The sequence below is a fragment of the Corvus cornix genome, chromosome 1A, assembly GCF_000738735.6.
Source record: "Corvus cornix cornix isolate S_Up_H32 chromosome 1A, ASM73873v5, whole genome shotgun sequence".
NCBI classification, from domain to species: domain Eukaryota; kingdom Metazoa; phylum Chordata; class Aves; order Passeriformes; family Corvidae; genus Corvus; species Corvus cornix.
This window is the reverse complement of record NC_047057.1, coordinates 55618321-55888953: the sequence shown is the minus strand read 5'-3', so window position 1 is coordinate 55888953 and position 270633 is coordinate 55618321. Positions and strand designations below refer to the sequence as shown.

Below are 270633 nucleotides of genomic sequence, written 5' to 3'. Positions count from 1 at the left end.
AGCACACTCAGTCCTAGAAATTTCCCGCTTTCACTCGGGCCAGTTTCAGAAAGCCCCAGCTGCACGGCTCTGATGTGTTGGCAGCCTTAAGCCAAGCTGCGGAGCCCAGGCTGTAAGCTTGGCTGAAGACCTTAATCCCTGTGTCAGTGTGCTGCATTGATCCAGCAGAAGAAGAGCCCCTTAGGGCCTCAGAGAACAGTAAAAGAGACTACAGAGAAATAAGCTGTGATGTCTGGGCACCCCCTGAGGGACACTTGTCCGTAGAAGTGACTTGTGACTTTCTGTATTGTCAGCTTCATTTTCAAAAGTGAGCCTGCATCCTCCATATCCTCTGAGACAATGGTGGTACATGATTTGCCTCTTGGGGGTGGAATGGGTGACTCTGAGGCACTGAGGGATCGGAGTGTGAATCTTCACGCCAGAAAATGTACTAACTACCACGCAGAAGGCTGCATTTTCCTCATCTTGACCCTGCTGAGGTGCAATCCCATCACTGAGACAGTGGTCTATAAATGCAATCCACAGATTAAAAGAAAGCTAAATTAAAAAGAAAGTGAGAACTTGAATGCTGCTTGCTGGAAAGTGAAAGTTTCTGGGGGCCTCTCTGTCTGCATGTGTACAGGATGCTGTGCAGTTAAGTAAAATCTTGTTGGAAACGCAGTGAGGCAGGCAGAAGGAGCACATCAAAGTAAGTCCATTTCAAAATACGTGGAGGAAATGCTTTTTGTTTCCTGTTTTAAAGAGTCTGTTCACAGTGTAGGGGGAAAGGAGAAAGGGGAAAAAAGTGCTGCGTCAAGCAGCAACTGGAAACAAAGGGAATTAACTGGAACTTGTTGGTGCAAAAGGTAAATGGGGAAGGGGGAAGTAACAAGAAAAGAGCGGGGAAAAACTCCAGAAACTTGATCTTGCAGAGGTTTTCTTGGGTATGCTGAAGGTGTTCCTTCTCCCAGCATCTCCTCCCAGCATTTCACTGGGGGTTTTTTTCCTTCCCTTCCCTCATCCCTCTTTATTCTCCCTTTGTATGGGTTTAATTTATTGTGTTTGCAGATGTTATGCAGAAGAACTTCATCTCTGCAGGTCTCCACGCTGATTTTCTGGTAGACAAAGTGTGGTGGAGAAATCCACCACCAGCCTTTGCGAGTACTGCAGGTGAATTTTAGTGTATGTGTTTCTCCAAAAACTTTCAAACCTGTGATGCCTCTGGAGAAGGTTTTTGGATAGCAAGTATTCTGTGTAGACCCTCATCCTGTTAACATCAGCAGTGCTGATGGCTTCTGCTCTAGAGAAGAGGCTCTTCTGTCTGGGTGTAGTTGAGGGTTACGTGCGTGTTCATTGTAGCTCTCAGATAAGGGGAAGAAGCTGCTTTTTCCCTGACACTTGGACAAGAACGCTCTTTTGTTACCGAATGCAGTAGTAATGCTTCCTGCTGAAGACTATTAGGGTAATGGAACATGCTAGGAATATTTTTTTCAGTAAGAAAACACCCACCAAATCTACAGTTTAGCATGTCAATTAACTGATTTGGGAGTGAAAGGACAGGAGAGGGGAAAGATAGAGGATATGCTAAGGAGCTCTTGGAGCACTCCACAACTATCTTCCTCCAAGAGCTTATTTGTAAAAGCACACAAAAAACTCTAGAAGTATATTTATTACAGCTTGAGAATAGCAGTTTAGCTATCATAACTATTTACATGCGGTACAGAGGAAAATACTATCAGAAATGGGGCCATCAGTCAAAGTTTTGCCTGAACAGGAGTCTCACAGACAGCTCCCTGGAGCATCTTCCAGCACACAGACTCACTGCTATGTAATAGCATTTGTTATGGCTGGCACTTTTTCAAGGCTGGGTATATTAAACTAGATTCCAATGTCTATTTATGTGCCAACATATTGAAACAGCCTGTTTTCTCCTTTATTTCCCCCCTTCTTCTCTAGAGCTGGTGAATAACAGAAGTTTGTGGGTGCCTGTCTCTAAATTAAATTACTTTTTCCAGAAACGAAAACATAGAATTAGGCTTTAGTATCAGAACGAGATAGAACTTTAGAATGATGTTATGACAAGGTAGAAAGAGCCTGGAAAATTCAGAGTCAGAAAGTAACCAGAAAACAATTTAGTGTGCATAACAGGGGAAGTACCTATCAGTGGAGATGCAGTAATGGCACATTGCTGAAGCTGTAAACAAGGCTAAAGTGAGTTTGAGTTTTGTAGGATTATAATGAACAAGGCCTGGCCTGGTAGCATAGGATTGTGATCATTTTTCTAATTGATTTGCTATCTAATTGAACACTTCCCCCCCCCCCCCCCCCAGATGAACTTTTAAAATGAGTATTTTAAAGTTTTGCTCTTCAGACTGTCTTAACTGTGATCTGTGTGTTTCCATTAGGGTCATATATAGGAATTGTTCTAGTACCTGGTGAAAGTCCTTTTGAAACTTAATATTAAAACTGAATTTAATGCTTTACATTCTTATTCTTCCCAGGACAAAACCTATCAATGCCCCAAAAATTCCTGAGGAGATGAGCTTGACATAGATGTTATCCTTCCAGCTTGGGAAGGAATCATGCAGCCATTGGGATACCCCTGAGAGACACAAATGCCACAAGGTGAGCACCCAAGTTCTTCTGGCTCTTGTAACTCCCCTGTGAAACTCTGCAAACATCTGTGGCGTGGCTTTTAATGAATCCATGGGTGCTTCAGTGCATGTTAGAACACTGGGCAAGCTCCTCAAAGAGAGTTAGGAAAGCTGGTGGGTGCCAGTATGCTGCTCCCAGCAAACAGCAGACAGACCTGGCACATCTGGGCAAAGCTCTCACCACAGAGCACATCAGAGGCCTGAGTATGGCAGAACGGAGGGGCTAACAATAGCAATGCTAAACTGTGTCACTAAAAATCTTCTGCCGCTTTCATCCGTTTCCCTTTCTTCCTCCCTTATCGCGCCTAGTTAGGGTAAGAGATAAATTTTCATTCATGTGGCAATACCATAGACTTCTAAACCATATGAAAGGTTAACTTCAGAAATAATGAATAATATGACCAAAATAGATTTGGACCAGTATCCCGTCTTTGATTTTTTTTTTTTCTTTTCTCTTTAAAGGGCATTACGATCCCTTTTGCCTTAGCTCACATTTTGATAGCTATCCCTAGGAAGTAAGAGCCAATTGTTAAATATGCAGCATTGTGACTTTGTTCTTTGCTTTGTGCTGCAGCTGCCACCGGAGACTTATAGCTCCATTAAAATCCACTGTTCACCTTGAAGTTGTGAACTTTCTGGACTGAAGGAAATCTGTCTAATTGTCATGGCCAACTGATGGTGCATAAAGGATTTGGACTAACCAAAGAGTTACTAGGTGAGAGAGATCTCACATTAAGGCTGGGGCGAGAGGAATGGAGGAGCTTAACCAAGTGGTTTTTGCTGACAGACAAGGGATTTTTATATGGCACACTTCCATGCTCCGGGAGGGATTTCTGATAACACTTGGAGTTATGTCAGCTAGCCTAATACCCTTCCTTCCTAGAAATACTTTTGCAATCAAACTTGTTGGATATAAGGTCCTAATCGGGGCATGGCTGTGTCTTGGAACTATGTGAGTGTGTGTAGGATGCTCTTTCCCAGACTTTAACTTGCAGGAGGACAAATTGCAGCATGTGTCCAAAGCTGTGTGCCAAAGACAAGGCAGCATGTCAAAGAGAGGGGGCCAGGGAAGGGGGAAGCTTTTCCTACAGCTCTGCTGAGTGTGAGGAGGTACCTACCTGACTAAAGAACTGTTGGCTTGATGATGTAGCATATTGTGGGGAAAGTGAAGCTGTGCAAGTATCCTCTATACAGAGAAGAAAAAGCACAGACTGGGAATTGAAACTGTTAAATCACTTATGAGTAGAAGGTTCTTCAGTGCCAGCTCTCAGTTATGTGAGACACTCCAAGTGACTTATTTTGCAGAGGATGTGGATGTCCTGCAGTCTTGTGAGCATTGCATGGTGTCTTGCACAATGGAGTCTGAGGGAGGGGCTGCCCGTCAGGGCAGGGATTTCTTCTGACCAGAGTAGTCCAGGCAGGGAGAATTTGCCACTAGTGACTTGTAGTGGTTAGAGTGGGTGTCTGTAACTATTTGTCTGTTTGAGGAAAGCCACCCTTCTGGTAACAATACAGCCAGTTCTCTTCTGGCCATGTCTGCAGCCTAATGCATGAGCTCAAAGCTGAATGACATAAGGATTTTGTGTTAAAAGGTTTTTAAAGAGGGAAATATTTTCTGACACTGCACTTTGAAAGACTGTGCCTTACATCCCTCAAGAGAAAAAGGTTCACATCCCATTCTGGTCTTTTTTGCAGGCAACTTCTGTGGTGACACTCCTGTCTGTGCCATAAAACCTTGAGGTTCAGCAGTGACAGTGACCTTCCTTCACAGGGCTGCAGCAGCCATGAAAGGTTTTCTCTCAACTTGTTCTACTCAGAAAACATCATCTGGTAAGTCTGTTACAATTTTAGGGTGAGGATGGAGAAGTAGAGCCTAAAGTGTGGCTGTTCTATTACAGAATTAAATGCATCTGTTCTGAAGAGCAATGGCCATTAATAGAAGAGATCTGTTTGAGATCTTGAGTGTTGATGATTGAATGCATAAGCAGTGATCTAATTACTGTACTCGTTTCCCAGTACAAACCTGTAAAAATGAGGTCTTAGCTCTGTCTCTCCATCTGCCCCTTTGCATTCTGCTCTACAAAACCAGAATCCCCTGTCCCCATGCTCAGTCTGTTATTGCTTCTATAAGTGCTCTTCTGTTTCTTCCCCCAGTTAGGCAATAACACTGCCAGGTGCTGCTGTTACTGCTGCTCACCTCCCCAGCCTCCACCTCTGCCACACAGCCAGGGACCCACACAGTTAATTGGGCTCAGAGTTTAAAGACTAAAGGAAACCTCCCTCACTCTCCTGTTTCCCAGGCAGGGGCACAGCTGGTGACACGGGTGGACAGCTTTCTCTGTGAAAAGCAGAGCTGCCCTGGCACTACTAAGCAAATCAGTACTTTGATCCCTCAGAGAAAGCTGGAGCTTGGAAAGATGTGTCCAGTCTGTCTCTTCTGTTTTGTGGAAGCAAACTTGCCTTTCTACCAATTCGAGCCACGGCTAATCTCCTCCCATCCCCTTTTCTTCTGTGTTACCTGTGCTCCTCACTGCTGTGTGAAGGAGCACATCTGCTTGGACAACTGTCTTGGGCTTCAGAAGTAAAGCGCAGCAATTACATTTCTCCTATTAAAATGCATCAGACTTGCAGCGCTACCAGCAGAGATCTGTTTGCTTTTTCATGTGCACATGCACATTTCCTAGCTCTGAAAATTTGGAGGGACCTTTTCCATTCACATATGCCACTGTGCTTCTTTTGGCTGGGGAAGAGTTAATTTTCTTCTCAGTAGCTAGTAAGGGGCTGTGTTTTGGATTTGTGCTGGAAAGAGTGTTGGTAATAGAGATGGTTTTGTTACTGCTGAGCAGGGCTTGCCCAGAGCCAAGGCCTTTTCTGCTTCTCACACCTCCCTGCTGGTGGGGAGGCTGGGGGAGCACAAGGAGTTGGGAGGGGACACAGCCAGGACAGCTGATCCTAACTGACCCAAGGGATATCCCATACCTTATGGCATCATGCTCAGCATATAAAGCTGTGGAAAGGAGGAGGAAGTGGAGAGAATGTTTGAAGTGGTGATGTTTGTCTTCCCAAGTAGCTGTTACCCAGGATGGAGCCCTGCTGCCCTGGGATAACTGAACACCTGCCTGCCCATGAGAAATGGTGAATTAATTCCCTGTTTCGCTTTGCCTGTGTGCATGGCATTTGTTTTATCCATTAAACTGTCTTTATCTCAACCCACAAGTTTTCTCACTTTTACTCCTCCAATTCTGTCCCTGATCCTGCTGGTGGGGAAGCGAGCGAGCGGCTGTGTGGGGCTTGGTGGCCAGCTGGGGTTACACCATGACAGCCACAAAGCAGTGCTGCTGTTATAAAAATGTTTATTTGCTGAATGTGCTTTGCCTTAAGCTACCATCTGAGATCATTTCAAGATACTCTTCCATGCTCTGATGTATCCAAAACTGCAGCGAGTTAATTCAGTGCTCACTCCAGGCACTCCACATAGGTGGTAGTCCTCATATCTCTGCAGTTTGCACTGCCACCAAATCAAGTACAGAAACATCCCTGAGGAATAACTGATTATTTAAAGTTGTTTTTGGGTTGGCTTGCGTTTGTTTAAAACAGGTGCTTATTGGGAGGGACGATTGGTCTCAGCATGGAACTGACCTCTGATTAATTAATAACCACTGTCTGGAACCTGACACTCTAAAGGGGAAGCAGAAAAATAAATGGCTTAAGCCATCTGTGCTAACTTTTGCTTGAGAGCTTGGCTGTTCTTATTAGATAATTGTGCCTTTTCCTGGGGCACACAGAAGGGGTAGAGGGAGCCCATTATAAAAAGGTCAGTTCCCATGACACAACCCAGAGTGCCACCAAAAGAGGGGAAGTAGGGGCACGTGTTGTACCTCAGCCCTTAATATTCTCAGTAGATTTCTCTGAACCAGCTCTACCAATGATAAGATTTTAGTGGATTTATTTTGTTAAACTTTATTTCCCCCCCAGATTCATCCTCTTCTTTACTAGTTTCTGAGGAGAGTAAACGTTCTTCGCTTCCAGTTTTGTTCCTTTCCTTTCTTGTGCCTCTTGTGATCAGTGAAAGCTGGTGGGTGTGGGATACAGGATTTTTATGTGCTGTTTAATTTGCTGTTGTTACTTGAGATGGTTGGAAACGCTTTGGCAAACTAATTTTGGAAAATGAAGATTTATTGTAATGGAAACACTTTATAAATACCATTTTGACTGGAAAGAGTCAGGAAGTTATTCTTACCTGCAGAACGTGGCTCCCTGAAGAATCTGTGAAGAGCTGTTTACCCAGGACATGTTGCCAGCCTGTACACATCCTGCTAGCCTCCAGACAAGGGATATTTCTAAGCCATCTTGCCAACCCTGGCAAACAGATGGGCTTACTGTTTCCCACAGGCCTACATCTATCCAGAGCTGCCCTCTGGCAGCTTAAACCTTCCTGTGTAGCGTCCTGTGCTGCTGACAGTGGTGGCAGCAGAGATGGAGTATGAACTTTAATGTGTACCTGGTTAATAATATTAGGCTGAGGTACCATATGCTTCTCTTGACCCTTCATCTGTGTTTTATGGGATACCCCAGTGGTGGTGGCATAGGTCTAGAATGCTTCATCAGGATCTGTAGATTTGATGTAGGCTCCACCTATGTTGGGGTCTGCTGCCCGAGAAGGTGAGTGACTGACTTGCCTCAGGACTTCCTGTGCTGATTGTAACAGCAGCAAAACTTTAGAGCACAATGTTCTCTGTCAGCACAGCACAAAGAGCACTGGGACCTCACTGGTATTCCCAAAAGTGCCCCTGCGATGTCACGTTGTAAGTGTTGAAGCATGAGTGTTGTTTGGCAGCAGATGTTAAAAGTGAAATGTTGACTCTTCCTGTTGTCTGAATTATGGGGGTGTTTAGAGAGAAGAAAATGTTATCTGTTTTCCTTCTTCCTTGCCCAGTGTCAGACAGAACAGTTCTGGGGAAAAAAGTACTTATTGTCAAATGTGAAGGATGTCAACCCCCTGCTTGTGAAAGCTGTGTGCACACACTGGTTTGGGTGGGTTTCCTCCTGGAGGTGGCCCGGCACCCCTGGAGCTGCAGAAACTCATTGTACCAGGTACCATTTGAAGTGCCACCACATTCACCTGTGCCAGGGTTAATGATCATAATAACAGTCAGACAAGGGGCCTGGTGCTTGTGTGTGATGCTGAGTGAAATGAACAGCAAGCCTTTGGGCAGGCTTGCTTCCTATTATCTGGTTAAAACACAATGTGAGGGTTAGGAATGTGACTTTAAGGTACAAGTGTAGGCTAGACATGATCTAGAGAGCAGCAAAGATCACCTATACCTGTCTTCCCAAGCTGTCAGAGCTGTACTGTGACCATTAAAGTTAATGAGCCAGAAATAAGCAGGCATGTCCCAAGAGAGCTGTTCTTTTTTTTTTTCTCCATAAAGACTGGTATGCACATCACTAACATAATATGCACCTCCGTGCTGGGAGTAAATTAATGTCTGAGATGGCAGGAGCTGAAATTTAAAAGAAAGCTTTTAAGTTGCCCGTACCCTTTGTCTAAACCCCAGGATATTCCTGTTAGAGGAATATTTTGCTGCAGCATATAATATATATATATATATATATATATATATATGGTGCAAAGGTTGGACAGAGCTGAGAGAAGTTACTCCTTCCAGTTTTCTGTGCACAACTTGGGGCAAGACTTGGAGGAAGGAAAGGAGAACTGAAGACAAACATTAAGCAGTGGGGAAATGTGATCTAAACAGAGCCAGTGCATGAGCACAGAGCACGTGAATAAGGGGGCTGTAAAGCACATGGATTTTACCATGTCCTCTTGGAAAATTCCACAGTTCTTCAAAGAACTGTCTAACTGCATGCACTGATAGGAGGCTTCTGCACCGAAAGAGTGAAGTCCGGGGTCAAACTTGCCTGAGGAAAGTGTCTTCCCCCAAGTCCCCAGCTCCATGTCTCTTTGGAGGGTCTCATCTCTCATCTTCTTCGAAACAGCCTTCAAAATATGTTCAGTTTGACGGTGCTGTGGTCCCAAACAGCGGTATTCGGAGAAAGCCTGTTCTGACTCATTAAAACAGTGCTCTCAGGCATCCAGCAAGTACAGCAAGGGAATGTATACATTATTAAAGCTCTGTCTCATCTGTTCTGCTGTGTTGATGTGGGATATTTGGTGGGATGGAGAGATGAGGAAGTGAGCTAAGAAGCAAGAAAAGCAGTGGACTGACAGAAGTAAGAGCAGGAAAGCTGTACCTGGGGTTGAAGGGAATTTGCTTTCCAACATAGGCCGTCCTGTGGCACCAACCTGCTTGCAGGTGGTGGGGAGGAAGCAAACATTGCTGTGAGATGCTTAACAGGATGGCGAGAGACAGGAGCTGGCAGTAAGTATGGGTTGCTCTGACACAGAAGAGCACCTGTGACTGATTGAGGTCAGTGACAGCTCACATTGGGAGCACTGCCAAGAGAGATTTGTCCTGCTCCCTAAATGTTGCCTGCAGTGTGTGAAACGTTTTTCACCTGGAAGCCAGGCTGTCTCTTCTGTTGGGAAGCTGGGAAAGTTCGGTACAGGCAAAGCCAAGCTGGAGGCTACGCAACGGGCAATGAACTCAAGGGAGATGAGATCACTCTCATGATATCTCAATGCCCAGGACCTCTGGCCCATGCCACCCCTGCTGCTCAGCAGCATGGTCAGATACCAGTGCCAGTGTCTCCTTGGGACACCTCAGTGTCTGGGGAGGAGAAACTTCTCCATCCGTCTGCAAATTGAAGAGAGCTGTACCACCCTGACCTTCTGCCAGGAGATGTGGGATGTACATGTCTGAGTGCAGCTGGCACAGACCTGGTCTCTGTCCTGTCTGACTAGCCCCTGTGCCAAACTCTGGCCTTCTTTTCCTTTTTCAGGGAGACTCTTGGTGGCCGCACATCTGTTTGTTTGACAGGCATGGCAAGTATTGCGGTCTGGGGCTTTTGCGCATTTTCCCTTAATACAGAGGTGGTCATGAGTACTGGGTAATAGTTTGTGAATCGGGTCACTTCCCTCCATACCCTCCCTCTTTGGAAGTCCAGACTTGAGCACCCTGTTTCAGAAATCATCTTTTTACTGCAGTAAACCTTGTGGTGCTTTAGTGCTGATATCCCTTCAGTTCCTGAAAGGTGCCCAGGAAATACTGTCCTTCAGCATCTGGGTGCATGGCTAGTGTCAAGTCCTGTACACAAGTGGTGCTGATCTGTCAAAGCAGAATTGGTAGCCCTGTTCCTCTGGGCTAACCTGATTTACCAGAGGGGAGGTAGCTGCTGCAGCAGCACGGGGAGCTAAGATGGACTGCTCTGCTGCAGTGTTATCTTGCTGGAAAGGAAGTGATCTGGAACTTGGTGTGATGGCTTATCCATTGTAAATATGCCTTCAGGTTTCAGAGAGGTTTATCTATGCCAAGCGCTTAGTCTTGTCTCCCGCATTAGGGAGGCCATACTGACATGATTCCAGTTGCCAAAAGGTTGTTTTTTCTGTTTTATGTGGAAGGGTTTAGATTTACCTTCTTAGGGGAGGGTGGTATCTGACTTAAAGTTTCCTGTGAACTGGTAGCTAAAAGCTAGACCTGGAAGTGAAGTGTATTTGTGAAGGATTTTAATGCCCAGCCCTATCAGCATGTGTCAACGAATTACAAGACAGGAAACCTCTGCCTGCATCCATCTCCTCTGGTTTCAATTTCACTACATACACTTCCATTCTTTAAACAGAAGATAGCAAGCTCTTTTCCATCCCTGTGCTGCTTATCATAGTCCACTTAAATATTTAAATATAAACATAGGAGTGTATGTGATGAAGCAATGCGATGTCATGTAACCAAGTGAACCTGGCAACCATCTGCTGCTGAATGGCTGAAGAACTGCAGCCTGCCCTTACACCAGGTCACTCTGGTGCAATAATTAAGAGATCATGTGGGTAACTTTTGATTTATTAGACGTACCACATACTAGTGTCTTTGTTGCTTAAAAGAAACCCTTCTTTCCCCTATCCCCATCTTATGCTGCTTTTGGAAAGAAAACCTCATATTCTAGCACAATTCAGAAAACATCAGTCAATCCTTACAAAAATAATAGTTCCCCTGAACCAGCAGGGCTGTAAATTGCAGTATTTTGTCAGGCTGCTGTTGCTGATGACTGACTTGTCGTGATATAACCAACTTTAAAAAACTGCTCTGCCATCATGACAACAAATGTGTTGGGGTTTTGGCTTAAAGATGTGATCTCCCCAGTGTGTCTTCAGCTGTGCAAATAGAGCAGCTTAGTGTTTGTAATTTAGTGCTGTATCACAGACCAGGGAGGGCTCCTGTTGTGAAAATGTGTGTGGCATTAGGGGAATAACATCCTGACTGAAACCTTCCAGAAAGTGGGGGCAGGATGGGTTGCCATGCCTGCTCCTGGTGGCAAGGAGCTAGGCAGAAGAAAACCTGTTCTCAGGGCTCCTGGTGGGCCAGTCACCACTTCTTACACCTGGGAAGAGGATGTGCTGCCCAGTGAAGTGACAGCCTCATCCTAGACATGGTCCTGTGCGTGCCTTGGGAGATGGACAGAGCTGCAGGGTGAAACTAGGCTCCTGATCGTGCTTGTGGTGGTAACAGAATCCCCTGGCCATCCACAGGGGACTTTATACCTTAAATTTCACTGGAGGAAGAGCATTAGGAAAGCTTCTGGCAAAGCTGAAGGACAGCAATTAGTACTCCTCCGAACATTCTTCCTTTTCTCACCTAGAAATGGGCAGCCAGGTACAAGGGGTGTAACTACTGACCTGACAAGGAAAGTGTCATCACATCAAATAATTTGAACTTCCAGTGCAGAGCTAGAATTGAAATGCATGTAGAGTATCTGCTGTTTTATTTTGTCCCTGAAGATCTGTTGCGTGGTCCCCTTTTGGGCCATCTGTTTGATACAGAGGCATTTGGTAAGAGAAGAATCCCACACAATCCAGGGTGAGGTGCAGCACTTTGTGCAGAGCAGTTTTCCCTCTCCACCTTTTAACAAGTGAGTCTGGCTCTTATATTCTAAATATACCCCTGAGGGAAAGGGAACAGCAGAACCAAGAATTATTTACATCTTTTGAAGGAAGAGGCACTGCAATACTGAAGAAGGAGGCATGTATGTTGGGGGGAAGGAGAGGTGCATACTGGCAACCATCTGCTGCTGAATGGCTGAAGAACTGCAGCCTGCCCTTACACCAGGTCACTCTGGTGCAATAATTAAGAGATCATGTGGGTAACTTTTGATTTATTAGACGTACCACATACTAGTGTCTTTGCTGCTTAAAAGAAACCCTTCTTTCCCCTATCCCCATCAAGTAATTCCCATAAGTGTGGACTCTAATGAGCTCTTTTCTCTAGTTCTAGACTTGTTTGAAGCAAGGGTAGATCATACATTAATCTACACAGCATTACTCCTCTTTTTTCTTCTTTTCCTTTTTTTTTTTTTTTTTTTCCTAGAATAGCTCTTCACTGCAGGACAGCAGTTCTACCACACACCAATGTTATTCCTCATTCTTCCCTTCAGAAATCCCTCACGCACAAGTCCCACAGCACTGATGTTTTTTGGCTTAAAGAGGGCACAGGAAGTGTTTAAGTGTTTACTGCACCAGCTGTACCTCTTGTATGCCATGTGACTGCAGTGTCAACACAGGGATTCAAAATCAGGAGAAGGTTCTTCTGACCCCCAAATCCTGCACCAGCCCAAGCTGCAGTTCAAGCTCATCTGGCTTTCTGGGTCCATGGGCTCTGGAGGTTGTATACTAAAGTTGTGAGAGAGAAGAAGGGCTTCTGCCTGGCATCAGTTAGATTTGCTTGAATGCTGCATGTGACTTTTTTATGGCACAAGAAATGGGACTATGAAATCCCAAATAGACTTCTCATCATAATTTCTCAATAGCTGTCCTGATGCTGCCAGAAATGTCCTTCTCTTTGCAGTTGCTGCATGAAGTTGATTGTCCTAACAATGAAGGATGTGCTGCTTAATTGCAGTGGAGATGTTCTCCTGATTCATTTTTTCTCTCTTGGTGGCCTTCTTTCTCTTTGCTTCAAAGTAGCTTAGCAAGAAACTACAAGCTACTGGTTTTATAAGCAGGGGTTTTTTAAATTCTAGCTAGTGCTGGATTGAGTGGCACAAAATTCTGATTACTTTTTTCCCCAGTATAGCTTATGCTTAATGGTGGGGCTCAGATTTCTTCCTTTTCACGCTCTAAGTAGCCTGTCACATTTGTATATGGACTGAGAGGTCTCCAAGAAGAATCTGTAACATTTGGCATAACTAAAACCTTACAAACTCAAAAGCAGATCAGCATATCAGCATATCCTTGAAGCAGAATAGCCTGTGCTGGCTGGAAGCTGTGTTTTAGCGTCTACGTTTCCTTGCAAAAGCCAGTTTTGTATGTATGGTTTTTTTGGATGCAGAATGAATGCACTCACACACCAACAAGGATCAGTTGCTATTTCCTTCTCAAGACCCATACAGGGTTTGATCTATGCTGGCTCTCCTTTAATTTAGTGGCACTGTTTATGTAATTGCTGCTTTTCTGATTTAAGTGCATGAGTACAAGCTGAAGGTTTGACACAGGCAGCCAAACTTTTTAATTGCCTTTAGCTCGTCTCTAGCTGTGGCACATCTCTTTGAATGCAGCTGACTCATGAGAAGGTCTGGGAGAGAAACTATACCCTTTTTAGTTATGCTTTTTCTCTGGCAAAATTGCTCTGTGAATTTTTATCACCTAATGGTTTCTCTGACACCTTTTAAAACTGTTCAGCTTCTCACCAAGAGACTATTTTATATGAGACTTGGGCCAGTAAACCATTTCTGTGATCTGGGAAGTGCTATGCTTCCTTCACAGAGCAATCAATTTCAAAATTAGCTGGGCCTGCCTGCTCAAGAGAAACTCACTGTTGCTCGGCTGCTAGTCCTGAATGGACCTATTAAATGCCATATTTCTGTAAAAAACCCAGCAAAAATCTATTGCTGACTAGCAGGTCCTGAAATTCATGCATGTCAAGGGAAGCATAAATAATTTCAGTGTGCAGTTTTGGAGACAATAGTGGTTTCTGGTTTAGTAAATACTAACTTACATCCAGTCTATTGAAAAGGGTGATTATATAAGGTAGAAATCAGCTGGGGCTTCAGCAGAGCTGGGAGGAACAGGCTTCTCTTCCATTCAAAATGCTTTTTAAAATTCAGAGCGCTTAGTGATATGGATGTTAATGGACTTATCCTGTCCTAAGCTATGTCCAGCCTTGTTGTGCTTCTCCCAGGTGGTTCCAAAGCACAGATAGATTGAAGCTCCAGCTCTTTTCACTTCCTTGTCCTAAGGCATCTTACAGAAATGCTATCACCCTGTATCACCCCCAGTTAAGTACAAGGGTGATGGGTCACCCTTGCTGCTGCCTCTGACCAGCCAGGTGGAATTGTGCCAGATTTAAGCACTTTGAGTTTGAGTCTGGAAATCACTGTGTTGTGGGTAGGTGTCTGCTCACCACAGCAAATCATAATGGCAGGCTCCCGGCCTGAATTCCTTTGTAAATGTCCCTCTCCTCTCCCAGCAGTTGCTCAGGAAGTACAGCTCCTGTGAAAAGCCTGAGGAGCTCCTTATTCTATCACTCCCTTCTCTAGCTCAGATGGAATTCAGTACATTCTTTTCCCCCAAGAAGTTAGCAGAAGTATATGCTGTATGCTGCTCCTCCCTTGTAACTCCTTGGGAGATCTGCTCGCAGGTGACCTGGCTGGAAATATCCACCTGGCCCAGCACCAGTTAGAAATCTGGGGACTGCTGGAGGCCTGGTTTGTCTGCTGGGGCTTTTCTGAGCGATGAAGCAGAAGGAAGAATGCACTCACCCAGCTTGCAAGAGGGAAAGCAGAGATGATAACTTTTTAAAAGATACAACAGACTCAATTATACCACATATTTCGCTGTCTAGAAAACCATGATTTACTTGCTTGAGGGTTTTTCTTGTCCACCTCCATTTTTATTAAGCTCATTTTTCTTTATTCCTGACCTGTGACAGCTGAAAGAGTTTTCCTGGGAGAGAGAAGATGAGTGTGTGCATGCATGTGGTGAGGAGCTGGGGAATAGCTGTTGTGCCAGCTTGTTGTGTGGAGGATGCTGGACGGTTTGGGTTCAACCTGGACCACCCTTGTCTTGTGGTCTCCACACAAGGCCGTGAACCCAAGCAGGTCCCTGCACATTTATTTTCCCATCCGCTCTTCCAACCCACTTGACCAAAGGCAAGTGAGCTGCAGGTTTTCCTAAAGTTGAGATTTTTATTTCCCAGAGTTAGAAGCAATAGCAGAGACTCCTTAGGGGCAAATGCCACACTGCTAATGTATGGGGCAGGCTGCACATCTTACTGTGTCTGCACCTCTGGGTACAGAAGGAAATCCTGGCAGTCCTTGCTGCCCTTTGCCTGCTCTTGCTGCTCAGTTTCCAGCTGAAATTTGTGCCCCACTTCCAGGTGCTGCTGGGTGTCGGGAGGATCTGTGAGGCACAGGAAGGAAAATCAGTCATAGAACGGTTTGGGAGGGAACCTTAAAGCTCCATCTTGTTCCACACCCTCTGCCATGGGCAGGGACACCTTCCACTATGTTATAATTGAACTGACTTGAGTTGGTTTTCGTAGCCGAGAGAATGGTTAAGGGTTCCCTGTTAATTGTTAATTAGTTAACCACTTATGGGTTATTAATGGTTTTGTCAGTTGATTGTTAATTGTTAGAAAATTCGTTTATTAACAATTGCTAAGGGGAAGTAGTGTTAGGAGCATTTTCTGTATCAGTGTTAGGATGTGGGGGGGGGGTACGCAAGTTGGTAACGAGGGAAAGGTCTAGAAGAGGGTCTGTGCCAGTCATGTCTCCTTAGCATAAGGGAATAAATACCACCTCCTGCTAGGACCGAGACCAGCGAATCACCCCAGTGACGAGAACCTGTCCCCTAGAGATGACATCCTGACAAGCCAATCGGACTATGGATGGTGGGAGGGCCTGGGGTGTAAGAGGGTGGTGCCTCTTGGGGAATAAAAGGCAGAGTCCCAGAGGGGACACGGATTTCTCTGCCCGCACCCGGGCGTGGGTGGAGATCCCAGCAGGCGTCCTTTCTCTCACACTAGACCAGGTTGCTCAAAATCCCATCCAACCTGGCCTTGAACGCTTCCAGGGATGGGGCATCCACAGCTTCCCTGGGCAGCCTGTTCCAGTGCCTCACCACCCTCTCAGTAAATGTGTTTTTATGGCTGGTGACATGGTGTTCTGCAGACTTAGGCATCTGCTTTCCCTCTTTAGGGCAGCTTCCCTCCGAAGTAGTGCCCGGTGAAGATGTGCTTGTTTATTGCAGTGGTGTTAGGCCTCAGTCTTCCGGCTGGGTTTGGGCAGCCACAGATGCTCGGCACATTGGATCACAGCCCTAATTTTGAAGGTGCATGCTTTTAGGTGTGCCCTTAACTAAGAAATGGTTCAGCTCGGGTTATTTGTTTGTCTTTGGCCTTTCCGTAGCTGTTTCCTCATTTTCCTCCTCTGCTGCCACCACGTGGACACCTCCCGGTGTTCCTTTAAGGATTTGTATGAATCTGAGAAGAACACCCTCCATCCTTGATTGTGCTGCAGTTTCTTAACTGCGCACAACATGTTTATTGCTTTGCCATGAAATTCAGCAATGGGGACACGTTAAAATAAAGAAATAAGGAGAGAGAATCTCTATCATGTTTTTCTTTCCCATTCTTCTACCAAAAGACTTGGAGAAGGTGTACCTTTTTCACATCTAGAAAAGGTTATGTAGAAGTAACTAAGTGCGCACGGCAAGTTACAGACCTCAGACAGAAGTCCCACAGGCATCTCAATCAAAAGCCAGGCTCAAGCCTTAGCAAAATTTTTCCAAAGGGCTGTTCCTGAGGCAGTTCCTTGTAGAAGACTCTGTGTCACTGAGGGCTGATGGAGTAGCTTTTATGCGCCATACATTCAGCTCTGAAAATTGCACTTGGGATGCAACACCATTTAGGCACTTCTGGAAATATTATTTTGAGCAGAACTCTATTAAAACTACCAAGATGGAGTTCTGGAGTGGAGGAGGGACTATTGGAGATACCTGGTGCAGTTTGTGCCATTTTCATGACACAGCAGCTTTGGAGCAGCAGTGCAGCCTGGATCCTGTTCACCTTGGGGCTTACTCAGGCCAGGGCCAAGTGGATAACTGTGTTTGAAACTGGACACAGACAAGGATGATCTAATTTTAGATTGGACTATAACTTAATGTCCTGTATTTGTCCATCAATAATTTTCAGCACTGAATGAATCATTTGTAGTCCACTGTTACATAAAAAAAGCAGCAAACAGATGCAACGGTGTTAGAAGTGATGCATTATGCTGGAGCAGGCCCTGCAAACTTAGCTTTTGTGAGGTTAAGTTGTTTCAGTGTCGCACATGAGCAAACCACTCATGAGGTCCTCACTTTGCCGAGTGGTAGGGCTTCAGAACAGTATTCCTTCCCTCTGCCATCAAATGTTGAAAGCAATGAAAATTTGGGGTGAGGAGCTGATCTTCTCCCTTTTCAGTCCAGGGGTAGTTGCTGGAAGTAAACGCCTGAGTGTGCTTTCTCTCTCTTTGTGTCAGAGAAAATCCTTGTGAATGGCTGGGGCACACTTGATCATTTTACAGTCTTGTTAGGGGGAAAAAGCTTTAAACAAAACACAGACCTCAATACAACAAATGCAGCTCTGGGTGTATGGAAAACTGTGCCGAGTCCAGTTTTCCAGGGTGATAGGTCAGCTGCCAGGACAGATTACAGCTGGATTCAGTCCTTGACATCAGCTGCATCGCAGGATGCTCAGTGTGGTTCCAATATCTAAAAGAATAACTAAATACCATGTGGTTTTAGCCATTACAGTAGCTCTGATGGAAGAAGTGTGGCCCTGGGGCTGTGAAGTCCTGGTGCCTATATGATAAGAGAATTGCTGTTCAGCCTCAGAGAATCAAAAACGACTTTCCATTTTCTCTCTCTTTCCTCCCTCTACTGGCTGACAGAAGGAGATCATAAAGCATTCAGCATTTTCTTTTGGTCTTCAGAGACATCCTAGTCTAGAATTCATCCAAACTTCCAGCTTTGACTCATCTTGAAGGTGGAATTAAATGAGCCAAAACAGCTGCATCAAAGACCTACACAAGGTGTTACACAGCATGCTGTCCTGGGGCTAACTTTGGTTTCAGCCCTTGTCTAGCATCTGTCACAGGAATGTTCTGAAAAGGCCGATGTCTGTCAATGCCTCATAAAATTCCCTGAGAGTGAGTCTGGGACATCTGGCTGCCTGGGGCCAGGCTGACCTTTGTCATCCCAGCACTGCTGGACCACCAAGGTGTGTGAAGGCACCTCTGGAAGTCTCCAGTCCTGAAGCAGGTTGCAAAGGGCCATTTCTAGTGAGGTTTTGAATATCTCCAAGGATGGAGACTCCACAAGCCTGGGCATCCTGTTCAAGTGTCTGGCCGCTATTGTGGTAAAAAAGCTTTCTCTTATGTTTCATTGGAATTTCCTATATTTCAGTTTGTTCCCATTGCTTCTCATCCTTTCATTTGAGCATGCCAAAGGGAAACCTCCCAAATACTCAGTATTGGTGTTAAATGCTTTTACACCCCGGAGTTTTAGCCTTTTCCTTCTAGATTATAAAGCCTACTGCTTTATACATTTTGGGAAGCAATCTCTGAGTATAAAATGAGATGATATAGCAGCAAACACTTTTTAAAGTCTGTTTCTGCTGAAAGAAAGCCTGTCCAGCTGCATTAAGAGAAATATGAGCCTCTTAAAGCTGCTCACCCCTCCAACAGAAGGCAGCTATATTCTGTTCTGCCTTAGACAATTTAGAGCAGCCATTTCAAAAACAGCCTTCAGCATTTTGAAAGCAAACATGCGCTCAACAAGGCTTCTAAAAAAAAAAAGGGACCCCCATAAAAAGCATGAGTAATAAAAGATAGTCTCTTAAAACAGCTGGTGAAATAATGGGAGGTATCCTGGACTAGAGTTCAGTTTTGCCATCTTTTTTGACTACTGACACCTCAATGCATGGGGTTTCTCTCTCTCCTGGACTGTGGGGGAATTATTTGGAACAGTCCTGCTTTAGATTTAGTACACTTTTTAGGCTGACACTGAGAAAAGCCATCTTTAACTATCTCTTTCACCCTCAGGAGTGCGTTTTGTCTTTCTTCTCAGCTTCTAGGAAGTTTTTCTTCTGTGGCAAACGTATTGGTTTTGCACGGCCTGGTTTTTGGTAGCAGGGGGGCCACAGAGGGGGCTCCTGTGAGAAGCTCCTGGAAGTTTCCACCATGTCCAGCATAGCCAGTCTCTGATGGCTCTGAAGGTGGACATGCTGCTGGCCAAGGCTGGGCCAATTAGAGAGGTTGGTAATGCCTCTGTGATGACACATTTAAGAAGAAAATCAAAACGAAGTCACACAGTTTTGGATTCCAGTCAGAGAAGAGGAGGAGGTGAGAACATGTGAGGAAAACAACATGGAAACACCAAGGTCAGTGGAGAAGGAGGGGGAGGAGGTGCTCCAGGCGCCAGAGCTGAGGTTCCCCTGCAGGCCGTGGTAATGACCATGGTGAAGCAGCTGTGCCCCTGCAGCCCGTGGGGATCCACGGGGGATGCAGAGATCCACCCGCAGCCCGTGGGGATCCACGGGGGATGCAGAGATCCACCCGCAGCCCTGGGGATCCACGGGGGATGCAGAGATCCACCCGCAACCCATGGGGATCCACAGGGGATGCAGAGATCCACCCGCAGCCCGTGGGGGAGGTGTCCGTGCCGGAGCAGGTGGATGCCTGGAGGAGGCTGTGTTCCAGTGGAAGACCCGCTGGAGAGAGAGGGCCCTGCTTCCAGGCTGGAGCAGCCTGTCCTTGGAGCACTGCACCCCGAGGAAAGAGAGAGCCCCGGCGCAGCAGTCTGGGAGGGCTGTGGGCCCGTGGGAGGGGCTCAGGCTGCAGCAGGGGCGGTGGGGCTGCTGCTCCTGAGAGGGGACCCACGCCAGGGAAGTTCACAGAGAACTGTCTCCCCCTGTGAGGCTGTGGGATCCCTCCCACGGAAGACTCCTCTCCCAGAGCAGCGGAAGGAAATCTTGGTGATGAACTGACCAAACCCCCGTACCCTGTCTCCCTGCCCTGTCGGTGGGAAGGAGGGAGGGGCTGGGGGGAAAAGGTGTTTTACGGGCTTATTTTACTTCTCATTATCCTCCTCTGATTCTGTTAGCAATGAATTCACTTTGTAACTTTAAGTTAAGCCTGTTTTGCCCTTGAAGTGTTTTTCTCTCGGTCCTCACCTCAACTAATGAAGCCTTCGTTAATTTTTTTCCCCTCTCTCCTCTGCCCAGCTGTGGCAAAGGAGGGTGAGCGAGCGACTCTTGCGGGTGCCTGGCGTTGGGCCAGCGTCAAACCACAACAAAATGTTTCACACCTTTTCTTCTGAGAGACTCAGAAGTATCCCCTGTACTGTGCCAAGATGAAATCCTCTGTCTTGCAAGGTCACCCCGCTACTGAAAGCAGTTTTGGAGATGTAAACTCTACAATACCTTTGGCAATACTTTGTGTGGTGATTCTAACATAGCACGTAGTAGTCTACCTCTCCTTCTCACCAAACTGCAGGTTTTCACGGGACAATAGCCCTGCCTCTGTAGATCACAGGAAATCCTGAGTGTGAAGTAGGAATATCCCATCCAGGCTACACAACTGTTTGGGATTGGCATAATTTTCACATCACAATACTTGTTGCTCTGAGGTGTTTTTAAAATTTCTGCAGAGGTTTGTGGTGGGACAGTTCAATCATCCCCTTGCCAAGAAAAAAATATTTTGGTTCTGATCCAAAATGTTTGCAGTGAAGTGCTGCCAGTAGGATGTCTAGTCAGAAGAATGTAAGATGGATATTCATAAGCAGTGATAACAAACTGGTTGGCCTTTTTTCCTGGTCAAGTGTGAAATGTAACTGCAATGTAACAACAATGCAGAGGGCCCCTGAAGCAGTGGTTCTTCTGTACGGCCTGTTGTGGCTCCAGAAAGTTGAATCCTTTAGAAATTTCCTGCAGAAAAAGGAATACAAAGGATTTTAAGATGCAGTGGTGTCTGTGAGATCACATGTGATGAAAAATGCTGAAGTTCTGTGCAAAGCTTTCTGGTTCATTTCTCTCCAAGCACATCATCCATGAGACAATGATCTCAGAAGTTATGGGCTGCCATATTAAACACTGGAGAAGTAATCCCTGGAGGACTAAACAAAATCCACGACTGTAGACGAGAATATGAAATACTGTGGTTTCCAGTCATAGGGCTGGTGTGTTTCCCTTGCACTGGCTTCCCAAGAAGTCCAAGGGTATAATGAATTGTCCTGGAAAAGCCGATTTGGCATTTTGTTGGAATATCCGGGTGCAAAGTCTGCAATACCAGATTTTGCTGGGAAGAGTGATGAAAAGCTCCCTGTTTCTGGAAAGCATTGCACCAGAGTGTTGCAGCCATGGGAAATACTCACTGTCCTGTGTGTGGGACTTAAGAAGTCATTCCTGTCGGCTCAGCAATAACCACTGCCTTCTCCTCTTTCTGTTTCTAGAGGTACGGTCCCCTGAGGCAAGCAAACCTGGTTTGTACTTCTTCAGGGTAAAAACTCTTTGCTTTCCCAGTCCCCATCCTGCTGCCCATCCACTTTGAGAGCTGTGGGAAGAGAGCTGCCATTGAAGACAGGTAAAAAAGCTGTTCAGTTCCTCAGCCTTGTCCTGATCTATTGTTACCAGTCCTCCAGCATTGTTTGTTTGGGGGAGAGGGCTTGATACCAGTGAACAGTTGTCCATAACCTTACTCAATGTGTTGTTCCTTTGAATTCAGAGGAACTCGTTTGTTTGCAGATGGTCCCTTTTCCTAAAAAGACAGAACATCTATTTTTCTTAAAAAAAGAACCAACCCCAAGCCACCCAATTTCCCATGAGTAGTTTCCCAAGCCTGCCGGGAACAGGCAGTGGTTGCACCCTCAAGGCTGCTGTATGTGTTTCTGCGAGAGCTGCAGCTAACTCTGGGTTGTGATCACTGCTAACACATCCATGGAGCGAGAAGTATTGTGGGTGGTAAAATACCTCTGCATACTAGCTTCTGCAGTGCTGCTAGTTTGGTTTAGAGCATCAGCTTTGACTTTGTTATTAGCAGAAAAGGAGTGAATGAGGCGTTTGGGAATTTTTCTTGAAGACTTGTTAACAATTCTTTTAACACTAACTGGACCATAATTTGTGCAAAGAGGGGCCTGCCTAAGTAGTGGCAACCCAGTCTTCTATCTTTGCATTTATCTGAAGAGTTTGGCTTAGGAATAGTAAAGAAGGGGTGCCACCACTGCTGTGATGTTCTGAGAACGAGCCAACCCAGCCCACTAAAATCACAAACGTCGCAGGATTTCTCCCAGCACAAAGCTGCCAGCAACTAGGACTCAGGCTACCCTGGAGCCCCAGATGCCACCTCTGACCTGAGCCCAAGACACCGGGGGAATGAAGGTTTTTTCCCATGGAAAACAGCCACCGTTTGCATCCATATGCGTTTGCATATGGCCCAAACGGGGTGCCGCCTCCTAGAATCATGAACATGGCAGGATTTCTCCCAGGCCAAAGCTGCCAGCAGCTAGGACTCGGGCTGCCCTTAGAGGCCCAGATGCTACCTCTCACCTTACAGCAAGACAGTGGGGGAATGAGTTTTGTTTCCCCTGGAAAATGGCCACCATTCCTGTCCAGTCACTTGTGGCTGATGGTGGGGTACCACCTCCAAACTCACAAATGTCACAGGGTTTCTCCCAGACAGGACTCTGGCTGTGCTTAGAGGCCCAGACACCACCACCTCTGACCTTATTTCGAGACACTGTGGGGCTGTCTGTTGTGGAAAATGGCCTTTGTTCACATCCAGGCGCCTTCGGGCAAAAGCCCACCACAACGGGAGCTTTGATTTCCCAATTTTTGTAGTGAAGCAAGAGATGGAGGAGGAATCCCTGCCTTGGACTGTAATATTTACAGCTAGAACGATCTCCTTTCTCTTTGGAGCATATTTTGTATTTATGGGGACTAAAATAGTTTACTTGTATTCTGGTGTGAACTTTTTCAGGGAAAAACTAACAAGCTGAATAAAATGAAGAGGTGAAAATCAAAATGAAACTAGCCCTACTTCCAGTTAAATTAACTGGTGTGATCAGACTGCTTTTATGCATTTAAAACCTGGGAAGTCTAGAAATAACTTGCAGAGATGACATTGTCAGGTGCTGCTGGGAAGTGTTTCCAGTCATTGTGTGGGAATATCCAGAAGCAAGGTTGCTAGATTCTTGGGCCATCAGAGATTATTTTTTTATTAGTGGAGCAGTAAATAGCCTTTTGTAGCTAATTTCTTGTGTTCATTTGCCTGTGTTATAGTGTGGTAGTAATTTCTGCATGCACGTTGCAAGTTGTATGGCTGCTTGCATGTAAATCTCTTACTCAGGTCAGTTTGCATGTTGTTAAGGTCATGTAAATTCACATAAATATTGTAACCTGGCTTCCTTTGTTTCTTCCTGCAGTCCATACTCACTTCATTGCTGCTGGATACCAATCACAATTCCACTTTTGATGAAGCTGTGCTAAGAACAGATGCACCAGACAGCACAGATGACCAGCCAGGGGTACTGCAGGAGAACAGATTCACTGGGAAAACAGGATGGATGGGATCCTCCCACGCTGGGGAGGGTAGAAAAGAGGATGATCCCAATGAAGATTGGTGTGCTGTGTGTCAGAATGGAGGGAAGCTCCTTTGCTGTGAGAAGTGTCCCAAAGTATTTCCATCTGTGTCATGTCCCTACATTGATGAACTTTCCAAGGTAATTATGACCCCTTCAATTCCATCTAAAATTGTAGCAAAAGACATTAGACTTGTATTGTGAAAGCCCGGATAAGAAGTTTCAGTCTCAGAGAAAGAGCAGTGTCTTCTTTAAATATCAGCATAGTTCACTGGTGTAAAATATTTGGATAGCAACTTAGATTAGCCCATTGATCATCTCTGTGCTACTCTGAACAGACATACTTCTGGAACTATATCTTTCTTTTAAATGTCATTTGAAATGGCACATAAAAATGTTTCTCTTAGTTTTTGAAACTTCAGATTCCAGGGGTTTTCTTATTAAAACAATGCTATGTTACAGCTTTGTGCCATAAGGAAAACCCAGTAAGCTTACAGTAAGCACTTAAATCAATAAATACTCTTTCTGGCAAGGAAACAAAAAGTAATCTTGAAGCAGGTAGATAACTATGTATTACAAGACTTGGTTTCCATTAAAATTAAATATTCAAGAACAAGTCTTTAAAATGTCTCATTTTTACTGGATCATTCAGTGGATGATCTGAGGTAACGATGTCTGAGGGCAAGGGAGCCAAGCCAGCTTGGTGGCAGGTGTTCAGATCCATAGAGGTGCATGCTACTACAAGCGCACTGTGTTCCTGGGCTCCAGAGCACAGTTAGCTGAAGTTTCCTCCTGACTTCAGATGTATCAGGGTTTTGTTCTCATCTTTGTGGGGTTGCTTGCTTTTTTTTGTTTCCCAGCTGTAGGTCTGCCAACAAACTTTAGTCCCTCAGCATTAGTTCCTTCAAACACACAAAATAATGTTGTTATTATTATGGCAGCAGGGTCAGTCAGCTGCTTTCATGATTGCTTTTTGTTCCTGTTTCAGATGGATAGAGCAATGTCATAGGTTCATACACTCACAGGATGGTTTGGGTTGGAAGGGACCTTTAAAGGCCCTCTAATTTGAACCGCCCTGCAATGCTCAGGGACATCTTCAACTGGATCAGGTTGCTTGGAGCCCCATCCAACCTGGCCTTGAATTTCCAGGGCTGGGGCCTCTACCACCACTCCAGGCAACCTGTGCCAGTGTTTCACAACCCTCACAGTAAAAAACTTTTTCCTTTTATCTAGTCTGAATCTACCCTCTTTCAGTTTAAAACAATGTTCTCATATAGATTCGTAAGGCCTCTGCATCTTTTTTCCTTCACTCCAGCCTACCACATTCTTCCTGATTCTTGGATATTGTAATGCATCATTCCTCTATCTTTAATTTGTTTCTTGTTTTCTTGTATCATAAGATCTTCAGGTCATGGCCTGTATCAATTTTTGCATGTCTGCCACATCATTTCTGTAAGGCTCATCCAGGCACAGAGGTGACATTGTCATAAACCACCCTGTGAAGTTAAGAGAGTAGAAAGTAAAACTTCTTCTTGAAGCAAAATGCCCGTCATTCACCAGTGTATGCTGAAACTGGGAGATGGTGAAAATCTTTGGATCACTCTGAATAGGAAACAGTAAGATTTTATTTTTAAATTTTTGAAGTCTTCTGCCTTACTATTGAGATGAAATAAAGGGTGCTGCAGAAACCATTTCCCATTTATGGAGACGCTGTTATTAGAATGTACCTCTGAGCAAATACATGCAGTTGGATCTCATAACTGGTTATTGCTGGATTCTGTCTTCTGTGTGACGATTCAGCCCTCTGGTGGTTATCTGCAAGCATGCAAGTTTCTTTTTCTGTGGAGAACTATATGAAAAACATAGACTGTTCATAGTTTTTTAAAACTGAGAGGTTCATAAATTGTGTTCAACAATCAGTGGACATAGCTTGCAGAACTAATTATGTCATAGTCTTATGCTGACCTTTAAATCTCCAGGGTTGTCTTATATAAACTGGTAAAATCATGAACATCTGAAAGTTTTAGGGAGTGAAATATTTTCAGTTTTAAAAAAACTCTTGTCTGTGGTAATCTCTGTAGATTAGTAGTGTGCTGTAACAGATCAAGCTTGTAGAGAATACGTAGTTCTCACTATAATACTAATACTTTTCCTTCTGTTCAGCCCACATGATTCCTTTAGTCTCTCTGTAGTTATGGTTGTACAGGGCTCTTAAAAGTGCTTTCCTTAAATCCTGTGAGCTCAAGTGAAAAATTTCAGTACTGACAAAGGTAGAAATCATCTGTCTGTCTTTCTGTTAGGACACCATTAATGACACCAGTGCCACTAAAAGGAAACAAAGCTGTAGTAAAGCATTTTGGCCAGCTGTCTCAGCCTTTTGTAGTGTTTTAAAAATCACCACCAACAAAACAACAGAGATGCAGAGAAAACCCACCCCACAGATGAGGGACTTACCCAGAAATATGTGGAAAGCCTTCTGTCAAAGGTGTGCTCCCTCACACAAAGTCATTTTGTCTTCTGTAGTGGAGAGTGGATTTGTACATTCTGTCGGGATTTGTCCAAGCCAGAAGTTGAGCGTGACTGTGATAAACCTGCTCACGGCTCTGAAAAAAGAAAATTGGAAGACACCACGGGTTTGGCACCCATAGACCGTAGGGTAAGGATAAAATTGCTATTTAAACCTTTTAAACCGAAGCAGTTTTGAGCTGTGTTAGAAACTTTCATCAGTGTTTTACCTGATTTCAGTTGAGAACTTGTGTAAATACACCAAAATTAGTATTTTATGTGGGCTCTTAGTCTACATGTAGAACCATTTATGGCAGAGTACTAGGGAGAAGACTCTCAGGTTCACGATGTACGACACTGATAATGTGGGTGATTTTGATGAGATTTATTGCTAATACAGTACCTAAATATTGCCAATGCAGTGTATTATACCAGCAGGTCTAAAGGGCTGTAACATAAGCAGGTACAGCTGGAAACGTGCAGGTTTGCAGAAAGCACAATTGCAAAGCAGCAGAGCACCCACGGAGCTACTTTAGGATTTTATCTCCACATGTGGCTGGATCTTAGCCCTGTTACTCCCCTGTTCAAAACGGAGTGTTCCCATCTTCGGGCTGGATGTACCCTGCAGGTGTCCCATCCCTGCTGGGCTGGGATCCACCTGGAAGCTGCCCTGCAACCTCTGGAGATCAGTTTGCCCAGTTGGCCCAGTCTCCAGGAGCATTTTGTACCCTTTTGCAGGCTCATGTGTACCAAGATCAATCACAATCTTCACCATTCCCCCATCTCTGGAATGCATTGATTATGCAAGCATCCAGACAGCTCCTCCTGCAATTCCCACCTGGTGTTCTTATCTTAGGATAAATCACATCGCCCATCAAGAGCAGTGTGTGTGTTTGTGTGTGTGTGGAGGACAGACTGTCGAACCATTATTTACATGGCTCGATGGACATTTTGCATTAAATGTAAGTCCTTTAAAGATTCTGGTAAGGGATCAGCAAGCATAAAATCACACAAAAGTATTTCTAGAATCTCTCTCAAGGCTCAAGATCCAGTTTAATATATTTGTATACACAAAGAAAAAGGGGGAATACTAAGCATCTGTTCCATATCTTCTGTAGTTTGTGATTTTAGAATAAACCGTGTAGGATTCCTGAATTACTTGGGTCTCTATTTGTCTTGACACAGAAGTGTGAAAGACTGCTGCTGTACCTCTACTGCCATGAAATGAGTCCTGCCTTTCAAGATCCAGTTCCTCCCACAGTACGTACCTCACTTCTTCCCATTTTATGTTAGCAGCATATTTGCCATGTTTCTAATGGCATTCCAAACTCCATTATCAGAAGTCAAACTCCACAGATATTGAATACATTAAACATGTTTAATTTTATTAAAACTCCGTGAAGGGGGGAAGTTAAAAGTTGAAGCACTGGGTTGGCAGGGGATTTACAAGTAAAATTCCCCAATAGCTGATTTTACTTAATACTTCAGAAATAGTTACAGAAAATAAGTTCTAACACTGCTAACTTCATATCCTGAGTGATATCACTGAGAAGGTGAATTAGGATGTTTTTGGGGGTTTTAAACATTACCTGATTTTGAGGACTGGGGTACTCCATAGTACTGATACGATATAGAATTTCTTATTGTTAGCTTGAAATTTGTTAGTTCAAAATGGTACACAGTACCTGGGTGCATTAGAAGTCCAAGGACACACAGAGCTACCACCATGATCAGATGAAAGATGTTCTTCAAACAAGTCAGTGGCGAAGGACAATTAAATGGGGAAAGAGTTCATCCAAAAGTAGTATGTTCCTATGCAGCCTTTATTCCATTTAAATAAGAATTCTGAAGAACATTCCACAGGGTTTAATAATAAGAAATGGCACAAGAGATTCATTGATTAACCATATGATGGCCATGTCTTACTAAATTCAGGTATGAAAAATGTGAATTTAGTTAGGAGAAAGTAGGAAAAAAATATAAATTAAAATTTAAATTAGAAAAAAAAAATACTACCACTGGTTTTCTTCTTACTTACTTTCTTATTCTTTCTAAAGAAGAAAAATCTTAACCCTACAGCCACAGTTTGAGTATCAAAACCGTTGATATCTCTGAAATTTGCCACCATTTCAAAGGACTTATTTCATATGGTGGTCTTGAGAATGAAACTTAATAGATAGCTTATTTGACTACACGTGAAAACAGTGTCCACACCAAGTCATTGGCTCTATTATATGTAGTCCATGGAGGTGGAGGGTTTATGTTTCTCTATGATTTTAAAACAGGCATTGGAAGGAGTATATTTTAGTCACCAAATTGTCATAGATCACTGTTATTCCAGAAGCTGTCTGCATGTTAAAAACCACAATTCTTATATGTTTGCGCTATACTTTGAAGATGAGACTAAACCTTGCCCACTCCCTCAAATCTAAAGGCTTATAAAACAATAAATTATGAACATGATTACATTTGGGAGGGTTGGTTTTTTTTCTCCACTAAGGTCCCTGATTACTACAAAATAATCAAAAAGCCTATGGGTTTGTCAACCATCAAGGAAAGACTTGAAGTGACCAATTCATTCTACACAAAGCCAGAAGATTTTGTGGCTGATTTCAGACTGATTTTCCAAAACTGTGCTGAATTTAATGAGGTTAGAAAAGTAGATACTTTATCAAGTTTTGTTGGTTTAGTTGCTTTCAGGAAAACTGTAATGGGGGTAGAACTTCCAACACAAGAATTTATTGTATTAAACTTGTTTTGATGATGAGACTGAGGTGAAATCATCGATCAGATTTGACACTGCTGTGGTCTGAGATGACTCTGCAGTGGAGATCTTTCCATGGAGGGGAGGAGGATGGTAACAAACATAGCTGAATGGCAGGACAGCAGGTGAAGAAAAGGACAGTTTTTTATCATGCAGGTTAATGGTGGGCATTATGATTTAAAAATTGGTTTCGTCCTCCTTGTCTCAGATCTTAAATTCAGTGGGATTTTCATTCTGGGAGCTCTGTACTCACCCTTATGATTTCAAGCTGCATGTTGAGTGATTATTATCCCCTACTGCACATAAGGGAACACGTGGTGAAATAGGGATGCAGGTTCTGAGTGGACCACAAAATGAGAGAGAATTACAGTGGAATAAAGGCTTCTCCAAGTGGCCTCCATGGGGTTCTCATCCAGTCATCCTTGATAGCCAGGAGTTATTCCCACCACAGTGATCTCCACTTCAGGAAACTAAAAGCTCTGGTGGCTGTGGATGACTTTAGGACTGCCTAGTCTTCTACATTATAGTCATTGTCTACTGAGTAATATTTTCACTGTTACTAAAAAGATCTGTAAGCTAGAGAAGTTTCTAACACCCTGAGGACGTATCTATGTGTTTCACAGCGTAACACAACTTCTGTCCCCCTGCCCCCACCCCAGTCAGGATTTAAGAGTTCTTCTTAGAATCTCTTTACATAGCTTTCAGAACCCAGGCAGGGTGGCTTTTGTGAGTGGCTTCTGTGGTCACCTGTCAGAGAAAAAAATCATTGGGGGGTGTTGAAAGATCTGCCCTCGCTCTCTGTTCTGCAGACTTGTGCTCTTTGGGACCCTGTGTTCTGTAGCCATTCTTGCTGATTGATGTTTTCTTGTCGTTTGTACCTAAAAGTCCTAGTGTGACCTGAGTACAAAGCTATTTCATGATGCACTGATGATGTTAATTCACCCAACAGCCTGACTCAGAAGTGGCTGATGCCGGCATGAAACTCGAAGCCTACTTTGAAGATCTTCTAAGGAACCTTTATCCTGAGAGAAAGTTCCCTGTACAGCCAAGCAGCCAGAGTGAAAAAGAGAATCCAGAACTTACTGATGACTCAGATGATGACTTTGTACAGCCCCGGAAAAAACGCCTCAAAGGAGAAGACCGTCAGTTGCTTAAATGAGCCCCATGCGTTACGACAGGAAGTTTTTTTAAAACTGAGAATATTTATCACTGTTCTCACTGTTTTGACTTGTAGGTTTGTGAATATTTACTAGACTTTCTACCCCATCTGAAACACAAATCTAATGGAGATCAAGGCATGTGAAGAGCTTCTCTGAAGTTCAAACCTTTCATCTCTTTTGTGGATCAGCTCAGAAATTGCCATTTGTGTGGGGTGACAGCTGTTTAACTTTGCTTTGAAGAAGAAGTTTGTATAGAATTGAACCTCAAAACATGACATGGGTTCAACATGTGGCTGAGTTTGAAGAAAATGTGATCTCACCAGATTTTTAATTTTACCAAAGGCATGTGGCTGGCCATAATTTGATCTCTCTGTACTGCATTCAACACAAACCACGAAAAAAGATGGTGTAATGTTACTGTCCTGCAATACTGATTGGTATAATGAAAGTGTAGTTGCCCCCAAAGAAGTTACTGGGAATTTTAAAATGTAAGGGAGAGGGTATTAAAAATAACTGTAAAAAAAAGGAAGAAGAGGAATTTGTTTGAGAGTTTCTAATGGAGGAAGTAAAGGACAGAATACTTTGGTTTGCACCATTTTTCTCACCACCAGCAGGAAACAATGGTATTTCTGTACTATTTTGTTTAACAGGTGTCTCAAGTGTGATGATTGGAAAATCTTGAGTGGAAAAATGTTTGTTTGCAAAACCAGTCATTTTTGTGTATTTTTAAAGAGGGGAGAAAAAGCATCCTTTCTGTCCACAATCCCTTGTTCTTTTTCCGTATTTCTAAATCTGTCATTGTCAGAATGCAACCAGCATTCACCTGGGAATACACAAGTTTGAAGAGAAAGAAGGCTCTTCAGCCCTTCATCTATCCTGGTTAAGATCACCACAAAATGAGGATGAAGTACCTTATTTTGTTTGGTCTACTTTCCAGAAGCTCTGACAACAACATTAGGATTGCTTCTGCCCTCCGAGGCTGCAGAGTTAGAGCAGTACTTGTCTGTGGTTGCCCTAGCTATTGTTTTTTAGTCTTCATTTATGTCATCTTAAATGAAAACTCAGTGTTTGGGAGAGCAGACAGCCATTTGGATTAATTGAGCTCTGACTGTGCCAGAATTCTGCAGTTTGACTTGTGAAGAAAGTTGAGCGTACCCAGGCCTGCTTCTGCCTGGCTCTGTAGCCCTGGTGTGGTGCTGTGCATGGAAGAGACTGGATCCAAGTGCTGCTTGTGCCTCCTGCTGCGTGCGTGTGGAATGAGAAAAAGGCCTGGCTTTGCCTCTCACCCGATGAGATCGTGCCTGTCTTTGTCGTAGGGTGGCACTGCACACTAAAACAGAGTGGCCACTCCACAGGGGCCACAGGCCACCGGCGAACAGCCGCAGCACGCCAGCCCGGCGCCCCCGAGCTGCAACGTAGTTGCTGGGAGCCTCGAAATCCTCCTGCCTGCCAAAAGCCTGGCCCCAGCACGGTCTGCAGCCAAACCTCGGCGCTGAACATCACCTCGCACACCTGCCGGGGTGTGTTGGTTCAGCGCAGCCTGGTTTTATTAGTGGGGGCGGGGGAAGCCACGGGGCGGCTTCTGAGAGAAGCTGCTCGAAGCCTCGGCTATGTCCAGCAGGGCCAATCTCTGACAGCTCTGAAGATAGACGTGCTGCTGGCCCAATTAGAGAAGTTGGTAGTGCCTCTGTGATGACTTATTTAAGGCAGGGAAAAAAACTGCGCTCAGTTCTTCCGAGGCGCGGGGAGGTGCTGCGGCTGGGGCTATCCCGGCGCCGCAAGAGGCCCTGTGGGCAGCGCGGCCATGTAGCCGCCACCGTCTTAGCATGGCTTAGTTGCTTTTAGCCAGCTGTACTGCGAGCAGAAGGGCAGAGGCAGGGGCTTGTTCTTTGCAGCACTCTGCATAAAGAGAGGTGCTGAATGGTGCCAGGGCTGCGGCAGCTGGCACCGCCTGCATGGTGGCGGCGGGGCTGGTGGCGCAAGCATGGCGAGCAATTCCCCGACACGGAATCCAGACAAGAGCAAATTCTCAGCGCTGCAAACTCCTGCAGAAGTCTTTGAACTGGTGGAACTTGGTGACAATGCTACTTACGAGCAGGAATTTTTTCTTCCAAGTCAGAGAAAAGGAAAGGTGGAGACACGTGAGGAGAACCGACATGGTGGCACTGAAGTCAGCAAAGAAAGAGGGAGAGGAAGTGCTGCAAGCGCCGGAGCCGAAATTTTCTTCGGCGAGCTGTAGTAAAAGACTATGGGTAAGTAAGCTGTCCCCCCGCAGCTCCTTGAGTCCACGAGAGATGCAGGGGTTCACTTGCGTGACAGAGCAAGTGGACGCGAAGGGGAGCTATGAAAACCTTCACTCATGTAAATGAGTGACTCACGGGCAGCAGTTTTTCCTAGCCGGAGAAGAGGAGGAGGTGTTTAGCCTGTTTTGCCCGTGAGAAGGACTCCCATTTCAGCAGGTTGGGCGGGGCTGCTGCTTGTGAGAAGAGAACCAAGTTGGAGAAGTTCACAGAGAACTGTCTCCCATGGAGGGGGGACTCCACAGTACAGTGGAAGAAAGACCCTTCTTTCTCTGAATGAACAGAAGAAATCAGAAGTGACAAACAGATTAAAAACTGCATGTTTTCTCTCCCTGCGTTGTTAGTGGGAAAGAAGCAGGGGCTAGGAAGAAGAAAGTGTTCTAAAAGTCATCAGTGAGCAGTGTGGGGCCTCAGTCAGGGCCCTGTTCAGGGTGTGGTGGTCTTCTCTGCAGCCTTTGTCATAGAGTTTTGCTATAATAGGCAGAAGTTCTTCATGAAGATGTTTAAGTCATAAGCTATAACATTTCAGTCTCTTACAAGTGTAAGGTAAGGCAAGCGGCTTTGGTGTATGGTGTAAGAGACAATGTGCCACCAAAGCCTGGCCTGATACAAGAAGGGACTTTGAGTCACTGGGGAGGTGAGTGATTTTGCAGAGAATTTGGCAGCTGTGGGAGAGTAAGAGCCCACAGGCAGCAGGAGCAGGTGCTGGAGAGGTGGCCGAGTGGGCCCTCCCAGGAATTGGTTAGAAAGGCATCTCAGGTGTAGAAAAGATATGAAAGAAGGGATAAAGAAAAGGTAGAGGTACAGGCAAGGATAATGGCACCGTTTTTACAGCCCCTGATGGGAAAAAGTGCAGGGAGCCCCAGGACCAAAGGGAAGGGGGTGACCGCCAGGACAGCGACTGGGAAGGAATCAGTGTGCCATTTGTAAAAAAAACCAGTAGAAACTGATTGTTAAGGGTGTCAGGATCTGCTATCGTACTGGGGGCTCACCACACTGGAGCTCTTGCTGAAGCAAGAAGTGTGTTTCCTAGCAGACATGGGGACTTCTCTCTCTGATTGGAATTTTATGCCAAAGGGGGAACAATTGTTCAAATATTCTGATAAGTGGGAAAGATGAGCAGGTGCATTTTATTCAAGCACGATTGGTGGATGTGTGTGTGTGTATGCGAATTATTGCTGTGTGTTTTATCTTCATAGCTGCCTTTGGCCATTCCCTTCAGACGCATTGTACAGGGTTGGGAGAGGCCAGGAAGAATGAGGCTTGAACAGTGAGCAGGCTTGTGTCCACGGAGTTGTTTTATACTTTTTCTCTGTGTAATGAAAGTGTCTTGGGGTGATTTTATGATGTGTATCCCCTATCACTGCTCTATGCCCAGAAATTAATTTTGTGCTTTTCTGTGCCTTTAAACTGAGCCTGAGAGGGGGAAGAGGAAAAATACTGAGTGAGCTTTCCAAAGCAGTTGTTCAAGGACACACATACGTGCTCCTCGGCATCCTGCAGAGGTGAGAGGAGCAGGGGAAGCACCCTGCTTGCTTTCCAGCCAGCTTTCAGCTCCTCTTCTCCAGAGGGAGAGAGAGTTGAACTTTATTTTCCTGGGATTTCGGTTTTTCCCTTCTTCTCTTCTGGACTGTTTCAACATCAGAACACATCAGGAGAACTCTCCACCGAGGCCCCGGAGGTGGGCCTACATTGACCCAGCTCCGAGGCGGAGGCGAGAGACCACACCTACAGAAGGACTCTGAACTCCTCCCAGGTTTCTCTCCACAGCTCTGAGGAGGAGGAGGAGAAGGACCACACCTACAGAAGGACTCTGAAATCGTCCTACGTTTCTCTCCACAGCTCCGAGGTTTTATTATTCAGCATTATTATCCTTTTCCTGTGTGTTTGATAAATAAAGAGGTTTTTTATCTCTTTCATTTTTCTCCAAGGAAAGTTTCTTTTTGCCTGAACGGGGTGGGGAGGGTTGGTTGTAACCTGCCTGCTATCAGAGGATATTTTTGTCCACATTTGTCTGATCCCAAAGCCATCGCTTTGGGGTTTTTTAACCCAGTCTAAGGCTCTGTAGTGACTGTGTGCAGCAAAACTGAAGGGCTGCCATGAGCCAGGGGAGTTCTCTGGCTTGCTCAGATCCTGCTGCTGGGAGCCAGCTCCAAGAGAAGAAGATGAATGGAGGGACCAGGCTGGGACGGAAGCTGTGGAGAGTCTGCTTCACATCCCTGCCCCTGCCAGCCTGGTTCTGATGTGCTGCTGTGGGGTGCTGCAGGCTCTTCCCCCCTGAGAGCTGAGGGTGCAGACCCTCAGGGGTTGCTTGAGGTCACTGGAATTACTTGAGGTCATTGGTGTGTCTAGTAGGGGTTACTTGAGGTCATTTGGGGTCACTTGAGGTCATTTGGGGGTCACTTGAGGTCATTTGGGGGTCACTCAAGGTCATCTGGGGTCACTTAAGGTCATTTGGGATCACTTGAACCCATCTGGGGTTACTTGAGGTAATTTGGAATTGCTTGAGGTCATTTAGGGTCACTTGAGGTCATTTGGGGGTCACTCGAGGTCATTTAGAGTTACTTGAGTTCATTTGGAATCACTTGCAGTCATCTGAGGTTACTTGAGGTCATTTGCACTCCTTGATAGGGTCACTTGAGGTCATTTGGGGGTCACTCGAGGTCATTTGGGGGTCACTCAAGGTCATTTGGGGTTACTTGAGGTCATTTGGGGTTACTTGAGGTCATTTGGAATCACTTGCAGTCATCTGAGGTTACTTGAGGTCATTTGGACTCCTTGATGGGGTCACTTGAGGTCATTTGGGGGTCACTCAAGGTCATTTGGGGGTCACTCGAGGTCATTTGGGGTTACTTGAGTTCATTTGGGTTACTTGCGGTCATCTGAGGTTACTTGAGGGCATTGGAGTCCCTGATGGGGTCACTTGAGGTCATTTGGGGGTCACTTGAGGTCATTTGGGGGTCACTCAAGGTCATTTGGGGTTACTTGAGGTCATTTGGAATCATTTGTGGTCATTTGGGGTTACTTGAGGTCACTCGAGTCCCTGGTGGGGTCACTTGAGGTCATTTGGGGGTCAGTTGAGGTCATCTGGGGTTACTTCAGGTCATTTGGGCTCACTTGAGGTCATTTGGGGTTACTTGAGTTCATTTGGAATCACTTGCAGTCATCTGAGGTTACTTGAGGTCATTGGACTCCTTGATGGGGTCACTTGAGGTCATTTGGGGGTCACTCGAGGTCATTTGGGGGTCACTTGAGGTCATTTGGGGGTCACTCAAGGTCATTTGGGGTCACTTGAGGTCATTTGGGGTTACTTGAGGTCATTTGGAATCATTTGTGGTCATTTGGGGTTACTTGAGGTCACTTGAGTCCCTGATGGGGTCACTTGAGGTCATTTGGGGGTCACTCGAGGTCATTTGGGGGTCACTTGAGGTCATTTGAGGTCATTCAAGGTCATTTAGGGTTACTTGAGGTCATTTGGAATCATTTGCGGTCATTTGGGGTTACTTGAGGTCACTCGAGTCCCTGATGGAGTCACTTGAGGTCATTTGGGGGTCACTTGAGGTCATTTGGGGGTCACTCGAGGTCATTCGGGGTTACTCAAGGTCATTTAGGGTTACTTGAGATCATTTGGAATCACTTGTGGTCATCTGAGGTTACTTGAGGTCATTGGACTCCTTGATGGGGTCACTTGAGGTCATTTGGGGGTCACTCGAGGTCATTTGGGCTCACTTGAGATCATTTGGGGTTACTTGAGTTCATTGGAGCCCCTGATGGGGTCACCTGAGGTCATTTGGGGGTCACTCGAGGTCATTTGGGGTTACTTGAGTTCATTTGGAATCACTTGTGGTCCTCTGAGGTTACTTGAAGTCATTGGACTCCTTGATGGGGTCACTTGAGGTCATTTGGGGGTCACTCGAGGTCATTTGGGGTCACTCAAGGTCATTTGGGGTTACTTAAGGTCATTGGAGCCCCTGATGGGGTCACCTGAGGTCATTTGGGGGTCACTCGAGGTCATTTGGGGTTACTTGAGGTCATTTGGGGGTCACACAAGGTCATTGGGGGTCACTCGAGGTCATTTGGGGTTACTCAAGGTCATTTGGGGTTACTTGAGTTCATTTGGAATCACTTGCGGTCATCTGAGGTTACTTGAGGTCATTGGACTCCTTGATGGGGTCACTTGAGGTCATTTGGGGGTCACTCAAAGTCATTTGGGGGTCACTCGAGGTCATTTGGGGTTACTTGAGGTCATTTGGAATCATTTGCGGTCATTTGGGGTTACTTGAGGTCACTTGAGTCCCTGATGGGGTCACTTGAGGTCATTTGGGGGTCACTCAAGGTCATTTGGGGGTCACTTGAGGTCATTTGAGGTCATTCAAGGTCATTTAGGGTTACTTGAGGTCATTTGGAATCATTTGCGGTCATTTAGGGTTACTTGAGGTCATTGGACTCCTTGATGGGGTCACTTGAGGTCATTTGGGGGTCGCTCAAGGTCATTTGGGGGCCACTTGAGGTCATTTGGGGTTACTTAAGGTCATTGGAGCCCCTGATGGGGTCACCTGAGGTCATTTGGGGGTCACTCGAGGTCATTTGGGGTTACTTGAGGTCATTTGGGGGTCACACAAGGTCATTGGGGGTCACTCGAGGTCATTTGGGGTTACTCAAGGTCATTTGGGGTTACTTGAGTTCATTTGGAATCACTTGCGGTCATCTGAGGTTACTTGAGGTCATTGGAATCCTTGATGGGGTCACCTGAGGTCATTTGGGGGTCACTCGAGGTCATTTGGGGGTCACTTGAGGTCATTTGGGGTCACTCAAGGTCATTTGGGGGTCACTTGAGGTCATTTGGACTCCTTGATGGGGTCACTTGAGGTCATTTGGGGGTCACTCAAGGTCATTTGGGGTTACTTGCGGTCATTTGGGGTCACTTGAGGTCATTTGGAATCATTTGTGGTCATTTGGGGTTACTTGAGGTCACTCGAGTCCCTGATGGGGTCACTTGAGGTCATTTGGGGGTCACTTGAGGTCATTTGGGGGTCACTCAAGGTCATTTGGGGTTACTTGAGGTCATTTGGGGTCACTTGAGGTCATCTGGGGTTACTTCAGGTCATTTGGGGTTACTTGAGGTCATTTGGGCTCACTTGAGGTCATTTGGGGTTACTTGAGTTCATTGGAGCCCCTGATGGGGTCACCTGAGGTCATTTGGGGGGTCACTCGAGGTCATTTGGGGGTCACTTGAGGTCATTTGGAATCACTTGCGGTCATCTGAGGTTACTTGAGGTCACTCGAGTCCCTGATGGGGTCACTTGAGGTCATTTGGGGGTCACTCAAGGTCATTTGGGGGTTACTCGAGGTCATTTGGGGTTACTCAAGGTCATTTAGGGTTACTTGAGTTCATTTGGAATCACTTGCAGTCATCTGAGGTTACTTGAGGTTATTGGACTCCTTGATGGAGTCACTTGAGGTCATTTGGGGGTCACTCAAGGTCATTTGGGGTCACTCGAGGTCATTTGGGGTCACTCAAGGATATTTAGGGTTATTTGAGTTCATTTGGAATCACTTGTGGTCCTCTGAGGTTACTTGAGGTCATTGGACTCCTTGGTGGGGTCACTTGAGGTCATTTGGGGGTCACTCGAGGTCATTTGGGGGTCACTCGAGGTCATTTGGGGGTCACTCGAGGTCATTTGGGGTTACTTGAGTTCATTTGGAATCACTTGTGGTCCTCTGAGGTTACTTGAGGTCATTGGACTCCTTGATGGTGTCACCTGAGGTCATTTGGGGGTCACTCGAGTTCATTTGGGGGTCACTCGAGGTCATTTGGGGTTACTTGAGGTCATTTGGACTCCTTGATGGGGTTACTTGAGGTCATTTGGGGGTCACACAAGGTCATTGGGGGTCACTCGAGGTCATTTGGGGTTACTCAAGGTCATTTGGGGTTACTTGAGTTCATTTGGGGTTACTTGAGTTCATTTGGAATCACTTGCGGTCATCTGAGGTTACTTGAGGTCATTGGACTCCTTGATGGGGTCACTTGAGGTCATTTGGGGGTCACTCAAAGTCATTTGGGGGTCACTCGAGGTCATTTGGAGTTACTTGAGGTCATTTGGAATCATTTGCGGTCATTTGGGGTTACTTGAGGTCACTTGAGTCCCTGATGGGGTCACTTGAGGTCATTTGGGGGTCACTCAAGGTCATTTGGGGGTCACTTGAGGTCATTTGAGGTCATTCAAGGTCATTTAGGGTTACTTGAGGTCATTTGGAATCACTTGCAGTCATCTGAGGTTACTTGAGGTCATTGGACTCCTTGATGGGGTCACTTGAGGTCATTTGGGGGTCGCTCAAGGTCATTTGGGGGCCACTTGAGGTCATTTGGGGGTCACTCGAGGTCATTTGGGGTTACTTGAGTTCATTTGGAATCACTTGCGGTCATCTGAGGTTACTTGAGGTCATTGGACTCCTTGATGGGGTCACTTGAGGTCATTTGGGGGTCACTCGAGGTCATTTGGGGTTACTTGAGGTCATTTGGTGGTCACACAAGGTCATTTGGGGTTACTTGAGGTCATTTGGGGTCACTTGAGGTCATTTGGGGTTACTTGAGGTCATTTGGAATCATTTGTGGTCATTTGGGGTTACTTGAGGTCACTCGAGTCCCTGATGGGGTCACTTGAGGTCATTTGGGGGTCACTCAAGGTCATTTGGGGGTCACTTGAGGTCATTTGAGGTCATTCAAGGTCATTTAGGGTTACTTGAGGTCATTTGGAATCATTTGCGGTCATTTGGGGTTACTTGAGGTCACTAGAGTCCCTGATGGAGTCACTTGAGGTCATTTGGGGGTCACTTGAGGTCATTTGGGGGTCACTCGAGGTTACTCAAGGTCATTTAGGGTTACTTGAGATCATTTGGAATCACTTGTGGTCATCTGAGGTTACTTGAGGTCATTGGACTCCTTGATGGGGTCACTTGAGGTCATTTGGGGGTCACTCGAGGTCATTTAGGGTTACTTGAGTTCATTTGAAATCACTTGCGGTCATTTGGGGTTACTTGAGGTCATTTGGACTCCTTGATGGAGTCACTTGAGGTCATTTGAGGTTACTTGAGGTCATTTGGGGGTTACTTGAGGTCATTTGGAATCATTTGAGGTCATCTAGGGTTACTTGAGGTCATTTGGGGTTACTTGAGTTCATCTGGGGTTACTTGAGGTCATTTGGAATTGCTTGAGGGCATTGGAGTCCCTGATGGGGTCACTTGGGATCACTAACCCTACCCCTAGTCCTAACCCCAACCCTAGCTCCAGGACCAGCCCTACACACAGCATTGGGCTGAGTCGAGTTCCAGCCATGGAAGCACGAAGGCCGCACAGTTGTTGCAGTGCCGCGCTCCCCTTGGCATTCCTTTCACAGTGCCAGGGGCCCTGGAGCTCTATGCTTGGTGGTGTTCTAAACCCTAACCTCAGGTGTAACCTTAAATACACTCTGTTGTGTTTGCAGCAGGCCGTTGACGTGACTTCTGAGCATGTGGGGGAGTTTTAGGCTACCCAGAGTGTTTTTCTTTTTTTTTTTTTGTGGGTTTCTGTTTGTTGTTGTTGTTTTTTGGGTGTTTTTGTATATTGCTGTGTTGCAGGTTTGGTTCTGTAACCAGGCAGAAACACCAATTTAGTGTAGTGGTTTGGTCCAAGATACTCATTACTGCTTATCTTCTGTGAGATAAGAATTAGGAGAAACGCAAAGCAAGCACCAAACTTGAAAGAATATAAAGAAGTTTATTAACAGACCTAAAAGAGGAAAAAAAATTATACCATACCTTCAGAACACTTCTCCCCCCACCTTCCTCCCTTCTCCCACTGACAATGTAAAAAGACAACCCTTAAGATGCTCAGTCTGTTTACCACTTCCATAATAACCTTGTTCACTCCATTTAGAAAGAGAAGTCTCTTCTTGCTCGTGCTATGAAAACATCATCACAACGAGACAGCCGCCCACTTCCAAATATTGTTCAGTCCATTTAGGAAGAGGAGTCTCTCTGCGCGCATGTGAGTCCCTTACCCCGACTTGCAGCTTTTCCCTTTCGAGGGTCCACTCTTGAAGTTTTTTGGGGTACAGTTTTAAGGTTGAGCCGTTCAGAAACAAAAGTTCTCTTCACCCATCTCTGGGAGCACTTCGTCTCTAAGAACAGAGGCCCTTCTCTTTCCCTGGGAGCAAAGGGTCTTCCTTATCTTCATCTCTAGGAACTGAGGTTTTCTCCTTTCCCATTTGGAGCAAAAGTCCTCATTGTTTCCATCTCTCCCTGTTCAAACTTCTCATGAAATTACAGCTGCGGCAGCATCTGCCTATCTCAGCGCAGGTGCTTTTGCTTACGAGTTGAACACTCCACCCCCCATATCTTCATGAAATTACAACGGGATACTCTGATATATCATAGCTTCACAACAGAATTTCAGCTTTAAGCATCTCCTCTTTCTCCTTCCTCAGGTTTTCAGCTCTTCACAGCACTAAAAGGGTTAATCTCACCTAGGCCTTGCAGCTGGAATGTGGCTTATCACAGTGGAGAGGGGGGGGAGCTGAACCACTCCAGCTGCCCACAGCCCTGCTGTGGGGGGGTTCCATGGCTGGAACAGGCCCATGGCTCCAGGATGGCCGTGGCCCGGCCTGGCCTGGCCTGAGCAGGACCTGGCCTGGCCCGCTGGCCCCTGCATGGGGCCCGCAGCCACCTGTCCCAGCGCTGGAAACGAGAGAAAGCCTGTGCCTCAGGGTTTCTATTCTTAAGTGTGGATCACAGAGGTGGTCACAACTTTAAGTGGCTCAAAGAATTGTCCATATTCAAACTGGCCAGCTGATAGGTTCTGTCAGGTCACAGAGGAAGCTGTAAGCACCCCTCTGCAGAACATCCAGGACTATGCTTGCTAACCTATGACATTCTCCACCCCTCACCTCTGTGAAGACACATTTAAGAATTATTATCAAAGTTACATTCAACTTCCACCCCTCGACAGTTCAGTACAGTTTCAATGTAAGTTTCTCACTATCATTCTACTTAACTTACGACTTAATACTTGCTTTGCCCAGTATTTCTCCTAATTCTTATCTCACAGAAGATAAGCAGTAATGAGTATCTTGGACCAAACCACTACACTAAATTGGTGTTTCTGCCTGGTTACAGAACCAAACCCACTACATGCTGTCGTCATCATTGCTTGGTTTGTTTGGTTTTGTAATGGCAAGTTTTTACTACCTGAAGAGAGCTGCTTGCGAGTGATACCATCCCAGAGTACCAGAAAAGAGTGAAGAGAGCTTAAGGAGCAGAACAGAATGGTGAGGGAGACCATTACAGCAACACTGGGGTGGTCAGTGCATGCCACAGTAGTGGAGATTTAAAAAAATAAAGCAGCACTGCCACTGCAGCATTTGAACTCTGAAAGGTCCAGCTTCACATTCAAGCTGTTCTCCCAGTGGAAAACATTCCTGCGGTCCAGTTACTTTGCTGTGTGCTGTGAAAACTCTCTCTTGAAAGAATCCCCTGGGAAAAAAAGCCTGACTCACCTTCCACCTGGTGGTTTTGAATATCACCCTGACAATCATCCAAAATCACCGCTGCAGTGAGGTTTGACATTCAGATTTTACTACTTCCGTGCAGGTGGTGTTTTAAGGTTGAGCCGTTCAGAAACAAAAGTTCTCTTCACCCGTCTCTGGGAGCATTTCATCTCTAAGAACAGAGGCCCTTCTCCTTCCCTGGGAGCAAAGAGTCTTCCTCATCTTCATCTCTAGGACTATCTCTGGGAGCATCTCTAGGAACTGAGGTTTTCTCCTTTCCCATTTGGAGCAAAAGTCCTCATCGCTTCCATCTCTCTCTGTTCAACTTCTCATGAAATTACAGCTGCGTCAGCATCTGCCTATCTCAGTGCAGGTGCTTTTGCTCACGAGTTGAACACTCCACCCCCCATATCTTCATGAAATTACAACGGGATACTCTGATATATCATAGCTTCACAACAGCTTTCAGCTTTAAGCATCTCCTCTCTCTTCCCTCAGGTTTTCAGCTCTTCACAGCACTAAAAGGGTTAATCTCACCTAGGCCTTGCAGCTGGAATGTTGCTTATTGAAGTGGGGGGGGGGGGTGGGGGGTGGGGGTTGTGGAGCTGAGCCGCTCCGGCTGCCCCCAGCAGGGCTGGGGGGGGGGGGGGGGGGTTCCGCGGGTGGAACAGGGCCCATCGGCTCCAGGATGGCCGTGGCCCGGCCCGAGCAGGGCCTGGGCCGTGCCCGCTGGGCCCCCACACGGGGCCCCCAGCCACCTGTCCCAGCACCGGGAATGAGACAGAGAGGCTCTGCCTCGGAGTTTCCTATTCTTAAGTGTGGATCACAGAGGTGGTCACAACTTTAAGTGGCTCAAAGAACTGTCCATATTCAAACTGGCCAGCTGATAGGTTCTGTCAGGTCATGGGGAAAGCTGTAAGCACCCCTTTGCAAGAACATCACTTCCAGGACTATGCTGGCTAACCCATGACAACAAGAACTTCGAGGAAGTACTACGTTCTTTCAAGATGCTACGGCAACAACTGCATCTATGTTGTGGATTTTTTCCCCCCTTACCTCAATTCACCTGATGATTTTCCTGGTTTTTTTTAGTTGTGTGTGTGCAGCGTCACTGCTGATAGCGCTGGAAGTCAGGGGTCTTCATCTCACTTCACAGGAAGGGTAGAAAACGTGTTTATTGAATCATAAGGAAGGAAAGGTCCTTGAGAAATTTCCCATCTGTCTACGCAAATTGTAGCTCTTACAGTGTTCACTTGCAATTTTTTTGTGATGGAAACAGCATGGAGAAGCAATCAACATCAAATGCAGCTCACAGGGAGTGACAGATTCCAGGAGGTTGTTCTCTTTCCTACCCAATCCAGCACCAAGCATCCGCTCTCATTTTACTTGCTAAAAAGGGGGGAATGCAAAAATAGTACCTAAAGTTAATAAAGTGCATGTAAAAACCATAGGACTGGATACAGTGGAAATGAACACGTGTTTGGGTATGTCCAAAAGGTCTCACTTCTGACAGGCAATCCCCGGGACTGCTTTGAGAGGGGACAGGTACTGACCTAATAAACCAGAGCAAGCATAAATACACTTGTTCAATGCCACTATCTACATTTCACTAGAAGTTACTTACTTCTTTTTTATTTAGTTGGTTCATTTAGATCCAGTTTTAAGGAACACATCTATTGCCTGGAGCCTCAGGACTAAATACTGCCATGTTAAAAAAGCTTTTATGTCACGTATTTAAATTCTTGTGTGGGTTGGATGTTTGTAGGGTGTGAGGCCCGTGGACCCTGTGTTCAGCAGTCACCACTGGCAATCCCTGAATGGCTACGCAGACAAATGTCATCTCTCAAATGACCCTGAGACCTTACAAGCTGAATTTAAGATGCTGGATTTAAGATCTAGTGGGCGCTTCTCTGAGTACACAGAAAGTTCCACAGATTTTTATTTTTCCATCCTTTTGACTTCTGCCATGTAAAGGCCAGCAGCTGGAGTTTGTAACTCTTATTTGTAGCAAGGAGGATAGCAAATTAACTGAGTTAATTCCCCAGGAAAAGGGGGATCCCATTAAGGAATGATTACACTGCCACTTTTCTCAACCACTTTTAGCCAAAGTTGTTCCAGCTGTAGCTGCATCAAAGCTTTTCTTTTATGTTTCAAGCTATCTTAGTAATTACTGTAAATCCAACCCCATGAAGGCATGAGTGTCTCTGGCCTCTGCTCATGGGGTTGAATTTCACCCACAAGGGGAGAATAAGTTGGTTTGTCCCTTCGCTTGTGTAAACTTTGATTCCCCCCCTCCCCCCATTCTCTACAAATTATCATACAGGCATTTTAAATTGCCTAAGACTATAAAGCACATGCACTTCTAAAAGGCAACCATTTAAGGAAACAGGCGACAATTAATCTGTTAAGCCTGAAAACCAAATATTAACTGTCCCACACACCTTAGAAAAAATTCAGCTGTGCCCCAATGAGGTGTGTGTATACCTATGTGACAGAGGTGCGTTTGTAGGGAGGGGTTTTCTGAAGTCTGGTTCTGAAGCCTGTTGGAGAGGATGAAAGTTTGGTAAGAAAGTTTCACAGGTATGTAGGCTTGGCAGAAAGAGCTCTGAATGTAGAAACTGAGGATGAGATAGAAATGAAAGCAAGTTTTGGTATAGAGTAAAAGATGTTTTGCTGAAACACTCAGCACTAACTGAGAAGGCAAAGGCTGGAGATGAGTTGGAAGGAGATTTTTAGGAGTAGGACAAAGGTATGTGACTACAAACAAAGACATGTTTTTCACCAAGTAAGTACGTCTCAAGAAGAGCATAAGTAAATAGAAAACATGTCTTTACCAAAAAGAGAGATATGGCAGGCAAACAAGAAATGTTGATGTAGCAAGAAGAAGAAGAGAGGTCTGAGAATTTTCTACTGTAAACTTAAATTGTAACTTACTTACTCTTGTGATTGGATAATAATGAGTATAATATGGTGATGGTGGTAGCTATGATAGGCTATAGGCAAATGGTAAAGGTATTGTGTATGGTGCTTATTGGTTGTTATGTGTTAAGATACTCTGCAAAGAAAAGTATAAAATGCTTTGTAACTTGAACAGAAAGTGGCTTCAGGTGTGCCTACAGCTGGAGCTGGCAGCTGTAGGGCTGGCTCTGGATACCCACTCCCTGAAATGCTGTAACTTCACCTATGCAAGAAACAGCTTTCAAGAGAGCCGCCTGAAGTGCAGACATCCTTTGTGAGCCCTTCTCCTATAGAAGCCCTCATAACCCAGTTTGCTCAAACATCTGCCATGCTCTAGGCTGCCAATACGGATTATTGTCAGCCTGTGGTGTTGTGGTCTCTACGGGTCAGAGTGCAGAGTGACACACAGTGGTGTGCCCATGCTGCTGCAGGCCATGAAAATCTCCATGCTGGTACAGATGAATTGATTTCAATCACAGACTATTAAATTACACCACACCCTAATTAAACTGGTGTGACTTTCACAGGGGAGACTGCTGATTTTAGACTCGCCCCCTTAATCTTTGTGCTTAGTGCTTTGGCTGATTGCTTCATAGGAAACACTGACCACAGCTGGTGGACTAATGAAGGTGGGGCTCCTGCCTGCCTTGAATCTGATGAAGAAATTGTTTTAGTGTTTTAGGTGTTCTGTGCATCTGCCGTGCTCTCCCTCTGTGAGAAGCTTCTGGTACTCTCCTTGCAGCACAGGCAGAGCAGAGCGTGTGCCCATGAAGCTGCAACTTCAAGTCAGGACTGGAGATAGATGTGAAGAGGGGCTTGCACAAGCTAAAGCTCAGACACATGAGGTGGCTGGGGCTGGCAGCCTGGCTTGTTCCTTTACAAGAAAAAAGCTTTGGGCAACTGGGATAACAGTGCTTGAAGCTGCTGCAACAGCACGTTCCTGTGTGTGCCTACCAGGCTTGTGAAACCTCAGGAGAGCGGGGGATGGATTCTGGCTGAATCATCACCTACCAGTCCCTAAACAGCATTTAGATCCACAGGAGCTCCTGGTGTGGTGGTACCTACCTGCAGGGCCCTGCCCTTGGTCTCGATGGGCAGTGTGACTGCAGAGATGGCACACACGATGCACACAGAGGAGAAGAGACACAGGGCCCCGATGAAAGAAGCGCTCATAAGAACCTGCAGGCCAAAGAACATCAAACAGGAGCTCGCTGGTGTGGGGGGCTGGCACTTAATTAGCAATTAAGAGTGGACAAAGGGTCACAAATGCCTGAGAGACTCCACAATAGAAAAAAAAGTATCTTTTGAACCTTAAGAGCTTTCAGAAAGTATCAGATATTAGTGAGCTGAACTCTGTGATAACAGATACTCAAAGCTACATCTGGCAAAGACCACCCAAGTACTCTGGACATGGGACTGGGGGGGAATTGATTACATCCTCCTTTTTTTTAGGATGAACTTCAGGGGCATCTCTCTGCATTTGATAGCAGTGCTCAGCACAATGTTTACCAACATCATCAAGCATGCTCTTACTTGTGATATAAATGGGGCCACCATAGCTCCCACACGGCACAATGACCCACTTGTCCCCATCCCCAGTGCTCGCACTGTGGTGGGATAAACCTAAAACAGGCCAGAAAGATATTGGATTAGTACAACAGCAATCCATGATGTCTATACTTGTTTTCCTTTTTAAAAACTTTTGTTCAGAGAAACCCATTGTCTTATCAAGGGCAGCTAGTGGGATAAGATGTGAAAAGAAATAAAAGCTCCCTTGGGTCTCTTTTGAGCCACTACAAATCTGTCATTTTTTGGCCTAAGTAAAGTTTTAGGGCAAGTCAAAGCTGGATGTGATTCCCCTGCATTTGTTTAGCACCACTAACCACCACTATCTCCTGGCTCTATGACCAGAATCACAGAGGTTAGGCTGGGTGCTAAAGGAAGAATTCCATTAGTACTGCTGGGCCCTGTATCTGGAAAGCAGGAGGACAAGGTCTTGTCTGCAGCTTTCAAGTCTGCCTATTCATTTTTGTCAACAGCACTTTTGTTTAGAAGGAGGAAAAAGGAAAAACAGATCCCAGTAAGAAATCTCCAGGCTTAGAAGAATGCACTTTGTGTAGTTTGTTTTTCACTTTCTCCCAAACACCAATGTGCCAATAAAACACTTAAATATTAATTTTTCTGAACTTTAAGTCCTCTTAGTATCAACAGATTTTAGCAAGTATACTCACATAAGCCTTTGTTTAAACACTTTACTGGGCCAAGCAAATGGAGTAAATTAACTGAAGAAGAGTCCAGGCACAATTGTGAGTAGAACTGATTTATGGTATGGCTGTTACAGCAATGGTCTTCACATCAACAGCAAATAATTCAAAACTACTAAAATTTTTGTATTTATTAAAGCCTGGTGCAAGTTTAAATATTACAGGGCACTATTAAAAGTGCAAGGGAGCTGCTTCTGTTTGCTTTGGATCACTTTACTCAATCAACAAGGAAATCCATTTAACTCCATACAACTCTTTTTAAAAAAAGAACAACAGAAAACCCAACAGAAAACCCAGCAATTTATACTTAACTCGCAGAACTCATGGTTCCAAAGTTGTATGAAGGACAAACTCTCGGAAGGATTAAAACTACTTGTAGACAGAACAAGGCAATTTCCATTGGGTGAAAAGAATTGTATATATAACCCAGGAAGCCAGAGATACATAGTTCAAGTAAGGGGACTCTTAACTAGCCCATAAACTAGCAGGCAGCATCCCTGGGTATTCACAAATGGTATTTCAAGCCTCCAGGCAGCCCCACATACCTCAAGGAGAACTCACCTCTGCTGTGTAAATGTAGATGGTGTTGAAGTTTGCTGAAACCAAGGCACGCAGCACGAAGAGAAAGCCAACCATGCCTGCGCTAGAGAGAAAGCCAGTGGAGCAGTGTTAGTGTCACTGAGAAGCATCTGCAGAGATGCCAGAAAGAAAGAAAGGGGAAAAAAGGGAATGAAAAATATAACTTCTTTCTGGTGGATGTTGTTAGTGTATTTTTAAATTTTCTGGACTATTAAAATGCCTTAGGGCATATCACCATGTCCCGCAGCCATGGGGAGGAGAGGAGAGAAGATCCAGCAGGCAGGAATTGTGCAGCAAGATTGATCTATTTAATTATTTTACAAACTCTTTTATAGACTTTTTTCTTCATAGTCTAATTGGACAAGGATCAGCCACCCCTTGGGGGTGATTGGCTAAAATCCTAAAACATCCATTGTCAAAATATTTTTCTACTATACCATAAATGAGACTTTTCAAGGCTGCAGGTGTTTGGTTGTTTACAGAACTCTGCTACCTCTTTTGTGAGAGAGAAAAGTCTCTCACGGACTTAGAAAATAGCAAGAAAATCCTTGCTAGCAGCATTTTTGTATCCACACTGGACTGTGCTAGAAAGCAGCTTGTTGGATGCTTAGGGGAAGCCATGTGGGCTCAGTAATACAAGTGAGCCCCTCTGCACACCACTGCACCACAGCACCTGCTGCCACAGCTTTCCCAGGAAAAGGAGAGCCAGTCAGAGACTTTTCCCAGACCTACAAGAATTACTGGCCTGACAGACCAGTGACCTGAGAATACCACAGCATACCCTCAGCATTGCATACTCTCAAACAAGACCTAGAGTCTAAGCCGGAGTACCTCGAGGTGCAGATATTAAGGAGCAGAAAGAATAGAGCTGTACATCCCATGGTGATACACAGGCTTAGACGTCTTCCGAGGAGATTGATGCTGAGAAGGTTCACAGGATTTACTGGAAATAAAAGGGAAAACCATAAAACATTTGATGATCTAACTGCAACGACTGTCTGCCTTGACAGACCTTACACAGTGTGACTCAAAGATACCTCTCTGCATCCCCAGTGCCTACCAAGTGTTCTGTAAAATGCACAGACCCTGTCATTCTCTTCCTGTACCCTGTAATCTTGTGATTTGCCCCATACCCCTTTCTTTTCACGCTTCCCCTCAGATGATGAAGCCTGTGCTTCTTGAAGTTGGCTGTGCTGAGGCAGGACACCAATGTCTGTCCTGAGCCATGCAAGCGAGGCACTGCTGGGTGAGCAGCACAGGCCTGGGTGGTTTTGCTCGCTCTGGCCACAGCCCAGCCAAACACAAGAGCCTGAAGGTTGCCCCATTGAGAGCCCTGCTGAGCCAGGAGCCACAGGCTCCTGGCCTGTATCCCAGAAGCTGCCAGCAGTGCCAGGTTCTCGTCGGCCCCTGGCACGTCACCAAGTGCATGCAGAGCTCAAACCTTTGCCGGGAGCACTGTGAGAGGGGAATGGCAGGGCAAGGGTGGAAGAAGAGGTTACGTGCGATCTCCCCGACGGTGCTGATGATCATGGTCTGGTAGGCAGCAGGCCCAAAAAAGTGGCAGTGGCAGGGGCTGTGGCTCTCCTCAGAGTCATCACCAGAGTCCTGCAGTGGTGGGGCCACAGAGCCACAGACGAGGTCCCACTCCAGCAACTCAGCACTGGCCAAGATGACGCCGTAATAAGCGAAAGCTATGCCAAGCCTGTGGGGAGAAATGCTGCAGTGAGGCACAGCTGTGATGGCGAAGGCGAGGAAACTAAAATGCAGCAGGTTTTGGGTGCCCTGGGATCTCTGCTGCTGCTTGTACCAGCTCTGCATGATGGACCACCTTAGCCTGAGCACAGCAGTGGCCACTGGTCACTTGTCCCATGGCATTCCCCTCCTACGTGTGTCCATGTACTGCTCTTCCTCAGTAAACCCCACCCCAGCTCATAGGTCAGCTTTGTATTGGGTTTGCATGGCCAGGTTTTGGCAGTGGGTGGGGACTACAGGGGTGGTTTCTGTGAGAAGCTGCTGGAAGCTTCCTCCATGCCTGACAGAGCCGGTGCCAGCTGACTCCTGCTGCTGGCCAAGGCTGAGCCCATCAGCAATACTGGTAGTGCCTCAGGGATAATATGTGTTAGAAGGGGAAAAAACTGCAAAAGTAATGGCAGCCAGAGAAAGAAGTGAGAACATGTGTGAGGAGCATCTCTGCAAACACCCAGATCAGTGAAGAATGAGAGGGAGGAGGTACTGCAGGTGCCAGAGCAGAGATTCCCCTGCATCCCATGGTGAGGCAGCCGTGCCCCTGCAGCCCATGGAGGTCCATAGTGGAGCAGAGATCCATCTGCAGCCTGTGGAGGATTCCCATGCCAGAACACGTGGATGCCTGAAGGAGGCTGTGACCCCATGGGAAGCCCATGCTGGAGCAGGACTTGTGACCTCCTGGGGGACCCACACTGGAGCAGCTCATGAGGAACTGCAGTCCATGGGAAGGACTCACATTGGAGCAATTTATGGAGGACTGTTTCCCATGGGAGGGACCCCACACTGGAGCACAGGAAGAGTGTGAATGTCCTTATCCTTCCTACCCAGGGATTTTCAAGAGGAATTTTCATTAACTGGCCGGAGAGGCTCACACTGCATCCTGGCTGGCTGTCAAGAACACAGCATTGGTGATGGCAGCCTTGCTTTGTCATTACCAAGTATTTCAGAATATGCCTGATCATAAGCAGGCTGAAAAGTAATTTCCACTTTTTTATCCCCCCCTGGAAGTTTCAGAAATGAGCAGCAGAATCTGGGCCACCTGGGAAGGCAGGGAATGCTGGGGGGGATGGGAATGCACACCCAAGAACATTCCAGGGACTCCTGGGAGGACTAGGAGGCAAAGAAAGATTAAAAAAAAAAAAAAAAAGATATTTCATAACACTCATAGAAGTCAAGGAGAAAAAAACCATAAAAAATTCAAGGCCTGACTTCGCAACATTTTGGGTCAATGGGTTCCCATGGACCTATTATTTACACGTTTCCATTCCAGACAGCAAAGTCAATGAAACATGTATTACCCTTGCAAACAGCTGCTGGGAACACTGCATATGAAACCTGTCTCCTCCACCTTAATTTCCCTCAGCGAGTAGCACTGGTAATGGTGAATGTGTTTCTGCTGGAGCCCCGTCTCACTGGTCCTTTGGCCTCCCTTGGGGAGAACAAGTTTACCCCAAGGAGGGAAGCAGAGCTGCAGGCACATCCCACTGCAGGCAGGTGTGGGCTGTGCCCCGAGGCTCTCCTCTGGCTCCCAGGAGCCGCCCTGTCCTGAGCAAGGACTCACAGCAACATCCTGGAAGTCCAGCCCTTTTCTACCTATGTTAACAGCAACCAGTCAGGGTATCTGAGGTGTGGTCTGAAACAGGACAAACCTATGGTGATCCATGTCCCCACGGTCCCCTCCAGCTGCCAAGGATCTGCAGCCACCATCTGAGGCAGAGTGGTGTCCTGTTAAAGGCAGAGTCAATGGGAGACTTCTGCTCCCTGCACACTTTCAATTGTCACAAGACAATGAGCTGATAAGCAAGAGAAGAAAAAATTTACCATATGATCCATATCTGCAAAGTGGTTCTGAGGTATTTGGGGTGGATGAGGTCCTTGAATCTTCCCCTTCTTTCCTGCAAATCATATGATAGAAATAAAAGTTTTTATAAAGGCATCTTTTATACAGGAGCAAGTGTTCTGTGAGAGCAGCTGGCACTCCAGGCCCTCCTGTGCTCCCCCTGTCCCCAGGCTGCTGGTGGCACAGACAGAGGCACAGATGGTGCAACACGGCACCCACCAAACCTCCAGAGAGGAAAGCCCCGCTTCCCAAGAGATACCCACAGGAAGCTGCACTGCAAAGGATGGAGGAGGGGAGAAGAGAACATCATGTGCTCTCCTGGCCCCCACAGGGACCAGCAGTCTGGTCCTGTTGTGACGGTGATGGTGCCAGAGGGGGCCCTGGTTGCTGCCGGGGGCCAGCACTGCTGGGGCTTCTGTCAGCTCCCACTGGCCTGTGTGCTGCTCTGCCTGTGAAGCAAGCTTTTGGCCACACACATCTTCCTGGGAGGCCTGTAAGTGCCAGCAAGCAGAGACAGGCAGGCACTGGGGGCCCTGCCTGCCCTGCTGCTCCCCAGGATCCCTCCGCTGAGGGGAGACAAGGTCACAGGGATGGTGTGGGTTGCCTTTATTTTTATTTTCCTCGTCATTGGTTAAGACTGAGAGGGTGCCCAACTAACAAAAGCCCTTCCCACATCCAATGTGGGTCCATTACATAAATTCAATTAAACTACAGGGAAGCTTTAATCCTAACTAATTCCAATACAATAGCACCATCTTGCATGAATTGCTAAGGACAATACTTGGTGCCTGTGGGATTGAATAAGCAGAAAAGAGGTCCAGAAAAGGGATTTTAAAGAGCTGGATAATAATTTTGAGGCCCTGGACAATGGATTTGTCTAATCTTCCTCTCTTGGGGGTCAAAGGAGCCACCTGACCAAGTTCCCACCTATCAGTCAGCAGGGCTCACACTGGGGGGAAGGGGGAGAAGCCTGGGGGGCCGCTGTCTCCCCTACAGCACCCACATATGTTTTTGGGCATTTCAGTCCAGCAGTGATCCACTCCTGAGCTCCTCAGCTGCCTACAGGTACAGATGGTGGTATCTGTGAAATGGTCTCTCCTGCTCTGACCCTCTTCTGCTGGTCTCGGGGACCTGGGGTCTTGTCAGTGGACAAGCCAGGTCAGGGGCTGGGCAAAGCCTCTGGGAGCACTGTGTTGACCTCATGACAGGGATCCTTGCAGCCTGCCCAGTCACAGCCCTGAGAGAGACCCCAAGGGACAGTTCCCAGATCTCATGGCAGAGGGAACACCCCTGCAGGATGGGTGGGCAATAAGGAACAACATGCTTTGCCAGGAGCCCTTTTTGTGGTAAAGGAAGCAAATCTTTTCTTAGCACAATATATTTCTGAGCAAACACAAATTGGGGAGAAAAAAAAAAAAGCAGAAAGCTCCATTCCATTTTGATGGCCAGGATTACTGTTTCTCCGAAAGGAAACTACATCTCCATCACCACATCCAAGAGTTGTTTGGAAAAGAGCCAAGCAAGGAGGACACAAGAGGCAGAGCAAGACGTGGCTGGCAGTCCCTCTCCCTCTCTGAAGCCCAGGTGCCAACAGCCTAGCCTGGGGTGGATGGGCTGGGCAGCCTTGGCTTACCTTGGCAGGCTCCCTCAGCTGCCCCTCTGGCATGGCCACCCCATTCATCCTGGCTATCCTCTGCAGCGTGGCCAGCGCAACCGCCGTGTTTCCTGTGGTCATGTTGTACCGTGCTGACTCCGGGATGAACTGAAAGCAGAGCAGGAAGCCTTTCTGCACCTCTCTTGTCCTGCTCACAGCTTCCCATCACGCCCAGGAGCCTGCTCAGATCAGCACAGGGCACTCCATGAGCTGGAGCAGCCTTTTGCCTGTCCTTCTCCCCAGCCATGCCCTGGGGTACACCGTGTGTCCCAGCCCCTCATACCCCACGCTGGGGAGCTCACCCTGCCCAACAAATCCATTTGTTGGTCCAGCTCCTCAGGGGTCTGCCACTGAGGCATCTGTGTCAAGCACATATGAAAGGTGAAAGCCAAAGACACGGGTTTAACAAAAACAATCCTGAATTAATTGACATTCTAAAATGACATGAGGCACATATTACTTGCCCAAGCAAAAGTCTTGAAGACACAAGGACATTAATAAAAAGGAAGTCATGGTTGAAATGTAGGAACTAACTCATCACTATCATTTGGTGCTTTTTCCAAAATAAAATACCTTTTAATTAAATGGTGTCTCTATTAAATTATAAACAATTGCATCTGTTTCACTCTAATATGAATTAAAGACTCCTTTTTAAAGGTATGTATACTAACTCTGCCTTTTTTTTTTTTTTTTCCTGGAGGACAAACTTTTGCTATGCAATTTTTCTGGCAAAAATAATCAGAGAAACTACACACCCAAGTTATACGAGTGTACATTTACAGCAACCTTACATTTGCCTGCCCAGGTGGACTTGTGCATTCACTCAGCTGCAGAAAGGGCTTTTACATCTGCATGGACTCCACCAGCCACAGCTCAGCACTGCAGTGCCCGGGAGCACTGTAAGCAGGGATTTTCCACATCACCCTCCACAAATCAGGTGGTTCTCATGTCCAAGGCTGACTTTTCTGAAGCAGAAGGAAACCTGGTGAAGCTGTGGTTAACCCTGACACTCATTTGCTGTCTGAATACTTACTGAGGCTGCTTTCCTCAGCCCTAGAAAATGTAAAGACTGAAGAGCGTGTGCTGTGCCCAGCATTAAAGCAAAGGTATTACTTGTGGTTTTTTGCACACCCTGCCTTGCCTGACTTCCTCTCAGTGCCTGGCCCATCACCACAATCCCTGGGTACTGCTGGCAGCCTGGACACTGGAACCTGGGCTGCTGGAGGGATACAGCAGACCAGTAAAGCCAGGCCATCCCCAGCAGGTAACATCTCCCCAGCAGCTGGTCTGCAGCCCCACCAGGACTGCAGGACCCTACCAAGCCACTGGGTGAGAGGACTGGAGAAGGGAGGACACAAGAAGAGCCCCAGGCTTGCAGGGGGTGGAGGGTGATGCCTCGTGGTGCCTGGGGAGACATCAGGGCAGTGGCAGTACAGCAGAGAGTGGGGAGGGGAGATCTTCCTACCTTGAACACCAGGATGAGAAGAATGCCAGGGATGGAGGCAATTCTGATCAACCACCGCCAGCCGACGCTTGGGTTCACCACTGACGCCAGGCCAATGATTAACAAGGAACCTGCCAGCCAGAACACCTTTCCAGGGGAGAGAAAGGGCTTAGAACATGAACTCGTGGCAATGATTTGTTTATTTTCTTCCCTTCTGGTCCGGTTCTGTGCATAGATGGCGAACCGTGCTAGGGAATGCTGAGGTTCAACAGAGCCATCCCTTGGCTGTCTGAGAAGCTGGGCTTGGGTTGAAGGAAAGAGGGAAAGACAAGGGTTTAGGGAGGGACAGTGGAGGTAGACTTAATTAGCTCCAGGTGAAAACCGATAATTTGCTGTGGCCACCATTGTACTTAAAGCCACTGCTTTTGTCCTCCCAGTCACTTCTCTGCTAGTGCTCATGCCTGCGAATTTTCCTCTTGTCTAGGTCTCTTCAGGGAAATAGCAGATTTACGGGCTCAGAAGGCAAAACTAGGCCAGATTTCCACTGCTGAAAGTTGGTGGCTCTCCAGCAGACTCAATGCCAAGCTGTACCAACAGAGAATCTGTCCTCTGCTCTGCAAGTACATTCCTTCCTGAGGTTTGCTTGTTGCCATTAGGAGACACGTGCCTTTCCAGGGGATCACCCAAGGGAGCTCAGCCAACACAAATCACAAAAGCTGCAGCAAATTCATGAGTAGCCTGTGAGCAGAAATAACAAATTTCTGGGGAAAAATACAAGATTTCTCTTCTATAAATCTTTGTGTTTCTGATGACACTTTGGTAATGATGCCCTTGGATCCAAGAGGCTGCAGTGAAAAGCAAATTATCCCTGCCACCAAATTATCCCTTTCCACCAGGAGTTTGGCTCAGCAGTGGGATGAATTGGTGCACTTGGAGGGGTCACCACTGATCATCTGCACAAGCAGCAACTACCCACTGCAGAAGTCTGCAGTAAGCAATGACCCAGCAAGTGGGCACTTGCTAACCCTAACCCTCTCAGCATGTCTCAGGCCACATTTGGGACTATCTGTGCTAACCCTGTCCTGTACAAAGCCCCTGCAGAACCTGAGCACAGAGAGGAGCAGATTGGGACCTCACCTGGCAGTCACTGCATAAACCACTTTGACACTGAACTGTGCCATAAATCAAATCCCTCCGGATGGGAGAGAATTTTCTAGAAGTCCTTGCAAGGAGTTTCAAAGATAAACCGAGACTTCTCCTGGAGTTTCAATGCTGCCGGACAGTTGTTTATTAAATCTTATCAGAAGAACAGAGCCACCAGCATGACCCAGGTACAGCATAGAGCACAGAAAGCAGGAGAGAAGTCCAATTATCAAGATTTACATGGCCTTTTAAAGATAATTTAACCAGTAGTTACTAAAAACATATATTATTTTCACTTTCCTACCAATTATTCAGTAACACGGGCAGGAACTGCGGAATTCTCTATCCAGTCATTCCAAACTACTTTTACTGCAGAACATGGAGTAGTAGAAGAAGGAGAAGAAGGTTTGGAGAACAACAACAATCCTCCATTTTGGTATTTTTTACTCTTATCTATTTACTACAAAGAGAAGCCCAAAACCTCTAAATTTTTCACCCTGTGACAATCTTACATAGTAGTCTATCACCTAATTCACAGCACTGTATTCTCTAGTTCTTGTCTGACTGTTGGTAATTTTTTTCCAAGGTTTGAAGCTAAAACAGTGTTGTTCAGGGGGGTAAGAACCCTTAAAAACAGGCAGAGAAATATTCTCAGCACTCTGGGTTCCTACACCACTTTTATGCCTGGGGGTCCAAAGAGAGGGGGGGATACACCTCAGCTTGGAGTGGGCTGGGAATGCTAGTGGCTCCAGTGCCTGCCAGTCCATCAGCACTGGCCTCATTAGACCAGGCAGCCCCATTATCAGTAGGACAACCAAGAGCCTGGGTGTCAGCCATCGCTCAAAGTCCCTATACAATGTTTGGAGCATCAAATTATCTGAGAAGATACTGCCTCTCTCCTGTGTATGTCTTTAATAACACAGACAGCACACTCTGAGGTGCAGGAGGCAGCAGACACTCGCTCAGACCCAGACAAGTGTGGTTAGTCTGGGAGAAGTGCTGATGTGCTGGAGACCTGGCTTCCAAACTGCAGGGGGACAAATCTCCTGGGACTCGGAGCTAGAAGAAACAGTGATGTATTCACTTTTACCTGAGACAAGGGCAACATGTATCCCCGGTATTTGGTGGGCAAAAATTCGGTTTTTATGATAAGTCTAGCAAAAAAAGAAGAAAAAAAGCAGAAATACAGCTGCAATGAGAATTTCCATACAAATAAGTAACAGTTCAGCTCAACTCAGATTGTGAATACCATCCCTCTTCCACCTTGAGCACCCAGTGATGCCATGAAGATTTTTTGCCTTTTCTTTTATACCCCTTTTATACCTTTTTTACAGCTTCTGTATTCTTAGTTCTTTTTGCCTACAGTCTTGGACTTGTTTGTCAAGCTAAGAGACTAAACATTTTAGAAGCTTTGTAGTGAGGGATCAGTGTGTCCCAGACCCCAAGGTCCTCTCCAGAACACATTCTGTAAACTAAGATAGAACCATCCAGGGGAAGGTTCCTTGGGGAGGGGGACTCATTAGAGCCTCTCACTGGGGAATTTTTGATAGATATGCTAATTAGTAAAACCTATAATGTTATACCCAATCTTTTGGGGCTGTGCACTGCGGTGTGCATTTCAGTGCATTCGACCTGGACATAGTGCACCTGAGGATCCTTAAAATAAATACCAAGGTAAAATCCCTTTTCCCCTTCTAACAGTGTTTGACTCTTGATTTTAAGACCAGGAAAAGGCACCACCAGAGACCAGGAATCCCTGTCCAATATGCCTCCCACTCAGGCACCACATTACATGCAAGGGAAACACAAGGCACAAATCCTTTCTAGCCCATGGCTGTGGGATACAAGTGGGTAAACACCACAGTCTGTACATCAGGAAACCTATGGGAAGGTCCTGCGGGGTGACTGAGGTGTCAGCACAGGCATAGATATGTTCATAGAAATGAACATTTTAGTAAAAGGGGTTTTTTTCCATTGAATAAAGAGAACACTCTGCTCCACTTTTTAAATGGTTGGAGTGCCCTTGGGGCAGGGGGCTCCTGGCACTGGCATCTCTCAAGCTCCCAGGTGTGAACTGTGCTTCCTTGGCTGGACAGAGAGAGCGAGGTGGGAAGAGACCCACACTGGCTCCTTCTGTCTCAGCCAGTGAAGTGTTTTATAAAATGTTCCATTTCCCTCCATCATCAGAAGGCTCATTAGCAGCCTTTATGGCCAGGGAATGGGGGCCCTCCTGTGAGGGAGGCAGTGCACAGAGCTCAGCAGTTGCATGACCCAGGCACAGGTGCCTTCTCCTCCCAACAGCACCTCTCTGCCTCACGTTCTTTCCTTCAGCAAAGGGCTTTTGGATCAATGTGACCAGTTTGGGGCTTTCCTCTGTGGGCAGCAACCAGGCTTGGAGGAACCATGGAAGATACTGAAATGTTTCCTTTGTTTCCATAAGAGAGTCAACAACAACAACAAAATTCTTTTTCCAGGCCCCTAGTGAAGTGGTTGTTAATATTATGAATTTCTCCTCTCCACATCCCCCTTTCTGCCCCAACAGGACAGAAATTTCATTTCAGTGGGAACGTTTTACATCATTCAAAAGGAATTTTCTACTTAAGCAGAATTGTTGTGGCTTTTTAAGGAGGAAGCAGTGTTTACTCATCTGTTACCTGTCTAATTGTTTTTATATGTGCTTAATAATCCCTCTGTCACTAACTTCATGTAAACCAGCTGCCCCACTATATTCCAGGCCTCAGGAAACTGCAAATTAGGTGAATGGACCAGAATCTAGTGAAATTGCAGAACGGCTTTCTGTTCCACGGCAATGTGGGAATCTGGTCCCCTTCCCCCTTCCATCCCCTCCCTTACCTTCCCTGGGAAGGTGGCTTGCACAGCCTTACCCTTGCGCGTGGCCTGACACGCCACCTCCTACCATGGCCCGCAGGAACACAAACCAGATGTAGGATGGGGCAAACGAGGTCAGCAGGGAGAAATAGGCTGCCCAGAGGAAGGAGAGCAAAAGGATCTGCAAAAGGGCAAGAATTAGGGTCATTAAAGCACAGGCTCAGCCAGGTGCACAGCTCCCGTGGAGCGCAGGAAAAGGACACGCAGCCCCCGGCAGTTGCTCACCTTCCAGCGGCCGTACCTGTCGGCCAGGAGCCCGAGCACTATGCTGAACACCATGTAGCCAAAAAACACCATCTGAGGGGGATGGAAACACAGTTGTGGAGGGCGCACTCCCAGCTGCACCAGGAGTGGTGCTCTGCTCCTTCAGCTGCAGCTGAGCTGTGTGCTCGCAGGGCAGCAGGAGGAACTGCAGTGCCCAGAACCACAAGTGAGTGGCTTTCAGGAGATGGCTCTCTTTGTGTAGGCATTTACTGCTGCATCCCTCAAAGCTGGGGGTGGATGGCAAGGATTTCAAAAGAAGCATGTGGAAGTGGGGACTTCCTTTGGCATTAAAGCTCTGGGCATGGACAGCTGCTCTCATCAGCTGGATTTCTGGTTGTCTACAGTTGTGGTACTGTTCTTATCCCTGTAAGGAGGCCCTAGGAATTTGTTTGGTTCGCTGGGAAATGTGCTTTCCAGAACCTGTGGTGGTGCCCATGACTGTGATCACATGCTGGATGACCTGTCTGGGGGGAACATGAGTCACCCACTGTTGTCACTAAAGCCACCTGCCAGTCTTGAAGCTGCCACTCGCATCGGATGAGAGGGGACACAACAGCTATCAGCATGATCTCCATGGCTTCAACCACCTTTGGGAGCAAGTGTGTGCATTAGCAAGGAAGGAATCCACAAGAAGTCCTACAAGCCCTGCAGCCATGGAAGTGCTACCATGTCAGAACAGTCCCGGGAAGCCATGGTGCCTCCACAGTGGTCTGAGCCCTGTGCTGATCTGGAAGATGTTGGTGACAGGGAGAGGAGGAGAGAAAGGTGCACCTAGAAAGTAGGTATAGATACACTGTATATCTAGCACGTTTGGAAAGAGTCATCCTTGGCAGAGAAGACTCTTACCCTGCTGTCTTAGTAGATCTTCACCTGTCTCTGGAAACCAAGCTGCTTGGGTGGGTACCCGGCTGTGAATTCAGGCATCTAACATGAACTCTTAAAACTGTTTTTGGTTAAAAACATCATTGCTCCATTGGCTGCTTGCCCCAGCAGCTGCCTTCAGTTAGGAATGAGCTGATGGTTTACACACAGCGTCAGACTTTTTCACCTCAGCTGCAGCGATCCTCATGGATAGACCCTCACTACATCTTTACCCCAGCCTGGCTCAGGCTTTTGCCCAAGTTCCCAAAATAGATACACAATTCACCCAAGACCATGAAAGTTAGGAAATTTGTCAGGTAGCTGGGTGAGAAGACATGAGGCCTTCTGAGCCAAATTGCACAGGGTTTGGGTGTCATGAGTATGGCATGAAAAATGCCACTGTGAGGCTGAACCTAACCCTCAGGCACCACTGAAGATGTGTCCTGACAGTACTCCAGGGCAGGGGCCAAGCCATGATGCTCTGGGCCAACCTGCTCAGCTTTGCCCTGAAACAGGTCTGGCATCAATGGGGCCAAAACCTACTTTCATCAGTGATGACAGTAGCAGAAATCCTGCTTGAGAATGTGTGTGTGGAAAAAAACGGGCTGGCCGCAATATGTGCTTATGGTTGTTATTGCACAGTAATGAGGAAAATGAGAAGAAAGCTTTTTTCAGGCCAGTGCAGATGGCTACAGATACCTACCCCAGTGCTGCCCATGATGAGGAAAAGCATGATGTGGAACCTGCCAAACCCAATGGTTTCCACAGCTTCTTCCACTGTAAATGTCTTTTGCCCTGACCATGAAAAGAAAATTAAGACACAAAAACTGTCAGCAGTCAAACTGTACCTCCTCTTCGTGAAAAGTCAACCTTTTTCATACTACTGTGGGACTGCACCAGGAAAAAGGCTGGAAACATCTACCAGTTGTGTGTCCACTGACCAGCCCCTGTATGTCCTGGTGGCCAGGAACAACAGGGGGTTGCTGAAACAGCAGCCAGTGGGAATGGAGGAAGGACAGCCTTGTACACTTGAAATTGCTTTGCAAACAGAATAACATTTAAAAAATTATCCCAAGTAAACAAACCCTCAAATTACCAATATAGACAAATGTTTACAAAAAGCAGAGGCCTGAGAAAAGCCAAGCCAGCCAGCTCTTCCCACTGCCATAGGCAGCAGTCACCAGCCTGGTAGGTGTGATAGGAAGGGAGCATAGGATGCTGATGTTGTGGCTCAATGTACAAGAGGTTTTAAGTAGCTGGAGTGGCACTACTGAGGAACCTCCCTCTACCCCAGCTAAATAAGGACCCAAATTTCTATTCCTGCCAATACAAACTCACCTTTTGGTGGTTCTTTTCCCTCTGTGTGGATTTCCTCCAAGCCAATAGCATTTTCTGCCTCTTTTGGTGCAGTGGCCATCTCAGCTCCTGCTGGGATCCACTGTCACTGTGGCCAAGGCTAGGATTTACCTGTGAAACCTCGTGACAGTCACAAAGTCACCTGAGCAAGAAAACAGCAAGGCAGTTCCTCATGCTGGAGGAGAAACATTCAGATACGGTCAAACATGAGTTTGTTTCATGCAGCTATTGGAAGATGTCCCTTGGCATTGGAGTTTTGGTGAAAACCACATAGAAACGTCCCAGAGTAAGTTAGTTGTACTGACAGAGATCAGTCATCACATCGCACTGACTGTTTTTATGGGAAGTCCAGGGCCTGCCTTAGGAAGTCTGCCTAGGGAAGGTTGGAGACCTGCTAACCCCAGAGAGTGTGTGACAGCTTCCCTGTAGGACTCAACGGGTTTGGTCGGGAGATCTCTATAAGCAGATCTTGGTACACAGGCGGTTTATTGCAAAGGGCGTGGGTATAGGGGCACTGCTCAGAGCTGCCAGACTCAGCTCTGAGCAGGCCCAAGAGAGCAAGAGAGTAAGCGGGTAAGAGAGAGAGAGAGAGAGTGTAAGAGCAAGAGAGTGAAGAAGAAGTAGTAAGAGTAAGAGCAAGAGTGGAAGTAAGAGCAAGAGTAAGAGAGGAAGTCCTGGTTACAATACAATAAATCATCTTCTGTACTGAATATTCTAATTGTCACTAACCAATCTAATACAAGATACAAATCCTATAGCATTTACATACAGCCTATAAGAGTTCTTATATTACCATAGAGTGTTACATCTTAACTTCTAAAAACTACTCTTTGGACCCCTTCTGCTGAGCTAGTAGGGTCTGCTCTGACCCTTGGACCTGCCTGCAAGCAGAGGGTATTGTTCAATCAAGAGGGGATTACCTTCAGTTGGCCATACCATTGTTTTCCAGTTGTTCAGTAACTAAGACTTGGTATTTCAAAAGTGGCTTTCATTTTGATGTCGCCTGTAGTTTTCATAGTCCCAAAATCTTTTGTCAGGCAATCATATTTATAAGGCTTTCCTGTTTCATCTTCCCCAACACTTCCCCAGCGCAGAGGTCAGTGAAATGCTGATGCTGCATCTCCAGGAGCCAAGACATGATACAATCAGTAGTGGTTACCCCTGCTGGAGGCTCCCCAGTGGGAGCTGGGTTTGAGTGGGCAGTAGAGGTGCTGCACTCTGCAATTGCTCAGCCTGGTGGGAGCCCCCACTGACGCAGAGCCAGGTGACCCAGCCAGCTCCCTAACCCCAGGATCTTGGGGGTGGCAGGGGTAGCACTGAGCTCCTCACCCAGTAGCATCCAGCTTCCTGCTGCAAACCAGCCCCTCTGCCTCATCCCTTGCCACGCTAATCCCCATTCTTTCAGGGTATCCATAACACAGCCATGCACTCTGGATTGCAACTGGAAGCTGGATTCCTCTGCCAGTGTTTCTGGCTCTCAGCACTAGATCCTTTGGCCTCATCACTGTTGCTTTTCCTCATCAGAAAAACTCATTTTAATCCCAGGGCAGGGATTAAGCACACTGATTGCTGTAACCCACAAGCTTTCCTGCTGAGTGCATGCTCAGACACTGCAGAGGGCGGGGCTGAACACATCTTCCCTTTGCTGACACCCTCTCCTTTGATTACCTCCCTTCAGGAGTGCTGGGCTGGGCCCAGGCTGTATTCACAGCCAACCAGCAGAGACCGGGGAGGCTGCAGAAGGGCAAGAGCCGGAGGGAACTAATGGCCAAGAGCATGTAGTGAAAGATACAAACTCCCATTTGAGATAGAGGGCAGCGTGAACACAGAAAGCATGGAATTACAGTACTCCAGGATGGATACCTTGATACTATACTGAGGCACAGTTAGGAGGAGGTCATTAAGGGCTAATGGCAGATTAGTCGGTCGGGTCACATACCCTGACCTTGCTGTCACAGATCATTACAGTCCAGCACCCAAGAAGATACAAAGGATATTGGTTATATCTGTCTCTCAGCAATGTTCTTGGAGGCAGCAATAGCTGCCAGCAGCACGCAGTGCCACCAGCTGATCATGAAGGCCAACAGCTAGGGGCCATTTCCAAGTGGAACTAGCTCAACAGAAACCAAACAAGGTGCTTGGAAGAGCCCACGGGAAGAGGGGAAGATTTCCTGTGTGTCTGAATCGCCAAAGGCTTTGCAATAACAAAATCTGGGCACCTGTTTTTCTCCTTTTCTGTTCTTCTATGACTAGGGACCTGTAAACACATTCAGCCCTAAGCTGCCACATCACACCTCTGTCTGGTTAAACAGACACTCTCCTCCAAAAAGTCTGTGGCAGGCACAGCCCACGGTGCTGGCAGGACAAGCATCAAGCCCTGAGCCTTTGCCCGCCCATCCTGATGCTGGGATACTCTGCTACTGTTTGCTGAGGGGTGTTGGAGCATTTCAGTTGCACTTACCCACTCTGGGCTATGTGCCACAACACTTCCACAAAAGGGGAGGGGAACCCTGATCCCCGGTGCTGCTGTGCAGAACTCCCAACAAGGGTTAGGTGGTCAAGCAGAAGGCTGCAGTGCCACCTCCAACACCCCACAGTAGCCACACACCCTCAGAAGTATCAGGATGGTGGATAGTACCTAATGTGAGAACCACACTAATCTTAAATAGCAGCAGGTGAGCAGGTGGGATACATTCTCTAGCATCTCAAAAAACACCAGAAATCTGTGCAGGCACAGTAAACCTCACAACAGTTCCTACCAAACCTGTGTTTTGCTCATCCCAAACCTTTGCAGCCCTGTTTGCCTTGATGGAGCAGCTAGTGTCTATCTTCAAGGAGTCACAAATTTCCCTCTATTTGTAAATCTAACTAAACACCAATTACATGAGCCGAAAGAGCAGCAGTGGCACAGCTGCTCCTGGCAGGGAAAATAACAATCCTCCAGCTGATGGGAACAAGCAAGAGTACAGTGAAACTGCGGCTGAGGCCCATCAGAATGATGTCGTGACCCCGCTGCAGGGCTGTGAGGCACGAAGGGCACACAACATGCAGTGCTGCCTGTGACACCACCTGGGAACTTTGTCAGTAAGGTCAGAGACCTTGTGTGGCTGACAATTTTCCCCACAGGTGAGAGTGGGGGTATCTAATCATACAAATAATCAGATGCCCCCAATACTAAGCAAGATTTTACTAAATATTTATTCCTTTATTTAGTGAAGGTTTCTTACCTCTGTGGCGTCTCAGGCTCAGAGGAGAAGACCTTTCCTCTTCTGACTGTTTCTCCTCTGCTATTTACTTTTTTACCGTGTTGGCAGTGCTGTGGGTTTGGGATCCAGCTCCCAGGAGTCAGGTTTCCTCCTTGCTGGGCACTGCCCGCCTCCAGCACCCAGAGGTAGGAGCTGCAGGCAGGGTGCCCAAGTGCTGACCTGTGCTTATCTCACGGCATCTGCAGGTCCTTCACAGGCATTGCCACCACGGGTGTTGGTGCTTTGCCCATCCCTTCTTGTGAGGATGACTCCAAGCAGATGGAAGGAGGGTGCTGGGACACATCATTATTGAAACACCAGCAAGATTTTATCTGATGGGTTCCAGAGGTAGGTCCTGCAGCAGTCAGTGCCCACGTAAGGCACCTTTGCCACCCCCTGCTTGGGCACTGCAGCCACCAGCCCTTCTTAGGCTAGATGAAGCCAACTCAGGCACCAGCACCATGGGAAAAGTAAGGTTTGCTTCATCCTTCTAAATTTCTTGATGAGGTAGTAAAATGCAGGGAGTGTTCATGGCTTAAACTGCCGCAGTGATCCTGATTGCTATAAAGGCATTTGCGGTTGTTAAATGTTATACTGTGAACTGGTTAGGCTGGGGCTGGACTTTGTGATTGGTTAATTTTAAGAGTTAAGGTTAATTAATGTCAGAATGTACGGGTGTAACACTCCCATATAACCACTAGATGCCAATAGCCTGTGAGGTGTCTTACATCACCCTAACATCCTGGGACATGGTTGGTGGGCTCAAAGAACCAGCGGGAAAGAGAATGGAGGAGATGATTGGACAGGAACGCTTCCCGAAATGTGCTGGTGAGAAACCCTAAAAGGACCAGTGGGAAAGGGGATTGACAAACGAACCAAGCAGGGTGAACCAGAGGCTATAAGAACTCTTGCAGGGTTTCGCCCCACGTCCTCCTACCGTTACCTTTGCATACGGGGAGCGCCCAGCCTCTCGAGAGTGCTGATCCTTTCTGCTTTGTCCTTGGGGTCCTGGGCCTGTCCTGGGTCCCCGCTTCCAGCTGCTGTTTGTGTTTTGTTTAATAAATCAGTTAGACCTGTTCAGGTGACTGCCCATTCATTTCACAACCTTGTTGCGCAGCAAATCTCAGTGCTATGACAGGTGTGGGCTCGTGACTAGGAATGTATGTGCTGACCTTTACTACTCCCCGTTGGTGTTGGTCTCACAGGGGTTTCCAAAGCCCTTCTGTTCTGAATACATACACTGAGCTGGCAGCAATGGTGCAACTGTTTTATCAAAGTGTGTAACTCCCATGCTGAATCTTACACTTCCAAGCATCTGGAAGATATCTGCTACCAGCTAGCATATGCTATCTCACAGCTTTATTTTATATCTTCTTCTTAATAATATCCCATATTCAGTCGTTATTGGCATCTGATGAATGAGATGCACGATCCAGTCTGCCAGATCCATACCATTATGTTTTCATTGCAAAAAGACAGTGTGTGTGCAATCACAGGAGGGCGCAGATGCTTCAGCATTCCAGCTCCCCAGCACGGAAGGGGTAAAACATGACCAAAATTCCAGTGAAATTCTAAGCCACAGAGATGAGCTTTCAGGCCCAGGTGTTTGGGATTGCACAAAGGGATACTATGTCTATTACATTTTTTCAGCCACCTTGTGGTATTTTAATTATTTGCCATAGAAAGGCAAAGGCTGGTCAGAGTGAAGCACAAATGGAAATGCCTACAGGCATGAAAGGTCTGGGAGAAACAAAAGAGTGGGAGTGAGAAGAAAGGTCTCTATGCTGGCCAAGGACATGATGGAGAGCCATTGTATGGGTAAACACTGAGGAAAGTGCTGTTTGCTGCAGGAGCCAGGTGCTGGACTCCAAGAAACTGTTGACTCCTGGAGTTTCTGAAAGCTCAGCCCAAAAGCCAGTTCATTATCACCAGTCCAGAGGACCTAGGAGACTCAATGCCTGGCTTTCTTCATCTTCCACGTCACAAAGTTGTCCTGGTGGGAGGGCATAGACCCACACAGCAATGGCTCTCACAAGAAGGAATAAAACCTCAGGAAAGAATATGTGAGTGACTAAATCAAATTTGCTTGACTTTCTTTCTTTCTTTGCCTTTTCTTTCCTACACGGTCATTCACCGAGTTTTGTTTAATGTTCATTCCCTACAAAATGACTAAACTCATGCCACCAGAAACAAACTACTCCCCAGCAATAGGATGAGCTTTGGATCCAGAAGCACCCATTCCCCCCTAGGCACAGATCCTGAGTCTGCTGCAGAGTGGCATGCTGAGGTCCTGGCTTGGGTCAGATAATGACAAGTCACACCTCTTCCAGCACTGGGTAAAATTCAGATGAAACCACTGGGCTCTTGGACCAAGAAGGCCTATTAGTCTGTGACAGTGGACTCTGCTGGACCTGACCACACCCGATGTCCACATTCACAGAACCAGTTCCACTCAGCTTAGCAGCTGTGCAGGGCAACAGGCACTCACTGCTTGGCTCCAAAATCCTCCTCATCCTCTGCAGGAAAATCTTTTAAAAACAAAGCATTCTCTGGAACATTCCTGGGTTTTTAAAGAATTCTTAAAAACAACCCAGAGGAAACCCAGGGCTCTCTTCAAAGTGCATCAGTGCAACCCTGCCTCTCAGCAATCTGAATGCTTCCTGAATATTAGTGGGCTTGGTCCTCTTGTGGAGTGGGGAAGTACCATTCCCGTATCACCAGGCTTTGCTGTGTTGTTTGGTTGCACACAGCAAGAGAGAGAACTGAATACAGAATTAAGCCCAATGCTTGAGTTGCTGTTCAGTGCAGTAAACAACAGACCATCTTGTCACCTGAGGTATTCACAGGATAACTTGTTTTTCTCGCTGTAACTGTAAACCTTAGACAAAGAGCGAAACACCAAGAAGCTGTGAAAGGAATGGATATTCTGTTTCTGGTAATCATCTTCTCAGTTACACTGCAATCACATGGAAGGCTGCAATAGATAAAATACGTGTTTGTGCAGAAAACTCACCCACTGTTTCATAAAGCAAATGGTTTTCTCTGCGTTTGCTAATGCATCAAACTGGTTTGGCCTTTCTTGCTGCAAGACAGCTCTACTCCTGAGTAGGAATAGACAAAACAGGCTGGAAGGAAGAGACAAAGGTGATGTGCATGTGCTGAGCAACTGTGACACCATCTGCAGTCACGTCTGTGTGGTTTTTGCCTGTACCGTAGGTTACCTGTGCCCAAAGAACTGGTGACCTGGGACCATGCATGGGTCACGGACACACTCCTGGGTCCACCTCTTCTCAGTTCCAGCTGCTGCTCCAAACCCAAGCTGTTGAAGAAGTCTCATGGTAACTGCTGCCCAACTTCAGTACAGCTTCTTGAGACTGCAAGGGTAAAACTGGGACAACTGCTTGGCTTGGGGCTGTATTTTCTCCCCTGTCACTGTAGCTGGAGGTGATTCTCAAGCCTGGCTACTGCAGAAACACAACCTGTAATGACTATCACACTGTGTGTCCTGCTGGGAACACTCCCAGGTGGGTTTTTTGGTGGAGCTGGATATCAAGGGAGTGAGGTTTGAAAATAAGGGCTTATTCAGTCACGCCCCTTGGAAGGGAGCACTGTCCACTCCAAATCCCTCGGTGCGCTCTGTTTTCTTTACATACTTCAAGGTTAAAAAAACCACAGCCTGTTATGATTAACGCTATTCAGTTTGAAAGATTAGTAATTCATGAATATTTCAGCAGATCACAGTACATCAGTACTTCAAATTCATGCCAACTGTTTTGATTCCACTCTTCTTTCTGTTCAATAGGTATTAACATTTCTACACAATCTGCTTTAACAACCCATCTTGAAAAATGCAGCACAAGGGGAGTCATCTTGAGTCTTCAGTGAGAAAAAAGTCAATAGAAATAAATAAAATGGCTGCCAATGTGGAAACTTTTGTTTACACAGCTCAAAACTAACACTTTTGTTAAGTGATGATGTGTGTACATTTCTATAATCCAGTTCTGTCAAGCCCTGGAGCAAATCAGATAAAGAGGGGGTTATTCTAGTAAAGCATGTAGAAAATTGCAAGCCTGCAATACGATCTGTCTTTGAGCTGGTTTGCATTGTGTGCTAAATGAAGGGCTGCAATCCTATAAGGGAATTAATCATGTCATATGATCAACAACAGACTAATCATATTTTCCTTGGAAAGAAATATACCCCAATGACAAGGCAGCAAATGGAGCAAAACGCATGTGAGTTGATTGTTAATAGCCGGTTTAATTCCAAAGCTGCATCTCCTCTTTTCACCCAAGCAGCAGGCAGCTGACCCCATCAAATGCTGACCACCAGGTACTTGGCAAAGACATCAGTGGAGACAAAGCCAAGGGTCCAGCCAGTCCTGCTGATAGAGGTCAGCTCTCAGCTGATACAGCAGTGTGGAGTGTAGCTAGGACATTTTCATCTACAGCTGCTCTTGTTTCAAGAGCCACGTCCCATTCTCTTTCATCCCACGTACCCTACTCTTTGGGTGAGCCACCACAAGGAAACAGAGCCTGGTCTGAGGAGGGAAGCAGTGATGCACTGGCTTCACTCTTCTGCGGTGCCATTGATGATGTGCTTGAAGGAGAACGGAGAAAATTTGTACCCGGCTCCCACGTAGAACTTGTTCTGAAATTCCACCCTTGGGAGGAGCAGAGAGAGGCATCAGTGCTGCCTGTAGGCAGGACCTACAGCCAGCCAAGAGGCTGAAACATGGCACCCATGGGAAAAGGGGGGCCACAAGATGGGGGACTCTGAGCTCAGAGCACAGGCTGTTTATGGGAGCAGCAGTGAGACATAGGCAGCCCAGGGAGCAACCTGGCACACATCAGCTCTGACTTTCTATCAAGCCAGACTGGAAATGCTCATCACAAGGCCAATCAGCAGAACCTTGCCTGGTAACCTGCTTCTAGAAGCTCTGAGAGCTGGGGTAACCACCTGCTGGTTGCACACTGGTGGGAGACAAACACCTCCTCCTCCCTGCACAATAACAAGCGCCTCACCATGGTTTGCCTTGGCAGTGTTTAGGGTTTGTGGTGGGACATTATGTGGTGAAAAAGACCACAGCTTGGGGCTCAGGTAGGATGCTGAGTTAGGGTGGCAGTGAAGGGTGTTTTGTCACCTTGGTCTTGCTCACATGCTGATGTGTCTGTACTGCTGTCCTTGTCTGGACTGATGACCAGTTAAGGCAGACATGGGCTACCTTGGAACAGGTTTGCCACAAAGCCTAAGCAGCCTGAACTTGACTTGGGCTGACAACACAAGCACTGACCCAGGTTTTCATCAGGTTTGCACCCCAGCTGAAGTCTTGCTGCCCTAGGCAGCGGTCTTCTTAGATCCCTGGCTGGGATACACAGCCAGTGGAGTGGCTGTGCTGCCTTTGGGCCTGGTAACTCAGGTCAAGGTGGCCTCAGTGGCTCTGCGTGTTTACCAGGACAGAACTGCAGGTTGCCATTTGCCTCACATGCTCACAGCCACCACAGGTGCAGGAGGATACGCTGGTTGCTCCAGGAAGCAGGTGAGAGCAGGGACCTCTGAGCTCCCCTTGGAAGAGTCTCCCTCACTTCATTTGCCAAAGGCAACTGATGTTGCAATGCACTGGCACAGCACGTCTAACACTCGCTGATGGCCCCCCTTTTTCCACAGCCTGTTTCCTCCCAAAGACTGCTCTGGGAAAAGCTCCAGAGGACTGCCCCACATACCAGTGCAGACGCAAGGCGTGCAGGAAGGCTGAGAGCCCCTCCATGACCAGCAGGATGGCTACTGTCAGCACTGCAAACGCTGCGAAGATGATGAAGATGGCAATGAGACCTGCCCAGCCGCTGCTGCTGAGCCCGTTGTGCATCACCATGGTCCAAAGGACCTCTGACAGCTCTGCAGAAGGAAAGAAAAGGAAAATAGTGCTGAGCAGCAGCTATGGACTAGGGACAGGCACAGCATGCAGTCTGCCAGCTCACCATTTTTCCCAGTTTGTAAGGCTGCAAAGGACTATGGTGGTTCTCCAGGCAGAATACATAGGACCGCCCCTAGCTAAGCTTTTTAGTTGTTTGTTTTGTTTTATTTTATTTAGGTATCTGTCCTCCATGTAAAGCTAATGTGTATCAGCTTCCACTCAACTCCTACTAAGCTCATTTGTGTGCCAGGAAGTACAGCTCACCCCTGTCAATCCATGGCACACCACACCACAGCCCCCCGCTCCCCCCCTTGTCTGTTTTCCTTTTTTTGTGTGCTCAGTTCTTTAGGGCAGGTGCAACTCCTAGCCATAGGCATTACAGCAACATTAATAAAAAACATTTCAGAAAAACTAGAGACATTGAGAATCTAAGTTCCAGCCTGAGGCAATTTCCAGTATTTGAGCATCTGTTTTTATCACAAATCAAGACAAAAGACATTGAAATGCTGTACATTTCTCATGGAATGTGATGTTCCACTGAATGTTTCTAGGAAAAAACTCAGCGAAAATGACAAACTCCAGAAGCTCTTGAGCCAGACCTTTTCTTTCTTGTTTGCTGAACAAAATAAAAATAAGTGTTTCAAGTAATTTCGGCATTCATTTGCGTGCCCCAAGGCTACAGCAAGTGCCTCTTGGGAAAAGCAGCTGTGGCTCCCATACTGCCTTTACCTCCATGGGCTGGACTACACAAGTGGGCTGCACCTCCCACGTACCACACACCATGAGGACTGTTCCAGAGGGGTGGCTACAGAGCAGCACAGGAAAGGGGCCCCAGCCAGTGAATGCAGTCAGAGTGGCCAGGGATCACCTCTGAAAAATGAGATGCCCACCATGAAACACTTGGAGTGATCTAACCTGAAGCAAAACATCCTGACATACAAGTGTCCACAAATAGAAACTTGGATTTCATGAAGAAATTTGCAGGAATAGTCAAACACCAGCAGAAGCCGTGACCAGCGTGGTGAGGAGACTGAAGGTGGACAATCACTCACGTGCGTGGGCCAAGCTCAGTGCCCAGAGCCGCAGGTAGGAGGCTGTGTTGGAGATGCAGCCAAGGCAGTATTCAATGGTGTGGATAGCTTGGTGGACAAATATGTCTCCAAAATTGAACTGAAACAATGTAAAACCAAGTAAGATTTATTAGTTCTCACTTCAGGGCTTCCTGGTTAACAGAGCAACACTGCACCCTAGGCTCTTCATACTCCTTGCTATGTCCTGAGCAACAAAAAGGTATTTCCCAGGAAAAGAGACTGCTCTGAAAAGTGTCAATTCTGTATGATCTTCCCATACATTCTCTCTTGAGAAATACATTTCCAGTGAAAACCAAATGTTTGGGGAACAGCTCATGTTCCACTCATGCGATTTCAAATCCTTAAATGTCAAGCCAGTTGCTGCCAATCTGTGATTTCTTATAGAGATAGAAATTCTTATGTAAAAGAGGGGCTTTCAGACTATCTGCCTGTGGGCATACACATTTTGGGAGATATCACTGAATAAGTGTATCTCATAATAATGAATAAGCAAATCTGTGAAGATCCCCTGTGGCTGTGAACAGCCAGCCTTATCCACACTCAATATTGTTGATACTCCCAACTGCTACAAATATTTTTGTCACTTTTTCCTCTGTTGCTTCATACTGTAGAAGCTCTTGACAATATCTGCCAAAGGAAGGATTGTCTCCCTAGTCAACACTTCTGGCTGCCAACTTCTAAATGCTCCTTTGCAATTTAGAGGAAGGAAAACTCAGCGACTCCTTGAAAAGGGTTGACCTTCTCTGGGTGCAATGTGGAAGTGAAACAACCACCCCCGAGGAAACAAAAGCTTGAGGTTTGTAAAAGCTTGAGGTTTACAAGAATGCCTGCCACCACCAGGCAAAACCAAAGGAAAAATTTAGAGGAATGAATTCATTGAAAGTTCAGACCCTATTCTGTCTGGAAACACAAACTGTTGCTACAGTGTGTGTTGATATCTTGTTAGAAAGAAGGGCTGGCAACTCTGCAAGAGTCTTCTGCTTGACTTTGTGTTTTCTACTATTGTGTCTGTATGAACAATTTTCTGTCCAAATTTTCTTACCTCTTCATCATCACCCTCATGTCCTTCATGGCCACCACTGTGGTCTCCCTGGGAAGCTTTCTTGGAGTGATTGGTCTCTGGGACATCTACCTCATTTTCATCTCCAGAGTTTCCTGAGATGGCTTGAGAATGGATCTTTCGGAAACAAAATGCAGTATGTTTGGTTGACACCAAAATGAAGAAGTCCATGGCACAGAACTCCCTCAATAACCTCATGGTGGCTAACACGTGAAGGATTCTATCATGAACACGAAGACAGTTTCAAAAATAGTCGGACATCATGGACCACAGAAATTGAATATTTCCGCCAAGCAGCCAATAATACCCAGATATTTTCCATCCTAGAGCACTTTCCAGTGGTTCCAACTATTTTGTAGCTAGTTTCTAGTGTCACAATGTTTGTTTCCACCACGAGAAGATCCATCACTTTTAGCAAATGAGAAAACTGAGGTACATTAAAGCTGATGATCTCAATTAGATGCGTGCAAATCAAAGGAATTAGTGTCAAGTGAAAGAGCAACAAATCCTGAGAGGATCATGTGACTTGATGAAGGTCACACAATTCTTGGATACAGGCAGAAATAAAATTCAAAGCTCTTGATTCACTTTAAATTCACAAAAAACCTTGTAGCAACCTCTCTGCAATTATTATTTACAGGACTTTTCTAGAGACCTCAACAACCTGATCTAACAGTCCTATTATACAGCATAACCAAAGAGAGACCTTATGGCTTCTGTCAGGTTCTGCCCTGTCACCCTTTATAGCTTCCAGCAGGTTTCATGGGAAAGGTCTCCTGACAACCCTTTGTTTGCTATTGCAGCAGTAATGATTGTCACACTTGCTTTGTCTTTGCTTTACCTGAATGTCAGCCTGGAAAACAGACTTTGCTGCAAACATATAAATCTAGGGGAACGTAGGATGTGATCAGACAGCTAACATATGAAAATTAGGAACAGAAGTATGGGGGCACAATAGGAGGTGGGGAAAACCTGTCAGATGTTGCTGGCATAAAAGCAGGAGATGGAGTCAGCCATGTCAAGCCTCCATCCAAATCCCAGAAGAATGACAAAATAAGAAATTACAGTGCAGAGGCAGGGCTGCAAATGTCTCCCAGGGACCTGGCTTTCAGTTATAGGTCAGAAGTGACTGGGTTGGAAAAGGTCAAGCAGCAAAACCAGCATCTCTTTCTTCAGATGGAAACATCTGTGCCCTATTAAAGGTACTCCAGGCACTAACTCTGACTATAAAGAGAAGTAAATCTTGACTGACAAGTAAAGTCCTGTTAGCGTAATAAAGGAGACAATTAATGAACAACTGCAAAACTGCAGCTGCCGCAGTGTGTGTTGAGAAGCTGTGGGCAAACCACAGAGCCCATGGGAAGGAGGGCTCTGTTAATGTGAAGGCAATCACTTAGGGCAGAAAGAACTTCTAGAAAGCAGGCAACAGCTTTTAAATCAAGCCTCTCCTTCATGCACCATTACTCTCTGCAAGGCCAGGACTTTCACAGATGCCCCATTTCTACAGAGCAGCAAACTGGTGGTTAGTGGAGATTGTGGACTGACAACTGAGGTCTTCTCCCTGTTTTGGCTTTATCAGCACTTCAATCTTTCTGAATCTTCTTTGGTTTTGGATAAAACAGGTGGAAGAGCTTGGTGTCAGCTTAACAAATAGGTTATGTCCTTGCTAGTGAAGCTCCTGATTCCAGGGAAATGTTTCCTTCACTGGAGATACTCAGCTGTCTGGACACAAAGCTGAATAATGAGCTCTAGGGGACCCTGTTTAAGCAGGGAGTTTGGACCAGATGACCTCCAGTGATCCCTTCCAAATTTAGCCACTCTGTGATTCTAGTTTAGATGGTTCAGACATGTCCACACACGTCCTGTAGCGTGAAGCACACCTTGAAATTGTCAGAGAAAGCCTGAGACCAAAGAAAAGCAGAAATCGATCACTGCAAAGAGTTTTTGGGGTCTGTCACCTCAGCTTTGACTTTGCTGTTGTGAATCCCCCCTGACTGATCCACATCCCTTACCATGCGCTGCGCTTTCTGGTGGTTGGCTCGGAGGATGAAAGGTTTAATTAGGAGCATCCAGGGAACAGCAATCAGAGCAAATATGACCAAGAAACTCTGCACTTCTTTCTAAAAGACAAAGCAAAAAAACCCAAAAAGTTGCTTTACTTACCTTTAGCCAACTACATTTATGGTTAGAAACCTGAGTCCGTATAATGGTCATTTTTTAAATAGAACAAATACAACTCCCTATTTGGCTGCATATCCTCTGCTTGCAAGAACATGAAAATAAATGTATAGTGCTTAAGGCTCCAGAAAGTATGTTCAGCTAGAGATGGTTGGAGACCTGGAGATGAAAGGCTTTCATGGCTTTCATGCTGAAAAGGGTTAATTTAGCAAAATCCAGTGTTACTGACTTGAATCTGGCTGCTCAGTGTCCCAAGTGAATGTCCTAACTGTGTGTGAGTCAGTCAGTCTGCCTTGCTTTGATCAGTGTAAAAACGCTGCAGTAAGAGTCAAGTCAATCAACTCTTGCTCTGGATTTACTCTACATCCGCAATTCCAGATGGGAATAGAATCCCCATCACTTAGGCTTGGTAAAAACACTGTCCCCACAGTATAAGGTGTGTTCTTACATCGCAGTATGGCACCCCTATTGCTGTCCTGACATAACTGTCTCTACTTTCAGAAAACAGCAACAGCAAAACAAAGAAAACCTTAAACTACAACTTCTGCATCTTTTTAAAGCTGGCTCAGCTCTCTGACCACATTATGGCTGGTCTCATACAATATTTTCATTCAGACTGTCCAGGCAGATGGCACATTCTGTTCCTGGTGGGGCAGGCAGACAGGAATATGAGAAAAAAATTGCCACCTTGGGAAAGCTTCGGGTTGTTACAAAGCATAATGTTATCTAAAGACTTTTTGAAGGCTGGGAAGACTGTGTTTTTCCAAACTCCCCTGAATCCTTACCACAGTTACTTGGAGCTGATCAGTCACTAACTCTGACTCACCAGCTGTCCCTAAAGCTGAGCTCATGTTGGAGGGCCCAGAGTGTGCAACTGTATAGGTATGGGTGCACACATGTGGCTGGATGCAGCACTTGCTTGCAGATTCTTCACTGATGCTGCTGATGTAAAGTCAATTAAAGAAAAAACCAAATCCATGTTCTGAGAATATAAATAGAGATGACTTTAAAACAAGTTTTTTCTTAGCGGAGCTTTTGTTGCTTGCTTTTTATTTTTTTAAAGTGAACTCCCAAGAGGAGTTATTTCTGACAAAAAGCTCCCAGAAAATCCTCTAGCTACTTCTACTTTTTTTAGGTGAAAACAGAAAGTATTAAAGCTTTCCAAAGATGAAATAGGAACTTGTCAAGAAAGGGAGATGTCTCTAGCATCGTGACCAGACTGCAGGACAGCATGCCTGCAATATCCAGCTTTGCATCTCTAGTCCCACTTCTTTGATTTCCTCCCCCAACAGTATCTTCAACCGCATCATTATTCTTGTAAGAATGACACTACGAAAGAGATTTCCTCTGCATCAATGATTGATAGCTTCTCTCTCCTCCCTGTTGACAAGGCCAACACAAATACCAGAAGAATAAACTTTACTTCTGTGACTGACACTTGTGATTGAGCTTCTGAGACTGTTCCCCACATCTTTATGCCCACTCTCCACAACACCCACTGCAAATACAAAACTACAGGGGATTCAAGCTGCTTGGGGTGATCCATACCTGATGCAGATACAATGGAGCATTTGAACTGTCACTGTAATTGAACAGAAACATGTTGATGAAGTGGATGAGGATGCTCGGTGCTCTCTGGGATGAGTGGACATCAAAATGACACCATTTGAAAATAATCATGAAGACCAGGTAGCCAAAAAGAGAGATAATAAAAATCATCTCCGGAATGAACTGAAGGACAATGTTTATGTATTTCCTGAAGTAGCTGGAAAGAATCAGGAAAGATAACTGCAATTAATACACTAGATATTAATACAAGTTTGCACCCAAGTCTAGCAGTACTGTACACTACTTAGTCTTTGGAAAATAACCTAACAAATATACAACTATCACTAGCCAAGAAAGAAGTCCATAATTACAGGCTTTATCAATGAAAGCCACTGTTTAAATACAAAAGCTCTATTATACTGATTCTCTTCAGATTTTGTTCTTGACCTACCAGTATCTCAGCACCCCAAAAGATTATTACACTGAAATAAAATCAAATTTTCAAAAAACAGCTGATTCACAAAGTTAAGCATTATATGCTGAGGAAGGTCAGAACCAGGTGTAGCATCAAGTCTGTAGGGTCCTCTCTGTCCTCTGCAAACCCTTTCTGTCCTTGAAGATCACTACATGCATTCCAGCTTTGGAGAGTCTCTCAACATGATAGTGTCAGCCCTTCCGCTCTATCACCATTTTTTTATTTGTTGTCACAAAATATAGAGGCAGAGATACACGAACACACCCACAAATCCTGACCAAGGTCTGCTAAGCCAGGTAAAATGCACACGCACATGCTCTGCAAGATTTCAGTGTGCTTTGGTTTAGGCCAAAGAGCTTGTCTTTCAAGAGAAAAGTTGTCGATAGTGGGAGGTGCTGCATACTTTTAATTTAGTGTGCTTCAATATTTCTGCAGAATCGAGAATATAATGAAGTAAGTTAAAAACAGAGTTTACTGAAGAAAATATCTGCAATGTTATGGCTGCCCTTTGGACTTAGCACTGTATATCAACCATGGTGTAGCCAGTCAGTGTATGGGACATTTCTGCTCACACTGGGGAAAGGTCAAAGTTCAAATCATCAGTCCAAAATATGAGGCTTTCTCTGAATGGAAGACACCGGTTTAGTGACGAGGACTTGTGTGCTGCTGCAGCAACAGGCTTGGTGAAACAAACTTACATGTGGTTGAAGAGACTGAGTACCACCCCAAAAATCATGTGCACAATCCCTATGACAACCGACATCTTCATTTTGTAGGAGTTCAGGAAAGTCAGCTTGTTTGTTGCAACATTCCAGATCTTTGGGTAAAGGAACAGGGAGAGAGAGAGTGAAGAACAAGATTTTCAGGTGTTTGATCAATAACAGTTTTGTGCAAGTTGTTGTTTTGACACCATCAATTTACTCCTACCAGTTCTAGTAAGAGGGTAGCAAGGCACAGAAATCTAGATGTTCCTTTTATTACTTTTCCCTCTGACAAGGTATTCATCTAAAAGGTATAAAGTATTAGCCTGGTTTAACAGAAGAAATAACCGGGATTTTAAATGATCCAATGACTTTGCTTCAGTCCTCCAGAAATCACTGCAAAGGCTGGTAGCAGAACCTAGATCTTTTCTGTGTCATATCCTGTCCTTAGGCTGAGTCATCTTCTTTAACAAAAGTGGAAGGGCATCAGAAATCCCTCCTGCTGCAACCAAAATTAGTTCCACCCTCACCAGAGAAGTACTGAGCATTTTCAAACTTTTTGTTTGAACAGAAAAAACTCTTCACAGCTCTTTGGCCGTGGAGATCAGTTTATTGCCTGCCTCTCTGTATTAACTTTTTAGTAATGTTAGGACATACAACCCTTCTCAGTCCTGCCTTTTTTATGCTACAGAGCTTTGGGTTTGCTTCTCCTCTCTTCTCAAACTTCCTAGACCCCAAAGTCTTCTGTCCTCAGAGACAGTAAGTAGGTACCACTTTTCAGACACTAAGCATAGCACCTGAAGAGAAAGGAGGAAGACAGGATTATTTGGAGGGTGAAACATTAGCCTTTGCATCTTCTCTGGATACCAAAGAGACTGCCTAGCTTCTTCCTCTCAGGGTGACTCTTTTTTTCCAAGATACACCCCAGTCATCCCACCAGGATTTGCAAAATGCAGTGAGCCATCCATCCATCAGGACAGATGACATGGATAACCTCTTCAGAGAGGGCCACACAGAGGCTGGTGCTTCCAGTCCACCCCTTCCCTGCCAGCACTTGTTCAGCCATTCTTCCCTCCCAGCCAGGACTTTCACCCTCTTGAACAGGGAGAAGCCTGGTTGGAAGAGGTAGTCTAGGTCAGCCTAAATTAGAGAAGTGTCAGGGCAACATGCAGAAAACTCAGCTGCTTCTGACAGGATTTCCTGAACCAGACTGCCCACATCCTGGGCAGAGCTTTAGAGCTGGGTTTAAAAAAAACTGGTTATGAGGACCATGTCTTTGAGAATCAGGGGAAGACAGAGTTTCTTTGGATGACCAGTTGAAATGAGAGCCCATCCAGCAGCGATGGAGGTTACTTGACTAATACGAAGATTGAAACTGGAAAGCTTGATGTTAAAAACTACGTTTCAACACATGGTAATGACAGAACAACAAGAAAAAGGGAAATAGGACATAGAGAAGAAAATGTGGCTAAAAGTTAAATAATACTGGCATTTACTTCACATTCCATACCATAAGTAGACTGTATGAAATTTGGAAGTTTGCCTTCAAACTGGTGAGGTATCTCTGGAATGGGTTAAGTACTCAAGTAAGGAAACAGAGTCCAGTAGACAGGAGGTAGAAAAGAGACTGTAGCACAAGACCACTCTCCAGGAAAATCGAACTTCCTTCCTGCTTACCACTTTACTACTGCCTGTGCAGACCTGTCGGCAATATATTAATTGCTAATTGCTACAGAGAAGCATCAGAGGGACTGATGAGTGGGAGGAGCAGTGGTGGCTAATGAAGTTGTATATTGAGTAGCGTGGGACCTGAGCACGATGTAAACGGCATGGAGTAAGGGGTGGAATGTGCTGGTTTTGCCAGGGGTAGTTATTTTTCTTCACGGTGGATGGTATAGGGCTGTATTTTGTATTTGTACTAAACACAGGGTTGATAGTATAAAGATATTTTTGTTATTGCTGAGCAGGGCTTACACTGAGGCCTTTTCTGCTGGCTGGTGAGGAATTCGGGGGTGCCTGGGAGATTGGGAGGAGACACAGGTGGGACAGGTGACCCCAACTAGCCAAAGGGATAGTCCAGACCATGTGACATCATGCTCACTGTATAAAATGGGGAAAAGAAGGAGGAAGGAGGGATATTTGGAGTGATGGTGTTTGTCTTCCAAGTCACCATTATGTGTGAGGGGACCCTGCTCTCCTGAAGATGCCTGAACTCCTGCCTGCCCATGGGATGAGATTACTTAATTTCTTGTTTTGCTTTGCTTGTGTGCACAGCTTTTGCTTTCCCTGGTAAACTGTCTTTATCTCAACCCACAAGTTTTCCAGCTTTTACCCTTCCAATTCTCTCCCTGATCCCACTGGTGGGGGAGCGAGCGAGGGGCTGCGTGGGGCTTGGCTGCTGGCCACACAAACCATGTAAGGAACAGATAAAGAGCATGAAGTTGAAAAGCACAGCTTCAGGAGAGAGCACAGGGAGCTACTGATGTACCTGACATGTAGAAACAGGATTGAAATACAAATTATCTTAGAGCAATTTAATTTAATTACCGGATCTATTCCAAATGGATATGGATTTCCAGAGTAGACTCCTGGGACTGCTGGATCCAGCTGCAACACTGTATTGTCTAGAAGCACATCCTTACTACAAGAGAAAAGGGAAATGACCTTTGCAGCTTAATCTCTCCGTCGAAGCCCCTGGTATATTTATGTGAGGTGTGCTGAGGACTACCACAGGATATCTGTAGCTGACTCCAGCCTTTCTGTGACCTGTTATCCTGCACTTGTGTGCATGTAAATGGGCCCCACACAATGACAGCCTCCCTCACACTGATAATTCTCTAGGCATCGGTCCTGGACACCTGCAGATTTTTATGCACATCAGTGCCTGAACAAACAGGCGTGTTCCCAGGGACTCTACATTTCCATTTCAATAGTGAGTTCATCTGTGTGTGTCAGACAAAACCTCTGATTCATTCATGACCGCATCCACAGCAGGGAGTCCTTCCCTTCCCCACACAGGCAGTCTCTCTGTCCAAGCCTACATGCTCCATTTGGTGTTTTTACATCATTCCTACATTTAGCACTTACTTCCAAGTGTTATTTTTAAACATGGGGATGATATGCCAGGAAGAGCCAAAGAAGTTGAACGATTTGGAGAAGCAGTCATTGTAGATGAAGCCAGTGTACATGGAGAATATGCCCATGAGCAGGATCAGGTAGCGCCCGCTGAAAAAGGTGTTCCAGATCTGCAGGGGGAGAAGGCAGTGCCAGTGACCAAAGTACCTGCAGGTCCATCAGTTGGTGGGCCTCAACCAACAGTAGACTTGATTGGCCCTCTGTGTATAAGTAGGCAGAACTGCCAAATCTCTGCCTCGCAGGTATCTTTGAATGATCTCCCCTCAGCCTTTGGGAGGCTGCATGTCTCTCCTTTATCAAATGGGGCTGATGAGCCTTTCCCTATGCTGATAGGCTGCACCAGCTCCCTGGAACTCACCTCATTAGTGCTTTTCTGGGCCAGAAGGCTCTTCTCATTAATGACCATCCAGAGAGCGAAGCCCAGCATGACAGCGCCATGGCCACAGTCCCCAAACATCACCGCAAACAGGAAGGGGAAAGTAATGATAGTGTAGGGAGCTGCAGGAGGGAAAGGTCGAGAAGTTCAGCTCCCCCTAAACAAAAACGCCTCATCAGAGAAGCAGTCTGCCCCAACAGGCCATTCCTTATAGGTACTGCCCTTAAAGGCCTCCTCAATCCCTCCCTTACACACCAGGCAGTCACATCTAGTGCAGAACAAGCTTTACCATCACAAAGACTGTTCAGTTGTACCTTCCTTGCAGTTTTATCCTTTGTTTCTTGTCTCGCCATAATAAACACATGTGTAAATAGCTGCATTCTGTTTTGCAACAGAAAAAATGTGTTTGAAGTTTACTACCATATTTCTCAACCTGCTCAGCCTCAACAATCTGAGTTAATCTGGCCCTTTCCCACGGGCCCCCATTTCTAGGTTTCAATTAATTCTCAGTGGTCTCTCTGAGATCCTCTACCACCGTTTCACACTTTTATCAGGTCCTTTAGGACTTCTTTGCCTCTACACAGTGAGCTCAACTTCCATTTCCCTTATGAGCTTAGTTCTCTTCCTCAGAACTGCTACCTCACCATTTGTTCCCCGTCTTGTATTTGTGTAGTTCATTATTTCCATCACAATCATTCACTGAAGACCAATAGCCAAATTCTTTGCCTGAGAAAATCCATGCCCATACACCAATCAGTTCCGACACAGTTCAGATTTCTCAGTCAGCACTGGGTACATCTAGTGAGAGAGCTCAAAGGCTTCACTTAGGCTCATGCAAACCAGATGCACATAGCTGAGCATTTCTCACCTGGGTTCATCTCTCTGTAGTTGCCCACACCGTATGCATCCACGATGTTCTGAAACCCAGCTGTGAACTTGTTGGTCCTATTGAAGGTGGGTGGTGCCATCCTGGTGTGTATGGCAGTGAGGATGGGGGCAATCGTGGAGCCACTGCGCTCCTGCAAACCCAGTGACAAGGACAGGCACAGAGTGGATAGGAGAGAAGAATTGGCCCCACGATACCACTTCTGGCTCGTGGGTCTGTCACAAACCTGCTAAGATTTAATGCTGATCTTAAGCTCCCTCAAAAGATGGAACACCAAACAACCATGAAACAACCTGGACTTGAAACAGCAAAGGGAGTCCCACATTAAGATAACAGACAAGTCTGAACATAAGCTCAACATATAAACAATTCAGTGTGGGTGAGAGCTTCAAGGACCCAAAATGCTGCTCTCTTACCATTCCTTGATGGAGAGCTCTTTTTATCCGGTCAGCATCAGCCACTGGGAACCAGATCTCTGCAATGACACACTGCTGGGTGACGTCGATGTTACAGCAATTCAGGATGTGGTAGATGGCCTTGATTTTCTTCACCTTGATGCCCCAGGACCACAAGTTGGCTGCTGCCTCGTGCAGCAGGCGTTGGCGGTGGGACTCGGTTTGTGTTATCACCTGTAAGCACAACACAGGGCAACACTTGATAGGGAAGCACAGGGGGCACTCAGTAGTTAATTGGGGAGGGCAGATGGAAGAGGGTTGATGAAAAGGAACTATTTGTATGAATGTGTGGGTTATCCTGGGGAGCAGCACGTGCAGGTGTGGACACAGGATCACTCGACACCAGGTGCACAGTGCTGCTCACCAAGGACTCTCCCTGCATGGTCCTGAGTCACTGCAAGTGTAGAGGAGACCACTGGAAGTTACTGAGCTGTGGCATTGGCTCCCTACCCAGTTGCTTACAGACTGGCCACATCTCACCATGTGCTCCCAAGCTGCCATTTCCTGCAGGCAGCTCTGTGCCACGAACTTGGGGCATATCATCCCCATGAGAAGAGCTACAGCTCATGGTCTTGGGACCTCCATGCATCATGTGGCCACCACAGTGCTGCTGTATAACAATGGAGATAATGAGATAATGTGTCAGGAGGATAACCTGTGTGGTCTGCCACACTGTTTCAGACAGGACCAATATCTGGGCAGGTCCCACTTGCAGGGTTGAGTCCTCAGTAAAACCACTGCCACTTACTGTGTTTAAATCCTCAATCCTTGTGTTGACTCCGTCAAGCATTTCTCGGCGCTCGGTGGCAGACTCTGGGCAGGGATAGACTGTGGCACGAAATCTAGCCTCAGTAAGAGAGAATTGACAAACACCAGTTATTTGACTGAGTTTTCTTCCTCCCTACTCTTCTCAGCTCAAAGGCAGGCAAACTGGACTTCATTCCTGAGCCAGTAGTATGCCCAGTATACTCTTCTCACATACTATAAAGTTGCACTTGATCTCGTGGAAAGGTGCAAATAGGTACATTTATCCCTTGACGAGAATAAGGATCCCTTCACCTCTTCTAGATGAAAAACCCTCCTTGTCTTAGCTCATACACAGTACCTGATGTCTTACAGTGGTCAGCACTAACACGTAGGCACGTCCCTTCTATCCACAAGCTGTTTGAACTGCGATGAGACTCAACAAAAACCCACCCTGGCGAAGGCAGCCTCTCACTAACACAGTAGCCAACAGATGTCCCTCTTGCACTGAGGCTGGAAAAATACCGTGTCCCTGTATCTGCACTACCCTCCTGCAGGCACTGGGAGAAGGCATCGGCTGAGCTACTGCTGCACTGCAAGCAAACGCCCTTTGTGCGAGGAGGCTGCATAAGTAAATAAGCCTGTAAAAACAAACAAACAAGCAAGCAAGCAAACAAAGAAAAGGACTGTATTTCCAGGATAAAATAGGAGAACGGCTGTATGCTTCTGGTCCACCTGTTTGGCTAGACACCTTGGGGAAAAGGGAAGGATGGGTGAAGGGTTTTAAACATCTGAGAGCAATATCTGTTACGTCAGCTTAGATAAATCAGTATAAATGCTTTTGTAAGTGTACCCTCAAGGTTCTGTTTGGGACATTCAGCAGGTTTATTTAGTGTGGTATAAGAAGGACTAATGTGGGATTCTAACATGTGAGTAAAGGTCTTAGCTCCAAGCAGGTACTGCTTCAGCTATAGCATGGAACTCGACCTTCTCTAGTACAGCTGCAGGTCACCCTGGTGTGAAGGTGCTTCCACCAGCGCAGCACACTGCAGTGTTGTACAGGCACAGTATGATCCCAGTACAGACCATTAGAAATGAGTTGCATGTCTCTCTGAGAAGCGTGCAGCTACCTGTCCTGACTGCAAAGCAAGTCCCAGGGTATCTTCATGCACGACAGCAGGCACAAGGAGTTCCCCCTGGGACCTCACAGGCCACAGGGTGCACTGCTGCTGCTCTCCACCTGCAAGCCTGAACTGAGCTGAGATTCTGTAGTAACTAAAACAGCAGAGATCCCTCCTTTTTTTTCCTGCTTGGCTTGTTCAGTGATATCTAGTGCATGTGCCACCCCTGCCACTTTGATACTGCCCATCAGATCTGCAGGAAGAGATCTGTCCTCTTTGCAGAGCGGAGATCTCCTGGCCCTGACCTAAGGCAACACATTTCCACCATCCTGCCATGGATACACTGAGTTAGCGTTGCTAAAGGGCTGTCTTTCCGCACGTGAGATGAATTAAAAGATGATGTAACAGGGTCAGAGGGGTCTATCCCTCCTTAAGAGACAAAAACGTGCAGGCTCTGTGTACAGATAAGCATCATACTCTGGCTTTGTCTGAGCGCAGGATATTTCACCACCTGCTCTACAAAATCAGTTCCAGCACACATACAAGTGAGGACAGTTGCAAATTGAACAAAACATGCTGCAGTTTCCTAGAGATCAGCCCAGAGCTGTGTGTAATGACAGCATGTGCTCTTCAGCTAAACTTCCCTTTCCAGAACTGAATTTCTCCTCACTCAACACCTGGTGTTCATTTCCAAAGGTTATTCACCCTACCTAATTATTTCCATCTTCTTATTCTTCACAGCTCTTAGTTCATCTTTAATAAGGATTTTTAATCAAACTTGAAAGCTCATTCCTCCATGCTGTACAGTTCCCCCATTCCCAATAACGTTATTGCAGCAGTGCTGCTTTGATCTTTTAACAGCCATTTTGCATACTGAGTATCAGCTTTGCCCTAATGGCACAGACATCTCTGAAAGCTCCAGGAGAATTCAGCAGGGAATCCTTACATTGATAAACCCAGTTTAGTATTCACATTAGTACTGAGGCAGCCGCAAGAAAAGGAGGAAGAAAAAAATTCTTACATTTTCCTCCTTCCTGCTCCCTCTACACCTTTCACTAATAAATTTGTGCATGGACTTAATGCTCATGAAATTGGCAGACTAATGTTACCAATTAGAGTCAAGCAGGGACTACAAGCGTAACCTGAGGCACACAGCTCTGCAAACAAATCTTAGCCTGCCTTGCAGGAGGCTGGCTTAGACCAGTCCCATGATTTTTGCAGGATATTTACTTGTCATGAATGATGACTTAGTGCTAAGCAGAAATGTCCTGCTGGGGCTGCATTGACACTGCCATCTGCTTTAGGTATAGTCAACCCTGCCTTAAAGGTGGACCAGGCTAAAATGTCTTGGCCTGGGTACCAGGGACGGCTGATGGCCCACAGAGCACAAAAGGAGTGTCAGGGGATGAATACATTTAGAAACCTGCCACTCAGTAAAATGTCCGTGTATATGTGCACATTGGCAACCAAAACATTTGAAAGGAAGAAGGAACATAAGGGATGACTTCATTAGCACTGCAAAGGGTGTCCTGTGGATTTGTCTTTGGTAGGGGTATTTTCCTTCAGTTACAAGGGCCTGAGAGAAACCAGTCTAAGTTCCTTTAAGGGAACCTACCACCACATCTGCAACACTGGCTCCTAGAAACTTTGCATGTCACAACCTCCCTGCAGGGATCTGCTCACATTTCCAGCACTGCCTGATGCCTTGCTGCAGAGGGTTGTGCCTATGGTTTGGGTGATTTCGGTGTCAATCAACAATGAATATGTTGACAGGCATTGTACTGTGTATTCTTTTACTCCCAATCCCAGAAAAAAAGTCTTGGGCTTTTGACTGCAGGGAATTTTAAATGCTGCAGGGGAAAAAAAAATTTACATCTAAATGAAGAACTTTCAGCACTCTGTGGGCAACCCCATTCAGCTCTAAATGTATGGCCTGGCAACTTGCAAGGCCATCAGCACAGGGGAAAATCCAGTGGGAAGCATTCAGCACCAGCAACTCCCCATAAAAAAGGGGAGAAGGGTTCTGAACAGCATCTAAAAAGCAGGCAAAGAAATGAGACTTAAGAAGGACATGGGCCTGCTGAAGCAAGTTCAAAGGAGAAGAATGAAGATGATCAGAGGGATGAAGCACCTCTGCTATGAGGAAAGGCTGAGAAAATTGGGGTTGTTCAGGCTGGAGAAGCAAAGGCTCCAGGGAGACCTTACCACAACCTTCCAATACCTAAAGAGGCCTACAAGAAAGCTGGAGAGGGACTTTTTACAAGAGCATATAGTGATAGGACAGAGGGGGGATGGCTTTAAAGTGAAAGAGGGTATGTTTAGGTTGAATATTAGGAAGAAATTCTTTACTGTGAGGGTGGTGAGGCACTGGCACCAGTTGCCACAGAGAAGTTGTGGACACCCCATCCTTGGCAGTGTTCAAGGCCAGGCTGGATGGGGCCTTGAGCAACCCCGTCTAATGGAAAGTGTCCCTGCCCATGGCAGGGGAGTTGGAATGAAATTATCTTTAAGGTCCCTTCCAACCCAAACCATTCTATGATTCTATTATGTGCAGGAAATTGTAATCCAGGAAGAGAATGAGACTTGCTGAACACTCAAAGACCACTGGCAGCAGCAGACTGATCCTGCACAGTGGCTATGGCAGAACTCACTGCATGTCTGAGGTTCACGATCAGAAATCAGTGACTGAGAGCTAGGAGTCTTCCCTCAGCTGTCCATGACTGCTTTATAGACAGATGCCCACCTCAGGAGGGCTGAATTGCTCTCTGGATGGGCATTGCCCTCCACTGCCCTTAGAAGGTATCCTGGAGGGCCCCATCTCCAGTGCAGGAATTGCTCACAGACCCCAGGGTTCTGTCACTTCTTGGGACTGAAGTCACTCATGCCAGCTGGATGAAAGATCTACCCGCTTTTATTATGATTAAAGGCAGGATGTAAGGAAAGATCTGCCCTGAGCATGGATGTCAGAGAAGAGCAATTGCTCACCCTCTCCCTGCGGCTCTTGGCGGGCCCTGCCTGGCTGAGGGGCTACACCTGAAATGGGTTTGGTGGCAGCAGACAGATCCTCTCATCAAATCTGATTTACACTGCAACAAAGCTCATCGGTCATCAGTGTTATGAAAGAGTAACAAAATATTCAACCTGAATTATCTTTTCAAGATGCTTAACAGGGTGGAAACAAGTCAGGTTGTATGAAGCGTTCATTTCTCTCCTGGGCTCTGTCTCTGATTACACAGATATTGCTCAAAGGCCTTGGGAAAGGATTGAATAAACTACAGCATCAACTTTTTATGAAGAAGTGCAGGAAGGCTTGAGAGCAAGTTGAGGATTACCATGTTCCCAGTCTTCAAGTTAGGGCCCCTGATTTTCAGGGGAAGAGTGCTGAGTATTTTTTAAACAAAAGTCCCTTGTAGATGTTCCAAGTGAAAAACCTAGCAACTGAAGCTCTCAAGAGCTGTGTGTCACTTTGGAAAACGTAGGATCTCGAGTTCCACGTGACAAGGTGATGGATGTCTTTCATGATTAGGAGCAGCAGAGCCGAGGAGCAGAAGAGAGGTTGGTTGCAGAGCTGACAGCTAGAGAGCTGGAGATCTGATCTCTAGCTCCAAATTCAGCCAGCCTGGGCTGCCAGTAACCATCTCTACGGGAGTCACTGTGGCTTTGCCACAGGCCTGCCTTACCCATCACAAATCTTCTTGATTTTTTGTTTAAGCTGCTCTCCTTGATAGAAGATAATGAACACGTTCTTCTTCACCTCTTCTCTCTGCAACACACAATTCAAGCAGAATTTAACACACCCAGAGTCCAGTGCAGAAAAGTCAGTGGGTTGTTTTTATCCCCCAGCCCCAGTTTCCCATCAGCAGTGTTTTCCCCAGATGCTCTTTCAGAAAACAGGCATGGGCAGCAGCTCTGGGTTATGTGGGAGGGAGCAAGGTGGAGCAGAGGGGACAGAGTTCCACTGGGGCACAGGGCTCCAGAGGCACCCCAGAGACACCAAGGGGAATCAACCCTCCATGGCTAATTCTGGGTGGGGGCAGCCACAGTCCACTTTCATGGTGGTCCCTGTAATACAGCTGCCCTGGGAGGCCCCACATGCATCTTGACAGCCGGGAGAAGGAAACCACCTCAATAGTGGCAAAAGGGGAAAGCAGTGTCAAAGAATCTTCTCCCATCCTCCAACTTTCCCACCTTTCCCCTAGAGGCTGCCCTCAGACACCGAGCTCTGGAGAGGCAGCCAGTGCTGCAGCATGGTCCAGGGCACCAGCTTTGTGTCTGCAGGTCACAAGCATCCACACAGGGCAGAGGAAAGCAAAACCAGGTTGGTACCTACCGTCACAGGGTCCTCCATGGGGGTGTCCATTTCCGTGTACCTCAGGTAGATGTTCCCCCTGCAGGCTCGCCACAGTAAACGCTCAAAGGGGATCATCCTTTCCCTCTTTATTACCCCTGCTGTGAATCTGAGCAGAGTTACAGGATAAATAAATTACGAGCCCATTCTAGGCCTTTTAGGACCTGCAGGACACATGATTTCACAATCCCTTGTTTTCTGGTCTGTGCTAGCCAAGGCTCTGCTGCTGCAGCAGACACTTCTAGGAAAAACTTCCCTGCTCAAGCCTGGCTTTTATCTCAATCTACTGACTTTATCCTAGTGTTCTCTCTTTAAAAAAAACTTTCCTAGATCAACAGGTGAAGGAGAAGAGACAATTCTGGCTAGAAATGGAGGAATGGAGAGATGCTTAAAGTCACACAAACAGAGAGTGCCTGAATGGCAGAGGCTGGAGGTAGAAATATTGAAGTGGTGGTTTATCTTTACTCTCCTGTTTTCCTTTTCTGAGAAACATCAGACTGCAGCCCAATGCAATACCATGGCTGTTTCTGTGGTTAGACATCCATCCATGAGGACCAGGCTGGTAGCCAGATGCCTGAGTCCAGAAGTCATGGGTGAGATGCCTTAAGACAGCAATTTTCAGTCAATACCTACTAAGGGATCACTGGAATTGGTGGCCTGGAAGTAGAAGTCCATTTGTCCTACTGACCCATAACCTGACCATAGTTTTGATGATAACTTCTGAGGACAGTCACTCTCTCATCTTCATGGAACACCCTCTGCTAAGAAGCTGAAGGATGCTGTGCCAGTGTCACAGCAATGCAGCACAGGTGGGAAGCATGGCCAAGCTGGAGGCCATCACCAATACACACCCCAGCTTGGCAGCTGCAGCTGCAGGAGTGCTTCTCAGCTCCAGCAGTCCAGATGTGTCTTCACTGAAGAAATCATCTGGCAGATTGGTTTCTGCCTGGAAAACATTAATTTTAAAAAACACTCTTCAGCATTGCCAGTTTGAAAACTATTTTCCCATTTTTCTCCTAATATTTTTTCCCCAAAGGTAGCTTTCCACAGAGATTTAGACCAAAGGAAAAACAAGAAAAGTAACTATATCTTAGGAATGGAAAAGCATAAATGCTATTTTCAAAGAGATCTGGGAGCCCAATTTTTGAGCCCCACTGACTCACGGAGCAATCCGGGCTCCAAAATGAGTGAGGTGTTTTTGCAAACCTCATAATGGCTTGTGGTAAAGACCTCTAAAAGCAACATGCACCAAATGAAAGTACAAGTATTTTTAAGAGCCTTCCACATCTCTTTTGGAAGAGTCAAGAGGCCTCTCACCTCAAAGAAGTCCTGGGTTTTCTTCAGCAGATGTTTGAGCTCCGTCAGCTCAAGGAAGTTCTGTTTCAGTGTTTGCTGGTTCTGGTTGGCTTCCAGCAGCTCGGCTTCAAGTTTCTCCAGCACTGTCTGTTCAGGGTCCAAGCACATCCAGAAAAACTCTGAAGCACATATTGGCCCTTTCCCAAGCTGATACCAAATCTCAAACAACAGTTTTCATTTTTTTCAAGGGAGAATAGAGAAATATTCAATGAACACTTCAAAAAACACTTTTTGTTAGAAGATACTCATCAATGCATCATTTTTTTTTCCATTGCAAACATTCCCTGCTGGCTGTGTTGTCCTCTTCTGGCACTGGAGATCTGATGCCCCTGACTCAAGCACAGGCAGGTAAGGTGGGTGTGTGCTGTTGGCGTCTCAGCCTGTCTGGGCATCTCTGTTCCTTGCAGACATCTCAGACCCCAGGCTGACTGGCTGTTAGTTTACTGACTACAAAAGCTACCTACAACATGGCCATTAGCTTAGGTTCATTAGCTATAGGCCAAAACTTAGGTGATGATGTGGGGCCAGGAACACACCAGGAAACCAAATTGCTTGTGAAGCTGAAGCCCTTGGAAAGCTTGATTTTCCTTTCTAGTCACCTACATACACAGCATTTTAAAATTACCCTGTCAGTAAACTTAGCTTCCAGCTGGGCTAGAATAAAGCATCCCTTGCACATCCAAGGGCAAGGCCCAAGTGTTTGTGTCAGGTCCCAGTATCACAACCGTGCTCCCAGCAGGACAGACAGTCCTGGTTTTTCATGCAGTGAAGTTGGTTCTCTTCAGCTCTCCTGGTAAAACACCAAACCCCTTCTAATTCTCTCCTATAGGATGATGGGGGCATTCTATGAGAGTGATACTTTTAATATAATACGTTAATATGTGGGACCAGAGGAATGTTTCACAGGGGATGGTAAAAAGCCTGGGATCCTTTAGGAACCTGTAGCAGGACTAGCCTCAAGCTAAGTGCTGAGGCAGCAGCTCGAGGAGCACCTCCTCAGGCAGGGAGGGTTGTGCCAGCCTCAGGCACCAGATCCTTCCTTGCAGGGGAGGGCTCTGTTGAGCACATTACACAGACAACCTGGTGCACAGCCCTTCTCTCTCCTGGCTCCACTCCAAATTCTGTACCTCCATATCAATCATTTCCCGAGGCAGGGGGGTCTCTGGGTACTTTTCTCCTTTGACTATCTCAACGTTATCTTCCATCTCATTTTCCAGAAAACCTGCAAGGAAAGGGCACAGAAGTCTCAGCACAGAATCACCCCTGCTGCATCATCCTGGTCACCAGCTTGTTGCTCAGCGAGGACTGAGGCCTCCCATGGCGGTGTGACAAGATTGAGTGATGTATGAGGGCCATCATCCCAGCACACACACACAGCCACCATGGAATGAACACCCCCAGCCTCCCTTCTCAGTGAAGAAGCTGTTTCTTTTGAAGCAACAGTACCCACTCCCAAGTGGGCTGCCCTCAGCCCTGGCACAAGTGGCCACCATGGCCCCCTTTATTTGGGGCAGTGAGTAAGGCATGCAGAAAGATCAGGTTCCACTGCTGTGCCCAACAATGGCAAGTGCTGCCACTGTGGCTCCAGCAGGCACCAGTGTTGTGGTGGGGAGAGTGCAGAGCTCCCAGGACACACATCCACAGGACAGTGGGAATCACGAGCTCTGCTGCTTGGATTTTAAGGACTTACCCGCAGACTGAAGCCCTTGGCCACAAGAAGTGTGTGCCAACAGCTGGTGTGCTGGTGTAAGGGTCAGGTTATCTGGATTAGCCTCCTGCCCAGCCCCAGATTTACCTTGTGATTTTATAAAAGCTAATTAACCTCCTTTCAGTTCAGTTAACCATTTTCAAAACAGGGGCAACAATTTATTGCCCATATGGGGTGAAGTGGTAATTAGCTGACGCATGGAAAACATTTCCAGGGACTCAGATGAAAACATCACCATTTTGCCACTAATTCTGCTCCCCAGTGTGAGAGCACTTAAAGAAATAAATCCCACACCACCAGTTGGCAGGAAGCCAATTGCATTTGACAAGCGTTTACTTACGAAGGATTCTCTCCAAGGATTCGCACCTTCTCACTTCATTCACAAACTTTCTCTGGAAGCTGTTGACATTCACATTCAGCTAAAAACAGGAGGGAAAACAAGCCTGGGGCTGAAGGCTGCATGCTGCTGCGCTCATTTTTAACACCAGCAGAGAACCAGAGTGCCTTTGGTGCGGATGGCAAACACCACGCTGTCTGAGAGGGTCCTACTGGCAGGGCAATACCGTGAGCTCCCTCGTGGCCAAGGACATGGTGGCCTTCCACACAACCTTGCTGTGACAGCAAGAGTCACAGAGGGGTCCTCAATGGAAACACCTGCTGTGTCCTGGTGATGCAAAGAACTGTTCTAAGGTTGTGCAGAGGGCGTGCAGAGCACCAGATGGGACTCAGGGATGGGTTGAGTCTCAGCATCATCTTTGGGTTTCAGACCAGCCTTGGGGAAGTCCCGCTCTCACCATGGACTTTTTGGCCTCCCTACAGGGGCATCTTTCCTAAGTGCTTTGAAGGAAGGACAAGCACACCCCGGGGCACATCTCTAACAGCTCAGCATGCCAGCCAGGGACTACTCACGTCTCTGAACTGGACCAGCCCCAGCTCCCCCAGCTCAGCCACGCAGCAGTAGGCAGCCTCCACCTGCAGGAAGAGCTGCTTCAGGCTCATCTCCTCACTCCGGAAGACGGAGGCCATCTCACCCGTTCTCCTCTGACCTGGAAGGCCCTGGCAGTCTCTGTGGCAGCAGCACGGTCTTCCTTGCCCAGGCAGGTGCAGGAAGGTGCCAAGCTCTGCAGGAACATTGGGGTCACCGAGTCAAAGTGCTGGAATATAACCCAGTGCTGCTCATCACATCCTCCAAAAGGATTTCTTCACCTTCTAAGATCCTCCTTGAACCCACAGGAGGCTTCATCCCACCAGAGCAGTGGTAGATGATATGGTATGTGTGTGCCACAGGGAAAGGGGGAAGTCACCGGTCTCCTCTGACAAGTGATGAGCAAATACCCTGCTCTGTTCTCTGCTGGACCTAAACACTTCAGACCACTGCACTCAGGCTCTTTATTTGGCTTTTGAGTGCTGTGATTGGAAAGGATTCGATTTCTCTTTGCCTTAAACACACAGACCCCCCCCCCCCCCCCCCCCCCCAAAAAAAAAAATCATTTCACCTTGCAATTAGACAAGAGAAAGAGGCCTGACTGGTTCTTTATCACTTCCATGGATAGTATGAACATTGCAAACCCATCTGGAGCGTGTTACATGGGCGTGGGGAGAAGAGCAGACTATTTTCTTTAAATTAAAACAACCTTTAAGAATTCAGAATAATTTTCTCCCCATAAAGGACTGTTTTCAAAATGAGATACATGAAATAACATGCGTTGCACAAAATTTCCTCTCATCTCTGTGCTTATTATTTACTTTGAATAACCTGAACATAGAAATTGTCTTTAGTTGTTCTCACACAAAATTAACTGATCAGCATGTACAAACACAGTAATTATCTTTTTCCAGAGAAAAACATGCAAGTGGATACACTTCTTGCATGCATTTAATTCTGTAGCAAGCCTATATTTTATAAATAGCAAAATAAAATCCCTTTATAACCTCACTTCTACTTGTTGACAAGGGTAGAAAGTTAATTGTCTTTAACCCCTTCTGTCTCTATGAACCTTGTCTTTCAGCATTTTTTTTATAAATTGTGGATTCTATGAATTCTCTTTATAACGTAGAAAAGGTTTATCTTAAATATAAGAGAAGCATTTCACAAAATAATAAAGGCTTGTTTAACAGGAGCATGATAGTCACAGGTCTGTGTTTGCTCAAATATCCTGGGAGGCTTCCTTCTCCTACTCTCTGTACCCATTCACTTGAGAATTTAAGATGCTGAAAATACAATGTATGATAGCTAACAGCTTGTTCAAAGAAAACATCATGTGCCAGCTTAAATGGATTGAGTAAGTATATGCATTTTGAATTTGGTTGGATATTTTTCAGCAAACTGTATTTTTCACAGGAAAAGGAGGCAAAAGGTGCAAGAGACTCTCACCATGCACGCAAAGAAAATCTGAGGTAAATCTGATTTTCAAAAAGTTTAAAAGATCATCAAAATGTCCAATCTTAATTTCTTTAGACTGAACAGTGTGAAGAAACTATAATCTAAAGCAGTTTGTATTTCTAAACCTGCAGTTAGCTTGCATTAAAAAAAAAAAAAAGCTAAGAATTTATAGAACAAAACTCAAAATATTTAGAAATATCTTAATTAAGCTGCTTCAAACCATTCAAAGCCAGGGTTCTACTTTTCCTTGGTAATCAGTCAGTGAAAACCCCAAAAGCTCACTTTCATTTTGATTTGGAATGAGAGGGATATCTACTGCAAGGAAGGCAGAGCTTTCACCCCTCAACCATTCCTACAGATGCAGGAGGCTTGCCCAAAAGCACCTGCTGGCCAGCAATGCCTCTGTCGAAATCACCTCCCCCCTTCCCTCCTCTCCCTCGTCCCCAGTTTTTGCTGTGGCAGGAAAGCAGCTAATTGAGAACTGCCTCACGCGTTCCCCCGCCGCTATTTCCATGGAAATGCATTAAAGCGGGCCGGCTTTGGGCAGGGCAGATCCCGGTGCCGCGAGGAGCTGGGCAGAAGGTGCAGGAGCTGTCACTGGGGGTTACCTGTCGGCCACCGCGCTCCTTTCCGCCAGCCCCTCTCCGCAGGGGAGGCGAGCTGTCCCCTGGCTCGCCCGCTGTCCGTCCGCAGGTGACAATGACAGCAGGGCTCTGCAGTGGCGCCGGGAGGGGAGGGCAGCCCTGGCCAAATGTCCCGTCCCGCACAGGGCACGGCAGACCTTTGCTTTTAAGGTCAGAACTGGTCTGGACCAGAGAAGGGAAACCTCTTCTGTCCCAGAACAGCCCCCGGGTGGACCGGGCCGGACCGAACGCTTTCTGGCTGGGTCGCCACCTCTGCGCCGGGGCTGTGCCAGGTGCCAGGCGTGTTGTGGCAGCACGCGGCTTGTTGGGACTGACAACAGATGGGAGAACCTGGCTGTCACCGCCCCGGCCACCCGAAGGGAGCGAGAGCCTTTGGGAGCCGCCGTGCGCGGAGCGCTATCAGCCCCTGGCACCTCATTCGCCCGCTCTGCGTGGAGGATCGGCCGCCAGGGAGCTGGAAAAAACTTCTGCGCTGTTTCTCGCTGGTTTTTCCTCGCCGAAAGCAGTCTGGGAAAGGACAGGGAAACAATGGGAGATTAATGATTTTCCTGCCGCGAGGGGACGGGCAGAGCGATAGAGCAAGGAGAGGGCTGGGAGAGCAGGGCTCTGTTAACCAGGGGCAGCGCTGACAGGGAACTTGATTCCCACCCTTTGACATAACAAATGCTGGGGAGGAAAAGGGGCTTCATAGACTTTCTGCCACTTCAGCTGCTAAAGCAAGGGCTCCAGAGAGAAATCTGGCCGGTCATAAAACCAATGGCTTATCTGCCACTGAGGTAGAGGAGGCAGGGTTTCACCCTGATGAAAAGTCTGGCTGGGACACTGCTAAATCTAGCACCCAGAAGAAAAATTTCCTCTCAAAAGAAGAACTAATGAAAATGCATGGCTATATCCAAATTGTAAAGTACCCCTAAATAAATGCTTTCTCAGACCTGTTCTTTTGGAGGTTCCCAGTAACCCCGGCCCAACGAGACAAAGGGTATAGTTAGTCCATGGGAGCACTGCCAAAAAATGAGCAATAGCAGAGGGTTTCCCAGCAGAGGGGTTTTCTATTCAAAGGGACAGAGTGGCCCCACTTTGCAAGGTTGGCTTTGGTGAGAGGGGTCCTGCTGCTTGCTCAAGTCCGGCTGTCTCGAGCTATGTGACCCAAAAAGGAGATACTAAAATTACAAGGAAATTTTGACAAGTGGGCCTAAAGCTTACATCTTGCTCAGCAAACCACACAGATGAACTGGCTGTAGGGCTCCCTGGGCTCCCACCCGCTTTGGCTGCTCTGTGCTTCTCCTGGACCAGCCACTGCCCATGGTCAGCTCTGCCTTCTCTATCAGTGCTACCACAGCAAGGGAGTAAAGGCTGATCAAAGTCAGCACCTTCTGCTGGGAAATTGGAAATTTCCTTGATGAGGCAGACGTGAAGTCACTGCCACTGACCATGTGAATGCCGTGCAGGGCTGTGGAGAAGCTGGGGTGGCAAAGGAAGGACTTTGCCTTCCAGCCCCTGCTGTGATACTAAACAACAGGAGTCCTCACTCAGTTCCAAACTGGTGCATATTGACACAACAAAATGAAACAGCTTCTCAGGCTACTCCCCTCACCTCTGAACCACAGCACATTCTTCCCCCTGCGTTCATATGAAGACACCAGGGTTTGCTTCCTCTTTGCTCCTTTGCTGCTCTTACTCAGCCCTACAGTTTCACACAGCTACTCCCCTACAAGCTGTTGGGGCTGGGGGAGCAGAAGGGGTCCCCAAAGCACATTTAATTGCCAAAGGAAGCTGCACTAAGCCAGTTGCTCCATCCCATTAGCTGAGAAGTGAGCAAACATGGGAAGCAAGGATAAAGCTGTCTCTGCTCCCCTCCCCCCACCCTTCCCAGGTGAGAAGCGGAGAGGAGAGAAGCAGAAAGCATATCCTATTTCATGCCTCTGGCATGTGGAAGTAAGAACATTATTTTATAATAATCCTATTAATGCAGATCAGATGAAGATGGCTGGCCATGAGGCAGCATTTGGAGAAGCCCCATCAGTGGGCTCTTTGTTGGTGCAGGCAGCTCTGCCTGGACGAGCTGAAGGCAGCCTTTCTCTGAGCCCTCCACTGCCTGACTGGTCTTAGGCCCTCTCACTGGGGTCTCCAGATGAACAGCGTGGGGTCAGAGTAGGGCCACAGGCTCAACATTTGTCTAATACCACTCCCAGCCTGGACTGGAAAACACCAAAGGCAGTTTGTGTTTTGTGCAGTTTTCCAAAATGCTAGAGTTGCTTTCCTCTGTGTGACAGAAAGCACATCCCCTCTCCCCTTCTTTCACGTAAAGAGTAAAATCTTTGTGGTTTTGACTTTTTTTTCCTCTGAGTTCTAAAAACCAACCCCCCTGTTCACAGGCAGCTTTATCCTAGATGGCTATTTTTCACATCAATGAAGACGTCAAACAAATTGGCCCTCCCCGATGGACACATTATTGGCAGCGGGTTTAAGATCTTGTGCTTTTTTTGCAGCCGCAATCAGATTTCATTTGGAATGAAAAATATAAACCAATCCCCTGTGTAAACAGAATATATATATATATATATACACACACACTTTGGCCACCAGAGGATCTTAGCCATGAAGCTCTCTGTGGCACAAAATCTATCGAACAGCAGGTATTGCCTCCTTCATAACCATCAGGAAAAGCTGGCCAGCAGCCCTACACACTGTGCAAGAATCTCCAAGAGGAGAGCTGGGGAAGTACCTAATTTTAGAGTAAACAGTCTTGTCTTGAGAACTGCATGAAAATGGGAGCCCAAGGAAAGGAAGCCGCATCTCTGCAGGGGCTGCAGTTGTGCCTCATGTGCCGGGGCACCCTCCTGGAGGGAGACGGGAGTAGAAATCTGGGGAAGGCACTGGAGTGTCTTATCGCTCTTCAGGCAGTCACAGCACTGAAATATAAACGTGTTATGAAGAAGAAATGAAACAAATCCAAATCCATGTCAGGAGATGATTTTGCAGAGCTCCCATTGTGTCTGAACTTATCAAGCAAAGCCTTCATTTCCAACCCGATCCAAAAATCACTGAAGCCAAGCGCAGCCTGTTCACCGCTTCAGGAGACTTTGGAGCAACCCTTCCTGAACCACAGAGGGAATACATTTTGGAAAGGAAAAGAAATACATTATGTTAATTGTGCAAATGCATTTTCAGCATCCCTTAAAAATGGAGACATTTGCCTAGAAGCCGACGAAGAGTATTTAGTTAATAGTTAAAATTCAAAAGAGATTTCATTAAAAATCGAATCATTCATGCAATAGCAGAGCAGTTTTGTCTTTTCATTTCCCCTCAAGCATTTTTTGCTGCACAGAACACTTTTGAATTCATTTACTTTTACAAAATTAACTGCCAGGTCAACTTTCAGTGGGAATAGAACGTGAGAAATTCAGAAGGGAAAGGTCAAACTGGCAGACAGCGGAGACCCTTTACCACTTAAAGAGTTGAGGTTTAGTTGTGATGCAACAGGTAGCTCATAAAAATACACAAATTAAAGGCAACCTCCACAAAAGGACTGAGACACTGAAATGAGGCAGAGATGAAGATTATCCCATAGGTGAATTCCAGGCAGCTCCGAGCATTTTACAGCATCTCTCCTGTGTACCGAGGCCAAGAGCGGTGGCTGCTGGGGTCACAGCCCTGCCCGGCTGCCAGCAGAGCATGGCTCTCACCTCGTGCCACACCTCGGGTGTCAGCTGAAGGACAGAAGGACGGGGCCGTGCATCCTGGCAGCAGCAGGAGGTGGCTGTCACGGGCCAGCCGGCACAGCCCCAACTCCGCCAGCACCGGTGGCGTGTTGACATGAAAACAGGGAGACAAGGTGGGTAAACACGCCCGTCTCAGCTGACCTGCCTTCACCTGTGGCTCAGTGTGCCCTCTGTCTGGGGCAACCTCTGGCTGCCTTGTCCTGATGCATCGTGGAAGTATTCACAGCTGGGTGGGAGCAGAGCGTTTTTGGTGGTGAGGACAACAAGTGGGTTCACCCCGCGGAAACACTGGGAAGGGCTAAGCCTACGTGGGTTTTGCTGTCAAAGTTTTTCTTAAATGAAGGGAGACCAAATCAACCTCACAGCTTTGCAGAGCTGTACCCCAGTGTGTGATATTCAAGTGGGAAGCCTGTTATGTCCTTCCCAGTGGGTTTCAGCTGTGTGGAAGGGAAAAAAAAAGAGAGAATTGTTAAATGCTCTCCATCCTACAAGGATTGCTGCCCCACATGCCTTCCTCCATGCCTCCCCTAAGATGTCTGCACACCCACAGCAGGCCTCAGACAGCTCCCTTCTAACTTGAGCCCCCAAAGCCATGAGTGACCACTGCAGAAGAGCACCAGCAGTGTGCTCCCTGCGGAACTCACTTCTCCCAGTGCCTTCCTGCCTGATTTAGAGCCTGATGTTTCCTCTAACAAGAGCATCATCGCATCAAAGATAGGAGCAAGCACAGCCAACAGCCTGGGGAAGAGCAGCAATGTGTGCTGCTCATCAGACCAGGACAACATCACCTGCACTCCAACAGTGTGGCTTTTCCAGCCAGGATTGCAGTAAAATTCCTGCTCTCCTGCCAGCGTCCTTTTTCTATCAACCCTCCGGGTCTGCAGGCAGAGCTATGCTCACAGGAAAGCTCAGCTTCTGCCTTTGCACATATCAAGGAGGAGGTGCAATAACCAGCAGAGAAGAAAGAACAGCTTTTCCAGAATCACTCTGCAGAGGGTGATGGAGGCAGGGACAGAGCTGTGCTCACAGGGACAGAACAGCAGCAGCTTCTTCTCCCTGTGCCCCCAGCTTGAACTGATCCCAGCCCATAACCCAGCCCAGGCCTTTGTTACTGTGCAGTAGCTGTCAGCAGCCTACATGAAGCCACTGGTTGCACCCCATTTCTTGGTAGGAATGCACCCACTCCCTGAGTATCCTGTGTTAACAGCTGCTGTACCAGCATGACCGAAGGCTGCTGTTTTTTGGGACGCCACACAGCCGTTCCAAAAAAGCATCACTGCGGAAAGTCAAGGCAGCAAACATGCAAAAAGAATAGCCAAACTGGGAGACAAATTCTCTGCCCCAATCCTCTAATCCTTTCCAGCTCTCTTAAACAATCTTCACAGGACCTAAAATACACTCAAAAGACAGAAGCTGCCTGGGACCCTGTTGGGAAGGGCTGGCTCTGGAAGCCTTTCCTTCCTCCAGCTGCAGCATATCCTGGGGAGAAACCTTCAGGGGCCACCTCCGGCTATCCACCTCCCACTGAAGCTGTTTTGGTCAGAGCCCTTTCTCTTTCCTCCCTGGTTGTAGCAGGAAAGTTCAAGGTGTCCTGGCAGCAGGAAGCTCCCTTGCTCCACCCTCTGCCCAGCACCGCGGCTCCCTGAGCTCATCGAGGATTTGCTGCACCAGATCTGCCAGCGACAGCGACCTGTTCTGTGTGGTCACTGGCGTGGGAGCAGGACCCTCGACATGAAGCACCTCTCCCGTGAGCCCTGGGCAGCCCTCGCTGTGCTCTTCCTCACCGCTGCGCTCTGGGATTCCTGCTCAGCAGGTATTTCTCTATTCTTATGCTCCCGTTTTGATATCCTGCCCTTTTCCCCCACTCCTCTCAATACCTAAATATATTGCCCACCGACAGTAATTCGTTCTTTAAAAATGAGGGGGCTCTCTTGCCTCACCTAAAAAGTGTAAGTAGTTGGAATTGATTAATGCTAATGAGAATTACTAGACATGACTGATCACAGCATCACTCTAAAGGGATGTTCTTTTGCCAGTTATTTACAGAGCCACTGTAAAAGTGACTGAGCTGCAGGTTGCTCCACTGAACGCCAAGGACACAGGAAACCACAGTAACTTGGCCTTGCCCTGCTTGCTGAGGCAAAGGACCACCTGCAATACCGTCCAATAGGATCACTGTAGTCCGACTTAGATTTTATTAGGTGCTTTTTGCAGAAAATCTGGCTTTGGTGCCACCTTAATTGTGGAAGCTGCCTGAAACCAAAATGTAGATGAGACCTGTGAGGCGCTCCTTCCCCACCAGGCTACTGCCTGCATTGGTACATCAGCACCAGATGAGACCTGCCAGCTGTTTAAAGATGGGCTGGCTTTGACAGCCTGTTCTTTGGGCTGCCAGGGCTATAAACACGATCCAGCGCTCGGCATTCTGCAGCACTTCCTTCCACAGGTCATACTCAGGTTTTAATGATACTTCCCGGTGCTTCTGTGAGGTACTTATTAACTGAGAAAACAAATTATGGGCTTGGCCAAGGTCATTCTGCAAATCCTACTAGAGTCAGACAGAGGAATGGGAAATACTGAGACCCTTCCCTGAAGCAGTTTGCCCGGGGACCCACTCTGAGCATGGCAGAGGCCATAAGGAAAGCTCTGGTATTGCTGATGGTGGGTCAGCTCAAAACACAGAGGTGGGCAACAGCAGGTGACCCCAAGGGGGACATCTCCCACAGGACAACCTCAGTTTATTTTCTGTTACTTGGAAAACGCCAAACTCAAAGCAAATGTTTGGTCAAATGTCTCATTCTGTTTTGTTTTCCTCAGCTGAAACGAAACCTGAGCTATTATTCTGCAGCCTTCGGTGAAATCAGGCCAGAGCTAGTTTTATTACATTCCAAATTACCAGCTCAGAGTGATGGCTTGACTAGAAATAGTTATCTCATAGCTTCTTCCTGGCCTGTGGACAAGCAGCATGTTAGAGCTCCTCCATGCAGCAGAAGTCCTCCCTCCTGGAGTCTCCCCAGGCCATTTGTCATCTATCTGTGCAGGGGATGCTCTCCCCAGCTGAACATGAACTGTGCTGCTCACGGCAGCACAGGAGGAGGTGTTTCTCTGACTCCCTTCCTTCTGCAGCAGGGGACAGACAGGTGCTGATGCACAGGGACCAGGGCAGCCTGTGCTTTAACCCCTGCAGGCATCCTGCAGCTGTCCTGGTCTGATCCCACCGTGCTGCAGGGAGCACGCTGAGGGGCAAGGCAGGTTTTAGGAGTACTAAAGAGGGTATGGCCTGTGGCACCGTGTGCAGGTTTGAAGAGCTGGACACCAGCCACAGAGTTGTGCCAGAGTGCATGTGTGTGTGCTGATTCTGGGCAGGAAGCAGGATAAAGAGGGAAAACCTTCATCAAAGCTCCAGGCTTCTCCCTCATTACTTACTTCTGGATGTTGTATTTTCCAACCTGAGCTGGTTACCATGCTGGTCCGAACTGGAGTCCAGCCAGAGCAGTTTCAGATGCTCTGACCTGCAGCAAAGCCAAAGCTTCCTCCTGGGGCCTTGGTGGACCCGCTGAGGCTGTGCAGATGGGCTCAGCCCTTGGCTCTGCCAGACTCTGTGCACCCTGGGATTTTTCTAAGGGTAAAAGGAGGCAGCTGTACAGCCTGCTGGCCATGGATCTCCCCATGCCACTGAATGGTCTCTCCCATTTCCATGCTTGCTCGTTCTGCCCCTGTAGCTTGGGCAAGCACTGTGGTTAATGTGAGCTCTGAGCAAACGGCTCAGGCCAGGGTCACACCAAGGCAGAGGTACAGGGATTCATCTGCTCCTTAGGGATGCTGCTTGAGCCAGTGTGCAGCCGGTGTTAGAAGTGGTGGCATAAAGAAGCATACCCTAATGCAGCAGTGTTTAGGGGCAGGAACTTCCTTTCTCCAAGTTGTTTCCACCCTACAGACTTCTGCAAGGCCAATGGCTTCCAGATTTTCCTGCTTGATGCCAAACATTGCTTTTCTAATCCCACTTACCTTTTCTCCTGTGCTTTCCTTCTGGCAGCAGCTGAAGGCACCTCCAATGTTTCAACAACTGAGTACGAACCAGCGTGTCTTCGTAAGTCTTCATAAATCATTACTACCTGGTTAAAGCCAGGTGATGAGCCTACACAGTGACTGAGAGCCTGTCCTGGGAAGGGATTTATCTCTTCTCAAGGCTTCCATTGTGGGTGAACCTTTAGGATGCATTTCTAAGACTCCTCCACTGCCATGGTACGATATCTTAGGTATATTGAGACAGACTCATAGCTTTGAACAGACTAATTGATAGCTAATTTGTGTGTCCTAAAGCTCCCTGCCAGACTGCCTGCCCGTAGGCACTATACAGATTCCCAAGAGCACCTCTTTCCCCTGCCCTACCACGTCCTTCCCAAACAGCCAGCCCCAAACAACCTGAGATCCCACCACTACTCCAGAGTCATCCACCAGATTAAGAGCCACGTTTAGGGGAAAGATGCCAAGGCAGAGCCATCTGCCTTCTAGTAAAGGAAGCCTGCCATGTACTTGGCTTCCCATGAGCTCACTTCACTTCTCCTCCGCCAGACGTGAACTTCTGCAGGCAAGCGGCCACGTGCTGCCCTTCGGGCATGGACGACTACGGGTGGATCGCAGCGGCCGTCGGCTGGAGCCTCTGGTTTCTGACCCTCATCCTGCTCTGCATGGACAAGATCACGAAACTCCGGCCTGATGAGCCCAAATACTTGGTGGCCTGAAGCAGAGAGAGCCAGCAAGCAGCAGCACCGGGGAGCAGTGAGGTGCAGGCAGACTGACAAAGCATTTCTAACACCTGCTAAGAAACACAAAAAGAAAGGGAACACACCTGCAGCCAAAAAAAGCCAGATCTAAGCAGGGCAGCTGCCAAGGCTTCACCCTCTCTGGCAGGCTGGAGCTGCCAGCCAAGGTGTGGGGTAGGCAAGTCCCTGCAAGCCACCATATATGTGCCACAGTGCAAAAACACCCACTTTTCCCTGAGCCCTCTCGTGCTTGCTGTGAGCACAGCAGGAGGAGAGGCTGAGGGACCAGCTACCAGCCTATAGCACATTGCCTCAACGTGCACAAAGGTGCATGACACACCTTCGGCTCTGACACAGAAAGTGGGCACACCAAGCTATTTTCTGGAGCATCAACATTACCAGAGCCATTACTAAGCTATAGGCCAGGTTACATCAGTAACTGGAGGTAATTCACTGACTTTACCAAGTCCTCCTCACTCACTAACCTGAGATACTTAAATAAGTCTATTAACTGATACATGGGAAAACTTTCTTATGGAAACTTAGGGATTGTTTGGGCTGATTTGAAAGTAAAACTAATTTTTCCAGAGCCATTTAGATGTGTTGCAGGAATTGAATGTTGGTTGTACTTACTCAGCTTCCACCTGCCTGAGAAACTAAGCCAAGCTGAACTGTGGAAAGCAGGTTTAAACCAGCATATCTGATGCATGCACAAAACTGTTCCTATTTATACAAGATGATAATAAATACTCCTATTGATTGAAAGACTCTCACTGACTGGTTTATATGGATAAAGCTTATACTGGCAAGGAATTACTCAACCCAAATTGTTAGAAACAGGATTCAAAGAACACATATTCCTGCACGAGGGTTTGGCTCACTGCAGCCAAACTCTGATTTAGGGCAGTTGCACCAGTTTTATTTCTATCCGTTATTAAAACAAATCAGAGTTAAACCTACCTAGACTGACACAAGGTTAGCAAACCTGCTAGAGATCAACTGAAATGAAACATAAAAAGTTACTTTTAAATTTAAAAAGCACCATTAAAGATCTTTAGCTGCTACTAATAATTATACTCTCCCATCAGCTCATCAAGGTGTAACTTCATGAGTGAGAAAAGACAGAAATCAGTTTAAAACTTCCAATTGATTCTGGCACAATTAGACACTTTGATCAGGATAATTTGGCCACTTCAAAGGGATGGACAGCTGTCTCTTACCAGCTAGCCCCCATGAAGAGGAGCAGGGCCAAGTTAGACATTGAGGAAAATACACCCTTCCCTATCACTTAAGGCAAGAAGTCTTTCAGGGTGAAATGCTGAACAGAGATGCTCATGTCAGGACAGTAAGTTTTGAAAGGGAAGGGCTTAATTTGCAACATTTCAATATAGAACAATTAAACAAAAGTAATTTTCACATGACAAATCTCAGATCTCAGCATTGGATCAAATTCTTTCCACAAAACCCCCAATAACCAAGCAAAACAGCAAAGTCCCTCTCATTTATGTACAAACTTACAGAAACAAAGGGATCTCAGTCAACACCAAAATGTAAAGAGCAGTGAGTTGACAGCTCAACCACCGCAATCACTCATGTACAACAAATCTTCTACCTACACACATAATTTTTTTCCTGTTACATTCATTTTAATAGCAGAAAATGTTCATTGCTCTGAAAGCAATGTGAAAGGTACTGTGAAAAAACCTCCACTTACTGCCTTCACGTCTGCCTTCTGCAGATCTTACAGTTCTCCAGACTTAGGGGCATTTTTCTCACGGTTGGGAACACAGAAATGCCTGCTCTTCATCTTTGAGGGGATATGTTTCATAGCTTTCGCATGTCTTTTGAGTTTTCAGCACATGATGCAAGTTCTAATGTCCTAAGAGAGCAACAGCCACAAAGAGCTTCACAACAACTGAGCAATTCTGTGGGGCTTCCTAAAGCCTGCCTTTAGAAGCACAGCTTGCTCATTCTTCACTCTCTCCAAAATAGAGACCTATACCTTCAAGGATTGAAGTAGACTTAAACCTCAGGTTTTGCTTCTTGCAGTTTCCTTTGAGGATTCCCAGCTCAAGCAAACTGGGGAGAAAAGGAAAAAAACCCGTATTTTTTCATACAACGTAGTGCCCTCAAGGATTCTGTGTGCCTGTGTTCAAAGGTGACACCCACGTCTCCACAAAATCAGGTATAAAAATGGAGTACCTTACAGATAATTTCTGCTGTGAAATGTATACTTTTTCTAGATCAGTAACCTGTAAAACTCTGATCTAACATAACAGTGTTGCTTTTTACTGCATCACCTGTTCTGACATACGGCATTGTCAGCTTTGATCTACAGCTGCTTCTTTTCATGTCATTTGATGGAGTCCCTCAGAAAAACTTAGTCCTGTGATGACTCTCATGAAGGCACTGATGCTCCCAGTGTGTCTGGGATCCCTAAACAAGGTGGCAGTGTTCCACAGGCTCCAAGGCTGTCTGTAAACATCTTACATGCTCCTACATAATACAGTGCAAAACCCCAAAGCACTCTTTTAAAGGGACTCTCCAAGGTACACACTATGTGCTGTACTGATCCTGTGGGCAATCACAAGTACAATGCAAAACAACCCACCCTGCAAAAGGAGGAGAAAAGCCCTAATGGTACTGTCAGTGTTCCAGGGGCTTGTCAACAGTTACAGAAAGCACTGAATTAAAAATTTCCATCCAAAAGACTTGAGAAATTGATATAAAGACAGAAATTAGTATGCAGAAATGGATTGTACATACCTGATTTCTAAAATGTGAAGATTATCTGTAGTCTGCTGTTACATTTGCTGGAATAATTTTAGCCAGGGAGCACACAGGAGCACAGCTTGTGGGTTATAACCCCTCATTTAAGAGCAATTGAGTCACAGTAGAAGGCCATGGTCTGGTTTTGATGCAAAAATTAAACATACAAATGCACAAATTAAATATATATGACTGTATAGTACAGTGCCTCATAAGTGGTCCATGAGCAGAGTTGCAGACTGATATTCTCATTTACTGTGTATTATTCCATGCTCTTAATAATAGCCCTCAAAGTTTAATACCTCTAATCGTAGACCCCAACTAGTGCAATGCTGTCCAACCCCTGCTGATTTCAAGGGAGCTACACAAACATCCAGCACATGGCCTTGTTTTGTTCTTTGGGTTTTCTTCACTGCAATTCAGGAAGCCTGTCATTTTTGTTCCCATAGGAAACCTTGGAGGCAAAGCATAACCACTGATTTCTCAGCATACACAAATCATTTTTGTGCTAAACCTGGGTGCCCCATCAGACTGCTACATACAACCTCATGGCACTGAGCTGGTGTAGGCACTTGCACATTTCCAAGCATTTAAAAAGTAAGGTGATAGCTCCAAACAATGATGGAAATCTTAATGCTCCAGTCATTTATAGTTACTGTCTCTCCAGGACCAAAAAGTTCCTCATTGGAATGAGATGGAGGAAAAAAACCTATTCCAGCTCTTCTGATTTAGTACAAAAAAATAAAAAAGCAAGAAAAATTTTGAAACCTGGATGGTTAAAAAAAAAAAAAAAAAAAAAGTGTGACTGAAATACCCAAGTTTGAACCTCAGCACTGCTGACTAAATCAGCAGAGTTGTTAATGTTTTCTGGACAAAGTTTCTGAATTTCAGGCATGAAGGTATGTAGTTCCTGGAAAGGGAAGGGAGATGAAGATGGCACCTGGGAAAGCTGCTGGTTTGCAAGTGTCTCAGACAGACAAACAGAGCAGTGAGGACATGCAACTGAGCAGCACTTCTAATAACAAAGGAGAAAAACATTAGCAGCAGCACAGCATTGCAGGGTAACCACTTTAATTTGCCTTGAGACAATATCCATCACATCCAACTAGTGATTTTGAAAAAATTCTTAATTCAAGACTAAATGGATTGATACTTGATGCACGACTCTTCATCTTTTCAGATACCACTGCTCTGCTAATGACTCACATTACTCACTGCCTTGATCCTTGGGGTTTTAGTGAACGAGCTACATATTAAGCAATTGCACTTTACAATGATTACACTTGGCCAAATCACTAGAGGAATGAAAACTGGCAAGCATCACAGCTCCCTACTCACGTGAAACACGCAGACAAAAGACAGAGGTTGAATTCATAAGAAAAGGTGCTCTGTACTGGGACTCTGTAGGAATTTTGATAAAGCCATTACAAAAACTTTCAAAAACTATTTCAAAAACTTACTGTCATTAATTACAGCCAAGGAATGGAATACAGGCGTTCTTGGGAAGCAACCACCCTCTCTCATCCTTACACTCCAGATTCTGCTTATTTTGTGGTATCTGCAGTACCACTAGCTGTTGTGGAATTCATAACTCATTGCAGGTTTCTGTCCCACAATCAAACATGTTCAATGAGCTGATTTCCAACTCCTAATTTGCAACAACCTTCCAGAAATAAACCACAGCATAAACAATGCAGTATTGTCCCCCAAGTCTGCAAACTGCTTGGAAAAAAATTTAGCTCTAGGAGACTTGTGACTTTTCCTGTCCAATTTGACAGTATGACATTGACAGCATGCCTTTTGGAGCAAAAGTTAGAGTACTTCTTCAGGTTTTCCACAGCTCTGTCTGCTTTGTCTAAATGGCAGAACAGAAGGGAGACACCTGCAAAGCCACCTCTGCTAGACTGTTTCCCCTTCCTGGCATTTCAACATACTGTGTATTTAAGTCAGATCAGTTCAAAAATATGCAAGTTCTAATGTAGCAACCCTCTGGGCTCAAATACACGAAGAAACCACCATTCTTTAGCTGAGAAAAACTACATCCTATACAGATGTGATAATGTGTTAGGTAAGAGAGGTTATCTCCTCCTTAAGAAGACTAAATAATGCCCATTGGCACTAGTGTTGAGTGCTCCTTAAGCTGCAGGAAAGGGCACTCTGCTCCCTGGCAGAGCAAGGTTATTGTAGGCAATGTTGTGTCAGTGATGCTGGAAGCAACAAAAAGCTTCTCGTGACTTCACTGCAGTTCTACTCTGCAAAAGCAGGAACATCAGTTCCAGTGTCCCAGCAAATTTTCTCCCACACAGCATTGAAGTACAGGAGGATGTAGCAGTAATGTAAATACGTGGCTGCACATCTACAGATCTTCTAAACAGGAGATTCCTGTGCCACCATCAAGCCCAAAGACAGAAATTAATGTCAGGATGAAAATCATCCATGGAAATGCTTGACAGGAAGTGTTCCATGCAAAATACAAAGCAACTTACCTGAAACCATTTTATGCAGGACTGGACACAAACCCAGCAATCAGTTCAGAAGTTTGTGGATGCTCACATCACCTGCACTGCACTGAATTGGAACTACTTTGTATTTGGTGACTATGCTGAATTCCTACTGACAGTGGCTAATCCACAACTCTTCCTCCTATTTCCTCAAGTCCAAGGATAAAAGCTTCCTGCTTTTTCATTAGAGCAGTATTTTAAAAATTTTTATTTCTTTAGTCAAGTTTCTTTCAGATTTGTGTTTCAGGACCAAAAGAATGCTGTGCATTGCCAAATATAACACAGCACTAATTCTCCTTGAATACAAAAAAGTTTTTCCTGAAACACAAACAATATGCAGCTACTGTTTTTAAATCATGCACAGCACTAAAACCTTCCAACAGCCTGGATGAGGAAACCACCTTTCAAGAAGCCTTGGGATGGAAACATTTGAGAAGTTTTCCTGGGAACACTACAGAGCTCTTAAGAAGTGCGTACATTTGAATATATCTGGAAATGCAAACCAATAATTTTCATCTTTCAATTCTTTAGTTCTCATTTCATTTCACCTGCTCTACACGTGGCCAATAAGAGGATTTCTGCAAGTGGACCTGAAAACCACCGTGTCAGGGATCCAAGGAGGTTTAGCATTTGTTTCAAAGGATTCTTCAGAGCATTTGTTCAAATGTGCCAACACTTTATTCCAGTTAAAGTAAGATGTAACAGCCTAAACACAAATTTCCAGTTACGTAGTAAGAACTACTCAAAACTAAACAGGAGTAGCCATTACAAAGGAAAAAAACTATTTGATATGTAAAGGTATCAAGAAAAAGTAACACAAAATCAAGACAAAACATTCCATCCCTACAAACTATGAAGTGCAAAGAAATGAGTATTTTTCTAATACTAATGTAATTTTTTTAGTCTATCAGTCTTCAGTGGGATTCATGGGACTGCAGCCCTACTCCAGGGAAGTCTCTTTAAAAAGGTGGAGCAACTCCACAGGATTTTTGCTTCTCAAGTTTTTATACTGTGCGAGTAAACTCACCCTGGGGACACTGTACACCAAAGCTAGAACATCTTTGCCAAGTGCATCCCAATTGGCACTCAAGAATCTGTAGGATGAGTTCTTCCAAAGCATACATGTGACTACATGGTTTTCAGTGGAAGCCATGCAGATGCAGCCAGGGGAAACATGCGGTGCAACATCTGGATCTGAACTGCCAATCCTATGTCACAAGCTGAGTGTGTTCTGCCCACACTGAAACATGTCTACTGCGACAGCAGAATACACCCCCACCGTGTCCCCTCCATTTCTAAATAAAATCTAACAAGAAGAGAAAAACATACCCTCCACAAAAGGGAACTGCATTTTTATTTCCACACTCAAGCAATTCAAAGCTGCTGCTTTTCTCTAGGCACATCTAAACAGTCCTGGAGAAACTCTACAGCCTGGGTGAACTGCTTTTGGGAGTCTCTGATAAAAGATGTTCCTCACTCATACAAACCAGCACTGCAGGTGGTGAAGGACTGCAAAGAGGGGCTGTGTCATGAACTCTGCCTGAGTGGGGCCAGAGGGAATCACCAAGATTTCTTCTCTCTTTACAGAGCACTGTCACAGGAGGTGCTGGGGACCTGGTTGCTCTCCTTTGCCTTCTGACAATCAGATGTCATCCTTTTTCTTTTAATCAATTTCCAGCTTTCTGTCCATATTCAGAACACACCAAACTGGTGCTGGTTTTAATATATCAATTTATTTCTTTGCATCTGCAAAAATATGGCCCACAACACGTTCCCACCTCAAAGGCACAAATGTTCTTCATCCTGCCACTTCAAAGCTCTTGGCCAAAATAGGGAATTTTCAAGGACTGGCACCTGTTTACAAGGAACTGCTGGTTAAGGCATGCAACAGAAAATGCACATTTCTTCCTTGAGCTAAAACTATGATAGCTGGAAAAGTGAGAAACGTAGTGAGGGCAAAAGGTAAAAAAGTGAGTTCAGCTGCCTACTGCCATCCACATCACACAACAGGTGACTACACTGGGGCTTGAATGTACACCCAGCTTCCTTAGGTAATCTGTCAAATGTGTTTTTAAGCCACAAGTTAACAACAGCGTGAGCTGTTGTGGTTCTGGGGAAGTTACAATTGCTGTACACAGCCTCTTTCTAAGACAATCCTGAAACCCTGCTGTCCTTGGTCTACTTTAGAGGCACTGGCTTGCTGGGAACTTGCACTTCTGGGTGATCACTCTAAGTATTTACTTGTGTCCATAAATGTCCACCACACTGGGGTAGCCAACACCACGCCAACCTTTTGGTGCAGGGTGATACACAGAGACCTTGTCTGACCCTGCTGCTCCCCAAACACTAGATAAGAAGCCTGATCCAAAGCACTGCAAGTACAGTCCACTGCAAAGGGTCACTCAGATTCCACTCACTGCTCCAAAGTGGGCGTATTTAACATTACCAGTCCAGCACCTATGCAAATAAAGCAAAGTTTTCTTTCCTGAGTCACAGGCCCACAGCCACTAACCCCAACACCATGTGCTACATCCTGGTGGAGAATATTTTATAGTACTGAAGCATGCCCCACCTTTCACATTGAGTGTATGAAAAATAACTGTAACATTTCACTTTGCTCCAAAAATAATCAAGAAGCAGGCTGGAGGTCAGCATTTTGGCCACGAAAAGGAAACCAACCACACTAAATTATGTAGCTCTCATCTTGCCAAGTTCTTTTATATGCCAAACTAAACACAGACTAAACACAAATGTCAAGGAAAATTGTGAAGAAAGGGAAGAGCATGAGGATTCCATGAACCAGATGGTTTAGTCATGGAAATGGATGCAACTGATGGTAACAGCTTTCTGTGCCTGTACCAACTTTTCATCTGATCGGTGTTTTCAAAATCTGGTAGATTCATTAACAGATACTTAAATACAGGATATTTTTAAGTTTCAGGAAAAAAAGCTTTGGTTTTCCCCCCTCCACTTCTATCAGGGCAATTAAAAAAAATTGGCATAACAACTCAAGCACATGGGGATGCAGAAATTTACAGATTTCCCTCCCGCCTCCCGAATTCCCAAGTGGAAAAACACACTCTGGCACATGCGTTCCACAGAATCCTTTTGTAGTACACAAAAACCCCCAGCTTTTCCTGTAGCTGCAAAAAGTGGGGGTCTCCCTTGTTAAGGTCATTCTTGGAACTGGCAGCTGGTAACTGGTGTTACTTTTCTTCCTATATGAAGATACAGACTAGGCCATGCCAATTTTCTGGACACTGGATCAGGTCTCCAACCAATCTGAGAATGTAACTTCCAAACACAGCTTTCTGACCTCTTGTATTTTACTATCCTGTTGAAAGTTTTAAAGAGGGTTTTCTTCACCAGAAAGCCTCTTTTATTTACAAGTACATATTTGTCCTGCCTTCTTCATAAAGATTGGGGACCGAAAAGAGAAATTATAAACATCCAAATATAAAAGGATGGAATTTCACAATAGCATCACCATCACTAGCAAAAAGAATGAATGAGAAGTGGCTTTAAGTACCTCTAAATTTCAAAGCTCTTATTTCACAGAGAACATATTGTTCTTAAATAGCTGGACCAGACAATTAATTTACCTCCTGGAAGACCACATTTTCTTGAAATGAAGTCACAGTAATGTGCTAGTATTATAAGCACTGGTCTCTGAGCTCTCTACAGAATTAAACTGGAGAAGGATGTGGAGTCTGAAAGAGATGGTTTTAATGGGAACACTTAGCAACAGTCAGTCTTCAGTGCTGTCAAAACGACCAAATGAACACTGCCTGATACACTCTTCATTCTTCAAAACCTGGCATTTTGCAGAAGCATTGGCAACATTTATGTTTACAAAGTTGGCAGAAACAAATGTTTATTTTTATCCTAGAATTATCACACAAAAAACTTAAAAAATTCAAATCATAATGACCTGTTGGTACTGCTGTTACAACCATGCTGGTGTTCTGATTCCTTTCAAACCTCTACCGGTGCCCATGAGGGCTTCACACATAGGCCAGGGAACTGGAAATTAATTTACACTGCTTCATTACACTAAGTCCCTCAAAACAGTTTCATACAGCATTTTGATCATCATAGGTAAACAGAAAAATAACTGAGCTTCCTAGTAAAGAGGAAAACATACCACCTTTTTTTCCGCATCAGTGAGCAACTGAGGTTTTGGCTTCAGGCATGAGTATGATGTACGTACTTCATGAGTAAGTTACGGAGGTGACTTCTTCCACCATGTCCTCCCACCTGTTCTCTTCTCAGTCTGAGTTAGTCCTGTTGCAGTTACTGAACTGTGTACTGGAGCCAGCAGCAGATTTGGTAGCCAAAGACCGCCACACCATACCAGTGTTACACACCTGTACTTCACCAACGCCATTTCTACCCCAGAAAGTGAGGCAAACACCCACTTTGCTGCTGCCCAGCTGCCCAATGCTCTCTCTGGCAGATCTCTTGTTCCGTAGACCCTTGACCACTACCACCAGCTCGTGTTTGAAACACCTACAGTGTAGCACCTAATGCTTCTGCTTTCCATTGCCCTGGGGTAAGGCTCCCAAGCCTCCTCCCTGACACTGAGCCTGCCCTCCACCTCTGTGCCAGTTCAATAGCTTTAGCTCATTCTGACCTGAAAAGGAAAGCAGTCATGACTTAAGCAAAATGTCTGTATGTATTATGTCTGTTACAGTTATGCAATGGCCAATATTAGTAAATTCGTAGCTAATTTTAAATTAAAACTCTGAAAAAAAACCCAGCGACAAACAGTTCCATGGCACGTACCACTCTTACCATGGGGATAATGCTTACCCTTTGTCCAAAGGACTTGGAAACAAGTATAAATATAGAAACTGTCTCAAAACTGCAAATCTAAGCCTATGTTAATGCTCTAAACTGTCACTGACTTCCACTAAAATTATTCAGATCCAAACATAAGCAATGATTTAGGACATCAATTTATAACATAATGCTGGTGACCCTGTACCAGTCAGGCTGGATTGGTTTCTGTCCACAAAGCAAACTACAGAGAGGCAATATTTTATCGCTAGTCTTGCAAGAGCATTTAGTATGTAAATATGTTTTTCTAAAGATATACACACACATTTCCCCAAATTCAACTGTGGCTGAGTATTCCCCTTCCAGTTCTCAATAATTTTTAAACGAATTAGATACCAAGCCCTTTCTGTTTGGATGCTTTGCTTTGTTTTTCCAGCCTGAATGAGTCTACAAATATTTTTTTAATTATACAAGGCCAATGTTTCACTTTGCAAACATTGAAGATGAAGGAACACTTGAAGCTTCAGCACCAGAAGGAAAACAAGGAAGAGTGCAGAGGGTAGCTCCATTCGGAACCACAGAGCTATAACAATTATTGTTCCAGTTTGATACAAGTGACTCATAAAGACTGTTATTCTAAGTAGTCCCATTGTTCCTGACAACCAAAGTGATTCTTATGTGAGATTGAACTTCAAGACCCTTGAGCTGATACAGTTTGCAATCCTGCAGAACAGCAACACAAACCAGTTCCCCATAAGCACTGGAGAGATAAGAATACTTGTAATCTCTCGCAAAATGTCATCTCAGTTCATTCAAAACTTCACCTACTTCCTTAGAAAAAGGAGTCTATCATTCTTGGAGTTTGTTCCTGTCTTTATTTTGTGGTTGTTGCTGGGGTACTGAGTTCTTGACCTAAGGTTTTACTTATGTGTTAGGCCGAGTGAGGGTAAGGAGAGAAGAGGAGCACTGTAATATTAGCAGATTAATTAACATTACTTGTGATGACACTGATGATTTTCCCTGTTTGTCCCCCATCTCTCCTTACTGTTCTCATTTTGCTGCCTTTTTCGATTTTTCCAGAGTGCTGTCAACAGAGTTGTGAAAGTTCCTTTGTGAGAACAACATTGCTGATTTCCTCTAAGTCTTTGCTTCCATAGGAAGCAGATACCTGGCAGATTTGCAGTGGAATGCTAAATCAACTATGGAAGTTCTGCACTGTTGTCTGTTTCTGAGAAAGCCGCAGAAGTTCTTCTCTGATTGCTTTGATAAGAGAGGCTGATGAGTGGCCGGGCTGGAGGTCCTCAGTGGAACTGGTGGTGTAGCAAAGGCCCTGGCCCTGAAGGCTGTTGTGTGGAAGCTGAGCAGGAGGTGCTGAGGGCTGCCTGGCTGAAGTCCTCGGCATCTGGAATACTGGTGAGGAGGAATATTCTTGGTGTCCATGCATATGCGTCTGGAAAAAGGGAGAAAGCATTATTGTACTTTCTGAATAAACATGATTATCCCAGAAAAGACAAGAAAGCAAAAAGGCAAAGAACAGGGGGGAAAGCAACATGGAGATACTTCTAATCTGCTGCAACGGTTCTTCTGTTACATGAATGAGTGATATCTCTTATGGAGCACAAAACAACAAGTGTACACAACACTGGATTGTTGGACTGTTGGACTGCCTCAAGCTCAGAGCTTTTCAAAAGCTTTGACTCCCTTTCCAATCCACATTATGTTTAAGAACTGAAATGGAAGGAGGGGGGGAGAAACCCCACAGGACCGGAAATCAACAGAATTGGCTTCTCTTTCCATCCACTTCCATCAACTTCCTAAAAGACAGCAGGCAAACCACTTCCTTCCCAGCGGTCATTTATCCATACTATATACAAGCAGAGATACTACTACTTCCACCTTCCCTTTTTCTGCCTGCTTTGCCTGTTCAGACTGTACACTTGTGAGACCCTGTGACTGACCAGTGCCCGGGAAAACACGGTCAACAGAAAAAGAAGCAGAAGAAAACTACTTGGATTTGAAAGATGAGATTTTTCCATACTCAATATCTCAGAAACACTATCCCAGCTTAGGGACAATCATTGTTTCAGGGCAGAAAGGGGTTAATTCTGCCTTTGTTCAGTAACATACATTTTCTAACAAAACAAGAGAGACAGAGAGCAGAAGCCTGAGTTTATGGCTTGTCTTTCTGCAAGACAATCTGCTTACACTAAAACAAAGCATGGATTTACAGTACACTGTGCGACTGCACCAACTCCCAGTATGGACACAAACAAGGTACATTTTGAAAATCTAGATTCCAGCTGACAACCCTGAAGCAAGTGTTTCCTCTTGCCTCGTATTGCTGAAGGCTGAGAGACAGCCTGAAGAAAACACTGGACACAGAGGACTCGAACGCACAAGTGGGAGCAAAGCAACGTAATCCCCTTTTCAGGGGGAGCAGCAGGTTCAGACCACAGCCATCACAAGTCAGTGAGCACTACCTTTCTCTGGGGACAAGCCTTAAGGAGTAGCAGAGAGAGCAGCCTGATGGGGGAAGAAAGGACAGCAAGGTCAGCTAGAAGAGGATTTGGGAGCGAGGGGGAGGGGAATGAAGACATTACAAAGCAGAGCCTGGGAAGCATACGGGGGACCTAGAGCAACAGTGGCAGCAGTGTGCAGGGAACACAGAAATGCATAGCAGCAAATTCCTTAACATCTCTCATAATACAGATGAATAAAATTTAAGCCATTTGGTATAAAGCAGAACTAATAATAGATTCTGAGTCTCTTGTGCAGCTCACTTACAGCACTCCTCCTTTACACAGTTAATTTTGGGAGACAGATTAAGGGGAAAAGAGGCTTTAATAGAAGAAAGATAGGTAAAGGTTTTCCAAGTAACATCCTGTCTTATTTCTTTTAAAAGAGAGGTGATTTCAGTGTGAGAAAGGAATGAATGGGTCTCTTGATTGTTCAGAATTATTCATTTGGCAGTGAAACCTGAAACTAATTCGTATGTGCAGTCTAGAGTTGGCAAACCTGACAAGTACTCTGTGGGTTCATAGAGAAGAGATAACATAATAAAATATTAAAAGGAAACACTCCTTGATACATGAGTCTTAACAGCAACCTAAATTATGTTCAGGTTACTTTCACATTAAAATGCACTATGTGATTCAGCTCCTATCTCACTCACACTTCACTGAGTTACCACCATAAGAATGGTTTCTTAAGGGAAATTAGGAAGAACTGATGACCACAGTGGCTATTTTTTACCTAATGTTTATCAAGGTTTTCTTAAATATCTCAGAAAAAGAAAAGTGTGTGTTTCTGTGATTTCACATATAGCAGAAGAATTACACAGGCCTGTAAAATTTCAATGCCACGTTGGTTTAGAAACCTAATCTCTACTAACCTACAACAGCAAAATGGCTGAAATAAATGGCTGGTTTTTATTAAAACTTCTTTACTAAAAGAAACACACAAAGATATACAACATTATATATGCAAAACTATATATTTTCATGTAATATCTATGCATTTTATATTTTTATCTAGAAACTTCTGGATAATTAACAGCAGTACAAAACAATTGACAAAAATATTTTTATTGAATCTTCCTGCTTAAGGAATGAAGATTTATGAGATGACATTGTAAATTTGTTAATCTCCATTTAATAACTGTTGAACTCTGGCCAATTTCAACTGAACTGGATGTATAAATACATACACAAACATATATGTGTATATGTGTATGTATGAACAGATACATAAAATTCACAAAACCAGGTAGCTAATTAGACATAACCTGATTTGTTATAACCTTATTTGCTATCACTGAATCTGTTTCTGAGTGGCAAAAAGGTCAAGTTAGGCTGTGCTCTGCTGGATCTCTTAGCCAGCACATATCTCACAGGGGCTATCGCGGGGACATGAGAGACAACTAAGTTTGGTGACACTTGTTAGAGACACTAGAGTGGGCAGCTGAGTAGAAAAATCGAGTGAAAGGGTAGGAGTATCTTTGGGGAAACACTGGAAACCTGGAGAAGACTTGGGAGACCAGTGGAAAGCTAGAGGGGATTGCAGATAGGCAGGAGGTGATGCCAGCTGGCGGAAGGAGGTGGAGATACACAAGACACGGAACCCATCTGTAAGCCAGGCTTCGCTTGTGCTGCTGCTCAAACGAGCACTTGCCCAGGATTGTATTTTGTGCCAGCTAAGGAAATGCTGTCAATCTCCTGGTTGCCCTGGGCCTTCTGGATGGAGAATTAAGGTGAATTGATGGTACCCTGGCACACTGGCTTTGGGTTGGGAGGTACAAGTGAGAGGTCATATTCCAGCAGAAAATCAGGACTTCAGGAATAAATGGGTGAGGATATTGTGAGCCAAAGGGCTATTGCAGGAAGACAAATGTAGATCCCTCTCCAGTTTGTGTGCAAGAAAAATGCTCTAGATTCTAATCTTCCTAAATGCAGAGTTTGATTTTAGAAACTTGCTCAGAATGAGGGAACAGTAAGACTGCTTGCAAAGGATCAGCTGAATAGTGCACCATAAGAAACATGACCATCATTAAGCAAAGCCTCATTTCCAAAAGGAGTAAAGACAAATTTAGAGCTCTGTCCTAGTGAGAAAGTCAAAACTGTGAAGGTAATTATTTAAGTACAGAAAGCTACAAGACCAAGGCCTTTTTTTTTTTTTTTTCATGGGAAGAATCCTTTGCAAAAAAACCCAAAAATTTGCTCACAGGAAAAGGAAAGTTCAGGCAATAGGTGAGCTCTCCTACAACTGGATGACACCACACTCAGGTAAGTTTTAGTTCATGATCTCCTCCTTTTGCTCTTTTTTTTAAATAACAAACGGAAAAAAAAATCACATTGCAGTAACGTTATTGCAGTAACATATGAACTGCAGCAACCAGTGAGCAGAAAGTTCTGTCCAAGCCGAGAAAATCTTTAAACTAGATGAACCAAAAGAAAGACAACCTGGATTTAAATGACCTGAACAGGAACATGCCCACAGATCTAGAAAGCAATTTTCAGAAAAGAGAGACAAATGTAAAGAAAGGTCGATAAATGGTAACCCAGAGATGTCTCTGAAAATGAAACAGGAGACACTAAGATCTCTCATGCAAGTGCTCTTTTCGATGTAAACTGCAATAATGATCTTGCATTCAAATACCACAGTTTAAAGTGCAGAAAGCACATTAAATTAGGGAAGTAGATCTTTTAGCTTTGACAGTTAAAGTTTTTGAATAGTATCAAATAGCGCACGCAGTTCTCAAGAACTTTATGCTGCTGCTCTTGAGTTCATTTGGAGTGGAGGCAGCTGAAATTCACCAAAATCTCAAGCCCATCCTGTTGCATTTCCTTTCTGCAAAGCTATGTCAAGATCATGCAATGCTGCAAAGCAACTTCAAGTAGTGCAAACAGACACTGTCCTAAGTATGCAAAAGGAGGAGATCCTGCCTTCTTTCCTCAAGGAAGAAACTGCAAAAAGATAGTTTAAACTAAGAAGCAAAAGAAGCAGCATAAAACTGTCACTCTCAGGAGTACTGCAATAAACCTGTCACAGGTCAGTCTGCACCAGGATGCAAATACACCAAAGAGGGACTGGTAGAAGGCAAGTGTCTCTCTCCTGGCAAGGCCATCTTCAACCTCACACATCTGGTTGAATCAGAAAAGTCAACCTCTAGAAGCACCACTGCCAAGAACAAGAAATCACCATGGCTGCCTGGGCAACACTGGTAAATGAGTATGCATTCATTTACCACATCCTGCTGACTTAGGCCAGGACAGTAACTTGTTTAGAAACACCTCTAACATTATGTGCAAGTATGTACCTTTTTCTGCTGCCCTGACTCCTGCTGTTAGCACTGGTACAGAAGATAAAAGAACTATATGCATACAAAATAGGATGGTAGCCTGGGACAATTTAATTCAATGTTTTCTAATGACAATGATCTCAAAATACAGAGGTGTATTTCAAAGAAGGAATGGAAAGCAGTATCCACCTCTGCTAAAGCTCAGAAGCAGAACTGCATGAACTGCAATTAATGGGTGAAGGCCTCAAGTGAGGAAACAAAAAAACAAGGGTAAAATGAGAGAAAGCATTTAGAGAAGCAAAGGTGAAAGAACAGCAAGCAGAAGTCAGAAGAGCTAACAAGGGTTTGAAGAGCAAAGCAAAGAATGTCAGAGAAGCAACTAAAAGTACTCCAGGGGGAAAAAAGTTCCAAACAGTAATGCAAGAAAAAAAATACCCAAACATATCACTACTTTGGAAACTATGCAAATGTGTAACATTTGTTACAGTACTCACTGCATCTCGCCTAGCACATTCATCCTCTCCACGGTACTGGGGCCACCCTGGCCCCCCCGGCTGGCCATGCCCTGCTCTGCCTGAGGGGATCTCCACTGGTTGACCTCCGATCCTGCTAGCAATTCCCACCTGAGTGAGGTGCTGTATCTGAGAACCTTAAAAGCAAATATTGGTTTTTTTTCATCTTTATACACAGTCAAGTTTGCAGGGCAGACACATGATAACATAAAACTTTGCTGGAAGCAGGAGACAAGAAGAAAACTGAGCTCTGTTTCTGTGCAATTAATTAAAATCAGCAGAAAGAAGGCTGTCAGTGTGGAATGAAGACAGAAAAGTTATGTGCATTTTGTGCAGTTCATGTGAGTGTGATGCATTTCATGGCACTGCACTGAAAGAAGAGGTTGAGACACATTCATCTCTGACATGGACTACTCTTCATTCCAAAACCATGCCAGCCCTTTTCATACAGGGCTTACTGAAAGCTCTGGCAATGCCTTCATGTCAATTACTCAGCAGCAAAGAGAAGCCATTTGCTCCTATGGCACACCTTATTTGCATCACACTGGCAAGACCCTAACTCTGCAGACTGCCTCCTGTTCTAGGGCTCTGAAGAATAAAATACGCAGCTCTGTGTGAGTGTGCTTCTCTCAGCTTTGCTTTGTGGTTAAATATTAAATGATGCTGTCGTTAACTAACGAGAAGGTCAGAATACACTGTATCTCCTTCCAGCCTGAAAGCCAACCTCCTCCTTTCTCCTTTTCCTTCCCTTGCCTCACTCCTGCTGCTTTCAAACATATGCAAGGATAGCTGCCACCATTAATTGCAAGAGACATGTAACAACATGCCAGGTTTCCTTCTTCATGAATTTCCTCTCCCAGGGAAATGTCATTTATATGTTTATTCTTAAAATTACTAGAATAGTATTTTATCATTCATTAGAAATGAAAAACATTTAACCCAGAGATACATAAAACTGTGTGTATGTACAAAAGGGGAGGAAAAGACAAAAACAACAGTGTGATTTACATGATGGACAGTCAGATCACTTTGCTGTTTTCCTCTCAAAACCCCTCAATATTTGAGAAGTTTGATATTTATACATAATTATGCTGAGGAATAGAAACTAAATATATGAATTACCTCCACACTTTAAAGCAGAATACATATGAACATTTAGACAAGTGTGAATCAGAGAATAAAATAACCATCATTAAGCTGTAAAAGTTACTACATTCCTACTATTCTCATTCATTTAACATTTACGGGGAGACGATAGCAACTATCAAAACTAGGCTTCTGACATAAGCATATGATCATATTTCCAGTCTTTTTCAAGGAAGAAAATATTTATCTGGGAGAAAATTAACTGTAACATTTGCATAGCAATATAATCTTTTATTCTTAGAAGTGTTTGCTGCTTAACTGCTATGTGGTGTTAGTATCTTACTCATTACAGCATTGGTGACTGCTATCAAAATTATCTCAACCAAATCAGGGAAGGTGATTTCATGTGGGACAGCAGCAACAGACAATACAATCTAAAACTAGGAGATACTATAATGCATACAATTCTACAAAGAGAAACGAGAAACACAGATGTAGAAAAGTATCAAAAATTTTTGCTATTTAGCATGCTGATTTGGGATGCATCAATTAGTTCATTTAGCACAAAAGAAGGAGCTCGAAATGGAAAGTTAGCGTACACTGTACGCTCTAAAACAAGTAATTTTCCATTCTTAAAAAATGGGGTTTTGTGAAAATATGCTTTGTGATAACCAGTGCTTGTAAGATACTAAAAAAGGGGCAAAGCACTTCCTTTTTCTGCAAGGTCCTATGAAACTAAAGTTAACCTCAGTTTGTGATCACTTTCTTTTGGGCAATGAGGACAAGGACCACATATCACATGTAGCAGCTGAAGGAGAATGATGTCTTAATGGTGACCTTGGTGTAAGAGATACAGAAAAGGATCAGTTATTTTACTGCATATTCAACTTAAGTGAAGTGTACCTGCAGTGCTTCCAACTGGTCGTGGCCGTGCCACTGATGGCATTTCCTCTGAGTATATCCCTCTGGAGGAATATTGAACCTCAGGTGGTGGCTGCTCTCCGTGCATTAACTCTGCAGGCTGAAGAAAACCTGGCCCAAAGTTCTGCCTGTGGAAAAGGACTCAAGATTAAAATAAGTGAAATCCCTAATTAGAAACAATAATGTAGGTGTACCTCTTACAGCAGTTCTTTATGCCTTTTAATGTAATTATAACCTTCAATATTGAGGAGAATATTTACATGTGAAAAATATATTTTAACAAAATTTTACATGAGTGTTTTTCACATGTTGCAGTCTCCTCAATGCAAAGAAAAAAGTTCACAGATCTTGAGATCTTGTTTTCCCCTTGGGGAGGAAAAAAAAAACTTTCTTCAATAAAAAAAAAAATAAAACTGAAAAGTAGTGATGTAGCTGCTTACCTCAGCAACAAAGCTGACTCTACTCAAAGAGTTTCTGGGCACACACTTTTGGTATAAACCAAAACATACAAACTGCATTACACGTGTACTTCATGAACAATTATTACTTCATGAAGCATTCTGGTAATTTTTCAGGAAGCTTTCAAACTGCTCTTTAAGATTCATGAAACAACTCAAAGCTGTCATTAGCACATACGAAGAAAGGCAATGTACACTGAAATAAATGTTTCCTATCAATCAGGCCGGTGCTGGTAGTCACTGTTATGTATTTGCTAAAAAGAGTTAACAACAGAAACTGTAACCTATCTAACTCTACTAACTGTGTGAGTGTAAGTGAAGCAAAGTGAGACAAGCATCCAAACTCAGGCACATGGAAGTACACGAAGTGAGTGTTAGGGATGAGTGCTACATGCCTTTTAACACAACTCCTAGGCTATGGACTGCAATGTATCCTATTCCTCAAGATCTCAATTTTACACCTTTTGTTTTACCACAAAATCCCGTGACTGCATCTAATTCAGACTAATCTTGATTTGTGCTTTCTCTGGAAAACTACCCACCTTCATACGACAGCCAGATAGCAAAGAAAGTTGACATAATAAATTGCCTAATAAAGCACAAACAAGTAATTGTAAATAAAAGTGCCAGCTATTTGGCATACAGTGTTACTAAATGGAGGAGTTTTAAGGGCTTTAAGCTGTAACAATCCCATTGTGGAAGTGCTAGAATTTCCCCAGTTCCCTCACATACAATCCCCACCTGTCCACTCAGCAGATCCAGAGGAAACCATTTCCAACCACACAAGCTAGTTAAAATAAATGCTTCAATGGGTAGGCAATGTTTAACAATATCACTTCTGTTATGTTAATCAGTGTAATCAGTAAAGGATGTGATCATCTGGCCCTTTATGCCTGGAGTGTTGAGCTGGAATTTTGAAGCTGATGAATTACTACAGTTTTTTGACGTTGTCTAAAGAAAATATTTTCTCAACATTACTGCAAATGTACTCTTTTTGTGCCAATTTTTCAGAGGACAGGAAGTAAATTCTTTACTGCTGATGTGTTTGCACTTGAAAGGTTCACATCTAATAAGCCTTCAGCTTCTCAATCTTCTTTAAAATAGACAGATATAGCTTCTCCTTAAACTCAAAGATCAACGTAAGAGTATAAAACCAGGATACAGCTCTGCATCTGTATCACACAGGCTTTCTAGTGCTCCTTCCTATTTCCAGACTGAAACTCAGCTTTCGATTTTTGCACATCCAAAAAAAAAAACCCCAAAATTATCTCCAGTCATTTAAGTCGGGACATACTGCTCCAAAAACCAGTTTTACACCACAAATCCACTACTGCTAAGTGTCTGTTGCATGACGCAATACCCATTTTCTGGCAAAAGCTGTTCATTGTGCCTTTGTGTCTGCCTAGCTGTTATGTGACCTAGGTCTTTTGCATTTGATTTTTTTCCCCAGGTTGGTTCCACCCCATTAAAGATGCTGATTGTGTTATTACAGAGAAGAGAACAGTATGCTAACCCAAATATTATTCCACGCATTGGGTACTTAAGCCAATGGACCATGACATTGATACATGCCACCTAATCACACTGACCTCAGGTTCTTTTTCCTTCCTCTAACTGGTGCACTGTTTCTATCAATTTGTTTATGACTATCTTCAGATTTTGAGAATAACTCCCACTGCACAACCATGACAACTCTTTCCTTGTTTTCTATCAACCAAGCTTTAGAAAACTTTCTGTTTTAATGAAAACTTAGAGGAATTCTTTCTGTTAAGATCAGTGACTTTGCAGATTGTTAACTTTATCTGTCGGCACTGGCAAAGCCAGCATTTGAACTGTTAATCACGTTGCCATTAATTTGCAATTTACATAAATTCAGACTGCCTATGCCAAGGAATGAGAAGCTTTTGAACAAAAAACGCTATCTTGCTCAGGTATATTAACATGGACTGCAGCACTTCCATTTTCTCTGAATATGTAACAGGCCAACAAAGACAAAATCTCCTCAATAACCAACAACTGGTTATGCTTTACACTGGCAGTTTCAAAGCTCATAATCTTCAAGGTAACCTAACTTACAAAAAGTACACCGCATGTCATACTGTGTGCCATTTCACGTACACGGCACTCACACTGAAACTGTCACCTCCAGCCAAGAACTAAGCAGGGTGCTTAGAAACTCCCCCTTTTCTACTTGGTCTTTTCAAAATCAGGTTGCAGAACAATAAATAAAGGAAAGCTCTTCACAGGCATTTTACCATCAAGTTTCCAGGACAGTGAAGACTTGAGGTAAGTCTGATGAATGACACGAACAGCAGTGGGATTTCATCTCATATGGTGAACTCTAAGAAGGTAATGAGAGAGCAGCACAAGGCCACCATTTTACCAGCCTGGCTGCAGCAGCTGGGAGAGGGTGAGACAAGTCAGACCACAGTGAGTACCATGACTCAAGAGTTCAGCTTCACATGTGGTTAAAGCACACAAACCAAATGTGAAATTAACGGTCACCTGGACAACCATTTTCTCCCCTTCACACAATTCTCCCACAGCAAGGGCAGGACAAGATGGAAAATTTGTTCTTCCCCTGATTTTATAATAATAGGGCTGCAAGGCAGACTTTCTCTGCGAGGGTCACTGTGCTCTGTCATTTGTTCTGAACTCGGTTAAAAATAGAATGAATCTGTTAGTCATATGAAAGCTGTTGTGAGTGAGTGGTGCCCTGAGGATACAGAAACAAGATGAAAGCAAGAGTAGTGGGAATATTACATGCATCTGAGTAACTGTTTCAGGCTCCCCAAAAGCTCAGACTCAGTGGTTTACTGAATATTTGGAAGGATATCTCTATAGCTGAGGGGCTAGAAACACATTTCTTTTAAACAGAAGCTTGGATTCCACACACTATGCATATGTCATTTATGCTACATAAACACAGACTGGATCTGGACTCCTGTTACTTCTCATTTATACAGTACTTTGCATAATAATATACCAGGGCCAGTAAGAAATCTGGAGTAATTGCAAGGAAAATAATAAATGATAATTTTATCAGTAAAAAGCTACCTTGGTAGGAGACCTGGTGCTGTTGGCGGAGTCATTCCAAATTCCATGTATCTCTGTCAGAAGAATGAAAAAAATCACCAAATTAAAATTGAAATGCGTACCCTGGAAAGTCCATGGCCAGCCTTTTAAGTGATGAATGGCAGAGATCACTAAGCCTGTCTTTAGGTCTTGATGGCAGCCATAAGACCATAAGTTTTACAAACAAAGGAGCACAAGAAGACCTGGGAATCACTGTGGGCTGAAGTGTCTTCTGTGTGATCAGAGTCTTAACTTAAAAACCTTTCAGAAATACTTTTTCTCGCTTGCAGAAGATCAAGAGCTGCTCCAATGTCTACTTAGCTAAAAACCAAGCTTTGCATTTGGAAATCTTTTGACCTCAAGCAGCATCAGACTGCAGCAGAGAGACCTCAGGGCTCAGACTCAACAGAATTTGTGATGACCTAAAAGATTATCCATGTGACTCAGTGCTCCATCAAAAGCAAAAAATCATACACAGGAATACTGCTTCCCTATCCTTCACTTCCTGAAAGCTTTTGGATATCCTGCTGAAAAATATGACCTAGGCCAAATACATTCTTTTTATCATTGTCAAAATAGAAACTACCACACATACTAAAAAATAATACTTTTACTCTTGGACACAGCAAGATTGACCTGTGAAAGATTCCAGCTGAGAAGAACTGAAGTTATCCTAAAGGAGAACCCTTATCTTCTCTTGTGGTTGAGATGGGAAAAGGGAAAAGAAACCAAACTGCTTAGAAAGCAAGTTCACCATCTTGTGATGGTCATTCCTGAATTCTCCTTGTTCCAGGAATGTTCCACACTTGTGGTGAGTCCTGGCAGCAAAGGCACAGCAACAGTGGCCATGGGTCAACCGGTGCCATCTCCCTGCCCAGCGCCGCCTTTTAAGCCGCATCACCAATGCGCTGTTTAGCGCCCGAGCTGGCCCCCGAGGTGCTCCCTGCTGGGTGCACGGGCTGCCCCCCCGCCCCGCAGCTGCTTACCGGCTGTGCCGCGGAGACCCCGGGCGGAGCGACGGCCGTGGAATTGGCTGCCTGGCTGCTGGGAGCCACCAGCGCGAAGGCGTCGTCCAGCAGCGAGTGCATGGTCTGCCGAGCCTCCTCGATGGACGGCTGCGGGGGCACGTACTGCGACACCGGGTGCGAGGGCAAGCCGGGGAACTTGCCCAGATCTGCTGAGGATGATGTCTGGGGGTCGGGAGGCAAGTCTGGATCGGACTGGAGGAAACAGAAAGAAGGTGAAGGACAGCCACGGAGATCTAACCAGCTTCCAAGCCCCTGTGGGCCCTCAGTCTGAGCAACACTGTCTTTGCCAGAACCACAGCACCTGCCCTTACCCTCCCCACTTCTGCATGCACATACACAACACCAGCAGCTCAAATACTTCATTCAGTGTGATCTGAAGGACTCTGATCTCAGGTAAGGCAGCAGAGCTTTGTGCAGGAGTTACTCAGCTATAACAGAAACATTGTGGTTTGCAAGCACATAGTGAAGTCATGCAGAGAGCATTTCTCCACCCAGAAAAAGACAATCAGCTCTGTCTACATCTTTGACTTCTTTGCAGCTTTTGCAGCTCTAAGAAATTATTTCTGTCTTTAGCTTATAACTGCCCACATCAGCACTAACACTAAACAATTATCACCTCCTAGAAAAACACACAAAGGAAGCTGTTAAGGAACTAAGTGGTTACCTGCATGGAACTTGAACTTGGGTGCATCACCTGAATGGGATTCATGTAAGTGCTTCATTGCAGCAATACCTTAGGCATGCATCATAATTACTACCTGGGATCTTACCACATGGGCTTATTGTTCATCAGTGAGAGGAAATTAAACGAGCTTTACAGCAGCAGACTTATTATCAGAGCTCATTCTTACCACTGCACGCAGACTGCAAAATCAGTCGTCAAGAGGCACAAGCCTCTTCTTTATTAGGAACTTAGCATTCTGAGCAGTCTCACTGCAGATGCCAAAGGGGCTGAGCCTGCTGTGTGCCATGTCTTAATTAAACAGCTTCAGATGATAATTCATTCTACTGCAGCATGACATTAAAATCATCACACTCATGTTTGAAGGCAAAGGGAAACTGCAGAAATTGACATCAGAGTCACCTGACCGCATATGCGGCTAACAGTGAAACTCTTAAAATTATTAAACCATCTTTAAAGATGAGAACTGTCCGGGGGCTTCCAATGTTAGCATTTGGCTTCATGAAATCTGCTTAGAAGTGGTTAAAGATGCCTAAATATTGTTTGTGACACGAACATGATTGAACAGAAGTATTCTTCAGCATCTTTTTTCAGATGTGAAACAAAATTAATTTTCAAGACATTGCACTAGAATCGTATCAAGTTACAGTAGTACAAAGACGTGTTTCTCTTTCATTAATAATTAATTCCCACATTTGAAAGATGAGAAAATTTCTCACAAAAAGAACTGAGTCTTCCACTCTGTAAGAGCAAAGGATGAAATTTTCTGTAACACATGAATATATAACATCCAGCAAATTGGACTAGAGTGAAACTATGTTCACAATATTGTGGAACATGCGAAGCAGACTTTCATGTGCATAACACAGTGGCATTAATGAAAACAAGGCTTTGGTTCTTGGCTTCTGTAATATCAAGGAATACTTGGCAGAATTTTACTGCTTAATAATGACAGAGTGTCAATGAAATCCTCATTTCACTTTGATTTACATGCTAACTACATGACTGAAACTAACCATATAGGTCATAAGCAGAAGGCAAAAACCCTCCCAATGTCACAACCGTCATCATTAGCAGAACATTCCTGCTATTCAAGAGACATACATACAATATATGCAGAATTATTGACTCCTGGAGGCCTTTTGTATGTCCCGTCACTGTCAGTTGTGATTAACCTGTCCTTTTCGGCATCAATTGGGCTCCCATTTATCTGATGGCGACGGCGCTGCTTGGGAGAACGTTTGGCACGAGAACTTAGCAGGAAGAAAACAAAAAGCAGAAAGAAAGAGAGACAAAGATAATCACACTTATTTTTGAAATTTTTCTTCTCATCCCACCCAAGGTTGAACTCCTCTGCCCATTTCCTCCAAGTCATCCTTGCCTCAGCCCCGTTTCTCTTCCCTTCCCCAGCTTTCCATGCTAACCCCATTAGGTAGCTCAAATCTCTTTCCTCAAGCTTCTCCTAATAACGCTCATTGGCAACTCTCCAAAACATTCCATTCTTCCCTTAATTCTCTCCAGAGTCACCTCCCTCCTACATTTATCTGTCAAAGTTGCCTGTGTTCCAGCCCCCCAGCCCAGTGTGTGACACATCCGCAGCCACGGAACAGACCACACCGCCACCAAGCCTTTGTGCTTGGTACAGAGGGTTTAACCCCACCAGGCAAACCAGCTGAGGAACCCACGCCACTGGAGAAAAGCTACTTTCTATCAGTGCAGAAGCCCTCACAGGGTACCAGTGCTCCAGGAACAAAGTGCCAATATTCATAAGCCCAAAACAGAACGCAGGGAAAACCTTCTCTGCAAATACATGGCCAGGAAGGCAGATCTGTGAGGCTGACAGATGTGCCTCATAACCTTTAATGTATTCCCTCTGGGTAATCTCATTGATTTGTGAATTTGCCTTTAACATTCAGAATCTTTATGCTTTTTAGGTTGTTCAAGGTTTTCCTTATTTTGCATATTTCCCCCACCCCCACTTTATAAAAATATTATTGGTTATATTACTTTCATATATATTACTTGCAGGTTTCTTTTTTAGTGCTGATATTGCAATTTTGATCCCTCTACACCACACAAGAATTATTCAAACAAATGGCAGAGCAAACACTAAAATGTTTTAAGACTGTTTTCATACATTTGGGCTTATTTATCAAGAATTCACTGCTGAGAACTTGTAAAAAATAATGTGAAAACAAAACATAGTGGCATGTACTGAAATAAAGTGTTTAGAACAACCCAATCTTTTTCACCTAGATAACTCAAATCCAACCAATAATCAAAACGATTTTAAGCTCTGACAATTAAGAAGTACAGTTTTGATGTACTTTGGGTGCTGACTCCGAAAGGAAATTGTTCCATCTTTGAAATCCCTACCTCTTCCTGGGCTCTATGAAGACAGTAGGCACACTGCCTCCAGGGTCCAAGATCTTGTCAATCTGCATCTGTGCCTTGCGATATATTCTGTGCTGCTCTTTGGAGTCAACCACCACCACGTCATCCACCACTGGAAATTCATAGTGCCCTTTACGCTTGGCGCGGAGGCGAATCTTATTGCGGTGATGCTCGATCTCGGATTTATGCCTCAGGGCTGTTTGTATCTTAAAGAAAGAAGGAGAATAAAAAAAAAAAAAACCAGGAATATTTTTTCAGCTGTGTATTTTGCAAACTGGACTGTGCTGCTCTTCTGTAAACCTCTCCTCCCCACCTCTCTGCCTGCTCTTGCCTCCCTCCTCCCTCAAATCTCTGAAGGACTAAAATAAGTCACACAATTTATGAACACACTTTCCTTCCTGGATATTTTGCAGTCTCCCCATTGTCTCCCCAGGTAGATATACTATTATACACAACACGATTGCCAGCACAGCAGGTGTAATTAGAGGGAAGTGGCAGTTTGTTAACAAAAGGCAGGAGGTACACAAAAAACTCCTGCTGTCTGCCAGAAGTAACACTGCTCCGAAAAAATAAGACTAACCAGTCTGTAGTCAGCTATGCTAAGCAAAGCGATATATATTTGATCAACAGTGTTAAAATCTGTCACCCTTTCCCTTTAATGACCTTCATCACATAAGAAGCAAGAACTTGAAGAGCCAACTGAGCTCATAACTCAGTGCCTCTGCTGTGCATGAGAGGCTGCCATAAGCTATGCAGGAACACAGCAGCAACACAAGGGGCCCAGATCCCCAGATGAACATGACACTCTCAGCTCCCCATCTTCTTGGAGGCTGAGTTTTCATGCCTCTCTCCTACCTTTTTTCAAATTTCATGAAGTGCATCTCATTATCTGGGTGAAGCTATTCTAACACCGTAATATCTTGTAAGTCCTGGCCCAACACCTACTGAAGTCATTCTTCCCACTGGTAAACACTTGACCACCAGATTAGGTAGCAACAACTGCTCTGCCTGTGCTGGACTAGTTCTGGAACACATCTGCATCAGCAAATTAGGAACCAAATAAAAATTGAATTTTGTGTATTCTCTCACAAAAATTAAAAAAAAAAAAAAAAAAAAAAAGGCATTTATAGGACACAAGTCAGACTTGCTCTTTGTGTCTATAGTTAGAATCATATGTCTTCTGCCCATATAGCCAGATTTCTGTTTTGTGGCTCCTCTTGCCTCTCTATCCTAGATATATGTATTTGCCTCTCTTCAGTAAGGTACTGAGAAACACAGATTCTTAACAAAGTTCAGTTACAGGCTATTACAGGCTTCAGTAATCTTCCACTCTGAATTACAAAAAGATGTCATCTTACACCCAGTACAAAACCAGGATGCAGGTATGTGGTACTGTCAGGCAGTGTATGATGTGGTTTTACAGAGCATCACCTCTCCTCATGCCCCAGGCATGCTCATATTCTGCTTACAGTAATGTGACCCTCAGAGAAAGCAGGAAATTTTGTATGTTTACTGTCAGGTAAACACATTAGAAGTTGAAAGCAATGAATTGGGCTGCAATTTCATACCCCAGAATGTTTTGAGATAATTTCTTTGAATAACCAACATTCTGAGTTCTGAAAAGTAAAGGAATAGTGTAGAATAAAAAGCAAGCTGGGCCACAGGTTCTAATTCTCATACATTAATCGGCACAACTCTCGTTAAGTCACGTCCTGCTGACTAGCAAAAGGATGCTAACACAAGGTATCCTGACCATCAAATTTGCTCCTCTCTCAGAGTTTAAACTTTGGTTTAGGCATCTCTTAAAAAACAGGTCAGATAATTTCTCTGGATGGAAACAGAATTATTCCTGTCAAGACTGAACTCCTCAGGAACTTACAAGGGACTCATAATAACAAGAAACTGGATACTTTTCACTTCCCTTTTGTCTAGGCATACAGCCCTCCAAAAACATTCAAAGCACTTTTAGAAATACCTCTTTATTAATTTTGTTGGTCTCTGCTATTCGATCAGAGAGCACCGAGTTCTGAATCGGAGGTGCTGCCATGGGTTGCATGGCAATCAGCTGGATCTTGCTTGGGACCCGTCTGCTGGCATCTGAGGAACGGGACATCCTATCCACATGTTCAAAGATAGAGGCTGAGGAGTGCTGCTCGTTTCCACTGCTGGTCTGAGGAGGTCCTAAACCATCAGAACCAATACAAAGTGAAGTAGTGCTGCCAGGGTTATCACAGTCACATATGAAGCTCTACAGATGCCGTGCTACAAAACTATACCCTGTTTTCCATCTGTATCTAATTTGCCCTACAGGCCTTCCAGCTGACTCACATTTAGTGTACAACAAGTTTACCCCGTGGTTTGCAAATTATAAACATTTTCCCATTATATTTCCAGAAGGTGAGCTGTCATTCTTTATGTCTGTAAATCAAGATCTTGGCATTTGCAAACCCCCAAAATGTCAATCTACTTTACTCCATAAAATGCTGTTTTAAGTACATTCTGCTAATGATTCCTCTTATCAGTACTTAAGGAGATGCAAGTTGCTCAAATGGGGGTTCAAAGAGCAATGAAAGAAGTCTCAATGCAAAACGTATTTCTTAAGTGATAGGAGGGATATAGGAACAAACAAAAAAACCCCTAGAAATCCACACAAAACACAAAGAATTTTACAGACATTTTACTGATTAAAGCTTCTAAAGCTTTTATTCTCTGTGACAGGATAAACAGTTCACATAATAATAAGCAAGCTGCATAAATATTGTCATGTTGTAATTTGTTGGAGAGGTTAAACCAACTCAAATAAAATCAGCAAAAGATATTATGAAAACCAGTATGCACGGCAGTGCACCCCTGGTCCTGCCAACAGTTAATTACTTCAATAGAAATGGGTCATCTCCCTCAAAAGACTTGAAATCTATAGGATCACCCCCAGTGATTTGCAGCTAAGCACAGATTTAATATTTTTTTTCCGAGTTAGACCTAAATCAGAAACTGTTATGCAGATGAGGCTTGCAAAAGCTATTGAAAACTTGCAAAATAACCTTTTGTTTTATCCATGTGATAAAGCCACAAATTCTCAAACCGCTTTTCACCATGAAATACAAGCAATGAGATATCAAGACTTGTGACTCTCCTTATGAAGGAACACAACTGTGTGGAGGGACGTAGTCCCACATCCTTGCACAGAGTTCTAATAAGGGGATGTGGTTCTCAAGATTCAAATCAGGAGGAAAATCTAATTTCATTCTGATACAGAATCAATTATTGATCAACATGATCCAGCTACAATAGACAAGAAGGGAAATAAAACAGTCACTGCTGTGATCCTGTTGCAACATGTGCTGGTAATGCAGGATAGGGTTCAGAAGAGGAGTGAATCCTATCTTCTGTAGAACATCACAGTAGATGACTTTCTCCTTTGCTTCCCTCTTCTAGTACAATAAGGGAGCAGGACAAGAAAGGAATGGTATGCTTTATCATATCCACAGCACACTACTTTTGGGCTGGAAAGCAACCTGGCCACAAGTTAAGTAAAATCCCTATTCGTATTTCTCAAACTTGATCAAAGCCTTGTCAAACATACATATTTATAAAAGGCATGCATCATTTATAAATGTGATTTTTCTGTGTAAGTGTTCTTGAAAAGAAGGCACGGTTCCATTCAAGACCTCTGTGTCCCAAATGTTTTTCAAGACACAGAGCCTAAATGAAATATATCCATCTCTCTTCTGTAGCTATTTATATCATCTTGAACATTTGTCATCTTCACAGCCTCATCTTCATGCATTTCTCAGAAGTGTGCAAGCATTGCCTCTCAGAGAGGGGCACAAGATATGTTAAGCAGTTAGTGTGAATCCCTCAGAGCCATTGTGTAGTCAACAGAAATCTGAACTTCTGCATCCATCTTTCCTGTACATTAGTCATTTTTCCCCAACCTTTTCACTCTATCAGCCGTTCCCAAGCTCGCTGACCTCCAACATAAAATTTTAAGGTAATTTTCATATTACTTGGTTAACGAGGTCCAATATATTCAATCACACTGAGCATTCACTCTGAATCTTTATAATTTCATCCATAACTTTCTCTTGTACACACATAAACAAGTGCTTGGCAGGGGCCTCTGAGCTGAAAGGGTTCTTAAACTCATTTTTTACATCAGAAGTCCCACTGACAAATTTTGGTAAGGATCTACAGTAGTATCACGTTACTCCCTTTTGCAGAAAGATACACACAAAAAACCCTCACAGGCTGCAGCTGACCTTTAAATTCTCTCTGTGTGCATACACTGAATGTGTCTATAAATACAAACCAAGATGGAAGAACAGAAAAGTAGATAAAGTCAGGAACTGCACAGCACTGCATACATACAACAAAAGGAGAAACAGTTTCTAACTCAATACATGAATGAGGTCCTACAGAAGTTTCAACAGAGAGAATAAGCATAATTTCTCATTTCTAAGTTCTTATGTTACACTGTTAGTCACATTTAGAAAATCTTCCCTATAAAACTATCAGATGGCACCATGTGCATGAAATTTTGATTTCAGACTAATTCAGCTGAGGTTAAAAAATAATGGAGAGGTATTAATACCCCAGTACTGGTCAGATCATGTTTAAACAACTAGATCATATAGGTCACACACCAGGATCAATGTTCATCACTGCTCCCTGAGCTGAAACTATTAATTGAACTGAGATGTCAGGCAGCTGTGATTTCATATGAAAACCAATACAGCTGGAGACAGAGAAAGGCTACTGCTTCCTGCACCCTCGAGAGACACAGCAACCAAGGTTCATAAGGCCTCATCCAAAATCAGATAAAGTCAATGGGATTCTTCAGCTCATCCACTGGTATCTTAATCATGCCAGAGTATGCAATAAGAGATAAATTCCACACAGTTTCTTTGTATTCCAGTAGGTGATATCCCTAGGATGCAGCTGATGACTCATTGCACACAACCATGGAAAGCAGCATAGTACAGAAGGATGGACAGAAGGTTGGCTATTTTAAGATGGTCAGTGCTATTAGAGGACACAATCCTTATTTTATCACTAGATGTGTTATACATTATCAAAGACAGCATCAGCTTTCTCCTGCCCTATGTTTGCCATGACTCAATCCTGGCAGAGAAAACACTAGTTCACAACAAAATATTTGTGTTTCTTTGCAGGTAGCTCTTGTTTTATTTAGGCTTCCAGTAAAGACGTTAATTCTAACATTATCTCCAACTTGTTTATACAAAGCTGGTTTCAGGACCAACAGCTGCCTTAGTTTTGCTTCTTTCACAGCGATGTTTTCCTCAATAATTTGAAAGAATTGGGAGGAAAAAATTAGAAAAATGTGCTGGATTACTATAATTTGTGTTACTGAGACTTTTTCTATACTTCAATAGCTCAAAAGCAATTTTATTTTCTAAGACTCAGAAGACAAACTCTTCCACCCTTAAGACATAATTGCAGCTACTCCAACACCTCTGTTCATATTTGTACTCAACTACCAGCTCTGGTTACTTACCCACTCTGTTTGCTCCTGACAACATAAAGGGAAAAGAAGAGACAACACAGTAATTATGACAAGCAAGTTAGCTAGAATGGCAACTGGAAAAAAACCACAGCAGTAAGATGATTGCATTTACTTTTGAATGAAATGCATGAACTTGGATCAAACTGCCAAATCTCAGCTGCACGAAAAGGGAACTGAATCTCCCATTTAGTAGAGAGCTCTCTGCAGACAGTGCCTCCAATTCTGAATGCTAAAAATAGTCCCTATGATTTGCAAACTAGAGGCACCAAATGCTAAAAAATAGTGTATTTTACCCAGTAAGGCCATGATAGGTAGAAAGGACAAATTTTACACAATCTCCTTGTTGCCTTTACCAGGTAATTCAGATGCAGCAACACCTAACATTTCTATACCAAAGTGAAATGTTAAACCTTACATAAGGTTTTAAGCCAGATAGAAAATGAAGAGACAAATATGGAGTTCCCAGGTAAGAAGAAATGGGAGAACACTAAAACAGAGCAACAGAATTGAAGTCAGACAGGTTGGAGGAACTCAAACCCTCCTGAGATGTTATATCAACTTTACAAATATATAAATATATATATTTTAGGGCACCTCCAAGAAAAGTAGGGGCACTTTAAACTGAAAGCAAGATGGTTCTTTATAAAAAATACCAGTGTTATTAACATATTAGCACTGAATTTTCATCATTCTAAAGTACAATTGTGCAGGCACTTTGATGATGTAATTACAACTCATTTGCAGAACTTTTACCTCTCTGGTGTCTTTTTTTTCCTATCACAATTTTGAAGTTAGTGTTACAGACACACCCCCGTGGTCTGAAGTCCTGCTGTGACCTCTACTGCCCATGTAACTGTCTGCAATTCTGGTTCCATGAGAGACACAATTAGGCCTAACTGGAAAGAGTTTTGCTGGGGGTCTGTGTGGGACAAAAGGAGGCAAGATTTGTTCCTGCTAAGCCATTTGTTTCAAAAGCTTGCTGGAATGAAAGGAATGTGTAGCTCTTCAGTTTCAACCGAAGAAACGAAACTAAACAGAAAGGGATTTTCTGTGGCAAAAAGCAGAAAAATCAACAGCTGAAGATGAGTTTAGGAAAGTTGCAGCAGAGTAACTCTTCAACCTGAGTAAAGCACTAGAGCACACAAGGAGAAAAAAAAGTAACAAACCCTTCTTCACTGCTCTGCGTGGTTTGCCCTCATTTGCAGCAGTTGATGGTCTTGCACCTTCTTCTCCAGTTTCTCTCCCACTGGATTGTTCACTTGCTGTGGATTCAGCATCTGATGGCGAAATTCTGCCACAAACAAAAAAAACCAAACAAACCAACATGTAACACAAGTTTGCAAAGGGGCACAATTCTGACATGCAAAGCATCCTGTGCTAAAATATCTTGTGAAGTCTGTTAAAATCTTCCTCTGTCTATAAGTAAATTTATAATACATTATCACAGCTAGATATTCATGCCACAGTGTTACTGTTGCTGTGCGTGAAAAATGACTACAACAGGATTCACATGTGACAATGTTATTAAGTAATCTTTCCTTTAAAATACACTACAAGAAAAAGCTCTTCATTTGTAACTAGTAATTTACCTCTCAGAAAGAGAATAATTGTATTAGAAATATGAAACCCATATAGGTAACCAGTCTAACATTCAGCCTTACTAACTTGCTGTTCTCCTGCTAACAATACAAATCCATGTGAATATTTTCCTGACTAGCAAAATGTAAGGCCATTCAAAAATGCTTCTTTTATGTATTTATTCCACGCAGTCACAAGATTCTTAAGAACATTTATTATCTAAAAATTACAATCTCACTGCTCGTGGCTTTTGTAGGCAATACAGAAAAATAAAAGAGTATCATGATTTTCCCCAACAAAATACTTCAGCTGCAAAATTATTCTGACAGTATAAAAATAGAAAAGATACAGGGCCCACACCACTGCCAGACACCAAAGGCTGTCTTTTCACATGGGATCAGCCTTTGTGATGGTGTCTCTAGTGACCATTTTGTCCTGTGAACACTCATATTCTATTTCAGCAGGGAGTTAATCATGGAAAGTGTGCACATGTCTGTGCATTACCTCATAAGTGCAGGATTTGCTTGGGCTAGATTGGTATCTGAACTAGTTACTGAGGCTCTTGGCTAAACATCAACCTGCCTAGAGCCCACAGACTAAGGTAACTATATGTAGCCTGACAAGTCCATTGAAGCTAAATCTACTCCTTGCAGCAGGCAATGCTCTGAATTCAACTTCCCTTTTTCTCCTCACTAAATAATGCCCTGATCTGCAGGACTGTAATACTAATGTCACATCCCAATTAAAAAAAATAATAGCAGGGAAAAGAGGACAAATGGTCCTCAATAAGCTTAGAGATCTGCATCACTGCATCTTTTTCTATGGGGGAAAGGGCGTGCAGAGCTATCATCTCCATCACCTGTGTCTTGGTTCAGCAGAGTATGAGGCTGGAGTTCTGTTTCCAGATCTCCTACTGACTTCCTGTTTCATCTCATTGTGCTCAGCATTCCCCTTCATACTCTTTTCTCAGTCTATCCAAATTATCACCAAGTTATAGGAACATAAATAGTGTTGAGTCAACATCAGTCATTTCTTCTAAGTGCTGAGGAATATGCAGTTGTATACTCTCAAGCCAAAACAACAGGTCCAACTCTCAGCTGGAGCTGCGGGATGCTGAGCTTTCTGAACTCGGCTGTTCTTGTTTGTTGTTTCTTACAGACACATAACACGTACTCACATCACCACTAGACTTCCTGGCATGTAACATACAACCCTGAACTGAACTGGGATGAACTGCGTCCTGTATTTCCTCAAGAAACATCAAGCAGCTAAATCCAACATAACACAGTATGATACCATTTTACATTTCAACTTCTGCCTCGGGGAATAAATGTCTCAAATCTCAAGCTGACATGGGAACAACAGCATGGCAGAGAGATGATGGCAACATCTCCATAGTTAAGCCTAAAGGAAGATTTTTTCTTAAGGGAATATGAGGCAGAAGAGGGAGATTCTCTTTTGAAAACATTTCAAGTGTCTGAACTACAGGTCAGTCACTCTCCCCTCCGTGCCTAGGAAGATCACGGAGAAGATCGTCCAGGAAACTATGCTAAGGCACATGAAAAGTAAGAAGGGGCTTGCTGACAGCCAACATGGCTTCACTAAGGGCAAATCACACCTGAATTACTTGGCCTTCTACAATGGGATCACAGTGTATCATTAGAATGTTGGCTTCTGAAATTTCTCTTGCTTGGTTTTCTGAATTATTCTAGACAAAACACAGCAGCAACCTAAAATTTAAACTTTTTTCTTATGCTTATCTGCATATAAATATAGATGCCTTCCTTTCCCCCACGTAGCATCTCTGTCCTAGGCCACTTCTGAACTTTTTAAAAGAAACCCATAAACACTTGTCTTTCCAATTTAAACTGCTTTGTTTTAATTTATGTAAGCTACACCAAAACGAGTTAGCTCATTTTTCTTCCATTATTTTCCAGTTTTGCCCACCTTCCACTGTAGCACTGGCAGTGTTCTACTTAAAAGGCCTATAGGGAGTTAGGAAGACAGGCTTAGCATCTGGAAGGGGGAAACTGAGCTTTATGAAGCACACATGGGGTAGATGAAGCAAGGATCTTAAGACAACTGGGGCTTTAGAGGAAGCGAAGAGGGCTGAACAGAGGAGCAAGCTGCGTTGCAGAGACCTGCACCTCAGTCAGAATCACCACTGGTTTCTTTCTCAGCTCATCCAATTCTGCCCTTGATTGCTTTTTTTTTCTCCCCCTGTGCACTATTTAATGGGTATAAGCACAGGGAATGCAGAGCTGGAGACAAAGAAGTGTGAGAGTGAGGGAGGAAGAAGAAATAGCAGAAACTGTAGTTCAGAGGGGGTCTTCTCCTCAGAGCTCTGGTTTTTTTTCCCCACCTGTTACCTTCCTACTTATCTGCTTTTTTTTGTGCACAGATCCTTCTTTACTGCATAACTTTGTTACATCATGTATCCTACAAACACAATCCTTTCCAGCAAGGGACAGTCACATCATATGATTACTGGAAAAGGTTAGGAAAATTCTGCTGATGGTTGACAGACACTTCTCCGTTTACACAGCTGCCAATTATCATTCCTTTTTCAGAATAAGGCTTGTTTGCTATGAGAGCCACCAGATAACGGTAAATAACAGCATTCCTGCATATTTCCTGAATTTTGGAGATATGGCTTATTTTTGGAAATCCCGACTCTTCATACATGTATTGATCACTATTAATGTAATTGAAACACATTACTCTTTGTCAATGGTTTCCATTTGCTTTTAACCACCCACTGGTTTAGTAGCTAGAGATCACAAAGAAATTGCACTGGAAAACATACACTTGGTGTTTCCAGTAAAAAGCAATGACTTGACTCCAGTCAACTCAGCAGTGTCTTAAATACCCCTCTTAACTGGGTATGCTCCCTTTAAGAGAAAAATGAACACTGAATTCTCACAACCCTGTACTAATGAGTAGCGAGGTGTAAAACTGGTGGCTCGCTAGAAAATGCGAGTTCCGGAGCTCTGGAACAGTTGTTTCCACTGAAATTGCCTTAAAAATACAGCAATCACTAGCCCTTAATAAACTGTTGTCTACTCCAATTTGTTTTATCTCTGTGAACTGACCTCCCTCTGTGCCGAACAGTCTTTGAAGGCTTTGTGGAAGTCTTGGATTTGGGGCTGGGCACATCTCCGTTTTCAGATGGGGTAGTATCCTTAATAGGTCCTGGTAAAGGAGCTGGCTCATGGATAATCAGGACATCATCTTTATTGTGCTGGCCCAGATGCTGCTTAGCAAAATCAAAGCCTTTCACACTGGGGGCTTGTAGCTGTGAGAAAAGAACAAAGACAAAAAACAGGAACCGTAAGTGAACATGAGTACAAAGGCTTTGGTTCAGATCTGCAAACAATGGCCACTGAGAGGATGGCCAGGCTATGGTAGTCTCAGGAATGAACACGAGAGCGCTAGGGAAAAGAAAAATAAACTCTCCACAATTCTGTCATCTTACTGCAGTATAAGACACACAGTTTAAGCTTCCAAACCAACAAATCTAGCTAAAAAAGAGCCTTCTGATGCTGCTACTATTTTTTACTGCTATTTCTTCAAGATTTAATCATTGTGTGAGGAGCTTTTTGTGTACTTGTGAGTGCAAGGCTGTAGACACCTGCGTACAGACTGGAATGGCTACGGCTGCTAGGTCATATTTGTATTTCTTCCAGCTAAAATAGATGCAGGATTTTAAATAATTCGAATAATGTCACTGTTGATCTTTCTCATTTTGAGCTCCCCAAATCTGCAGGAGTCTGGGAGTGCTTGTACAAACACCTAGTTCATCTGATGAAAGATAAACGCTCTGCAGATCTGAGTTATACAGCAGCCTGGCGATGACTTGTCAGCCAGTACTGATGCCTCCAGAAAAAAAATGAAAATCTCTTAGGAATTTCATACTGAACAGACAGAAAAATATACAAAAGGCTTTGGAATTTAGAGAAATTTTCCCAAAGATCTTATTCAATAGGCATCTTGCTTGAGAAAGACACAGAATTCAGCCTTTTACTTTCATAACTGTATTTATAAAAAAAGCTAATCTCACCTTATCAATGACTTGATTCAGACTTAATCAAGGCTCCAGGTTTCAAGCTCTCTGCTGATTTTTTTGGGGTCTTTGGACTAACTCGAAAATCTGAAGAACTAATTAAGAGAAAGTTTTTCTTCAAACCCCACTCAATTTTATGTAGTTTGGGAGTTGAAAGCAGGAAGAAACAACTCCAGTTTTTGACGTGCACGCACACACAACCTGCTGCACACCACACGTACAAAACCCTCTGTGTGTTCCTAGAGCTGATTTCCTGCAAAGTGAAGCATGTGCTGGAGTGCATTTATGGGTGCGTCAGGTTCCAGATGTTTAAATGAACCCCCTTTCATAAAGCTTGGCAGGCCAACACAGCTAACTGCAAACAGACTCCTCTGATATCATGCCAAAGATAAGCTCGCCTGAGGAATATTCTGAAACAATCTCTTCAAAATATTTTCTCAGTAAGCAAACATTTTCCAAATGGTTCTTAGAAAGGGCGATGCAGTCGAGCAAGCCGCCTATTTAAACCAGTAGATGGCAATAAAAGCTCTTCTGTAAAATCCAACAGTTTATCTGTTGAGGTTCTGGAGTTCATTTCTCACCAAATGAGTAAGCTTGTTATTTGAACAGATCTGGAGGTCTTCCACTATACCCATTTGTCCTGGGCTTTACAACAGTCCATTCAAGTCAGCATTCTGGGTGATTCAGACATTGAATTTATGCAAATGACTGCAACTACAGATTCAAAAAGGCACTGGGGAGCTACACTAGGTGAAGGTGTAACTGTGTCTCCATTTTTTTGAGTCACTCTCATCTAGTGAAGCCTTCCTGAAATTTCCCCCCTTCAGATGTTAAACATTTGTCTTCAGGATCTTGCTTACTTAATTAAAAAAAACCAAACCAAAACCCCAGCATGATCCTTACACCCTCCACCAAATACTTCTGAAGACAACTTTCCACTTCTGCTATCAGAATTATATGGCCAGTTTGCACCACTTTGATTATTGAAACTTCTTAGTACCCCATCTCACTTACGGCCTGTTTGAAGCTATGTCTATTCTCCTAGAAGATATTCCTCTGTATGACACTTGTCCTTTGAACCTTCAGTGGCTTCCCTTCTTCTACCCCTTTCATACACCCCCCTCCTGCCCACACAGGCCTGCTGATGCTTCCTGATGATCACATCCTCTACTTCACTACATTCCCCTCCACAGACTCCAGCCCCCTTGGCTCCAAAGATGATGACAGCCCTCACCATGTGCTGGGCACAGTTCTTCCACAAAAAAGTCTGGTGGTGCTCTACCCTTTTCTTATCAACCTGCCAAGTTATTACTGCTTTTTGAATAGTGTGATGGGTGGGGTGGGCAAGGACAACTGAAGAGACAAACATTCCAGGAATACTGGACTTACCAGTATGGCTTTACTTAGAATGCTGCATGTCTGAAGCATGAACTTCAACCTATCTCAGAGTCACTCCAGCAGACTGAGTTTGTAAACCCGTCTGGGAGTAAAAAAACATACAAAAATATAAAATTTTCATATTTTAACTTTGAATAGTCTTATTCCTAGCTGCAGTCCAACATAACCTTTCATCTAAGCACAGTCATGGGAACAGATATATTTATGCGTACATGCACATACGCCACAGCATATGTATCCACAAATGTTTATCTGCAGACAGACCACACAGCAGCTGAATTAAAAGGCTGTTAGTACTGCAAAGACCAGCACTCACACTGTAAGAAATGGCAGTTTGATTATCTGAAACAACCACAACTGGATCCTCTCACACACAGGCACTGCAATAAGGTCTTGAGTTAGAACATCCTAAGTTCAGTTCTTCCACAGGAACTCTCTTGCTCCCTCCCAGCCTGCTGGATCCTTGGCATATGCTGGGCCTTCTGCTATTAGTCAAAGTTGGGCAGAATGTAAGAATGTTATTTGCAAAACCAGGATACCCATCTCATTTCATGCAGAAGCTGGCAAACACACAGTGAAAGGAGAAGGGAACGCAAGGTGAGTCCTTCATGCATGTTTACAGCTGGGGTGGCTAAGACTTTAGGGTTTCAGGGACACTTGCTAGCAACAGGGGACAGGCCAATCTCAGCTTATCACCACCCCAGGCACCACAGAACCTATAGTTATATTTTCCTTAAGTTGGAGCTAGGTGAACTCCTCAGTTGGTCTTACTCTTCCTTGACAGGCAGAACCTTTCTCTCTACCCCACTCTCCTGCCTCTCCCTCTGCCTGCCAGCTGCCAGTACCCATTTACAGCATCCAAGAACCTGAGGCTCATCACTCTTTATACTTTTAACACCTGGTGTCATAACAAGCTCTGCGTAACATAACAGAGAATAAACCCTCTCAGATTTACGGTACAGCTCTACAGACCTTGCGTGTGCAGAACTGGTGTTACCCTCTGGGAATTTAACTGGTAAATCTCTAACAAGTCTTTGTCAACCCCATGCAGACATTTTCCTAAAGTTTTAAAACTTAAGTCAGAAACTAGTAGTTCCCCACAGACTCAGCAAAAGCATTTCCCTCATACCAAACAACCTTCTTGTTCCCTTTCCTTCCACACCCTGCACCCCCTAAGGCTCAGAATGCGCACTAGAGCTTCTCCACAACAACTTCCAAACTTCAGACAGAGCTTTTTATTTTCTCTTAACCTTGTTCTTTGGAAAACAAACTCTTCTTCTCATCTTAAAAAATAGTTTCAATATGAAACTGATACTTGAATGGGAATGGCCTGAATGCTTCAAGTCTTGCAGAGTTCTGTACAGCCAAATATTTCTAGAAATCTCCACCTAAAACAACTTAAGTTGGTATTACCAGCTCTATCCAACGTGTGTATATGTTTGTGCATATGAATGAAAAAAACATGACAGAAAAATGTGACAATACAGACATATATACAACATGATACATGACTGAATACGAAAAGATGGTCCTCAAAAAAATGATAAAATCACTTATTAAAAATAATATTATTTGAAAAATAGAAATACTAATAGGATTACTACTGTAGAAATAACATTGATATAAGCCTGCTTTGTTTTCTTAAAAAAAAAAAAATCTACGCTTCTCATACATCTCCTTGTAGACCACAGCAAGATAATGACTTTAATTGAGACCTGATAGCAGCCAAAATCCACATTTTCAGTGAGAAGTGTCTGAAGGATGCTGAACCACAACTCTGCTTTCTGCAAGACCAGACACCTGATTCAGTGAAATGAATGGTGTTACTCTTGGCTGAAGATGTTTCCAACATTTTCGTACAAATTTCTGTGTGCCACCTGCTGAATTCTTTCTTTTCTTTATATCAAGTTATGCAACAGGTTGCATTACCTCTGCTCATCTTGGACTGGCAGTCAGGATACCATGTGTGGATCAGCCACCTAGTACTCATATATTAATCAGCACCAAGAAAAGAACGCAGTAGCTTTTTAAGAGCACTTTTTAAGTTGTGCTGATATTGTTACTTGTTCAGGTACCTCAAGTCTCAGATGCCTTTACCCAGGACTGCACAAAACCAGTCTTGGCAAAGATTTCTTGTTTTAAATGTAAGTTGTTAGAGGTTTTCATTTATCTTAATATATTTGTGAAAGGGAAGGAGAGAAACTACTCTGAAGCTTACCACCAAAATGAACACGTCTAAATTATTGCACTCATAAGGAATTATATTATTATACAAATGCAGAGCCTGCCAAAATCTTAGAGGAAGATTTCATATTGGTAAGCCAAGAGAGTGTTTTAATTCTGTTGTTACAGACTGAAAGAAAAAAATAAAAACCCAAACCAGTATTTGAAGCTCAATTCACAGAAAAATCTAGTAATTTCTGCAGAAGCCTACAAAATTTGTGCCCCTCAGTCAAGTCTTATTGCATAAAAGCAGATAATAGTTTCAGTGTGATTCAAGCCACAGAAATACAAAATGGTTGCCAACATACTGTTTTGCTGGATGCAGAGATACACCAGGAATGTCAACAACCTGTTTGTTGAAAGAAAGCAAATGCTGCTCAGAGGTCAGTGAGTAATTTCAGCAGAAAGCAGAAGAAAAGAAATACACTTAAGTCAGTAGTCTCCCTGTAGTTCCTATAAGCAGCATTTGAATTTGGACATAATATGAAGAATAATGTATTAAGACAATTTTCTAGTGATTTTATACCATGGTCTTGCCTTGTTCCTTGTAGAGCCAGCTGGATTGAGCACAGGCTGTTTTCTAAGAAAACAAAGGAACTACAAATGTACTTTAGTGTCAGTACATAACCTGTGAACAGGACAAGAATCCCTGTAAAGAAGTCCTGCTGACTTACAACCTTACTATCATGCTAGCACATAGAATGTTACAGGATGAAGACACTTTTCAGAAAAAAACCAGGCAAGTGTACAAGCTTAAACACAGCAAGACAATGAAAAAGCCTGTTCTTAAAATTAATGTGGGTTGAAGATGTAAGTCAGTGTGATTTAAGACAGCTTAAAGCTACTAAACATTGCCAACTGCCTTCACAACCTGAGATGCACACCACCAAACCCTGTGCATATCCCCAGGGCACCAGAGCATAGGTTAGCGTGAATTCACTGCATTACTCCCATGACGCATCAAAAAGGATAATAATGCGCAGTTGCATGTATGCTTGGTAGGATCCTCTTAATTTTAACTCTTTTTTCACTATGTGTCTATTATCTCATCCAAGAAGCCTTCTTGGATCTTCCCTCAAGGATCATTCATCCATACTGGACGCAGTTCACTGTTCCACAAGATATTCAAAACACCTACCAGTTTACCAATAAGCAAGGATTTAGAAGTACTGAGGCATGTTCACCTTTCAGAGTCTCATTTTCTTATTCAGCTCATTTTTCTATTATCATTCCTACATAAGTACAACCTCTGTATTTTTGTCTGCATTGCTCTCCTTCAACATAACCCCCTTTGGGATGGTAGCCAGGGACTGCCTGTAAAGTATGCATATAATTTATACATGGGATTCAATAACAATAATGCAGTCTGATTTAAGGCACAAAACCCCTTCATTCATCAAAAAAGCATATTAGAAGATCTCAAAGAAGGAGAGTTCTGACTCCATAGCCACCTTCAAAATACTGAAGAAAGACCCACTTGTATCTCTGGAGGTCTTTTTGTGTCATTGTGTCTTTTCTGACATGAGACATGATGCAACCTATTTGTACCATAAGCCGAACTACTTCCACGCCTACTTTAAAAAAAACTCAACACTAAGCATCAGGGAGAAATGTGCAGAGGGATTCCTTCACTCGTTGCTGGTTTAGAAAATATGTTTAGGGACCAAAACTAAAAGAAGTCTCTAATTTAAATACCTTCACTTGGTAACAGTGTCTGTATGTAAAAAGAAGTGCATGAGCAATGAGAGTTCTCTGGATTTATCACATCTTTCATGGGATGCCACCACCCTCCCACTACAGCAGTGTGACAACCTGTGCCCTCTCTGGCAAGCCTCAAACCAGAAGCAGGATTTTGAGACCTGAGGGCCAAAAAAGAGGCTCCATGTACAAAATACCATTTTCTTATCTTGGATCAAGTATTTCTTTATACAAATGTCATCTCCCATTTGTCATCACAACAGCACTTTGGTCAACTATTACCCTTTCGGGAAAAGGTAAAGCAGTTGAGCAAACCTGTCCTTGGGGAAAAGAAACATGCTTAGAGTTGCTTGGGCTTCTCCCATCGAGCTTGGAAAAAGCAGTGCACTGTACAGCCAGCACTGGCACAGAAAACCAAAACAAGCTGGTGTACAGCCTCTGGACCTCCTTTTCCCTCCTTTGAAAAGTCAAAGCTGTATTACTGCTTACCACCAAACAAATAGTAAGGAAAGCAGGAATCCCACAGAAAATACCAGCTCAGGAATTTTGCTTCTGGAGAAGGATTAAAAACAAATAAAAGAAACCCCCAAACTTACAAAACTTTATAAAACCTGAAATTCTCAAGACACCTGTTCTGAAATATTTTCTTCAGACAGATTCTTCTCATGGATTTTCATCATCCCCCTTCTTCTCCTTTGTGCATTTCTTCCTGCCACACTAATATTACCATGACAGCTCAGTAAATTTCACAAAATACAAGAGGGATCATGTTGTTGAAAGCCCATAACTCTGAGTACATATATGCCCACAGGCTGCTGAGATAACTGCTGTAACAGGCAGAATTTTGTTCCTGAATCACACACAGTTTTAGCTTTCCTCCTCAGACAGAAATGCTGCTGGGTGGATACTATCTTAATCACTGTTTGTGAGGTTCCTTTGCACACTGGTTGGATGGAAGTGTGAGGAGTATGTTAGAAGAAGACAGGCAACTTTATAGGATAGACAGGCCACGGCTGTCTGTGTTTCACCAGATTTTCACCCATAAGTTACGTTAAACAATTAACTCCTCTAAGGCCACACACACAACTCCAGCACCAACTGCAACCTCTAAGAGAGACAGCACAACCAATGAAAAACCTCCAAATTTAGGGAACTCCTTTCCAAACTTGTGAAGCAAACAAATACATTCTAACATGATTCTCACCATCTGCACAGTGCACATATACCACACATCCTCTCTACAGATAATGAGAAAAGTGCTACCACTTTTAACTAAAGACTTTAAAGATAGAGCATAGGTCGGCAATTTTCATTTACTTTTTCATGCTGGTATTTTGTTGGGTTCAATGATTCACACATTCATATACTTTAAAAGGTTTTAACATGCACAGAAAGTACATTCACATGTACTACAGAAACATCCCGCCTGCTGAAATGAAACTGCAAGTTTCAACTGCAAGTGGATAGCACATTAAAACCTTAGGCAACAATGATTTAATGTTGGTGCATTTCCTTGCGCCCAAAACAGCTAAATTCTACAGTAGACTTTCTATTGTCTTTTGTTAGGAGAGAGAAATTTATTTCCCCAGTATTAATCTCTTCTCAGAGGTTTATTATGTTTAGGATGGCACAACATTCATCTGTATCTTGAAAATAGATTCTTTTTAACTCCTTTTGAAAAGTAACCACTACATAAACATGACTAAAAATCCACTGATCACCTACATTTTGAATGGCATGTTCACTTCTAGCCTCCCTCTCTCAAAAAGGATGGAAAAGAACTAGAAAATGTTCAGATTATTCAAAGGTTCAAAGGCCAGTTCAAAAGGTCTCCTCTGATTGGAAGAAGAGATGGCAGAGAGGGAATATGACAGAGTTCTGTAAAGTCAGGACTGGCAAAGATGAAATGCCTAGGAATCAGCTGTTCCCTGTCCCCTCCCATACAAGGACTAAGGGACATCACAGAAAACTCAGAAGTAGCAGGATAAAAGCAGAATGAAACAAGATGATGCGGTTCTTCATTTAACATGCTGTGGAAATCCCTGTCAGCAGCTGAGACGGGTTTAGAAGGACCAAACAAGTTAATGGAAAAGAAGCATGTTGAGGGTTGCTAAATTTCATCACTTCTACACACAGTCCTTGAGGCACAAATAACTGGGGGCTGAAGAGTTCCTCAAGGCAAAGCAACCTGTCCTTACTTGCCCTGTCCTTCTCCCCTTCTCTAGGCTTTTTCTTTTGGCATCTGGGCTAGCTGGCCTTTCGGAATGCTCTCAAGACAGATACTCAAATATCTGTAAGAAAGCAGATGGAGACATTTTACTTTTTATACCTATTTGTATAAGCAGTATATCTAAGTGTGGTATTTTACCTCTACCATTTACGAATAGTTAATCCTCATTACAGAAGAAGAGTTACTACAAAAGAGCTCTTTCAGAGGAATTGCCATCAGAGAAATGTATTGTTGAGAAGTAATTAAGATGTTGAATACTGCATCCCTTGTTAGAATCCAGCTATTGACTCTGAAGGAGATCCGGTACGCCATCCCAAAAAAAGACAACAGTTTGGATAGTTAGTCAAGGTAGCTATTAGAAATGAATGATATTTGTTATGCAAACATGAATCTCTTGCATAAACTCATGTCAGTTTTCAAGTAGTTTTTATAAGATTGGTGTCAGATGCCTTTCTTAACAGGAGTCTCTTTTGACTGAATTTTTCTGCAATGCAGAGCTGTTGCCTCGACATTATACAGATGAACAAAAGGATTATAGGATGTCAAAACATCACAAGAATTCTTTGCATCAGGAGCAGAAGCCTAGTATTTAGCCTCCAGCAGGGCTGGGCTCTGATCTTGGGAACATCCAAGAGATAGTCTACTGAACATACAATAATAAGCAAAACTCTCAATTCAGAGGTGTAAAGTTACACCTGACACATGACATTTGGAGATCAGATATTCCTGCTTAGGGGGGGAATAAAAACCCACACAAGTGCCTCTCAGACATCTTGCAGAAGGCATGACTCATTACCTGTGACCGTGAGCTGATGAGAGCAGATATGCAAGGGCTGGTGACAGTCCCCAGGTGATGATGACACTTAGCTGAGGTGTGCTGGCACACGAGGCAAACTGGCAGCCCTCCAGCTCTGGCATTACCTGTGCTGCTGCTCCAGGAGAAGGTGCAGTACTTTGTCCAAGGTTTTGCAGGGACTAACCCACTCCACCTCTGCCACAGGTAAACACACACAGGAGGGACACTGAGCCAGAAAGACATATTCAGTCTCTAAGAACCACCGTGGGGTGCAGAAGGCTCCAGAGAGGAGTAACATCTGACTGGAGAAGTAGGCATTTTTCCCCATGGGTTTTAGAATGTGCCCTTGGGAAAACAAGGAACTGAGCAAGCCACTCAAAGCTATCACTGCAAAAGCAATAACTTCAGCACACCCAGCATTTAGAGGGGAACATCCAAGACCCTCTAAATAAACTGCCAATTAGCTTGTCCACAGGTGTCAAGTTCTCGCCATTAGGGCAGGGAGCCCTTCCCTGAGTAATTGTCTACAGCTGAAATTATTTCTGAGATGCTATAGGAAGGAATCTGACATTTTTCTTCAAATGCTTGTACACAGAAGGGAAAGTGAAACCCCTAGAGAACGAGGTTCCATTTTAAATTTTGGATGTCCGCAGAGGAGGAAATAGTATTGCTGATGCTGCTCCCGTTGCGGATAACATGTAAAATGTTTTTTCTGCTCTTTGGGGAAGAGCAAATGAGTGTTTTTGCACAAAAACATCAGAGGCCCTGTACAGAGCAAAATGATGGTTTGGGTATTAAAGAAAGTAATTTTTTCATGAAGAAAAATAACCAATGGCAAAAATTCAGTTGACCACAAAAGGCACAGCTTCCTTGCCGGAAAAAAAAAATTGGGATAAGCAAAAGGTTGGGACAATGTTATGGTGGATATAGGCAATGCCAAGAGAGAAAACCTTGTTATTCAAAAATGTCACTTGTGCATCTTTTTACTTCACAAGGCAAAGACATCTTTATCCAATGCAACAACCCAGGCCACATCAAGGTGAATTTCCAGTAGGATGCTATGGCTTACAGAACAGGTCATGAATATTTGATGTGCCCTTTAAATATCTTAGTATCATCTCTTCAAAAGAATTATCCTTGCACAGACCAATGAATCTTGCATAGATGCACTGCTCTCCCCTGTTTCCTTAACTCTCAGTTTAAAAAGCATACAAATAACTTTGATCTAAGCATGTTTTCCCATTTAATCTCCAGAATAAAAAAGGAAACCTAACATTTTGCAAGTATTGTTAATCCTGTTTTGACGCAACAGGATGGATTAGCAAACCAGAGTCTCTTCAAGATCCTTTATTTTTCCTTACTTTATGATCAAACCTGGTTTTGCTAGCATCAGTTCCCACAAAAGTTTTCTTTCCCATGTATTTGTGTGTATATTCACTGAAACAGCAGATAAGTAAAAAATCCCTTAATAATAGGCTCCCTTTCTATACTCTTTGCAGAAAGTAACATTATGAGCCTTTTTAAGCAGGATCCTTGTGCCATCCTGTCTGCAGGACATTGATCCTGTAATGAAGCTGGAAGGCCAGATGGAAAGAACAGAAACTGGTGGAGTGGTACATCCAGCGAGCAGAACAGGCCTTTGCCGTGTATAGTCCACCCTGCCCTGTATCACTGCCTTAAGAGAAACACAATCCTTGCTATTATCTATATTACCTTTGAGAATGACCTGGCCTTAAGGGTGGGGCCAAGCAGCACATCTGGACTCAAGCCCAGCTTCAAGGCTGCTGTGGCACATAAATATTGATGCAATCTTGGGTACCTCTGTGGACTTGTCACCGTAGGATCTGGGTATTATTCAACACAGCCATGTCCACTCAAGTGGGAAATCTGCTATTACTGACCATCACAAGTAAGCAGCTGTGACCCAAATAGTCTAAAGGGGCATCCACAGAGCATTTAAGGTACCAAAGCCAGTTAGCTGTGCTGGCATGATGTGCTGGCAGTACAACTGAATTGCTGTGTAGCACAACTACCTGGTGGCCTTCACCTCACCAAGGTGTACCCAAGCAGCCATATCCCATACACCCAAAAAGGCATGTAGGCTCTAATTGCCAGCAGATAACAGTACTGGGTTCCTTCATCAGAAGATAGACTGCGAGGTTAGGCAGCTTATGACTTTTAATGGTGGCCATAGGAACACAGAAATCATACCTACTCTGTAAAAGTAATCTTTTATATGTAAAGGTTTAAAAATAAAACTTGTATTGTCTGAATGAATATCAAAACACTTCGGGAAAATCCAGGAATTTCAAAGCAGAATGAAACAATTAAGTGAAAGCAGAGAAGAAAGGAAACATATGACTAAGAATGAATATGGGGCTACAGAATCCAGTAAAATTTGTAGTGTCTAAGAATCTCTCTGAAGAGGATAATGCAACTTTGTAAGAGAGATTCTAACTAAGAATAAAAAGCTCCTGCCCAACCTGTGGCTTACTTATGCAATCTGCATTTACAGTACATCTACTGAATTCTGTCTCCCAGTGTTCCAAGGAACCAGCCTTCCAGTCTTGTCTCTGCAGCATGAAGCAAACAGGCTTTCTCCTCACCCCCAACCCCATTCCAGGCTTTTAAGTCACAGGTAACGTAATTTGCTATCAGCTGCTACTGTGAATTCTAAAGGTTATTATGCTGCCCACTGATCTGCTATGTTAAAATGGCTAATTAAAGACACTGAAGAAAGACTGGTGACACCCCTGGAGATCCACCAGTGCAGTATGATACCTGATTTCAGCTGAACAAGAAATGTGTGTCTCAGTTTCTTGTCTTCCAATCAACACACATCTTCAAGCACAAAACACATTATAGACTTATTACAAGGTTGAAAAGTCTTGTTTTCTATTTCCAGTATGGAACTATGCCATACATATGCTAATGAAAAACTCTACATTTACATTAATTTTTTGTTAAATATTAACAGAAGTAAGAAGAGCTAGCACACTATAAATGCATCTTTGTCTTTTACATATATAGATTCCAAGATAAAAACTCAGATCTTTAACCTAAATATCTTTCTATTTACAGATGTAGTGCAGGCTTTCACCTCCCTTCAGTGCCAAGGTCAAACTCTGAAAATAGAGAATGGAAATAATTGTGGCTGTGGTGAGGAAGGGGGAGGCTGAGTCCATTTTTATGGAGTTTATTTACAGACATAAATCCCTGACCACATGATGACACTCCTTTGATCACTTCTTTGCATTTACTCTAATAAAAATACAGAGACAATTTTAGAGGGCAGGATCAGACCAAATGTCCCTAATAATTTGTATGCTGTTTTGACTGTCTGGGGGTCTTTGGTGGTGGTTAAATACACACTACTCAGACCCAGAATTCCAACCCACTGTTTGAAGACATGAAATCCCAATGACAGCCTAATAGCAAGGAAGCCAGAGCACTGCTTTTATTCTGGGGAAAGGAGGAAATGGTTTGCAAAGTAGGTTCTTCCAGTTGCTTGATGTGCAAAGTGATAAAAATGTAAGAGACTTTTTATTGCTTTACCTCCAGTAGCACAAGGATTGAACTAGGTGTCCACACTGGTTCTTTCTAGTTTGCTTACAGCGACTTCCCCAAAGAAGGCAAAGTGACAGGTTCCCCAGGCAATCCAAAATGAGACTCACATATAAACAAGTTTGAGGCTTCTGACTCATGAATGATTAAGATGAAGAATATTGTGGAAGCAGTGGGGAAAAGCAACTGAGCCATTTTCTTAAAAGAAAGTAATTACATGAAGGATGTTTCTGGCCTTGCAGCCAATACAACCCAGCTGCTTCCTTACAAAAAAAAACCTTGTGACAGCAAAGAGGTACTGAAAATGTGATCAAAGAGTGTACCAAGGGTAATGGTCCTCTCTTGCCTCTTCTGTATGACCCTACTCAAATTAGTCAAAACTACTGTGGGGAACTTCCTCAGTCAAAAATCTGTGTTAGATATTACCACAGCAGAGGTGAAACACGGTACCAGGGGGTGGAGTTCATCAAAAGGTACCACTTGTTGCCAGCCTGGATTCTGACACACAACCCGCAGTCGCAAGGCAAGTGGAAGTTACTATTGATTTGTTCTGACTGCTTTGGAAGTGTAAGCGCTTTCTGTTTCTCTCATCTTTCACACCATTAATTATCTTGAAAGAGAGCATGGTGTACAGACAAGGCTCGTTATGGAGGAAACTGTGTGACTGAACATGAGGTGACAGTGCAAGAACATGACTGCAGTGCCACAGGATTAGCACAGGCAGATTATTTTTCCTTTATTAATGCCTCTGAAGGTCTAGTCAATAATAAGCATTTCTGACACATGCAAGTTCTCTTTGGTTGTAAAAAGAAAATAACCTTTCAGGCACTTTATCATTCTTTTTACTGAATACATCCTCTGTGAAAATCCTGGGTCACAAATTTTTTGATTTACAGTCCTGGGCAAGAAAAAGACAAGGGCACTGAATTTCTCACCATCCTAACCAGCACTATGGCCAACATGCTCACTTATGCAGGCACACCCAGATCCACTAATGAACGTTCTAGTACTGCAACAAGCTCTCACAACTGCAACAAAAAGAGACCTGGCAGAACATGGACCAGCCAGGATAGGGTCTAGCAAATTCCAGTTCCAGCATGAGGTATGATGGGTGGTGCACTTTAGCTGTCAACTTTGGTTAGCAGAAGCTCTCCAAAGAAAAATTCAGCCTTCTGGGGAAAACAAGGTCAGTGATTCAAGACTCTACATTTCTTCTTATTCAGTCCCAGCCACAGCCTTGAAATGAAGTGATAAAGAAAGGTTCCTTTCAGCCTCAGTGGCCACATTTCAGAGGGATGGATCTATCTAATGCAGTATCATATACTCAGGAGAATAAATAAAACACTACAGGATTCTTGACTTCAACTATCATTAGACTACTTTCCTCCTTTCCCCCCCTCCCCGAACTGGAATGCTCTGAAACTGTGTTTACACATGCTAGTTAAGGATGCCAGGTGTTCCCCAGAGTCTCACATTCGTTTATGCTCAGAATACTCAAGCTCCTCTCAGCACAGCTTCCCCTTTTACCTTCTGTCGCTGCTGAATGTTGCTCATTGTGTCTGGCTGAAACTCCAGCTTGTCTGTTCGACAGAGCTTCCAGTATAAAATAATAACAATCAGGAGCACCACGGCAACTGGGACTGCCACCCCAACGATAATCCAGAGGTTGCTATTCTGTGTCTCTGAAGCAGACTCCTTCATCTTCTCCACAGCTGTAAATTTAAAAGGAAGACAGCAATATTATGTGGTTATCTTTTAAACTGAGGGCACTTCAAGGTTATGTATTTTTATGTTCTTGTAAATGCTAGTTAAGGAATTTATCAGAAACCAGCTGTACATCACAGGAAATGTCATACCAGTGTAAGTTAAGGTATGTCACGCTCAGGAAGCATGGGGCAGGAGATTGATTGTCCTGGCCCACCTTCTGAAGACCTGTGCTTAAAATACTAATGAAAATGCACTTCTGCCACATCATCCTGTAACCCAAAACTAAGCTGACACAGCGAAATGGGTCCAAAAAAAAATGACTCTACCACTAGCAAAGGTAAGATGGACTTTCCCACACTGCTGCCTGTTTCCTGCTTTAAGCAGTATTACCAGCTGCCTCTTCTCCTTAACATTTTGTCATCACAATCAATTTGACCCTCCCCCCACCAAGGTATATAGTTCTGCATTGTTGATTACTTCCTTTCTTCTCTCTGTTCCACCGTCAGTGTGCGAGATCCTTTAGCCCCAAACAGAAAACAAAACTGCTGGAAAGTGTAACCAAGCAAGTCCCTCTTGTAAAAACTAAACTGAAAGAAATGACAAAACTTTCATTTGCTCTGTTTTGCATAGTGATTATATGTGGGACTAAAAACTATACATACACACATATATATATAAACCAATAATATATTTCTAGTCAAACTGATGCACTTTCTAAAAATAATGTTTTCAAGTTAAAAAGAATATTTCTATTTTTTCTATATATCATTTTATTAATGATGAGCCTAGAGCTTAAAAGAATATATAATTCTTGTATTTTATACACCTAACAGCTCATTTATGACATTATGTTTTCTGGTATAAAAATAACCTTTTCTTGGTCTAGTTTCTTCCAATAAGAAGCATTTAAAGATTTCTATGACTCTATGACTCTTAAATTTCTAATGTCAGGTCAAATGAAACAAGTTTCAACACGCACAGCAAGCTATAAACACTTCATGAAGTTTGTTCAACATTTATTATTTTTGTAAAGAGAATTTATTCTTGCAACTTCTTTCACTTCTGTCTAACCAGCATTACGGTTCATTAATGGATATTAAGCAGATGTATATGAGCTACTGACCTATCTGTACATAACTGTTTTAATGAGAGACAAAATTTAGAAACACATACAGATGGTACAATTATTACTATTTTCTTATTTTTCTTTCTGCAGAGAATTGTAAGTATCAAACACATGCTTGTTCTGTTGGCAAAATACCCTGTGGTACCATGTAGCTCATGCCTCCATATTGCACAGAAATGAGAAAAGGTAATTAAGCATTCATACCAATGAGGTATTTTGCAAATCATACCTGTCTGTTCCTAAGACACTTTTAAATGTCTTTCCTAATTGTAACACGGAATTTTGAGTAGGTATTCTGTCTCGCTACTTACTGAAAATCATTTTTATACCAAGCCTCCTGAATAAAGTAATTGTATGACTTTATATGACCTATCCTATTCATTCTGATGTATAGATAATAAAAAAAAATCACATTACTTTTATATTAAATTCATCAGACGATCATATTATTTATAGAATATATAATACTGATGGACAAACCAATAAAACCAAGGTCAATCATATTCAGTGGAGGTAATAAATGCCCCAACTACCATTAGTGTACATCTTTCACAGAAAAAGTAACTCAGACAAAAAAGCAGTGACTTGTGTTAAACTTCATTGCCATTACTCAGCTGAAGGAAACACCCATTTCATACCAACACCCTCCCATCTCACAATTGTGGGGTCTGTGCAAGCTCCTGGGCAAGATAAACTGTAAAGAAATACTGGACTAGCAGGATGAGATGAGAATGGCAGGAAGGTCTTTAGTTAGCACAGTACTTTTCCAGCACAAGCATGGAGTGAATGCAGTGAGGCTTGACTTAAGGACCCTGCTGCAACCCTAAGCTCAGCAGGGTCTTTAAAAAGCCAAACAACTCCGCGTAGCTCACTGCAAGGCTGCTAAAACTGATTTCCTCAGGAGTGTCATAGCTGCAGCATTCCAAGAACAAAACACTGCAACAGCAGGCACTGTACAGTGCCATAACTTCCAAAGCTAAAGACACCCTTCCTGTTGGCCTTTGCTGGCATCGGTGTGGATTTGACAGGGCTTACGTTGTGCAACGCTGCCTTCAATGCGGTATCCAAGGATGATGGCAGCCCGCTGGATATCGACTCTGTTCATCAGGTCTGAGCACTTCAGAGCACTCAGTCTCTCCCCATCTTGGTCCTCCACAAAGTAGATCAGCTCCACGGGGTTATCAACACCAACTAACCGTGACACATTCACGATCTGAAAAGAAATTGCAAAGCTTTTACATTTTAAGTTGTGTTTGCTTGGAGCTCCCATACATTTGGCCTTACAGTCCATACTCTCTCTGCCCTGTTGTAACAGAAAGGAAAATTTCAAGGGATGTTCGCTTGTATGATACATTTTTATGACAAACCATTTTTTTCCCCCCTACTTGTATCATAACAATGTACAGATCTGATAAGTAAGAGAACTGCTTTCACCCTAAAGATGCCACCGTGGAATCCTCTACTGCCTTTAGCAATTGCTGGTTAGTAGGAAGTAAGAAGAAGTGTGACTGCACTTTCCCTTCTCTAGATACCTACTCTAACTTTGATTTGTTATTCATAACACACACACCTCTTTGCTCCAGTTTTTCTAAATGTTAAGCAGCTACACAGGTGAATATTCTGTTAGCATCAAATAAAACTGTTTGCTCTGATTCAACTTAAGCGCTTGCACAGCCACCTTCATCCTCCAAACAGCTCCCCTTGGCATCCACCTTTCTTCAGGAAGGAATGTATTTGATGCTGTGGGAAGCAATTCTTCCTACCTACATCTAAAGACATTAATAATCAAAAGAATGCATGCTATGAGGAAGCCCTGTAGATACTCTCTAACCACCAAACATCTACATTGCATATGAGAACCACATAACTTTGAATTCCTGTAAAATTACATCTTTTTATGTAACAACTCTCCTCTGTTTAACCATTTACCATGTAATGGTGAGCTCAAACAAGAATTAGGACAAAAAATAGTAGGAGGTATTGGGTCATGATTTTCTTTTTTTAATAGAGTTTGAAGGGCTCTGGAAGGAATTGACATAAATAGAGCAATATATTTTGCTTCCTTCAGAATTATCCTTCTGCTATAAAGTACATATTTAATAAATTATTATCTCAGAAACTGCCCATAGGCCTGAAGTAAAGCAAACATACAAATGTTTGCATGTCTGAAGCTTACAAAAGCAAAGCTTTGTATTGTTTTCTTTCCTAGATTCCAACTAAACAAATCATGTTGAAGGAAAGAAGTGCAATTTCTAGCTCAACAGGAATGATATTCTGGTTTTAGGGAACAGCAACTCAATATGTTCTAAAAAAGCATTTCCCAGGAATGGTAACAGCAAGATGTGTGTGTATATCTATATTAAAAAAAAAGAAGAGGGGGGAAAAATGAGAAAAGAGAAAGCACAATTGTCATAAAATTGTCTTCTAGGACAAATCAACTGAAAGCAAAGAATAAATGTTCAGTGTCAGCCACATTTGATGCAAGAAACAGAATATCTACAAATAGAGCAGAGAAATGTGCAGATCTCTGAAACACAGCAAGAGCTGCTAACAGGACCCATTAAATGATGCTGCTGCTCAGCAGAACACCCTTCACTCTTCCACCAGCTAAGGGGCAACCAATCCCTGACTGAAGGTAACAAAACAGCATCAATTCAACAGACATATTCAGCAGCTATAAAGCTGAATCTGGCTTCATGGAACACAACTATACAATTAGTTAACAAATGTCTACAGCTTTATATTATGTCTGCTTCAGCTGGCTTGCCACAGCCTGCTCTCAGTGCACAGAGCAGCAGGGCATACAGACTGCTCTCTGCTTCCAGCACAGAAGAAACCTTCCCAAACAGCACTTAACTCACATGGAGGGTCAGGGAGTTCAAAGGCCACATGGGACTGAAAATCAATGGGTTCTTTGTTTAAATTTTATTAAACCCCTCTGCGCATAGCAAAGCCACAGAACCAGAGAAATTTAGAAAATTCTCTAACTGAACTGTCATATATTTTATGGCTTGTGAAGCATCCAAGAAGCACTATAATTATGTGTGTTACACACACACCAGGTAACAGTCCCAAGCTGACTGAACGGGTTAACCAAGGAACTTCTCCACAGCTGCCTTTAGAAAAGGCAGAGGGTAAGAAGGACAAGACTCCAGTGCAAGTTGTCACAACTGAACTCTACAAAGTTTAACACAGAATTTAAAACAACAGCATACAGCTCCCTATGCTGAGGAACAGGGATGAGTGAGAACAGTAGAGTAGAGATAGGAAGAAGTAGCTGGAAGTATTTCAGCACAGTATAAAGAACATGGGAACAAGCACGAAAAAGTTCAGTGGAGGTGCAGGCTAGTGCTGACAAACTAAGCTCACTATTTTAAGCTAAGTTTTACCTGAAATAATTCATTCTGAATACACAATGTTTTATGACTGCTCACACCACAGAGAGAGAAGCTGCAGACAAAATTCCAAAACCATAGGGAAATGGTTATGGATTTCTGTTCTGGGAAAGCTGATGACTAGCACAGTAGTCTGGAAGCAAATACAAGACACTTAGACTTGCACATAAACACAGTAACTGTGACACTATCAGTACCTCAGTTTTCATCTCTGTCACACTGATTCACTAAATTTTATTTATTGATTGTTTTAACTAGCCTCTGAGTTTGCTGTAACAGAGGAAATGGCATATTGGGGCTGACCTGTTTTAAATCTGGTCATGGAATTGAGGTACAGTCACTGTGCCTATTTTTTATAGAGTTTCTGTATTCTAAGTTTTGTGACACATGGTTCCAAATTATACACTTTGTGCAGCTTCAGACTGGTTTAGTCTCTGTCCTTGAGAGTGCTAAGAATGCAAGGAGAGACAAATACTATTTTCCAGGCATCCAGCAAAGCAGCCCACATGTAAGGAAGCATTTAAGCATTTTACATATACACTTTGACAGTGAGGGATGACACAGTGAGGGAGGAGACAGAAGAATTTCAAACACAGGAGGCAGAAAATGGGAGGGGAAAAAAAAAAAACAGACAAAAAGACTAATTCAACTTCTGTGTACATAAATGATACCATCTTTGTTGATACTAGATGTGCATTTAACCTCCACAGAGGAACGGCTTAACTGTGTTCAGGTGTCAGTAAATTTAATTTAAAAAGTGTTTTCAAGTGAATATCATAGGTCAGTGAACAGAGTTGCCTTGGTAACAAAATCTAGTTTGTAATTTCAAGCAGGGAAATACAAGTGGTAGGGAAGCTCCCAAGGCATTCTTACAGTCACAGCCAGCTAGTGGGATGTCCTGGTCAGCAAACCCCACAGGAGCAAGGAACCGCTGGGTGAACTTTTCCAGGGTCTCAAAGGCACGAGCACTACTTAGAAACAAGCAGATATGCACACACAATCTACAAAGCTCGTGCACAAGTATTATTTTTCTTTCTTTGCTTCATTCATCACCTTGGGAAAAAAAATAATCAAAAAAGATCCTTTTTCTGTCTTACTAAAAGCAGGATTTTAGTGTCTGGGCAATTAACTCAAGCTGTATTGTGGTTTGGACAGCACACAGATATAGGAACAGGCTGTGAGCAACCAGACAGAGGGGCCAACTGCTGCCTGGGACGGCTGCTGGAGGGGCCAAAAGCCTCAGAGGAAAAGGTGAAGCAGCAGCAGCACCCAAATGTTTCATTTATAAACCTAAGAACTCACAGCAAGACAAGCTTTCCTCAGACAGGAGAGACACATAAGCTGTCAGCAGAAAAACAAGAGAACGAATGTCTGCCTTAATGAAAAGCTCAATTCAGTCATTACATTCCCTCATAGCTGCTACCTCCTCACACATATTGCAACTAAAATGCTGCCTAACATGTTCTTTCAATCAGAACACTACTCTTTGTTTCATTTACTAGGATCATCTTTTCACTTTCTATTAGGTTTAAAGGACCAAGCATGTTGAGATGAAGGAAAATAATTTTTTTTTTTATTAGCTGCTGGTGTATTTTTAAACTACAGTTAAGCCATTTACTTCCTAAAAAATGCAATGAGAATTACTACAGTAAACTATTGACAAAATATAGCATAGGTCTCTGAAGATGCAATGCAAACCACATTAAGCATGTGCCTTCAAACCTGCAGCAACAGAAGATGCATATTGAAAATATATATGGCTTACTCTGTGAAACATTAATAGAACATCATACAAAAATCAGTGGAACTATCAGAAATGAAACAACCAGGTGCGAGGCTTCAGAGGGGTTTTTGTAGATAATGGTTACAGGCTTTTTTCTCTTTTTGTCATAGAGTGCCACCTGTTAACAGCACAGTCAGTCCAATAGAAGGGGAAAGCCTGCTATTTGGGCACCCTCCAAAGCTCTTCTTCAAAATGTCTAGGTTTAAAGCATAATTTTTAACATTCTTAGGTACTAACACATGCCTTTAGAAATGAAATCTAAACCTCACAACGTATCACTTCTATTTCCTGAGCACGTGAAAGGAAACTAATATGCCTGCAGTAACATTCACAAATAATTGCTTCACCTCCTGACCTGCAGTCCTGATTTTCCACAGAGCTTAGAAATGTCACATTTCAATACACTATAAATGTATTTCACCTCAGGAAAAACTCTGGTCTACAGGGTCACAACACAAGTGAAATGTGAGTCTAGTCTTTAATGGATATATGCATGTTCTGTTAACAAAACTATGCAACACTTCTGTTGCTGGCAGCTTTTGTTCTTATTTTCATTGTGCTCTATTATCGTAGCAGTCACTGATTTGTGTGCAAGAAATATATATGGGAAAATCTGAATATAAAGCACAAGAAACATTATTAGCTCTCCCAGGAGACACAAACACACTTCAAACAGAGCTTATAAACTTGGCTATGAGGAACAGAATTAACAGCAGGAAAAGGGTCATGGCAGATGCCTATGGACAAGATCCTCAGCTAACCGGGGAACACCCTTCAAAGAAGCCATCCTTCACTCTGGAGCCCACTACCAGGTGCATCAGTCCAGCTGCACACAACAGCCTCTCTGGCTGTCTCACCTGCCACACACCTGAACATCCTGCCAAGGAAGCTACCAAGGTGCTGCAGCACCTGCAGGTACCTGCTGTTCTCATCCAGGAGAGCAGGACACCCATCACACACCTCGCTGCAAGGTATCTCTTCAGCCTCCCTTCTTCCACATCTCCTTTATTACACTTCTAACCACTTGCAAGTGTGGGCTGAGAGCACCTGGAAAAGCCCTGTGATGGTAAGATGTGCTGATTGTAATGAACAGAATCCTCCTCTGCCCAAAGACAGCAGTTGGCAGGCTCTTTGCACTAATTAGGTGGCATAAATGAGCAGCACTGCTGTCTGGAACACAAGCTGCAGACCTCATCTTATGGCCCAGTAAGTAATACAGAGTCAAAAGAAAAATGCTGTATTTTCACTTTCCAAAATACTACTCTCTGTCTAAAAAGGATGTGCCCATAATTTTGTGCATGAAAAAAGAAATTACCTGAGCTTTATAGTGCAAAGTCATAAAACTCTAATCTAAACACACACATTTTATAGGCTGTGGTATCTTCACTAGCAACATAAGGAATATTTGTTTAATTTATATGCAAAGGGAGGACAAAGGCATAATGAATAAAGTGCACTAGGAGGTGTTGGGAATAGAAGATCTGAAGCAGACACCTATTTGCAGCAATTCAAAGCTGTACAGAAGAAAAGTAAAATAAAATCTCCATTACTGAAACAGATGTTTCTGAAACAGGAAAACAGGAGTAAGAATATCCCAACATCTGGAAATTTCAGTGGCAGCAAAAACTGTAGGATTAAATTAAATAAAGACAATAGATCTGAAATGCAAAAGGGCATCTGGGAGGTAAACCAACTGTCAATGAATAAGCTGGAAAATTTTAAGATGATGAGCCATTAAAAAGTACTTTGGCTTTCAGATTGTCGAACTGACTAGAAAGAACACATCAGAATTTAAAACTTTAAAAATCCAAGTCTTCTTGGACTTTATGTGAATAAATCCGCCTGTGACAAAACTCTAAAGCAGCACTGGAATCCAAATAACAATAACAAAAGTTGCTATGTGTGCAAAATTCGGCATGATTAATCATTTTTACCTGAAATCCAACCCTGTGACCAGGAGTACTGTGACAAATAAGATGTTAAGGGGCAGAACGTACTACTCTACTGTTGCATCAAGATGCACGCGACTCTATTTTGTATTTCTACACCACTACCAAACCAAGAGAACTGTGAAGTAGCTGTCCCAGCAGATTAATTTTTTTCAGATGATCATCCTGTCTCCTTTTTTGCTAGGCACCTCATGTAAGCTAAACAAGACAGAATGCTTTTAAAATAGGATGTTGGTAAAATAATTTTCAATGTGGTTTCTAAGAAGCCATCAGAAATTTTTAGTAGGAACTTAATCAGTTATTTGCATTTGTTATGTTTAGCTTAAAAGACAAGAAGAATCCTGGTTTTAGGTGTAAAATACAAGTATCATCAACTAGCTAAATGTGACACATGCTTTTGAGTTACATTTCTCAACTCAAAACCTGAACAACGTTAATTTATTCAGCAATTTATTACCCTTTAGTTTTCATCCTCTGATTTTGAGCTCTTCATACCTGCACAATGTTGCTGCCTGCAAAACTGGCCCGTCTCCATATCCGCCCTCGGACCAAAGCCTCGTTTAACAGGTGAGCGAGCTTCCGCTCCATCTCAGCCCGAAACACTTCCTCCTGAATTCGCTGGTCGACGACTCCCAGGAGAACTGCATGGCACAGAAAGCAACCCAAGAAAACAAACTCATTAGTAAAACTTCTCAGTGTCTTCTCCTCCACTTCAGTTACAAGCTTTGAGTCGCCCTGTGACAGCTCATGGACAACTCGAGAGCACCTGTATTTATATGGGAATTCTGACCTGCTCAGCTGGAGGTTACATGTTGGAAAAGGGAGACATTTGGTGGGAACAAGTCAAAATAAGTAATCTGGTGGAAAAAAGAAATTCAGGCAGAGGACTTTTTTGGAACCTTAACCAAGCCAGACAGACCCAGGATAAGAAAGAAACTATTTCAATTCTAAAATTGCATCAAATTATGAACATTCCATGAATTTTCAAAAACTACTAAAAGAGAAAACTTAGTCTAAATTGTCTGCTTCAACTAACTGCAGTCAAAGTGTTGTGTTCAGAAGTGATACAGAGTTGGAGATGGGGAGGGCAAGGGCTCAGAGTCATGGAGAAAAAGTAGAACAGCAGCACGTGAATGAAGCTGTGTATTCAAGTGCAACTTCCCTTGATAAGATTAACAAGTATGCCAACCACAGCACAAAAAAATGGTTAGCAGCCCTGCTCACTTGGCAAGTAGGTACCCTGGCTCACTTGGGCAGCTAATGCTGAGAGGAATCCCTGAGGGAAAATGAGAAAAAGGGGGGACCTTTACTAGCAGTTAGAGAAAAGTGGAGTGAATGGAGCAATAGTCATTCAAATGACCCAACTGAGCAATCCTCCAGGACAGCAAACCAACTCACTGCTGACTGCATTAAATAAACTCAGTCTTAATTCCCCTCCACTAAAATTGTTTCTATTTTTCAGAAGCCCCTTTTTCTGTGTTTCCACCTTTTCTTTTAAAGTGTGGTGCTTAATGAAAAGCTGCCAGTTAGATAAAATCAATTAAATATAGGGGTTTTTTAAAAACAAATATATTAAAGCCACTTTTTCAATTTAAAACTTTTCACTGCAGATGTCAGAAAACGGAAACATTTTCATGATTTCTCACTGAGATAAACAGCATCTGTCTTCTGAATTCAGTCACAGACTAAGTATCTCAGAATTAAATAGCAAAGTAGACAGTGACCTAAGGCTATTATATACACCAAGCAGAAAACTGCTCTTGCCTGTGTATTGGATTTCAGTATCAATGAATTACGCTTAATAGCATGAATTGTATTCTTCAACAGAGGGAGAACACCACATATCCCAGTGTTTTATGACTACTGGGATACATGCACATATATCTGGGTAATTTGATATTGAAAACCTTTACATGCATAGATTCTATCATTTTCCTATGTCATGATTCATTACCCTTACGATACAATAAACTGACTGAAATCACTGACCCAGCCAAAGTCTACTAGCTCTTCCCAGAATCTTGCAAGAACTGAGACTACAAGGAATTCCTCTACAGCAAAGAAAAAAAAAGAAGTTGCTGCAATTGTCTTTCAAAATCTTACAGGCAGGAAGTTTATTAAAACTCAAGGGGATGAGATTTCAGAGCTGGAAAAACCCTTTTTTTACTACAGGAGCTAAGGGAATTTTCAGCAGCAATGGACAAACCTAAGGCTGAGCAAGAGAGGGAATGGGTGCAGCCAAAAAAGCCAACATAAATCTCTAAGCAAGGATGCCACTGGATACGAGACACACGTAGGAGCTTCTCCCACATTAGTGAGCATTATCTGAAATTCTTCTCTAAAGCAAACCATGTGGGCTTCAGAAATTAAGGTGCAACTTGGTTTCCTGCTTAAAGTGGTGAGTGGTGAGAGGAAACCTGGAAAAAAGAGCAAGTCTATGCAACAAGTGAACTGTAGGTAGTAAAAGTTGTAGGAAGACAAAAGTGTATCCAGTGGGGCATCTGCACCCTAAGAACAAGTTTGGTAGGCACAGCCTCTTCACTAGTCAGGCTTAAAAGCAGCAGACTTACAGCAGGCAGGCAACCTCAACAGCCTTTGAGCACCTAAATGTGACAGCTCAGCCACATCTGTAAATTACAGAATAAGACATTGAGAAGATTTTGGTGGGAGGGATCTTCTGTGAATGAATCAGAAGAGATCAATGAAATGTGATTAAACTCTTTCATGCACTCAGAATTCATCTATTTTCACTCTGTTTTATTCCAGGCATGTTTTGGTAGAAAGTGTCACACAAATAAAAATCTTAATTTTCACTTAAAATAGATACCTAAAAATCAATGTGGCATATTGACAACATGCAGAGTAGACACTTTATGCCTGACAGTCTGAGTTGTTTCAAGAATGAACTGCCTTACAGACAAAAAGTGCTTTGTGTGCATTATCAAGGAATTGCAGTAGTTAACTCTAGACCAGGGATTTATATTTCCCAGATATTCCGGGTCACTGGGCCTTTGGTTTTAGAATTTATTCAGCTCAGACATGTTATTACCTCATAAAAATGCAGCACCCCTAAGCCATCGATATTTATGCAGGCTAGTTATCCCACTCACAAAACTAATTGCACTTTTACTTACTCACACAGACTGTACGTACCTGTTCTCACCCAGGAAGATTTCATCAGCTGGGACACATTAAGCTTAGGATAATGAAAGGCTGAAGGAAAAACAGAATGGAGGAAAAACATCCATAAGAACAGCATTCTGAACAACATACACAAAACCAGAAGCCACTACATAATTTATACTGTCAGCAAGCATCTTATTTACACAGATGCTTTACTGCTCCTGAGGCAATGCAGACACAATGGCAAGGGGAGTGCTCCGAACGTACACCGCCGAGTTTGTCTCTAACAAAAAGAAGCTAACTGAAACAGTCAGATTTATTACGTGAAAGACTTCAAGCTGCTGCTGCACCGAGGTCATTGCTCCCAGAAATTTAAAAGCTCACTGTCTGAATGGTGACTCTTACTGAGCTAGCTGCAGGATCAGACTCTTGCTCAAAGGGTAATGAGGCAACTTGGGAGTGTCTCAGGATGAAAATAAGACCTTCTCTGAGGCAGAAACTACAAGGAAACAATAAATGTAAAGCAAAGAACTAAAAACATTATTTGTGCTCCAGACTTGTGCAGGGGGAAGCATTTCAAAAAACACCACCTTGATAATTTTTTTTCCCTTTTTTACAAAACCCACAAATAACTGCATGCAGAAACACTGCTGTAAACAAACCTCATGGCTTTTATGTTTGGCTTAGTGGCTCCAAGCTTTCTTAATTTTTAAATTTTTCCCAAAAAGTTCTGCTCCAGAGTGAAATCATTGCCCCAGCAAGGAAAAAAGTCTGTTTCTACTGACTTCAGTATAGATAAGATTTTTCCCAAGGTTTCCACTGGAGAGCAGTAAAGACATGTTGGGAAAGAAGTGAAGATGGGGGCTGGGCCAACAGTTTCCTCAAGGGAAGTCTTAAGCTTCACTATGGCAATAAGGAAAAGGAATGGTCTTAACTTTCTCAAAATATTTAATCCAGATGCAGTTTGCTAAGCATTATACAAAGGTTAATTTTTAAACCATTGCATGGACAGAAAGAATGCAGCACGTAACAATTAAATGACCTGGCCCATGCTGGATCAATTTAGAATAAAGATGTCTAGAGTTGTGGAACAGTTTGCCACTACGCCACGTTTCAGAGAAGTAGAAAACTCAAGTTTTTCTAATTTAATGGTGCAAGAATTTGTAGACAAGCTGTCCTCTGTCAGTGTACCAAAAAGCTGATTCTTTTGCCCCTTAAAACACTTAAGAATTTTTTTGTTAAGGCTAAAAAAAAGAGCCATTAGTTACATTTTACCTTTTATTTTCACAGATTTATAACTAACTCCTATTGGGGGAAAAAAAAAAAAGAAAATTTGGTTATTCCACCTTTATTTCAATAATAGCACTACGAGCTTCAAGATGACCACCTGGTTGGTAGTCTGTGACTTACTATTCAGAAGGGTATTAGAAAATGGTCCTTTTTTTCTGAACAGGAAACACCAGCCCTCTATACAAGTGATCAGGATGCACTCAATTTCCAAAATTCTCAGACAAGCAAGAAGCACTTCAGAGTCCACTTAAACACACCCATTCATTTTTGGCATCCTGCTACTCGAGTCTTCTGATTATAGCTTTGAGACTGAAATTCTATTTACTCTAGTCATGCAATTGTTTACTTCAATTTAGAAATGGAAGCTGGAAAAAAAAAGCATAAACTAAACTGAAAACTAATTCTGTTGTTTTCCAAAGCATGGAAAGAGCACGATAAGGAAATCAAAAACCTTCCAGAGACCATAATGCTTTGAACTGCTAGCAGTTCTGAGTTTGTTCTTCTTTTAACCCAAAATCATGTTTTGCTTCAATACTTAATGTGCTCTTCACACTTTTTCTAATTAGTACTTGAAAATGATTTAATTCATGCAAATTGCTGGGTGACTATTCATTTAAACTTTTCATGGAATTAATGCAACTTAAAAATAAACCAACTTGAGCAGAAAATCTTGACATTGAAAAGGAAGATGCACTGTGATTGCTGCCAGCTAAGGCTAGGTTCTAAAACCTGACAAAGAATGCTGAAAATTGTCAGAAGTCAGCAAATCCTGGTTCCAACTCTTATACCACAGGTCACTCAAGTGTCTCACTGACACACGTGGCCAGATCTTGAGCTCATCTGGAGTCTTAGCACTGCAGCAAGATCATATTTGCAAGATTTCTAATGTCCTCTGGAACTAACAATTATAAACAGCACTGACTGATTGTTATTCTGAGGGGGAAGTTGGATAGACAAAATGCAATTATTAGCTAGATTGCAGCTGGTCTGCTAACGACTCTGGATGCATTAATGAAGTAGATGCTGGCATCATTAGAAGATTCTATCACGCAGCCCTGGAGCACCACACCGTGTAACAGCATCGATTCGATGCTGAATGAAAAGGGAAAGGGTCACCTGGTCACCCAGAGACCTACTGACAGCAGGCTAAAGCACATCACTCAGGCAGCATGGCCACTGCCAGATGCTCCGAGGATCTCTGACTGTCTCCTACAGATGTGTGGGACCACGCAGGATGGAACCGGTATCATGCGGACCGTTCTTATTTCTGATAAATGGAGAATGGTACTTGAAAGCATGGAGGGAATGCAGTATTTGGAACGAGAAGGCATTAACTGGAAAATAAGGTTCCATGCAAATACTGGGGTGTGGGCAATAGCAACACACCGTGTCCATTTAAAATCTGCTCCAAAATCAAGCCAGGAAAAAATTGTCAAATATCTCTGCAGTCCTTGGACCATACACAATTTCATCTTTATCCTCCTATTGGCCTTGCAACATCTCCAAGACAGCCAAAATAGATGACATGCATCAAAATGCTACTTAGCACTGAAAAAATACCAAGTCCCAAGGCAACTCTCTCTACCCAAAGTCCTAATAAAAACAAAGAGCTTTATTCAGGGTAAGTTCATGAAGGCAAATATTGCCCATCTACTCCACAGCTAGCCTTTGCTTGTCCTCTGAGAAATTTACCAGCCATAAAGAGATACCAAATATCTAATTTCCTATTATTTTTAATGAACTAGCACCCAAACCCTGTGATTAGACTTGGTTTTCTTTCTACTGACATGCAGGTCGTGACCATTTAACCAATATACAACCTGAAACATGAGCTATAAGGTGGACAATGAAAAATAAGCATAGGAAAGGTATAAACTGGACATTTGAATAGAAACATGTTGCTGAAGTCACCTAGAAGTCTTGTGAGGAAAGAAGAAAGTCCGGAAGTTTCCAGGTTTGGCCATTTTGACTGCCCTATTCCTGCAAAGAACAGTCCCAATCTGTGAAACGACTTTCACTCCTGATCCTGACTCTACATGAGTGGGGGAAAAACCGACAAAGAATTCCTGGTGTTAACGATGTACTGCACAAGGACAAACCACACAGTGAAAAGTATAAGCAGGACATATTATCTGTGTGAATAAAAACAGTGAGAGGACAGTGTGTGCAAGGTAGTGTAAAGTGAACAACTGGCATGGAGCAAATACATTCATTCGAACAAGGCTCATATTTGGGATTCTGATGTCACGGTCTCAATGTTGAGATGCATAAGTAGCTCTTCCTGGGCATGATCAACTTCAACCCCCAAGCTGGGGGTTGAGCCCTGACACTCAGCTCACCTACAAATCATTTCCTCAGATGTAACTACAAAACTTATAAAATCATACACAGAGTCCTTAAGGGATAAAGAAAAGTCACCACACCCAGAGTATTACTGTTAGCATGCCTGATAACTAAGGCACAAATGGCACAGAACAGTATGGTGTTGAGCTTTTGATGGGATACCCTTCCTTCTCGGACCAGGGTAAAAGAGCAGAGGAGGCTGCTGTTCTGCTAAGTTCTTTATTGCATAGTCTCACAGCTTTCTTGAAGGCAGAGTTCGAAGGGGGTTACATGATAAAGCCAAGCAGCAACAGCAACAACAGGCAAAACCAGCTTCTTCTATATGTTCTATATGCTCCATATATGTATTTTTTTCTTACAGAAGTGTGGATTATATTTGTTAACTGACCAATAAGATTAACACACGATTCTAGTTTTCTTTTCTGAACCTATCCTGGTCTAATTCTAACAGTCATAAGCCTTACACAAGTGTTACATAGGTATTACACAGATTTGGGTATACAGCTTCTATCAGCCCTTATTGTTTATGTGAACACCCTATCTAAAAAATGTGAACAGTGTAATTCTATCTATATTTTGTCTAAAGTAAAGTATTCTGTGAAAAGGTAACACTGTTGCAGTAAAAACTGTGTTTAAGGTCTCTGCTACAGCTTTTTAATGTTTAAGGCACTTAGCATGTATTTCTACTAAAAGTTAAAAATCTGTATTTCTGTTTCACTGGTGTAGCTTCATGTATCTCAGCTTGTCTAAAGGTTTTAATTCAACCCCTGTACTTTGGCTTCTCTCTGGGCCTGAGTCCAGAGGAGCTTTCACTCCAACAGTATGGCATGGAACATTTCATATTTACACATAAACACTAACGTACATAGATTGTTTACATGTAAATATCCAACACTCTTAGAAGAAGTCACACTGAAAGCAGAGGGGTACGTATTTATTTGCACAGACTAAAGCAGCAGCTATATCAATCTAAGGTGTTGTAACACCCTCCCTGCTACAGCTGCTCTGTAGAGCAAGGCAAAGCATGAAAGCAAAGTCCAGAGCCTAGAAAACAAAAACATTTAGGCATCTCCCTGGCAAAGTAGCTTTGAGGATCTGGCTGTTGGTCACCCTCAACAGATTGTTGAATAAGGTATTTCAAGAAGGATCTGCCCAATGCTGCTGAGCCTTTGGACAGCATTTTTGGCTCTGAATACTGAACATCTAAAACCCTTAGGCTCAAAATACAGTCACAGCAGCAGTGTCAAAAACTGTAGAAACAGCTAAAAATAACTGGCTGTGGTTGTCTCACTGATAAAAGCATTTGAACTACATTCATCATTTCTGTGCTCGCTGACAGAAGGACCCGCAGCTCTAGCAATCTGAGAAACTATGTTCACTTTGCCAACTTATCAAATAGCACCACAGCTGGTATTCCAGAACAGTGCCTACAGCACCTACTGGGACCAAACTAGACCAGTTCAAACCCAAATGTGCTGTCCTGCAAGGGGCTCAATCTATAGTAAATATGAGTTCCTCTAACAGCAAGCAAGTCCAACACTGACAGGATGTTCCTTAATTTAGGACACCTTACCCACCAAATTCTCATGTTTTCTACATTGCAATCTTTGGGAAGATCTCATAGTTCCTAAAAACCCTGACCTCTTCACTCATCCTACTTTACTCGGCTTTCTAATTGACATGTGAGTGACCACAGGGCTCCACTGGCACTGGCCTGGAGTCATCCCCACTGACCAGGCACTGTGCACGGAGAGCTCCTGATACAAGCATTAAGGAAATTTCAAATTTCTTAAGTACCACCAGGAAAGAAAAATACAATCATCAAATTGTTTGGTTTGGAAGGGACCTCAAGGTCATCTAGTTCCAACCCCGAGGAGAACCATGTACATGCATGTTTAACAGGAATGTTTTCCCCTATGACCAGCCTCTCTTTCAGGATACACCAGCCTTGGTAGAAATTCTGTTATCACTTAATTGCACTGTAGCTCCACTGCACAATCCAGAAGATGGATTCTCTACAAGGGGCAACCTACAAATGCACTACAAATGTAATTTCAGAATATGTGGACAAAACTAAAAGCTGTAAGAGCTGATGTACTACATCACAGGAAAAAAAAGTGCCCCTCAACACCAAAAATATTACCAGAGACTAAAAGCTACCTAAAATCAAGGGCAAATGTGTAAGAGATGACACAGAGTAAAGAGAAGTGTCTTTCAAGCAATTGACACCAAGAGCAACATTTAATTTGAATTCAGTGAGCAATAAAGACCATAGCCCACAACATGAGATGTTCTGTGGCTTCAGAGGGTAAAAAGAAATGCTAGTCATCTATGGACAGGGATTCTCAAGACTTTTGGTCCTGGCTCCACTAAACAGACCTACCACTGCATAGAGCTCACACTTCTATGTGAGACCAAATGAGAACAGAAATGCCAAAAGAAAATGAGTCAACAACCTCATACATTTTTTAATCGATTATGGGAGTAGAGGGATCAAAAATGCTCAAAAAAGTTAAATAAAAAACTTTTAAAAGTTAGTATGCTAATACTGCTTTGAGTAAATGGGGAAGTATCCTGTGCAATCATCTTACCTAGATCAATAGGTGCTAAGGAGAGCAACTTTTCTGTTGACAGTCACTGTGCAGTATTTGCACTGACATACACAACATCTGACACAGTGAGTTTTGCAATATAGTTAAACATCTAGTGGAAAATCAGGCCTAGTAGTAGCTGGTGTTCATTTTACAGTTGTGTATCTCTACGACTCACAGAAATAACTCCGAAAATTAAAAAGCAAATTAAAAAGAAGAAATGGGGCACTAATGGACTGAGTCAGTAACAGCCACCAGGAGGGGAAGGCAAGTACTATTCTCTCATGATCTTGCTAACGTTCATGAATCATCTGAAAAATCTAACCAAACGTAAGTCGTCAATGCTGAGTGTCAAGAAGGTTCTGTTATGCAGGCAGCTCCCATTCATCTACGTTTAGGATGACAGTGGTCTGAAAAAAATGGCTTGCCATGGAAATGTACATAAAAAGTGAAAAAGGTACTACCTTGAAACATACCAGACTATATGGACAAACTAATTCACATGATTTGGGCAAATACCAGCCTATGTAGCCAGTGTCCCAGACTTTCTAGAAGTCAGAGACACAGTTAAGTGCAGCACAATCCTGAAAGCAGTAAACCCTGCTGAGAATTAGCAAAGGCCTCTGTAGACATAACGAGACAGACACACCTTGGACTGCACTTCACGACAATACTGATCTGAGTGATTTTCTTTTTTCTTTAATCTGGACTAAGGCCAATAGACTAATGAAACCAGGTTAAGCACAGCTGACCCAGCACAAAAGGAAACTGTGATGACAAATGCAGCAAGTTGCTGTTAACACCAAAATGTGAGCAGAAAGGGGCGTAGAATTGCTCTGCAGAACTCAGGATGCAAGTTGGATACTTGAAGTTGCATTATCACTTATGCACAAAATTACTCTAGAATTGTAGAGAGGGAAGATACTAGACAAAAGTATTTTGCAGTATTGGGTAACAGCAAATACTCACGTTCAGCAATCTGCTGCACAGGAAAGCCCAGATAGAAGCTGAATTCCACCACGGACAAGTTTCTGAGCTGCTCGCTGACTTCAGACCCATTTAGAAAACCGTATTTATCTCGGATGGCAAAAACAATGCTCACAGGGCCCTGTCGAAATGCCACCCCAGGCCTGCTCAGAGTTATATTCAGTATCTGAAAAGACAGTATTGAAGCAGGGTCAGCAAAATCAAATCCCTGCTATTTCCATCCTTTCCCTGACAGACTTTTTTTTTTTTTCCCCCTCTAATATGAAGAGGGGGGCAATTCACATCAAGACAGAGGAACATCTGTTCCAGATTGGTTCAGCCAGCTGAGTCTCCGAAGAGGCAAAGCTAACTTCGAAGAGTTATCCTTTAAGGTCAGTCATAATCCAGAATGATCTGAAAGCTAGAGCCCAGAAAATGATGGGAAAAAACCACCTAGCAAGACAGTCAGCAAAATAAATCTAGTCATAAGCCTTAGATGAATGCCAAACTGCATGGAACAGAAGAAAGGGATTGATTATGGTAAAAAAAAGTTCTGAAAATGGATGTTCTCTTGGTTAAAATCTCCTGCACCATGCACACCCAAAACCCACCAACAGTTAGAAGCCTTTTTGTGGCACCGATACACACAGCACCTGTGTCCATGTAGATAAACTCTTCTGGAAAATAAGAAGTATTTAAAGTAAGTTGGCTAAGCTGATAGTCCAAAGAATTGTTTTGCATGTTCTGTCTTCAGTCTATGCAGTGACGCTGTGTCATTGTGTTTAAAGTTCTGAGCACTTTTCTATATGTACTACATAGTGCCTTAGGTACGATAAAATTTATGCCATTTTTCTTCCTGATTTTATTTTAGGGTACCACAGATGGGTATTTATGGTGTCAGTTAAACAACGTAATAAAATTTTTACTGATTTTGGTACTACAACAACGTTAGATTAAATTTAAGAATTCAAACAGAAGAGGGAATTGTCTCATTAAATTGAATTACTGACTTTCCAGGGAGTTCTAAGCTCTGCTGTGGGATTCAGTGCTCTGCACATGTGCAATACCTTTCATGTGTGAAGTTCCAGCAGCAGCTGTCACAGACATCATATACTGTGAGTATTTCTAGACCTCAGAAGCAACTAGCATGTTTGCTCACATGATGGCAGGGTCATGTAACTCCTATATTCCCTAACAGGGTCTCCAGCAGGGCAATGAGACCTGAAAGTTTTCTTCCAACAAAAACTTTATATCAACACCTTACTCTTTTATAGTAAACTGTGATGGGAGTGACTTTGGTAAGGGTTGGAATAGTTTTTACTTGAGAAATTATAAACCCTATCATATTCAGTAATATAAATCATCATCTTGAATCATTTTTCAAAAAGTTTGTAAACAGAGGGATGGGTGGTGCCATATTATTTTGTAGGGGGGAAAAAACCAACTGACCTCATGACAAAGCCTCATAGTTCTACATGACCTAGAGACTGCAAGTGACAGTCAGTGAAGACCTAACTCATTTTACTGTCTGGATGAAACATGGGACAAGCAAAGGTGAGGGGGGAAAAAGGGACAGACACAAAACATGCTCATCCTCTTACCTGCACAGTGAAGTTGTAGAACTCCTGGTGTTTGTTCACCTCCAGGAATGCCATTGTCAGCCCTCTCTCAATGCGCTGGCTGAAGTTACAGAACCCAATATCCACGTTTCGAGGTACAAACTGAAGTACTGAAAGGAAAGGGCAAACATTATTCCTACAGAAAAGTATTTCCACGAGAGAGAACAAAACAAGCAACAGAATTCACAGGGCTATCATTTTCTTCTTCCATGAAGCTCAGGACACATTCAGTGAAACACCAGATAAAAATACATGAAAAATACATTTTGTGTTGCTGCAGTAAATTCTCTACTCACTAATATTGGTTGCAGCAGCAATTAGATTTCTGAAACATACTAGTGACAAAATATCTCTGTTTCCTCTTGCATACTAGGAGACCTTCACCATATACATGTGGCTAACTTTACCTGACTTGACCACTGAATTGGCCACACTGAAATCCTTAATACCCAACCAAGCCATGAAAATCTTCAGGAAAAAAAAGCAACAGATCTCTCCTTCTTGTAGCCTGTAATACAGTATTTAGCTTATCTAAAAGACTACCTATTGGATCCATTAATGCACATTAGTATTGGTCTAGTACTTGCAAAAACACTTAGTAAGCTACCTGTTAAATTTAGATACAGACATCTTTAAGTTCAGAAGAGAGAACAAAAGAGCACAAGATAGAAAGAGTGAGTTTAGAGGAATGTGATCAGGCACACACACCTGAACTACGTGCACACCTGTGGATTTCCAGATACAGTCTTAACCAAAGAAATGCAACGGTTAGCTTACAGACCCTAACAGCAATGTTATACAAGGTTCAGAACTGAAAAATACACCTACTGTCTATCTATATAACCACATTAAGCAGTGGAAAAGACATCACACCTGCACAGTTAAAGTGATGTCTTGCCATACAATTATTAACAGAGAATAAACAACACACAAAACGTCCCTGAACAAAAGTACCATGTTGACATTTATTAACTCCGCTTGTATGCTGAGTCCCTGCCACTACCTCATTACACAGTCAACCAACCAGGTAGGTAGCTTTATCATGCAAACAGGGCCCAAAGAAGATTTTAAATGACAACACTGACTCTCAAAATCTATTACATGAGTACTATTTTGCTTTAGATTATTAGTAGTCATAAACTTTGCATAAACGGCTGCAATACAGCGGCCATGGAAAACTGAATACTACATAAGCAATCTTCCTGCTCATGTCACGTGTGAGCCATTAATCCTCCTGCTCACCAATTCTCCTACATCACAACAACACAAAAAAGGCAGCTTTTAATATAAATTTAATCTGAAATTGACACAAGCATTACAAAGTAGCTGCACTGTGATTTTATGAATAAATGTTTCATAGATTTTTTTTTTCTCTTCTCACCTTTAGAAGCAAGAAAAAGAGCACACCTATTTTACAATGTACCAAAAAAAAAAAATCCTGAAAAAAATAATGAAGTGATGGGGTTAACTGTTTACAATTTATGACCTCTCCACCATGGACCTGTAAATTATGGCATTAACAACAAGAATTAAGATTCACAGCAGAACACAGGGTTTTGACTCAAGCTTGCATCACAAGTGAAGAAGTGTGAATCAGTACAAAGCTACCTTTTCCCCTCTGTGTCAGAAGAACTCACCTGTCTGAACTTGGAATCTGTTGTCTGGCACAGTGAAAGAAGGATGCAGTGAGAGGATCATGGGGGCCTCACCACGAAGAAGACTGCTGTTCATAAGCACGTTTATGACAGCTATTGCCGTGTAAACAAAGGGACCGGATGTCACCAAGAAAGCAAATTTGGGGGAAACTTTATAAACCTGCAAAAAAAGAAAAAAATCAGAAATTAAAAAAACCCAAACACGTCAATGTTAAATTTGGCAACGTTTTAGACCTACACAGCCTCACGCAGTTCAAAGCCACCTTGTCAAGAGGTAGGAAACTGCAATCTTTATTTTTCAAAAAGCAGCAGAAGCACAAACACAAGTGCTGTGCCTTGCAGCCTCTGCTCTAGTGCATCAGAGAGGCAACTCCCCTGTGCCAGGTGCACCTACTGGAATCTTCAGTACAACACACCAATCTTACCACTTCTTGATTTATCACATCCCCACATATTAGCACTCCCGCTTGCCTACATTCCCCTGGTGTACATAACATTCCCCATACAAAATTCCTGTTTACTCACTGAACTGCCTGCATAGCCTCTGCATTTCAGTCATACACCACATAGTGAATACCTCCTATACCATTCATACATGGCACGTATGTGGAGTAAAATAAACATAACCAGTGTTCTTTGGATATAATTTTCACACTCAAGAAAACTTTCTTCCAGGGAACACTTCTATCTGCTTGTTTCAACACAGTGACCACAATACAATTCTCTTCCAATTCATGTCCTGACTTTGAGTCGTCTTAAAAACCCTGAGGAGCCTTAGACATCATGTAAAAGAAACAAGATTGCAAGTTAAATATAAACCTTGAACCATGCAGACACACTTACCCACCATTTCTCAGTCCCCTAAGAAAGAACAAACTGAAGGTTTTTATTTATTTGAACACAATGCAGTGTCTTCCCTCCTTCAGAGAACTATCTCAATATTAAGAACACCTGTTCCCCCACCATTATTTTCTTCCTTTTTGGTTTACTCCCCCAGTTTGCTTTAATTGCCTGTGGCAGTCACACCTCAAAAGTATTTTGGGATGTGCAACATGATGGCCTCACAGATAAATAATGCAAACCAGAAACCCAGAGTTTCTGATGAACGTGGGCCTCTTAGCTGAAGGGATGCTAGCACCTTGCAGATGCTGTGCTGGTGAAGGGATATGTGAGGTAACTTCAGCTTCAGGATGAGCCTTACCGAAAAGCACAGTGCCACTTAAATTGCGACCCACATGTTCCTTATTGGTATTTCTGCTGTAAAGTGATGGCAACTGTTGTTGAGATGAGACAGCAAGCTCCTCTTTCCTGTCCTCTAAAAAGCATGCATTTCAGCGAGCTCATCTTCACCAGAAGAAACTACCTCAGCAGCAGAAGGAAATGAGAAAAATAATCTATGCTGCTCATTATGCCTTTCCTTTTTCTTAGCCCACAAATACATGCAACATCCATCTTTTATTTTAAATGGATTTAGATCCATAAAACTCAAATTTGTTTGATATGAATAATGTGCACAGCTCTTTTCAGCTCCTCTTATCTGAAATTTTATTCTTTTATCTCATGATGAAATAATCTCTGCAGCTTCAGTTTGTCAAATGGAAACAGCAGTTAAAATGGGTAACACATGCCAAAAGAAAGTTGCCCATTACTTGCAAATGAGACTATTTAAAAGGGAAGAAAAAGAGGAATTAGAATTACAAATCTCAGTGACAATTTGCTGGTGATTTCTAAAGCAATGTATGCTGAGGAAGAGAGGCCTACTGCAGCCAGCATATACTTATGCAATCGAGTTGGGTATTTCAGACTCGAAAGCAAGCCTCTGATAACCAACTCAGCTGCCTCCATCTCTGACTGGGTGTGCTGCACCTCAGACACCAGGAGAGCAGCCTACCCTGGAATTAATTTTTTTGGCTCAACAGCTAACACTGGTTCCCTTCTGTGCTTCACTGCATCAGAAAAGCAACAGCAACTCCAGAATGGACATCCAAAATAAAAATCCACTTTTAACAGTAATTTTGAGGTAGGCAGATTAGAACCACGACAAGTCAAAACAATAGCTATTTCTGCTTGACATATTGCAGGGTTGTCTAGAATTAGCTCTCTTCAGCCTAATCCATATGACAGAAATAACAGACCCATGACAGCATGATGCTGTCTACAAGCTAATTCACAGAGAAATCTACAAAGCTATCTAGGATAGATGAGCACAGCTCATGACTCTGGACTCACGATTCATGAACGAGAATTGCTGCTTTCGGCACAGCTCTAACGGCTCACAAGAGCAGCCATCCATCCAACCCTCTCTTGGAAGTTTCACCTCTACTGCCAAGACAGCTAGATGCTAACAAATTAGGTAGCTGAACCATCACATTTTAGAGTGTCACTAGTAAAGTACACAAGCACAGATTTCTTATATTAAAAGGTACAAATTTTTTACTTTAAGCCTTGGGCCAGAAAGCCAGAGAAGCACACAGAACTCCATGTGCACTTTGGAGCCATTCCTGCTGCAAAAGCAGGAATGGCTTTAGTAGAAGCGCAGAACTCCTAACACCACCTCGAGTTAAGCTATCCCTGCTCCAAAGTGCAATGACTAACCCAACTCTGCTGTTTCCAGAACACAACCTACCTCATTCCAAGCTACCCTCACAAGAGAAAGCACATCCAGTACAGAAAGTTTTTAAGCCTCAGTTCACTAGAGGCTAGAAGAGTATTTAGGAAAAGCATCACGGTATCATTTCTCTGTCCCTTACAAGGTTTCCTAAGCATTTGCTAGTGATTACTGTCTGCTAAAATACTTGACCAGATGCACCTTTACCACAACCTAAGCCATGCCTACACTCCACTGTATTATGCTGTGTAAACATCTGGCAGAAAGCATCAACAACTGATCTCCTCACTACCACCTTATTAAGAATCCTATAAAAAGCCTGCAGAGGGTGTTTAACTTCCTGAAGACGGACTACAAAGGCTCACAGGTCTTAAAAATGAAAGAAAGCTTCTGCTTCTATGCACTTTAGGATCTTAAGGCAACAGTTCTCACTGGTTTTACACATCTCCACGGTACCAGCCAGAACTTCAGCAGTGGTGAAGCGGCGATGAAGCCAGTGCAAGACCACAAGGTGGCATCTTTGAAAGAAGCATTTACCTGGCAATGATGAGAACTCCTTACTTTGGAGGCAGAGTTCACTGATTTGGGATTACAGGAACTGGTAGGTCAAGGACACACCCCCAAAACCACATTAAATACAACAACAAAGTGGCTACGGTAAAAATGCTAAAATGCATGATAAAATTTCCAAGCACAAATGAGGCTGGCAAAAACCTGTTTCCTGTTGGCATGAACTTAATGGCACCAGGGGTCCTGGCAGTGAGTCACTGCCAACACTATTTTATTTCTCACCCCAGTGCAAGTCAAGTCAAGAGAACGTTGTCTAACAGATCTTACCCAAGTGTCATAAGCTTTACCTTACAGAAAGTTGACTAAAATTACTCTTACTCAGACAATGGGGTCTTATTCTTTTGCAGATGCAGTATGTTGAGACTAACTAGAAAAAAATCTGATATTTTTCATTATTCTGACTTTGCTGTAAAGATTTTTCTAGGGAAAAAACTGCCAGAAGTTTTTTTTCATTTGGCAGGATTCTGCCTCCTCTTTTTTCCACTTCAGCAACTCACTATGTTTGAAATAATAAAGTAGCAGACTAAAGTTTCAACTGAAAAAGTTGAGGGCAAAAAATGTTTTAATCCTCCTTTCACTGCTAAACTTGCTTCCTATTTAAAGTGAGCAGCAGTTATAGCCATCACTGCCATGGATTTTGTTTTTAAAGCATACATTACTATGAAGTTAAATTTAACTGGACTGTCTCCTGATTTACTGTACATTACATCACAGCGAGGGAACATCTGTGAGCTGTAATAAGAGACACAGTAAAAAAGCAGCTTAGAGAAGTGCACTGCTTTACCGTAACTTGCAAACACACACATTGTTTCTGGGTACTTTCAACACAACTGTTTGATTATTTAAGTTTAGTGAGATAGAGAAATTCTGTTTAAAATATTGCATTACATCACCACTCAACATGCTATTATAGACAGCTCTTTTTCAAATTAACAGTTTTGTAAGTATTCCACAGTTAGAGGTGAAAACATATTTGCTAGTGATTATTTTTAGTGCATAACCCATATGATAGCAGCATTCTAGAATAGCAAGACTGATTCAGCAAAGATGTCTTTCCTTTTGATAAAAAAGATTTTTCAAAGAATGAAGCTGGACTAGTCGCATTATTTATAAAAACAGTTACTTCTGAGAAGCCTTAGGACTTCTAAAAGCCTTCTCCTATTGAGAGCTTTACAAGGCAATAGTAGGCCTGAAAGGCAAGAAGTTAAAGGGAAAAAATATAAAGCAAGATATCAAATTTGTTCCAATTAGCCTTCAAACATTCAGCAACAGATTTTGTCTTACTGCTGGATTAAGAAGGTAAGCACTCCTGTATTACTAAGCTCTGTAAGGTCACTGAAAATTGTGTTTCTATCATTATGAACATCTGACTTCTTGACTATTCCAGTTTGCACGAACTGAAGGTATAATTACAAACCAGTAGAAAAATCTCTTATATATAAAAAAATCTAAGTAGCTCATGAGCAGGTGTTGCTACAAGGACAAACTACACATAATTTACAGAGGCAGCTAACTGTAGCTGAAGTTTGGCAGGAATTTATAACACTCCTATCTTGACTGAGTAGTAGAGATGTATCTCCTCAAACATCAGACAGAAGCTGTTTAATTAATTACCGAGGGCAGTGATCATGGGAGATGCCAAAGTTAAAGGCACCAAGCAATTCTGTGCATGGAGAAATGCAAGTTATGTTCAACAAACTGCTACTTGAGTAAACTACATAATGAAAATGAGATCACTGACTTAGAAAAGATCATTTGGTGCTGGGCTATGACAGCTACATGAATACAGACATGCAGAACTGCAAGTGCAGCTGAACCTCATCTACACCAGTAATTCCATTTAAGTATTTCCTCACCACTGAAGTATCTGACTGTACAACAAGAGTGCCCCCAAACTACCCCTACAGTCTCTTCCTCTCAGACAGAGGGTTTGAGACAGAGGTGGAGAACAGAGCCTTTAACCCTTGTCTCAACTAGACCATCACTTGGAAGTTAGAAAACAATACTGAAATACTGTTCAAAGATGATTCCTTGAATATCAAAGCAGAGAAAGCTTTCAGAAAAACCCAAGAGTACAGCTATTCCTGTGAGGGGGGTAAGGACAGGAGTTACATCTACCTGAAGTCTCAAAAATAATGTCTTACTATTGCACACCTGGATTTTTCCCCTGCCAAATCAGGCATTTGGGATTCCACCACCTCCCCTGCAAGTGTTGATGGTCTCACTTAAAACATAAAACAGCACAAGGCTGGGGAGAAGGTTTCATTTTGTTTAAAGTGCTAAGTATGTAATCAGCTAACAGAACAAACAGACCTGTTTAACAGGTATTCTGAAGGGTAAAAGTTCTTCAGTTTCAATTCACCAGCCAAAGGAGGTGAGCAGTAGAGTCTGGACACTTCTTGCTCACCTCTGGCAAAACCAAGAAATGTCTGTCCTAGAAAATTATGGCATTCTAAAAGCAAAAAAGTTGACATCATGTTCACATTTTAAAAAAACACGACTAACATTTAAGTTAAAATAAAGCTGTCTCTCATACAGTATCTATGGACTGTTTGAATTACTATTTCAGCTTGTGAACTAAACCCACTATTGTATTACATTGATCAAAGAGTACTTGTACACTCTTCATATCACTTACCTCTAGCTCCACTGATCTCCTGAACTGAACTCTGAGCACTTGTCTGATGGATTCACTGACATTTCGTAGAACAGCTCTTCGGGCCAGCACTAGAAATTAATGTCAGTCAGAAAATACACTTTAGCTTCATCTCTTGGGTTTTGATTCAAAGTTGCATTTTCAATTGTGCAGTGCATGAAAAAGCAGGCACAGAGATCAGCTGCATCAAACAGGTAAGATGAACAACAAGGACACGGGTAAAGGTGTGACTGTATCCCAGAAAGTGACTGTCTGTAAAGTTTAAGGAACTGTAAGTTTATTTCCTTTCTCTTGTTTTGCTTTTCCATAGCTAATGTCATTAGCACTCTGATAAATGAAACTTTTAAAGAGCCACTGATGCATTCAAACGGGAAAGTAGCAGCATATTCGGTCTGACTTGTGAGTGAGCCTGCTATCACAACACAATTAAAAGTTTTGTAGGCAATGCATGGAATGCAGATAAGGTCAGAAAAAAGCCACAGAAAATATGCATCTACTTTTCTCTTAAATAAAAAGTAAACAAACATGACATTAATTAATGAAAGGGAAATCCACAGAGTAAGAAAGAGCTTTAAAATCCCCACATCCCAATGGATGTCATGTCTGTTACAGTCACAACTGACACCATGACTGTGGGTTAAGCAAACAACTGAACAGCATCATGTTGTCATCCTGCATTTACTTTCCATCAGTAACTTGCCTACAAAACTAGTCAAATTACACCTTTAAAAAAAGTCTTCCTCATCACTAGCATAGCTAGATCACCTGCATATCTGGAGGATGAGATTATGCTCATTCTGCTTTATTTCTTACTACTAAATCTTAAGGGTAAAAAGTATTGCTCACCATGAAAATGCAACACTTCTGCAGCTGCCTTGGATTAGTTTGCTGGTATTGTTTTGTTAACAAGCTAGGAAAAGGCAGGAAAACACCAGAAAAGCAAACACAGATGCTAAGACAATTAATTTTGAAACACACTAATGTCACTTTTTCTGGTTACAAACACACCAAATCCAATTGAAGGTAAGTATGGGAGGAGGTAAGATACAAACATAGGCTAGTACGGTAAAATTATAAAAATGGTAGCGAAACCCAAAAGTTTTTTAAACCAATTCTGCTCTTACATATTACAACATTACCTCACATGCAGGTGTTTATTTAATAAACAGCAGCAACAACTGAAAGGAGGAACTTACTCAGTCAGAACATTAAACAGTTTGGCAGAACAGTCCCATGACAGGAACATTCATTTACAACTGATGAAATGATAAAGCTGCCTCTAACTCAGCACACTTGTATGCATACATCAGCAATTTTAGAAGACAATTTCATTCTCTGTGCAGTGTAATGTATTTGTAACTTCCTATCACAATGGACTTTGTTCAAGTGAATGCTATTATTTTTAGCAGTAAATGATAAACCAGTGCTTTTACAGCTCTTTGTCTAAATTTACGCTGTGTTTCTCTGAAAGGTTCACTTAGTTAATTCAAAATCTGCAATTCAGCTAGGGGGTCATATTACAGTGGCTTCTGAAAAACAAAATGAAAGTGTTGGGAATATCTTACCCGCAGTGACTAAGTAGGCGTCGGGAACAGTGATGTCGCAGACATATGGCTGCCTGGTAGTAGTCACGGCAGAGGTTACAACCACCACTTCAGACAGAGTAGTGGTCCTCAGAGGGGTGGAGGAGAATGTCCCCGGGCTGCCTGTAGCACTGGTGACAGTGGTGGAAGGAGCTGATGCATCAGCACCAGCAGTTACACTGCTTCCTGATGGAAGTTCATATCCAGGAGGAGGGCTAGCAGTCGGAGGAAATTGTGTGGGAGCAAACGACGAGGTCACAGACAGAGATGCTGTAGGAAAGGGCATCACGCTGATGGTGTCGGCATCTGACGTGAGATTGCCAGGGTCTGTGGGAGGAAAGGCTGTGGGGATGCTGCCCTTGCTGCCAGATGTTAAAAGCAGCGTGGGGTTAACTGTAGCACCAATATCCTCATCAGAACCCAGAGCAGTTGAAAGTAGAGATGAAGATATGTTTAAGACAGGAGTTGCTGGAAAGGTAGTAAACGAAGAGATCAGATTTGTTTCACTGAGCAAGATGCTGCTGGTAACAGACTGGGTGTCGGAAGTGGGCAGCACCAGGGTAGGAACCACAGAGTGAGAGGTGGAGAGTGAAGGCTCCAACTGAGAGGTAGCTCCTGTGGCAGCTGAGGTAAACACAACTTCAGAGCCCACTGGCAGTACCGAGGATGCTTCCAGAAACATGGATGACTCCGAGTGAAAATCTGATGATGGCATTATTTCAGGAACCTGTTCATCTGGAAGGGATGATGCATTTGAATAAAAGTATGATGTTGAGCCAAGATGTAACTGAGAAACCTCGGTGTCAGTGGCAGAGCTGACAGCGGTAGCTAAGTCCCAGCTGGTAACATCCAGAGAAAGTACTGATGTCCCAGTCAACAAGGTCTGAGGTAAGAGTGTTGATAAATCACTCTGCATGACAGAGTAAGAATTTAGCATGGTCAGTGATAAAGACAAGTAGCTAGATTCAATAAGAAATGGTGTTGATAAAAGATTGGATGGAAAATCTGAAATATTTAAAGACAGGTCATCCCTTGTAGATGTCTTGCCAAGCAAAACCACAGATTCTGACGGCATTAATTCTGGCAATTCCAGCAAAGTTGTCCTACTGATTGCAAACGATGCTACTGGCTCACTCTGGATGATGGTAGAGTCCAACAGAACAGTGGTGGCACCAGGAGGTTCTACATGAGTGCTAGGAGTCAAAGAAATTGTTTCCAGAACAGGAAGGGTCTGGGAAACAGAGATGTTCAGTGACGTTTCCCCAGGGAGCTGATGGTAGGAAGGAGTTATTGTTATAGGTGTTCTAGTGTCTGTAGTGCTTATTAAAAACATGCTTGAATCAGGGATCTCTGCGAATCTTGAAGAAAGTGAAACAACTGGTCTTGATGGAAAAGAAGTATCAAAAATCTCAGGTGTAGGTTCCTCTAATTCATACCCGTCAGTAATTATAGTTGTAAATGGAGTTATGCCTTGTACTTCAGAGGCTTTGATGGTCAAAGTTTCAACATAATCGCCTGAGCCCACATCATGTTCTGGGGAAAAGCCTGTTTCTGGCAGAAGTGACACTGAGTCACAATACAGACAGTAACTGTACGATCTTGTGTAAGGCACTGGACTCTTGAGCTCACTGACAAGCTCTGATTGACTTAGTATTTCTGAACCAGCAGGCAAATTTGGTGCTGCAGTGGAGAACTCACGTGTAAACGCGCTGGCATTAAGAACTGTATTAGAGTTCACGGAAATGGCAGCTGAGTCAAGAGGGAAAGACACAAGTGGAAGACTAATAGGAGAAAAAGCAGGCTCAGCACGGGCTGCTGAAGCTGGCGCGGCCCACGGAATGCTTGGAGGGGAGTAGGTCCTTCGATCGAGAGATTCTGCTGCCCTGCTACTCACATGGGTGTAAACATCACCATACAGGTCTGCATGTTGTGCTGTGGCATCTGGGGCCCCAGGGCTGGTTTCACCCAGCAGCTTGAGATGAAGAGGCAGTCCCTCTGAGGCAGCCCCAAAAGGCAGAGCTGTTAAACTTGCAGTAATGTTTTCTTGTGCCACAAGTCCCATCTCTGAAGGAATGGAAGTGAAAGGAACAGCTGTATTTGGAGGGTACAACAGCAAGTCTCTGCTTGCTGTTAGCATTTCACGATCTGGTACAAAAGGCTTTAGTTCCATAAGAGTGTAGCTGCGTTCAGGGACAGCACTCAACGGAGTCTTCTGCTGTGCTGTTTCTGAGATATCATACGGTGAAGAAAGGACAGATAATGAAGGTGTTAGCAACACAGTTTCTAACATTTCTCTTGATGGCTCTACTGTATTAACTGAGTGATGATCTGCTAAAACTGCAAAAGACTTCACTGGAGGAGTCCACTGTGCCTTTGAAAAGGAGCTAATAAATTCATCATCACTTAGGAATGCCTCACTGCTCGTTACATAGACATCTACCAACGGCGTACTTCTCCCTTCTGAAATCCTGGCTGTTTCTTCTTGGCTAAGTAAAGTCCCATCAAAGGAAGTAGCAACTGATGATAAAACTGTTTGAAGCAAATTACTTTCTTGGGACTCCAAAGTACTTTTTGCTAAGGCTGTTCGTGTCCTGCTGCCTGATATGCTTTCATGCACCGTTGAGAAAAAGGAAAAATTCTGCTGTTCCAAGGATCTCTCATCTAAATTAAGAGGGAGAGAAAAACAAAAGCCAAAACACAACAGATCAACACAAGTAGTAAGATCACTATGAGCAAACCTCACACAGAGTATTTCTGGAGACAACGCCCAGAATTCAAGGGTGAAGACAAAGCATCCCAGTAAGTAACAAACCTCCACAAGCAAGTCAGCATAAATAGTAAGATTTCTTGTGAAGTCTTCATTCCTGGGAAATGAGCAGGACAACAAAAGCTCCTCTCGCTGCACTGACGCATCTCTCTACAGCAGGACTCTAGTGAGCCCCGTGGAAGAGCAGAAAGTGGCTCCCTCTTACCTGTGCAAGGCTACAGTGCATAGCAGCTAATGGTCTCACAAAGCAAACACACCAGAAAGGGTAACAAGGAACAATGCAGGGGAAAATCTTACATAATTTTAGGTGTTTTGCTTTCCTTTAGTATAACTTCATTTCCTCTGATTTTATTATTTCTTAGTATTAAGGTCACTAGAAGATCTACTCTGTTTCACGGACCAGATCCTCCCTCTCGTATCAGAAGTAAGTGACACAAGAGATGAAGAGGTATTCCCTTTTCCATAGGGAAAATGTGGACCTGGTATCAACAACAAGAACTTGCTAACATGTTATGTTTACATAGGCCACCATTCATCCGAAGTCTGGCCTGTTAGCAGTCAGTGACAAATTGCTTCATTACACAATTACCATCTTTATTCACAGCCCTCTACAGGACTGCTCCCTTTATAGGCCACCTGTAATAAAGCTTTCACTCCTCCAGCTCCCAGAGTTCATGTAGTAATGGCCAGGTTCAAACACAAAGGAGACAAAGCTGAGAATTCACAACATATTTCAACAAACAAAATACTCTCTCACAAAAGCACTCTTGGGTTACAGAGAAGATCTACATATAAGCTTTTCCTACCACAGATGAGTTTGGCAGAGAAAAGGTTGATTACTTCTCTGAAACATCAAGACTGGATTAACAGCATTCAGAGCTGAATTATTAAAGGAAATCACAGAAAATTGCAGCAGAATAGTTTTCAAGGGTACACACAAAGGGTTCGTCCTTGAATTATCTATCACGCCTGATCATTGTATTCTCATATGGGAGTGTCTAGGCAGTGCTGCTGGAACCTACTGGCAACACACATTAACAAAGCTGGGGGGGCAGGAATTGCATCCAATTAAACCACCAGGGACCAGTTTAAAATAAAAACAAGCATACACAGTACAGAGTGCTGGACAAATGATACAGTACACAGCTCAACTGCAACTACATCTGTAACCCTTGAGGGGATGCCCTGAACTCAGTAACCCATGGAAGCTCTTGCAGGAATAGCTCACCTATCTGTTTCCCAGTGTCTAACACCACTTTCCAAAGGTGATAAACTGCTGTACTTATCCCCTTCTCCCTGGTCTGTTTGCTAAACTCCTTGACACAACTTTTCAAGTTCTGATGCACTGACTTGACAAATTTTGAAGGTGCTGATCTGAAAAGCACAACTACAAGAGTTAATGCTCAGAGCCAATACCACTGTACCACTAATCACACCTAACCAAATTGAGTGCTGTGATTATATCCTTTTTTTTTATAGATTCTGTGCACGTTTTGCAGCATAACAGATACTATTCTCTCAAGCAGTCCCAATTCATTTTTTCCTCCTGAAACTCACTGTAAATATTACCAGCTTTATTATGCTTAGTTGGTGTATGATAAAATATACTGCTTTACAATGCTCTCGGGTGAAGAAAGAAAACAAAATACAAAAAAAACACTCTTGTAAAAGCTATGTAAGACAGGTAAACAAGTCCATCCTCAGCCTCTTTAACAGAGGTCAGGTGCTTGAACACGACACAACGCAGAACAGTGCAGCCACCATGGAATAACCGCTTTCACAAGGAGTTAACATGAGTACCAGACAAAGCAGTTTCCAAGAAGCACAGAACCAAAATGTACCCCGACACAGCTCTGCTAGCTGACCAAAAGTTGTTCAATGTTCTTTTTTCATTGCTAGAATCCTCCCTGGCCTCGCTCTTTTCTTTGATTTACGCTTCCAACCTTCACTTTTCTCTTTGTGACATTTTGAGTAAGCACAGAGTTACTAAAGGAAAAGACTTCCAAGGCTATGAAACAAACAGTGTCAAAATGAATCACTTCCCTCCCTACACACATGCACATTTCCTTTTAGGCAGCCCTGTAAAGTCCTGTCCACCTTGGTCACACTTTGGACACCTAACCCTTGCTTACAGTGAGCTCTGCATTGCAGACAAACACGGTAACAGAGAAAGTACTCCTTGTTCACCACGGTTTCATGTTGTAAATCCCTGCAGCAGTACACAAGGCAGCTGTGACAGCTTCAAAATAAAGAGCATGGTACACGTGGAGCTGATACAGCTGACGGTTAATAGGACCAGGCAGAGCTGAATACTAATACTAATTAGTAACTGCACTTTTGATCAGGTATCGCCACAAATCTTTGACTCAAAGCTAGAGGTGATTCCACAAAAACAACTCTACTGCCTATCCATGTGTATGCTGTGTACCATCTTCTTCCTTCACTACAGAGAGCCCCTTTCTTTTTGTTCAACTTGACAGGGGAGCTGTCACATGGCAAGATCCTGCCGGAAGTAAAGAAATGTCACAGAAAAGATGTCCCGAAGAGTTAAGTGCATAACCCTAAGCTGTCCAACAGACATGCAGAAGAGGCAAGGTTTTAATTCTTTCTGACTTTAGAATATGCTTTTTAAAATTTTTTTTGGATGGCTTGATAATATTTTTTCCTTGAAAGACAAAGGAATAGTAAATAATAAATTCATCATACACTCGTGCCTTGTCTCTTAATGCAAAGAATCTTGCTGCTGATACCAGGAAAGAAAGAACACAACTTCTGAAATAAATGTTTCATTTTTTGAAGAAAAATACACTGTGTCTTGAGAAAGTTACAAGCTCTAGGACAAGGTAAGAGCAGTGTTAGAGTAAGTGGAATGGGAAAAATTCACCTATGCATGTAGGTGAGCAAGTTCATGAGTCAATGTTCCACGCTATTTACTTTGCTTAGTGTTTTAGAAGCAGGGAGCATTAGTGATGTGCCATTAATAATACAAATTAGTGTTTTCTGTCAGCTCCACAGAACAGTGCACCACTTGAATAGCGCTTGTCTGAGCTGAGCGTGCCTCTCAGGGAGAGCAGATGGGACGCGTGGCAGATGTGTTTGGGAGCAGCCAGACAACCCACAAAGAGGCAGGAAAAGCAAAGGAAAAAGGGAAGGAGGAGAAGGCACACCACGGCATGACAATCGGCCTCATCAGTGCAGAGTGGCTGATCTGGCTGTACCGTGGGACAAAGGAAGCAGACAGATTGCACATGTTCTGGTGCATCTCAATGCCACGGCTGCACAAAGCTATTGATGGCTATCAACGCCGACTTGTTTGTTTGCACAGCTGTTACTGTCGGGTGACGCTCCCCCTTTCCGTTCCGAGGGGACGGACGGGCTCACATCAGACAAGCCCAACTCCGCCGGGCTGATAACATTATGAAAAAGAATAGATAGCTTAGGGAACAAAGCTGTGATCCCAAGCTACAGCAAAGGCAAGGAAAGGCGAGCACTAGTGGCAGGGGCCACAGGAGTCACAGATGGCACCAGTACAATGCCACAGCTCAGACAATGACATTCGGGCACAGAAGGAGCAATAACAGGAAATCTGCTGGTGGCCTTGGGGTGGCAAACTCTCTGCTGCTCCTGCTGCCCCCCAAAACTGGTAGGAGTCACAAGCAATTCACAAGTATTGAAACCTGTCACTGAGCAGAGCGACCCTGAAGCTGCCAGATCCGTATTTACAGAAGCACAGCCGTGCCCTGTTAAGGCTGCTGCAGACTTGTGTGAATTCGGGAAGGACCCAACTTTCTCACGACTACAGCAAAGGACTGCTGCAGTCCACAGACTTCTTTGGTGACAAAAATATACCACGTCTGCTTGCCAGAAAACTACACGTGTTCATAAACCAGGAACTAGACTAGTCATTTTTCCAGAAAGCAATTAGAGGGATGCAGATTGCATCCTTCCTGTAGCTGCACTGCTAAAAAGTAATGTCTGCTCTATAACCTGTAATAAAGAAAAAAAAGGACGTTTCAAATATATATTTTTAATAATATACATGTATATCGATATGCTTTTATATTTTCTTCATTTATAACAAATATACTTTCATGTATTTTTTAAATGCAGGATCCAAATGTAATCTCACCTCTGCCACTGATATTTCATGTGACTTCAAAAAACTTGCACCACTTTTCTGCACTCTGCTATTAAGATATGGCAATTGTACACCACCCCATTTGCCAGTATTTACTAAAAAGTCAGTAATTCTCAATATTATCAAGATGTTAAATCATAGACAGGTACCAGCATGACAATAAACACAGGAAATCTTATCTTGTAATAAAAGTTAAACCTTAAGACTAGAACTAGTAATTTTCATTCTATTTTTTTTTTTTTTTGAGAAACTAAGGTATGGCTAATAAAGTTTGCAAACAACAGAAAATTCCAGCAGACTAGCAGCAAAACAGTTCAAAACATGTATCACTTAAAAAAAAAAAAAAATCTTCTGCGTACTAACACAATGACCAACAAAATTAAATTTTAGTAGCTGTATTTTTTAGGCAAGGAGAAAAATGGCTTTTATTGCTGCCCATTGTTTCAAACAGATGCATTTTAGGTAGAAAGCCAATCAATACTACATACATTCCAAATATTATGGTAAAATTCCTAACTAACTACATAACAGCAGCTCCCAAATCATTAAAGCTATGAGCTCGCTAAGAATATTCACCACTTGAAACAGTTACCTGATTATGGGATGGAGTAGTATATCCCATTTAAGGGAAGCTTTTAATAAAATATGTTTTAACCCTTTCTTCAAGAAATGGAAAGTAGGAAATTGAATGCAGCGTAAGACTCAAGACCACCCAAGGGTAGAAAGAATGATAGATGCAAATATATCTAAAAAAAATCCAAACTCTTCCTTCTACAGCTTAACACTTAATAACTTGCTAATTTATTTAACAGCATTTAGTTCAGCTTCCACCAAAAAGAGCTTGTATGCATTAGGTCATTGCAAAAAATTTATACAGCCCCCTTGTGTAAGCCTCTAACTAAATTTCTTAGGTGTCTGGCTTGTAGGAAAATACCAGTCACAGAAGCATGTGCAGATGAAAAGCTGTCTGCTTTCTTCTCCGGGAGGCATTAAGCATGGATTGAACAGTGACAATAATTACCCCTGGCACACAAAAGCCAGGGAGGGGGGGGATGGGAGCCTGCACTGTCCCTCCCTTCCCAATCTCCTGCTCACAGCTCCTCTGCAGGGCTCCCTGCAGATTTTGCAAGGTTCTGTTCCCTAGAGCATATGCTGCACCCCTGCCCAGTGCACCCTCAGGGCAGCAAGGGACACAAATCATCCAAAGTCACAACAGTTCTTCCTCAAAGATGTTGATTTTCTCATTTTGAAAGAATCTCTCATCATTTACCAGGTGCACTTAAGAATTTTAACTAATTAAGCTGCTCATACTACCTGAAAGGCTAAAAGAAAGAGAAAGTAATGAAATTGACAAATTATGCTATGTCTTGGCCCTCCTTCTCACTGTAGTTGATGAAAAATCTTCATGACAGAAAGATCTGTATTATGAGAAAAATAAATGTTACTAGGAAGCAGCAGGCAAAGTGAGTGCCGAGGTACACACATGCTCACTTTTACACACTTCAGGTTTTAATACACAGCCAAAAAAGAAGAGGAACATCTTAAAGTTATTCTTCACCCACATGCACAGCTGTGGCTCAGCTGCTGCCCAGGTGTAAGTAGACAAGAACCTCCCCTTGTTGCACAGCAAATAAGCACAAGCTTCCATCTCTGTACAAGGAGGAAAAGTGCACCAAAGCACAAAGGGGAAAAGATAAACCCGTGCCTGCTGGCCAGCAGAGCTGATGAAGGCTTTGGAAAGAAAGAATTTTAGTACAAGGCAGCCTAACTGCATTTCATAGGCCAGTCAAAAAATACACCATGAAATCCTCATGAATTTTTGCTTTTGGCAACCAGTATCAGTGAACCTGTAATACCAGCCACTGCCATTGACATTTTCTTTCTTCTGCAACATTAAAGCCACCCTGAAAACTTCCTTTAGGACACTTGCTGGTAACCATCACGTTAAAGAGCTGTAGGCAGTGTGAGATTCCAACTTCCACAGCATGGCCAATGGAAGAACTCAGGAGAAAACTTGCAATCTATGCTCTGATCCAGGAATTTTCCTAACACATCCACTGCTGAAGCAGAGCAGGACCCTGGAGTAGTTTACAGTAAATGGTAGACTAAAAGAAAAAGAACCCACGGCTTCTCTTTATTTCATACCACTATAACACATTCTGTTTTCCATGAAGGAGATCAAAAACCGTGCAACCCAAGGGATGCTTTCTGTAACAAAAGGTAACAACAGGTAGACCACCAGATCGGGCAACTAAAGGGAGGAGAACATGCAGAGGAGGTCAGAGTGAGCCACCTCACCATCCACTCCATAAACACAAGTACACAGCGAGATCCACCTCCCAAACATCATTACAACCTTTGGAAAACCATGACTCAGCTAAGAAGTGGGCTGGGAACAAAGCCCATGCACAGAACAGTTTGTTATGCCTACACAACACCTGCAATCCTCAAGGAGACAGAAATCCTCACTTGTGGAACTGCATGAAGCTCTTACAAGATACCTTAAGCTGACAGTCCTTCTCTAGAACTCCCCTGAAACAAAGCCATGACAATTCCTACCCTTCCCAACATCTCAGAGGGGAGAAAAATAGATGTTTCTGATACAGAAGCCTTCCATGGCCACTATGCCTTCCTGCAGATCATCCCCCACAGCTGAGGAAAGCAGTGGCTTCATGCAGAGCTTGGTGCTCTAACACGACCGGCTGTCTGGCCATGCACACACAGGCACAGAAACCGCAAATCAAATCCTAGTTCAAAGTGTAGCTTTTGCTGGGAGCGTTCATGCTTTTTTTGGCACTTAGCTGTACATGACATCATTGTGTGGGAAGCCATATGTTAGAGATAAAGTACACACAAACTCGAATTGACTTTACAAATGTTAATTCTAAGAAAAACTCTCATCAGATTTGCTCATCGGGATAACCAGGTCACATTTTTAAAATGGGAAAGCTTTCCTTCCCCCCACTTCCTTTCTTTTTTTCCCCCCTTTTTAATTGCTCTCTGCACAGCAACTTGATTTTTAGTCTCTAAGCAGCCAGCGTCAGTTTTCATTCAACTTGAATGACTAGTGAAAAGCTTTATGCTTATACTCAACACTGCAGTGTCCACCAAAATGCAGATCCTGGAAGCTTTTAAAAAGACCAATTAAATTTCTATTAGCCTCTTTTTTAGGGCAGATGACAGATCAGTGAGTGGCATTTTGCACACAAGCAAAAAATACATCCTTAAAACAAAATAATTTTACTTCTTACACTGCATTATCACTACAAAATCTCTACAAGCCATGAAGTGACAGAGAGCCTGAAGACAAGAGTAACCGTCTAATTAAAACAGAACCTACGCTGTATCCTAGAAACCCAGTTATCCACAGGGACTCTCTTCATTGACACATATCCTTAACTGTGCTGTGCTGACAAAGGAAAAACGCCCTTGACTGAGCTTTAAGTTGCTCAGATCAGCAGGCTCGCTGCTCCAAAATCCTGTTACTTCAAGGAATAAATGGAAGTCCCAACCTGCAGCACCTACAAGCAGCTCCTGTGAGAGGCTACTTCACCAGGCTTCTGTCACAGACACAAAAGCATGGTGAAAAATCTGAAGATGAGATTTTTCAGCTGGCAGGGTACCATCACTCTGTACTGAACTCAGAACAACAACTTCATTGCTCCGGGGCCAGATCGCAACAATATGCCTGTACATGCTTAATTTTTCAAACAGTTGTATACGCATAAGCAAATAATACCAAAAAGCTCCCGCACAGTCGGATATGAAGGCATTTAGTGGTACTCGCAGCATGTATCACTTGGCAAATCAAGGCACATGAGAGAGAATCTGTCAACGCATTTTCACAGGAAAAGGAGATTTCAAAGAAAAGCTGGGAAAGAGAACAGAACAGTCCCAGCTATCCCAGCCTTTGAGGCTGAAAATAAGCATTTCACCAAAAGAGTGCTGAAAAACATGGAAAGAAAAGGGACATTCAAAGAGATGGAACAGAAATTCAAGAAGCACTCACTTTAAGTAGAGGTTACCTAAGCTTTTGCTTTACAATGTGCAATTGTTATTGATCTTGACCTCATTTGGAAAAAGTGAAATTTTAAAAAAACCTATAAAAAATAGAGTAACTGCATAACACCAAAGATCAAACTTCTGTCTTAATTCATATCCACAGAACTTCCAGAAGACAATTCCCTGGCAAAATTACTAGAAAAGAAGAAAGAAGGCAACAGAAGTATTATTTTGAACAATAAGACCCACACAAAAACTTAACCAAGACAAACGAAAATGACCTTCTCTATAGGCTGTCACGCTTAGGCATCCACAGTACAAAATAGACAAATTCAATGCAGATATCCTTATTAGAGATTCTGGAACTGCACTGGCTTTAAGAATAATTATGCTATCAAGTAATATGTTTTGCTGTGCAAATATCTCAAGATTTAGCAACTCATTCTCATCTTTTCGTCCTCCTCAGCCACATACTCAAAAGATGACAAGTAAAGAAACTGCAGTAGCTCACATCTGAAGAGAAATGAAATTTGCCCGAAGTGTTTTCTTCCATGTCCTTAATGCAATCCAACAGCCCTAATCACCGGTCTCAGAGCACTCTGCTGGAAACAGGTTATCCTAAGCTACTGCTGCCTAAGCTTCCAGACCTGGGACCAAGTTCATGACCAACACAAATGAGTTCAGCTCTGCCAGCTCCAGCCAGGTTAGATCCTCTTTTCCCAGTACAGAAGTTGGCGAAGCTGTGACACCACCAGTCATCAGACATACCTACTAAGATACCCAGGATTCTAAAGTGTGAGTCTTCTATTTCTTAGTACTCTTAGTCTCTACTTGCTTTAGAGTCGTGTGGCACTCCAAACTTAGCATAAAGAAGTTATGGATACTAAACTCTCCAAGTTATGGCAATAAGACAATCCTGTAATAAGAACTACAGTTTCTCCATGGCCCTAAAAACTTCATCGCCTCAGTTAACAACAGAAAAAAAAAAAAAAAAAGAGAGTGTAAATATTATGTTAGTAAGAGTAGCAGAAATAAACCATAAAAGGATCTGCTGGAGAAAACAATGAATATATAGATAATCCAAAAAGAGAATCTAAGCACAGATTACATATTTCTTACTAGAAATATGTATAGAAGAACCAGGAAGGTAACAAAACAACTGCCAAGAAAAGTATATGGGAGTGGAAAGCATTACATAGTCCTGCTTTATGGGGCAGTCTGCTCACAGCATTTTTTACAGGAGCAATATCTCTTCAGGAACATCACAAAGTAAAACTTTCTAAATAATATATTGAGAAATACACCAGAAAGAGAACAATAAAAAGAGCAGGCAAGGAATGTCCTCTTACCAAAACTTAACACACACCAGCCAAGTGAGAAACAATCTTGGGAAACAGATCCATTCATGCACCTTTCTCAGGCAGGACTACCAGCAGAGCAACTGAAACACGTTTCAGAACAACTAAGCATTAAAGAAACCAAAAAACCACAGCACAACCTGGAGAAGATGTTTGTGTTGTAACTGCCATTTGTTAGAGGCATGCAAAAAAACATATTTACCTTAAAGCAGCAAGGAGAAGAAAAGTGGGCAAGGCATCATGCACAGGTGGATAAAAACAGCCAGACTGACACATTCAGTAGCAATCACTGCGCACTTGTCACCTTGGGTGACAATGACTACTCAAGATCCTGTAGTACAGCACCACGTTAGCTTGGCTGGGAATTGTTACCAAAGCGAGCGATGACACTGAAGAAGTGATGCTTCTAAGTCCTTCACAGGACCTCTCCTGGTCCTTAAGCTCCCTGGGTCATCTCATCCCTTCACTTCTCCATAGGCTCTACTGTGGAAGACTGCATAAGGTTCCGAACTCCCTCCATTACTGCTCAGTAAAGCTACAGACATGAGACCATGAGGGCTGTAAATTGCAGCACACATTGACTAAGCACAGGCCCACAGGCACCACTCCGTGTACCACACGTGGCACTGCTGAAAGAAGTCTCCACTGATAACAAAACTGGCCCAGGTTTAGAAGCTCCTCGGGTGAATCTCACATCTGATTAAAACCATCCCCATTGCCATGCACATTGGAGAAAGCAACTGGGAAACAGGGCTGAGATACATTCTGGCTGCAGAGTCTCCAAGACAAAGACTAATAAAAAACCTAGAGTAAAAAGACTAATAAAAAGAATAATATCTAGAACAGCAAACATAGGTCTCATGAGAATACAGGCTTCTCTTCAATTCAGACCTTGGTGTTTGTTTCGGGACAATCAGATCTACATTTTAGGACAACCTGGAAGATTAAACCAGTGAAGTTGTGGTGAGTTCCTTCATCGTGTGGAACCCCTCAGAACAGCACACAATATTTTTAGAAGCTGAAACATATACACTTCAGATTCCAAGGAAACTTAGATGTGTGGGGTTTTTCTGTTTATGATGTGGTCAACCTATCTACTTTAAAAAATATTGTCACATTGAACCTGTTGAACTACCAAGTTCCTTACATCTGTGGCACACTCAGGACAGCATACTATGTTTGGAAGCTGCAACAGCTGACCATTGGATTCTAAACTGAATTTAGAAGTTGGGGGTTGATGTCACAAATAGCTTTAACCTTTTTACTTAAAAAATACCCTGCACTGAAACTGGGGCTGCCAGTGTTCTCCACAAGGTGCCATACATTTAAAGCACTTCCCTTTCCTTTCCAAAACTTTCCCAGAGGAAGGAAGTAAATTCAGTTACATCTGTAATGAGACAGAACTGTGGGAAAGCAAAAGTTCAGTTTTCTAGGGAATCATGACCTGAGTTTCAAGAACACAAAGGAGAGGCAAGGCTGATTCACGTTTTATGATTTGCAAATAGATATGATTTTCCAAGATAAAGATCAGATCTCTTTTTGATCACAGAGCTATTCTGCTTTAGTGCGTGCTTAGTACAATTTAAAATAATTGCAGGCTTCTTCTGTTGATTTAAAAAAAAAAATTGGCCTATCAACACAATGTCTCCAAACAAAAATGAAATGAAATGATTGCACGTATTATTAACTACTTCCACTTTTATCCAAGATAATGTTAAAATACACAGTACCATTGGATAAAAAAATACACTGATCTGATAATTTCCATAGTGTATCAGTCTTAAGAAATTTACTGTTCAGAAGAGTTCTATTTGAACATGAAACAGCTTCAAAAGAAAGGGGGAAAATACACTAACATTCTCTAGAAAGTTATCAGTTATTTGTAATGGAGTATTTACAATGTACATAAATGCTGTTTCATATATCCCTTAGAAAGTTGGAAAATCCACACCTGCCTTAAAGGACAGAGGCTGCTAAAGGACAGCACATGGGGTATAACCAAACATTCAGCTGACCCCAGCTCCTGTACATTGGGATCCTTCCCCTTTCTTAGCTGAAGGGCTGAAGATCCTGGTTGACTGTTGATGCATTTCTTCTCTAGTAACCTAATCCCAGGAAATAACATTACACATAGTAACTATATGCCCACACCTTACAAACCACCAGAAAGTGCTGAGACACCCCAAATGAAATTTTTGAAGCAACTACTTCAAATACTGTTAAATAAATAAATAAAATTATCTCATGAGGAAATACTTTCCTATGGAGAAGAGCAGCCCCAAGTAATAAAGTCTTCTGTATGAAGCTGATTTCAATTATTTAAGATGCTGCACCATGCATATGGCTAATTTTTCCCCTCACCAAAGCTTGCCCCTTCACAAGTCACACTGCCTAAGTGTCCATGATCAAAAGAGGCCAGTGTCTGTGGATCACAGCACACATACTCTGTACTACTTTGGCCTGTATAGCTAAACTAGCATAAAATTTTTATTTATGCTAAAGGAAAGCAGGTCGGTCTTACACGAGTTGTGAGCTACAGTTTACTCTATTTTGTTCTCTGTGCTTTCAATTCCCCCCATACCAAGCAGTCACCTGGGAGTGGACTTCTAGCCTAATTATCTCTAACTGTGATATTCCCACTATCCCAGGAATACTCTCTTGCTGTAAACTGACCTAATATAGAGACTGGCACAAGTACAGCTACCATAGACTTAACACATACTTTTTTCCACTTCCTGGGTAGAAAAAACCACTCCAGCGAGGGTTTTCCCCCAAAGAGTAATTAGAATACGTGTTGGGGTCCCTTCTCCCCTGCCATGTAGCCCCGGGAGAGGGGCCCTGAGGGGAGGCACGGGGTTTCCCTGGCCCTGGTCAGCCTTGTTCCCCACTGGTTGGTTTGTGTTCCCCTGCGTGGGGAAAGGACCCTCGGGTCCCGTGACTGAGGAGTTCCTTGGCAGATCCCAGCCATGCAGCTCGGGAAATAAACATCTCTGAAACATCTACCAAGAATCGGTCCATAGATATTTCTTTTCCACGGACCTTGTTGTCTGATACACGTGTTGCAGGATCCCCATTGCAACAAATGGTGGGCAATGAGAGCAGAACGATCCCCGATCCCTACAGCGACTGATTTGTGAGTAAACTCTGGATTTCTCTTCTTGTTTTTGTTTTGCTGTTCCATCTCTAAACTATGGAGGAACTGTGGGAAGACTCTTGGCTCTCAGAGCCGCATATGGACATTTATCTTAAACTTAAAATGATTCTTGAACAACAATTTGTAAATTTTAGCTTAATTCAAGCTCAAAAGGAACTGAAACATTTCCTTTCATGGTTGTTTAAGAACTTTTTCTACATTTCTTGAGATTTGATTCTTACCAAAGATTTTTGGAACACCGTTTGGACACAGTTAATTTCTGAGTCAAAATATATGCCGATGGAAGAATATTTTCGTGAATATTATTTAATTACCGAGACTGTTGAGCAATGTCAGCAGTGTCTTGGAGAAGGGAAGCCTGCCTCAGAGTCCATGCGGCCCAGGCCATGTGGACCGAGCCCTCTCCGAGCAGCAGCGAGGCAGTTCCCGCGCGCGGGCGGAGCGGCGCGAGCTGCAGTGTCAGCAGCAGACCGAGGCGCGGCAGGAGCGGCGAGACCCAGTGGTGCCCGCCTGGCCCCGCGCAGCGCGTGGTGGAGCGAGCCCCATGAACGCCCGACCGAGAGGGGCAGCACATGGGTGGCGGCTGGTGGCGGTGGCGCGGAGCCAAGACACGCGCTGGAGCAGGGCGGGAGGGGGCCGCCGCTCGGGGACCCGGCCGAGACGTGGGTGCGGCCCCAGGCAGGGGCAGCGCAGCTGAGAGCAGAGGAGACGGCGTGCAGGGAGCTGAGCGGCGCGGCCCGGCCCGCACGGTCCTGAATGTGACCCCGGGAAGAGCGCGCAGGCACGAGCAGCCCCGGCGGCCCCAGCAGCCCTGGCAGTTCCAACACAGGAGCGAGTGAAAGCAAAAGAGAAAGCAAAAACGCAGCGAGACAGAAAACAGCAGCCACTCGGAAAAAGGAAAAAATCACCATAGCTAAAGTTTTAGGAATAGTAAAATGGTATAATGTTAAACAAAATTATGGTTTTACAACAAGATGTGACAGCCAAGAGGACATATTCGTTCATAAAACTGCTATTAAAAAGAATAACCCTGAAAAATACATCCCAAGTTTAGGAGATGGAGAAGTGATAGAGTTCAAAATTGTGCAAGGTAGAAAAGGGTTACAAGCAGCAGAGGTCACTGGGCCTGATGGTGTTCCTGTGAAAGGCAGAATATATGCTAAAAATCGTAGTCATGTTAGACAGTATCTCCATTATAAGCCCCCCCTACAGTCTCCCTTTCCTAATCCCACCTTTCCCTTTTACCCTATATCCTCTTACCCCCAGTGTGTTCCCAATCCGTTTTTTCACCCATGGTTTCCCTCACAAAACCATGCCTTTGCCAATTGTTTCCCCAAAAATCCCTTTCCAATGATGAGTGGGGGATGAAGAGGGGGAGGGATGAAATTAACTATTGCTGTTTAGCGTTCCAACAGCTAAAAATGGAAGAAACCCTCTCCTGCCTCAGTTTCCCCACAAAGCATGTCTGGAGAGTCCTGTCTCCCTTCTGTCAGCCTTAAGATGTTCCAGAGAATCTGTTTGGACATTTAAAGACTCAGGAGGGTGGCTTGTTTTGTTTTGAAACTGTTCTTGTTACGTTTATCCAGTTGTTTTCAACGTTAAGTCTTAAATCTCTTTTTGTTAAAAATAAACAGGTGAAATGTTGGGTCCCTCCCCCTGCCATGTAGTCCTGGCAGAGGGGCCCTGAGGGGAGACACGGGGTTTCCCTGGCCCTGGTCAGCCTCGTTCCCCATTGGTTGTTTTGTGCTCCCCTGTGCGGGCAAAGGACCCTCGGGTCCCCTGATTGAGGAGTTCCCCAGCAGAGCCCCGGCCATGCGGCTGGAGAAATAAACATCTCTGAAACATCTATCAAGAACCGGTCCATAGATACTCCTTTTCCACAGGCCTCATTGTCTGATACACGTGTTGCAGTATCCCCACTGTAACAAATACATTATTTTGAAAACATGGGGAAGTTTCTGTTTTAAGTGGACCAGGTGGGGATCAAAAAGGTCTAAAGAAAAGACTTTGGAATGCATGAGTTTGGTTATCCTTTGCTTTTAACCTTACACGGGTATTCACAGAGTTGTCAAGCGCTGTTATCCTAACCTGGGGAAGTTTGCACACAGAACTTTAACTGTCTACGCAGAGAATTCAGTTCATGAACTAATACTGGACTCGCCCAGGAAAGGATGTGGTAGACAGAATCTGTAAATGAAAATGAAGAGAGAAAACGCACTGCAAGTGTGATAGTTTGAGCTTTGCTTTCAAATGCATTATATTTAAACATTTCCATTGCAATTATCTGAGCCTTATTCAACACTTGGAGTAAGATTTTTCTTTTCTGTGCAGATTTTCTCCTGCAGGGCCAACATTATATGGCACCCACCACAGTGGTACAACTCAGCAGTGCTAAGCAAAGCCCCTTGAGTGCTTTAGGAAACAGTGTCTCACCCACCTGACTGCACAAGGTTCTTCAGGAAGGGATACAAACCCAAGTGGGTTGTCTCATGCTATGATACTAGAAAAGGAATTAAATGAGCTTTTTGTGTGACTTTGTCTAGTTTTAGATGCTGCATTTAAGGAAATATATGGTCTAATTACAAAGAATCCAAAGAAAAGTAGAAGAGTGGATGGACAGAGGTGCTTCAATGAGGAAACAACTGGGATAAAATTGGGATTAATCATCCTAAAAGAAAAATTGTAAGAGTGTGAAGAGAAGGTGCAGAATAAAACATGCCAGTTGTTTTCAAGCTTATGTAAAACTATAGAAAGGAGGAATAATCTCTTTTCCACATCTATACTGGACAGCTCAGCAGTACTAATAGCCATGAGGATGAGTTTTCCAAAGGCTGATGTCACTCTGTATCAGAAAGGATTGCTCCAGATGGTGCAGGAGCCTCCATCACTACAGGTCTTTAAGAACAGTTTAAACAATCATATCCGGAATTATAATTTCAGCTGATTCTTGCTTTGAGACTTCTTTCAGCCATGTTTCCTCTGATCCAGGCTGTTCAGATGCACTGTAAACAAAAATCAATGTCACATTTTAAAGCTGCATGGCTAAACATTCTGTCCAGTTTCTCATACATAGCAAAGCTGTTTAAAAGAAAATAAACCAACAGGCTGTGCTTATGAACATCCAAACTTTCCTGCTACTTGAGAAAGGAATCTCTCCAGGATATGTGAAACCAAAAATATTAGCTTATATATCGTGAGATATATAGATAGAAAAATATATATATTTTCACCATAAACATGAGGCTGCCAAGGAAAAGGTAAACTAACACACTTAAAGGTATGCTGAGCAGGGATTTTAATTAGTGATTATAGGGAATTCCCTAATCCTAACTGGCAATTAGTTGCCCATGGGTAGTAAGCAAAGTGCATAGAACTAGAAGAGCAACAGAACAATATGTTCTGTATTCAGCTGGATAAAAGCATATACAAACAAATTCACACCACTGAGGACTTGGCAGTGAAAGGGACCAGTGTTTGAAAGCAGTATGTGTAGGACTTAGTCACCAGTTGTGCATCCTTTGTGGTGAATGTGTTATTTACAGCATCTCTAAACAACCACAGAAACTCATTATAGAAGCACAACTTGTCTAGCTGTGCTTTCAGGGACCCTTCTCAAGTGAGGCAAGCCTCCAATTTCTCTTTCTTGCCTTCCAGCACTGCCCATTCCCTTTCAAAGGCCGGACTGTTCAGTCCTTGATTACAACTGGAATAAAAAGTCAAATGTTATGAAAGACTCAAAAAAAACAAGTAGCATTTCCACCTGTAAGCAAATCACAGCTGATGTTCAGCTTCCCAAAATTTGTTTCCACATCTTCTTACAACCATGCAAAAGCAGAAAGAAATTATAACCAGTTTTAGTTATAACCACAAACATTTTAAAAGCATTTAGTACAAATATCCATGCAATTCTAAAGTGAAAGAAGTCATCCCCATCACAAACATTCCAGTCTTTACCTCATGAGGGTATTTCACCCTCTCCTCCCCTCCCCTGCTGCTTCCCACAATACCTACAGCAAGGATGAAACCAAAGTAATGAAAAATGTATTTTGAGCTGCTTTGGACTCCTACAGCTAGCAAAGAAGTTTCTTCAGCAGCCTAGGCTGTGGTTATCCTCAGCTGCACTCCCAACACCTGCTTGGGCCTCCAAAACTACACACATTTTTATCAACTAGGACTGCCCTGCTAACTGAGATTAAGAGCACAGTAAGACAGTTCCTGCTGATGTGGAATGCTTTAAATTCCTATCACTGCTGACAAAAATGGTGTGAGATAAATTTCTGAGCACATACTGCACGCTGCACTGAAAATTGTCGCCCCCCTCCCCACCCCCCCCCCACCCCCAAACTTATACTATGTGATGCTTCCACCTGAAAAACTCACATGAAAAATGGGCATGGACAGTTACACTTCTGTGCTGTAGGGTCAAGGCTCTGGTGCCTGCAGCAGCACTGGTTATTTCAACTGGGAAGGCAAGAGAGGCTTCTCTTCATGTGGAAGTAAAACTGGAAGAAAATCTATACATGTCTTGCCCTTAGAGATAGAGCTGTTCTAACCCTGCCATCCTAGGATCAAAGAAGTGTGGTTCTTTGTGGTTCTTCTCTAGTTTAATACATTGGCTCCCAACAGGCTGAATAGTTAAAATGGGAACCCTTGGTGATGCTTCAAGGTATAGCAGGTGAAAGATATTTTGCTTTTACTTGCTGTTTTGTGGCACCATGTACAGGGCCCCAACAGAGACTCCAGGCCTTGGCAATACCTATTCCATGAAAACCTGCTTCATGAAAATTACACTAAGTACTGGTAGGAGTTTTGTCTCAATCATAATATCATAATTTAAATTTATTCTGAACTACTAAAACAAGACCCAAAAGCTTTTTTTCTCTAGTGTCTCTGTCTCCCTCCTTGCAAAGTTAACTACCTGGCACCATTTCAGCTTGAGATGATCCTAGATTTTATTCCTTCACACACATACACACATTCATGCTTTATTAGCTAGGATTTGGAAAAAGCTAAAATCGTATGGCCATGTAAGCTTCCTAGAGATTCAACAATAACATTCGAGATTATTTCCAGCAATATTTTCCATTCTGGCCCATCAGATCATTAAATCATTTAACCCACAAGTGGTTTTGCTTATTATTTCTCAAAATGAATGACATTAAAAGACTGAAATACCCAGTACCAAACTCAGCCAGGAGATGCAAGCAGTAATGTTTCCATCCAAGAAAACCTCATTCAAAAATAAATAACCAGGTCTAGTATACATTTCAGTCAAACCACAACCTGCCTAATAAAGAAACAAAAGCCATATAGAAAAAGAGGCATATTAGCACAAGTATTTACAAAGCCAGAGTACCGTCGTCTTCACAGGCAGCTAAATCACCAAAGCACCCACTACAAGCTTCCTTGAGACCCTCAAGGTCCAGGCATCCCTGTAATTGCCCCCACAATCTTCTTATGTGCTCAAAGGTCCCTGCTAACACTAGTTGTCAAAAAAAAAACCCAACAAAAAATCACTTTTCCACATCTTGCAGCACTAACTCAAAAAACAGTAACCACACTTTGTGGTAAAGGACCAGTTATCCTTTTAAGAAAGGATATCCTTTTCAGAAAAATACTGAAACTTAATGCACTACCTGCAGTTGCCAGTTCTAGTTTTAGCAGTTTCCATGCCCAGAGACATGGGATGTGGCTTCCTGTTTGCCAGGTCTCCGAAATGTCACATTACACTAACCACCATTAGGAAGAATGCAAATGGAAGGTGTCCCATGCTATGAAAATATGAACAGCTAAAGGTCTGAAAAAAGCAGGTGAAGAGAACATTAAACATATATATACATATATAACATGCATATATTAGCTCTAGTATATACATACACATAGTACATAATCCATCAATATGTGTATGTTCCAGGTCAAGTCTAAGGGTTCTCCCTCCTTCACAGTTGAGCTTAAAGCTGTGATACTTTCCCAATTTCATAGCCTGAGACTCAGCTCTTAGTTCAGTACTATCTTCTTCAAACTGTCTTCACACAACAGATCAAAGTACAGGGAATCACAGAACACTCATATCCAGACTCTGCTATGATTTCATGGAGACTTAAATCCTCACCTCCATCTCCCTTCTCCCTCCAGTTCCCAATTCTCACTCAGCAACTTAAGATGAAGATCTTAATATTCTTGTGAAGATTTATAACATCCTGACCTACCTCTAAAAAGTCTAAGGGCCTTTGGCATAGTAAGTGAAATGATCACCTTAAGGAAGGCTACAAGAAAACCAGCCAGCAATAACAACCAAAGGCACACAAACAAAGCAGGCTGCTCCTCCTGTCAGAAGGCAGCACTGGAAAGGGGCAATTTGAAGAACATGATTCCCAGCTCAGTCTCTGGGACATATTGCAGGAGCCTCCTTTGCAGATCTGCTTCTAACAGCTGCCAACGATGCACAGACCATAATCTAAAAATCGCTATACTAAGCCTGCTTTCCTAAGCGAGTATGGAGTAAGTTATTCTACTTCTGCCTTCTCCAGTAACTTCTGAATCCAACAGCCAATACAAAATATACTCAACAGAAGTCAGAAAACTCAGAAATAACCACTTTCATATTTCATGAACATAAGCATCTGAGATGAGGAAAGTATAAATTAATCATTCATCTGCCCATCTCTCCACTGAGGAAGGCTCAGGCAGAAATCTTGCTTTTAAGATGCCTTTTGGGAGCAGCTGGCTTGCATATCCACAGTTCCACACACAGCACCACATGTACCGTCTGCTGCCCAGTTCAAGTATCTTTTTGATACTGATCTGCTGTGACTGTCCTGGTTGGACAGAGATAAAGAGAGGAGAAGGAAACGGAACACTAGTGTCAAGGTACTGGGATTCATAAATTCTGCCCGTCATGGGATATATTTATTTGAGCTCATGGTGCCCCTCCATCCACCCACCGAGTTCTGTCCTGTGCAGAAAGCCCAAATCCACCTAGTCACAACAGGTTCTCCAATGACTGCACAAAATACTGAACCTAATCACTTCAGAAAATGAATCCTACTTGCAAGTTACTTCTTGCACATGGTTTGAGCAGCCAGACTCCTCCAGACTCAAAGCTCAACCTGGCAAACAATCACAGAATTGGTTAGGTTGGAAAAGACTTAAGATTAAGTCAAACCATTAAACTAACAGTGTCAAGTCCACCACTAAACTGTGTCCTTATGTGCCACACCCGCATGTATTTCACATACCTCCAGGCATGGTGACTCAACAAGTCCCCTGGGCAGCCTGTTCCAGTGCTTGACAACCCTTTCAATTAAGTATTCCTAATATCTAATCTGAACCTTCCCTGGCACAACTTGAAGCCATTTCCTCTTGTCCTGTCACTCATTATGTGGGAGAAGAGACAAGGTGATAAAGGTGCCTCCTTTTCTCCAGGCTAAATATCTCCCATTTCCTCAGCTGTTCCTCGTAAAACTTGGGCTCCAGTCCTTACTCCAGCTTCATTGTATTCCTTTGGAGGGGCTCAGTGTCTTTTCAGTTCAAAGGTTTATTACCAAAGTCAGTCCATTCAAGACAGGTTTAAGAAGGAAAAATTGCAAAGGTTCAAGCCTACACTGTTTGGACTACCCCAGGGCTGCCAAAGACAGCCAAATGCCCACCAGAAACAACAGGTTTTCACCCAATGAGAAAAGAGGCAATCTTGTTTTCCCCAAATAATTATTCACTTGTTAGATAAGTGAAAAGAATAAAACAATTGCTTGACAACAATGACGATGACAACATTATGAAACTGTTACATTATTCCAATTCTGACTCCTGTTCCCTTTACAGAAAGAACCCACATAAAATGATGGCAGTCCTACAGCAGATTCCACATTAGTCAAAACAAAAATTTTTATTGAAAATCATCATATTTGATAGTCCCCTCTTCCACTAAAACTAATTCCTGTATTTCTGAGAAATCTGCCCTCTTCCAAACCCTGTTTCCAGCTCTAAATACTGCAGAAACTTGACAGTAAGCATGGTTTCTTTCTTGGTTTAATAGTGGAATGGTAATACACAGCTACAGCATGGCCTACACTTCAGTGTGCAGCTTGATGATTGATTTCCTTTCTCAATCTGATTGAACTTTTTGTTCACTTCATAAACGAAATACTTTGATTAATACCAAAATGCAAAATGAGCATCCTATGTGACATAGTATAAAAGAGAATCAATGGGAGAGGAGTATGGTTATAAACTAAAAATTAAAGTAGACGGAAGTACAAGTGTAACTTGGACTGAAGGCTGGAGTTACGACAACGTAGATGGTCTCTTCAGGTTTACAGAGATCATGAGTCAGATTTAAGTAATGGCTGGGATTTGGATACAGCACTATGCACTAGGTCAGAGCACTGAATTCAGCATCACTCAGGATAAGAGAAAAGGATAGAGAATATGCATCTTCATTACTCTCCAAAGCCTTCTGGCCCTAATTTATGTGCACAATTAAATTCTGTGTATATTAATGCATTAAAGTTACTTAATAATTTGACTTGGAAAACCTGTAATTAGGCTTAGCAGTCCTCATCGGAGAATTGTTATTTCTGGATACTTAAAGCAGCAGTGTCTTTATTTGCACATCTGGAATCTAGTCAGTCCTCTTAGCATCTAAGGATTAGAAATTTTATCTCTATTTCCAAACCATAAGCTAAATTCTGCACAATCTGTTATTGAATCTAGATAAATCACAGAATCATTTAGTTTGGAAAAGACCTCCAAAATCATTGACTCCCAACATTACCCAACACTGCCAATTCCATCACTAAACCATGTCCCTAAGTGCCACATTCACATGGTTTTTTAACACTTCCAGGAATGGCAACTCCATCACTTCCCTGGGCAGCCTGTTCCAATGGCTGATAACTCTTTCAGTAAGGAAATTTTTTCTAACATCCAATTTTAGTCTCCTCTGGCACAACCAGAGGCTATTTCCTCTTGTCCTACCACTTGTTACCTGGGAGAAGAGACTGACCCCCATCCCACGACAACCTCCTTTCAGGTGGTTGTGGAGAGTGATATATGGTCTCCCTTAAGCCTCCTCTTCTCCACATTAAGCAAACTCAGCTCCCTCAGCTGCTCCTCACCAGACTTGTGCTCCAGACCCTTCACCAGCTCCACTGCCCTTCTCTGGACAACATCTTAATGTCTTTCTTGTAGTGAGTGGCCCCGAACTGAACACAGCACTCAAAGTGTGATGACCTCACTAGAACCAAGAACAGAGGGACCATCACTGCCCTGCTCCTGCTGGCCACACTACTTCTGATACAAGCCAGGATGCCACTGGCCTTCTCGGCCACCTGGGCCCACTGCTGGCCCATGTTCAGCTGCTGGTCCTTTTCCATCGGGCAGCTTTCCAGCCACTCTGCTCCAAGCCTGTAGCACTGCAGGGGGTTGTTGTGACCCCAGGGCAGGACCTGGCACTGTGCCTTGTTGAACTTCATACAGTTTGCCTCTGCCCACTGAGCAGACCAGCACTCCCACACAACTTGGCGTTGCCTGCAAACTGAGGGTGCACTCGATCCCCTTGTCCAGATCATCAGTAAAGATACTGAACAGGACTGGCCCCTGAACACATCAAGCAGGCCACATCTGGCCTAAAGGCATGGTGTTCAGCCTTCCTGCTCATGTTACATCCCAACTAAACAACCTGAACTTCAATATGCACAGGTTAGAGTCTCGAACTGATAGAGACAGCTGGGGGGGGGGGGGTGGGGGGAGAAGTCTGAAATCTATGGGCTGTTTTCCAAAATCAAGTCACATAAGAACAAAATATTTAGTTGGAAGCTACATAAAGACAAAATCACCACCATCATTTTATCCATTTCATGTCAGAAGCCAGGCTGTCAATACACCAAGCAGCAAAACTAAATTAGCCCTTGAGAAGAATGCGCTAAGACAGCAAAGAAAGCAGACCACGCTTCTGCTAAGTGTCTCTTTAAAAAAAAAAATTAGTATAAAACAAAACCCTACTAGGAAAAGATACAGTAGGCTGTTTTACTTCTAATTACTCAGAAAATTATGTTGGTGCAGTACTGTGACTAAGTAGGGCAATGATCTTTTCTCTCAAAAAGTATAGGATTCAGGAGACCCTAGTTGCATGCCAGCTTTGATTAGCATGGCATTCAAAAATCCCACTGTGCTGAACCTTCCTTTCCAACAGTAATTTAACTCCCATAAGGAATCAGAAAGGCTAATGAATTAACCAGCTGCACAGCACTAATTTCCGCGTTCTCAGTGCACGGTTCTAATGCTGCTTCTGATCTCTGCAAGGACATTTCAGTGTGAGAAAGAGGAGGAGGAGGCTGAACAAGAAAGTCAGAATTTGTCTGCTGCACTTTGGTCTAAGAGAAAATGAAATTAGGTGAAAATCCAATTATATGTTGAACACTGTAGTGACAAGAACCAGATAAATTCTAGATCCTCTAACATTCTACTGTTTTAACTTTTGAAATAAAACCATATTATTTTGCATTAGTAACAGTTTAGAATGTTTTTCTTTTAAACACATGAAGAAAGCATCAACTTGAAATTTAAGCAGTGATAGAAACTTCCATAACACAGGTTATTTACCTTCAATTAATACTAGTACTGTGCTTACATTTAAAGGTGAATAAAAGAAAGACCACAGTACTTAAAAACACTCCACACATCCACTTGCAGCAGCTTAAAATCATATGTGTAACCAAAAATGAAGGCATTAATTCTTTCCCAAGAGATAACAAGGAGTTAAGAGAGGAGTAAGACCCAGTACAAGAAAGAAGTCAAGGAAATACATGCCACTTTTACATCATGGAGCAGCAAGATAAGATGAAATCCCAGGAGAGAATAAAACTGAAGAGATGCTCTGTCACTTAATTATGTAACTGAATAGCTAGCTAAACATTAAGTATAATTTCTGGCTTGATATTTGCCCAATAAACAACAGCAGCAAGTAAAGACAAATTAGATGTAATCTCTTCCTCATTTCCTTACACACAGCAGTCTAGAAGACATGCAAGATGAGATGAATAGAGAACAACACAAAATGTTTATTGAGGTGCCAAGAACGGAAGTACTGAAGCACTGCAAATACAATAAATGTAAAGTCTGAAACTGCACAGGATTTCAGATGACAGAAACCAGGAGGACACCAGACTCAGTCTGGCTAAGCTCAGTTCAGAATGTGAAATAAACGCCATTGGTGCTTTACTGATTAAAAGCATCTCCATCTCAACAAACCTGCTTCTTCTGCATTTAATTTCAGAAACTGAGGAAAGAAATAATGTGGGGCTTTGATTTATTTGAGCATACCTGTAGCTGTTAACTCCTGATCTAGAACTTTTTTCCATCTTCTGGTGCTCAGTTTTTCAAAATCTAAAAGCAGTACACTAATAAGTACAATTCAACAGCAAATTCCACTTGTGCTGGGTGATCTGCAGTGCCCCTCAAAGTCAGTTTAACTACCGCAAATTCTGAAATTCCGTAAAATAGATTTGATGTCCTGTCTCCAAGAGCAGGTACAACGTGCAGGAAAAAATGGGATACAATTATTTCAGCAAAATTCTTTGAAAGGTATTAAGCATGGCCAACAACAGAGCTAGTTTCTACAGGTGAGCAGCCTACACACAGCATAGAACTAGCAAAGGCAAAATGTTTTTGCTGCATTAGTTGGATGAACTGGCTCAGTGGAGAGTCAAAAGTGGTTCAGAACCACCAAAAAAGTGAAGCTGGGCAATGGTCAGAACAACGGAAGGAGGAAGTCAAGTGAGATGTCCTGTTTCAGCAACAGTAAGCAGATTCAGCCAGCTCAGTATCCTAGCACCAACAGAAAGCTATTGCCAAAAAGAGAGAAAAAAACTTAAAAAGGGAAAATTAAATGAGACCAGTTTCAGATCATGTAGTTGAGCAGACAAAATCTGTTTAGCTTGTGCTCTACCTCTAGGAAATGTAAGAAAGACTACTGATCTTAATAGTAGCAAAACTGAGCTGGTGGTGCTGAATGATTTATAAGTAAATTAAGTATTAAATTTGTCCTGCCTTTTGCTTTCTTCTATATGTTAACAACAGAAATCTGAATATCCTAGTCACTGGGTACTGTTTATTTCAGAGGAGATTCTTTTTCATATTTTATTTAAAAACAAATCATTGACATTTATTAGGACCACTGCCACAATAAAACATTATCTGGCCTTCACAGTGAGGAAACCCGTGAAGGAAACCGAGTGAGACTCAAAACACTAGGACTTAAATTGCACAGGAGAACATGCAGGTTTGTTTTTTTAATATGCAAAAGTCCACTTTGATGATTTCACATTTTTTTGGTAGATTGATTCATTCCGCAGTTGTTTCTCTTTTTCATCCCATTAAGTTCTATGCTTGACATACTTTCCCTGTGCCATAACTAAACTCTGCCGACCAATATAACCTTCAAGTGGTACGTTGTTCAGAACTGACCTCGTTATCAACACAGCTCTATCACAGTATCTTTCTGCAGGTCTCACCTCAGGCATGAAAACTCCACATCATGTACAACTTGCTGGTTTCTAAGTAAAAGCTCGAGCCACAGTCTTCAGGGTATTACTCTTGGCTAGCTCAGCAAGTCCACCTGAGAGTGCACCACATATGAGTCTGCTTTCAGGAACACAGGACTGAAGTTCATTAGCAAAACCCAAACCACCTAAATCCAGTAGATTTATCAGTACCTCGAAATCAAAACCTTGGAACAAAAGCATATAATAAATAAAATCTCTGCATTTGTTTGACTTGCAATTCTCAGTACTCCTAGGTTCCCTGAGCTCCACACACCTGGCAGCAGGAAAAAAACACACCCTTTACACCCCTGCACTTCCTTCTCTTTCTCCGTGTACCTCCATCCTCACTTCAGAGCACTCTCCTTTACTTCATCTCTTAACTAGGATACTTCCTTTGATTCCTTCCTTAACTTCAAAGAAAGAGTGACATCCTGGCTTGGATGATACCAGCTCATTAAAGATTCTCCCAACAACTGATAACATAGCAAGTGTTATTTTAGCCTCTCTAAAGCAAAGCTCCTACAAATACTCATCTTCACCACCATTTTCTTTTCTAGCCCTGCTAGAGCCTCCTTTAGTACAACCACATGGCACTGTATCATGAAAACAAGAAAAACCTACATGATAAAAAAATAACACCAATTTTTTTTTTTTTGGTCCAGTTTGTTGCAATCATCCCAGAAGAGCTTAGAAATCTTTCTCAAGTCAGAAGTGCCATACAGGCTTCTCTAACTCCAGATTAACTTCTGTACATCCTACATTTAATGCTCTGTAAATTGTGAACATTTTATTTTGAGTTCTCATATTCCCCTAACTCATTAAAACCACAATGTAAATATTAAACAGCTATTCTTTTTCATTTATATTTACCTAAATTTTATTTATTTTTATTTATATTTAAAGCTGTAACATGTTTTAAAACAGAATGATAAACCCTTAGGAGCTTAAAGGATCACTTGATCTAATTCTTTTTCCCTTCCTGTAAAATGTAATCATGACACAGTATTGCAATGTAACAGCTGTGTTGATGATACAACAAGATGTAATCCTGAAGACTGCACAAAAACTATGTATTTTTCCTTAATAGCCTCCCACCTCACACTACAATTTAGACAAAAAAGGGAGAGAGAAAATAGTTGTCTGAAGTCTTAAATCTTGAGATCTACCTGCTTTCCCCCTTTTCTTCTTTACTCTTCCACATGAGCAAGAACAGATCTGTTTAAATCCAAGAATCACTACTTAGATGTACTTACCTGCATTCATCTAAATATTCAATGATGCAGCACTTCATGTTTTCCAACAGCTTGTCAGCTTTGTACCATAAGAGAGTATGATTTTTATCTATTTTTTCAGTGTATGAAAGGCTTTAATTATACTACCCTTAAGCTGATAAAGAGCTTCCAGAAGAGTCTTACAACAAACCAAAATAAAAAAACCACCGCCCTTGGTTACTGCAGTAAAGAATATCCTGGGTATTGCATAAATATCAAATACATACCTAATTCTAATGAATATATCAAATGCAGCTTTCTCTTAAGTACTAGGTAACCTACTTCAAATTAAAGGTTCCTTATAGTCATTTAGCTGGGAAGACACAGACATCTGAGCAGAACGTACGTACAGCTTGCTACCACTTTATGAAACCTGCAGTAATTCCTACTAAAAAGATCCAACTATTAGCAGTTCACACCCAAAGCAAGTGCCACTGTGCTTCCAGAAGACACACTAATCACTGCCTAGAGCACTGCAAGAGCGCTTCACTTGGAGCTAATCAAGGTAAAACCTGATTGCTCTTCTCCACCTACATGATTATTTCATGACTCCACAGTAATACTTCGATATTTGTATAGTCCAAAGGGCTTTGCTTTTAACAGACAGGTTTAATTTACAGATCCCAGCATCACATGGTCAGAAGTTCAGCAATCTGGCATTCTCCAAGCCCTTTCTATTCTTCTATTCTCCAGAAAAAACATAGTCTTAAAAATGGGATTAAGGAGATGATGAGCATTTTGTTTCTCGATTTTTAGGTAGTCATGTACATTAAAGAAAGAATAAAACATTTGGAGAACTATACAATGGGAACCACATGTTATTTCAGAAAATGTTTCAAGTTAGAAAAAAAAAAAGAAACAAAATTCATCCTATACTTGAACTCCACATGCAAAGTTTTTATTCAAGGCAAAAGTCTTTTAGTACACGAAATTTACTTCCATCCCTCTCACTCCATCAACAACGGTTTGCATAACCAGATGTTCTTACACACTGCAGTTTAGAGCTGCCCCATATGGAACTGCAACAGTAAATACGCATAACTATGGAAACCAAAGCAAAGGTCAGAAAAGAAGTCAGCAGTTTAGTAACCCGATACCACAATTTTAAGTTACTCAAGACGCATCTTTCCCAAATGAACCTGGTTACAAAATATGCCAGATGTATTTTGCATTCAAATGCCTCTCTCTCTATCCTTAAAACCTAAAAAATACCTATATTTTACTTGGAAAAATGTAATTTGGCTTAAGATTGAGCTTCTTCCTACAAGCTTCCAAGTGCTCTTTGCCAGAAAAAAGTACATTAAATACTGACAAAACACAATAGGTTTCAAGTGGTACACCTCAAAACCAAGATCTCCAAGACTATTCCCAGATCCTACTGAGCTACATCTTCCTTTGAATAACCCGTTGTATATATCGTCCATACCGCAAAGACTTTGGTGAATGAGTATCACTTGTTTTTTTCATTTCAAATCATCTCCCTCTTTTGGTTACAGAACAAGAAGTGGACAGTAGTACTAACAGTTCAGTAACACTAAAAACATAAGCTCTCTTACTTTTGAGGTTACAAGAAATGTTAATTGCATGTCACTACATAAACTTGTAGTGAGGAACAAAAGTAAAACGCCTGCAAAAGCACATTCAGCTAGTTGGTTTATTTCCTAAATACACTAAACCTGTCATTTATCCTAAGTTAACAAAGAATCTAATTTGTGCCTCAAGAAATATGTACAAATTCCCTTTCTTGCTATTGGCAGGAGATAACATGAGGAGAACTAGTTTACTACAAAAATATTTTGCTCTTAGCATGGCTCATGATTTCAAAAGTAGGACTGCCAGATACTGTCCAGCTGAAATTGTGAAGGATTATTTATTTTTAGCAAATAGTTGTCTCAGCTCTGTTGCACATTACAGAATTAGCAAATAGCTAATTGAGTAAGGCTTTTAATTCTGAAACCTGTAAGGCAATTAAACCACTTTACATAAAAACTGAGTATTTTCTAAGAGGTCCTGCCCAATACGAGTGACAAACTTTGAACGCTGGAGTTCTTTCTGCAACAATAAAGTTGGGGCACAATGGGGAAGTTTAAATGTTTAATTTAGACTGAGCTGCAAGTCATTAATTTTTTATGGATGCAAATCTGCAATTCATCTAGAGCTAGACAGTTGCAACCCATACTAGCTGAAAGCAGGGTGAATTTTTCCAACACAGAATAGGATATAACTCCCCTCTTTCCAACAACATCATCTGCTTTTCCAGGGAGATCTCAGGCCATGTCAGAGTCAGAACAGCATCTGGGCCTGGATGAAGGTGCATCTGCTGCTCATCATCTTGCACACTACTCAAAAAACGTGTCTTGACCGTGCATCTGGAATATGCAGTTACAGCATGAATTTACACAACACTGCTAAGAACACTCTGTGCTTTGAGAATGCCATAGGTAGTCAGAAGATACTTTGCACTTAGTCCTTGTCGATGGTGGCAGGACATTATTCATCCAAGTCAAACACTGAGGAAGTAGTGATATTAATACTGAAAAATGAAATATACCTGCATTTCTTTATGCACAGCAAGAGAGTGTTTTTAGCTGCTAGCACATCTACAACTAGAAGCAGTCTACAGAAAGCAGTTAAAGTTCACTAATTCAACAAATATGCCAAAAATGGGAAAATTCTAATCTCTTCCCAGTCCAGCCAGTATTAAAGGCAAATTATTCTTTTACTTTCAATAGCTCTTAAATATTCTGATGGAACTATCTATTTAAAATTTAAGTCAGGCTTGCTGCAAAGTACTACCAAGTATTGACACTATATATACTTCCTAAAATTTACTTCTTTTCTGGGAAGCAAGAGAAGACCTGATACATGGTCATACTTTTTCAAACTCCAAGTTCAAAATCTCAGTACTTATTCAGGGTCAAGATTTTAAAGATTTAGTCAGACCAGTCAGCCAGTTAGTAGTGAAAAACCTGAACTGATGACATATACTACACTGTTGTGCAGATTTTTTATTAGTCTCAAGTCTTTTTATAGAGGAAACTACTATGAGATTGCAATGGTGCTTGTAAGAGTTTATCAAAGGTGGAAAAGAAACAGCAAAAGCAGCTCTGGTAAGTGAATTCCAACTAAACAGAAAGGAAGAAGTGAAAACTACAAAAGCAAGACGCCTGTGATAACTTTTAGAACCTAGTGTTTTAAATATTTAAGGTTACTACTTAAAAAAACCTTAGAAACACTTTCAAGGCAGGAAGTTCTCAAGTGGATAATAAATGTTTAAATTCATGAAAATTTACTGCATGCACACACTAAGTATGTATTTATACATCTGTATACATACAGAGACAGAAATATCTGGACAAATAAAAACCAAGCCATCAGTATAAGTAAAACAAAATTTTCTGAGTAACTTTTTTAGTCAGAATGACCTTTATGCTTTGGGGATTCCATCTTACAAATGTCTTGATTGGGGGCAAGTCATTAGATACTTGCTAGTAGCATTTCAGATTTATTGCTGAACTAGAAGCTACAACAGGACATGTGAAACATGCCGCTGAGATAGAGGTGACCTGATTTATTTTCTAATGTATATGGGCCTACCACCGACTGGAAACAGAAAAAATAGGACAGCTTTTTAAAGTTCAGCTGGACAAGACTGGACTTTCTGCTTTGAAATCAGAACTCCACAATATAGGATTATTTTGCTCATAAAAATTTGGGGTTTTTTAAACTCTTTCTATCAGCATTTAAAAAACAAATGGCATCACAAGTGAAAACCAATTTAAAATATTTACCATGACTTAAAAAAACCCTTAATCCCTGAAGGGTAGCAAGATTTCCCTAGTTAGCAAAAAACAGCAAAGCTTCAAAAAATTTAAGATTCAGTAACAATAAAAAAATCACATGAAGTTAGCCATGCTAATGAGAACAATGAATAAAAGATGATGCAGCAATATTTTCATCAAAATACTAATCAGTTTCTCACTAAGAGACCCTCATCACTTCTGAGGTCTAATTTGGTGGTCAGCAATCCTCGCTAACTAGCGAGGCCATGGGTGACTGGAGGTTAGCAAATGTGTTATCTGTCTACAAGAAGGGCCAGATTTATTCCAACTCAAACTCCTCTAAGATTAAGCTGCACATTGCGGTATAAAACCAGATCTGCTCATTTTAAATGGTAAAAAAAAAAAAAATAGGCCACAAGCATTGAGAAGCTACATATGCAGTAATCCTCTTTTCCTTCAAGACTTTAAGATTGCTATTTTACATTTGGTATTTTTTCCACATATGTAAAATGTATTCCCAAGCATTTTGCTCCCAATGCAAATGAACTGACAAAGACATCCACAATGCTGCTGAGTTGCTACAAAAGCCATCCTGCCTCCTCTGCAGCCCCAGCTCTCACCACAGACATGACAGACTTTTGGGACTCGGTGCTTATTATCTCTTCCTTTCTCACTACTATGGCTGTCTGAATTTAAAAGCACCGAGGAAACAATGCTTGATTGAATCACCTCTTCACTGAGGCTCTCTCTATCCACATGGATGACAAGAAGGTGATCAGGAGTAGTCAGCATGTATTCACTGAAGGTAAAATCATGCTTCACCAGCCTGATTTCCTCTCTATGATCAACTACCTGGATGGATGAGGGGAGAGTGGATATTGTCTACCTTGACTTCAGCAATGCTTTCAACACCGTCTGTCACAATATGCTCATAGGCAAGGTCAGGAAGTGTGGACTGTGTGAGTGGACAGTGAGGCAGATGGAGAGCTGGCTGAATGGCAGATCCCAGAGGGTATAATCAGTGGCACAGAGTCTAGCTGGAGACCTGTCACTCCTGGAAAGCAGCTCTGCAGAGAAGGGCCTGGGAATCCTGGTGGACAACAAGCTGTCCCTGAGCCAGCAGTGAGCCCTGCGGGCCAAGAAGGCCAGTGGTATCCTGGGGGGCATTAGGAAGAGCATTGCCAGTAGGTCGAGGGAGGGGACCCTGCCCCTCTACTCAGCCTTGGTGAGGAACAATCTGGGGTGCTGTGTCCAGTTCTGGGCTCCTCAGGAAAACAGAGACAGAGCTCCTGGAGCAGGTCCAGCAGAGGGTGACACAGATGATGATGGGACTGGAACATCTCTCTTACGAGGAAAAACAGAGTTGGGCCCATTCAACCTCGAGAAGAGATGAGTGAGAGGGGACCTCACTGATGTCTCTCAGTATCTTAAGGGAGGGCATCAAGACGATGGACCAGGCTCTGCTCCATGGTGCTGAGCAATAGGACACGAGGCAACATGAAGAAACTGATGCACAGGAAGTTCCACCTGAACATGAGGAAGAACTTCTTTACTGTGCAAGTGACCGGTCACTTTGCCGATTGCACAGAGAGAGTGTGGAGTCTCCCTCACTGGAAATATCCAAGAACCATCTGGACACAATCCTGTGCCATGCACGCTAGGATGACCCTGCTTGAGCAGATGACCCACTGTCAGTCAACCTGACCCATTCTGCGATACCATAACTACATTAGAGAATGAAGCAAACAACACTTGAGGGGTCAAACTCATCCCTGGACTTGTTACTGTTCTTTGTACCTGCACTTATAAAAATGCTCTATTAAAAACACCCACACAAAAATACACTGAGGAATCAGTACGCTGCCTTAGTGTTAATACCACAACAGACAGATTCCATCACTTATCAGTAAGTAGCTGCTTTTCTGTCAGTAGGTCAACTCTACTTTGCCCATGCACAGACTATCGAAGCTCCTGTGCTAGGAGACTGAGCAAGGAGGAAAGAGGGAATACAGCCCGCACAAACCTCTCTCTGGGTACAGCGGGCCCAGCAGGACACGTGAGCTCAGCAGCAGGGCTATGAAAAGAGAAGTGCTGGTTTTGGAACCAACAGCAGAGCAGCTTTGCAACAACTAGCAAAGCCATTCAACATCCAAGACTGCTTTACATGGAGCCATCTTGGACATAACCGAAGTGTCAAACAATTTTTAAACACAGCTATTGCCAAATTCCTCTCAGAAAGGAAAAGATAAACAGCCATAATAGGAAGACAGTGGTCAAAGTGACTGGCAAGAAATGCTCTCTCTCTCCCTATCTCCAAGGTTTTGCACACTTTGGACAGTCAGGAGAGACACCCCATGTTATTTTTTTGGCAGCCCTCTCTGTCACCCAATTTCTCAACAAAATGTCGATCTTGACAAAAGTGAATCTCCAGAAGGAACTCAAAATGACTGACAGATGACCTCTAAACAAAATTTCCTTAAATGAAGCACATAGCCACCTCCATGAAGAGTTCAATAATTAACACCTGTAGCTGAAAACGAGGAAATTATAGAGAACACGAAATTAAATGAGATCTTTCACTGCTAATACAAAGCTCTAGAAAGTGGTTTGTAAAACAAAACTGTGAGCCCCACCCTGCAGCAAGAGACAAATAATGGAAAGGTTCTTTCCACTGCATTTAAAAGCCAAGAAAGCATTATGTAAATCATCAATCTAAGCTCTAATTGTTTGTACACAAAACCACAAGTATTAAAATCTGTATTCTCTTCCTTCTTTGCAGACTCAAGACAACTTCTCTCAGTCCAATTACTAATGGAATAACAATCACATTAATAAAAAGCCTTTTTGAATAACCAATCTACAGAACCCATTTTCTGCCTAATTAAATGGGTAAAGTGTTTGTGGGGGCAGTTTTTCGTCCCCTGCTAATACATCAAGTGTCTTCTTTCAATGCCATTATTATTTTTTTCAGTATTTTCAGCCAAGCAGATACTTTGGGAAGATGTGACTATTGATTAAAGCAATAGATATAAATCAGGGGGTACATGCAAAGGTTTGTAAAAGGCATCTCTGCAAAGCCATTTTTGGGAATCAAAAGGCCTGGAAGAAGTATTAACTGAGGCATGCTGCTATCCCTCATGTTTCCTAGATGTAAAACAAGCTAAAAGACAAGGAGACAACCAACTCTTCTCGAGGGATACCGAATGTTTCCCTCGCCTAAGACAAGATGCTCACCAGTGTCAAATAATACACAAAAGCCTCGGCTCCACCTCGCTGGGAACACTGGTTTAGCTCACATTTAGTGGAGCAGCATCAGACCTACTTCACATGTCTTACTTTAAAAGTGTTATTGGTCTACATCAAGTCTTGCTCCCTCTCAGTTCTTCCAAAATACCACTGTTGGCCAACTAAGGCTCAAAATTACTGCCCACGTATCTCTTAACACTTCACTGTCCAGAAGAATTTTCTGTGCAAGCAGGGCAAACTAGTCACATCAAGTGAAATATAACCTACTATTTAGAACAGCATTACCTCAAGAGCAAAGTCAGATGGACTCACACAGCCTTCCCTTCAAGATATTCAAAACATTAAAAAAAACTTTATTGTGCAAAGAAACAACTTTTACTCCAGTGCTCAATCTCTCTCAGGATTCAAAGTTTAAGTCAAGGATCTTCAGCTAGATTAAACTGTGGTACAGGCAATCTCCAGCAACCAGAAAGGTACAAAGCAAGGCCTGAAAATCTAAGAATCCTAGCACTCAAGTCTTCCAGACCCTCTGAAGAGCTAACAAATGTTAGTTGTGCTAAGATGTCTAAGTATCCAGCATGGATAAGGATGTCTCACCATTTCCCATTTACTATAATGCTTGGGCATTTAAGGATCAATATACAGTGATGAGCATACAGACTTTTCAAAAGACAACATTTTTGGGGGAAACTTCCCATTTAATAAAACATTGTTTTCATAAAATTAATTCATTTAGTACCTGAAAGTCCATTTTTTCCACTAGCTCCATGACCAACAGAAGTGAGCCAGCATTGTTTAAAATACAATAAGCTGATGCGAAAGGGAGCTAAACCAACCCCACCCTCCCCTCCAGATTCCCCCGAGATAAGGTTGCGCCAAAATCCTATCAGATGTACTTTGATCATTCTTAATTCTTCAGTGTTTCAGACAGTATGAACTCGGGCACATCTGCATTTCTTTATTGTCAGAATAATGACAGGATAATGGTGCTGGCACTAGGCCAGCCACTTTTTTGAAACATTGTTGGCAGAGACCATATTTGCAGTACAGAGAGTAAATGGTCTTGCCTGACAGTTATAGAACAAGTCAAGGAAATATCGTAAAACAAACTTATCCCTAAGTTTCCTGCATTTGTAAATAACTCCTTATTAGTTAAAATCTTTGTTATTAAGTAGCCCACACAACTGTTCTAAGACTTTTCTGGAAAGTGAGGCCTCCCGTATACAGAGCTAGCAGTCCTGTGAAAAAAGAAAATGGGCCTCAATGTCCAACCCTTAAAAACCAAAGCTGTACCTGCAGAAACACTTGAATAAAAACCACTTATGAACTGACCTAATACCAATGTATTTTTGAGCTGTGGGAGAAAAAAGTTGAAAAAAATTTCCATCACATACGGAACATGTCCTTGCAATGCACTGACAGCCCATAAATACATTAAATAAACTACTAAGTAGAAGTCATTCTTTCTCTTCCCTCACCATCTCAAGGAAGCACTTGTGCACTTCAAGTTTGCTTAGTTTTCCCTCAGAAATAAGTGTATCCTGAAGAGGAAATGGCAAATCAGTAAAGTTCAAATCAATACTTACTTGAAAGGCCACAGGACTCTAAAATAGAGAAAAGTGACTGTGCCAAGGCTATTTGTGAAATTAAGAAAGTGACAGCCAGGCAGAGCCAATGCTTTTAGCACCATACGGCCTTCAGACTCCCTGCATATGAAAGTATTTCTTATTCATATAAAGGCTTTTAGCAAGTTATGGAGATACACAACCTAAATAAGCTGGAGAGACATTCACCACCGGGTGCTCATATCTCTAACAGGTTTCTGCTACATCCAATACTCTTGTGCTCAAATAAGGCCGTCATGGAAAAGTCTACAAGTCTTACCTCACTGCTGTTCAGGCAAAATACAGAATTCAACAGTAAGTGGTTTGTTTTTTAAAATTAGATATTTAAAAGAAATATTTTAGCATCTTGTGGGTTCAGATGATGTTAGAAGTATTACTGTGTTTAAGATACAAAGTTCGTCAAGACATCTTGATCTAACATAAGTGTACTTAAGGAAATGGTATTTACTTGGCTTATGTTTACCTATACAGTCATACCAAAACTACCTGTTTGTTATAAATTACCTCAATCCACTTCAGCTGAAGCAGTTTCAGAAGCCATGTGAGCTCTCTCCATCTCTTGAAATAAACAAGGATAAAGATTTCCTGAAATAAATAGGTTTACTGATTGTAACAAAAATCCCCTATGAACTCTCCACAGTCACCATATTGAGAGCTGCAGACATAAGAACTGGCTGGAATACAAACCCAACAGGATTCATGGAGAGAAGAAAAAAACCCCCACCAACAAACAACAAGAACTAGCATAGAGGATCAAGTGCCATTCAGTCAGAAATGTCAATACCATTGAACACACTTCAGTCTGTGTCTCTCTGGGAAGGTGCAAAAAGCACATACATTTTCTGGAAGTTTCTCTAGTTTAGGCAGCATGAGAGCAGTACCTAGGGAAGTACTCCTGAAACAAATCCATTCACTATTCCCTATCTTGCTAGTTTGAACAGAGTGAAAAAACAAGCTGCACCCAGCTTCATCAATGTGTCACCAACCACACAAAAGTACACATTAGGGGAATGTCTGGTCTCAGAGCACGTAACTGATCCTTAACATAAAAGGGATAGGGCTGGACAAGGCCAACTTCCACAACATAGAAATTACAGCTGGCTGTGACTTTTGACTGCCCTTGAGCCTGGAACCTGCTTGGCCTGGTTCTGCCAAAACACGTCTCGAGCATCCTGCACAAGCACTTCTGTGGGGGAGAACAGACAGGTGCCTGATACAGGTACTGAAGTCATAGCTCAGAGAAACAAAATCACTTTCTTCCAGAGTGGATCAAGGCTTTCCTCAGACTTGCCTTCAACTGATAATAAGCCATTATTATGTATTAATAAACCATGTGCTGTACAGTTCAGGCACTCGGCTCTTCTAACTAAGCTTAGTAATTTCATTAGGTTCCAAAATGTTCTGCTCAGTTTTGAATGCAGCTTTATGTTAATTCTGAACAAGACTAAACTGCTTATTGAGCATCTAGAGCTGTGTGATTCAAGATCTCTGAAGAATTACTGGTCAACTGGCAGTATTGGGCACAGATACAGTCCTCCCGTGAGCTGTCACCATCATTTTCAAACAAAGTAGTGTTTACTTTCAAAAGCTCTCAAGACTTTTATCAAGATGAAAAGCCTGAAGATTTAGGACTAGTTGGAGCCATACTTGTGGCAGTACTACAAGATATTTCTAGCTCATTCCATCCTCCCATGTAACATCTATGCATTCCAATACAAGAAGCTTCCGACTGCAATGACTTTTGGTTGTGCACGTCTTCAGATCAGTGCTTAGGACAGGCAACAGGGAGAGGGCCCATAAGGCAGTGACAGAGAGACTTAAAGATGTCCCACCATACCTGAAGCATAATGGTGGTCTCGGCTCAGTTCCTAGAGCTCTGCTGACTGCTAGCCACAATCTTTTTTTGTCTTTTCAATTACCACTTGCAGGTGAAAACCTAAGTAACATATCTCTGGAGAATAAGGAGCCCTGACACTACCACTCTCTCCCACATATCACATGAGGCGAAGTTCCTATCAGCAATGCCTTGCATGGGGACATTTTCTATCCCCACTATACTGCACCTAACTGGGAAGCACACTCTTTGTTAGTAAGAATGCTTATTACAAAGAATTTACAGAAAAGCCAAAGTTAATGCATGTTATTACATATTTAAAAATACACTAGTTGCTTTAAAATTTATTTCATTGTTCTATGAGGCAAGTGCAAGCTTCCAGTTAAATAATGCACCTCCAAGAAAAATCCCAAACATAGAAGTGCAGTTCTTCACTCAGAAAACTTCTATTGTACAGAGCTTTTGATGTATTTTCCTACTCAAAAAAGTATTTCAGAGTGGAGCTCTCAGGATGAAGAGGGAGACAGCCTATCAAAGCATTTATTCATATAACTGTGACAAACATGAACTCAACATTAAAAAGTGATATTGAATTGTTGGGAGGTACAGAAAACTGCAGGTCTTCAATCCCTCAGCATCTGGATGGTGAGAGAGTTATGTTCAATATAGTCCTTACAGACAAAGTCATGGCACATCCAGGAAATGGACATTTGAAAGAGACCTCTGAAGAAGAAACAAGAAGTTATCAAAGCTACCCGACTAAGCACATGTGAAAATCTGAATAGTAAGAATGCCTTCAATAACAAAAACCATGATAGAAGCTTGATATTTATTTAAATAAATTCATTATTGGAGGATCTTTTTTGGAAGAGGGTAGGATTTTCATTTTTAACGAGGAGCAAGATGGCTGAAGAAGACGTAGTTTATGAATATTTTTCAAATAGTCTTCTAGTGTTTACAAAATTAATTGCTTGGCCCCCATGCAACATATTGCTGATGGGAACTTTACCTCGTGATGGGTGGGAGAGAGCAGTAGTGTCAGGGCCCCTTACTCTCCACAGATGTGTTATTTAGGTTTTCAACTGCAAATGCTAATTGAAAAGACAAAAAAAGATTGTGGTTAGCAGTCATCAGAGCTCTAGGAACTTCGCTCAGACCACCAGTATGCTTCAGGTATGGTGGGACATTTACAAAATTAATTGCTCATTCAAGCTTTAGTCATGCAACAGCAGGATTTTCTTCCTCCCCACCATTTGACTTACCACAAACCATGAATCTGTGATAGAGTTACGAAAATAAAATGGGTCTCTTTTAATCTGAGATATTTTAGTTTTTGAAAAACCAACCTGGACCAATTTACAGAAGCAATGGTATAGTTAATATAAACATGCATGTCAAAAGGAACAAAACTGTGATTTTTGTTTAGTTGAAGTTTCTGGTGTTGTTTGAGCTGACAAATTTAGAGAGCCACAAGAATGTAAAAGGCACTACTGGGAATTGTAGCTGAACAGAGAGCACTAAGAATCCCTTGCCTACCTCTGAAATATTTATGTTATATCAAGCAATATCTCAATTAACCTCCCCAGCAATAGCCAGACAAGCAGGAAGTTACAGTTCCACAGCACTGCCTGCTGTAGAAACCCAAAAGACAATTTACCTTACCTTTTCCTAGTGTTAGGGTATGTGTATTAGTCCTCCCGTAACTATAACATAGTAACAGTACAATCAGGCTCTCTCTGGCAGCCAAGTTTAATAAGGCTTCATATATGATATGGGCCATTTTAATAGTCACCATTTACAGAACGGATCCCCGGTGCCAAAGTAGTTTCTACAGAAAGAGGGTTTCTGTATATCAGGGTTTGGGTTCATGACCATTTTATTTTCTCATGTTTTATTTCACATCGTTAATCAGAACACATTTTAACAGATAATTTTCAGAGGCAGGTTACACCCTGATGCAGAACACACACTCGACAGGCATATCCAGAGCCAAAATTGTTCAAAACTCATCAGGAATGATGAAATACATTGCTTCAGGCATGGAAGCATGACTTACCAGCCAGCTTAAGAAGTCCTTCCTATAACACACTGTTTACTGTGCTCTGGTAATGCTAAATATAGTTTGCATTTATTCAAACCACACAAACTAAGTGACTAGAACTCACTGCAGCTCAGGTTTCAAAATATTTCTGGATTGCCAGAGAAATGTATTAAGAGGAAAAGCAGGCAAAGAAGGTGGGCACACAGATGACAACCTCCCCCCACTTTTACACATTAGATCAGGTCACAAACTGCTGTAGTCCTTTTCTCTTTCTTGAATTTCCAAGACAAGGCAAAGGAAGGAAAAAACCCCACCAATGTGACAGTTCTCTCTTTACATCATAAAACTGAGCAAGTAAGTATTAGTGCAGACAGTTCACTTCTCATTATCTCCCAGAGAGCTGAAGCCAAAATAATGCCACTCAGTCTGAACAAACAAGCAGTCATGTGCTCCCTTGTCCAATTCTAACCAAACCAGCAACTTTAGCTTATAATGCACATCTCACAGGAAAAAAAAATGACACGCCAAGAACTTAAGGACTGCCATACATCTCAACATTTCAGGAAGTTCTTAACTAAAATACTCCTTTGCCTTAGGAGGTAACTCTCTGTAGAGCCGTCAGTACAACCACTACCACCACTCCCTCCCAATGCTCTAAAGGAACAGTGGGATACATGCTGCAGATCACATACTTGAAACTACCACACCTGGTTTTACTTTGCCTGCTTTGGTACTTTGACATCTAGAGTTGGCAATCTTACCCATACTGGAATCACAATATTAGAAGACTCCTCTTTTAAAAAGGTAGACCATTTCACATGACATAATCTTAGATCAGGCCAAATATGGTCATCTCAAGCTTTTAAAAAATTGGAAGTGGATAAAAAGAAGAGACGAGTGATCTTCCTAGGAAAGATACCACTTCTTCAAGCTTTCTTTTGCTTTGTGGTAGCAACAAACGAACAGAACAACAAACCTCTCCTTGTTTAATGGTTCAGTTGAACTGACAGCAAAATGCACCTTTGTAATGACAGAACAGCTGAGGTTGGAGAAGACCTCTGAAGGTCATCTCACCCAGCGTCCCTCCCCCTCAAGCAGCTTGCCCAGGACCATGTTCAGGCTTTTGAGTATCTCTGAGAATGGAGACTCCACAACCATCCCAGGCAACCTGTGACAGCACTCAACCACCAGCAGATACAGAAAGTGTTTCCTGATGTTAAGGGGAACCTCCTGTGTCTCAGTTTGTACCCTCTGCCTTTGGTCCTGTCCCTGGGCACCAATGAATAGTGTCTGGCTCTGTCTCCTTTGCACCCTCACTCCAGGTATTTATATACACTGATGAGATCCCCCCAAGACTTCTTGTTTCCAGGCTGAACAGCCCCCAGCGCTCTCACACTGGGGAGATGCTCCAATCCCTTCATAAGCTTAGCAGCCATTTGGTGAACTCTTTCCAAAGTGCCTGCATCTTTTTTTGTACTGGGAAGCTCAAAACTGGACCCAGTATTCCAGGTGTGGGCTCCCCCGTGCTGAGTAGAAGGAAAGGATCACCTCATTTGGCCTACTGGCACCACCCCGAATGTAGCCAGGGAGATTGACAGCCTTCTTTGCCTTTGATCTCAAAGGCCAGCACCATCCCCTCTTTTATGCCTGCATAGTTTAAAAAAACATAACTACAGAAAAATAGTTCACAGCAAACAAACATCTGTGGCTTAAATTTCCTTTAAATACTATGTTTCCTTGAAAAGAGGAAAGTTCTACCAGGACATTGCTATAGCATGCATCTTTCACATGCCTATACAAAATACACTGCTAGTGCTCAAAGTTACACAAAAAAGGGCAAGATGAAGCTGGCCATTTTTTCAATTAAAGGAATTCATACTATATACAGTGAAGTAATACTCAAATGAAAGTGATTTATAACAGATGACCACAAAATTACCTCTGAACAGTCACCCTGTTTTTCGTTTTGAAAAAACAGGAATAAATAGCAGAGTGTTTACTCCTAAAATAATATTTTCCTATTAAAAAAAAGGGAACAGAAAACACCTTTGACAAGTCCTTTCTCAGACTCAAATTTTCCATTAACTTCAAAATGTTAACACTTAGCAAATCCATGGACATGCAAGAACAAACGAGAGCTTTTAACTTTCTAGCTAAGGTTTTAAACAAACAGAAGTGGCAAAAGATGTCTCATATCCTGTGTGTTCCACCCGTACACGTACTCTGTTGCACTGTAGGTTACTGTGATACTTTTATCCCCACATCTTTTACTGCTTGCTTGTTCATTTAAATTTTATAAATGGACTGTTGTACTGTGACTAATTTGCTCAAGGCCAGCCACAAGCTAAGGACATTTTCCTTGTTCTACCCCATCTCTCGATTTCAATGGAGCACTCTTGCTCATGAGCAGGAGTATGTGAAGGAAAGCTTCCACAACTTTGGTGTTTAAAACTTGTTAATTCTTGTGAATTACTAGCTCCTGTTTAGCCAAGCCATACACATGGCATTTAGTCATTTCATTTAAAAAACAAATCCCTGAAATTGCAGCTTCCCTGTTATCCTGACTGGAGCCGGCCTAAGCCCCCTGCTCTTCCTTAGGCTGCGCCTAGAGCTAGGGTTAGGGTTACGCCTAGAGCTAGGGTTAGGGTTACGCCTAGAGCTAGGGTTAGGGTTACGCCTAGAGCTAGCGTTAGGGTTACGCCTTGGGTTAGGGTTCAGAAAACCACAAAACCCAGACCTCCAGGGACACTGACAGAGCAAGAGGCATGCCAAGGCGAGCGCAGAACTTCAACAGCCTTGGAGCTTCCCTGTTTTCCTGACTGGAGCCGGCCTAAGCCCACTGCTCTTCCTTAGGCTGCACCTAGAGCTAGGGTTAGGGTTACGCCTTGGGTTAGGGTTCAGAAAACCACAAAGCCCAGAGCTCCAGGGACACGGACAATGCGAGAGGCATGCCAAGGGCAGCGCAGAACTTCAACAACCTTGCAGCTTCCATGTTTTCCTGACTGGAGCCGGCCTAAGCCCACTGCTGCTCCTTAGGCTGCGCCTAGAGCTAGGGTTAGGGTTACGCCTTGGGAGAGGGTTTCAAAAACCACAAAGCCCAGAGCTCCAGGGACACTGACGATGCGAGAGGCATGCAAGGGCAGCGCAGAACAGGAACAACTTTGCAGCTTCCCTGTTTTCCTGACTGGAGCCGGCCTCAGCCCACTGCTCTTCCTTAGGCTGCGCCTAGAGCTAGGGTTAGGGTTACGCCTAGAGCTAGGGTTAGGGTTACGCCGAGGGATAGGGTTCAAAAACCACAAAGCCCAGAGCTCCAGGGATACTGACGATGCGAGAGGCATGCCAAGGGGAGCGCAGAACTTCAACAACCTTGCAGCTTCCCTGTTTTCCTGACTGGAGCCGGCCTAAGCCCACTGCTCTTCCTTAGGCTGCGCCTAGAGCTAGGGTTAGGGTTACGCCTAGAGCTAGGGTTAGGGTTACGCCTAGAGCTAGGGTTAGGGTTACGCCTAGAGCTAGGGTTAGGGTTACGCCTTGGGTTAGGGTTCAGAAAACCACAAAGCCCAGAGCTCCAGGGACACTGACAATGTGAGAGGCATGCCAAGGGGAGCGCAGAACTTCAACAACCTTGCAGCTTCCCTGTTTTCCTGACTGGAGCCGGCCTAAGCCCACTGCTCTTCCTTAGGCTGCGCCTAGAGCTAGGGTTAGGGTTACGCCTTGGGTTAGGGTTCAGAAAACCACAAAGCCCAGAGCTCCAGGGACACTGACGATGCGAGAGGCATGCCAAGGGCAGCGCAGAACTTCAACAACCTTGCAACTTCCCTCTTTTCCTGACTGGAGCCGGCCTCAGCCCACTGCTCTTCCTTAGGCTGCGCCTAGAGCTAGGGTTAGGGTTACGCCTAGAGCTAGGGTTAGGGTTACGCCGAGGGATAGGGTTCAAAAACCACAAAGCCCAGAGCTCCAGGGACACTGACGATGCGAGAGGCACGCCAAGGGCAGCGCAGAACTTCAACAACCTCGCAGGTTCCCTGTTTTCCTGACTGGAGCCGGCCTAAGCCCACTGCTCTTCCTTAGGCTGCGCCTAGAGCTAGGGTTAGGGTTACGCCTTGGGTTAGGGTTCAGAAAACCACAAAGCCCAGAGCTCCAGGGACACTGACAATGCGAGAGGCACGCCAAGGGGAGCGCAGAACTTCAACAACCTTGCAGCTTCCCTGTTTTCCTGACTGGAGCCGGCCTAAGCCCACTGCTGCTCCTTAGGCTGCGCCTAGAGCTAGGGTTAGGGTTACGCCTAAGGTAGGGTTAGGGTTACGCCTAGAGCTAGGGTTAGGGTTATGCCTTGGGTTAGGGTTCAGAAAACCACAAAGCCCAGAGCTCCAGGGACACACACAATGCGAGAGGCATGCCAAGGGGAGCGCAGAACTTCAACAACCTTGCAGCTTCCCTGTTTTCCTGACTGGAGCCGGCCTAAGCCCACCGCTCTTCCTTAGGCTGCGCCTAGAGCTAGGGTTAGGGTTACGCCTAGAGCTAGGGTTAGGCTTACGCCGACGGATAGGGTTTCAAAAACCACAAAGCCCAGAGCTCCAGGGACACTGACGATACGAGAGGCATGCCAAGGGGAGGGCAGAACAGGAACAATTTTGCAGCTTCCCTGTTTTCCTGACTGGAGCCGGCCTAAGACCACTGCTCTTCCTTAGGGTCCGCCTAGAGCTAGGGTTAGGGTTACGCCTAGAGCTAGGGTTAGGGTTACGCCTTGGGTTAGGGTTCAGAGAACTACAAAGCCCAGAGCTCCAGGGACACTCACAATGCGAAAGGCACGCCAAGGGGAGTGCAGAACTTCAACAACCTTGCAGCTTCCCTGTTTTCCTGACTGGAGCCGGCCTAAGCCCACCGCACTTCCTTAGGCTGCGCCTAGAGCTAGGGTTAGGGTTACGCCTTGGGTTAGGGTTCAGAAAACCACAAAGCCCAGAGCTCCAGGGACACTGACGATGCGAGAGGCATGCCAAGGGCAGCGCAGAACAGGAACAACTTTGCAGCTTCCCTGTTTTCCTGACTGGAGCCGGCCTAAGCCCACTGCTCTTCCTTAGGCTGCGCCTAGAGCTAGGGTTAGGGTTACGCCTAGAGCTAGGGTTAGGGTTAGGGTTACGCCTTGGGTTAGGTTTCAGAAAACCACAAAGCCCAGAGCTCCAGGGACACTGACGATGCGAGAGGCACGCCAAGGGGAGCGCAGAACTTCAACAACCTTGCAGCTTCCCTGTTTTCCTGACTGGAGCCGGCCTAAGCCCACTGCTCTTCCTTAGGCTGCGCCTAGAGCTAGGGTTAGGGTTACGCCTTGGGTTAGGGTTCAGAAAACCACAAAGCCCAGAGCTCCAGGGACAGTGACAATGCGAAAGGCATGCCAAGGGGAGCGCAGAACTTCAACAACCTTGCAGCTTCCCTGTTTTCCTGACTGGAGCCGGCCTAAGCCCACTGCTCTTCCTTAGGCTGCGCCTAGAGCTAGGGTTAGGGTTACGCCTAGAGCTAGGGTTAGGGTTACGCCTTGGGTTAGGGTTCAAAAACCACAAAGCCCAGAGCTCCAGGGACAGTGACGATGCGAGAGGCACGCCAAGGGCAGCGCAGAACAGGAACAACTTTGCAGCTTCCCTGTTTTCCTGACTGGAGCCGGCCTCAGCCCACTGCTCTTCCTTAGGCTGCGCCTAGAGCTAGGGTTAGGGTTACGCCTAGAGCTAGGGTTAGGGTTACGCCTTGGGTTAGGGTTCAAAAACCACAAAGCCCAGAGCTCCAGGGACACTGACGATGCGAGAGGCATGCCAAGGGGAGCGCAGAACTTCAACAACCTTGCAGCTTCCCTGTTTTCCTGACTGGAGCCGGCCTAAGCCCACTGCTCTTCCTTAGGCTGCGCCTAGAGCTAGGGTTAGGGTTACGCCTAAGGTAGGGTTAGGGTTACGCCTAGAGCTAGGGTTAGGGTTACGCCTAGAGCTAGGGTTAGGGTTACGCCTAGAGCTAGGGTTAGGGTTACGCCTTGGGTTAGGGTTCAGAAAACCACAAAGCCCAGAGCTCCAGGGACACTGACGATGCGAGAGGCACGCCAAGGGGAGCGCAGAACTTCAACAACCTTGCAGCTTCCCTGTTTTCCTGACTGGAGCCGGCCTCAGCCCACTGCTCTTCCTTAGGCTGCGCCTAGAGCTAGGGTTAGGGTTACGCCTTGGGTTAGGGTTCAGAAAACCACAAAGCCCAGAGCTCCAGGGACACTGACGATGCGAGAGGCATGCCAAGGGGAGCGCAGAACTTCAACAACCTTGCAGCTTCCCTGTTTTCCTGACTGGAGCCGGCCTCAGCCCACTGCTCTTCCTTAGGCTGCGCCTAGAGCTAGGGTTAGGGTTACGCCTAGAGCTAGGGTTAGGGTTACGCCGAGGGTTAGGGTTCAAAAACCACAAAGCCCAGAGCTCCAGGGACAGTGACAATGCGAGAGGCACGCCAAGGGGAGCGCAGAACTTCAACAACCTTGCAGCTTCCCTGTTTTCCTGACTGGAGCCGGCCTAAGCCCACCGCTCTTCCTTAGGCTGCGCCTAGAGCTAGGGTTAGGGTTACGCCTAGAGCTAGGGTTAGGCTTACGCCGAGGGATAGGGTTCAAAAACCACAAAGCCCAGAGCTCCAGGGACACTGACGATACGAGAGGCATGCCAAGGGGAGGGCAGAACAGGAACAATTTTGCAGCTTCCCTGTTTTCCTGACTGGAGCCGGCCTAAGACCACTGCTCTTCCTTAGGGTCCGCCTAGAGCTAGGGTTAGGGTTACGCCTTGGGTTAGGGTTCAGAAAACCACAAAGCCCAGAGCTCCAGGGACACTGACGATGCGAGAGGCATGCCAAGGGCAGCGCAGAACAGGAACAACTTTGCAGCTTCCCTGTTTTCCTGACTGGAGCCGGCCTAAGCCCACTGCTCTTCCTTAGGCTGCGCCTAGAGCTAGGGTTAGGGTTAGGGTTACGCCTAGAGCTCGGGTTAGGGTTACGCCTTGGGTTAGGGTTCAGAAAACCACAAAGCCCAGAGCTCCAGGGATACTGATGATGCGAGAGGCACGCCAAGGGCAGCGCAGAACTTCAACAACCTTGCAGCTTCCCTGTTTTCCTGACTGGAGCCGGCCTAAGCCCACTGCTCTTCCTTAGGCTGCGCCTAGAGCTAGGGTTAGGGTTACGCCTAAGGTAGGGTTAGGGTTAGGGTTACGCCTTGGGTTAGGGTTCAGAAAACCACAAAGCCCAGAGCTCCAGGGACACTGACGATGCGAGAGGCATGCCAAGGGCAGCGCAGAACTTCAACAACCTTGCAGCTTCCCTGTTTTCCTGACTGGAGCCGGCCTAAGCCCACTGCTCTTCCTTAGGCTGCGCCTAGAGCTAGGGTTAGGGTTACGCCTAGGGATAGGGTTCAAAAACCACAAAGCCCAGAGCTCCAGGGACACTGACGATACGAGAGGCATGCCAAGGGCAGCGCAGAACAGGAACAACTTTGCAGCTTCCCTGTTTTCCTGACTGGAGCCGGCCTAAGCCCACTGCTCTTCCTTAGGCTGCGCCTAGAGCTAGGGTTAGGGTTACGCCTAGAGCTAGGGTTAGGGTTACGCCTTGGGTTAGGGTTCAGAAAACCACAAAGCCCAGAGCTCCAGGGACACTGACGATGCGAGAGGCATGCCAAGGGCAGCGCAGAACAGGAACAACTTTGCAGCTTCCCTGTTTTCCTGACTGGAGCCGGCCTAAGCCCACTGCTCTTCCTTAGGCTGCGCCTAGAGCTAGGGTTAGGGTTAGGGTTACGCCTAGAGCTCGGGTTAGGGTTACGCCTTGGGTTAGGGTTCAGAAAACCACAAAGCCCAGAGCTCCAGGGACACTGACGATGCGAGAGGCACGCCAAGGGCAGCGCAGAACTTCAACAACCTCGCAGCTTCCCTGTTTTCCTGACTGGAGCCGGCCTAAGTCCACTGCTCTTCCTTAGGCTGCGCCTAGAGCTAGGGTTAGGGTTACGCCTTGGGTTAGGGTTCAGAAAACCACAAAGCCCAGAGCTCCAGGGACACTGACGATACGAGAGGCATGCCAAGGGCAGCGCAGAACTTCAACAACCTGGCAGCTTCCCTGTTTTCCTGACTGGAGCCGGCCTAAGCCCACTGCTCTTCCTTAGGCTGCGCCTAGCGCTAATGTTAGGGTTACGCCTAGAGCTAGGGTTAGGGTTACGCCTTGGGTTAGGGTTCAGAAAACCACAAAGCCCAGAGCTCCAGGGACACTGACAGAGCAAGAGGCATGCCAAGGGCAGCGCAGAACTGGAAGAACCTTGCAGCTTCCCTGTTTTCCTGACTGGAGCCGGCCTCAGCCCACTGCTCTTCCTTAGGCTGCGCCTAGAGCTAGGGTTAGGGTTAGGCCTAGAGCTAGGGTTAGGGTTACGCCTAGAGCTAGGGTTAGGGTTACGCCTAGAGCTAGGGTTAGGGTTCAGAAAACCACAAAGCCCAGAGCTCCAGGGACACTGACAGAGCAAGAGGCATGCCAAGGGCAGCGCAGAACTTCAACAACCTTGCAGCTTCCCTGCTTTCCTGACTGGAGCCGGCCTCAGCCCACTGCTGTTCCTTAGGCTACACCTAGAGCTAGGGTTAGGGTTAGGGTTACGCCTAGAGCTAGGGTTAGGGTTACGCCTTGGGTTAGGGTTCAGAAAACCACAAAGCCCAGAGCTCCAGGGACACTCACAATGCGAGAGGCATGCCAAGGGGAGCGCAGAACTTCAACAACCTTGCAGCTTCCCTGTTTTCCTGACTGGAGCCGGCCTAAGCCCACGGCGGTTCCTTAGGCTGCGCCTAGAGCTAGGGTTAGGGTTACGCCTAGAGCTAGCGTTAGGGTTAGGCCAAGGCAGAGGGTTCAAAAACCACAAAGCCCAGAGCTCCAGCGACACTGACGATGCGAGAGGCACGCCAAGGGGAGCGCAGAACTTCAACAACCTTGCAGCTTCCCTGTTTTCCTGACTGGAGCCGGACTAAGCCCACTGCTCTTCCTTAGGCTGCGCCTAGAGCTAGGGTTAGGGTTACGCCTAGGGATAGGGTTCAAAAACCACAAAGCCCAGAGCTCCAGGGACACTGACGATACGAGAGGCATGCCAAGGGCAGCGCAGAACAGGAACAACTCGGCAGCTTCCCTGTTTTCCTGACTGGAGCCGGCCTAAGCCCACTGCTCTTCCTTAGGCTGCGCCTAGAGCTAGGGTTAGGGTTACGCCTAGAGCTAGGGTTAGGGTTACGCCTTGGGTTAGGGTTCAGAAAACCACAAAGCCCAGAGCTCCAGGGACACTGACAGAGCAAGAGGCATGCCAAGGGGAGTGCAGAACTTCAACAACCTTGCAGCTTCCCTGTTTTCCTGACTGGAGCCGGCCTAATCCCACTCCTGTTCCTTAGGCTGCGCCTAGAGCTAGGGTTAGGGTTACGCCTAGAGCTAGGGTTAGGGTTACGCCGAGGGATAGGGTTCAAAAACCACAAAGCCCAGAGCTCCAGGGATACTGACGATGCGAGAGGCATGCCAGGGGGAGCGCAGAACTTCAACAACCTTGCAGCTTCCCTGTTTTCCTGACTGGAGCCGGCCTAAGCCCACTGCTCTTCCTTAGGCTGCGCCTAGAGCTAGGGTTAGGGTTACGCCTAAGGTAGGGTTAGGGTTACGCCTAGAGCTAGGGTTAGGGTTATGCCTTGGGTTAGGGTTCAGAAAACCACAAAGCCCAGAGCTCCAGGGACACACACAATGCGAGAGGCATGCCAAGGGGAGCGCAGAACTTCAACAACCTTGCAGCTTCCCTGTTTTCCTGACTGGAGCCGGCCTAAGCCCACGGTGGTTCCTTAGGCTGCGCCTAGAGCTAGGGTTAGGGTTACGCCTAGAGCTAGGGTTAGGGTTACGCCTTGGGTTAGGGTTCAGAAAACCACAAAGCCCAGACCTCCAGGGACACTGACGATGCGAGAGGCATGCCAAGGGGAGCGCAGAACTTCAACAACCTTGCAGCTTCCCTGTTTTCCTGACTGGAGCCGGCCTCAGCCCACTGCTCTTCCTTAGGCTGCGCCTAGAGCTAGGGTTAGGGTTACGCCGAGGGATAGGGTTCAAAAACCACAAAGCCCAGAGCTCCAGGGACACTGACAATGCGAGAGGCACGCCAAGGGCAGCGCAGAACTGGAAGAACCTTGCAGCTTCCCTGTTTTCCTGACTGGAGCCGGCCTAAGCCCACCGCTCTTCCTTAGGCTGCGCCTAGAGCTAGGGTTAGGGTTACGCCTAGAGCTAGGGTTAGGCTTACGCCGAGGGATAGGGTTCAAAAACCACAAAGCCCAGAGCTCCAGGGACACTGACGATACGAGAAGGCATGCCAAGGGGAGGGCAGAACAGGAACAATTTTGCAGCTTCCCTGTTTTCCTGACTGGAGCCGGCCTAAGACCACTGCTCTTCCTTAGGGTCCGCCTAGAGCTAGGGTTAGGGTTACGCCTTGGGTTAGGGTTCAGAGAACTACAAAGCCCAGAGCTCCAGGGACACTCACAATGCGAGAGGCATGCCAAGGGCAGCGCAGAACTTCAACAACCTTGCAGCTTCCCTGTTTTCCTGACTGGAGCCGGCCTAAGCCCACTGCTCTTCCTTAGGCTGCGCCTAGAGCTAGGGTTAGGGTTACGCCTTGGGTTAGGGTTCAGAAAACCACAAAGCCCAGAGCTCCAGGGACACTGACGATGCGAGAGGCATGCCAAGGGGAGCGCAGAACTTCAACAACCTTGCAGCTTCCCTGTTTTCCTGACTGGAGCCGGCCTAAGCCCACCGCACTTCCTTAGGCTGCGCCTAGAGCTAGGGTTAGGGTTACGCCTAGAGCTCGGGTTAGGGTTACGCCTTGGGTTAGGGTTCAGAAAACCACAAAGCCCAGAGCTCCAGGGACACTGACGATGCGAGAGGCACGCCAAGGGCAGCGCAGAACAGGAACAACTTTGCAGCTTCCCTGTTTTCCTGACTGGAGCCGGCCTAAGCCCACTGCTCTTCCTTAGGCTGCGCCTAGAGCTAGGGTTAGGGTTAGGGTTACGCCTAGAGCTCGGGTTAGGGTTAGGGTTACGCCTTGGGTTAGGGTTCAGAAAACCACAAAGCCCAGAGCTCCAGGGACACTGACAATGCGAGAGGCACGCCAAGGGGAGCGCAGAACTTCAACAACCTTGCAGCTTCCCTGTTTTCCTGACTGGAGCCGGCCTAAGCCCACGGCGGTTCCTTAGGCTGCGCCTAGAGCTAGGGTTAGGGTTACGCCTTGGGTTAGGGTTCAGAAAACCACAAAGCCCAGACCTCCAGGGACACTGACAATGCGAGAGGCACGCCAAGGGGAGCGCAGAACTTCAACAGCCTTGGAGCTTCCCTGTTTTCCTGACTGGAGCCGGCCTAAGCCCACTGCTCTTCCTTAGGCTGCGCCTAGAGCTAGGGTTAGGGTTACGCCTTGGGTTAGGGTTCAGAAAACCACAAAGCCCAGAGCTCCAGGGACACTGACGATGCGAGAGGCACGCCAAGGGGAGCGCAGAACTTCAACAACCTTGCAGCTTCCCTGTTTTCCCTGACTGGAGCCGGCCTAAGCCCACTGCTGCTCCTTAGGCTGCGCCTAGAGCTAGGGTTAGGGTTACGCCTTGGGAGAGGGTTCAAAAACCACAAAGCCCAGAGCTCCAGGGACACTGACGATGCGAGAGGCATGCCAAGGGCAGCGCAGAACAGGAACAACTTTGCAGCTTCCCTGTTTTCCTGACTGGAGCCGGCCTAAGCCCACTGCTCTTCCTTAGGCTGCGCCTATAGCTAGGGTTAGGGTTACGCCTAGAGCTAGGGTCAGGGTTACGCCGAGGGATAGGGTTCAAAAACCACAAAGCCCAGAGCTCCAGGGATACTGACGATGCGAGAGGCATGCCAAGGGGAGCGCAGAACTTCAACAACCTTGCAGCTTCCCTGTTTTCCTGACTGGAGCCGGCCTAAGCCCACGGCGGTTCCTTAGGCTGCGCCTAGAGCTAGGGTTAGGGGTTAGGGTTACGCCGAGGGATAGGGTTAGGGTTACGCCTTGGGTTAGGGTTCAGAAAACCACAAAGCCCAGAGCTCCAGGGACACTGACGATGCGAGAGGCACGCCAAGGGGAGCGCAGAACTTCAACAACCTTGCAGCTTCCCTGTTTTCCTGACTGGAGCCGGCCTCAGCCCACTGCTCTTCCTTAGGGTCCGCCTAGAGCTAGGGTTAGGGTTACGCCTAGAGTTAGGGTTAGGGTTACGCCTAGAGCTAGGGTTAGGGTTGCGCCTAGAGCTAGGGTTAGGGTTAGGGTTACGCCTAGAGCTCGGGTTAGGGTTACGCCTTGGGTTAGGGTTCAGAAAACCACAAAGCCCAGAGCTCCAGGGACACTGACGATGCGAGAGGCACGCCAAGGGGAGCGCAGAACTTCAACAACCTTGCAGCTTCCCTGTTTTCCTGACTGGAGCCGGCCTAAGCCCACTGCTGCTCCTTAGGCTGCGCCTAGAGCTAGGGTTAGGGTTACGCCTTGGGAGAGGGTTCAAAAACCACAAAGCCCAGAGCTCCAGGGACACTGACGATGCGAGAGGCATGCCAAGGGCAGCGCAGAACAGGAACAACTTTGCAGCTTCCCTGTTTTCCTGACTGGAGCCGGCCTCAGCCCACTGCTCTTCCTTAGGGTCCGCCTAGAGCTAGGGTTAGGGTTAGGGTTACGCCTAGAGCTAGGGTTAGGGTTACGCCGAGGGATAGGGTTCAAAAACCACAAAGCCCAGAGCTCCAGGGACACTGACAATGCGAGAGGCATGCCAAGGGGAGCGCAGAACTTCAACAACCTTGCAGCTTCCCTGTTTTCCTGACTGGAGCCGGCCTAAGCCCACTGCTCTTCCTTAGGCTGCGCCTAGAGCTAGGGTTAGGGTTAGGGTTACGCCTAGAGCTCGGGTTAGGGTTACGCCTTGGGTTAGGGTTCAGAAAACCACAAAGCCCAGAGCTCCAGGGACACTGACGATGTGAGAGGCACGCCAAGGGCAGCGCAGAACTTCAACAATCTTGCAGCTTCCCTGTTTTCCTGACTGGAGCCAGCCTCAGCCCACTGCTCTTCCTTAGGCTGCGCCTAGAGCTAGGGTTAGGGTTACGCCTAAGGTAGGGTTAGGGTTACGCCTAGAGCTAGGGTTAGGGTTTACGCCTTGGGTTAGGGTTCAGAAAACCACAAAAGCCCAGAGCTCCAGGGACACACACAATGCGAGAGGCATGCCAAGGGGAGCGCAGAACTTCAACAACCTTGCAGCTTCCCTGTTTTCCTGACTGGAGCCGGCCTAAGCCCACGGCGGTTCCTTAGGCTGCGCCTAGAGCTAGGGTTAGGGTTACGCCTAGAGCTAGGGTTAGGGTTACGCCTTGGGTTAGGGTTCAGAAAACCACAAAGCCCAGAGCTCCAGGGACACTGACGATGCGAGAGGCACGCCAAGGGGAGCGCAGAACTTCAACAACCTTGCAGCTTCCCGGTTTTCCTGACTGGAGCCGGCCTAAGCCCACTGCTCTTCCTTAGGCTGCGCCTAGAGCTAGGGTTAGGGTTACACCTAGAGCTCGGGTTAGGGTTACGCCCAAGGGAGAGGGTTCAAAAACCACAAAGCCCAGAGCTCCAGGGACACTGACAGAGCAAGAGGCATGCCAAGGGGAGCGCAGAACTTCAACAACCTTGCAGGCTTCCCTCTTTTCCTGACTGGAGCCACCCTAATCCCACTGCTCTTCCTTAGGCTGCGCCTAGAAGCTAGGGTTAGGGTTACGCCTAGAGCTAGGGTTAGGGTTACGCCTTGGGTTAGGGTTCAGAAAACCACAAAGCCCAGAGCTCCAGGGACACTGACAGAGCAAGAGGCATGCCAAGGGGAGCGCAGAACTTCAACAACCTTGCAGCTTCCCTGTTTTCCTGACTGGAGCCGGCCTAAGCCCACTGCTCTTCCTTAGGCTGCGCCTAGAGCTAGGGTTAGGGTTACGCCTTGGGTTAGGGTTCAGAAACCACAAAGCCCAGAGCTCCAGGGACACTGACGATGCGAGAGGCACGCCAAGGGGAGCGCAGAACTTCAACAACCTTGCAGCTTCCCGCTTTTCCTGACTGGAGCCGGCCTAAGCCCACTGCTCTTCCTTAGGCTGCGCCTAGAGCTAGGGTTAGGGTTACACCTAGAGCTAGGGTTAGGGTTACGCCAAGGGAGAGGGTTCAAAAACCACAAAGCCCAGAGCTCCAGGGACACTGACAGAGCAAGAGGCATGCCAAGGGGAGCGCAGAACTTCAACAACCTTGCAGCTTCCCTCTTTTCCTGACTGGAGCCACCCTAATCCCACTGCTCTTCCTTAGGCTGCGCCTAGAGCTAGGGTTAGGGTTACGCCTAGAGCTAGGGTTAGGGTTACGCCTAGAGCTAGGGTTAGGGTTCAGAAAACCACAAAGCCCAGAGCTCCAGGGACACTGACAATGCGAGAGGCACGCCAAGGGCAGCGCAGAACTTCAACAACCTCGCAGCTTCCCTGTTTTCCTGACTGGAGCCGGCCTAAGCCCACTGCTGTTCCTTAGGCTGCGCCTAGAGCTAGGGTTAGGGTTACGCCTTGGGTTAGGGTTCAGAAAACCACAAAGCCCAGAGCTCCAGGGACACTGACAGAGCAAGAGGCATGCCAAGGGGAGCGCAGAACTTCAACAACCTTGCAGCTTCCCTGTTTTCCTGACTGGAGCCACCCTAATCCCACTGCTCTTCCTTAGGCTGCGCCTAGAGCTAGGGTTAGGGTTTCGCCTAGAGCTAGGGTTAGGGTTACGCCTTGGGTTAGGGTTCAGAAAACCACTAAGCCCAGAGCTCCAGGGACACTGACAATGCGAGAGGCATGCCAAGGGCAGCGCAGAACTTCAACAACTTTGCAGCTTCCCTGTTTCCTGACTGGAGCCAGGCCTCAGCCCCTGCTGTTCTTAGGCTGCGCCTAGAGCTAGGGTTAGGGTTACGCCTAGAGCTAGGTTAGGGTTACGCCGAGGGATTAGGGTTCAAAAACCACAAAGCCCAGAGCTCCAGGACACTGACAATGCGAAGAGGCATGCCAAGGGCAGCGCAGAACTTCAACAACCTTGCAGCTTCCCTGTTTTCCTGACTGGAGCCAGCCTCAGCCCCTGCTGTTCCTTAGGCTGCGCCTAGAGCTAGGGTTAGGGTTACGCCTAGAGCTAGGGTTAGGGTTACGCCGAGGGATAGGGTTCAAAAACCACAAAGCCCAGAGCTCCAGGGACACTGACAATGCGAGAGGCATGCCAAGGGCAGCGCAGAACTTCAACAACCTTGCAGCTTCCCTGTTTTCCTGACTGGAGCCGGCCTCAGCCCACTGCTCTTCCTTAGGCTGCGCCTAGAGCTAGGGTTAGGGTTACGCCTTGGGTTAGGGTTCAAAAACCACAAAGCCCAGAGCTCCAGGGACACTGACCATGCGAGAGGCATGCCAAGGGGAGCGCAGAACTTCAACAACCTCTGCAGCTTCCCTCTTTTCCTGACTGGAGCCACCCTAATCCCACTCCTGTTCCTTAGGCTGCGCCTAGAGCTAGGGTTAGGGTTAGGGTTACGCCTAGCGCTAGGGTTAGGGTTACGCCTTGGGTTAGGGTTCAAAAACCACAAAGCCCAGAGCTCCAGGGACACTGACCATGCGAGAGGCATGCCAAGGGGAGCGCAGAACTTCAACAACCTTGCAGCTTCCCTCTTTTCCTGACTGGAGCCACCCTAATCCCACTCCTGTTCCTTAGGCTGCGCCTAGAGCTAGGGTTAGGGTTAGGGTTACGCCTAGCGCTAGGGTTAGGGTTACGCCTTGGGTTAGGGTTCAAAAACCACAAAGCCCAGAGCTCCAGGGACCACTGACCATGCCGAGAGGCACGCCAAGGGGAGCGCGGAACTTCAACAACCTTGCAGCTTCCCTGTTTTCCTGACTGGAGCCGGCCTCAGCCCACTGCTGTTTCTTAGGCTGTAAAGGAAATGCAAAATTCTTTCACAGGAGTAAAAAAAAAAAACCAAAACCCAAAAGCCTGGTTCAAAAGCAACCTAGTGCTCTGACAGCTGACGCTGTAAACAAGCCTGCCATTAAAAGGGACTGTTACAGCTGCCAAGCTGTGAACCACGGAGAAACATTTATTAAAGTACCACCTACAATCGGATGCACTTTTCTCTACCACAGTGTCTGGCTTCTCCATTCCCATCAGAAGGAGAAACTGGACAGGAACAGGACAACGCAGTGTCAAGGGTCTTGTCTGATATTCCTCATCACCCAACGTGTAAAAGAGGCACAAGAAAACTGCCTTTATGTTGGTAATTTGCCCCAAAGTGACATATTTAATACTCTACAGAATTACCTGTTATGTAACATGTCGTTCATTCAAATCTTCCGAAGCAACACAATGTCTTGTTCCAAAGTACTAAATAATTTGCTCTTTGTGAACGTCTCCTGTCGCATTCAGTAAATCTACTTAAGGTTTCTCTCCGTGCAACAGGAAATTGCCTTAACTCACGCATTCCATTAAAGCAGACAGCCAGTGCTTGCCTTTCAATTGCTCCTTTGTAAAAAGTCTATGGAACGCTAAAATGAAAACTCTACTGTATCAACATGCACTCTACAGGCTAAAGGAAGTCAGATTTAAGCAGATGACTCACGATAAAGTGATATAATATCAAGCCTGCTTTGTAAAGAAAAATGCAGTTTAAAGACTGCTATTAGCAATTTATACATATATATATATATGTAAGCATGTGTTGAAGTATTTAGGATCTCTACAACAGTCCTATTATACCACATCCAGTACCGCTTATTTTTACTGCTCAAGAATCCTGAGGACCCCAGAAAGCCATTTTCAAATAGTAGACAAAAGAAAAGCTTCAAAAGGCTTCTCCCATATACAAACATAATTGTTTATGTACAATAAATTCTTGCATTTAATATAACCACACCTCGATTTCACCATGGAATCAAAAACCCTATTCTCTTCCTAGAGCACAAGCAAGACAATCTCTTGGTTTATATTGTCCTTCCATACCCCAACTGCCCTTTAGCTCTTAAAACTCCCGAGTCCGGATAGGCAGATGAGACAGCTCTTAGTAACTTTCTGGTCTTAGCTTTTTACACTTTAGAGTCCTGCACTTTTGGATCTAACTCTTACATCATTTTTTTATGTATTTCACAAAATGGAAAGTTTTACTGGTCTCTGTCTTTCATGCTGGTAACATTTTCTTCTCAATCAGATTTGATAACCACTGACTCTTTGGCACAGCATTTCAGTGTATTATGCAAATCAGTTTTTGCTGAGAACACAGCTTGTTTAGTACTTAAAATTTACGTAACTGAAGTAACATCACCGGCCAAGACCTGCACAGGTCTGTAAGCAGGTTAGTATCCAGAACCTCGACACAGCCTGCCAGCTCTGCAGCACACGTGTCCCTTCTGAAACTTCACTAACAGCAGCAAAATGTATTGAACACAGCAATACATTGTTGGAGAACAACCCTTCTCCAAAATTCAGAATATTCTGTTTCTTTAATAAGTCTGTTAAGCTTAGGAAATTTAAGACATAGTGACTCATTAAGGGACTTAAGTGAGACCACAGGGAACACACGAGGAGGCCAATAGCAGTCCTTAGGTTCCAGCTGAAATGTAAAGACAGTTCTTGAACACTGGATGTAAATGACATGGCTCACTAAGTAGTTTACAAGCAAATGTCAATTAAAAAAGAGAACCATATACTTCATGTAAGCCTGTATATGCTTTCTAATTTCAAAAGCTTATGACAGACCTGAAAACAAAATCACTCCATTCCCTCCCTGCACGTACAACCATTGCCAGTTCTTTTATGGTGCTTTTAGCTAGACACAGTCCCCTTCCTCTTTCTTTCCAAGAGCTGGAAAGTACATTTCCAGACACGACAGTATTTCACAGAAGCAATGTTTTACTGTTGCTTGTGCTACTCCATCATTCAGATGTACTGATTTATACAAGAAATCTTAGACGGTGTCTTCTGTTCTTCCAAATACACATGTGTATTAACATCAAAATATTTTGATTGAAACATTACCTGTTTTCACTCATGACTCAGCTTTGAGATCTCACTAAGTATCCTGTGATTTGCATAACATTGTGCAGACAGCTCACCCCAGCTGTATAGGATACATAAACAATGGCTAAATTCAAGTCAAATTAGTTTGCACTTGCCAACACCCCCAACTCCCCGAGTGCTTCAGGTTCATTGACTCGGGAAAACTCATGAAGCCACAAGGCTTGGAAACATTCAGTTCTAAAGACACATGATCAATCTGTTGACTCCACACCCCATCAGAAAACAGCTGCATTATAAGAGGGTATAATCTGACCAACATTTTGCCTGATGCAAAGTACCAACTGTCACAGCTGAGCCTTTGATACCAGCAAGGCAGCCATCAGCAACACCATCAGGCAACAGTCTGAAATCCCCACATCACCCCCAGCCCTAACCTTTGCTAAACAAAACACACACTTGGATCATTCAGAATTCACACACTAAAAACCTGTGACACACTATTTGCTCTACTAATCGACAAGGAAACTCTCAGTAAGACTCTTTCCAATTGCTGTGTTTTGTTTAACTCTCTGGAGGATGCAGAAATTGGTGTTCTCGACTGTACTAGGACACAACATGGCATGTTTCAGCCTCCAGCAGCTGCCACCACCAGACACTTAGCTAAAAGATTCATGAAACGGCACACAGTAAGCAACAGTTGGGCAACCAGCCCAGCCAACAGATTTTTAAACCTTCAGCAGTTAAGAGGCAGCCTGATACTGGGGCAATTCAATTCTTCCAAAACTTGGTGGTTTATAATCCAAGTTCTGGGAGGGCCAGCTTTCCCTAGGCAGAGGAAGTTACACATGGCCTTCAGAGTAAGAAACCACGGCAGCACACCCCATGTGCTTTCTGTGAGACCAAAAGGTAGTGAGAGGGGACATCTGATATCTGGGACCTTGGTAAAGTCAGGACAACTGTCATTTGAGACCAAAAGAAAAAGTCCCTTTAGAAAGCACACACACAGAAACACAAACATTAAAGCTACTGCTGCTCTGCATGTTCTCAACATCATTGTAAGGTTTGTATTTTAAAATGCTGGATAACCTGGAATGCATGGAGAGTTCTCCAATTACATTCCACAAGCTAGCAACCAACCTAATTAAAGAGATTTCCATCAACACATTTTTGTTCCCAATTCTGCAGTCATTATTTATGCAAATAACCTTATCAGCTGCTCTAACAGCAGTCACTGTGAGACAGAAGCAAGCGTTGTGCTACTTTAACACAGGTCTCACATATCTCCCATATTAAGGATACAGAACAATATAGGTAGGGAACCTATGCTACTAGAGACAGCTGGGAAGTCATAATTTCTCCTTGCTCAGGGGTTACAAAAGAAAAAAGCACACTGCAATTACTATATATTACATAGTAAAAATTAAGAACCCTGTCATCAAACAGCGCAATTTGGAAAGCAAGTAGAATGACACCTTTGCAGAAGCTTAATGAGAAAAGCTACTCTAAATCAATGCTTTAGGTAACACTGAATTTTCATTCTGCTGTCCAACTAAGCAGCAAAAATCATAGCCCTAAAAAGTCTCATAATATTTTTGTACAGAGCAGTGAACTCATTCACAGCTGAGATAACAAAAAGGTTAATCAACCAGTGAAAAATTAAACTTAATATTTCAATTCTAGTATAGTAGGATTTATTATGCACCCAGGGATACTAAAAGATCCCAGCATCATACCTTTCCGATCTATGTCCTTTTATCAAGAAACACAGGAATATGTAGATGGTGCAAGACACCCTGTTTGGCTGTTGTCTTACAGAAAGTCAACCAACCTGAACCAAATGGAATGTTCTCAGTATCCTAAATGGAATTTTTGCTAGTATCCTATATACAGACAGTTAAAAATACTACTTCCAAAAAGGACTTTCCCATCAGGATGGACATGTTTGACAAGTCTTTACAAACATTATGTAATACTTCTGTGTTAAGTGGGGGAACATAGGAGGGACAAGGAACACCAGCTTCTTAAGATTTTCAAAATGTAGAGAAGTAAATACAGCTAACAAGCATACAGTCATGTTACATCTTCTGATGGGTGGGTGGTGTTTGCCCAAGCCTTATTTCTCCTACAAAACTACTTGCTGTCTGCTACCCTTGAGAACGATAGGATTTGGTTTCACCTCAACAGAGGAGGGTCAATACAATCATGTTGTTCCCAAAAAATACACAACACTTGTAGAAATAACTCAGACCAGTTCCACTGCACACTACATATGTTGACTTTACCACTGACAACGAATGCACCCCATCATTAGAACACTGGCCAGCACTGCATCAATCCTATTTTCTTTTATACTTCCCAAATCACAGACTGCAAGAGTTGAAGATGGGTATGTCACTCTTCCAGTATCGACTGCTCCCACAAAGCACCCATGGAATCTTTCATTCCATTGAAGTTACCAGTGGACAATTTAAAATTTCAGGTACGTGGTTTAAATAGGGACTGTGCCATAACACCCCTCTTATTACAGGCAATCAGGGCACACATGAAAAATACCTTTAGGCACTGAGTCCTCGCACCAGAATTTTAAGGCTCCATTTGGCTGCTATGTGAAAACTGGAAAACATAATGACAAACTGTACTACTCAATTAATCTTTCTTCTAGTAAATGGATTATATTCTTTGACACAGTTCACAGCTCTGTAAGAGCAAAGTCTTGAAGACAGAACAACAGAATACCTTTGATAGTTTGAGGACATTTTGTCTGGATCAGTTTGCATTCTCTTGTGTATTATGTAAGTTTCCAGAAACTAAAATTTGAGTTTTATACACACAGGTCCTGCAAAACTGTGCATGAACGCCAAGATACTAAAAAAACCCAAGTTCACAACCAAAAAGACATTCAATATGCAAATTATTTTCAGAAAACAATTGTCAGTGTATTCAAAGTCAAGGTTTCTTAATGAACTTAATGTGTCAAGAGTTTTCTTACTCCAAGTCTTCTCCATCATACAAGTATGAGTCAGAACAGGAAAAAGCTTTGATGTGATCACACATTTTCTTGCATTGTCTGGCATCTCAAAAAAAGTAAAATTCTTCTCAATTAGCAAACATGGCAAGAAAAACAGAAACCAAGAATTTTGTATTTCATCAAGTCCTTCCAAGGAAAACAGCAAATTCCTAGTTTCAGCTCTCTATACACTATCAACCCACAAACTATATAGTCAGACATAATCTAAAAGCCCTAACTGAAATAAAAGTCTGCCTTAGCCATCTGCATGGCTTATCAGCCTGCTGTCATCTGCAAGGATTGTAAACATCAGTTGTGATGCTGTGTATGGTTTGTAAGGAAATTATATGCCCCTGAGTATAACTTCCTCTGTGGATTTCAAGAGGAGAGATGGCTGCCATTTATACTGCTCTCCCAATCTTTGTTAATAAGCAAGAACAGATGAAGGTGACAACTAAGTTTAATATCCATGACCTTGTTAGTAAGTGGCCTTGACAATGAAACTATTCAGTCTTTTCAGCAACCTTTCTGGTGCCTTCATGATTGAGATGATTATAGTAGGCTTACACAATTTAAAAAAATACTTTGCATACTGTCTTCACCTGTGGCACATCTCTAGCTGCTTGGGCATGACAATTCAGTACCTACTTACCTTCACACCTGCAGCAAACCTTCCACAAGTTTTGGTTGCTAATCTCAGCTACATGTGAATAAGCAAGACTTCCCCTCTCCAAAGGCCATGGGAAACCACGTACAGCCAAAAATAATTAATCTAATAATGATGCAAAAACGTTGAGCCCATCATTCTGGAATAGAGAACAAATCATGGCTTCACTGCTTCCAGATACCTCCTCCTAAAAATTCCTCCTCAGCATCAGTTGGGAAGATTGGGATGCTATGTATGCATGTATGCTGCATACCCAAGATAAAAGGGTTTCCTGTATCAAGAGCCCACTCGGAACTTGCAGAAAACTATACCCCCACCTATTTTTAAGAGAGTGATTTCACAAGAGACCATCCACCACTTAGGATGATCTGATGAACCACATCAACTCAGCAGCTTGAGGACAGACTAGAAGATTATTAAACATTTATGCATTGTTTGATTTTAAGCTATGATCCAAAAATTTGTTGAAAATGTATGGATTTACAGTAGACACAACTTTATTTTGTGGGATCTTAAATTTATGGGTCATGTTAACTACTACCATATAATCCTTAAGTTCACTGATAAACATTTATATGAGAGAAACATGAGAAAAATCAATGACGGGATATGTTGAGCTCATATACACACGGTATCCTGAGGTACAGCTGTTGACTTTTAAGTAAGTTCAACTACATTCCACTCAGCCTCCTTAGAACTGGTATATTAAACATACTGATTCTTCACTTCTTTTGTTTCATGGCTGTACATACACATGCATGCAAAAAAAGAAACTAAAACATTTTCATTCGCGCAGATCATTTTCATTCACACAGACTTTACTTAGTAGTACAAAAATTTCCAAATTGCTTACAAACTGAATGAAAACAAGTATAGCATAAACCAAGAAATAAAACATATGTAAATGGTTGCTGATCCCCAAGAAAGTCAAAAGAGCAAGTAAAACTACTTTTCTCTCCATTGATAGCAGCCAAGCACTTCAAAGGTAAACCTACAAGATTAATTGCTTTTTATGCTCACACCCAAGTGCTAACATATATAACAACGGTGTATAACAATGACACACAGCCTCTTCTTGGAGTTGGGTTTTACTGGCAGCAGACAGAAACCCCCAAGCTTATCCCTGAGAGTACCTCCAAAAAGACCTACTTTTTGAATAAACCCACTTAAAGATTACTCTTCGTCAGACTGATAGTTTCAAGAGAACAGAGTTCCCTATAATCCATCAGCATTTCTATCTTGGATCTGCTACCTAATTGCCTTGCACAGATGGACTAAGGACAATGATCTGTCAAAGGGTTCCCAAACAAGTAGAAGTAAATTGTCTCTCACGTGTCAGTGATAGTACTGTGAAGGGCAGTCTCTACACAATCTTAATCCACCTGAAACAATTTTAACTGGATTTTCAGTGTCTTTAACAAGGCTCTCAGTCAAAACACTTAAATTTAACTACTATGGACTAAGTTCAAGATGTCAGCAGAAACTAATTAAAAGCTTTAGAATGCAAAAATATTTCCAGCAGTGGTGCAGCTACAATGTTAAATGTCCTCAAAACGTGAACAGAAGCAGAGAGGTAAGTTGACAACATTTGCCAGCAGTGTTTCTGGAAAGTCCAACCTGGAAACTGACACTGAAAAGAAGTGGAAGGGTCTTCCAATGCCATGGGGGCTATGTCAGGTTAGCTAAAATTCAAGATTGGTGAAGGTGAAATATACAAAGGAAGAAAAACAACCCTATTCAGATGCAACAATAAGCTCTAAATTAGCTAAGACTAATTTGGGAAAAGAGATTGTAAACTATCATCCACCATGATTTCAAAATGTCCACTCAGTGCTCATCAGAAATCAAAGATACAAAGCAGAGTAGTAAAGACCCACTAGGAAAGGAAGAGGGAATGAGAACAGAAACGTGTTATTATGCCACACTATATGCAAACACTGTGATCTCATCTCAAGTGCGGCACGGTTATAATTATCACCCCCGGCAAAGAATAGAGAAACAGAGGTGTCACAGAGCAGATTAAGGATATAGTGTAGATACAGGCTGGCTCCACTGTAAGATTTTTTCAGACTCGAGAAGAGACAACAGAAGTGAAATGATGAGAATGAGGCTTCTAGAGCCACAAGCTGGACAGATGTGATGAATTAAAAATTACAACGTTTCAGAATAAATGGTTAAAAAATTCAATAAAGGTATCAACTAGAGTAAGTTTAAGAGCAAGAAATCAAACTCCCTACAAACATAAGGAAATTGTGAAACTCAATGCCATAGGATGTTAAGAGTCCAAAGAGCAAATGTAAGTTTTAAAAAATCCTAGACAAATACTTGGAAAATACTGTATTCATACTGCATTGAATTGCAGAAAACTAGAATAACTCACCAGAGAAATGAATGCTACAAGCTTGCTCTGCTAGCTCCGAGTAACAAGTATTAGTTTGACCTTTGCTACAAAACAGAAGAGGCAGGAGTAATGCAGGAACGGATTTCAGGATCTGCCACATGGATAAAGCACACTAAACACACAGATTCAGACATGAAAGTAGATGGGTACGTTATCAAAACATGTGGTGCTTTTTAAACTGTTCATTAAAACACTTCTAACACTCTCTGGGAATTAAAAGTTTTGTTGGTAAAATGTTATCTCCTCCTAGAACTATTTTCAGAAATTAATCTGAACCTTTACAGTAGCAGGAATATAAAGCACATAACAAAGTGGAATCACTACCCTCCTTTAAGTAATTTGCAGCTGATTGATGGAAGTCAACTTTCTCCTCATGTGACCATGCAAGGTTTGAGAACTTTTTCCTCAAGAATTTTATCGAAACACTTGCTTGAAAACTTGCCCCACAACTTCCATGGAAGTGTCATCATTCATTACAACACTATGAATCTTTACATGGCCCGATATATTTCCCATGAATTTACATTACTTTCGAATATGCTGTTCTGTATGCAACATATTGCGACACGAGTTACAGCCCTCACTTTAACAGGAATTCAAGTTTCACTAAGTCATGAACACACAGTATACCTTTAAAGGTTTGTCAGGTTTTAACTGACAATTAAATTCTTTGTCATTTCAAGAGAAACATTAAGGGACACAGACTTGTCTTGATTTCTTCCACACTGGCAGTTTTTCTCATCAAATGTTCCTATAAACGGCAAATTTTTTTTATCAGGCAATTCTTGTGATGAATGTATTTGTGTGTGGGAGTGCAGCTTTTGAATAATATTACTGAAATGTACCACTACCTACAGAACTGGAGGCTTTTACTTGAGTTTAAAGGGAACACAAAATCCTAGACAAACTGGTTTTGAAGATCTTATTTTTATTCTCTTTTCCTTCTTTTGTTGCTCTTTTTGTTCTAGTTGCACCTTTATCTGCCATGCCTTTTTCAAGTCTGTCTTCCTATGCCCTCACCTCTCAGAACACAACTCTGTTCAATTATACCATCAGACATCTTTCTCCTCCCACTTTTTACATTTTTGTCCAGTGTTCACATTTTCTGTCAACTGTGAATAAAATAAAGGGTACCAGCAATAAAAAACACTTCTTAAGCCACATTACTTTCTCCAAGGAAAAGCCATAAAAGTTGCCTCATTTTCATTCAGCTGGTCTTTTCCTCACTCATTGCTTTTCTTGGTCAACCACTGCACTAAGTTTGAAATCTGGTGTAAAGCTGGATTCACGAACCCTCAAGGTCATTACAGCAAGATTTTTCAACCATTACTTCCCAGTTTCCTGGGGGAGACTATAAAACATCCACAAAATCCACAAAAGCAAACTCAGAAGGGAAAAGCCTATCACCACCAACTTTTCAGAGGTACTGGAAGACTTGAAGAGAGTAACAGCTCTGCTGCATATGGCTTGTAGAGCAATAAATTCAGTAAGGATTTCTGTACATAGTAGAAATTCAGCAGTAAACCACTGAGCTGAACAAACACAAACTGGCTCAGCTAGCAAACAGTAAACGAGCTTGGCCTGAAGGGTCCAGGTCAGATGATGCCATCTTCATGACAGCAAATACAAGATCAACAGGACCTCTCCTCAGAACAGCACAGCAACACCCTATGCTACCATTTCACTTAGCAGAGACTTTAAAGGTCACAGCTGAAAACCACACAAAGCTACTGAGATGTTGCTGTCCCACTCCAATCACAGATTAAAATGACAGATGCTGCTGTTAAATGGCTAACAGAGCAATGAAGCAAGAGAGAATCATTAAAATGATTGAGATTGGTCACCAGAGATATCAGCTTCCGTAGTGCTGCATTGAATTATTTATTAATAAGTTTCCATTGCTACAGAAGTGTCAGCTGAACTCACTCCAGCTTCACTACTCTGTGCACACTAACAGTTGCCAGTGTGAAAAATACATTTGAGGGGGGCCTTCTACAAATAATACTGGCCAGTAACACTTAAACCTTGGGTTTTTTAAGAAATACTACAAATATTCCAAGCAAATTAAACGTTTGGTATAACAGAGGCACTCAGGAAGGGAAGAAAGTGGTGTTGTCTGGTCCACTTCCAGTTCTATTTCTAGAGCTACCTCTTACTTGTGGTGGCACACATCTCTGGGGAATTTCTTGTTTGGTGGAAAAGTTGACTCCAAGACTTCTTTTCCTTTCCTTCTTTCTTCTTGCCTCTCCATGGAAATTCAGAATATCATCCAAACACAACCATCTGCTTCTACACCCACAGAACCCTTCCTAGCACGGGTACACAACAGTCTGTGTAACACCTCTACTCCTCTCTGGCACCTCCTGGAAAGAAAGGAGCAGCACAGGCAGCCTGGGTGGTAGGGACCAAGCTCACCTCCAGCTCCCCACTGCTGAGAGGGCCACAGCACCACCAGCATCCATGTCATGCCTTGTCACTCTCCAGAACATTGCACGTTCCTGAATGACACCGCAACTGTTACATAAGCCAAAGTTTTACTTATCAAATTGCATGTTATGCTTCAATGTCACATTCTGTAAGTTTACTGCAACTCTTTACCATCTTGATATTTTTTGGTACACAAGTGCATGTTTCTGAACCACTAAAACTTTGCATCAATCTCCTCTAAATCCCAGCCAAGGGAGGCAAACACAAGCAACATCACATGCTCTTGTTCGGAGCAGGTTTTGTCATTTATTCCAATAGAAGGTGACTGGAGTCAAGTGAAAGGAGAATTACATTCCATGATACATGATTAGACTCAATAATGTCACCCTTTTACAGCACATAGCCAGATGTTTATAAGGACAGAAAGTGACAATGGGATCTTCCATCACCATGCCTGGCCTAATTTCTTTATAAATCTTGCCTAAATTAACTCTTGCTTTTTAAAGTTTCCAACACAGTTAAGTTGCTCTACAGATAATTATTCCTTATTGTTACAAATCTTCTAACTTCCACTCTAATGTTCTTCAGCTTCAATTTCCCCTCACTGAAAATCTCTCCTATCGGGTCCAAGGGCCCTTCCACTACAGAATTAATATTGTCCGCAACACAGAAATTAAGTCACATCTCTCCTGCTTCTAGAGCATGTTAACTAGGCTGCTATTTTTGACATTTTCACCTGGAAACATCCTTTCCAAAGCATCACAGGGATATTCTCTGAACCATTCTCAGTTAGTCAATCACCATCCTTCCTGAGCAGTTGACACCAGTCCTTACCACACAGCTGACAAATACCCAGGTGGGAAAACTTCCCAGCTTCCACTCATACATTTAAACTGTTTTCCCAACCATACCACTGCACAGTGAGCTCCTCTTCAACAGCCCACCAAACTCTTCCTCCTCCTGATACATTCCCCTCCAGCCCCACATCAGAAACTTCTGGTTTTCAGAAGTTTTTGCCATCTTATCAATACAGAACTTCACTGTTTATCTCCAGGGAAATCAGTTTAGTCTCTCTATGCTACTCATACAAAAACCTACCCACAAAAAAACCCAAAATGAAACTTCTTACATATATTTTATTCAAAATATGAGTGAACAAAGCTTGGTATACCATGTCGATGTCTGTTCCATTGCATCTTTAAATACATGGCTTTAATAAGCTTTTTAATCTAAAGCTAATACCTTATCACAACAGGTAATATCTTTGTGGAGCACACTTGTAAGGACTCAGCTCCCACAGGACACATTATTCCCAATTCCCAGTAACATCTCTGCAATCCAGAAAGTCACCTCACGTCTCTTTCACACTGCCAGACAAACCAACATCTCTGACACACTTAACGAACCCTAAACCAGCATCATCCCTCTCATGTTTGCAAGCAGTGTCCTACATTTATCATGCACTGGTCTGGTACCTTGTGTGATAGTTTGTAATAGTTCATGACAGAACTGCAGCAACGCTGTGTAAGTGACAATGCACTGAACACTGCCTGTAAAATGCTACCCAATGATTACTCTCACAGAAACTGGTGGAGCTGCAATAGCAGGTCTTTCCATAGTCATAAGACAAGAGGTTGTAACCTAAAAACTGAATGCTCCTCTCACTACAGCTGAAGAATACAAGGGAAAACACACTCAGTAATGTTTTTCACTATCAATAATCCAGTTTTAGTAAGTAGAAGTATTTGTGGTATCTTTCATTAAACATAGTTAACAACTGCTCCTCACAGCAAATAGGAAATTGGATAATGCCAACAAAGATCTGCACAGGATTCCTTCCCTCTCCTCACCATCACTTTATCAACTTCTGTTACTGAGGAATAAAATCACTTAAATAGGGTTTTAAACAAGTCAGAAAAAAAAAAAAAAGAAAGAAAAAAAAGCCTGCCTTCCTTTGTTATTAGGGATCTAAAATAGTCCAAACCATATGACTAAAAATATACTTACCATTTTTTATCCTAGCGTAATGCCAAGATTCAAGCATGATCCATGTACTTTCTAGTAAATTAAGCCAATCAACAAAATGTTTCATTTCCTCTGCCCTTCCTCCTCTCTTATCCAGTACACTTCCAGGTTTACCAAGCTAGAGGATTTTAGAAACACTGCCCTCTCCCCTTCATCAAGAAGCATTTCACTTCTAAGAAACAACATGCACCAGATATATTTGTGACAGGCAAGACCAAGTTCCATAAAGACACTAGACCTTTGTATGGAAGACAGTCTCCAAGGGCTCTAAAATGGATAATAGCGTGGAGATTATTTCATTTTAAGCATTTCTGAGGTAAATTACATTGCTACAAGTGTTAATCTCAACATAAACTGAAGTATATATAAAGTGAAAGAAACAAACTTTCGCATTTAACCAAGTCAAAATTACACTCTCAAGACATTAGGCCTCTAAAAAGTGGCCCCTGGTTATCAAATGCCAGTAGCATGTCAACATCTGTGCTGTGGGTGCCATAAGGTGATGGTGCTGACAGAAGAATGAAATTTATCTGAAAAATCAGCACCTGTATATTTGACTGAAGCTTGGGCTAGGAAGAAGAAAAACCTATACATTAGGAAACAAGCTATTGATACAATTTTTTCACCAAACATCTGGGACGTCTCATAGCATCCTTACTTTCATGCCTGCTCTGTAGAACTCAAGTGAGTGATGAAAAGAACTTCACCACACCAAGTTTGTACCACAGTTTCCTTACAGGAGTCTAGTAAATCTGCACATTAAGTTCTTACACCTCCTCAGATTTGTGTTGTACACCACTATTCCTACAACAGAGATGGGAACATGCAGGGGATTTAAAAAAATTTTAAAAGCTATGAACATCTGAGTATTCACTACAGTACCACCTCTCAGCAAGGACTCATTTTGGTGTTTCCTTAACTGCGAAAAAGGTTACTGTAAAGTCCATCTAACACATCCATCTAACCCCCAAAAATTTAATAAAACCTGACATTTCTAACACTTGCAGTTTTCCTTAAAATGTCAGCATGTTCAGATTTCGATGGTGCTCTTGAGCCTTCTGGGTCGTTGTTTGGTTTTTTTTTCCCCTCTTTCTCTGCAAGGGATTAGGAGACTGAGAACTTGTCAGTTCCCAAACTGGTTTACATAAACCAGCCCTAATTAGTGCCTCAATCTGCTACAGTCAGCGTCATGAGAGATCTCCACATTTCCCGGAGTATCTCAAAGACTACACCACCAGACAGTATGGACACAGAAACACCTCTATCTTCAAATAGTTATTGAACAGAACCCATGAAAATTCTCAGTGTGAATGAAATTAAATGTGACTGAGATTCTATGTTGAAATATATACCTCTGGAAAATTCTCCTGCACTAGTTCTTAGCGGCAGCGCAAAATTTTAGTATTGAAGCTAACTATGTAAAACAGCAAAAGGTTTAAAGCTCTTACACCATTATGGAGGGACATATCAGAAAGTCTTTTTCAAAGAAAGCCTGTTCTGAAAAAATAGTCGTCCTCCATTTTAAGTATCACAGAGAACTGCAATCATGATTTTTTAATTGGGTGCCAGAGATGCTTTAGCATTTTTAATGTTTTACATCTATGTGATGATACTTAAATCATTATAAAGAAACCACATAGGCAATGCTTCCAGTTTCACACAACAATCTCTCTAAAGTGACCTACAATACACACTGCCTCAAATAATTCACTTTTATTAGTTTTTCTCTGATGAGGCTTCCTCTCCCAAAGACACTGTTCCATCATTAAGCCAACACGCAATTAAACAAAATACTGAGTTTTGTATCACTTGGCTTTAAAAAAAACCAAAAAGACAAAACCAAAAACCATTTACACTGCAGTAAGCAACATGATGGCTTATCTTTTTCTCCACAATATTTCGGTATTCCTTTCTGCTCCCAACCCCCCACAATATCACAACCTTCAGGAAGACTCACGTATTTTCTATTGTAAAATGCATTCGTTTCCATCAAAAGGGGCTGAGAAGTAACGTGCCACCATGTTATCTGTCAGTGTCCCTGCTGCCCCACACCATTAATTCAACTCTTCTGCTCACAGGAAAGCTGCCACCAGCAGCCACTGCCAGCAAGTTCATGCTCATAAAACTCTGCAAAAGTCTGCTGGAACTGATGAGCGTGTTCATTACAAAATATTTTGTCTCCAGTACTGACAGTGTTTTCAAATCCTGTCTCTCACGGTAACATTGAGTCAGGCAGGAAAACAAACATTTCCACTATCTACTTAAAGCTGAAGCTCACTAATTGGAATCTTGCTCTCTCTGGGACGATGCAGAAGACATCTAAAGCAGCAGTAGGGAGACAGCATGATGTATGACAGAACACTCTATAACCTGATTTCAGTCGGCTGCTAGACCTTTACCATTTCATATTGGGTCACCCAAATTTGCACTCCCAAAATTTTCTTGCTTTTCACATAGTCCTGGACAGCCTAGCTTGCCGAATTAAGAGCACTGAGATCTCTACAGATGCGATTGATTCACCTCAGAACATTCAGGCATGCGTTTGCTGCCCTATTGACAAGCTTGGCTCGTTAGACCAGAACAAATTTCCAGCAATGGCCTGGTTTGCACACAGTAATATAGGTGTAACTACAAGGTGGTTTCCTGTTTGATAAATGAGTGTACAGAAATAGAAGAGAGCCAAAAATGCAAGAGCAGCACTGGTTTAGCCAGTAGCCCAGCTAGTCCTCCAGGACCGCAAGGTAGGAGCAGTGCTGTTACTCAGGGAAGCAAGCAGATGGAAGGAAGCCGAGCATGTTGGCAAAGCTCTGGGCCCGCGAGGCTACACAGGGAGAGCACATGCAGAAACAGTGTGAAGAAAGGAACTGTTCACATGGGGACTGAACAGTAAATAATTCTGAGGCTAGGGCAAGTGTTGAAGCCAGGCATAAAACAGAAGGCATCAACTGTAAAAAAGGATGTACTAAAATGCATTAGCAAGAACAGTGATTCTCCATATCTGTCAGTTAGAAAGGGGAAAAATCTTTATCTAGACAATTTATGGAGCTTGAACTTCCTATACAAATTATGACTGAGGACCAAGGAGATACTTTAATTCAATCATTTATAGGAACGTTTCCTTAAAGAAAAAATTTTACTGTGTACTCTGAGTTGAACAAAGATCCACTTTCCCTTCAGCTGATAAAACTTCCCGAAAGACCAACAACTCGTAAAAATTACTAGTAAGTTATGAAGTTCAAATGAGAAAGGAGTCGCTCTTAAAACAAAGATTTCTCAATAGGAGAGACTATTTAAGAACAAGCAAGTTCAAATTCAGTTGCTCCTTAACAAATTCATTTCAGAGTAAAAGAGAGCCGTGGTGCCATTCTGTCAGTGGCAGCTGTGTTTTGAAAGGTTCTTGCCGCTCCCTTCTGTCCCCTGATACTCATTGCTGCACTCGGAGGTGCCAATACAATTGTTTGCATGACTATGCTCTAAGTCAGGGTTTTAAGAACTATCCCATTTAAAGGGGCAAAGACAAAACCAAAACAGTAAAAATGTCCCAATACAGTACTTTAAAAGAAATATAGCCTATATAACAACCACACAAAAAAACTGATGTGACGAGTTAAGACAGAAGTAACAGAAACATCTTAAATTCAATCATTCATGTCTGGCAAGAGACTACACTCCTCTTTCTTCCTCCTCCCCTTTTTTCCAAGTATTCCCTTCCCCAAGAAGAAAAAACCCCACCCATGCCTAACAAGTTCTACTGTTCAGAGCTTGGAAGAAGTATACAGAATGCAAAAACCAACACAAGATGGAATCAGGTAATTTTTTTCTGGTTTTCAGTAAGAGGTAAGATGGAACTCCCTGAGAAGCAAGAGAAGCTTCCAAGAGAAGCACTGAGGAAAGTAAAGAGGGGAATGTTTCCTCAAAAAAATCCCATTAAAGGATTTTCTTCCAAAAAGAGGGGGGAAAAAAAAAAAGGGAAAAAAAAAAAAGAAGAAAAGGAATTTAAGTTTACCATATTGGTTAGAAGAAACCATACTACTGTGTTTGTGTAGCAGAATCTACTGGTCTTGTATCTCTATTTGAATAGGCACACATTATGACAATTCAACATTCCAGCCTAACGTACAACATTGATATGAAACAACACTGAGCTCAAAAGACTAGCTTTGACTATTATTGCTGTGTCTTCTGATTAAATATACATAACACCTGCTGTAATGTGTAAAACCAGAGGAAAATCTAGAGGGTTTACTTGTTTAAAATAGAAATTGATTGCTTCATGAACAGCCCACTTACCAAAGCATAGTTTTTATTTAGAAATGTGCCATTTTCCATAAACACCAACAGAGAATAGTATGAAGAAGCCTGCAAGATTTTTTTGGATGGCAAACAGACTATTAATATGATTATCAGAGACTACATCATCACAAGTCATGCTACTCTTAATTACACAGCCACTGAACAATTTCTGCATGAACATAAGTGTTTAATTAAAGATAAAATACACTTAGCATGTCCTTTTCAACTGCTCAATATAAAAAAAATCCTACACATTTAGGAAAAACCCCACCTGTTCCCCAAAGAGACTGTGAACAGGAGTTTGAGACATGCACAACATTTATTGTTAGTAACATATTCCACTGGCTTTGATATTCCTTCATGAAAGCAAATCAGAAAAATCAACCAAACCCAAATGTTCTTCTCAAATATTTAGGTTTCAAACAAAACTTTTACTTCAAAATTTTCCACCTAACTTGAGACAACGGAGCTCCAATTTAAAGGCTCTACATTCTTTAGACTGGAAGAGACAGGATGAAATTCCTGCCTCAACCGTTTTGAAGCAGTAAGGAATCCAATCCCAGAAGTCACGAAGGATGCAATAATGCCATTTCTCTTACACTGCAGAAACAAATCAGGAAGCATCAACGAGCTTATGACCTGAAAAAGTTTCCAAGCAAGATGAACCATACTAAAGTTAGCACAATGAATACATTGCAGGTTTTAGAGACAGTTCAAAGGGAGCTTTAGTCATTGGGGTTCCTCATCTCATGAACTTCACATGGCTCCCCGTTCTTTCCTGCTGACAGACTGTGTTCATGCTCCTTCCCACTGCAGTAAAAGAAACTTAAGGAAGGCACTGTAGAATTACCAGAGTAAACTGCTATCAGGTTACTGTATGATGTAGCTCCCAAGGTGAGCACAATAGAAACAGAATTTGAGACCGTGGTTCCAGTTAAACTTTGGGAGAGTTCATACAGCCAAACTAACACAGATAGTCTTCAACCTTTATGCACTGTTCAATCATGAAAATAAACTACCTGATTTAATATTTCCCTTATCTCTCAAGGGAGGGGTAAAACCCCCCAAAACAAACAAACCAAAACACACACAAGTTAATGTATTATGAGGACAACCCAGTACTACATGCCTGAGCCTATATGAGTGTTTCACAAACACCTGCTGTTTTGGGTGGTTGCTTTCCCTGTCTATGACAAACTATATTTAACATCCACCTGTGCTTTTCACCTGTCCTGCAAATAATTCCATCCACAAGAATTGACCTTAAACACTCTGAAGAATACAAATAGCTGCTATTTTATTTAATTCATTACTTTCATTCTGCTGGTAATAGTCTCAATTTTTCCAGCTCTCTCAAAACTAAAAGCATCGAATCTCAAAATACACTTTCACAGACCCCAAGTCCACTAATTCATCAGAAATGTAATTTCTGATTATGAGAAATGGAAGTAGGAGCTATAATTATTCACTCAATTCATGATACTCAGCTTCATAAAGCATATTAACTCTTGCACCTGCATTTGGAAGATGTAAAATACATATCTCTGCTTTTGAAAATACCTATAAAGCTATTTAACATCATATTTACAGAGAACAAGTTTTAGATGTGGCCTCCAAGGTTGATGCTATTTATAGGAATGAAGGAAAGTACTGGAGAATATTTCTGAAGTATTAAGATACTAAGTCACATAGATGTTTTTACTGAATATATGATCCAACATAAGGCTGCATTCTGCTCTTCAAGGGCTGAGTTTTATTTCCAAATATAAAATAATACAACCATTCTAAATTGTCAGTGCAATTTCACACATCAATAGCATGTTTCAATGATGGCTTTGGCTCATTAAAAAGTACATCAAAACACCATCATTTGAGTGTTATTTAAAAAAACAATCTGAAAGAACGTCTTTAAGGTTTCTAGAACTATCTCTACCTGACTTCTCTGCTAAAACTTTACACATGGTAACTAGCAGCAGTAAATACTAAAGAATCATAAGAATACGTCAGTACAGAAACTATATTCAGTTTTGTTTCTAAGTTTCTAATACTCCCAGGATTTTAAGAAGATTATACCTCCAAGTGACACCGTCTGCTTGGAATCCAGTCAATTCAAAAAGAAAAGAAACTGGATTTACTTTCATTTCACATTCCTCAGCTTTCCTAATCCTTCTGACAAATTTCACAGTTTTAAGAACATGGCTGTGGTAGAAGCAACAAAGTAACTACTCACAGAGGCAAACAAAGTAAACAGACTAACACAACTTATTTTCTTGAAACTTCCTTGCTTGTATTAATATTGGATAAAGTATTTCTTCAGAAAACTTTGATGCTAATCAAAGTTGATAAGCACTTACATAATTTTTTTAACCAAGTTACTATAAAAAGCACATGCACTCTGGAAAGACAAAGGAAAACTTTTTTTTTTTTTTGTTCTTTCAGAATGGAACAAATTACATCTTCTAAAAATTTAATGTCAGTGGCTAGAAGCCCAAATCTATTTCATCTTTCGCCATAAGCACGGGAAGTAAGGTCACTGACAGATTTTAATTGAAAACATCTTCAAACCAGACTTCTGCTCTAGATCAGGATTTTGTTCTGTGACGTGCAATTTCTATCGTAATATATCACACAAGTTAATCCCAATTTAGCAGCAGCTTCAGTTTTAAATACAGACACCACTGGAGAAGTTACCCAACCAGAATCCAGTGTAGCTGACAAACAACCGCCTGTCTCCCATTCAAAAGTAACCTGATACTAGCCCAGAGGGGTCTGCTACACAAATGCTTGGAGCTCTGTCTCAACTGTATCGTTGTGGCTTTGTGGTTGAGCAGTGCTCTCTGCTATCTGCATACATGAGGTGGAATTTATTTACAAGAGAATTACGGGCCACAGGAAAAGGTGAGACAGGCTCAACATCTAATCAAGTTCACACCCAACTGGAAGAATAAACGCTCCCTCCACCACTGCAGCATCAAACAACTGCCTTTAAATGAGGGAAGAACTACTTAGAGATTCTCCACAAACTAGTTCAATACACTACTGGCTGGGGAGTAAAAAAAAGAGATCCTTCTTTGTTGTAAGACATCATATCAGTTTCATTTTCTTATTTAGTATCAAAAGATGCAATAAGGAGTTTAGTCCAATAGGGTGCGAATTAAGAATAAAGAGGCTGAAAACAACATCTGTACATCGTATCAATTCTATTTAAGAAAAAAGATCTTTACCTGTACTACGTGACCATTTATTTTCAGATGCATTTACAGTTCTCAAATATATCTTAGCAGGCATCTGAGAGTTTTCTATTACAACTGAGACCAGCTACCAATTAAGAAAGTGCCCTTCTGCACAGCTTTAAGGCAAGTGCTGAAGTATTCAGGGCAGCCATGAAAACCCCTCCTACTCTGCAACATCAAGCAGCCCTCCTCTTACCACAAGACTTCCCAACTCAGCTTTCCATCATCAATACCCTAATTTACATTTCCAATTTCACCCACTCTTACCGCAGCTCCAGCCCCAGTGTTACCTTTCTTTTCCTTATGTCAGTATCCTCCTGACCAAAGTTCCTACCCCTCCTTGCTCTCACCCTGCCACACCAACCAATTTCAGACAGAGGGCACAAAGACAGCTCCACGCTGCCTTAACCATCCAGAAAAGCTTCGTCAGGACACACTCCTTGCAGAGCTGAGAACTACACACACCTCAGACAAACCCAGCAAGCTCACAGCTCTGGCCAGGACACCCCTGCTGCTCTCCCAGCAGTTGCTGCTCCAGCCAGGACACCAGGTGGGACACCCATTGTCTCTCAGCTACTGAAGAACCAAAGCTTTGCCTTCTCCCTTTGACACAGACCCACAGCCGGCAGCACACACAGCATGGCAACTGAAAGATTTGATCTGGTGCCATTTATTTGCCCAGTCTCCCAATTATCTTGCATCACTTAGGACCTCTTGCTTGCACCATCACTCCCTTTCCTAAGGACAAGGGCAAATCCTACACTGTGTGCCAAGATGAAACAGTTCCCAGCTTCCCCAACTATACATTTCATAGAAATAGCAATAAAGTGTTTTGAGCACAATACTGCCTCTCTCTATCCCACCTGTGAGATATAAAAATGCTAGTAATAATTCAGTTGATGAATAAAGATGTGCAGACTCAGATCCGCACCACTTACTTGTACCTGTTGTCTCAGTGATAACCTATGCAGCATCATAAAATGCTTCACAAACAGAACTTGCATGGAGAGCAATTTACAAAGTTAGTGTGTTCATCCTGCCTGTTACTACCATGGATAAAGTCACTATCATAAGATTACAAAATGTTCTCTGAAACCTTAAAAAATGTTAAGCCTAAAAATCAACTAACATAAAAACCACAGACTGTTTCTTCACTCGATCAGTACACCAAAGTTCTCAGTCATGAGCAGTATTAGTCCCAATGCTGCAGTCTGCACATAAATTACATTATTTATTATTCACAGCATCTCACAAAAACAGAACTGCAAAGTATTTCATATCACTGTTGCAATCTTCTTCTGTCAGATTATACAAGCTCATCTGTCAGCTCCAGTGACACATTACATTATTGCCCCAAACCATGCAACTCAGGGTTTCATTATCCCCACTGTTAAAAAGATCACCAGTTAGAAAACCTGTCTTGTTCACTTGAATTTCGAGTTTTCTTTTTTTCTCAACCTAAACCTAAATAAATAGTTATTTATTACACTTCTCTTTATGTTTAATCTTTTATGTTTGAATAAAGTCCTGTCCATCTGGGGTTTTTTCTAGATTAGACAGTCCCAATAATTCTGCAATCTGAAATGTCTCCAATAGCCTTCCTTGAAGGACAAGGCCTTTTACTTTTACAGCATTCCAGCTCTTCAACTACTGAAGAAAACAAGGTATTACACAGGATATGCCCAAGTTCAAAACCAATGCGTTCACAAGGTCCACCACCACTGTGATCCTGTTGAATCCCATTCCGTCTGCGATCCCTGATAAACACCAGGTCTTTAATACAACACTATTACATTGTCTAGTCCCCACCCTGCAATTATGCAGATTTTCAAGTCCTTCAGTATGACACTAGTATGCATGTTCCTTACTGAAAAGCATGGATTTCAGGCCCTTGATTTACTATGTTCCCACCATGCCTCCCTCCTCTTCCCTTACCTGATGATGAATTTTAACCTTTTGTCTATTTCAAACCACAAGACCTGACATGCTGTCTTGTCCAGACAGCTAAAGCCAATTCAAAATTCTATACAGGGTATTAATTCATAGAAGAGAAGCCTCTCTAAATCAGAGGGGAGAATAGAAAAGGACTAAAAAGATTTGAAAATAGTCTGCACATGAAGAGCAAACAGGCAGGGGATGTAGGCTGAAACTGCTAAAACTGAAATTGACCAAACATCAGTAACCATGATTTCTTTTTAACAACATTTGAGCTATTAAAAAAAAAAAAAAACAAAACAACATCAAAATCCTACTGCACTTTGATACAGTATAGTACATCTTCCCATCTCTAAGGCTAATTAACGCACTAAAAACGTCTTAATACAGTAAATTCATCGTGTTACACCACCACCTGTTACCTTCTATTTGCTTACAACTAGTTTATTTATTTCTTACACTTCTTTTCTGTAGAGTCAAGTTCTGCAGACTGGTTTATCATCTACTGGACCTTTACTGTTCTCAAGACAAAAGTCTGGCTTTCTGATCAACTTTTTTGCTCACTGTTATTGCATCTGGACATTCCTTAGTATCTTGAAAATCAAATGACAATCTGCATCTGAGAAATCATGTTTTACAAATGGTGAAACTAAGAAACAAGGTCAAATTCTGAGAGCCTAATTTGAAACATTAATTAGTATTTAAAATTTCAGACACAACATCTATTTAAGAACAGCTTCCCTTGATTACTTTGGCAGCTGGAAGCACTCAGCATTTCTGCAACACAGATCCCAGAGGTCTGACATCCAGTAAATGAGGAACACACACAGCTAGTGACCACCTGTGGGAAGCTTGGTTTAAGCAACTTGAGCATCACTGAAACTCTGCAACAGCAACACAACTCCATTGTCTAGGACACCATCTAATTACATTAACAGTGAAACCTTTATTCAAACTTCCCTGTCCCTCCCTTCATGTCACACCTTCAAACACCTGCTACAGATGGAGCAAAATCCTGCAGATAACTTCTTCATTTGCTATCCGATTGCCATTTTTCCCCAGAGCAGAATCAGTCACTGAGCAGAGTGATGGTCCTGTCTGTGTGTAGGTGTATGTGCAGAGTTATGTGCAGGTGCCTCTATAGCTATAAATATCGTCTATATGGATACATGCTTTGTGACCATGTGAGCACAGCTGTACAGCAGCTTACAGGTACAGAAGTTTAAACTTGTACAGGTTAACAGGTTATTTTAATGTCAATATTTCCAACTTGCTGATTTTTGCCTTTGCAGTTTTCATATGCCGCTACAACTTTTGTGGAGGAATTTTTCCAGTTCTTAAAACAAACTTAGAAAAACACTTCTGTCAGAAGTCTGATTCATGCACATTCACGAAACATTCCAAGGAGCAGCAGCAGATTATCATGCTTCTGGCTAAGAGGAGAAAAGGACCAACACTCTGAAGCCCTGAATCCTGTGCCAGATTCTGAAGGAAGTGTCCCAGAGCAGCAGGCACACATTTTCCCATTCCTAAATTGCAAGCTTGATGCTTTTGGTCACATCTCCTCCAGTCTTGTCCCAGTCCCTTGTCTTCCCCACTTCTGATTCATCCTTTCAACACTATTTTTTGATGTTTATTTTCCTTTTTTAAACTGAGTCCATCTGTGTTTCCCAGTATGCTTATCCTACTACCAGACTGCATTGCTTGCTTCATCTAGGATTAAATTCTGCATTGCACTTTCCCTCATCTACAGACCTATTTTACACCCCTGACCTACTGTCTTGCCCCCTAGTCTTTGTGCCCTGCCAGCTCCACTTTCTTTCATCTGACAAACCTTCTTGGATTTGTGTCTCTTCCCCTCCTACTCCTACAGCTTCCAGGTTTCTGGACACATCTCATCAGCAAGCAGAAGAGTGACTGGAAAGATCCTTAGACCCTTACTCCAAACTAAACCTAAGTCCCATGTTGGCTCCCTCTAAAGCCTTCTGTTTGCCCTCTTGGGCCTAATGCAGTCAAAGATCACCACACAACAGTGCACCAGAAGGCAGATGCCAAAGATGCCCTAAAGAAAGTAAAGCATTACAAAGCAGAGACATGTCCTTAAACACAAGGCAGGCAGGTGCCCAGTTCTCAGTCCTGAAGCTCAACCAAGTCCCACTTCAGGAGCAGTTCAGATAGACTTTCACAGCAAAGCCCAATCTTTCACATAACATTTTGGGCTATGGGAAGCATGCTGAGTACATCTACCCAGGTGATACGTATACTCCTGGTCAGTACTGACATGGGACCAGGTGAGGTCCCATGAGAACAGGCCTTATTCAAGCTTCAGCTGACAAAAAAAATGTCATCTTCTCTATTGTAGCCATGTCTACCTACATTCAGTCATTACCAGCTTTTGAAGCGGAAAAATCACTTTCAAAGCAGGAGTAGATAAAATATCCCCTTCAGAGCAGACACAATCCACCAAAGTTTAACTGCATGCTCCAAAGCATACGGGTATTAAAGTTGTTCAGAAAAGAAGCTGGCAGAACTCAAAGCAGAAGCCATTGTTTTCCTCTTGCCTCAACATCAGAAGTTGCTGAACTCTTTCAACTGATATTTCGCAAAGAAGAAAAAGCTTCAGCCCATAGCTAAATGCACACTTTACAAAATCTCAACTGAAATATTTAAGTTTGTTCTCAACTCCACCGCAAAACAGAAATATTTCTTAGACACATCTTATAGCTTTAGTAAGATCCAGCACAATCAGGCCTGTTTACCATTTTCCAATATTTACTGGGCATTCCACATGCCATTAATTACATTAATGAATGAGTGATGTGAGTACTGATTGTCAATTTTATCTTTTTCCCCCCAGTCTCATGTGCTAGGAAAAACAGACCACTAATGTATTGCTCTTATAAAAGGTTTTCCCTTAGTCTTCCAAAACAGCTGTCCCCAGTAACATCAACAGCTGAAAACACAGTATATATACACAGTATATACAGGGAGTGTCACTCAAAGTTGTTATTGAGCTCATGTGTGTTTGGTAATCACTACAGAAAAGCATAGAAATATATGACTTTTCAAGAGATAGAAAGGCATCATATCAGGTAACTGCAGGGAAAAAAACTGTCCATACTTACAAGGACTCCATGAGAATGGGATTCATATACGTGAGCCAAAATAGAAATTAAGTCTGCATAATTAAGTTTATTAACGCTACCATTTACTAAACTATGTGATTCTAAGACAAAATTTAAAAGATAACCATTTCCTTGCAGCTTGTTCCTTATACCCAGGTTCCCAGGACATACTTTATTTAATAACTCTTACGCAATTAGCATTCATCGTGCTGTATGCCACAATGGGCCAGGCTGGAGACACACACTGGTACTTAAGGACATCATCCATAATAACTCTTACACAACCAGTGTTATTCATACTGTCTGCCACAATGGGTAAAGCTGGAGACTCACTGGTAGTTTAGGAGATCAGCCACAAGCAAATCTACTTTCAAATGAAGGAAAGCCATGTCTCCCACAGCTGAAGTGAGACTGTATTATTAAGAAGTCTGTTCTGCCTCACTTCTCTCCCAAGCAACTCCCCCACACACACACATTCTGAACTGACAAGCAAGAACAGGGATGTCAGAACCTGCCATTTACCACAATCCCCAGCTTCCCAAGACTTCTTGGAAAAGATCTGTGCTACAACAAGAGTCACTGTTCTGTAATGTGCCTAGTTCCTGAAATCTATTACCCAAGGTAGGTCAAAGCTGTTAAAGCCTGCTTTGCTGAAGTCATGCTGTATTTCAAGTCCCAGCCCTGCCTGCAAAGTCTAAGACCTTGCTTCACAAAAAACACTCACAAAACAGACAGCACCGAACAAAAAGCTGCACTGTCCACTAGCTTGTTTAGCATTCTTACTTCTTGAAAGAACATGCAAACAAAAAACACATTTCTTCTGGCATGACTACAAGTGTAGCTTGTAGACACGAGGCTGACATAAATAAAGCTAGCACAGCATAGAAAGCAATCATAAAGAGAATCCTCCAACCATATGAGTCTTCTGTGAAAATGAACTGGAAGCAAGCTTGACAAGATGAACTGGCCACAAGAGACACGATGCCAACTCAAGTGTTTGCCACAGACTAATGCAATTAAGTTGAATAAACAATATCCTGCAACTGTCCCATAAGACAGCTACATCTGATTCCTTGCTTGACCTCCACAACTTGCCTTTGGTCCCTGAGTCTCTGAGGAGACTCACTGCAGTCTTTTCAGAGTCCAACACAGAGTTCTCCTCCCTCTCATGCAAACAGCACAGTGAGACAAGATAAATCCTCCTGATTGTCAGTGCAGGAGTTGTACAGATTGTGCAATGCAACAAAAGCAAAAACACAGCCTGTGCTGAGCAGCGAGACATTCAAAGAGCCTAGTCAAGGCCCTGCTTCACTGAGGTGCTCAAATGCAGACCTACCTTTAGCACATTGGCAGTCCAACCACATAGTAAGAGTTCAGCATCTGCTTAACTGGGGAAGCTGAAGTCCTGATTCAGCGCCATGTGACTTTTGTGGGAGCTGGATCAAGCATTCCAAAACCCAAGTTGTTTAACTACTAAACTTTCTTAAGTATTGACTTTGCTATTTCAACTGCAAGTAAGTGGCCACTCCACTCTTACTGTATGCTTCTTCTGTGTAACCCAGAGCTGTAGCAGTTTGCTCTTGCTGTCCCTAGACTGGTCAAGACCATATGGCACTGAAGACATATGGCAAATGAACTGCACCCTAGAGAGATTTACAAGAGTTGTAAATATGTTGATCAGTTAAGTGAATGCTGTCCAAACCTGCTGCATTTGGTCAGTATACAGCTCTTCTGATTCACAGCACCCATTACACCATCAAAACATTTCAAGACTAAAGAAAGCATTACGATAAAGACTGTGTTTTCTAAACCTTATGGGCCCCAGACAGAGAAATCAGACTCCTGTCACACTTTTAAATAAAGCATTTCACTAAATGAAAAGGAACAAAACAGTCTTGTTCTCTTCAACCTGCAGACCATTTCTGAGATGCCTACAAAAAAGCGTCCTCTGAAGAGCAAATTTACTCTTAGTATCCTCAAGTTCATTGCACATGATTCACATGCCCAGTGGAAACTGAAAACATAGAGGACTCTCAAATCAAAACAGCTTAAAGGCTCCTGTCCTAGACTGAGCAGGAAAGCATCGCTTTGGGCAAGATCTGTTGTCTCTCAGTACTCTATTCCAGCAGCTCAAACGCTGGCTGAGTTACATAATATTTCTACTGCTGTTTTTAAGTTATACAAGAATGCACAATAATCACACAAATGTTTACAGAAATTCACAGCTATGTTTAATTAAAAGCTACTATGTATTAGAGAAATAAACAAAAGCCTTCACTGACTTACTATGAAAATACAGAAAAAAACCCCAGCCATTCTACAAGGCAAAAAAACACAAGCAGATTTCCAATTTATGAACCTACCGCTTTGCCTTCTACTTGTATGCAATGCCTGATCTATTTAAGAAAAAAAAAAAAAAAATCGCTGAAGTTTACTATGAACTATCAATTTTCATGTAGCCTGGAATGGAACACCTCTTGCAGGCTAGAAGGGAGCTGGAGGAGAATGTAACTTCCCTGAAAAGCTAACTAGTCACCTCCAAAACACGAACTACTTTCTGAAGTGGAATAAAGGATTATTATAAAGAGATAAGCATGTTTTATAACACCAAGGTTCTTAAGCACCCAACAATAATCACAATTCTTGTGTTTGAACAAAAGAGTCAACACTAGTTGGTCCACTTCATGAAACAGGTTACTGCAGGTTCTTATCACTTCTTGCCACTTATCAACAACTTACTGCTGTTGATAAAAATGTATTACTTTATACCCGTTATCTACCAAAAGGAAAATCTAGTCACAGCAAAACTATCTTTTCATGAAATTGTAGTTGTTACAATTTTTTTTTAAGTATTAAAGATAACCCAAGAAGTGCTATGGGACCAGAACCAAATGAGACATCTTTGTGATTAAACTATCTGCTTAACTACAGACTAATTTTGATACCTAGAGCCACAAGAGAAAAGAGGAGAGGAAAAAAAAAGCAGTCACATGGCTTTTCCAAAACACCTACTGAATACACCACCCTCTGGAGCCCGAACCGTTCTCTCCACACCCAAGTCATGCCACGGCGGTGCTTGGTAAGTCGTACTGGGCGTTTCGAGAGGCTCCGACGCCTCCTCACTCGAAAGGTGAAGGAGAGCCAGGCTACCCCGCATGCACCCCGCAGGTGCTACCGCCGCCCGACACGGAGCACCTCCAAACGCCCCGGGCGCTGAAGCCACAACTCCGGGCGACCACTGGCACAGGACACCCCACACGCCCGAAACGCCGGGTGTCCCCTTTGTCCCCGCACTGCTTCTCTCCTTTGCTTCCCCGGGTCGGGTCCCAGCCCCGGAGCCTGGGGGCTGCCACGGCCCCGCACAGGAGCGTTCGCGGTCTGGCTGCGAACAATGCGCGCCTTTTCTGGCGGAGCTCCCCGGCCGCGCCGCGCCGGCCCCCGGCCCCCGCCCGCCGGCACTGCCGCATTGTTACCGGCGCTGCCGCCCCCCGCACCGCCCCGCTCCCGGCACGGCCCGGGCCCCGCACACCTGCCCCTCGGGCCCCCTTTGTTCCCTTACCTGCGGCGGGCGAGCCCCGCAGCGCCGGCACGGCGAGCAGCAGCGGCAGCAGGGCGGGCAGCGCCGGCCGCCACCGCGCCGCGGCCACCACGAAGCGTGTCATCCCCTCCATGGCACGGCACGGCCCGGCCCGGCGTCAAGTCATCGCGGCGGCCCCCGCGTCCCCCCCGCGGGGGGCTGGAAGGGCTGGGCGGGCTCGGCGGCTCCTCCCGGGTGCATCCACCGCCGGCGGGCTGGGACGCCCGGGGACGGGAGGCCGCCGCAGCACCCACCCTTCCCCACGCCCACCCCGTGGGGAGCGTTCACGGGGGCAGCGCCGCGGCGCCTCCCAGGAGCGGCGGTGCGGGGGCGAGCGGTGCGGCGCGGTGCCCCGAGGGCAGGCGGAGGGGAAGCCCCCGCACTGCAGGACAGCGGGGCTCCTCGGCGGGGCGGCTACGGCCCTTCACGTGTGAGAAGGCGGCGGTGGCGGCAGCCCGGACCCGGCACCCGCTCGCTCCCCGCCCGCCGGCGACGCGCTGCCCCCGGCGGAGCCCGGCCCGCGGCGGCGCGCACAGCCGGCCCGCCCGCCACCTGCGCGCTCCCGGCCGCGTCCGCGTCTGCGCGGGGGCGCGCCTGGCCCGCCCCCTCCGCCGGGGCGGTGGGGAACGGAGGGGCGGGGCCAGGGGCGCGCCCCGCGGGAGCCGTGAGGGGCGGGGCGGCCGCAGCTCCGCCCGGCGCCTCCCGCCTGCCCCGCCCTGCCCTGCCCCGCCCCGCCGAGGCGTCTGGAGGTGCCCTGGTGGATCCCGGTGTCTGCTCCGCGGGCGGCGCGGCCTCAGGATCCGCTGCTTCCTGACTGCGCTCTCCCCACGGCACAGCGAGGTCGGGAAGCTGGTAGTCCCGTCCCTCAGCCCTTAGGGCAGGCTGAGTGGTGCCTGGGCTCTTCCCACAGGCTGTGCACGGAGTTTTGAGAGCTGAAACAGTAACAAACGTCCCAGCGGTAAGGTAGAAAGCGCAGCAATGAGGGCAGAGCTAGGTGACAGGACATCCAGGCAGCATTACTGTTGCTCCAGGGGATTGCAGACGTAAGGACAGGGAGACCTTTTCACCACAGGGTTTCTCCTGAGCCCTGCTCTCCTCAGAAGCAGGGGTGAGTCCAGCAGTCATAGAACCACAGAATATACTGAGCTGGGAGGGGGACCCTACACAGGACAACCTCAAAAGTCACACCATGTGCTTGGGAACGTTGTCCAAACACTTCTCTAGCTCTGTCGGGCTTGGTGCTGTGACCACTTCCCCTGGGAAGCCTGTTCTGCTGTATAACCACCTTCTGGGGGAAGAACCTTTTCCTAATATCCTGCTCAAACCTCCCCTGACACAGCTTTGGACCATTCCCTCGGGTCCCGTCACTGGTCACCAGAGAGAAGCCAGTGCCTGCTTCTCTGCTTTCTCCCAAGAAGCAGGTGTAGAGTGCTATGAGGTCTCCCCTCAGTCTCCTCCAGGCTGAACCTACCGAATGACTTCAGCTGCTCCTTGTATGGCTTCCCCTCAAGGACCTTCACCATATTAATGGCCCTCCTTTGGATGCTTTCTAATAGTTTTAAATCCTTTGTTATATTGTGGCACCCAAAACTGCACACAGGACTCAAGGTGAGGCTGCAGCAGCGCAGAGCAGAGCAGAACAATCATCTC

The 270633-nt window shown here is 43.7% G+C and overlaps 5 protein-coding genes across 7 annotated transcripts; 2 read left to right on the top strand and 3 right to left on the bottom strand.

Annotated features, from left to right (window-relative positions):
• The first annotated feature begins 21218 nt into the window (after positions 1-21218).
• Positions 21219-33462, top strand: TRIM24 (tripartite motif containing 24). The gene is made up of 7 exons (XM_039571629.1): positions 21219-21362; positions 23200-23496; positions 24756-24971; positions 25879-26011; positions 27046-27120; positions 28361-28510; positions 29574-33462. The coding sequence occupies exons 3-7, from the start codon at positions 24898-24900 to the stop codon at positions 29781-29783; spliced, it is 642 nt and encodes a 213-aa protein (XP_039427563.1). The 5' UTR covers positions 21219-21362; positions 23200-23496; positions 24756-24897; the 3' UTR covers positions 29784-33462.
• A 9295-nt stretch (positions 33463-42757) lies between these two features.
• On the bottom strand, positions 42758-63956 carry SVOPL (SVOP like). Its single transcript, XM_010410426.4, has 15 exons — positions 63834-63956; positions 60589-60748; positions 59954-60045; positions 58351-58422; positions 58122-58246; positions 56327-56390; positions 54115-54240; positions 52629-52757; positions 50977-51050; positions 48909-49111; positions 48241-48352; positions 47392-47473; positions 46100-46189; positions 45632-45745; positions 42758-42997 (listed from the first exon to the last, which is right to left on the bottom strand). Exons 2-15 carry the CDS (start codon positions 60665-60667, stop codon positions 42986-42988), a joined length of 1374 nt encoding a protein of 457 aa, XP_010408728.1. The 5' UTR covers positions 60668-60748; positions 63834-63956; the 3' UTR covers positions 42758-42985.
• Positions 63957-68134: 4178 nt separating this feature from the next.
• ATP6V0A4 (ATPase H+ transporting V0 subunit a4) lies at positions 68135-94058 on the bottom strand. Its single transcript, XM_010410429.4, has 21 exons — positions 93939-94058; positions 91857-92068; positions 91288-91366; positions 90367-90461; positions 89201-89326; positions 88735-88829; positions 87866-87992; positions 87216-87298; positions 82419-82512; positions 81632-81844; positions 81198-81348; positions 80312-80451; positions 79906-80063; positions 79366-79459; positions 76816-76934; positions 75643-75859; positions 73929-74036; positions 71899-72033; positions 70818-70935; positions 69575-69746; positions 68135-68514 (listed from the first exon to the last, which is right to left on the bottom strand). The coding sequence occupies exons 2-21, from the start codon at positions 91971-91973 to the stop codon at positions 68421-68423; spliced, it is 2535 nt and encodes an 844-aa protein (XP_010408731.2). The 5' UTR covers positions 91974-92068; positions 93939-94058; the 3' UTR covers positions 68135-68420.
• Positions 94059-99254: 5196 nt separating this feature from the next.
• Positions 99255-103231, top strand: TMEM213 (transmembrane protein 213). The gene is made up of 3 exons (XM_010410430.3): positions 99255-99509; positions 101733-101786; positions 102272-103231. The coding sequence occupies exons 1-3, from the start codon at positions 99428-99430 to the stop codon at positions 102439-102441; spliced, it is 306 nt and encodes a 101-aa protein (XP_010408732.1). The 5' UTR covers positions 99255-99427; the 3' UTR covers positions 102442-103231.
• A 6215-nt stretch (positions 103232-109446) lies between these two features.
• On the bottom strand, positions 109447-269483 carry KIAA1549 (KIAA1549 ortholog). 3 transcript variants are annotated; one of them, XM_039570429.1, is made up of 21 exons: positions 268966-269483; positions 182485-185163; positions 180902-180990; positions 175068-175245; positions 173413-173540; positions 171815-171998; positions 164652-164711; positions 161994-162139; positions 155407-155584; positions 153066-153250; positions 138659-138861; positions 135155-135279; positions 130440-130645; positions 128447-128670; positions 127179-127323; positions 125347-125580; positions 124343-124395; positions 120810-120955; positions 118803-118957; positions 114992-115034; positions 113877-113961 (listed from the first exon to the last, which is right to left on the bottom strand). In XM_039570429.1, the coding sequence occupies exons 1-20, from the start codon at positions 269075-269077 to the stop codon at positions 115011-115013; spliced, it is 5454 nt and encodes a 1817-aa protein (XP_039426363.1). In that variant the 5' UTR covers positions 269078-269483; the 3' UTR covers positions 113877-113961; positions 114992-115010. The 3 variants fall into 3 exon arrangements, with proteins under 3 accessions (XP_039426362.1, XP_039426364.1, XP_039426363.1); XM_039570428.1 differs by lacking the exon at positions 114992-115034 and having other exon boundaries at positions 109447-113961; positions 268966-269482; XM_039570430.1 differs by lacking the exons at positions 114992-115034; positions 118803-118957 and having other exon boundaries at positions 109447-113961.
• Between the last annotated feature and the right edge of the window lie 1150 nt (positions 269484-270633).

Coding starts and splice junctions, on each gene's coding strand:
- ATP6V0A4 (XM_010410429.4), bottom strand. CDS start 91,973: ATGGCCTCCGTCTTCCGGAGTGAGGAGATGAGCCTGAAGCAGCTCTTC. Junction 88,830..89,200: donor AAACCCAGGACTTCTTTGAG/GTGAGAGGCCTC, acceptor AATGTTTTCCAG/GCAGAAACCAATCTGCCAGA. Junction 68,515..69,574: donor CACGCCTTGCGTCTGCACTG/GTATGTGGGGCA, acceptor GCTCCTCCCAAG/GGTGGAATTTCAGAACAAGT.
- SVOPL (XM_010410426.4), bottom strand. CDS start 60,667: ATGGCCACTGCACCAAAAGAGGCAGAAAATGCTATTGGCTTGGAGGAA. Junction 56,391..58,121: donor GTGTCAGGCCACGCGCAAGG/GTAAGGCTGTGC, acceptor TTTTTTTGCTAG/ACTTATCATAAAAACCGAAT. Junction 52,758..54,114: donor TTCTCATCCTGGTGTTCAAG/GTAGGAAGATCT, acceptor CTCTGCTTTCAG/TTCATCCCGGAGTCAGCACG.
- TMEM213 (XM_010410430.3), top strand. CDS start 99,428: ATGAAGCACCTCTCCCGTGAGCCCTGGGCAGCCCTCGCTGTGCTCTTC. Junction 99,510..101,732: donor CTGGGATTCCTGCTCAGCAG/GTATTTCTCTAT, acceptor TCCTTCTGGCAG/CAGCTGAAGGCACCTCCAAT. Junction 101,787..102,271: donor GTACGAACCAGCGTGTCTTC/GTAAGTCTTCAT, acceptor CTCCTCCGCCAG/ACGTGAACTTCTGCAGGCAA.
- TRIM24 (XM_039571629.1), top strand. CDS start 24,898: ATGCCCGTCATTCACCAGTGTATGCTGAAACTGGGAGATGGTGAAAAT. Junction 24,972..25,878: donor ATCACTCTGAATAGGAAACA/GTAAGATTTTAT, acceptor TGTCTTCTGTAG/TGGAGAGTGGATTTGTACAT. Junction 28,511..29,573: donor ACTGTGCTGAATTTAATGAG/GTTAGAAAAGTA, acceptor TTCACCCAACAG/CCTGACTCAGAAGTGGCTGA.
- KIAA1549 (XM_039570428.1), bottom strand. CDS start 269,077: ATGGAGGGGATGACACGCTTCGTGGTGGCCGCGGCGCGGTGGCGGCCG. Junction 164,712..171,814: donor TGTGCAGCAGATTGCTGAAC/GTGAGTATTTGC, acceptor TTTTTCCTTCAG/CCTTTCATTATCCTAAGCTT. Junction 153,251..155,406: donor TGAAGGCAGCGTTGCACAAC/GTAAGCCCTGTC, acceptor TTAAATTTACAG/CTGTGGAGAAGATGAAGGAG.